Source organism: Cervus elaphus, chromosome 30 (genome assembly GCF_910594005.1).
Source record: "Cervus elaphus chromosome 30, mCerEla1.1, whole genome shotgun sequence".
NCBI lineage: Eukaryota > Metazoa > Chordata > Mammalia > Artiodactyla > Cervidae > Cervus > Cervus elaphus.
This window is the reverse complement of record NC_057844.1, coordinates 16112820-16345298: the sequence shown is the minus strand read 5'-3', so window position 1 is coordinate 16345298 and position 232479 is coordinate 16112820. Positions and strand designations below refer to the sequence as shown.

At 41.3% G+C, this 232479-nt stretch overlaps 2 protein-coding genes and 1 pseudogene across 2 annotated transcripts; 2 read left to right on the top strand and 1 right to left on the bottom strand.

Moving 5' to 3' along the window:
- Positions 1–40619: 40619 nt before the first annotated feature.
- Positions 40620–170697, bottom strand: GTF2F2 (general transcription factor IIF subunit 2). Its single transcript, XM_043891753.1, has 8 exons — positions 170456–170697; positions 157791–157864; positions 150407–150425; positions 149065–149209; positions 101699–101780; positions 63404–63503; positions 54911–55054; positions 40620–41886 (listed from the first exon to the last, which is right to left on the bottom strand). Exons 1-8 carry the CDS (start codon positions 170519–170521, stop codon positions 41767–41769), a joined length of 750 nt encoding a protein of 249 aa, XP_043747688.1. The 5' UTR covers positions 170522–170697; the 3' UTR covers positions 40620–41766.
- On the top strand, positions 66624–66902 carry LOC122686596 (annotated as a pseudogene).
- KCTD4 (potassium channel tetramerization domain containing 4) lies at positions 107430–118177 on the top strand. The gene is made up of 2 exons (XM_043891752.1): positions 107430–107559; positions 116541–118177. The coding sequence occupies exon 2, from the start codon at positions 116726–116728 to the stop codon at positions 117503–117505; it is 780 nt and encodes a 259-aa protein (XP_043747687.1). The 5' UTR covers positions 107430–107559; positions 116541–116725; the 3' UTR covers positions 117506–118177.
- Positions 170698–232479: the final 61782 nt, after the last annotated feature.

The window sequence follows — 232479 nt, the reverse complement described above, 5'->3', positions numbered from 1 at the left end:
TCTACAGATTTAATGTGATCTCTATCAAATTACCCATGACATTTTTCACAGAACTAGACCACATAATCCTAAAATTTATATAGAATCATAAAAGATGCAGAACTGCCAAAGTAATCATGAGCAGAAGGAACACAGCTGGAGGCATAACCCTCCTAGACAATGCTATAAAGCTACAGTAATCAAAACAGCATGGAACTGGCACAAAAACAGACATATGGATCAATGGAACAGAATTAAAAAAAAACAAACAAACAGAAATAAGCCCACACACCTATGGTCAGTTGATCTCCAACAAAGGAGGCAAGAATATACAATGGAGAAGACAGACTCATCAGCAAGTAGTGTTCAGAAAAGCCTCATGTAAATCATGTAAATCATTAGAACACTCTCTCACATGATACACAAAAATAAACTCAAAATGGCTTAAAGACTTAAATGTAAGACATGACACCATGAAACTCCTAGAATAAAACAAAGGTTCACCATTTTCTGACATAAATTATACCGATGTTTCCTTAGATCAGTCTCCCAAGGCAATAAAAATAAAAGCAAAAATAGACAAATTGAGACCTAATTAAACTCAAAAGTTTTTGCACAGCAAAGGAAACCATAAACAAAATGAAAATATAACAACCTATGGACTGGGAGAAAATATTTGCAAACAATGTGACAGACAAGGGATTAGTTTCTAAAATACACAAACAGCTCATATAACTCAATAATTAAAAAAAAAAATCAAAAAATAGTCCGAAGACCTAAATAGACATTTTTCCAAAGAAGACATACAGATCTTCAACAGGCACATGAAAAGGTGCTCAACATCACTAATTATAGAAATGCAAGTAAAAACTATAATGAGGTATCACCTCAAACTGGTCGGAATGGCCATCATTAAAAAGTCTACAAATGATAAATGCTGGAGAGAGTGTTGAGAAAAAGGAATCCTCCTACACTTCTGGTGGGGAATGCAAACTGGTGCAGCTAATACAGAGAACAGTGTGGCAGTTCCTGGGCCTTCCCTGGTGGCTCAGATTGTAAAGAATCTGCCTGCAATGTGGGAGGCCTGGGTTCGATCCCTGGGTTGAGAAGAGCCCCTGAAGGAGGGCATGGCAACCCACTCCAGTATTCTTGCCTGGAGAATCCCCAAGAACAGAGGAGCCTGGCGGGTTAGAGTCCATGGGGGTCGCCAAGTTTTGGACACAACTAAGCGACTTCACTTTTGCACAGAGTCGGACACGACTGAGCGACTTCACTTTCACGCATTGGAGAAGGAAACGGCAACCCACTCCAGTGTTCTTGCCTGGAGAACACTGGAGAATCCCGTGGACACTGGACACTCCAGAACACTGGAGAATCCCAGGGACGGGGGAGCCTGGTGGGCTGCCGTCTATGGGTCTGCACAGAGTCGGACACAACTGAAGCAACTTAGCAGCAGCAGCAGCAGCAGAGCGACTAAGCACAACACAGCACATATGGCAGTTCCTTAGAAATCTAACAATAGAGTTACTATATGATCTAGGAATCCCATTCCTGGGCATATAGCAAAGAAAACTCGAATTCAAAAAGATACATGTACTCCAATGTTCATAGCAGCACTATTTACAATAGCCAAGACATGGAAGCAAAGTAAAACTCCATCGACAGATAAATGGATCAAAAAGATGTGGTCTATCTATCTATCAATTTATCCATGTATGTATACACACAGAGGCACACACACACACACAATGGAATACTCAGTTCAGTCCAGTTGCTCAGTCGTGTCCAACTCTTCGCAACCCCATGGACCACAGCACACCAGGCCTCCCTGTCCATCACCAACTCCCGGAGTTTACTCAAACTCATGTCCATTGAGTCAGTGATGCCATCCAACCATCTCATCCTCTGTCGTCCCCTTCTCCTCATGCCTTCAATCTTTCCCAGCATCAGGGTCTTTTCAGATGAGTCAGCTCTTTGCATCAGGTGGCCAAATTATTAGAGTTTCAGCTTTCAACATCAGTCCTTCCAATGAACACCCAGGACTGATCTCCTTTAGGATGGACTGGTTGGATCTCCTTTCAGTCCAAGGGACTCTCAAGAGTCTTCTCCAACACCACAGTTCAAAAGCATCAATTCTTCGGCACTCAGCTTTCTTGATAGTCCAACTCTCACATCCACACATGACTAGTGGAAAAACCATAGCCTTGACTAGATGGACCCTTGTTGGCAAAGTAATGTCTCTGCTTTTAAATATGCTATCTAGGTTGGTCATAACTTTCCTTCCAAGGAGTAAGCGTCTTTTAATTTCATGGCTGCAGTCACAATCTGCAGTGATTTTGGAGCCCCAAAAAATAAAGTCAGCCACTGTTTCCCCATCTATTTGCCATGAAGTGATGGGACCAGATGCCATGATCTTAGTTTTCTGAATGTTGAGCTTTAAGCCAACTTTTTCACTCTCCTCTTTCACTTTCATCGAGGCTCTTTAGTTCTTCTTCATTTTCTGCCATAAGGGTAGTGTCATCTGCATATCTGAGGTTATTGATATTTCTCCCAGCAATCTTGATTCCAACTTGTGCTTCATCCAGCCCAGCGTTTCTCATGATGTACTCTGCATATAAGTTAAATAAGCAGGGTGACAATATACAGCCTTGATGTACTCCTTTTCCTATTTGGAACCAGTCTGTTGTTCCATGTCCAGTTCTAACTGTTGCTTCCTGACCTGCATACAGATTTCTCAGGAGGCAGGTCACGTGGTCTGGTATTCCCATCTCTTTCAGAGTTTTCCACAGTTTATTGTGATCCACATAGTCAAAGGCTTTGGCATAGTCAATAAAGCAGAAATAGATGTTTTTCTGGAATTCTCTTGCTTTTTTGATGATCCAGCGGATATTGGCAATTTGATCTCTGGTTCCTCTGCCTTTTCTAAAACCAGCTTGAACACCTGGAAGTTCACGGTTCATGTATTGCTGAAGCCTGGCTTGGAGAATTTTGAGCATTACTTTACTAGTGTGTGAGATGAGTACAATTGTGCAGTAGTTTGAGCATTCTTTGGCGTTGTGTTTCTTTGGAATTGGAATGAAAACTGACCTTTTCCAGTCCTGTGGCCGCTGCTGAACTACTCAGTCATAAAAAGAATGAAACAATGCCATTTGCAGCAACATGGATAGACCTAGAGATTATAATACTGAGTGAAGTAAGTCAGACAAAGACAGACATTGTATGATTTCAATTATATGAGGAATCTAAAAAATAGTACAAATGAACTTATATACAAAACAGAAACAAGCTCACAAACATAGTAAACAAACTTATGGTTACCAAAGGGGAAAGGGGAGGAGGAGGGATAAATCAGGAGTTTGGGATTAGCAGATGCAATGTACCATACACAAAAGAGATAAACTACAAACTCCTACTATATAGCACAGCAACTGTATTTAGTATTTTGTAATAAACCCTAAGGAAAAATATGAAAAAGAACAAAATATATTTGAATCATTTTTGTTGTATACCTGAAACTAACACAACACTGTAAATCAACTAAATTTCAATTAAAAAAAACCCAAAACACCCAAATATGCCTTTTTCTCAGAAGACCCAGACCATACTGGAATGTGAGAAATTCTTGAAGAATTGTTTTCCAAAACTGATAAGAAAAAGAACAGCAACTCTATAAGGAAAGTTGGCAAGGAGTATAATCAGAGGGTTCACAGAAAAGAGGCTCCTCCTCACTCAGAGTACAAGCAATACAAGTAAGAACTGCACTCTGACATTATTTCTGATGGGCTTCTTTGGTGGCTCAGTAGTAAAGAACCCAATTGCCAATGCAGGAGATGCAGGTTTGATCCCTGGGTGAGGAAGATCCCCTGGAGAAGGACATGGCAATCCACTCCAGTATTCTTGGCTATAAAATCCCATGGACAGAGGAGCCTGGTGGGCTATAGTCCATAGGGGCACGAAAGAGTTGGACACAACCTAGAGACTAAACAACAGCAACAAAAATTCTTTCTGACCCATCAGGTTGCAGAGATAGAACACTTTGCTATCCCTCTGTTGTGGAGGCTGCACAGAACAGAAACAAGCACCCCTGAAACTAATACATCACATCACAAATGCACATAACCACTGACCATGACCTTCCTTCCTAGGAATTTATTCTACTTATATAATCACTGCAAATGGACTAGTGCATATAGAAAGTTGTTCTTTGAGGTATCACTTGTGATAGTGATGGAGGGCTATTTGAATAAATTATGGCATTGTCTCAGTCCACCTGGGCTCCTACAACAAAGTACCATAAACTAGGTGGCTTGAACAGCACAGATGTTTCTCATAGTTCTGGAGCCTGGAGCATAATCGGGTTCTGGTGAGGGCCCACTTCCTGGTTTGGAGATGGCCATCTTCTCACTGTGTCCTCACGTGGTAGAAGATGGTGAGGGAGCTTTCTGGGGTCTCTTGTAAGGACACTAATCCCATTCATGAGGGGTCCACCCTTATGACTTAATCACTTCTCAATGGCCCCATTCCTAATAGCATCATACTGGAGGTTAGAATTTCTACAGATGAATTTTGGGAATGCAGACCACAGCAGGTGTTGTGCAGATTGAAATATTTGTTTATTGAAATAATATGCAATCATAAGAATGAAGAAGTCTTCATGTACTGCTATGAAATAATCCTCAAAAATATTTTTGTGTGAAAAAGCAAAGTACAGAACAGTGTGTTCAGGAAAAAAAAAAAAGCTTATTTGCTAGTATGGGCATAGAATGTCTCTAAAGGATACAAAGGACTTCCCAGGTGGTACTAGTGGTAAAGTACCTGCTTGCCAATGCAGGAGACTATTAAGAGACACGGGTTCGACCCCTGGGTCAGGAAGATCCCCTGGAGAAGGAAATGGCAACCCACTCCAGTATTCTTGCCTGGAGAATCCCATGGATAGAGGAACTAGGTGGGCTACAGGCCACAGGGTCGCAAAGAGTCAGACACAACTGAAGCGACTTAGCACACAAAGGATACACAAAGATAGGAAATCTCTGGAAGGAAATGGGAAACACTCCAGGAAGGAGACTCCTCGCTGTGGACTTTTTGTAACCTTTGATTCATGTGAATGTGTTATTCATTAAACGAATTCAATGTTTTGCAAGCTGAGCCCCACACCACACCCACTGAATCAGAATGTCTACATTTAAAAAGTCCCTCTGGAGATTCTGTCACCAGCTTGGGGCTGAAGACCCAGTCTTATAGCAGGAACTATGGGCAGGGAATGACTTCACTAGATAACCAAACAGCAAACAACCAGCATAGCTAGTTCACAGTTCCCACCCTCTTGCAGGAACAAAAGCACCAGAGTAGAAAGAAGTCTCAAAAGTCAACAAATGGGGACTTGCCTGGTGGCCCAGTGGCTAAGACTCCTCCCTCCCAATGAGGGGGCCTGGGTTAGATCCCTGGAACTAGATCCCACATGCCACAACCAAGAGTTCACATGTCACAACTAAAGATCCTGCATGTCACAACCAACACCTGGCAGAGCCAAGTAAAAAAATAAATATTTAAAAAAAAAAAAAAGAGGACTTCCCTGGTGGTACAGTGGATAAGAATCCGCCTGCCAATTCAGGGGACATGGGTTCGATCCCTGGTCCGGGAGGATTCCACATGCCACAGAGTGACTAAGTCTGCAGCTACACTACTGAAGTCTGCTAGCCTCGAGCCCTGTGCCCTGCAGCAAGAGAAGCTACCGCAAGGAGAAGCCAAGCGCTGCAATGAAGAGTAGCTCCTGCTTGCTGCAACTAGAGAAAGCCCTCCCACAGCAAGGAAGACCCAGCGCAACCAAAAATGATACATAATACATAAATAAGAGAGAAGTCAACAAATGCTCCCCCTTCAGTGCTAAGGGCCCTCAACCTACAGTCCTCTTGGCCAACAGCCCGAGAGCCTTGCATTTCTGCAGGTGGCTTGGCTTCATTTTCCACAGGCTATGTTAACATTTTAATGCACTTAAACTTACATTTTTGGGGGGTGGGGGCAGTTTACAATAGTACACACGTAACTCATGTTGGGCTGGACTTTCTACTAGCTGAAACTCCTGTCTTTCAGATGTGCCCCCCCACAGATGCGGGTGCTGCTGCACGGGCAGGAAACTTATTAACACATTGTGACACTGTTTTCTCGCTTTGCACACCAGATGTTTCAGCATCTGATTCCTGCCATATGTGGTTTCCTTCCATATTCTTTTTTCTGAAATTCCATTTTAGGCCTGCTAAAGTACATGGAAGATGATACCATTTTGCATTCATTTGGCAAACATAAGGAAAAAGTCATTATTTCAAATTCTGAAAGAAAGCATGTAGGATGAGCACAGCGCGGAGGTGAAGTCTTGAAATCTGGGTTCTAACTGAAACCCCAACGTGTACTAACTGTGAGAACTGCAGCATCTTAACTTCTCCAGGCCTTAGTATCTTCCTCTAGAAAATGCAGGCTAATAATCTGGTTCAATAAATGGTTCAATAAATGAAGGATGTCATAGGAGTCTCTTTACCATGAGAAATTATTATTATTATTTTTTTTTTTGTCATGCCAAATGTCCCAACCAGGGATTGGACCTGTGCCCTTGGCAGTTAAAGCAAGGAGTCCTAACCATTTGACCACCTGGGAGGTCCCAGGAAATTCTTATACACTGGTCTCTACTGTGAATCAGGTGCAAAATATGGGATGCCTGTTCACAGTCTCCGTAAATTTTTTTTTAAATTTTTAGTCTTTATTGAGTTTGTTAGAATATTGCTTCTGTTTTACGTTTGTTTTTTTGTTTTGTTTTGTTTTGTTTTTTTTTTTTGGTCACAAGGCACCTGGGATCCTAGCTCCCAGGCCAGGGATTGAACCTGCAACCCCTGTACTGGAAGGTGAAGTCTTAACCACTGGACAGCCAGGGAAGTCCCCACATTCTCTTTCATTTTTTTTTCCCCCACATTCTCTTTTAGATAGCCCTGACAAAATGTTTCAAACATATGTTTTAGTTCATGGGCATTACCTACTACCTGGCCACTGTCCTCAAAACTTATTTTCACTCAAAATCTCCTTGCCATCATGCATTCAGCAGTTTGAGAGACAGCTGACAACACAGGTCTGTGGACTAGAGCCTGGACGGGGAGCCATGAGTCCTGACTCCAGTGGACTGCAGTGGACTGGCCCAGACCCCCAAAGCCACAGAGCAGTGGTCCAAGATGAGGCGATTAGGTCTTCCCATCTTCTATACATCTACACTTCCTGAGCCCTTAGGCCATTGATTCTTTATTCAAACTTGCCTGAGTCACTCTAAGATTCTCGTTCAGCGTTAACAAGCCATTAGATGTCACTTTAAAATGGGTGAGCTGGGACTTCCCTGGCAGTCTGGTGCTTAGGTCCAGTGGTTACGACTCTGAGCTTTCACTGCAAGGGGCGAGCGTTCGATCCCTGGTCAGGGAAGTTCCACCTGCTGCGTGGTGAGGCAAAAAAAATAAATAAAATGGGTAAAGTGGGGATTCCAGTGGTTAGGACTCAGTACTTTCACTGCCTTGGGTGCGGTTTGATCCCTGGTGGGGGATCTAAGATCTCACAAGCCACATGGTGCCGCCAAAGGGAAAAGGGGGGAGCGGTGAGCCTAGCATCTTCTTGTACTGTATGAATCTTTCCTCTGTGTGTTCGTGTTCTTCTTATTTCCAAAACAGAACATTAAACATGCAAAGCTGGTTTTAGTCTTGTAGGGTGTTGCCTTCGCTTTTGGTCGGTTTCTGAAACAGTTTCTGTTCCTGAAAGCCGTGCTGTTGTACCTGGGGCCGGAAACGCCAGGTCACAGTCCTTCCCGCAGATGCCTGGCCACGGAGTGGAGGGTGGAAAATATGTGTCCAAGGACTGAAGGAATAAGATTCGTATTTCATGGCAAGATGAGAAGAATTTAAACATAAAACCGCCCTCTGCCTCTTCGGGCCTCCTCCCTCTCCTTTCGTGTGTGCGTGCTTTTACATTAACCAGACCTCCTCGGCAGATAACCTTCCTTCCTAATCTCAACAAAGTTCACAACTCCTTAGGAGATAACCTTCTTTCTTAGTCTTGTAAGGGGCCACAAGGACCCCTGACCCAATACTCACTCTGTAGTTAATCTGGATTGTGTAAATGGTCTATAACGCGTACAGCCCTCTGTCTCAAATGCTTGTATAACTTGACCTCTAACAGGCAGAACAGTCCTCAGAACTTTCTGAGAGGTTGTTTCCTTGTCCTAATCCTTGGTTTGGCTTTAGTAAAATGAATTTCCATTTCTTTTTTGACTGACTGATTAATTTTTTCGTTGACAGGATTAGGATGTGAAATAAAATTGATATTCTATGGCAAGACAAGGAAAATTTAAACATAAAAGATCTCTGCCCTTTGGCCCCCTCTCTTCCCCCTACTGCGCACTGTGCATCTGCCTTGTGCATGGACCAAACCTCTACCATCCACAGAAATACCTGTGACCGTAAAGAACAATGTTCTCCTAGCATCAACACAAGACAACGCCTTAAAAGATAACATTCCTTCCTGATCTTCCAAGGGGTCACGTGACCCACCTCGATGGCGATTAGATCTGGATCGTGTAAACTGTCAATAATACGTCGATTTGATGCACGGTCCTCTGTCTTGAAAAGCTTATGTGAACTGCATCTTGACTTCTAATGAGCAGAACGGTTCTTGGAGCTTTCTGAGAATCTCTTCCTGGATTATAATCCTCAAATTTGGCTTGAATAAAACTTTCCAATTCTTTCTTAGACTGATTCTGTTTTTGTCTACATGGAGAAGGAACACCTAGTTGGCTGATGCTAAAGATATCCAAGCAACCAATACTATCATCCTCTCCCTTCTGAGAATCTGTGATCAAAGAAGATTTAGGCTTAGATTGCTGCAGAAAGAAGGGTTTATGACAGGAAAAACGAGGAATTTTCACCAGGCTATCAGGCACTGACATGACCTGCTAATAAGGTTTTATGGGATGATTAAAGTGGCAAAACTGGATATCATTCTGGAATGTTTTACACACATCCCTTCCTAGAGGCAAGGGGCTGTGTGAAAGTATGGACAATATGTGGGGTCTTTCAGCCTGTGCTTTTTAAAGTAATTATTTATTGGGCTGCATCGGGTTTTAGCTGCAGCATGTGGGATCTTTTGTTGCAGCGCAGAGACTCTCTAATTGTGGCTCATGGGCTGAGTCTTTCCTCAGCATGTGGGGTCTTAGTTGCCAGATCAGGGATCAAACCCACATCCCTTGCATTGCCAGGTGGATTCTGAACCACTGGACCACCAGGGAAGTCCCAGCCTGTGGCTGATGGCTTCTGCAGGCCTCCTGATGTGGTTGCAAAGTATCGTTTCCCTCCTCTTCATGCTTGGGTCCTTAAAATAGATGTTCCCACTTCACTGTGTCCTGATATTCTTGGACCCTGTCTCCCTCCCACTGAGATTCTAGCTGGAGCCAAAAACTGGACCAACTTCACTTATTTCCTGTCTGTCATAGGCAGATCTTTTTAAAGTCCTTCTTAGAGAGAAAAGACAACTCCAAACTTCAATATGGCTGGGTTGGAGATTTCCCTGGTGGTACAGTGGTTAGGACTCCACGCTTCCACTTCAGGGGGCACAGGTTTGATTCTTGGTCAGGGTACCAGGATTCTGCATGCTGCACAGTGAGACCAATGTATATATACATATATACCTGGTTGAGTTGAAAACAGCTTCCCAGGTGGCACCAGTGGTAAAGAATCTGCCTGCCAACGCAGGTGATGCAAGAGACGTGGATGTGATCCCTGAGTGGGGGAAGATCTCCTGGAGTAGGAAATGGCAACCCACCCCAGTATTAAAACATTTTAGAGTTGAGACGTGGTAAATTGAATGAATGATGGCCCCGCTGGTCCTTCTGGACCCATGCCTTTGTGACTTGGTAACTCCTTCCATCAAGAGATGAAGTCTATTGCCTGCCTCTCCACCTCCAGCCTTGGGATTTGCTTTGACAAGGAGACTGGCAGAAGCGTCAGTGTGGCAAGACTAAGTTTAGGCTTCCTGAGGCCTTGAGCACTTCTATTCTCTGGGAGCTCTGCCTCCACCAGAACCATCCTGGCCTGGCTGCAGGAGGATGAGGGACCAAGCAGAGGAGCGGTGAGTCCTTGCAGCCGAGATCATCCCAGAACTGCCAGCTGACCAGCCAGCTGACGCAGATGCACGAGAAAGCCTGGCCAAAATGAAACAAGACCAGAACCGCCCAGCTAAGCTCGGCTGAAACTGCTGATCTACAGAAGCTTAAGCTAAGCAGATGGTGGTTGCTTTAGGCCGCTAAGTTTGGGGTTAGTTTATTCTGCAGCCTTATTTTGGTAATTGTTTACTGTTTCAGGAGAAGACAAGGCTTCCCTGGTGGCTCAGATGGTAAAGAACCTGCCTGCAATGTGGGAGACCCAGATCCCTGGGTCAGGAAGATCCTCTGGAGAGGGGCATGGCAACCCACTCCAGTAATCTTGCCTGGAGAATCCCATGGACAGAGGAGCCTGGTTGGTTACAGTCCATGGGGGTCACAAAAGAGTTGGACACAGCTGAGTGACTAACACTTTCACTTTCAGGAGAAGACAAAGGAATGGTTCTGATCATTAGAACTACGATTCCCACATTTATACCACCAGTCATGTCTTCTGCCTGGAATTTCAGGCTCCCATATCCAACCACCTACCCAGCAATAGCACCCCCACAGCCTCCTGTAACCACAGCCTTCCCTATCTCAACAAATGAACAACTTCATCTTTCCAGTGGTTCAGCCTGAAACCTTGGCTTCATCTTTGACTTTTCTTTCTTTCACATTCTACATCCAGTTTATTAGCAAATCCCAGGGACTCTACCTTCAAAATATATCCGAAACCTGTCTGCTTTTCACTACCTCCATGGTTACCGGCTTGATCCAAGCCCTTGACTGGATAACCGTAGGAGCCTGCTGACTGACTTCCCTGCTTCCAAACTGACCAATCTACAGTTTAATCTTAACACTTGATCTTTCTAGAACAACTCGGGTCATCCCCTTCTTTGCTTAAAATCCTCTGGTGGCTTCACAAATCTCCCAGAGTGAAAAGCCTACGTGTTTACAGTGTCCTAGGAAGTCCTTCATGAGCTGTTCCCTCGGTATCTTTTATTTTTTTTTGGCATGCAGCATCCTAGTTCCCTGGCGGGGATCGAACCTGCGCCCCCTACAGGGGAAGTGTGGAGTCCTAACCCTGAACTGCCGGCTGCTCAACTCCTGTTTCTTGATTTTTCAGAGTTTAGAGACTGTCTTTTGACTTCCTCCTTGGAAGATGAGGATTGAGCTTTCTTGCTGTCCCCGACTCTCATCTGACCTCTGTCTTCACTCCCTCTCCATATTCCCATACAATTATCTCACAATTTAGTTAAATTAACAATCTTGAGGGGCTTCCCTGGGGGTCCAATGGTTGACTCCATGCTCCCAATGCAGGGGACCCAGGTTTGATCCCTAGTTGGGGAAGTGGATCTCGCATGCCACAACTAAGATCTGGGGCAGCCAAAAAGAAAAAGCAAAAAACAAATCATGATATGGCTATGTATTTTTTCCAAATGGAGCCATATAATAACATTTCTTTAATTTTTGCTGGAGTTAACAATTCTCACATTCCCTGCTGCTTTGCTTTCTAGGAGGTCATCACTAATACATCCTTTAAGCTCTCTGCAAGAAATGTAAACTTCCTCTCAAAACTCTAAGTGCTCCAGGACCTACTAGGCCACTTTTTTTTTTTTTTTTTTTTTTTCTGGGAGGGCTCCCTGGTGGAGACTTGTTTCCGTCCTGCTCCAGTCCAGACTAGTGTCCACGCCTGTTGCCTGTGGGCACGTGGAGACCTCTCCCCTCAGCCTGGATTCCCTCCACTACACACCCAAATTCTGTCTTGGTGAGGTAGCTCTTTTATGGCTTATTGGGAGGTTACATTTTTTTGAGACTTTACTTGCATAAAATACCCTTATTTCAAAGGGTACTCTCCTCTCCCATTTGATGATTGATAATTTGGCTAAGTATGGACTTCTAGACTGGGAAGAATCATCTGTCAGATTTTTGACATTGTCCAGAAATCCACTGTCTTCTAGCTTCCAGTGTTACAACTGAGAAGTCGCCATTCTAATCGTCACTTCTTTGCATGTCAACTCCTTATTCTCTTCTCTTGCAGTTTTTAGGATCTTCTCTTTGTTCTTGGTGTTCTGAATTTCCTTGGTAAGTGTCTTTGTACGTGGCTGACACTTAGTCATTTTAACTTGGATATGTTTTTAATTTCTTTTTTTTTAATGTTTTTAATTTCTTAGGGATTTTCTTGAAAAAAAAAAAAGTATTTTTCCTTCCACTTTCTCAGTTCTCACTTTCTGAATTTTTTATTATTCAAATGTTGGATCTCCTGGGCATGCTTATTGGGGGGTGAAATTTAGCATAATCTGATGTCCAACAGCTAACAGTGCCACCAAGGAAGCCAGTTCACGTATAAGGTGTCAGCTGGCTATGCCATGCTAGCTAGCAGCACATGCCCATAGCTCAGCGCATCTAATTCCGGACTCGAGTGTGAAGAGACCACCTTGGTGGTGGTGGTGTTGTGGCTGGATGTTGGGAGTCTGCAGGTAACACTGGGGCGAGCGGTGAAAAAAGCACACAGAAGCTTTTTACATCATCAGTTAGGGAGCATCAAATACCTTCCTCATATTTGTACCATCTTTTATAGATTGAAATGTTTTTTAACACACGTGTTGTAATTTCACATAACATGGGCCAGAATCTCAAAATCTTAGCTACAGAGCAGTGAGCCTGGACCCGGGCAGATGAGGAGACCCGAGGTACGGTTTTCCTGTCTTCAAGAAGATCATCTGCTCCCTGTGTTACAAGGATTGTCTTTTTTTTTTTTAACTGATCGTCGTTTCGCCTTGGGAATGTGTCTGGACGCCTGTTTCTCAGTGAGTTCTGAGTAGTCACAGTAGCTGTGGATTTCGGTGAAGGCAGGGAGGCCTGGAGGAGGGTGTCTGTTATTATATAACGACATGGCGGTTGTCAGGCACACAGCCCAAAACCTGTCACCCATCCCACATGGGAGTTATTACACAGTGACGCTCCCCTGCAGTGTCTTGTTACATCAGCCTCTCCTTCTCTTTCTTAGATTTCTTTGAAACATTTCCCTTGTGTATAAACAATTTCTTTTAAAAATCTGAAAGTAGCTATAACCTTCCAGGTTATAGCAGAAAGTTAGCGTTAGAAAAACAAAGCTTCGATTTCCCCCCCATTATTTTGTTCTTCATTTATTTAATAGCAGCTGAGACTTTAATCTGAATATAGTACAAGGTCCTGGGTGGACGGCAAGAGTCTGAAGCCTATAGCACTATCATTAAATTGACACTTTAAGTCCCTCTCACCCTTGCTGCTCACACTCCTTCCACATTTCCACACCTTGGGCAAATCACAACTTCCATAGCAGCCAACTTTGAATCAGTGTGTGTGCACGCTCTCCCCCTCTCTCCTTTCCCCAGTAATCTGTCATAAACTATCAAACAAAAACCTTGCTTTGCGTTGTTCTGACTCTAGTCCAGTGCTGACCAAACCATCTCAGGTAAAGGGCTGATTTCTTTACATTTCCAATCTGTCTAAACCAGTAACTTTATAAAATATAATCAACATGAATTCATAGAAAAGTGAATTAAAAAACTGGAAGGAAAAACACTCCTGTGTGTCTCTTTTACCCTCAGTACTATACTTCACCTCTGATACTCTTGCTGCTAGATGTGTGTAGGTTTTTCCTCTCTCTAAGCAATTTCGCAACACCCGTTGGGTGTCCTACCATTCAACCCATTTCTGACACAATCTACCTGGAGAAAGCATCGGATTCCAAAGGTTAAGGGCTCCGTCCTACAAGGTTGCTCCCCCCACCACTTTGGATGCCAAGCACTGGTGCAGGTCACTGACTGGCTATAAATCAGAGGTTCCATCACCACCACCCCACTTTGGGTTTGATTAATTTGCTAGAGCTAGAGCAGGAGAATATTTTACTCTCTCAGATTACCAGCTTGCTATAAAAGGATATAAAAGGTTATAGTCAGTGCTCCATAATCATAGCTTCTGCATCCAAGAAAGCAAAAAGAATCCAGAAAGTTCCAAACAGTAAAACTTGAATTTATAGCATGTTGGCTACTATTTACATGGCATTTATATTGTTTTAAGTACTATAAGTGATCCAGAGATGGTTTAAAGTATATGCGAGGGGACTGTCCCTGGTGGTCCCGTGGCTAAGACTCCCCACTTTCAGTGCAAGAGGCCTGGGTTGTGGAACTGGGTCCCACATGCCACAAAAAAGAGTGTGCATGCCAGAACTAAAGATTCCACGTGCCACCGTGACGATCTGAAGATCCCAGGGGCCAAATAAATAAGTAAATAAATATTTAAATATATATCTTTCAAAGAATAAAACATATGGGAGGATGTGTGTAGGTTATATACAAATACAGGCCATTTTACATAAGGGGCTTGAGCATCCATGGCTTTTGGTATTCACGGAGATTCTAGTACCAATATCAAGGAAGTACCGATATCAAGGAAGAATGTCATTTGGGAACAGCCAGATGGAAGAGACACCTAAGGCAGGGTATGTGGGAAAGATGCACAGAGCGTCCATGCCTTCTTCTGGGGCCACCACCTCCCTGCATGTGGATGTGTTCCCAACCTGGAAGCTTCTGGAGTCTCTGTCCTCTGGGGCTTTTATGGAGGCTTTACTACATAGGCATAATTGATGGCGTCCCTGGCCACTGGTGACTGAACTCAACCTCCAGCCCCTCTTCTATCCCTGGTGGTTCCTGGTGGTCTGGGGGTGGGCGTGCAGGCTGAAAGTTCCAACTGCATCTCTTCCCAACACCCCCCAACACCCCCCAACCCCCCCTCCCTGCGCTGCAACTAGCCCCCATCCTGTGGAAGCTTACAGAAGTCATTCCCATTACTGTAAAGTCAGGTGCGGTTGGAATCGACTTATAATGAATACCGGAAACACAGTTCAGGAATTCCCTGTTGGTCCAGTGGTTAGGAGGCCCGCACTTTGACTGCTGAGGACACGGGTTCAGTATCTGGTGGGGGAACGAAGATTCCCGCAAGTCCTGCAGGGCGGCCAAGACCAAAACAACAGCAACAAAACCCAAAACGCAGTTCACCTTTATCCCCTGGAGCTATTTTGAGAGCTGTCGAACAAAAGCTGCCCCTAAAGCTCTCATCTCTTAGGAAATCACAAAGGTTTAAGAGGCTATTCGTGGAACCTGCGGTTTGAAGCCCTCTCCCCTCTGCCCGCCGATCATCCTGGAGAAAGTTCCAAGACCGGGGCTTAGAACCACACCCACGGCGCTGGAAGAGCACCGCTTCTGTCCGAGGGCCGGGCGGCCGTGGGAAATGCCTCAGCCACAGACCCCACGATCCGCGCGCCCCGGCCTTGCCTCCTCCCCGCCCCGCGATGCCACGCCAGCGCCCCTTCGGCTGGAAGGAGAGGGGCTGGGGCCCGAAGACTCCCGAGCCGTTCCCTCGTCCAGAACGCGCGTTTCTCGCTGAGGGTGCGAGGACGTCGGGGAGGGAGGGGGAGACGGAGACGCAGGGCGCGGCGGTCCCCGGGGGACCGCAGCTGGCTCTGCGCCACTGCTTTTAAGAGGAAGACAAAAGCTGCTCAGGAAACGCCCCCACCTTTTAGCTTCTCCTGTACTGCCTTTTCCTAGCAGAATGTATTCAAACTTGTCCAGATTTTTAAAAAGGCAGCCGTCAGCATTACTCGCCTTCTCTTCCTCTCCAGCCCGTTTTCCGGGCACTCTGACCAGCAGTGACCATCTCTGATTACAGAGTGTGGGCCGCCGCAGCTGCAGTCATTGTATAATTCAAACGGCTGTTCTCTTTGGCTCGGGAGAGTGAAAATGAACTCCTAACCGACAATTGGGCTTGCAGTTGAACCGCCCTGCCTCTCTCCCCTCTCCCGAGTCCGCGGATGCCGGGAGATGTGGCCTGGAGGGGGCGCCTGCTGCGCGGCGGCGGCTCTGAGCTGTGTTGAAGCTTCGCGGAGTCCCTGCTGGGAAAGGTTCAGCGTAATTAAAAAAAAAAAAAAAGAAGAGAAGGTCAGGAGGAAAACCACCGTGAAGAGCACCTTTTTGATATAGTCAAGTTGCCTTCGGAACCAAAACTAAGCAGACATTTTTATGGCCTGATGGAGAAGAGCCCGGACTTGGCCTGTTGCTTAGCAACAGTAGAGTTATAAAGTGTTAATAAAAAACCATTTAGGTGAACATTTACAAAAGGCAGGTGGTACACAGTAAATGGATGCTGCTCATCTCATAATTGAAAGGCCTGAAGGCTAAGTGAAGAGAGAGAAGTCGCTTTTGCTTCCAAATACATCTTTGCAGAAAGCTACCTAACATTCCTTTGGAAATAAGAGCAAACGGAGCTGCTGGTACATTAAGTTCAGTCTAATTCTGTTGTCAGTTTATGCTGTAGGCATTCTAAGATGGTCAGAGTGATTAGCATGTTTATTATGAATTTGTTCTTTCCCAACATATTAAGTATCACTGTGCAAAGCACATGTTCCTCACCACGGAATTGTCTTTACTTATGTAAAGCTCTTCATACCAATATCTGTTATCACCCTTTTGTATCTTCTGATTGTATTTTGCCCATATTTTTCCTACCCTTTCATCAAAAAAGGCAAAAGCAGGAAAAATAATGACTTGGTAAGGGTGTAGGGTGGGGAGGGTAAACAAATTGATAGTTAATATCTGAAATCTTGTGCCAGGCACTTCTGAAACCAGAAAGCATGAAAATAGAAGTTGAGTCAACCATTGCTATTCTAGCACTCAGGAAAAATTTAATCAATTTTGCAACCACTTCTCCAAGACTTCCCAGGAGATAGACTGGGCAATGATTTTATTACAATTTATACAACCAATAACCATAACCCATTAGTTTCACCACTAAGGTGCAGACAAATGTGGAAAGGAATGAGAAATGTCTGCAACTGGTTTAAAAAAACAAAAGGATGGAGGTAAGATTTTTAGCTATGTGGTAAAATCACACTTCCAGCTGCTGTATACATAATATATGTATAGAAAATGGGTTAAATTCACTCCTGTGTGGCCAAGGTGCTTAAAAATAAAGGGCCCAGGGGCTTCCCTGGTGGTCCTGTGGTTAAGAGCCTGCCTTGCAATGGAGGGGACAAGGGTTCAATCCCTGGTTGGGGAAGATCCCACATGCCACGAGGAACTAAGCCCCTGCACCACAATTATTGAACCTGTGCTCTAGAGTCTGGGAACTACTGAGCCCATGTGCTGCAACTACCGAAGCCCGGGTGCCCTAGAGCCCGTGCTCCGCAATGAGAAGCCACTGCAATAAGAAGCCCACACACCTCCCCACAGTGGGGTGAGAGTAGCCCCCACTCTCTGCAACTAAAGAAAGCCCACCCACAGCAAGGAAAACCCAGTGCAGCCAAAAATAAATCAGTAAATATTAAAACATAGAAATAAAGGGCCCAGAAAAGTCTGGGTGGTACAGTTTGTCAGAAGGCCACCAGAGGGCACCCAAGCTTGCTTCCTACCAAACTGCAAGCTGCAGTTTAAAACACAGCTTCAGCCCATGAGGGTTGAACACTGAGGGTCTCCTTCCTGCAAAGTGGCATGGAGAAGCAGGGCTGATAACCCTAGAAGCATCAGTAGGAACTGGAAGATGACTGGGCTGATGCCCACTGGTGGACGAGAAGGTCTGGAGCTTGTTCTCAGCTGTAGTTTGCTGCCAATCAGTAGGAATTTCCCTCTCCCTCCCTCTCCACTTGTCCACCTCCAAGGACTCTTTCAGCAATGGTGGACAATGACTATCCCAGGAAAGGTGTAATTACAGCCTAGTGAATAGATAAGCATGAATGAGGGGACGTGTACATCCACAGAGAAGAATGAGTGAAACCAGCTCTACCTAATCAGGAGAACTTAGCCATATGTTCTAAAAGTTAAGAGTTTTGAATAAATACAAGGGTTCCTTTTATTTTCAAATACATATCAGAATTTTCTTCATCTTGTTTACTGTGACTCACTGTATTATCTAGTGCTGTGTTACAAATAACCCCCAAATTTAGTGTTTTAAAACAACAATAAACGTTTATTATCTTCCAGTTTCTATAGGTTAAGAACTCAGATTCGACTCAGTGAGACAGTTTTAGCTTGGGGGCTCTCTCATGAGACTGTTGTTGTCAAGATATGAGCTGAGTCAGCAATCATCTGAATGTCTGACGGGGCTGGAAGATCCACTTCCAAGCAGCTCGCTCTCTTGGCTGTGGGTGGGAAGCCTTAATTCCTTGCCCTGTGGACCTCGTCACAGGGCTATCTGAGTGCCCCCAATAGGTTTTTGGGCTTCCCTGGTGGCTCAGATGATAAAGAATCCGCCTGCAATGCGGGAGACCTGGGTTCAATCCCTGGGTTGGGAAGATCCCCTGGAGAAGGGAAAGGCTACCCACTCAAGTATTCTGGCCTGGAGAATTCCATGGACTGTACAGTTCATAGGATCACAAAGAGTCAGACACGACTGAGTGACTTTCACTTTCAATAGGCATCTAGTTTTCCCCACAGTGAGATCCAGCAGAAAGTAAGGGAGAAGTCACGATATCTTTTGTGGTCGAGCTTTGGAAGTCATACACTATTATTTCCTCAACACTCTAGAGATTATACAAGTCAGTCCTATTCAGTGTGGGAGGGGACTGACTACCCACCAAGGGTGTGAATACCAGGAGGTCACAGAAGAGCCTCTTAGAGGCTGACTACCACTCACTTTGTTTCCAGAATGCATATTTAAACTGCTTTTCAAATGCACATTTACATGTTTAATGTTAATATTCTTGTTTTTAAGATGTATGCTTAAATCGATTTTTAAAGGTAAACCAGAAGTTTATTTTCCTATGAGTACAAAGACCTCTCCTTTGTAGATCAAAAAACAGATTCTAAAGAGGTGTGTGTTGGGTGTGTGTACATATACACACACATATATGTATATACATAGGATATATGTATCTATAGGATATATATATATCTATATACACACAGAAACACAGGATATATATATCTCACAACTGTAAAAACCGACATACTAGGGAGAAGTTTTCTACCTTCTAGTTGAGAATGCTCTCACTGATTTCTGCATGCAGATTGTCTAGAAAATGACAAGTTATATTAAACAATAAGATTCAATAAGCTCATTCAAGGAGTTACTGGTTCACTTTGCTTCATAATAAACAATCCCAAGACTTTTCTTGTATGACCTGACACTGGTCATCCCTAAATGGTTCCTGGAATGAGTCTTAGTTTCTCTTTTCACAGACAAGGGCTCTAAAGCAGATAGTCTAAGCAACCTCAAAATTAGAGGATGGTTGAAAACTCAGTTCTAATTCACAGTAACCTTGGATAACATTGGACTTTCCCTGCAGCTCAGCTGGTAAAGTATCCTCCCGCAGTGCGGGAGACCCGGGTTCAATCCCTGGGTTGGGAAGATCCCCTGGAGAAGGGAATGGCTACCCACTTCAGTATTCTGGCCTGGAGAATTCCACGGACTGTCATGGTCCATGGGGTCGCAAAGAGTCGGACACGACTCAGCGACTTTCACTTTCACTTTGGATGACGTTAAAAAGTCAAGAGAGAAAGGCCCTGCCAGTCCCGCAGCAGAGCACCTCCACTTCCGTCTGGAGCAGAGGCAGTGCCCCAGGCGTCAGAGAGCTCTGTCATGGACCCCAACACACGGTGGTGCTGCCACAATCCCGACGGAGTCCTCAGCTTCAGAGGAGGTGCCAAAGTGCAATGCCCTTTGCATTTTCAGTGGGAGAGGGCCTGAAAGGGTAATGCCAAGTCAAGAGCCTTTCTTTTTGTCAAGAAAGTCAAGTTTAACAAATATCCAGGGAATCTAGCTGATTCTCTTGAGGATAAAGATTAAGGCTGAATCAAGGCTAAAAAGCAAAGTGACTCTCTCAATACTAAGATCCTCCAGTTTCTGTATAAGACCAGAACAAAGATCGATCTGTGGGGGAGGGGTGTAAGCCAAGCACCACCAAAACCACCCGTCTCTCGTGGTTAGGAGCATATGACTTTTGGGGTTAGAGAGACTTGAGTTTAATTCTCCCTTCACTTCACATTGGCTGCGAGACCCTGGATGTTTTATTTAACCTAAGGCTGAATGTATCCCTCTGAAACACTGAGATAATATTTATATGTTCCTCTGAAACATGGAGATAATATTTACTTTCCTGGGTAGTTGTGAAGTGATCTGTTTGAAACATAACGTGACATTACATAGGATTTTTCTCTTAAAAAAAAAACTGAATAAACTCTGGGGAACATCAGGGCAGTGAGAACACGTGATGCCCCATATTTAGGTTCTCCACGTGCTGGCATTTCAGGATCCCCAGAACCATGGCCAGGCTTCCACCTGCTTGCCACAAAGCGAAGTCTGTTAGTTGAAAGATCCTGCCCACACACACAGAGCTCCTATCAAACATGCAATTCCCTTGTTCAAAAAATGTGAACAAATAAGCAATCATCATTAGGAAAACCTTCAGCACAAAAGAGAAAGACATACTTTACAACAAACAGAAAACAGAATTCAGGGGACAGAAAAGAACGACAATAATACCCTCTAATTAGCATCCTAAGAGAAAGCCACAAAGGGGGAGCATCTGTGAAAGGAGAACAAGATGCTAAGAAATATGAAAAATCACCAGTTTTAATTTTTTTTAATTTTTAAAATTAATTTATTTTAATTGGAGGCTAATTACAATATTCAGAGTTTCTAGAGATGGAAAAACTCTGATTAAAAAATCTTATCCTAAAGGATTGGAAAATAAAGATGAGGAAATCTTTCAGGTGGTCCAGTGGCTAAGACTCCCCACTCCCAATAAAAGGGGCCTGGGTTCAACCCCTGGTCGGGGAGCTAGATCCCACAGTCTGCAACTAAAAGATGCTGCATGTTACAACTAAGACCTAGAGCAGCCAAATGAATAATTAAAAAAAAAAAGGCAATGTAGGAAATTGAGAGAGATGGTTAAACCCTTAAAGAATCAATCTAGGAATCAACCTCTAATAGTATATCCAAAATGAGAGAACAGAGAAAATGGAGGAAATGAAATTAGCAAAGAAATATAACAGATATACTAAAGGGACATCGTCAAACTGAATGCAATATCAAGTGTTGAGTTCAGTAAACATCAAAAAATAAAAAAAACCCATCTTAGGTCACATCAAGTATTTCAGTATATCAGATATGAAATGTCTGATGTGTCCTAGTACAGGTCATATTTAGTGAAATGTCAGAAAACTGAAAATAAAGGAAAATAAAAAGCTTGAATAAGGAAAAAATATGACTATTAGTCCCAGGAACTCTAATATGTGCCAGGAATTCTTCTAAGCTCTCTTTCTCTTCAATCCTTACAACAGTCCTCTGAGTAGGTATTATGATCGGTCCTGTTCCACAGACAAGGATGCTGAGATCACCTAAGGAGCAAACAGTAACACAGCTGGGCTGGAAGCAGGCAGTCTCGACCGGGAGCCCTGTGCCCTCCTAACCTACACACACACTGCGTACTGTTTGCTACCAAGTGCTCACCTCCGAGGAAATGTATGCAGCCTTTCCCAGAAATACTGGATGCTAAAATGAAATGGCTCAATGTGTTACTGTTTCTGAAAATGACTTCAACCTGGACTTCTATCCCCAGCCAAACTGCCAACGAAGCAGGAGGTGAAGACATGTTCAGATATTTCAGACTGAGAACAGTTACTTCCTTTATATCCTTTCTTAGCAAGCTACTTGAGGATGAAAACAACAAAAAGTGTTAAGAGAACTCCCAGGGGGGCAGCAGGATACTTTAGTTTGGAGAAAGATGACTGATGGTCCCGGATGGGAAAGAGGAACTCTACGGAATTATTAGCATGACTGAAAACTTGAAAACACTTGAGGGTAAATACAGACAGGAGAACAAAAGGCAATTTTAAATTCTAGGAAAACAAAGAGCTGTAAAAGTCATGGTCTAGATAAAAAGAGATTGAGAAAGGAGGAGGTAGGGATGGTCTAGGGACTTCTTGCTTTTCCTTATAAGTTCTCTATGCTAGTTGATCTTTTAGCAACACAAACACATAGCGGCTTGATGTCAACTGTTGTTCACTTGCTAAGTCATGTTTGACTCTTTGCAACCCCATGAACTGTAGCCTTCCAGGCTCTTCTGTCTGTGGAATTTTCCATGCAAGAATACTGGAGTAGGTTGCCATTTCCTTCTTCCCAACTCAGGGATCGAACCTGAGTCCCCTTCACTGGTAGGTGTATTCCTTACCACTAGCACCAACTGAGAAGCCCTCCTCCTAAAGACACTGGTCCCTTATTCAAGGATGGTGCCTCCTAAAAGAGGTTCGGTCACAAAACACAAGGATCCGTGCGCTAGGATGTTCAGTGAAGGACTGTTTATACAGCAAAGCAGAAACCCAAATGCAGTGAAGATACCATGTGCTACCAAGTAAGACATGACACAGTCAAATAAAATATTAAAAAAAAAAAAAAGAAACACAAGCCTGGGAACACCTAAAAAGGCAACATATTTAAATAACTTATAAATCCTATGAGGCTTATCATAAATACATCCTTATAAATCCTATGAGGCTATGAAAAGGAGGCTGAGCTTTAGAAGCTAATATGGAAAGATGCCCACTGTATATTAAGTTAAAAAAGGCAACTTGTGGAAGAGTATGTATTCTGAGTCTATTTGTGTATATAATATATGTATACATACACACTGCAAAATATACTTTTATAAGTACATTTGGAAAAAAGTTAGTAAAATAAACTTCCTGAGGCCTCTCACTTTTGTCATCAACTTCTCTGCATGAAAGAGGGAGTCAGGGAAGCAAGCAGGCCAGGTTAAAGGTCAGAGAGGAAAGGCAAGAAGGCCAGGAAGGGCGGGGGGTGAACCAGGATCTGGCAGATGGGACTTCCCTGGTCGCCCAGTGGTAAAGAATCCACCTTGCAATGCAGGGCATGTGGATTCAGTCCCTGGGTGGAGAAGATCCCTGCAGGAGGAAATGACAACCCACTCCAGTATTCTTGCCTGGGAAATCCGTTGGACAGAGGAGTTTGGTGGGCTGTAGTCCATGGGGTCCCAAAGAGTGGAACACGACTTATAGACTAAGCAACAACAATAATTTATTATTATTTTCTTCTGTCTCTTTTACATGTTTCTATACTTTCTCAACTTCCTATGAGGGACATGCTTTCTTTAATTATAGTTGATTCACAATACTTAAAATAGTTTCAAGTGCGTGGCACACTGATTCAGTATTTTTTTTGTTGTTGTTGTTGTTTTTTTTTTGTTGTTTTTTTTTTGCATTCATACACTATTTCATTTAATCCTCAAAAGAATCAGCATTTTCATTTCACACAGAAATAACATGGGCAACACCCGCTGAGCACTATGGTAGCTACTTTATATAAGCTGCAGCTGCTACTGCTGCTAAGTCGCTTCAGTCGTGTTCGACTCTGTGCGACCCCATAGACGGAGCCCACCAGGCTCCCCCAACCCTGGGATTCTCCAGGCAAGAATATTGGAGTGGGTTGCCATTTCCTTCTCCATGATTCAGTATTTTTATAGATTATACTGCACCTAAAATATTGGCTATATTCCCTGTGCTCTACGATATATCCTTGTAGCTTACTTTATACATAGTCGTTTGTTCCTCTTAATCCCCTAGCCCTGTCTTGCCTCTCCTGGGTCACGCATTCCTAACTGGCAGGGGTGAGAAATCAATTTAAAAGTGGAACAGATTATTCCCAGTAACTTCCAATCAGAGGGGTTCTGAGCGTAGGGACTCACGTGATGTGGTGGGGAGGAGCTGGGTTTTGCAGGGAGGGACGCTGGGCCAAGTGAGAAGCAGAAGCTGGGGCCAGACACTGAAGGAGAAAGCGCTGATGAGCTAGACACAGGGACCAGGAAGGGCGCGGAAGGGAGGGAGGGGCGGCTCTTGTCAGCTCACGGCTTGTGGCTGCTCACGGATGCCTGGATCCCTTCGGGTCAGGGACTGATGGGCAGGCGGCTGAGACCCTTTGGAGGGTCTCAGTTTCTTCCAGGAGAGGGAAGAATTAACCTTCCACAAAACCGCTGGGCACCGGGACAATACTGAAACTGGACTTTTACGTTTTTACCCACCCAAAGCTCCCAATACCCTCTCACCCAGCACATGCAGCAGCCTCAGTCCCTCAAGTCAAATTAAGGAAGACAAGGGTTTGTCCTTCCCAGAAACCCATCAGGAATGCTCTGGAGTGGAAGTGGGTTACATGAATCTGAATGTGCCCATCAGCCCTGGGCACAGCTTGGTATGTTTCTTAAGGGCATGAGGGAATTCTTCCCTTCCCTTTCCACTTGGCCCAGGCTTCCCACATCTCTCCATGAAGACATCATCACCATCGCCATCATCGAACACCACCATCTATCTGATGACACCGGTTTCCTGTTCAACTCTTCCCATCTCTCTCTGCTCACCTCTCCCACTTCCGGCAGCTGTCACCTCCATGTCAGTGACTGCTGCCTGCAGACCCCCAGCCTTCAGTACCACATCTTCAACTTGGGTGCCCTGACTGCAGTGTGGAGTCTCCACGTCCAAATGGGCACTGCCAATGCTTTTCTCTGCTGTGCATGCATGCATGCTCAGTCGCTTCAGTTTGTGTCCCACTCTTTGTGACACCATGGACTGTAGCCCACCAGGCTCCTCTGTCCATGGGATTCTCCAGGCAAGAATACTAGAGTGGGTTGCCATGCCCACCTTCAGGGGATCTTCCCAACCCAGGGATTGAACCTGTGTCTCTTATGTCTCCAGCATTGGTAGGTGGGTTCTTTACCACGAGTGCCACCTGGGAAGCCCTTTCCCTACCGATCCTCAGTAAACAAACATACCCAAATCATCATTTCAGTTTGGATCTTTCTTCTTCCTCATCCTCCATCAGTTCAGTTCAGTCGCTCAGTCATGTCCGACTCTTTGCAACCCCATGAACTGCAGCATGTCAGGCCTCCCTATCCATCACCAACTCCCGACTCATGTCCATTGAGTCGGTGATGCCATCCAACCATCTCACCCTCTGTCATCCCCCTCTCCTCATGCCCTCAATCTTTCCCAGCATCAGGGTCTTTTCAAATGAGTCAGCCCTTCACATGAGGTGGCCAAAGTATTGGTTTCAGCTTCAACATCAGTCCTTCCAATGAACACCCAGGATCTCCTTTAGGATGGACTGGTTGAATCTCCTTGCCTTCCAAGGGACTCTGAAGAGTCTTCTCCAACACCACAGTTCAAAAGCATCAATTCTTCAGCACTCAGCTTTCTTCATAGTCCAACTCTCACATCCATACATGACCACTGGTAAAACCAGAGCCTTGACTAGACAGACTTTTGTTGGCAAAGTCATGTCTCTGCTTTTTAATTTGCTCATCCTCCATATAGGTTTCTAATTCTGGTCCTTTCTTTCTTCAGAACCTCTCTGTTCTACTCTTCTCATCCATTTCCATCTTAATTCTCAACTTCATCAGTTTACTAATTTAACATGTACTTATGAAATGTCTCACGTGTGCCAAGCAGTGTGCCAGACAAGGGCCCAGCACGGACTCCAAGCGCCACCCGGGAAGGAGGCGGATCTGCCTGTGGCTTCGTGCCTGCCAGCCTGGGGGTCACCCTCCTGGGGGTCTCCCTGCTCCCCCTTCCCCGCCACTGACCCACCAGGCCAGGCAGTCTGAGCTTCTCTTGAAGTCATGTTCACACAAATTCTTCCCCAGGGCCCAGGAGTTTTAACTCTGCCACTGCTTCACAATTCTCCCGTCTCCCTGGAACTTGTTACTCCATTTCTTAAAGAAGGCAATTCAATGCAGCAACAAGAATTCCCCTGAGTCCTCCTGAGCATGTTTGCCCGGAGAGCGATGCCGGGGAGGAGGTCAGGGCTGTAAAAGCAAGATTTGAGAAAGGAGACACAGGGGACATGCTGACCACCAGCCTGGACAGAACCGCCCGGTTCTGTACGCTCAGTACCTGTACTATCAGAATGCAGCCATCTGCAAAACGCCAGCTGAGCTCCTTACTGATAAGCCTCCAATAAATTACAACGTCATGGGATGAGTATTCAGGAAACAGGCCTATAGGGACCTCCTGGTGGTCTTGTGGTTAGCACTCTGTGCTTCCACTGCAGGGAGCACGGGTTCAACCCCAGGTCGGGGGACTAAGATCCTGCATGCCACGAGGTGCAGCCAAAAAGGAAAGAGAAAAAGAAACAGGCCTATAAACTGCATCATCACACCGCTGCTTTTCCATCCTTTATATTTGGGCCCATGGGGCAGATGCCTACTATTTTTTCGCTTAAGCCAGTTTGACTTTCTGTCATTTGTAACCCAAACGGCCCACACTAATAAAATAATTAACATATGGATGTTCTTTGACAGACTACAGTGTTTTACCCTCACAGGAAGCAATGTAAGGTAGGCACTGGTTGCAGTAAAGAGGATCCTCTGCGTGTGTGTGTGTGTGTGTGCCCCCTTTAGTAGCTCAGTCGTGTCCGACTCTTTGCGACCCCATGGATGGTAACCCACTAGGCTCCTCTGTTCATGGAATTCTCTAGGCAAGAACAGTAGAGTGGGTTGCCATTCCCTTCTCCAGGGAACCCAGGTTCCCAAGCTGGGGATCAAATCTGGGTTTACTGCATTGCAGGCAGATTCTTTACCATCTGAGCCACCAGGGACATCCCACCCTTTATAAGGGAGAAATGCAAGATAGAGACCGGTTCCAAACAGCTGCCACTTGAGCCAGAGTTTCTGCCCTAGAGCCTCTTCTCTTTTTTCTTCAGCCCCCTTCTCATCTGTCCAGGAAGTGACCTCACACATTTTCTGAGGATGGGTGTGGTTCACATTGCCTATACATGATCAACCGAAGCAGTGCAATTAGAAGCTATGTTCTCATTAATCATTAATTTGAATATTTCCACAGTCTGATTTATATCCTTCTAATTTCTTCCAAATTCTGGACAATGGGTCTTGAACCAAATGGCAAAATGCGAGACCCCAGGATGCAGAAGACACAGGAGACGTGGGTTCTATTCTTGGGTTGGGATGATCCTCTGGAAGAGGAAAAGGGCAACCCACTCCGGTATTCTTGCCTGAAAAACCCCATGGACAGAGGAGCCAAAGGGTCGCTAAGAGTCAGACATGATTGAGCAACTGTGCACACACACACAGACTTCCCTTTACACAGGTTTAGTCCAAGCTTTCAGGAAATCTCTAACTTCTCAGCCAGCACACGCCCTCCCCCTTCCTATCTCCTTCCCCACTTGAGAGGAAGGAGCTATTTCTGCCCCCATTATCACATCTCTCTGCAGCCAAGTGAGGGGATGGTGCCAGGTGCCAGGAAAACTAGTGGAAGCTCCTGCAGGCCTAGTGATGGGGCTTGCAGACTGCCTTCGGCAGGTTCCCTGGATGGATGCTTTACCCTGGGCTGACCCCGCTGCTGGCTTTCAACTGGATCCCACTCTTTCCCAGCATTTGACCTCTGAGGTCAGTCCGAGTGTTTTCAGCCTGCCTGCTGGCTTTGCTATTCAATCTGATTTAGATTGATTTGGCAAGTCGGCCCTCATGAGCATAACCACCCTCTCCAAACCCAAAGTGGATCGTGTAGGTGTGCAGTCTCTGCTTGGATAAATAACACAGCTGTGCACTCAGTTCATGGTGAAGATGGAAGGCGGCGGATAACTGGTTTCCAGCCAAGGTTTATGTTATAAACCTCATCCGGGGTAATGTTCTTATACGGAACTCGTTCAGGGTGTGAGAAGCCAACTGTTGCACCAAAACAAACACGTGTCCAGGCTCCTTGCTACCCACTGAGGGGAGGGACTGCCCAGCTCAGGGGTGTCCGCGTCTCCTTGTGACATGAATGCCAACTACGGCACCAACCCAGTGAGAACTCCGAGCACCACACCCCTTCCATTCCTCGCCACTGTGGACCCCAAGGTGTCGAGGACTTAAGGGTAGGACTGAAAGTGCCTGCCTTCCACGGAGTGGCCAAGAAGAGGTGTTTTCTCCATCTGTCCCTAGTGCTCACATCTCCTAGATGCATGAGTCAAGAGAAAGGAAGTCCGAGCAGACACTGAAGGAACTGAAGGACCTAAAATCCCAAATGACGGGTGTGTGGAGGGTAAGGTCACGCCCACTGGGCAGTGGGGAGACGAGCATTTCCTCCTCGCACTGTGACAGGACAACTGACATGCCCTGGGGGGCCGGCTCACCCCCTCCAGCAGCCCTGCTGGAGAGAGTGGGGGTTGGGGAGACATGGCCTTGGGGTACCTGCACCCACTGGGTTCCACACGTCTGCAAGGCTTGAGGGCCAGTCAATATTTACCTTTGTTTTACCTCACACTGGAGTTACTCTTTGGCCTGTTTGATAAAAGCAAGTGCCATGATCCAATACTGGATGCCCTGGGTCTTCTGCTTTTCATCCCTGTCCATGGTTTCGGCCATTTCCTGTGAAATGGCCAGAAATGAAAGCTGCTGAGTGCAGGTTACCTTTGTCATTTAGCGACACTACCCCTGGAAACAGGAAGTGTGAAAGTGTTAGTTGCTCAGCCATGCCCGACTCTTTGCGACCCCACGGACCTTAGCCCACAAGACTCCTCTGTCCATGCAGTTTCCCAGGCAAGGATACTGGAGCGGGTTGCCATTTGTTTTTCCAGGAGAGCTTTCCAACCCAGGGTACGAACCCGGGTCTCCTGCACTGCAGGCAGGCTCTTTACCATCTGGGTCACCAGAGATTCAACAATAAACAGTTGTGAACATATATCACAGGGCAGACACTGGGCCACAAGCAGTATAAGCTCTCACTTAACCTTTGCGCCCCAGTGGGGAGGTGGCATTCTCATCTTGGGGCCTCAGGTGAGTACAGGAGGATTCTGAAGGTGTCCCCATCACCCCGTCAGTGTGGCCTCATCCTCTGGTCCTCAGGGTAGGTTGTGGGGGTCGTGAGGTCTACAGAACAGACATCACTGTGGTCTCTCAGGAAAGCTGGAAACTTCTCTTCAAGCCCTTCATGGCCAGGAGTGCACAACCACCCTTATTTGTTTCTGGGTTGAAAACTTTGACAACTGCAACTGTTTTCAGATCTGGCTGACCATTAGAAGGAACCGTGGAACTTCATTAAAATATGAAGCAACAGCCCCATTGCAAGGGGTCTGTCTCAGTTCTCAGGTTAGCCCCCAGCAGTCTGCACCTGGCATGTCATCCCCACCCGCAATGATTCTGAGACTATGGAGTCCCATCCCAAGGTCACAGGTGTGAGGACTTGAACCAAGGCCACAGACACGGAGCCCAGAACCAAGGTCACCTCTGAAACCAACTGAGCCCCTTTGTAACCATTGCCAAAAGCCCCTTGATCATCACCAGCAAGGTTCCTGACCCCAAATTAGGCAAAAATGCCTCTCCTGGTACTCACCCTATAGTGCCCTAACCAATGCCACCCTCCAACAGGAATTTGTCTTGAAGCTCTAAGAACTGGCTGCTGGCCCACAAAAGGCGTCAGCTCTCCCTTGAGCTGGCCCGCTGTTCTGACACGTCCCGTGACTCTCCCTGGTCAGGAGGTTGATCCACTGCATTTGCAGCGCCTTCATTGTTCCTGCTCTCTGTCCTGAATAAACTTACCCCCTTCTGAAATGCTCTGTGTCTGGACCTCTCCATCCTGCACTCAGACTGCTACAATGACTAGGTGGGCTTGAGAATCCAGGGCTGGAGAGGCCGTGGGGCTGGGGATGGCTCAGCTCTCTGTGCTTTTGTTTCTGTGTCTGTAGAATGGGGACAGAAACAGCGGTTACACCGTCTGAGATGTTCAAAGCACGTTTCGGCGCACACTTGTTGTTGTTCAGTCCCTAAGCCGTGTCTGACTCTTCCAGACTTCCTGGATGACAGCACGCCAGGCTACTCTGTCCTCCACTATTTCCCAGAACTTGCTCAAACTCGGTGATGCCATCCAACCATCTCATCCTCAGCTTCCTCCTTCTCCTTTCACCTTCAATCTTTCTCAGCATCAAGGTCTTTTCCAATGAGCTGGCTCTTCCCATCAGGTGGCCAAAGTACTGGAGCTTCAGTGTCAGCAGCAGTCCTTCCAATGAATATTCAGGGTTGATTTCCTTTAGGATTGACTGTTTTGATCTCCCTGCAGTCCAAGGGAGTCTCAAGTCTTCTCCAGCACCACAATTCAAAAGTATCAGTTCTTTGGTGCTCCGCCTTCTTTAGGTCCAGCTCTTACATCTGCACATGACTACTTGAGAAACCACAGCTTTGACTATACAGACTTTTGTCGGCTAAATGATGTCTCTGCTTTTTAATACGCTGTCTAGGTTTATCATAGCTTTTCTTCCAAGGAGCAAGCATCTTTTAATTTCATGGCTGCAGTCACCTTTCACAGTGATTTTGGAGCCCAAGAAAATAAAGCCTATCACTGTTTCCATTGTTCCCCCATCTATTTGCCATGAAGTGATGGAACCAGATGCCATGATCTTGGTTTTTTGAATTTTGAGTTTTAAGTCAGCTTTTTCACTCTCGTCTTTCACCCTCATCAAGAGGCTCTTTAGTTCGTCTTTACTTCCCGCCATTAGAGTGGTATCATCTGCATATCTGAGATTGGTATTTTTCCTGGAAACTTTGATTCCAGCTCGTGATTCACCCAGCCCAGCATTTCACATGATATACTCTGCATATAAGTTAAATAAGCAGGGTGACAACATACAGCCTTGTCATACTCCTTTCCCAATTTTGAACCAGTCTGTCGTTCCATGTCCAGTTGTAACTGTTGCTTCTTGACCTGCATACAGGTTTTTCAGAAGGCAGCTAAGGTAGTCTGGTATTCCTATCTCTTGAAGAATTTTCCATGGTTTGTTGTGATCCGCACTATCAAAACCTTTAGCATAGTCAATGAAGCAGATTTGTTTTTTAGAATTCCCTTGCTTTCTCCATGATCCAACAGATGTTGGCAATTTGATCTCTGGTTCCTCTGCCTTTTCTAAACCCAGTTTGTACACCTGGAAGTTCTCGGTCCATGCACTGCTGAAGCCTAGCTTGAAGGATTTTGAGCATAACCTTCCTAGCATGTGAAATGAGTGCAACTATACAGTAGTTTAAACATTCTTTGGTATTGCCCTTCTTTGGGATTGGCATGAAAACTGACCTTGTGTGAACACACATATCACCTTAACCTTCTCAGGACTAAGATTCAAACACTTTAAAATTTAAAATTGCTGCTGATAGTGTGAGTGAAATGGTCCTTTATTAGCTGAATCTTCACATAAGCATGCCACCCTTCTCTTCCATCAGTTGAGCAGTCTCTGTTCTTTTGTCTTTATGTGGGAGCACAGGAATTTTAAAACTGGAGTTTCCGCTGTTACCCGAGACTCACTGGTGGATGGTCCCCAGTGCTCTCTCTTCAGCTGGGACTCCAGGCACAGACTCTCCTCCGCAGGGAGGCACGCCCTGGAGCGGGGACCCAGGGTTCTCCTGTTCCCTGCCGTGCGTCCCTGAAGAGTTCTGCAGACGGCACCCTTCGAGGATGTTCAGCTGGCGGAACTGCTTCCTTTGGAAGCAGCCCGCCCCTGCGACAGAGGGGGCTCTGTCAACACACGCTTCTGTCTACTGGTTGGGAGTGGAAAAGTGAGGCCAGAGTGGAGGATAAAGCAAAGTGCAGGCAGCACTTCTGGGGGGACACGGACCTCTGGAGCCAGGAGCTCGCAGAGCTCAGGAGGCAGGCAGACCAAAGGCAGAGACCTCATGTCCCAAGATGGAGGGAAGAAGGGCCCAACCCCCCGAGGGCTGTTCTTGCTTCCTCTGAACCAACTTGAGTGGGTTTCTCCTTCTTACAACCCAAGAGCACAGGGTAGGGTGGGGTCTGCTGAGGGCTGGGGGACCGAGGAGTCTTTCCAGGTGCAGGCAGGATGTGCAGAGGCAGGCGGGCCCACAGCACCGGGGCGGTAATGCCAAGAAGCCAGGTAGCGAGTGGTCTTTTCCCAGAACACACACGCCTGGCTAGAGACGTGCCATCTGTTCACACTAGGACGATGATGTGCACAACTGTGTGTGTGTGTTGCAGCTGGTCTGTGCCATGGGCACAACTTGGGAGGGGTCCCTTGATCTCCTCTCAGACCCTGGGCTCAATGCAGGGATCAATGTGGGTTTGATCCCTGGGTCAGGACAATCCCCTGGAGTAGAAAATGGCAAACCACCCTAATATTCTCGCCTGGGAAACCCCATGGACAGAGAGGCCTGGTGGGCTACAGTCCATGGGGGTCATAGAGTCAGACACGACTGCACAAGTACACGCATGCGTAAGTGCCTTTGTGGATCCTCTCCCAGTGGACTTAATTCAAGGCCTTCATCGGTGCACATAATGGGCACTTTCTTCCCTTTTGGGGATGGAACTGACCTCTGTTAATCCTAGGAGAATTGGCAAAGGCAATAGGGCAGGCCTCTCCCCCACACTCTAAATGGCACCGACCTAAGCCTCAGGTCCTTCCCTGACAGAAGTGACCCGCAGACACCTGAGGCCTGCGGTGCAGGACAGGGCTGAGGCCTCACTCGGCTCCCCACTGCAGCCGCTCGGGCGGCACCCAGGACGCAACAAGTGACGTTCAATCAAAGTCTGGGGAAGTCCAGGCTCTCTCCCACATTTAGTCCTCGAGGGAGAGGTTCTTCCTTGATGGGGAGACTTGAGATACTTTCTAACTCCTACACCCAATGGGGTACAAATGGAGTATCTTTTAAGTTATTTCATAAAACATATGCTCTCCTTTTAAAATATATGCAGTGTAGCAAGGAATTTCCAAGGTGGCACAGTCCCAAGTGGAAACTAACACCACGGGATATGTAGGAGACATGGGTTTGATCCCTGAGTCGGGAAGAGCCCCTGGAGTAGGAAATGGCAACCCACTCCAGTATTCTTACCTTGAAAATTCCTTGGACAGAGGAGCCTAGCGGGCTTCTGTCCATGGGGTCACATAGAGTCAGACATGACGGAGCATGAGCAAACATACATACACACACACACAAATTCAAATATTCGTCATTATATACTCTCATTATAAAAATATCATCCCTTTCATGATAGAAAGCCATCCTCGGTATCTCTGAGGACTGGTTCCAGGAGCCTCCTTGGATACCAAAATCTGCAGGTGCTCAAGTTCCTTATAAACAAGGGTGAGGTACAATGAACACTGACAAGACAGGTCTGACTGTATGCACACGAAGAGACTCCCCCTTGCCCTCCTCTCTACAGGTTGCCCTGTTAAGAGTTCAGTGCGTTTTGACTTGTTTATATACATGTGTGCTCATGCAGAAATACATATTTTGCTCCGTTTTTAATAGAAATGGGACCTTACTATGAAGACTGTTATGAAACTCGCTTTTTACTCTAGAGAATACTGAGCTATCTCCAGGGCAGTGCATTCATGTGTCTCATTGTTTAACTGTTGCAGACACTCCATAATACAGAGGAGTCAAAGTTTAACCTTTCCTTGTTGACGGATATTTCTCCTAGTTTTCATCCTGCTTAATTTTCAAAAACCAGGTGTATTGAGGGATATTTTATATGCAGTAAATTCCATCCTTTTAAATGTGCAGATTATGTTTTAACAAACTGTCACATAACCACCACCATGATCATAATTTCCACGACTGCAAAAGTTCCCTTATGTCTCTTTGTAGTAAACCTCATGTACCCTCAACCCCAGGCAAATACTGGCCCATTTTTATCCCCGTAGTTTTCCTGTTTCCAGAACGTCATACAGTTGGAAGTATATAGTAAGTACATCACTCCCCACCCCAAGTCCTGCTTCTTTCACTTGGCACAAGGGATCAGAGATTCACCCACATGGCTGCATCACTCAGTCCTTGCTGAGTGAGCTGTATTCATTCACTGTCTACGCTAGTTTATCTAGTCACCAGCTGGTGGACATTCGGGTGGTTTCCAGTTTTTGGCAATTAGGATTAAATCTGTTTAAACATTTGTGTACAGGTGTTTTGTATGCACATATTATTTTCATTTTTCCTGGGCAAATACTTAGGAGTGAGATTGCCGGTTTATAAGGTGGTATGATTAACTTGACCAAAAAATGCCATACTGTTTTTCAGCACCCCTATATAATTCTGTATTCCCATGAGGGATTCCCAAGTGGGAGTCCCAGGTGCTGTGCAGGTCAGTACTTGGTGCTGTCAGGGCTCCAGAAGTTTAGCCATCTTGGTAGGTGTGTAACATTATTTTGTGGTGGTTTTAATTTGCATTTCCCTAATGACCAACAATGTTGAGCAGCTTTTCAAGGGCTTCTTTGTAGCTTCTTGGTGAGGTGTATGTGTAAAGTTACTGCTCACTTTTAAAAACTGGGTTGTTATTATTTGAGAGACCCTTATACAGTCTAGATATAAGTATTTTATTTGTATTTTGTAAATGTATACTCCTCTACAGGATGTTTTTAATTCTGGCTGCTCCTGGCCCTTGCTGCTGTGAGGGCTCTCTGGCTGCAGCAAGCAGGGGGACGGGGACTCTCACTGTGATGTGTGGGCCTCAGTGGTTGCGGCACTTGGGCTCAGTAGTTGTTCTGCATGGGCTTAGTTGCCCCAAGGCATGTGGGATCTTCCCAGACCAGGGATCGGACCCGTGTCCCCTGCACTGGCAAGTGGATTCTTAACCGCCGGACCGTCAAGGAAGTCTGTCTATAGAATGTTTAGTCTCCCTTTCAACATCACTGATGAGAAACCGTTACTTATTTCTGAAGTGCTATTAGCAGTTTCATGCTACACTGGTCTCTCTTTGGAGATCCACATGTGCCAATGTTAAGAGAATGCACGGCTGAATGAATGCTCCTTACTGTCTTGGCAGTGTCCTGAGGCTGAGGAGAAGGTCATCAGTGGTCTAGAGGGGGAACTGCGCAGTAGGCTGACTTAAGGAAGGGATTCATTTGAGAACTCTTTTGGAAGCCTAGCATCCCATCGCATGTGACTTTTGCAAAGCTCACCTTTTCTATTTCCACTGAATTAACAAAGATTCCTTAATAGTGTTGACAGACAGCTCAGACACAGCTGTATTCATCCTGTTTCCATCCTCCATTCTCGAGTCCCAATGTTCACTGTTCATGGGCGAGCATGATAGGCTGTGCTTGCCTCTAGAAAGCTCAGGTGTTTTGACTTCACTATTTTTAATTGAAATACATCTGATATAGAAACACTGTCAAGGAATACAACATGATTTGATAATTTATATATTGTGATATAATTGCCAACGAAGTATAGTTAGCTCTTCTATAATGCAATTATTTTTTCTGTTGTGGTATAAGTAAGATCTAGTCTCTGAGCAAGTTTGATGATTATTGTTAATAATACAGCAGTGTTATCTTTACTCATTGTGCTCTTCGGGACTTATTTACTACTAGTTCCAAGTTTGTGTCCTTCAGCAACAACTCTCCTCTCCTATCCCATCCTGAACCTTTGGAAAACACCACTTTTCTGTTTTTATGAGTTTAGCCTTTTTACCTTCCACACGTATGTGACAGCATACACCATTCGCCTTTCTCTGACTTATTTAGCACAATGCTCTCAAGGTCCACCCACGTTGAAAATGGCAGGATTTCCTTCTTCTTTTTTTTTTTTTATTTCCTTCTTCTCATGGCTGAATAATATCCCATTGCACAACATACGTATACTACATATTCTCTATCCATTCATCCACTGATGGGCACTTAACCTGTTTCCATTTCTTGGCTGTTGGGAATAATGTTGCAACAAACATGGGAGTGTGCATATTTCTTTGAAGTCCTGTTTTCATTTCCTTTGGGTATATACACACCCAGAAGTGGGATTTCTAGATCATACGGTAGTTCTATTTTTAACTTTTTGAGGAACCTCAGTATTGTTTCCCATAAGGGCTGAACCAATGTATATTTCTACCAACAGTGCACTCAGGTCCCTTTTCTCCACATTCTCACCAACACTTCTTATCTCTTGCCTTTCTTCAGGACAGCCATTTTAATAGGTGCGAGGTGATAGCTCACTGTGGTTTTGAGTTCCATTTCCCTGATGCTGAGTATTTTTTCATGTACTTGTTGGCCATTTGCATGTCTTCTTCCAGCCACTCCAGATTTTTCACCTGCAAATAGTAAGCCAGGCCAAACACCCACTAGTGGTGGCTAGTCATCACTAAGTGAGGAAAAGGATAAATGGAGAAAGCTCTACTTCAGCCTCAGCTCTTAGGGAGGCCCTCCAGGCCAATTAGGAGTAATGGGCCTCCAAAAAGGAGTCATTTGACCGTATTTATTTCTTATTCCCTGTCTGTCTTTATTGATTAGCATTTGCAGTGGCGACAGACAAATGATTGGGACCTCAAACCTCTAACACACAATTCACTGAACGTTGGTTTGAACTGAAGCAACTTAGCACACACACACACACACATGTTGTAGGGCTGTTGTCAGGATTACATGAGTTGAAAGAAAGTCAAAGTGTTAGTTGCTCAGTTGTGTCCCACTCTTTGCAACCCCATGGGCTGTAGCCCACCAGGCTCCCTGTCCATGGGATTCTCCAGGCAAGAATACTGGAGTGGGTTGCCATGCCCTCCTCCAGGGAATCTTCCCAATCCAGGGATGGAACTGGGTCTCCTGAATTGCATGTTGTAGGGCTGTTGTGAGGATTACACAAGTTATAGGAGTCAAACGCCTAGCAGAGAGTCTGGCACACAGTAAGAGTTCAATAAACAGTTTAAAGTGGAAGCTACAGCATTGAAAAAGTCCTTTTTAATTTAGATGATTTCCAACAAAATCCGATAGAAGCTGTTAATTTTCTTATGATAAACCATCAAAGACTTATACTGTCGGTCTGTCGGGTGTTACATCATGCTACTGTATAATCAATGGTGGTACCTACTCAAAGGAAAGGAAGTAGGAAGAGGAAAGCATGGGAGTACGTGAAGAAAAGTAATGTTACAAAGTGATCTCTGATCCCTCCTCTTACATACTATGAAAAAGATATTAGGCTTAGGAGCATGCTTTGGACTGTCAAAGCAATGAAAACTGAACCAAACAGATTCTCAGCTTGTCACCTCTTGGACCATCACACAAATGCCAGGGGAAAATGGCCATTACACTGAGACGAAAGGCAAGCTTCCAGCAAGTGAAGTCTGGACGAAGGCAGCTGCGTTTCAGCTGGTGCCACAGCTAGTGTCCCCCCGTCACATTCCACTGTGATCCTAGACACCCACGGAGCTCAAGGAGTCCACTCTAACGCTGTGCACCCTACAGGGGTACTTGAATGTAACAGGGATTAAAAGTTAGCAAGAGGAGCTTGACTTTAAAGGAGATAATTGTAACCGTGTCCTGTGGGTCAGGAAGGGCTGGATGTCTGGATTCAGGCAGGGGATGCCAAAGACCACTGGTCGCCACTTTGATCGCCTTTTTCCTGGTCTGGAGGTAAGACAAGGGAGAGTGGGGGGAGACTCATAGGCTTCTGGGAAGGTATACTCTAGCATTCACTTTATCCCCAAAGGGCAGAATTCTCCTAAAGAGGGATTGGTATTCATGATAATATGTTGGGCAGGAAATGGTTCTATAACATGGACATTATCTACTTCTCAGCACTAATTCTTTAAACGAGATAGTATTTCAGAGCATTTAATACATCATCAGGCACTGTTTCCTCTTATTTTCATTAATATGTACCAATGGTGATGAAAACGGCTTCAAAGAAAATGTGATCATCAGGAACAACTGCACCTCTGCTGAAATCCAGGAGAGCTGCTTCTGATACCATAGAGCTAAACTGGTTTACTTTTTTTACTTTACTTTTTTTTTTTTATTAGTTGGAGGCTAATTACTTCACAACATTTCAGTGGGTTTTGTCATACATTGATATGAATCAGCCATAGATTTACACGTATTCCCCATCCCGATCCCCCCTCCCACCTCCCTCTCCACCCGATTCCTCTGGGTCTTCCCAGTGCACCAGGCCCGAGCACTTGTCTCATGCATCCCACCTGGGCTGGGGATCTGTTTCACCATAGATAGTATACATGCTGTTCTTTTGAAACATCCCACCCTCACCTTCTCCCACAGAGTTCAAAAGTCTGTTCTGTATTTGTGTGTCTCTTTTTCTGTTTTGCATATAGGGTTATCGTTACCATCTTTCTAAATTCCATATATATGTGTTAGTATGCTGTAATGTTCTTTATCTTTCTGGCTTATTTCACTCTGTATAATGGGCTCCAGTTTCATCCATCTCATTAGGACTGATTGAAATGAATTCTTTTTAATGGCTGAGTAATATTCCATGGTGTATATGCACCACAGCTTCCTTATCCATTCATCTGCTGATGGGCATCTAGGTTGCTTCCATGTCCTGGCTATTATAAACAGTGCTGCGATGAACATTGGGGTGCACGTGTCTCTTTCAGATCTGGTTTCCTCAGTGTGTATGCCCAGAAGTGGGATTGCTGGGTCATATGGCAGTTCTATTTCCAGTTTTTTAAGAAATCTCCACACTGTTTTCCATAGCGGCTGTACTAGTTTGCATTCCCACCAACAGTGTAAGAGGGTTCCCTTTTCTCCACACCCTCTCCAGCATTCATTGCTTGTAGACTTTTGGATAGCAGCCATCCTGACTGGCGTGTAATGGTACCTCATTGTGGTTTTGATTTGCATTCCTCTAATAATGAGTGATGTTGAGCATCTTTTCATGTGTTTGTTAGCCATCTGTATGTCTTCTTTGGAGAAATGTCTGCTTAGTTCTTTGGCCCAGTTTTTGATTGGGTCATTTATTTTTCTGGAATTGAGCTGCAGGAGTTGCTTGTATATTTTTGAGATTAATCCTTTGTCTGTTTCTTCATTTGCTATTATTTTCTCCCAATCTGACGGCTGTCTTTTCACCTTACTTATAGTTTCCTTTGTAGTGCAAAAGCTTTTAAGTTTCATTAGGTCCCATTTGTTTAGTTTTGCTTTTATTTCCAATATTCTGGGAGGTGGGTCATAGAGGATCCTGCTGTGATTTATGTTGGAGAGTGTTTTGCCTATGTTCTCCTCTAGGAGTTTTATAGTTTCTGGTCTGACATTTACATCTTTAATCCATTTTGAGTTTATTTTTGTGTATGGTGTTAGAAAGTGTTCTAGTTTCATTCTTTTACAAGTGGTTGACCAGTTTTCCCAGCACCACTTGTTAAAGAGGTTGTCTTTTTTCCATTGTATATCCTTGCCTCCTTTGTCAAAGATAACGTGTCCATAGGTTTGTGGATTTATCTCTGGGCTTTCTATTCTGTTCCATTGATCTATATTTCTGTCTTTGTGTAAACTGGTTTACTTTTTAAAGATATCTCACTTTGGATGCTACTGGTAACATGTGATTTCAAATCTTTTCAATGCCAAGCAACCACAATCTTACTACATTTTGTCAGTTAAAATATCCCCAAAGTGTGTGCACTGGTTGAGTTTAACAATCTCATTGATTACATATGGCCTTCCTGTTGTCTTATGATGGGACATCTTACCAGGTGTATATCTCCCTCATCAGCCTTCCTCTCTCACCATCTCACAGTGGTTATAAGGGTTTAGGACTTTTGGCTGCCAAAACCATGTTTATCAGAGAAAGAGAGTCCTGAAATAAAAGAAAAAGGGAACCCAGGTGGAAGAGAGAGTCTCCTTCTTGACCAACAGCTGTATTTTTGTACTAAATAAGAAAGCAATTGCAAAAAAATTAATCAGGAATGGCACCAGTCCACCACCTAGTCTACTGAAGAGATAATAAGTATTTAAGAGATAAGATATTGTCAGTGTGATAAGGTGCAAGGTAACTAAAACAAGCTTAACAAGCAAGTTGGCAGAAAATAACCAAAGCACAGCTTTAGATGAGACAAAGTTGCCCTGGCAACTCTACCAGCACAAGTTCTGGCAGGTGCTGTCACTACAAAAACAAAAGGCAGGGGTAGAGGAGACACAGGTCTGCTTCAGGGCAGTGTCATACATCCAAAAAGACAAACTCTGAACAAAGCAAATCACAGGTGCCTAGAATTCTCAGCTATATACAGATAGAGCACACCATTATTTATCTGCTTGCCTACACTGAGGAATTGAGAGGTAATGGAGGGATGTCCCTGGTGGTCCAGTGGTTACAACTTCAATGAAGGGAGTGTGGGTTCAAGGGTTCAATCCCTGCCCGGGGACCTAAGATCCCACATGCCTTGCAGTCAAAAAACCAAAACATAAAACAGAAGCTATAACAAATTCAATAAAGACTTAAAAAAATGGCCCACATAAAAAACAAACAAACAAACAAACAACGCCTTAAAAAAAAAAAAAGGAAGGTAATGGAGATACAATGTTTGGTTACTGCAGCACAATAAGGCAGGATAAGACAGCTGGAGGTGGGAGAGGGGATGGGACCACCTTCCTTTGTTTTATTTCACTGGGAATCCTAGGACAAAAAATTTGACGCACTGGTACTCAGCTTCAGCATTCTGCTGCTAAAAAATCAAATAGTAAAAAAAAAAAAAAAAAAAAAATCAAATAGTACAGGAAAATATTTATCTCAGTGGACAGATTATTTCCATGATTTGTTTTAATTACATAACATTAAAAAATTTTGGCATTTGCTGCTTCTTGGTTGTAAGCATACAGAAACAGCTGACAAAATTAACAAGTATAAATAAATTCTTAATTGTGTTTAGTTTGCTAAAGCTTCTTTTGTTTTGGTGATCTTATTCATGGGTATGCTTTTGGATTGTCTAATATATAACATTTTGTGCTATGTAATACCATGGACAGCTATTGTTTTTATTTAAAATTAATTAAAAAGAAAGACAAGAGAAACACTTTCATTCGCCAGGAGCTGACATTAACCTGTTTATCTGTACACATCAACCTTACCCCTACAACCCTCCTTTAGGCGTTAAGCAGCCTTTGCCACACACTAGTCAATATAGGCTCACTGAGTGTGCAGTAAACATCTCTGAGAAGCTTATGATGGGGGATGTATATCCCGAATTGGAAAAGCATTTAATTTCTAATTATTTTAAAAGAAGAAAAGAGGAAAGAAAGAACAACTGACCATGTCTTTTTCCACTTCTCATGTCACTGTCACTGGGGTAAAGTAAGCTAATGATGAAATCTGCTATCTTGAAAAAGAAAAAAAACAAAACAAAACTGCTACCTTAGTGCACACCCAAATGCTATCCTTTCATTAATACGTGCAAATATGAAACACAACCACCTGTTAAAAAAAAAAAAAAAGACAGCCTTGCTCTTTGACAATTTCAGAATAAGGAACTTTTCTTTAGTTCCTTTTGAGAATTTCTGTAGTTGCCTACTTTTTTTTCCTGCTGTGCCAATCACTTTGGATCTACATCACTTCAACTCTTCCCGCAAAGATGGGGAGTCCTCATTTAGAAAACATTTCCTAATTTTACATTTTAAAGTTAATATTTAAAAAGAAAAACCTTTCAACTCCCCACCCCATCATGAATAATCTGGTTTAATATAAGTATATAAATAAAGATGTTCTTTTTCCTCAAAAATCATTTAAGCAACTTTACAAGAATTATTGTTTAAAAAATTTACCTAGAGAAATGAAAATACCAGTCATTTCCCCCCTATAATAGATGGTGCTCGAGGATTCACGTATCAAGGCTGCCTGCTTAGCTCATCATCCTTTAGTTCTGTTAGGCGGGCTTCGAATCTTCTTAATCACTTTTTTCTTCTACTTGATAATGTCTGTATTCTGGCTTCAGTTCCCATGTGTTTTTGTGGATCCCTTTTACATTTTGAACACCAATTTCCTTTAAGATGTCCTTCAGGTATGACTGAAAAACAGAACCAAAATAACCGTGACAGAGGAGATAAAGAAGGCAGGAAACAAAAATATAAAATAAATGATACACCAAACTACATTTACAAGTAACAAAAATTATGATTCTGAAAGCCCCATTAGATTTCTCTATAATGAATTTCAATAAACTGCCTTTTTGATTATCTGCATACAATACATGATAACTGCACTAAATATGATTATTTGCATTAAAGGGCTTGGAAGTCCTGAATGCCAGCAGCCTTGAGAGCTAAAAAAAAAAAAAAAAAAAAAAAAAGGAGAGTCTAGAAGGAAATACACTAGAAAATTTGCTGGTACTTTTAATTTACACAGTATACCAAGTAAAGAGCCCCCGAGTTCCATGGTATCACTGAGTTCACAGTCAGACAGGGTTATTCTTGGATAGCAAAGAGTCATTTTAGAAGCAGGAGCATATGTTATTTCTCTATGAAGCAAGCACACGACAGGCACCCAGAATTCTCGGTTCTAAGGTGAGTTCTCAAATTTGCTATTGGGTCACTTGCTTTTCTTGTGTAATAGGGTAAATCATTATGTATGTTTAATATTGTTTGTATCACATGGCCAAGGTTGCCTAGACAGAGAAAGGGAGAATAAGATATGTTAAAAACCCTGAGGGCTGCAGTTTTCTTGGGCTTGGGTCCACCAAAGAATAGAAGTGAGAAATGATGGACATCAGAACTCTGTATCATGGTATTTCAGGCACCTGAAAATTCACGTATTACCCAAATGATCACTAGAGGCATGAAAATGATGGCTATGAAAAATGTAGTATCAAACCCCACCTTTGCTTGCCAATGCCCAAGGTGAAAAAGCATTTCACTATAAACCAATATAAATTACAGTACTTCCTTCTTGGGGAAGACAGAAAAGTTAAATATTTAAAACGAATTCCTCCCCCCCTACACAACCAACGAGCCAAACAAGAATTTTTGTGTGTATGCTTCACAGAACCAGTTACAGGTACATTACATTGATGGAAGATGTAATAGGATGTAAATTTTTTAATTTATGGAAATGAGGCACTAATTTAAAAAATGGCTGATAACGGCTTGATAATGTTGAAGGCGGTGCCTTTCTCAAGTGTGATGCTAGACTACCTGCATCAGAACTTCATGGGGGCCTGTGAACTAAACCCTACTGTAGGTCGAGTGAATTAAATCTCCGGCGCAAGGCATGGGAAACTGCATTTCACAAGCCCCCTGGAGCCTGACTGAACTAAAGTCCACAGCAACTGCTCAAAAGACTCTTCTGGCTCTAATGCTCTGGGACCTTTTGGTCCTTGCAGCGTTGTTTGGTTTTCTTAGCCTCACTGTTGCTGGAGAGTGTGTGCTAACCGACATCATGGAACACCACCTCACACTGACTGGTGTGGTGTTCTACAGTTTCAACTTCTATTTCGGGGTCCCTGGTGAGCACTGGAACTACACACAGGTCTCTCAAACAGCCTGGATGGCTCAGCTCTCACTTGAGCGGCTTCCCCACCCCAGCAGGTGGCAGCAATGAATCGATGGAGGCCTGGGCTTCCCCAGGAGGAGGCCTGCCTGCCTGCCTCCCACGCCTTCTGTAGCTGGCTCCAACAAGGGACCCGTGTATATGAGTCAGCGAGTTACTCAAGTAGGCTTCAGACAACCAGGTAATATGCACGCCTGCCATCTGCTGCTTCAGATTGCATAGAAAACATGGGACACTGTTCATAAACGACTTTCTAGTTAAACAGGAATCATAAATGGAAAATGACAGGATGGGCTTCAGTTTTCAGCGTGGGTGCCATGAATGATTTCTTTGTAAAATTCCAAAGAACGGTTTATTGTGAGAATGGCTAGACCCTGGCTGCAAACAATCATACAACTGGGGACACAGTGCAAGGGCTCAAAAATGGAGAGAGCAGGGGCCAGGAGCACTGAAGTTGCCAGACGACACTGTCTTCCCAAGCCTACCATGCCCACGTTATAACCTGGGTACAGAAGATGAAAAGCCTAGAGAGGGTGAAACACAAAATACTGTGTCTTAAGTGTACAAATTCAGTTGCCTTCACTCTCATTTTATTACATTAGTATAATAAAGTTAAGGAGTATTTCTTTTTATATATAAAGATGTCACTCTTTTTTTTTTTTTTTTTTCCTGTTTTAACAATAAGAATGCCAAGACCTAGTCAGGGGTCCACTGATTTGTCAGTTGACAAGATGGGATCAGGGTCATGGTACAGAACTCTCTTCTGGGGTGGGAGAAGGGGCAGACTTCGGAAGTTTGACAATGTTCCAAACCCCAAACCTAACAGCACTCTACTAGAACCAGCTGATTTACCTTGGCACACAGCGTTAGCAGAGAAAGAAGTAGTAACAACAGAGAAAAGCAAGGTCAGAGAATCCTAGAAGGAAGGACGCAGGGAAAGAACAGTGAGATTACGTAACTTCTCTGTTTAAAATCTTCTCTGACTTGCCCCCTGGCCTCCAGGTTAAATTCCAAACCCTCGCGCAGGCACCCACCCAGGTCTGTCTTTTCGCTGTGGCCGGGCACTGGCCACTTCTCGTCCACACGCGCTTGTGCCCGCCCTTCGCCTTCCCTGTAAGGCTTATCCCCTTCCTTCAGGTCAGAACTCCTCATCCTTTTAGACGTGGTGCAAATGTCACTTTCTCAGGGGAACCTTCCAGCGGTCCCAGCCCTCGGATCTACACGTCACGCAGTGTGGACTTCCCGGGAGGGCCCTCACTGCATCAGCGCTGTGTGTGCAGGTCTGGCTCTCCCACCAAAGCCCACGCGGCCGCCGCAGGGCCTGGCTGCTGTCAGAGGCACCGGGCGCACCAGCGCTGAATGAACCGCGGATGCTTCAGAGTTAGAGAGGGGCCAGGAGGGTTTTGCGCTTGTGTGGGGGGTGGTGGTGGTTAGGGGGACGATCACTTAGAAGGCCCAAGGGAATAAACTCTGCTAACTCTAGCTGTTTTCCTTTCTCATCTCACTACCATATAGAGCAATGACCCTGTTTGAGAATAAAAATTGATAAAACTGTATTACCTGAATCTGAATTTACTACTAACATCTGTATTGTGGTGCTAAAATATTATTGAGACAAAGCCAATTGGGGTGGAAATTTTTAAAGGTTTTAGCAGGACTGAAGATTAATTTGTAATCGGACTTCCCTTTAAAAAAATGTGTATCTTCACACTTAGATTTATCTGAGCACCAGGCTGAGTGGTACACAGTCTGTTTTCATCCTCACAGAGTTCACAGTTTAAGATCAGGGTGTATATGGGGGAAGCAAGGGCATGGAAGCAGGCAATCGTAAAGTTAAAGAGAAGCACAGGAACAAGGACATATATGTAGGACATCGTGGGAGCACTGGAGAGGGGCCAGAGCCAAGCTGCTAGGTCCTCTGAGGATGGACATTTGATCATTTGAACTAAACGGCTATTCTGTGTGGAGACCAAGGGGGACTAGTTCTCTTCTTACAATTAAATAATTCTAAACACTGATTCTGCAATTTAATCTTTTGTCTAACCACTTGTATTTTAAACAAAGGATTCCAGAACTGAGAAGATCACCTTTATGTCACATAGGATTGGAAAGATTTCTCATTGCCTACTATGGAGTTTGGCGGAACAAGAACTGCTGAAGTAATAAACTGGCTCAAGTCCAGCAAGTCTTCATCAAAGAGAATGTGTGGGGGCGTATTGACAGCAAGTCTGCATGCAGAGAAAAAAGGGAGAGAACAGTACAGCCTCCTTGCAAGGGAAGGAAAGGCACACACTGGAGCCGCGAAGTCTACGGAGTAGGATGTGCTATGCATTTGTGGATCAAGACAAAACTGTGGTGGCCAAAAGGCTGGAAATTCACACATCAAATTCCTGATTTCTCCCCCAAGATCAAGACCAACCTAGTCACAAGGCACAAACCTAGTCACAGCAGCCTGTTTTAGCTTCTCTTCTTCACTCTCCTTATCACCTTCCAGCCCTGCCATTTTTCATATCATCTTTTCCTCTACTGCAAATGGAGGATTTATCTGTGTTTCATTTCATCACAAATTAGTGTTAAGCATTACCACAGATAATAATGAATTAACTATACCTTATTCCTAAAAGTTGATTTAAAAAAACACCAACATATATCTTTGACAGAGAGCTGATCACCAAATAATAATGCTTTTAGGTAAGCTAAAGAGACAACCTTACTAGACTTTTCATCATAAAACAGTCCCCAAAGGCTGGAGTGAATGTGTATTACATAAATCTACACCAAAAGATGGCACTGGTTAACACAGTCACCAAAGGGAAACTGCTTATATGCTTTTTATAAAGTGACCCAGTGGCAAGGGCATCCACAATCAGTTCTGTTATTATTTCAAAGTATCACTTCATATTTATGTGATTTTTGGATGACTGACTGTGACTCCTGCAAGCAAGGTTGACAGAACAGAGGACTTACTGATGAAGATGTTAGTGGCTCCAAGGCACAACGTTCTAGCATTAAAAAAAAAAAAATTAAACAAACTACACATTACGTGTAAGCTGTGAACAAAGGCAACCTATGTTTTCTCTCTTTCAGAGAGAATCCTGAACGGGGGAGGGAAGACGGTGTTGAGGGTTTCTCTGGAACCTGGGCCATCTCAGCAATTTTCTCCCCTGTTCCTGCTGGTTTCGTCTCTGTTTTCACACTAGTCTCTGCCCTGTTTTCCTCTCAGGGTCCCACAGACTGCATTCCTCCCTCTGTAAAACTCTAAGGAACACAGAGATGATGGGTAATGAAATGGCCAAGCCACAAACTCTACCCACCCCATGGCCCTCCCTCCCTAATCCAAACTCTAAAAAAAGAAATTTATTACTGCATTAGCATCTATATGCTGGTAAATCATCTTACTTTCAGTCACACTTCATCTGTCCAGCCATGGCAAGTGACTCACATGCTCACATATTTCAGATAAAGTTTACTTCCTTTGGGCCCAAACTGTGAATTTTAACTATGTCTTTAATGCTTTCTAAATTGCATTAGTTTAGTTGTATGCTAAGCATAATATAACATAACTTAACCTTGGAATACTGGCTCGGATAGTATGGCTACCAACAGAGGGAGAAACATACACACAGTTAATGTTAAAAACGCTAATGAGGAAAGTACAGTCAAAAGATACTCAAAACTAGATACAGATGAAAAAAATTCCTACTGAAATATAAATATGAATTCTTGCATTTAGAACTACAGAAACTAACTACTAGTGCAATTAGTGTGATGAGTAGTTTAGCTATTTTTATTTTTTAGTTGGAGGAAAATTGCTTGACAATGTTGTGTTGGTTACTGCCTGACGTGTAGTTTAGATTGTACAAAGAATAAGAACATATCAATTGACATAGTCATTATTACTCCATCTGAAAACACTGCTAGAAACTAAATGGCAAGCAAAAAAGTCTTTAGGTATTTATTTTACCACAGACAATTTTTAGAAAATTAGCTAGCACTCTCGATGATGAAGCATTATTCACCCTTAAAATATATGGAACAGACAGTAAAGTTTTACTCTAACGCAACAATATATAGAAGCTCTTGCTGGCTAAGGATTAAAAAAGGATTGATGACAATCGGGTAGTTCCTCAGTTAAACGGAGTTACCAAGTGATCCAGCAGTTCAACTTTCAAGGGAAATAAAAATATATGTTCACACAATAACTTGTACATAATGTTCATATATCAGCCTTGTTACAGTAGCCAACAAGAGGAAACAACTATCTATGGGTGAATGGATAAACAAATCATTGTATACCCATATAACGGTATTTATCTGGCAATAAAAAAAGAAGAAAATACTGATACATGATACAACATGGATGAAACCTGAGAAAACATTATGCCTAAATAAAAGAAGTCAGTCATAAGAGACCACATATTACATGACTCCATTCGTATGAAAATGTCCAGAACAGGCAAATCTTTAGAGACACAGAGGAAATCAGTGGTTTGCTAGGGCTGGGGAGGAGGGTGGGTGCATAGGAGTAATTGTTAACAGGTACAGAGTTTCTTTGAGGGGTCAATAAAATGTTCTAAAATTGGTTGTGGCAATGGTTGTACAACTATGTGAATATATGAAAATGCACTGAACTATAACTTAAGAAAATATATAATTGTACTGAAAACAAGGTTTTAAATGGATGAGAAAAAAGACCTCTCTAGCTGATAACAAATTAAGATAACACCATTTTTTATTATCAAATTACCACGGGTAAAGTAATATTTCCAATTAACAGTGGCAAGCTCTTTGGATCAGTCCATATGGACTGGAAAATACAATGGAATTAGAATATCTGTCTTGGCACATTCTAGAAGGAATGGCTCTCTGCTGCAATACAGAACTGAAGGTGGCCAGCCAGGCAGGCACTATAGGGTTTTCTGCCAACAGGTGTATCCTCTGGGATCAATTCCCCTGCTGAGTTACAGAGACCAGGAAGTTTCAGACACTTATCTAAGCCCACAGGGTAATGCCTTCTCTTAGGTAGAGACCAACACGAAGAAAACGACTTCTTCCCCAAGACAATTCCCACAATGGTAAGCCTGAAACAAGTCTGGCCTTCCAGTTTGCTTTAGGGACTTGCTTTAGGGTAACGAAATCAGGAGGAGGCAGCTAATGAGCTTAAACATGTATTTTTTTACCTCTTACCTTTATTCATTTTATTTTAAAATCAAATGGGACCGGAAAGGTAGAGAAGGAGATTTTATGGGTAATGACATTGTCAGAATAAATACAAACTGTATAGCCTACTGCTTAATTAAAAACTCTAAATTTTCTATGTAGTAATGCCCAATTTTGCTTACTGGGAGCCTATGTCAGATACTGCTTTTACTGACGTAGTATTTCATATAAAATAATGACTTGATTGGTTACATCAACAAATTGACCCCCCAATTTTACCTCATTCAGAATTAGGTAAAAAAATAAAATAAAAAGGCTGAGACAAATCATAGAATAAATTAAAAGAGAAAATGTTACCATTTCATAATAAACTTGGTAGTAAATCTATTAGTTATTAGAACCTTCTCTTCATAAGGAAAGCATTAAAATTTTATAAATGCATTTAAATTTTATCCATTTATATTCAACATAGTTAATAATTTATTTTAATATGACATTTCATACTCTAAAACTTTTAAGTAAGGCTCAAATTAACAAGATAGCAAATAATTATTTTTTAGCACTACACTCTAACCAACTGAATTAACCAGCTGCTGCAAATAATTATTTTTTAAAATGGAAGTCTCACAGAGGGCTGTCACTAGTTAATATGCTTTGTTGGGCAACTGGTGGTCTTTTTAGTTTTGGTAATACCATTTGAAATTAAAAACTTCCAGTTATAGAAAAAATGAAGAGAGAACTGAACAGAAATATGTGAATAGAAAGGAAATGATAAAGATTTGGGGGAAAAAAGAGAAAAGGAATCATGTAAAAAAGGAAAAGCCTATGTCAGAACAAGACATTATAATAAAAACACTTATTTAGCAGTTCATTTGGGAATGAACTTTAAACACTGAACTTCAAAAAAAACAGGTTTTTTTTTTTTTAATTGGAGGACAATTGCTTTACAATGTTGTGTTGGCTTCTGGAAAAAAAAAAAAAAAAGGTCCTGTTTTTACTTGGGTCAGGAACTGAATAAGCCAACATAAAGCTTAGATTCCATTTCCCATGTATATGGCTAATCAGACGATACTTAATAATACAGAAATTTTCAAAGCAGTCTGAGAGAGAAATTAACTCCCTCCTCCTGTCATTAAAAAGGGATTTCCATTGTCGTTAAAGTATTTTTTTTGTCTTTGGATATACACACGTGTCTGAACAGAAGAGGCGATGCAGTAAGACCCGGGCTCAGGCCACTAGGCAACTCCTTCTCTGGGACTATGACTGAACTGTCTCTAAGATTACCTTTACCTTTTAAGACTCTGAGCCAGAGATGTGTGATATATATGCATCATACTGTGTAACACAGTCATCATGGAGAAAACAGGAGTATACATGTCTGGCTTGAGCTACCCGGGGCATGGTATTGTTACTGCAGTGGGGCAGTGCAGGGGGTCGGGGTTGGAGGGATGTAGAAATCAAGAGTTCTGTTTTCAACAAACTAAATTTGAGATGACAGCAAATGACTGACTTAGCAGGTGCTATTTCTGTACCAAGCAATGTGGCACAAGGGTGCAAGAGGCAGTGGGCCTGGCCGATGGACCATCCTACCCCATCCTCTTGGCTCAGGAATGAACGTCCAACCCCTGGCAGGGCAATTGAGATCTTCCCTGAGCTTCTGCTGGAATAATCAGGGCAGACATTCTCTGTATGCTGTGAGGCTGCTAGCTGTGAAGTGCTTCAGCTACCACTGAAGTGCATGTCTACCACATGGCTAGATCCTGCCCGAGCAGAAAGACAACACCCAGGAAAGACATAACGATGAGGACAGACAGGGATGGGGAGGAACCAGGCTAACTAAATAATATTAGTAGCTGGATTCAGCCATGTCTAAAGCAAGATGTATTCCTGAACTTCTCAGCTACAGGAGCCAACACACTGTATTTTTGCTTAAGCTAGTTTGAGCTCAGTTTTCCTTTCTTGCAGCTGAACAAGTCCCAGCCAACTAACTGACAGGTCTATAAGAACATATGCTTGTAAATAAACTTTTATCTTCTGACAGGAGAAATGCTCAGTACATCAAATTCTTTAGCCATTTTTTCCCTTTAAAAAACATTATCTTCTTATATCTTACCGATGCCAAATTCCACTTATTTTTATTCAGGCCTGTCTGGAAACAAGCTCTGAGGATCAGGTTAATATTACCTTACTGCTGCACTGGCTTTATCAAAAGCCTGTCTTGGGCAAACGAGCAACGGCCTGTTGAGCATTATTTAGCGCTGGGCAACTTAAGCTTATGGGTACCAAGCTGCTTCAAAATCAAAGTCATGCAAATCTTTGCCTCATTTTTCATGTTGATGTGAACTTACTTTATAAAAGCATGCAAATTGTTCAATTACACACTCTGAATTAAAAGGCAAATGGCCCACTGGGTCGACGTGACTGGGGACTGCTGATTTACAAGGGATCATCAGTAATTAAAGATAAATCTCCCTGAATCTTGACCTGAAATCAAACGGATGCAGGGCACAAGGAAATGCGGAGGTTCGGTTACAATTAGAGCTGATTTCTGATGACACTTTAAACAGAAATGGATGTCTGAAGAAACCCTGGGAAAGGGGTGCTGTGTTGGAGAACAGGGTGCTTGGGCTCATAGTGGCCTTGGCAGTCTGGGGTTTCAAAGGGAGCAATTACACAGAGCTTTAAATGGCTTGAATTCCTGAAGGAAATGCTGCTATGCTATATTTTACAGATACAATAAAATATAAAGAAAGACTAGACATAACACATTTAAGGTAAAAGAGCAAAGACTGTCAACAGAGAAATAATAGGCTTCCTCTGATATTTTACTTTAGAGGGGGGAAAAAAAGTCAAAATTTAAAATGCATGAAAACACTCCTTTAAATGGATGCTGTGTTTCTGACTTTTTTATCAGTTACCAGAGCCTGGCCTTTTAAAATTGGCTTATTTGTCCTTAATGAGTAACTTTAACTCTCTGATTGCTTATGCAAGTCACACACTGATGAATGAAGGATACAGGCTGACCCTTAAGGGCAGTTTCTCTAATCAATAATTTCGCTTGCAGGAGTGAAGGTTTTTAGGAAGAAGACTATAGAAGGGAAGGAACTCGAAAAACAAGAAAACACTTCAGGTTCACTCAACATGTCAAAAATGGTACCCTAAAGGCCAGAAAGCAGACGGTAACTTAAGAATACAGTAGTAGTGTTGATAACAAAGAGGACATGTTAAAGTGAGCACATCATGGTTAGAAACCTGGTGTTCAAGAGTGGCACTGGGGGCCATCAGAAAACCAGAGCATCTCATTAAATGCACTGACTAAAGAACGGATCAACACCAAGATGGCTTTCTTCCCTTTTACACAGGGCTCAAGAATTTGTTTAATAATACTAAGAATAAATATTAGCAAAATACTGTGCTGTTGACAAATGCAACTTTCATAAACATTAAAATTATTACAAGGAACCTATAAACTAGGTATTTTTAAGACAAATTTACAAAGTATAACATTATATACATTTAATTTGATTATATTAGTAAGTTTATATTAAGAATGTCATATATAAAGTAAATTAAATATTAAATTATATATCATATTAAAATATTAAATGCATTCAAGTACCTGGGACTATCTGGCTAGATGGCAGGACTGGGACTTGAACTGAGGTTCTATTACTCCCAGTCCTGTCTCCTTCCTAGATCACTGACTTTCATGCTACACTGGGTTCCTTCATTCTCCTGGTACTGCTCAGACTAAAATCAAATTAATAAGGGTGTACTGAAGCCCATTAGTACAGACCGACTAATGTCCTGTGACCCTTTTATTTTATTTTTTTTAGTTCTCCCACTTTATTGCTACCAACCCATCTCCCTCCACCCTTGTGCATACATGCTCAGTCATGTAACCCCATAGACTGCAGCCTGTCAGGCTCCTCTGTCCATGGACTTTTCCAGGCAAGAATACTGGAGTGGGTTGCCATTTCCTTCTCCACTGTGACCCTTTTAAAAGGGAGAATTACCTACACGGAGGAGAGCTGGGCTCTAGCCACTTTCTAGGTCAACAGGCTTTGCCAGCTCGGCTCGAATGTGAGTGGGAGATGGAGAGGAGGAGATGGAACAGGAGAGGGAGAGAATCATAGATGGAGCACTGGAAGGGATCACGATGATTATCCAGTCCAGCTCCCTCAGTTTTAGCGATGGACATGACTTCTCCAGACCCCACCGAGGTAAATGGCAGGACTAGAACCCATGCTGACCACGTCCTGTCCTCTCCTCTACACAAGAGTAACTACAGCTCCGGCATTCTATGCTTTACTGAGATGGCTCTTTGTACCTGGCTCCTGCCACAGACAACAGGAGGTCAGTCAAAATCCACCCAAGGAAAATATGGTGGTCCTAAAAGGTAAAGGATGCCACCATCTCCTTTTCCTTAAATCAATTCATCTAATATTTACTGGATTGCTACTATGTTTGTGTTGTGGAATGTATGAATATTTAGGGATGTGAACAATATACAAACCTGCCTTCAAAAAGTTAATGCTTTAGAGGCAATTTAGTCCCTAAATAATAACAATACTATAAAATAATTCAGTTTCTAGATCAGTGGTTCTCAAGCTCTTTGAGGTTCCCAGGCTCTCTGAGAATCTGACATAAACTACAAATCTGCTCCCCAGAAAAATCCACACATTTCTGTACATATTCAGGGGGTTGCTGGATCTCCTAAAGCCCACCTACTGACCATGAATTAAGAGGTTCTGTTAAGAGAGTCACTGAGTTCCACCACATAAAAATTATCTGAACAGCCAAGACAGAAAGCTAGTTATCCTTTTTCTCTGCTGCAAAATGAATAAACTTTAAAAACATTATATCATTCCATGTTAAGGCAAAGAAAGAGCTTTCCTTAGTACTTATCTGAATGTCCCTCTACAAACACTTATTTTCCTACATCTAACTGTGTGTGTGTGTTTTATTCTATGAGACTATGTCATTTGCATCCAGAATATCTGGAATAGCCTTTTCATGTATATATAAAAATACAAAGATAAACTTCATTAAAAGCAGAAGAAATGGAGTTTAGCTTATGAATTATTCTATTTCAAATTTTTTAATCTAGCTTGGAATGCTGTTTCTAAGGCTTTGATGCTGAAGGGAGTGAAGTCATTAAGATGAGTTGATAATACTGCCAGCATGAGCACTTTCCTACTCTTTGGTTAAAGAAAAAGTATTTAGGTCTTTTGGAATTCAAATTTCTTTCTTAATGAAAAAGTGAAAGGATAAAGCGTAACAGTGAAGAAATCTCTACAGAAGTGGGAACCTGCACCATCAATACTGAAGTTTCAGAAATAATTTCCTGAAGCTTTGAATACATAAAAAAAAAAGAAAAACATCCCCAAGGAGCCGTTTATGTTAAAATATTTTACAAAACTGGTTATCTTGTTACATATTCTGAAGCAAATAAATGGAGCAGCTAGAATTAACACATTCCTGGGTATCCTGGCAAGGAGGATAAAATGATAAAAGGAAGCTGGGTAAGAGGACAAAAGTAAAGCGGTTTCCATCTAAGTTTTAAAAACCTGTAAGTAAAATACTGCTATAATTCAATATGACACTTTGCTAAGCTTAGGTATGAGGGAGGTAAACGGAAGGAAATGTGACCCAAAGACTACAGAAAGGGTTTCGATCCCTTCCTTGTGTCCATTTTTAAATGGATTAGAAACACAGATTATTAGCAGATAGGTATTAATACAAAAGTCTGGAGAAGTGATAAAAAATGATTATTCATAGAACAAAAATTTTCTAAAACATCAAGTTATTACAATTTTCCTTGAAAATGGAGAATAGGCCAACCCAAGCAAATCTCAACAAGCACCGTGAGGCTCTACAGCTCGTCTGAAAGGACTTAATGTTAGTGCTAGATGATTAAAAACAATCCACAGAGAACAGCTCACAAGACAGGGATAAACACTCACTGTGAAAAAACAGTCACTCTTAGAGTTGAGCTTTTCCAGAGGGAGGCAGAAGAACAAATGAAAGACTAGAAATGCTATAAACAAAGAGACTTCAGGCTTAACATCAAGGATCATTCAAAAGGAGGACAAATCCGCCTTTTCTTCATATGAGCTACTGATACTAAATGTACTGAAAATTAAAACAATGAAGCTGAGATTAAAAAAAGAAACAGAAAGAAAGAGAGGGGAAGAAAGAAAAGGGGAAGACAGGAAGGAAGAAAAAAGACTACACTGAGACATCTTTTCCATGTTGGAGCAAAGCCTGACACCAGCATAGGTGCAAGTGAACTGACTAATTCACCATACGCTTCTCTTCAGTAAAGCCATGTTAATGAAGCCAATTTACATCTGTTTAAAGGATCAATGTGAGCATATACATACCACAGGTTGTTTTGTGATGTCCACCAAGTCCTTCAGATTATAATACTGATGCTTCTCAAAAGCTGAAAACAGCATGTCCAAAACGTGTTGTTTATCAGCTCGGGCTCGTTTTCCATCTTCTTTCTTTTTCCTTTCATATTCAATCTATGTGAAAAAAGCAAAAATCCCGAAGGCATCAGTTCAATGTGCTGACTCTGAAACACAGGCACTCTTTTCCGTCCTCCACTATTAGATTTTAAATTGCAAGGCAGCAGGTCAAAGAGCGGTGGTTCAGTGCCTGTGGCCTTCACCGCTCCGAGGGCTCCTCAGACCTGCAAGGCTCCAGGAAGGTTAATGCCCACCTGTAAACCATTTTCACTGTTCCCTAAAGCTTCATGTAATGTGTCCATTTCCTCCCCCAAAGCCCATCTTTACCGAAATCACATCATGTGGATCACAAAGTCTATTTGCAACTCTTCGTTTTTGATTACCCAAAATATAGTAAAAGAGTTTATCTGCTCCATGCCATTTGGTAGATAATATCTTTCAAAATGAGAGTTTTTCAGGGCAGGAAGAAGGCTGAGGGGCAGGCAGATTAGATAACAGGTTTTCTAGGGAGGAAAAGCTTGGGAAACCCTGGTAAAAAGGAAAGAACAAGGGTGGTGACAGGTGGCCTTTTCTCCTCGCAACCCCGTGACCTCCTTGAACTTGCTTCTTCTGTAAAATGAAGTAAGCAATGGCACGAAGAGAATGTATAAACTCTTTGCTGATGTTACCAGCCAGAGATGTGTGCATTTGTAAAAAAGTTAACTTTTTATTGAAAACATGCAATTTGCTTGCATCATGTCAGCTGATTAAGCTTTTAATTTTTTTTTTTTTACAGACAAACTTTATCTTGATAAAGCCTCAGAAACTTGTTAGAGGACAGATATATATAAACTGTAGGGCTTCCTTGGTGGCTCAGTGGTAGAGAAGTAGCCTGCCAATGAAGGAGATACAAGTTTGATCTCTAGGCCAGGAGGATTCCCTGGAGAAGGAAATGGCGACCCACTCCAGTATTCTCCCCTGGAGAATCCCATGGACAGAGGAGCCTGCTGGGCTACAGTCTGTGGGGTCGCAGAAGAGTCAGACATGACTTAGTGACTAAACAACAATAGAGACTGCAGCAGCCCACCTGGTCAATAAAGCATCAGCAGGCTGGGTGAAAGCTGTCAGAGAGCAACCTTTTGTGCATCAACAGAATCACTGTAAGACAGGGACCAGCTTCAAAGACGGAGAAATGCATACCAAAACGTGCAACTAAATTATGTACAAATTCCAGCTTCATATAGTTAGGCTTATTCTCTGTATTTTAACAAAAGAGACGTAAAAAAACAATCTAATTTCTATTGATGTTAAAACTAAAAATATACCTTAAATATAATCAGAGACTCAAATTAGAGGCAAGAAGTAACTCTGACAACAGTATTGGTCTTTCAATAAATAAAATTAGGAACTAGACAAGGAGAAAGCACTAAACTGAATGTCTTAATTTTTGTGATATGTATACCTAGAGAGTAAAACTCGAAATCCGTTCAGCTCCTCAACAGGTTAAGCATGGATTAGATGCTTGGTATTGCACTAAAACTGAAGAAAATAGCAACCCACTCCAGTATTCCTGCCTGGGAAATCCCATGGACGGAGGAGCCTGATGGGCTACCATGGGGTCATAAAGAGCCGGACATGACTTAGCCACTACACAACAAAACCAACTGCACTGAAATATGGGAGTAAATAAGATACTCTCTTTCAAAAGGTATCCCTTTCTCAAGGCTCATGCACTAAAATGTATACAGCGGGCCTTGAGTATTCTTAATGTAGTAATGTAGTAAAAGAGACCAGAGTTACCCAGGACAACTTTGTGACGTTGGGAAAAAAGCGTAAATGCAGGGCACAGACTGTATTGCTGGGGAGGAATGAAACCCAGCCCAGCATCAGGTGAAAAAAAAATGCACGTGTGGTCATAGGCAGAAGTACAGATTCTGCCCCAATTCTGTGAGAAAGGAGGCTGCAGAGCTATAGCCAAGACCAAAAGAGATGGACTTGAGGGCCACTCAAGATAGAATTTTCTTTCTCTCGGGTTAAAAGGAGGACAGAACTAAGACAGTGACTGTATGACGGAGAAAGAAAGCACGACAGAGCGAGACAAAGCCCACAGGACTACAGAAAGGAGGGTCTTTGGATTAAAAAGAGGAACCACATCACGGAATACCTTAAGTGATTAAAGTGTAAGCCTTGCTTTGCTGACCAATGTCTAAAATATGTCATATTTTCCCCCGTTTATAACTGTACTCAGTTTGCATCTGGAAATTCCTTTCCACAGCTGCACTGTGCTTGAAAGGGTTTGCTCTGTCCACTGTGATGGACAGTCTAGAAAGCAGGGCTGGAGGAAAGAGTATAAAAGTCCAGACCATTGGATAAGGACATGATAACCCTTGACTCCGACCAAGTGGCGGATAAGAGAAACTTAACTTGACGTTTACAAAACAGAGGAAGGCAGAATCAGACTAAGGAGAGTGGAGAAAGACTGTTTCCTTCTCACAGTCTTGAGTGGGTGTGGGATTTCATTCAGTGAGCGGTCACTGGTCCTCAGGAAAAACCAGACAGAGAGGTGGGAACCTAGCAAAAGGGTAGCGCTATGCTTTTGTACTCTCAGTATGGAGCTACAGTTGTACGATATTCTGTCTTCTCTTCCATCCCAGCTTTAATTTATGCTGAAAGAAGATGGAAAAAGTTAAATTCAGGAAATATGAAACAGAAGTTATGGTATATTCAGCTTCCACTGTTAGCCCTCTCTTCCTCATGTAAAATGACTTGAGAAGCCAGGAGGATGAACAGGAAAAATGTTTTCAAGCAACAAAACATGCTGGTAAAGCAAGATAGTCCACTTTAGAGAGGGCATACAGTCCAGTAGGCAGTGGAGAGAAAAACTGGTTATCAAGTTGTCCCAACCCTAAGAGCCATAGGTCACACCCAAAAGAACTGAAGATAAGAACTGAGAATAAATTAGAAAGAAACTTCAAAATCAATACTGAAGGTATTGATTAAGAGTCAGATTAGGTTGTGATCTGTAATGTTAATGAGCAGTGAGAAAAGTACCAATTCTACACAGAAAATTTTCTTTTAAAATCTGGGTTTACATGTTTCAATCTCAAAAACACTGCATTTAACATTGGTGCTCTCCTCCTTTAAAATGGGGAGAAAACAGACAAGACTTCTATGCTTATCTTTCTGTGTTAACCATACCTATTAATGGCTCAATAAAATTTTTGTAGTATGGCATTATTTAAATCTTTTTTTTTTATAATGTTCAAGCATTATTTAAATCTTTTTTTTTTTTTTTGATAATGTTCAAGAGAGATCCATCACCCTGATACCTGTGGTATCAGGTGGTTCCAAATTACATGTAATTACAAAAAGGGACTAAAATGATCCCGTGATCATTAAACTATTAGCAACTAATTATACTCATGCCAAAACTAAGATCCCTGAGGTAACTTCTCTTTTTTAAGCTCCTCAGGGTACAAATGGCAATCTTAATATTGTACTTATAACTCTGTACTAAAAATTAATTCCACAAATAAACTACACATGATATGCACTAGTCTATTTAGGAAAAGACTACTGTTTTGAGATAATGCTATTTCTTTTCCTTTTAGCTCTTTTCCCTGTGGGCATTTTGTTTTGCACTGGCACTATAAGGAAACGACACTCAAAGCAATCAGACTTCCAACTTGTTTGCAGCCACCACAAAATACTACTGGGCTAGTTATTAGACTAGAAATAGCTTTTGTATTATATGAATTTTAGTTACTGATATCTGCCCCCAGTGACCATAAACTAAGGCGTCACCAGCTGCATAGAAATGTCAATTCAGAAAGAACTTTCATCTCCAGGTACAAATTTTTATAATCCCCAAATTCCATCATATACAATTTTACTTTGAAAATATAAAACAAATTATTCAAGACTGAACTGCAACCAAATGTTGAACACCCATTGTCGATGTGGTATAGGGCTGTTCAACTGTCATTACTGAGACAATAATCCCTGACTAAAATTATAAATGCCACCCACTTCCAATTAAAATATTATAATACAGATGTCTGTAAATTTCTAGATTGTTGTTTGCAGAAATACTTTGATTGCTTTGTCAAGGCAGTCTTTGTGGAGGTTTTTAACTTTTAAAGTGAGCCTGACAGCCTTGAATATCATGGTTTGCATTTTAAATCCTTATGAAAGATTCCCCTACCCCCAGTGCTTCTATTTCTGCCTAATGTGTTGTTATCTCTTGGGAAGAAATTAATTCTTTAGGGTTGATCAGACTTTGGTGTGCAAATTCAAATGGACAAAGCATGTAGCATTTTTTTTTTAAACCATGTAGTATTCTTATACTATACTATATAATACAGTAGGCAAATATTGCTGAAAGGCCTTTATATTCAGTCCTGCAGGCATCCACTTTAATCAACAAAATTCCAAATTTATATATATATTTATAAATATACATATATATCTTATATATATATATATATATAAATACTTAAAAACCAAACAAAAAGCCAAGCCGAAAAAACCCTCTCAACAACCTTAGTTCTGAAGATTAACACAGCTGGTTGCTCCACAGAATGAAACAGAGTATGCATATAATAAATTTTCTTTTTAGTTCCTGGGGGTTTACTTCAAGATTTTCTGTAGTAGTTCTGCTCCCTCCAACACTAATTTTCTAGTTCAGTTTTTTCTAATGTTCTATCACTTTCAGACCAAGAGCTCTTGCCCCGGTGGGGAGAAAAGGAAAAGGGAAGTCTTTTTTTCAAGCTGGGGCAGGGGTGGGAGTGGGGGAGGAAGTTGATGATAATAGAGACAAGAAGACACTAATTCTTTCTAAAAGCCTTAGGTTTAAAGGAAAGAGACTTCCTGGTCTCCCTTCCAGGTATCATTTTTGCTCCCCATGCCACAGGAGATGGCAGACAGAACTATAAAAATTTCCTGTCTCTTTGGATCAGTGGCTGAATGCCAGAACTACCTAGGTAAAAAATTTAAAGATAGTTGGCCTCCACATTAGATCAATACAACCAATCTCTGAAGGTATTCTTCTTTTTTAAAAGCTTCCCAGGTGATTTTAGTCTACAGCCAGCATTCAGACCACTGTCTAGACAACAGAGGGCACGATTTCTTATGAGAAAAGGGATTCCTTATGAGAAAGGTCCTATGACAGGAGACTACATAAAAGAATACTGTGACATCTACACAGGCAGGATAATGATGTCCACAAAGTCAACCAGAACACGGAACATACACAGGCACCCTTACCTGCAGTCAGGGATGGAGGCAGTTGAAAGGAGTCTTACACATCAGTGACTCTATATTTGGATTATATGACTCTATCAGTAAAAAAAAAACCTTTTTCCCCTATCACGCGCCTTGTGGGCTCTTAGTTCCCTGACCACAAAAACAAAAGCTTTATACTCTTACTATAGTTGGGATTTTATTATAATGCTGACTATGCTTTTTTTTTTTTTAATTTTTTTATTAGTTGGAGGCTAATTATGACTATGCTTTTAAGAGCTATGCCGGTGCCTCCACCAATTTCTGACATACTCCCATGTTGGGGGGGGAGCGGGAATCACTAAACATTCAAGCAATGTAACATGGTAGCTTACAGTCAATTTTTGTTAATTAAAGATTCCTATATGACTCATCACTATAATTACATTAATATTAATGACTCATTCGTGCTATGACAACCTTAATAAAGGTTGATACCATGAACTGAAATGTCACTTGATGTTAAAGAGTCTCTTTAAAATGGATGTGACAGCTTTATATCCTAACAAGTGGTTCAGAATACAATGTATTTGTACTTATTTTAGTAGTAAAAAGAGAGCAGTGAAAAGCACTCCAAAAATATGACACTTGGAATTTATCCTTCTATACCTGCCAGGTAGATATAGTGCCAACGTCACTCTGAACATGAATTAGAGGTCAGAGCTTTGATACAAGCAAAAGTGCCAGCTCTGACCTAAAAGAGATTTTCCTTTTGCCTCAGAAATGGTGGTATGTAGCAGTATAACAAGAGTGACCCTTGTAATGGAACTAAAAAAAAAAGATTGTAATTTAAAAATGTGGTCAAAGGAAATATAGATTATACCAGAACAGGGTCTGAAAGGGCATGACCAGAGAAACTGAAAAAAAATGGTAGCTCCTTGAAGACAGAAACTTGGTTCTTGGTTCGCCAAGAGTAGGTATCTCAGGCACAAAGCTGGTATGAAAAAAAAAAATTTTTTTTCTGTTCAGAGGAGACAGATATTAGGTAACTGTGGTAGGACACTGTCATGGCTAAGTACTAACACTTTTTCCTAGCTTTCCTGCCTTTCCCATAGCAACAGAAAAACTTTACACTGTAAAACTTTCACTGTAACAATTCAGACAATAGGTACTCACCAGTGACAATTCCAACAATTAAAAAAGATTGACAATTCCAAGAATTCAAAAAGATTTCATGAAAAAGACGATTAGGATAAAATCACCCTAGCATCTACCACTAAAAAAATAACAATTGTTAAAGTACTGAATTAATCCTTATTTTTGGACATTTCTTTCTAGTCTTTTCCTATTATAAACAATAGAGAGAAACAGAGTGTAGCAATTTTTAAAATTTGGATGTCTTTAGAAGGGGCACATGCACTTCAGTTCATCATAGTCTCTACCATTTACCTTCTTAAATTTTAGCATCCTACCCAAGAAGATGCCTGCTTGGCTCTGGAGGCATCTACATTTGCTACCTGTCTTCATAAAATAACCATAAGATATTCAAATATCATAAAAGTAGTGGTTGGGCAGATACTAACCTGCATCATTTGATAAGCTTGGAACTTAAAGGCCAAACTTAAAAAAAGGGTATTTATTTCTTCCTAAATTCAGTATCAAGGGGAAATCTTAAGCAACAAAGTAGGACACAAAGGTATCAACTCTCAACTGCTACTTGACTTAACTTGGACTTCCTTTTATTTTCAGAAAATCATCACTTTCTCCTTACACTGCAGGTACTTCCAAGATCCAAATCACTTAGCTCTTTAAGCACTGCTAAGGATCTACAGCAACACAGGTTTCTTAAGAGTAAGGTTCCTACTCACAGACAAAGAAAACAAACTTATGGTCATCGAAGGGGAAATGGGCAGAGGAATAAAGCAGGAGTAAGGGATGGACAGATATATACTACTATATATGAAATAACCTAAATGAAAAAGAAACACACACACACACACACACAGGCTCCCCGGGTGGCTCAGAAAGTAAAGAATCTGCCTGTAAGGCAGGAGACCCAGAGCCAGTCCTTGGGTCAGAAGGATCCCCTGGAGAAGGGAATGGCTACCGACTTCAGTATTCCTGCCTGGAGAATTCCATAGACAGAGGTGCCTGGCGGGCTACAGTCCACGGGGTCACAAAGAGTCGGACATAACTGAGCGACTGACACCATCACCACACATATATACACACACGTGTATATACATGCATACACATATATAGAATCACATCACTCTGCTGGATACCGACAACTAACACAATATTGTAAGTTGCCTATACTTCAATTAAAAAAAATAGCAAGGCTCTTAAACCAGGTTCCATGGGTCAACATCTGGACAGTTTGATTACTGGCTGTGTGACCTCAAGGAAGCTAACCTCTCTGTGCCCCAGATCCTTCATCTGTAAAGCAAGGATCACAGCAATAATGACACAGTTAGAACCGCGGTACTGCCCGGCGCGAAGTACACGTAACATGTACACATGTGTGTACTATATATATACACACACTGGGTACGTGTACAGATACATACACTGTATATTTATAAAGTGAGCCAGTCGCTCAGTCATGTTGACTCTAACCCAAGGACTGCAGCCTGCCAAGTTCCTCTGTCCGTGGAATTCTCCAGCCAAGAACCCTGGAGTGGGTTGATATTTCCTTTTCCAATAATATATACTAAATATAGTACACACAATATACTTTAATGAAAAAGTTTTTTTACATACAGGCAGACCACACTTCACATAGTAGTGTGAGGCTGTAAAAATTCCTATAAAAGCTGAAACTACGCAAAGCAATCTTAATAATGGGAAGAATGACCACTGGTTCATGATCTTACTCTCAGTTATAAAGGTATAGAAAAAACTCTAAAGCTAATATATTTTTTTAAGGATACTATGCTTCAAAACATTAGAAACACTGAAGAAATGTTTTATTTCTCTGAAAAACTTTTCAGCAGTCATTTCAACAGTGGTTGTCTTCATCTCATTGCATGACTCTGGCTATAGGGTGAATACCTTTCCTAAGCTCGGCAAACTGTCATGTTGCCCACTAAGCCTGGATACCTCAAGCAGCTGACAGCAAGGTGTGTGACTGCTGAGGTCCTTGCAAAACCTGAGAATCTATGACATTAAAGACAGACCAGAATGAAGAAAGACATGAAGACTTACATTGTACTGATGATTAGCAACAGGCTTGTAATTGGTTGTCACGACTTTCTCCAGCTGCTGTGATAGCCTTACAGGTTTGGAAGATTCTTCTATTTGCAATCTGAAAAACAGAAGGCATTATCAACAAACTTACTTGTTTATCAGAGTGAAACCTGAACAGGTATTCTGATAATTCTTCTTATCAAGACCTAATACTTCACATATAAAGAAGATATATCAGCCTTAATACTTCAAAAACACACTGTACATGACTATAACGTGGAAAGCAGACCACCAGCTAAACATACAAACCATCTCATTTATTTCTACAACTTCCTTCTAAATCTTATACTGTACAGTCAAACCTTAACTTTTAAAACAGAAGCTAATCAGCTTTAAATTTGTGGGGAAAAAAATCTGCATGTAAAACTGAATTATCTTAAGTTACATGGTCTAAAACTAATCAAGGCCTTTATACAAAACTTCCATTCATTTGACAGAAGTAAAAACAGGACACGTCAGCACTCAGGCTAGCAGCTGCTTCACTGGACAGTGCAGATAAACGACCCACCTAAATTAAAGTACAACGAAAAACAGCGCTTTTGGAAACAGAACTATAAAATAAACAGATGACACTACGTAGAGCGTGTTATAAAATATAACACTCGTACATATTCAAACGGCAATCTTAAGAGATTTTGTTTTGGACTAAATATTACCATGGGCTTTCCTGGTGGCTCAATGATAAAGAATCCAACTGACAATGCAAGAGATGTGGATTTCATTCCTGGGTGGGCAGATCCCCTGGAGCAGGAAATGGCAACCCACTCAAGTGCCTTGCCTGGGAAATCCCATGGACAAGAAGAGCCTGGCAGGCTATAGCTCTTTAGGGTTTAAAGAGACTGACACGTCTTACCAATTACAGAACAACAACAACATGTATTACCATGTCCAGTGACTCACATTCAACCATTTACTACTTATTTTAAAAATTAAACTATTCTGGTATATGAGCACAGTAAATCTAAAAAAAAGTTTTAAGGTGGGAAAAGGTATAGCTTTCCAAAATTACTACTTTTTTCCAAAATAACTATTTTTAAAGGACAAAAGGCACCATTGTACTTCTAGACTTTTTAACTTAAAAGCACTACAGGAAAAATAATTGCCAGTCATGTCTAGCTAAATTATAATCAAAGAGTAAGAATGAAAGAAAAATACTCATACAAAAACATAGATCCTCACCAAGAGAACTACTCAAGGATTCATTTCAGCAAGAAGTTAAATGAACCCCAAAGGAACGAGTGAAATGCAATGATCACAGCAAAGAAATTGAGAACCATATTAGAAAATTATCTACTTGATACAGACAAAGAAAAGAAGATATAGTTTTAAAGAAAGTGGAACTTAACATGAAAGATGGGAAGAGATCAGAATGAAGGCATTTAAGATTCCCATATATTTTCTAAATTTTCTGTAATAAGCATCTATCATTTTTATAATCAGAAAAGTAAGTATACTTTTTTAATAGGAAAAAGAAATACTGTTTCTTGGAAGGTTAGTTTGAAAGCTATAAAAATGGTGCTCATTTAAAAATAATGTATGTTGAACATAATGTATTACTTTCTTTTAATGGGACTTTAAAAATAATTTTCATTTAAAATTCCTTCAAAGGAACAACTTGCCGTATAAAAAGTAACTTTTTCTTTTTTTATAACATTATTATTAATTTGTTGGATGGAGTTTCTTTTCTGTTTCCTTCTGCTTATTTTTAGGTGGTTGTTGTTCAGTCACTAAGTGATGTCTGACTCTTTGCAACTCCATGGACTGCAGCATGCCTGGCTTCCCTGTCCTTCACCATCTCCTTGAGTTTGCGCAAACTCGTGTCCACGGAGTCAGTGACGCCATTTAACCATTTCATCCTGTCACTCCCTTCTCCTCTTGTCCTCAATCTTTCTCAGCATCAGTGTCTTTTCTAGTCAGTCAGCTCTTCACATCAGGTGGCCAAAGTACTGTAGTGTCAGCTTCAGCATCAGTCCTTCCAATGAATGTTCAGGGTTGATTTTCTTTAGGATGGACTGGTTTAATCTCCTTGCTGTCCGAAGGACTCTCCAGAATTTTCTCCAGCACCCCAATTTAAAAGCATCAATTCTTTGGTACTCAGCCCTCTTCATGATCTAACTCTCACATCCGTACATGACTAGTGAAAAAAACCATAGCTTTGGCTATACGAACCTCTCTCAGCAAAGTGTTATCTCTGCTTTTTAATATGCTGTCTAAGTTTGTTATAGCTTTTCTTTCAAGGAGCAAGCATCTTTTAATTTTGTGGCTGAAATCACCATCCACAGTGATTTTGGAGTCCAAGAAAATAAAATCTGTCAGTGTTTCTACTTTTCCCCCATATATTTGCCATAAAGAGATGGAACCAGATGCCATGATCTTCGTTTTCTCAATGTTGAGCTTTAAGCCAACTTTTTCACTCTCCTCTTTCACTTTCATCAAGAGGCTCTTAGTTCCTCTTCGCTTTCTGCCATAAGGGTGGTGTCATCTGCGTATCTGAGGTTGTTGATATTTCTCCTAGCAATCTCGATTCCAGCTTGAGCTTCATCCAGTCTGGCATTTTGCATGATGTACTCTGTATAGAAGTTAAATAGGCAGGGTGACAACATACAGCCTTGACGTCCTCCTCTCCCAATGTGGAACCAGTCCTTTGTTCCATGTCTGGTTCTAACTGTTGCTTCTTGTGCTGCATACACGTTTCTAAGGAGGCAGGTAAGGTGGTCCAGTGTTCCCATCTCTTTAAAAATTTTCCAGTTTGTTGTGACCCACACAGCCAAAGGCTTCAGCACAGTCAATGAAGCAGAAGCAGATATTTTTTTGGAATTCCCTTGCTTTTTCTATGATCCAGTGGATTTTAGAAATTTGATCTCTGGTTCCTCTGCCTTTTCTGTCCAGCTTGTACATCTGGAAGTTCTCAGTTCACGTACTGCTGAAGTCTAGTTTGAGGGATTTTGAGCATAATCTTGCTAGCATGTGAAATGACTGCAACTGTACGGTAATCTGAACATTCTTTGGCACTGCCTTTCTTTAAGATTTGATATATAATACCAAATTCCTCAGGAGATATTACAGATCTACCAATTGGTTGTTGTTGTTTTTTTTTTAATTTGAAAGCTGTTGGTTGTTACGGAAGTTGCTTTCCGAGAGAGAGTGTGGAGCAGTGTGGTGCTTGTGAGCTTCCAGCATGGCATACCGGGGTCAGGGCCAGAAGGTGCAGAAGGTGATGGTGCAGCCCATCAATCTCATCTTCAGATACTTGCAAAATAGATCGTGGGTTCAGGTGCGGCTTTATGGGCAAGTGAAATGCAGATAGAAGGCTGTATCATTGGTTTTGATGAGTATATGAACCTCGTATTAGATGATGCAGAAAAGATTCATTCTAAAACAAAGTCAAGAAAACAACTGGGTCGGATCATGCTAAAAGGAGATAACATTACTCTGCTCCAAAGTGTCTCCAACTAGAAGTGATAAATGAAGTGAGAAATTGTTTGGCAATACCGTTGGTTTTTTTAGGTGTCCTTTGTTAGAGATGTAGTTCTAAAACATGTATTCATAGTGTTCTGCTCACGCTTATGTTATTACCAGATGACAATAAATGCTGTAGGACTGTTTTTATTAAAAAAAAAAAAAAAAAGGAAAGAAAGCTGTAAATACTACTGGTTTTGTTTTTAACTGTGATTGCCAAGTTGAGTATAGTTATTTCAGTATTAAAATATAAATATTTTAATTCTTCCAATTATTTACAAATCTATATACATCCTTTAACTATATAAGATGGTAATTTTATGAAGTGTAAAAAAAAGTACTCTAGAAATGTCTACAGAAATTTACTGTACATGTAACCATAAATTGTATGTATTGTGTTACTTTGTTTTCATGGGCCAAGTAGAGTTTCTATAAACTAGGAAGAAAGCACTAGCCAGAGACCTAGAAGGGAGATATCCACCCAAAGATGGACTTGGGTTTACAATCTTTGAATGGCCTCTTAACTGCTCTTGGGTGATGCACAAGCTTCTTCCCATGACCGCATGTCATTCTGGGATCCAGCCCCTGCTCCCTCTCCAGCTCAATCCACTGTTCTCCCTCACGTGCATCCCCACGGCTGCAGCTGTGCCATGCCCAGACTTCAGAAGAAGCTTCTTGCAGGCAGTCATCCAGCAAATCTTTACTGGGTGCCTATTCTTGTTGTTGTTAAGTGGCTCAGTTGTGTCTGACTCTGCGAACCCATGGGTTGCGGCACGCCAGGCTTCCCTGTCTTTACCATCTCCCGAAACTTGCTCAAACTCATGTCCATCAAGTAGGTGATGCCATCCAACCATCTCGTCCTCTGTCTTCCCCTTCTCCTTCTGCCTTCAATCTTTCCCAGCATCAGGATATTTTCTGGGTGCCTATGCCTACCAAGAAAAGACTTGCTTAATGGAAGACAAACGTTAAACAAATGCTTACCTACAAGTGGCTATCTGCAGGACTGAAGAGGGCAGGTGGTTGGTATTATGACAACTGACTGTGTGCTACTACGAAGTAAAGAATAACTCCAAGATGTGCACTTGGTAAGCTGAAGCAGGACAGCCCATGTTCATAAGAGGTGAAGCCTTAAAGACTAGGTGGAAATGATTCCTCCAAGCCGAGAAGATGTCTCAAAGTGACTGAGAGAGAAATGTTTAGAAAGAAACAAACAGTTGCAGACAGGTATAGGAATGTTTACAAAGGATTAGAACTATGCTGCTGCTGCTAAGTCACTTCAGTCGTGTCCAACTCTGTGCAACCCCACAGATAGCAGCCCACCCGGCTCCTCTGTCCACAGGATTCTCTAGGCAAGAACACTGGACTGGGTTGCCAGCAAGGAGATCAAACCAGTCCATCCTAAAGGAAATCAGTCCTGAACATTCATTGGAAGGTCTGATGCTGAAGCTGAAGCTCCAATACTTTGGCCACCTGATGTGAGGAACTGACTCATTGGAAAAGACCCTGATGCTGGGAAAGATTGAAGACAGGAGGAGAAAGGGATGACAGAGGATGAGATGGTTGGATGGCATCACCGACTCAATGGACATGAGTTTGAGCATGGCATCACCGACTCAATGGACATGAGTTTGAGCAAACTCCGGGAACGGGTGATGGATGGAAGCCTGGCGTGCTTCAGTCCATGGGGTTGCAAAGAGTCGGACATGACTGAGTGACAGAATTGAACCGAGAACTATGCATGTGTAAATCCTTTGGAGGAAAAAAAAAAAACAACAAGTGGCAGCCTGTTTCTGAACGCCTCTCTCTGTATTCTAACCTTAGGCCTATCCCCTTAATGCAAATCAGTTCTCAGGGGCCTGGCCTCTCTAAATGGTATTCTAGCTTTTATGTTGCCACTAAATTACCTTTTCTGTTACAATCACCTGGCTCCACAATTTGATCTTATGAGACATTCAAGGAGGGAGGCATGTACTGGCTTCTTCTTTCCACATTAAATGATTGTTCCCATTACTTCACAGCTTGAAAATTCCTTGGGATTTCAGTGTGTTTAGGTTAAGTGCGTTTTTATAAATGGTAGCTTATTCTTGTCATACTCTTACAACTAGAATTTATTTTCAACCACTGCATCCTGATTCAGATTTAGGTGGCATGGTCTCCTTTCCATTCTATGCAGAAGTTCTAACAGCCAATTTCATCATCCATAGAGTGTCATGCCATTTTTATCCTCAAAGTATCTTTTAAATATATAAAGGAAAAAACTGAATTAACTTTTTTTTTAAAAATAAGAGCTTAAAAATTTTAAATTTAAAAATTTAACCTTCTTATTATACATTTAAAAAGTCAAGTCCAAGGGTTTTGTTTTAATTAAAAGAGGATATCTCATGATTCAAAACTCAAAAGGTTAACCTATGGATGGAAAATATATTTTTAAAGAACTAAATCTTAAAATACTTTAATTAACTTGAATAGTTTAAAATAATTTAGCAGGGTTCTTTACTTAACACTAAATAATTCATTTAACATTATCCCATGAAGTGTCAGAACAATTTGCAACTCCATTTCACCACTGAACAATGTACCAAATTAAACATCACTGACCTCAACACGCCTTCAAGGTCAAAATAAGGTTTAAAACTAGGCTTGTACAAAATAATATAATGAGGAAATATTTGGTTTGCACAGCTGAACAGCAAACTACACACAGAGGTTTGGGGCTGGACTCGGGGGAAGCTGACAGCTTTATTGTCCCAATCGTTTAAAAAACTGGCCTGGGATTCGCCTGGTGGTCCAGCGGTCATGAATCCGCCTGCCAGTGAAGAGGACATGGGTTTGACCCCTGGTCCAGGAGGACCCCACATGCTGCAAGGCCACTAAGCCCGTGCACCACAGCTGCTGAACCTGTTGCCCTAGAGGCCACGCTCCACAACCAAAGCAGCCACCTCAGCGGGAAGCCGGCGCGCGGCAACGAAGGGCAGTCCCCACGCGCCACAGCCGGAGAAAGCCTGAGTGCACAGCAGAGGGCCCAGGCAGCCAGAAGTAAATAAATCTTTTTTTTTTTTTTAAACAGACTCTTAACTTTTTCAGAAAATTTAAAAACATGGTGTTATTTTCAAGAAATAATAATAGAAAAATATTACTATGTGATCATTTGGACACAGCTAGACCCTACTTTTACAAACCACTAAAAAAAAAAAAATTGTGGTGCTAATTACTACCACCATTTCAGGACAGTTTAGAGTATATGTCCACAGTCTTAGAAGACTAGGATTCACTGAATTACCAGTCTTTCTAGAATATTATTTAAAGGGTCAGTTTCTCACTTTCCAATCAAAGGAAAAGCTCAAGGGCTACATAACCTAAGAGCAAAAACACTAATAAAATAACCATAACAACAGACATCTATAAAGTATTTTACTATGTTGTAGAAACTGTGTTAAAGCTCTGCCTACATCTCAATCTTACCTTTTCCTTATAGAAGGCAAAACAATGGGAACTCAGATCTTTTCTTTTTTTTAACCCAAAGCTGCAAGTAGTTAATCTATATACTCCCTAAAAGGCCATATAACTAAATAACCTCTCTAATTAAAAGCTCATTGGGTTTAGTTCAAAACAAGTAATTCTCTTATAATAACTATAAATGGAATATAACCTTTAAACATTATGAATCACTTTGTTGTACATCTGAAACTTACATAATATTGTATAACAACTACATCTCAAAAAAAGCAATTTTCCTTTATTGGAAAGGAAATTGAAGGTACCCACCTGCTTTCAGTTAGCCCAATTCTACACACACACACATAAAAGAGCACATTCTCTTTTTAAAAAAAAAAAACATCTGGTCACGCCAAGCAGCATGCAGTATCACAGCCGCCTGCCCAGGGATCGAATCGACACACCCTGCATGGGAAGAACGGCATCTTAACTGCTGGACTGCCAGGGACGTCCCACACATTCTTCTTTTTTTTTCAATACATTCTTCTTTATAACACTGAAAAAAAATTCCTATTTCATCAATGCCACTAGCTACTGGCTATAATTATGGTTCATAATCCACCTTATTAAAGTCACTTAAAGATCTTCATTATAGTGTATTACAATCTACACACTGTAATGGGAATTCAGTTCTCAAATAAAAAAGTAGTATAAACACCCTCCAAATATTTTAAATGTCAAAATCTAAAACAATGAAAAAAAGCCAAATTTCTATTGCTCTAAGCTGTTGGCAGATTGGGGAAGACAAGTCTACATATTTTATTCAATTAATCCTTCACTGATCTCACTTAGTACATCTTATGTAAAAGTAACTCAATGAATATCGGTTAAAGAAACGAACAAATGACACCTTTATTGGACAATTATATCACAAGAGAAAAGGCTGAATCCCGCATTAACAAATTCCATAGTAACAACTCATTATATACTATTCTTCTGCCTAAGCAAAAATCCCTAAGTAATACTGCCTCGCCAATCTGGTTGTCAACCATAGAAAATAAGCAACTCCAAAATCACTGAACAACAAATGTTTCCATCAGCAACTGCCAATGTGTAGGAGTCATTTTATGATGTAAATATCATTACTTTAGCATTCATCTATCCTTTGTGCTCCAGCTGCATTTGACTGCAATTTATGCTATTCTTAAAATGACAGGTTTCACAAAAGAAGGTAAATTATCTTACGATGTTGATTTCATTTTTGAAAAGAAGGGAGTAAAGCAGTGAAGGAGGTAAACAGTGCTTCCCAAAGGGGAGCAGGAGGCTGACATTTGCAGGGTGAGCGAGAGAAAAGTGTCCCTGCAAGGAGAAGCAGGAACAGCCAGCGCTGGGACTGCCTGTGAGCGAGAGGACATCTTCTGGGCCCCAAGTCAGAAAACAAAATGCAACGTGCAGAAGGAGGCTCAGCTCAGAAGGCTGGGGGAAAGGCAAGGTAGGGAACAACCAGGTGATCTACTAATACCAAAAGGTTCTGATGATGCCTAGTTGTTTTTTTTTTTTTTTTTTTTGATGCGTAGTTTTAAGACAGTACATTTATAGGAAGCTTCAACAGGACAGAGAGTTTCTCGGAGGAACAGTAACAGTGTTAACAGTATTGGGTTGGCCAAAAAGTTCACTTGGGTTTTTCCATATCATCTTACGGAAAAGCCTGAATGGACTTTTTGGCCAACCCAATACACATTTGTCTGTTAGAATGTTGATTTGAAAACATTTCAGCACTTGCAACTGACAAGTAATCAAACATATCTTTACCTGGAAGGACTACTAGAAGGATTACAGAGAGTAAATATTAAAATTAAGTAATTTAAGTGTCTTACAAATACCTGTTAATTATTTTAAGCTTCATGAAAACAGGGACCTGGTTCCTATTCCCAGGGCCTAGAAATTAGGCATGCAATATAAATGTGTTAAATAGCAAGTGAGGGAAAAAAAGATGAGAAGAAGCAAAGTTTTAGGCTGCAATTAATCAATAATGGTAATCTTGATGCCATATCATAAGATTTACAGTAATATAGAGAAGGAAATGGCAACCCACCCACTCCAGTATTCTTGCCTGGAGAATCCCCATGGACAGAGGAGCCTGGTGGGCTATAGTCCATGGGGTTCCAAACAGCTGGACACAACTGAGTGACTTAAGCTCAGCAGAGCACATGCTAACACCCAGATTTGCCATTTAAGAGAAGAGACTAAAACACATAAAGCTTAATTTTCACTCTGTAGGAAAAACCCAACAAAGTGAAAAAAAAACTCCATTATCCACTCGCACTATCCAATAGAGCAGCCACTAGTGATGCGTAACTATTTAAACTGAAACTTCATCTCCTCAGACACGTCGGCCATGTGAAGTGTTCAACAGCCACACGTGGATACCCTACAGGACAACACAGACATAGAGTACTTCTTTCATTGGTGAGGGAATGAAAATTCACAACGGACTGTGCTTGCTCCTAGATTCGTTAGAAACAACAGTCACCCACAAGTTTTTGGTATGTGTTGGGTAAGGTAAAACAAATGAGAGCATAATGAAGACACTTTGTAAGTGTTTTGGTTTTGTTTTTTTAATTCCTGTCTAAGTTTTGTTTTACAGCCAAACACCGTAAGACTCAATCCCTTGTCAAATTGTCACTTCTCCAGGAAGAGCATACATCACCAACATTCCAGAGAGGATCCTCCATTAGCTAAAAGACACAGAATCTCCACTCAACAGTTCAAAATATAAGTATCTGACCCAAAGGCCAGAATAATTTTGCTACCTTATATAATTTCCTTTTCGCTCACATTCTTGCCTTAAGTAATCCACTTATTACCTTAAACCTGAAGGCATGTTCAGTAACTACCTTCAGCCTGTTTGTGTTAGTCACTCAGTCGTGTCCGGCTCTTCATGACTCTGTGGACTGTGGCCTGCCAGACTCTGTCTATGGGATTCTCCAGGCAAGAACACTGGAGTGGGTAGCCACTCCCTTCTGCAGGGGATTGTTCCTAACCCAGGGATGGAACCCATGTCTCTTACGTCTCCTGCGTTGCAGGCAGACTCTTTACCATCTGAGCCACTAGGGAAGCCCGCCTTCAGCCCATGCAGTGGCATTACTTCCCAGTCACCAGCACTCTGGTCGCATCCAAGTACCATACAGATACCCAAACTGGAGGAAGGGGGTCAGAAGACAGCACACACAACTGATTCTTGTGAGTCTGGGAATCAAAAGGGTACCTAAGATTTACACTGCCTAGAGTTTTTGTTCAAATAATTATGAACTTTGGTTTGTGGCTCAGATCATGAACTCCTTATTGCCAAATTCAGACTTTAATTGAAGAAAGTGGGGAAAACCACTAGACCATTCAGGTATGACCTAAATCAAATCCCTTACGATTATACAGTGGAACTGAGAAATAGATTCAAGGGATTAGATCTGATGGACTACCTGAAGAACTATGAACTTTGGTCACCTACAACTTATTCACTGCAGTGTTTTTTCTTTAGACCATGTCAAGCATGATTTCTTATACCATCTCCTGAAAGCAAACTGTTTTTCACCTTGGAAAGACTGTATTTCAACGTAAGTGTGTGTCTGATGGTGGAAGAACAAGGGCAGGCAAAGCAGAAGAGGGTGGGGGCAGAAGGAGGCAACAGCGTTTGAGGTAAAAAACCCTTTACTGCTTCTGCTTTTCCTGTTAATCAAATAGTTAACATTTCAGTACAGGCACAAAGTAGAAACTCAGAGGAAAAAAGTTCAGCAAATCAGGGGTCATTTGTTAGTTCTCAAGACATGTCCAAGTAGCTACTCTTGAAAATTACCCTAAACTTCAACGGATGATGAATGACAAAAATACTTGTTTCATTTTAAAGAACTTGTATTTCTTTTCTCCATACTCCAAGAAAAGAAAAAGTCTAAATACTTTGCTATGATTCCCAGAGTGGTGGGTAAAAGCTTATCTGTCAAAAGGACTAGGAACTGTATTTATAACTCAATATAGGCGGCCTTCTGTAGCTGAGGATGCAAAACGTGTGGATAATAAGGTCCAACTGTATTAATACCATTTTATTTAAGGGACATGCACATCTGTGGATTTCATTTTGTATAAGAGACATGCACATCTGGAATTTTGGTGTCTGTAGGGGGTCCTGGAACCAATGTCCCATGGATGCCCAGGGACGACTGTACTCAAAAAAGCAACAAAGAAATACCTTTTTAATTCAGATTCATGCTGATAATTTCCCATTAAAAATAAAAATCAAAGACTAAAGCAAATGTATGGCACCCAGAGTGGCTCTGAACAATGCTTAGTTTAGACAAAATGTACCATACACCATGGCACGGCAGGATCTAAAACCAGACTCTGGTTTTACGGTCTAGTTCTACTACTAGGTGTTACCTGGGTCAAGACAGCCAATCTCTTCAGCACCGTGGCACTCTCATGAGAAAAAATGATAATTACAGCAACAGAAATATGCGAGATAATCTTTAAACACTTAAAAGTGGCTTGTCCCAAAGTACAGTTCAGTACATTTTATTATTATTTTACTCACTGTAATCAATAGTCACACTAAACAGAAATGTATGGAAGTTATTTGAATAAGCACAACTTTTAATAATAATCTGCTTCACTGATTAGATTTTAAATCCAAGATTTATGGAAACTATGTTCATCCTTTATCCTGTTAGGGGTATCTGGCTACATCAGATAAAAAGCACTTTCTTTCATTGTCTTTGATGTCTTCAAGAGTAAGAAAATTTCTTTCTAAATGTCATTCAGCTGCGGGTAGAACATGTAATGTTCATGAAAGTGCTAATTAGAACAAATTATAATTAAACCACAGCACCAAAAGACATATTAAAAATATGGGAGCTTACAGTTTTTGGTAACTGTTTATATATCAGAATTTTTTAAAATTTACTGAATTTTAGATGCAGTCAAAGTATTTTTGGAGTTAATCCTCAGGGCACTCAAATCAGTCTCTCATAGATGACTTTCAACCAGCAGTGACTAGAACATGAGTCTGAGTTTAACAAAAGTAGAAAAATGCGCTTGAGCAGAATATCTTAAGTTTCATAGATATAACACATAACCATTTAAAACTAAATAGTTTTAAAAAATCTTTTCCCGTCTTCCTCATATAAAACGTGATTACAGAAGGTTATGTATTTTTCTTCCCAGGAGACAGGGTCACTTCCAGACCAATTGTAGAGTGGATACAACTGAACGAAGTATCTGTTCCCCTCCTTCCCTTTATTTGTTTCACTTGGCCCTCTTTTTCACTGCCTGGACATTTTTAGTTGGTTTTCTCTAGATTTTTTTCCATACAGCTTTAGATTATTTCACATGCATTGTTTCACTTCATCGGCCAAAGAGGTTAATGCTTTCAGGGAACATTACACAGTAACTCTTGGGCCCCTTTCTGCCCATAATGTCTAATGATTAGCTTAGATTTTTATGTCCTTTAACTGCTTGGCCCAACACTTACCCACATTGACCCTCATAGGCTTTTGTGTGAGGTGGATCCACGTAGACAACGTGTAGAGATCTTGACTTCATCACTTCACTCACGCTACTCAGATTTCGCCATCCACCTCTTCCCCCAGATCACTCTCCTCTACAGAGGGCAGGCGTTGCCTCGGTACTGATTCGAGCTCCTGCCTGAGCTTCCCCCCCAGCTCAGGAACTGACTGCTGCCTTCTGCTTCCTTGTGGAGTCCCCATGAACAACAAGAGCCCATAGAACCCCACAGGGATGTGCGACTGAGACGACGGGAGGAGGGAACTGCCGGCCAAGCAGTCACTGAGGCAGCTCAGGGTGCGGTCCTGGGCGCCGTCAAGCCCTTGAATATTCTCAAATCACATCATACACATCTTAATTAAAAACACCTTAATAATCAAGTATTTAAGAAACAGAATACAAAAGCCTTTTCTTTTCATGAAGAACTGAAATATATTCATTAAGTTAAACACCTTAATAATCAAGTATTTAAGAAACAGAACGCAAAAGCCTTTTCTTTTCATTAAGAATTGAAATGTATTCATTAATTTAAAGTTGAGCTTGCTTTTGAGAGCTTGAAGTCTCACACAGGTTCTACTTTTGTGGATAAAATGCTTTAAAAAGTAGAAGAGAAACTACTAGAGATGACCATTCATATAATAAAACTCAGTTTCATAACAGAAACACTAATGCTCATGTTACCACACTGATCAAGCGCTGAGAGTAATCATTACCCTAAGATTCTCTATGTTCACAGTTTTGGCAGTTCATGTTACCAGCCCTCTCAAGAGACATTCAGTCCCCACTTCTGTAAGCTTCTAAGACTTCTTATCTGCTGACTGATAAATAGGCTTCCGGCTAGGTTATCATTTGGTGAGGAACTGTGAACACTAACATGAAGTTACCTAGCAAATTTTCTTTTATAGAGCTTATGGATAGATGTATTGAGAACTGAATATATCATTTTATAAGTTTAAGAAAATAATTTTTCTTGCTATTAGTAGAGAGAAGAAGGCATTATAGAAATGTTTCAATCCCGGTTTTTCTAAATACATAAAACACTATCTTGTTCAAATCAAGTCTAGGTTTGTTATAGCTGGTCTTAGTACAGAGAGTTTTTTAACTGAGCATATAGGAAAATGGTTTCTAAACAAGGTGTGGGCAGAAACAGTCCTGATGCTTTATGGATTCAGACTCTATGTGTCATTTTACCTGCACTGCTAGCGCTATTTAAGAGTAGCTTCACCTTTTAGTCACTTATGGTCTTTAACTGCTATAAGACATTAGGGATATCAGGCTATTCTCCATGTAGCTCCTGTTAGTCAGAGAATGACTAGTATCATGGGCCCCAAAGAAATGCTTAAAAATACTTTCTGCATCATCAACATGCATGGATGATACAAGTTATTACAGAGGCTATTTATGTGGACAAAATCCATTTTATTTTGCTAAACTGTTTATATAATGATCTGAGTCATTATTTTTTGTAAGTGTTGCTTTGATAGACATCCTGACTGAGGCTGAATAGCAGTAAGGAAACAGACTCTTGCTTTATTTCTCCCTTTGTGGTGACAGGTTTATGCCAAGCTCTTTCCCCCGCATCCCTCCAGTGTTGCTAGCTGAAGGTGAGGGCAAAGTCCGTGTCCATGGAAGGTCCACAGGTAACACGCTCAGACGGCAACCTTGGTGCGCATCTGCGCTCAGCCGCATCTGACTCTTTGCGACCCCACGGACTGTGGCCTGCCAGGCTACTCTGTCCATGGAATTTTCCAGGCAAGAGACTGGAGTGGGCTGCCACTTTCTTCTCCAGGGGCTCTTCCTGACTCAGGGAACGAGTCCACGTCTCCCGTTGGCACTGGCAGGTGAATTCTTTACCACGGAGCCACGAGGGAAGCCCTTAGATCCCTCCAGTGCTGCGGGCTGAAGGTGAGGGTGAAGTCAGTGTCCACGGAAAAATCCAAGGTAACATTGTCAGACTGCAAATTTGGTCTCCTAGTGTAATTCATTCAGTAATTGAGTTGGGCAGGAAAAAGTGAAAAAAAAAAAATGTATGTATATGTACACATATATATTTGAATGAACACATTCTAAAATATGCTGGTGCTTCTTCAGGTTCAATATTCAGAGCCAAGAAAGAAATTAGTCAGAATTTGTTGAGCTTGCTGCATTTTTATACAGATCAAGATGATAACTAAAGGGAAGTGGGCATCTGTGGGTTTCATTCATTCATATATGAGGTAGGGGTTAAAGTATGGAGTGTGTTTGATAAAAAGCAATTGAGGTGTGAAAAGAACTTGGTGGTTTTAAGTGAGCTTTTACATATTCTACAACAGATGGTACAGCAATAATTTTTTATCATTTAAGATGAGATCAGATTCTTGAAACTGTGAATTCTATCACAACAGGCTACACTGTCTTGTCCAAATAATGTGTATTAGAGAATGTGTATTTTCTGCAAGGTGCATGTTTTCACTATGTGAAATCTGAAGAAAACACATTTTAAAACTGGAAACAGATTTCTGTAGCTGTTAGTTTCAGTACTGACTGAAGGAACTTAGAGTGGGTGTGTAGGAGGGGAAATAAACGAGGTAATGCGGTTCAAAGAGGCCAACCTGACAATAAAAGACTGGAAAAATTACTGTGACCAGTACTTTCCCATTTTCATATTTATTATACTGCAACTTGAATACTTATAACCAGAATCATTTAAGATGGTTTAAAGCTAAGCATCCAAGATCATCAAGCAGCCCTAACTGCTAACCTCGGCTCTCTTTCTTTTACTCCTAAAATTATTTAGGTTAGGGATTAAGTAAGCTGCTTATGATGACAGACACAGCATTTCTCTAGCCAGTCCCTGTGATATATACTGCAAGTATGAATCATTTTTCCAAATTAAAATGTCTATGATCCTATGACTATGTGATGGGTGCCAAGAGAATACAACAGTGGAATCAAACAACTTCTATTCAGCAAATTTTAAAATATCGCCCTGCAAAGTTCCAGTTGCTTCTGAGGAAAAATCAGAAGTATTAGCTGCACATCATGTCAGGCTGTAAGAAGCCACCCAGGCACACAGGAGCCAAGATACTGTTGCTATGGAGACTGAGCAACTCTGGCAAACGGCCACTTCATCAGCGACTCCACGAAACCATACATGCTGGAGTAATAGATGCGGGGTATCTGGCAGGATGTGGCCATCAGTGCGGCCTGGGATTCAGAGAGAATTTCTGAAAATATAAGGTAACTTTTAACACGCTCTTTTGGCAACCTTTGAAAAACTAAAAAGTGAGATTAACTAGAACCAAATGAAAGCTGGGGGGGAAATGAGAAGAGTGGTTGGGTTCAAGAGTATATGTTTAGGACCAGCTGCGGTGACCCTGACATTGATCTGAAAAAGTGAGAGTCATTTAGACTATCATAAGGGATGCCAAAGGGAGAAAGGACTCCCTACTGAATCACTGCTTCAGACTGTCCACTGTGAATGGCGCCATATGGTCTCACTTTCTCTCCATCAAGAAAATGAATGGAAAGGAGGGAAAGAATATTTCTGCCTATATTTCAACTTTGAAGAATTTAAACTTTGCATCCAAGAATGAAAATAAAAGCTGGATATGAACTTCTGTAACATAATGACAAAAGATTAATGCTATAATTAGATTTATCTCAAAGAATTTAAATCATCTAGCATTCTACATATTCTTACTCTAATCTTCTAAAAACAAAGGCTACATACTAAAAATCCCCAATGTTGCTGTCTTTTCTTCATGAATTTACATTGCCTCTAAACACTTTTAACTGACACTATATAGGAGCTAAATATAAAGATGTGCTTCTATTTTTTATGTTAGTGATATAAATATATTATATAAATTTATCATATAAAGTTTATTACAAAAATGATGTTAGTTATGTCCTGACTTTTTTTAAATTAAAATTTTTCTATTGACGTATAGGTGATGTACAATATGATATAAGTTACAGGTATACAATATGCTGATTCACAATTTTTAAAGGTTACACTCCATTTATAATTACAAAATATTGGGTATACAACACACCCCTGTAGCTTATTTTATACTTAATAATTTGTATCTCTTACTCCCCTGTCTCTACATTGCCCCTTCTCCTTCCCCATGAGTAATCCCTAGTCCGTTCTCTATATCTGCTTCTTTTTTTGTTATATTCACTAGTTTGTTATACTTCTTAGATTCCATATAAGTGATATCAAAAAGTATTTGTCTTTCTCTGCCTTATTTCACTTAGTATAATACCCTCCAAGTGCTTCCAGGCAAATGACAGATTTCCCTTCTTTTTTATGGCTGACTTCTAGTAAATTCTAGGTAATGCTATGCTTGGGTTTGTCCTTGTTTTGATTGGTATAAACATCCAAGTGTAAAAGGCACACTTATAGGACACCTCGATTTATCTTCCCAGATTTCGACTGGGACTTTCTAATCCCGTCCTCTTTAGCCCAGTGACTTCGGCACATTACTCCACAGCAGACAGCTGCCCTTCCTTCCCACTTGAATGGCTTTTTCATCAGCATTGCTCAAGACACACAAATGAGACTGGAATCACATTGCTATGCCAAACCAAAGCTATCAGGAGTCAGCTGTTAAACATGGGGGCTACAGCAAATGAACCACCGTAAAATCAAGGTTGATTCTGGCTGCAACACGGAGAATGAAGCAGGGTAAGGAGAGACTGGTGTCGGGGAGACAAAGACGAGATGAAGAGAAGCTGTGCAGTACCCGTGAGCGGAGGGGCAGAGCAGCGTGTGAGTACAGTAAGTGAACATGTGACACTGAATTCTAGAGGGTTCTGCAGACCTAACGTAAGCTAGGCCCGGTGTCAGGTACTGGAGGAGAAATCAACCTGAGAAGCCTACCAGCTGTTGGAAGAGCAGGCAAGACAGTGCGTGTGTGCTAAGCTGCTCAATCGGGTCTGACTTTGCGGCCCCGTGGACTGTGGCCCGCCAGGCTCCTCTGTCCATGGGTTTCTCCAGGCAGGAATACTGGGGTGAGTTGCCACGCCTTCTCCAGGGATGGAACTCTCACGGCTCTTTCGTCTCCTGGCAGGTTCTTTATCGCCAGTGCCGCCTGGCAAGACAGACTGCTACTCAAACAAAAGAGCCTCTAGAACATCTGAGGATCCCGTGGCATGTGCCACCTTGTTTTCTACACTCACTCCTCCTTTTCTGCTTGGCCGACTCCTTCCTGGGCCACTGCCTCGCCAGCAAAGCCAGCCCTTCCTCAGAGGGGGCTGTCTGCCTCCCCGTCCTTTACTGACGGCTCTCAGTTCTCACGGGGGCCTGGGGCACTCCCTGCAAGGCGAGTGCTGTGAGCACTGTACCAAAGGAAAAGCAATCTGATGTTACTCAATTACATCCCGCCTAATACATTCAGGGTGTCTATTACCTGTCAGGGACCATGGTAACTACTGAACTGCACTCCTCGTAAGTTCATTAGCAAAAACTGTAATAGAAATTGTCAATGAAAGCAAATGAAGGCAACGTTATCAGTGAAGAAACCTGACTCAAGCAAAGGTTTTGTGATACTGTTTTTAAAACAATTTTTACTGAGGTGTAACTGACAATCAGTAGACTGCAGGTACTTGAAGTGTGCAATTTGGTGAGTTTTCACATATGCACATACTTGTGAAACCACGTGATACCTGTTTCAGAAAAATCACCCAGCCTTACAACCTAGGTTCCTCCATGCTGATTTCTTTTTTCCCCTTGAAGGAATCAATAAACTCAAACTGAATCTTTTTTTTTAAAAGTTCTTGCCTATTTCTGATCAATAATATTAGGAATTTAAGAACATAGAAATTTTATTATTTTATATAAAGCTAATGAAATGTTTTTTAAATGTCAGTATACATTTGCAGGCAATATAACTATATACTTTAAAAAAACAAAACAACTGAACAATGACAGACTAGAAAGAGTACAAACATACAAAAGGAGCTTTCTTATATCCCTGCCATGTATTTTTTAAGGGAAAAGAAGTTACAATAGCAACAAAAATATAAACACACAGGGCAACCCTTACCAAAAATGTTCAACTCTCTATAAAGAAAATCACACATTGTTACTGAAAGTATAAAGAAGGTTTGAATAAATGGAGAGAACTATTGTGTTTCTGAGTGGGAAGATTAAATATGCTAAGAAGCTAATTTTTCCCAAATAATTTTATAGGTTTAAAACAAAATTTATTGGAATTTTTTGAATTTGGAAAAACGATTGTTCTAAAATTGACATGGAAGACACAGCAGGTAAGAATTAAGAAAAACATTTTCAGGGACATAGTAATAATTAAAAGCTTTTGCACAGAAAGGGAAACTATAAGCAAAACAAAAAGACAACCTACAGACTGGGAGCATATATTTGCAAATGATACAATGAACAAGAGATTATTTCCAACGTATGCAAACAGCTCATACAACTTAATTTTAAAAAAATCAAACAACTCAATCAAAAAACGGGCAGAACACCTAAACAGATATTTCTCCAAACAAGAAATACAGATGGCCAATGGGCACATGGAAATATGCTCAACATTGCTAATTATTAGAGAAGTGCAAATCAAAACTATCAAGTATCACTTCACACCAGTCAGAGTGGCCATCATTAAACAGTCTACAAATAACAAATGCTGGAGAGGGTGTGGAAAAAAGGGAATCCTCTTACACTGTTGGTGGGAATATAAATTGGTGCAGCCACTATAGAGAAGAATATGGAGGATCTTTAAAAAACTAAAAATAGAGTTACCGTATCATCCTGCAATCCCAGTCCTGGGCATATATTCTGAGAAAACTCTTAATTCAAAAGATACATGCCCTCCAATGTTCACTGAAGCACTATTTATAATAACTGAGACACAGGTTAAGAAGCAACCTACATGGATGGATCTAGAGTTTATCACACTAAGTAAGCCAGACAGAGAAAGACATACATCATATGGTACTACCTATCTGTGGAATCTAAAAACATGATACAAATGAACTTATTTACAAAAAAGAAAGAGACAGACAGACAGAAGACCAACTTATGGCTACCACAGGGGAAGGGGGGGTGGAAGGAGGGGTGAATCGTGAGGGCGAGACTGACGTATGTAAACTGCTGAGTATAAAGCAGACAACAGCAAGACACCATGGGATAGAGCAGGGGGCTGTACGCAACGCTGTGTGATAGCCTGTAAGGGAAAAGAACCTGAAGAGGAATATATGTATATAACATGTGTGTAAGTGTATATACACACACACACACACACACACACACACACACACACATATATATACACATAAAATCTGAAACATCATGCCATGCACCTAAAACATGATACTGTAAATTATACTATATATATATACAAACATGTGTATGTGTCTATATATATTTGATATATAATATATATCATATATATAATCTGAATCACCATGCCGTACACCTGAAACATGATACTGTAAATCAACTATACATCAACTAAAAAAAGCCTCTCCTAGACATCCAGATCCTCTCTCTGAAGGCAACTGCTGATCCAGTTTCTCACACACACTTCAAGACGCACTCCACTTGACCAGGACACTTGGTTTCTAAAGAAGCTGCTGGGCAGAGATGCTCTGTCTGTACTCTAGCACTCTCTCAGCTATCTTTGGGAGACAGCCTGTCATAGGCCAATGTCATTCTCATGGGAAAAGATTAATTGTTGGTGACGTTTAATAGACAAGAAATCACCCTACTGAGACTTAATCGTTGTTTCCAGTAATTTTATCTCAACATAAAGGTACAAAGTAGAAACATAGGCCAGTGATTTAAAAAGTAAGACTTGAAATAGATTAGCTTACAGGTGAAATATTGATCAGATTAAACACAGAAACATATTGTTTCGCCTATATATCATCTGAAGACTGTACACACACTTCCTTGTGAAGAACTCCTTATCAGCCAGACTAGATTTGTCAAAATGTGTTCTCAGGACCACTTACATCAGAATCATCGGGCTGCCTATTAATGATGCATATTTGTACTCCCAACTCAAGACCTACTGAGACAAGAACTCTGGAGACTGGGCCCTGGAATCAACGTTTTTAACAAAGTTCCCAGGTGATCTGTATATACCGGTAAAAAGTCTGGGAGTGACTGGGTACCACATAAGCCTCTTAAACACAGAAACCCTATTTTCCTTATTCATTTTAGGCCTCCTACCCGGGACAATGCCTGACAAAGTACATATCCCATTATGCACGTTGCAGATTTATTGAAGGTACACTGGCCTTAACTGCAGAGTATCTTGTTATGTTGTCAATGCTTGACTGATTTTGAAACTGCAAGCTTCATCCATGATAGAAATCTGATTAAAGAACAGAGAAACAAGCCTTGGAAATCAACAGCTTTTTGAGTTCATTAAACTGTATGACTCAGTCTCATGGCAAAGCACTTGGAAAGATGTCAGGAAATTTAATTAGCAATACTTTATTATATATCTGAGCTTCAGATAGATAGTACAGTGTACAAAGGACCAAGTGATCAAAGGAAGGGTTCCAAAATGAGATATTCTACATATTTTTCTGTTTTGTGATTAACTAAACAGAATGACATCTGTCCTAACTAGTACCAGCAAAGAAGCAAAAAGAGCATCTTAGCAACCAAAACAGATGTCACGAGGCCAAATATGACAGCTCTGGGCACTTGACTCATAGGTGAGCCCATTAGACCTTCACTCATAGTCGATTTGGTCTTCTTTTACACACATCATTCATCCTAATAGAATTTTAAAACTGGTTTCCAAGCTCACAGGAAATTAAAAACACTAAATCAGATCGAAGAGAGGGGCTGCAGCTGACAGTAACACAATCAACACGACAAAATGATAGCTGCTAAGAGGGAAGTGAAGAACTATATAAAATAATCAGAAGAATTCACAAAATACAATACTCTGTGGCCATCCTGCGAAAGGGTAAAGGACCCACTCTTCTTGATGGTATCTGGAGGCAGCTACCACATAACTCAAAAACAGGCATTCGTGAAGGAAAACAAGTTAAAGAGTAGGCTAAATTATGTTCCCAATAAACTTTGTGCATGAGGTATGGATACAGGTATCATGTGTAATATAATTAGAAAGATTCATTCATGAAAACAAAGTAAAAAAAATTTTTTTAAGTTATAAACTTTTAAAAAGAATTCAGCGATAGCTATTTGGAAAAGTATTAGAAACAACCCATTCACCTGTGGAGTTCCATGAAGAAAAAAGATGTGAATGCTAATACTAAGAGGTTATTTTCAAAACCAAATGTCCTTGAAAAAGATAATTTTGTATCTCTTTACTGACATGGTCAGTGGTAGTTAGCCCTATTTTCTATTTCTGCAGAACTCTATAGTGTATACCCTGCCACTTAGTCACCACTTAGAAGCCACATGGGGATTATTTCTAGAAAAGTCCAGGGTTCTGTATTCTACAAATTATTTTCATCTTGAAGAATATTTTACAAAAAAGAAAGACTTTTAAATTTATATTAAAAAAAATAGTGCTACTGAAACGCACTAAAGATAACTCAACTAGAAGTATAAGCCCCTAGTAATTTAATGAGCTGCGATAAAATGCCATATGGCATTCAATGTAATTATGTAATAAGCGCTGAAAATTCTGTGAACCATAGCATTTGGTCACCACCACACCCACCCCCTCGAAAACTGGTGTGTATCAGACAGCACTGGGAAACAACAGATTTGTAAATTAAATATTTCACAATCATGTCAGCCTCATAAAGTGGATGTATTTCCTCTATACAGTAGCATTGTTTTAGACCACGCAATTGGGCTTTTTAAGAGCTAGAAAACACAGTGTGGTTCACACAGTAGATTTAGTGCTTTTCTTTGGAAACTACACAAGAATGTTGCCTATCAGAGGACAAGTTTTCTAAAGTGAGCAATTCAAGGGCAGGGAAAGTGTCTTACCTTTTTGTTCCTGGGTGTCTGGTGCATAATAGGTGTTCAGTGTTTACACAATAAATGGTTTTCCATAAACCTGTGAAGCCTGAGCTGTGAAACCTTTGGTTTACAACGTAAAAGACTGATTCTGAGGGGGAACTTTATTCATGCTACACTATTAACTTCACTTTCCACAGCTAATAGCACCTTTAATTTCCTGTCCAAGCTATGGAGCTTATGTGTCACACCAAAGACATGCTATTTTAAAGAAAAAAAAAATGACTTCAGATTTTAAAATTAACTTTGGAATATCTATAAATTAAACATAAATTAATTCAATTTTATGAGAATTCAACAAAAAGTATTAGAGCTGAAAAAGGAAAAACCCTGTTAACCTAAAATTTTCAAAATGTAAGAGGCTAAAAAGACTATGAAATATTCATTCACGCAGCAAATAATTATTGAACATTATCCTGTGGCAAGCATTATGCTAGGTGACAAGGATATCGTCAATAAGTCATAACTACGAGTTAATAAAGATAGTGCACAGTAGTAAGTGCTAAGAATACAATGAAACTGGGTGATGGTGCAGTGCATAACAGGAAGCGGCTTTACTACTTCACCTAGGAGTGGTCAGGAAAGACTTATCTGAGGAGGTGACATACGACCTGGCATATGGGAAAGGACGATGATCCTTTAAGATCTGGTGAAAGACTTATGCTTAGGCTGAAAGAGCCCTCAAATAGGACTGTTCTTGCTCTGAGGGACAAGATAGTGGCCACTCTGGTTGCTGCTTAGGGGATGAGAGAGGGGTATGGTGGAACAAGAGGCTGAAGAAGCTTCGGGATCAGACTGCATCGAGTTTGGAAGGCCAGAGCGTGGGGGATTCCTGTAAACTCTAAGCAGGGAAGTGGTGTGACCTGACCTACTCTGAAGACTCTCAGTGTCATGCAAAGAAGGGCCTACAGGGGGCAGCAGGGAGCCACTAGTCAGGAAGCACTTGCTATCACAGCGAGGCCAGCTTCACTAGCAAGTGCGGTGTGCAGTCACACTTGTCCTGCACTGGAGGGCCTTGCACTTGACAATGCAATGCTGTCACCATTCTGCAGTTCTTAGTAATTTATGAACACGGGGCGCTGTACTTCCATTTGCAACAGGCCTTGCAAATTAGGTGAAAGTGAAAGTGTTGGTCACTCAGTTGGGTCCGACTCTTTGTGACCCCATGGACTGAAGCCTGCCAGGCTCCTCTGTCCATGGAATTCTCCTTGTAAGAAGACTGGAGTGGGTTGCCATGCCCTCCTCCAGGGGATCTTCCCAACTGAGGGAATGAACCCACCAGGTCTCCTGCATTGCAGGTCTGAGCCACCAGGGAAGCAATTAGGTAGTCAGTCCTAAATACAAGTGAAGAAGGCAGAACAGTGAATGGTGTTGGTACAGCTGGTAGACCCTGATAATGGACTGCATGTTCTTGTCAAAAGAGAACTCAAGGACAAGTCACAGGTGTTTTACCCGAGTAACTGAGTGGAAATGGTGAAGACTGGGGGAAGACTGCGTTAGGGCTGGGAGGGTGGGTAAAAACCAGGAATCCAATTTCTGGCCTGTGAAGGTGAGATGCTGTTAGATATCCAAGTGGTACTACCAAGGAGAATGCTGTACATGTATGGGTGTGAAGGTCAGGAGACAGGTCTGCGATGGAGATACAAATTCTGGAGTTCCCGTGTAATAAATGTTTAAAGGGGATAGGATCACTCAGTAAGATAATGTAGGAAGGGAAGAGTTAAAGAGAGAAGCAGGAGCTACAAAGACTCCTAGTTTTTCTAGTAGTCAAGTACAGATGTGAGAGTTGGACTATAAAGAAAGCTGAGCGCCGAAGAATTGATGCTTTTGAACTGTGGTGTTGGAGAAGACTCTTGAGAGTCCCTTGGACTGCAAGGAGATCAAACTAGTCCATCCTAAAGGAAATCAGTCTTAAATATTCATTGGAAGGACTGATGCTGAAGCTGAAGCTCCAATACTTCGGCCATCTGATGCGAAAAGCTGACTCATCGGAAAAGACCCTGATGCTGGAAAAGATAGAAGGCAGGAGCAGAAGGGGACGACAGAGGATGAGGTGGTTGGATGGCATCACTGACTCAATGGACAAGAGTTTGAGCAAGCTGTGGGAGCTGGTGATGGACAGAGAAGCCTGGCGTGCTGCAGTCCTTGCAGTCTCAAAAGAGTCAGACATGACTGAGCGACTGAACTCAACTGAAGGCCAAGGGAGGAGAGTGTGCCAAGGACAGAGCTATGAAGGAGACCTAGGAATCTCCCTCCGAGTGAAATATGCTCCATCAGTGATTCACTGATCACCTGCTTGTTCAGTGTAACACTGAAACACCCTACAGTCAGCCCTCTGTCTAATCTGCCAGGCTGATCTATGTTTCCTAAAACACTCCTATTGATTGATCTCAAATTACACTGTGCCATTCCACTTAGAATCTTTCCCTCCCTGTCTTCATCTAGGCAAACTCTCTGACTCCTTTCTCTTAACTTCACGAAATCAGTATTTTCTGAAACCTGATATTTACTGCCTGTGTCAACCTCTCATATTATATACAATCATATAATCTAAATTATTTTTTAGTACCCATCTATGATCCACTTCCCTGGAGAAGGAAATGGCAACCCACTCCAGTATTCTTGTCTGGAGAATCCCATGGACAGAGGAGTCTGGTAGGTTACAGTCCATGGGGTCGCAAAGAGTCGGACACGACTGAGCGACTGAGCCATCAGCGATGATCCACTTCCCAAAATGAATAAGCTCTGGTTGCTGTATGTTACACTGCTTAGTATGTACATTAGATGCTCAGTAAGTATCTGTTGAGCAAATGAGTAATAAATAATGCTTCGAAGCTATGAAATATGGGGAAGTGACAAGAGTAGATAAATTAACCTGGCATGCGGCAGCATGTCTCACTGTGATCAAAGTCCTAGGCAGTCTGTGAGACAATACCTAAGTCTCATTCCTTCCTTTCTTCATCCAACAAATATTCACTGTGCATCTACTAGGTGCCAGGTACTCTTACAATCATTAGAGATACACCAGTGAATAAAGCAGACAAAAAGCTTTGCCCTCATGGAACTACATTTTAGTGGGAATACCATTCACTGGCATATTTTGTTTTGTATAAGCTTACATCTTTCTCCCCTGTTTTTCCCATCTGTCTACTATTGTTTGGTTTGAAAAGTTTCTGTGTGAATATTATTATTATTACCAATTCCATCTTTTCAGTTTTCCTCAAATACAGAACATATTACAAGAGAGGAGTTTCAGACATTCAGTGGTCTTCAAAGTCTCACACACACACACACACACACACACACACACACATCAGTATACAGTACATGACAACTATAATACTAGGGTATATTAAAGAAAACTAGATTTTTAAAATAGCTCAACTACTAGTTCATCAAAACTACTCAAAGTATTATAAATTTCACATAAATATCACAAAAGTAAAATAATAAACTCCATAGACACAAAATCACTTAATATTCTACCTCTCTCCTACAGATACACGGGGCTTTAAAGTCCAATCAAGTTATGCTAGCAATGTTCAGTGTTAAGTTGTAGGATCTTAAATTAGATAAAAAAATCTAAACTGAAACAATGAAGCCACTTTATATCTTATATATAAATACAGAAATGTTACCCTACTGTATAATGAAATAGAACAATGGTACTAACGATACTATTAATAGTTTACACCGAGGGACATCAATGCAATGATCACCCAGAACAAGAGAAGAAAAAAGAGATCAAGCTCCGTTTCTTCTCCCTACTGATAAGCCAGGCAATGTTTTGAAACAATAAAAACCAGAAGAGTCAGCCTGCCATCTAACACACTGGAATCAATTAGACCTTGGTTCAAACTCTAGCTTTGTCATTTACAAATTGTGAGCTTGGGCAAACCACAACTTCTTTATGACTCAATAGTCTCATTTCTGAAAATGGAAATAAGACTTAAAAAAAAAAGTAACTAAACATCTAATTAATACAAAGCCATTTAAGAGTGTGTGACCCCGAAAATCGTTTCCCCTAAGCAGTTTTAAAAAAATCTGTAAATAATCTTTTCTTCGTCTATATATAAATTGAGGATTCTTTAAAAAAAAAAAAAAAATCCAAGTTTTTTTTTTTTAAATAAAAACAATATATCTCATGGCAATTGCATTAGACTCTTCAAGCAAGAGAGAGAATATGTAAGATGTTCATGAGTCCAGTTTTCTTGTACTTTGATTAACAAACTACTAAGAATATTTAAAGCCTGACCATCCCAAAGTTAGACTAGTTCTTCCTAGTAGTAAGTTAAAGGCTTGATGATCATTATTCCTACCAATTTAATGAACTAAATGGGAGCCTTGTTCTTAACAAAGGCACACATAGTATCTTTCCTTTGTTTTCAAAAGGTTCAGGGAATCACAAACCAACAGATGAAAACCCAGTGCCTTCAAGGATCAGGCCAGCAACGTAAACCCTAGACCAGTTGGCAGGAATACAGGACAGGAAGGCCTGCAGCAAACCAGAACGCAGAGCCCCTTCCCAGCTTCATCTGTTTAGTGTGGACAGCGGTTCTGCACATTCACACCAGGGACAGCAAAGACTTGTCTAATTACTGTGGCAATTTTCTGGCAGATGGTAGTAGCCTTATTTAACAAAATACAAATATTACCACGATTTCTGACAGATACAAATAAAAACACTTGAGGAACGATCACCTTTAAAAATTTGTACACGGCACCATATGGACTAGAGGTGGTCCCAATTCTGCCTAAGACCATTTGGCTACTTTTGCAGTCAAAATTCAGCAGCAAGTGATAAATTCTCAGAACAGATCTCCAACAAATATAGCCAGGTCAGATCTACCCACTGGAGCCAGGAAGCAGAGATGGTTATTCTGGAGGTAAATGCCCCTGACAAATGAAAAGGACTACTCAATGTGTGTACTGGGCCAACCTATAAATGGTATAATTTCAATGATTTTACTTCCTCATGAAAAAAGAAAAGACTGCCTACTCAAATACCTTCAACAGGTAACCTGATGGCTATTATTTCACATTTAGTAACAAAAGGTTTAAAATCAAATGCCCAGTTTGACTTATGCCCCTTCACTCTTCAAATGTATTCAGAATTGATAGAATAAAAAAGATCAGAACAGGATAAAAAGCAAGATGCCTCAAGATAGTATTACTAAGAAGAACAGAAGTGAAGAAAGGAGAAGCTGGGATAATAAAGATAAACTTTCCATACTTCACAGTTTTGCCTAAGGTTTAGCCCTGTTGATTTTCAACTGTGAGTGAACAAAGAGAAATTGTGTACTGAGGTATTTTTATCCTGCAAAGCTGTGAAGCTTTGTAGAAACAGCACCACATGCCAATACTGTTTCTCAGGACCTATAATTTGAATCTTAAATACAGCTAAATGCACTTTTAAAAGAGTAGTCATCCTGGAGAGATTCCTTAATCAAGGTATACTGCAAATTCTTAACTTGAAAACGCTGACTTTTGGTCAATTACTCTACTAGCTTCTTACTGAACATCAAGTTGCCTGAACAAAGATGAATGAGCTCATAGTCCCTGCCCTCAGGGAGCTCACTATCTGGTAGAGATGTAAACAGAAACAGTAAAAGTAAAATGAAAAGCAAAATGTGATTAGTGGTTTACTAGCAGATGTATGGCATTACAGGAACTTGGTGGAGATGAGGCTTTTATCCTGAGTGGGAAGAAATGCTGGAGAGGTTTACATCTGAGCTGAATCTGAAAGGAAGAACAGGAGCATGGCAAGCACGAAAGAGCACTGCAGACAGTGGGGCAGGAGGGAACTCGGGGAAGACGGGAAACGACTGGTTTTGCACTAGTGTGCACCTGAGCTGGGATGGCAGCAGAATAAGAAGGGGTTAGAAGCCTGAGGAGCCAAGAGAGCAGGCAGGAGAGGCGGGGGGTTCCAAAGACAAGCGCTGTTCAGGGAGGCAGGACAGTACCCAGACGATGAAAAAATATCCCTCTCCTCCTCCAGCCTTAAGGCAAAAACATCTGAGAACTGAAAGAAGGAAATTAAATAAAATCTTTGTTGCTTAATTACATCAATGATTTAATTATGTATATGTACGTGTGTATCCATACATACACATATATACTCCCAGTAACTTTTTACAATCATTTGGAAATCCTATTTCATCAAAATACTAAGCCTTCAGGAGCAGTCTACAGCTTAAGGGCTGTGGGGACACCTGCTATGGCTTTTCAGAGGGAAAGGGACCATGTTTACCGTTAATTTCCCTACAAAGCTTGCTTGCACCAAACAGCATTCCTCATGAGGACCTGTGGCGGCCTTTTAAAAAACTCTGGATAAAACACCATGACTAGATTTTCATGGTACTTCTATACCACTGGTATTTTTGCAAGTTTACTACAGCTATCTATTAATACATTTTAAAATTATTGTATTAACACTTCAATGAAGACATCCAGCTTCTTTCACATAATCCTTCACTCTTAAAGTCATAATTAAAAAGGAGCAGTTTAAGGGGAAAGGAAGTGAGAACAGGGCGTGCTTAACGGCAGAGCAAGCTACCTGCCTTCTTGGGTGAGCTCTTTAGGACTTCCAGTACCCTGGTCCTTCAAAAAATCTTTGATGAAGAAGACTTACAGCCCCATGTTTTACAAAATCACACATTTGGAGAGCCATCAGCCAAAGCATCACTTTAGGAAGGGATGATAAGATTTCCAAAGGCAACTTGGGAAATTTTCAAGATTAGTATCCTTTATACTTTTCATAAAGATTCTGAACATCTAGTAGAAGATTTATACACTACAACTCCAGGGGTTTCAGATCTATACATGATGGTGGGCACACTAAGGAGTCCTTGAGGGCAAGAAAAGGATAGATGAATACTGTGCAGGGAAAAAGTGAACTCAGATCCCTGTGTCTGAATCTGGATAATATCTAGGAACAGCTCAACCACTACTTTAGGTATTTTGTTTTGAAAAGAGGATTATTACCACGAACTCTCTAAAAAAAAAAACAAAAACTCATGTTCTTTTTCTCAGCTCTAGTTCTCTTTCTGCTCTATTTCCAATTTAAATTTGATTAAACTAATTTATCTACCTCAGGGCAGGAATTCAAAAAGAATCTTTGTGTGCAAGTGTCTTTTCATCATGAGAACTAAAGACAAACCAGGATGGGTTGGGAGTATCTCTGGGACAGGAGTACTTACTCAGGTAAGTCATAAACGTAATAGTTAATATTTATTGAGTACTTTGTGTCAGACACATCATATATTATATAGTGCTATTTAATCATTATCACAACCCTGACATAAACGCCACTATCACATTTTACAAAATACGAGGCAATGAAGGCACAGAATGGCCATGTACTTTGCCGAAGATCAGCCAGCCAGTCACTGGGGAAGCCAGTCTCTGAAACCATGCAGTGAGACCCCAGAGCCCGATCTCTCACCCATCTCACCCTATTAAGGCATCTTCATAGGTCCAGAGCTGCTTTCTAATAAAAATCTGGACCTTCTCACGAGAGAGAAGATGGTCATTCCTCAAAAGGAAACAACAAAGGATGCAAACATCCTTGATGAGTGTTTCTGACCAAAGATGCTTTTTCTGGTAAAACACAGTTTTGCTGTTGATCTGATGATTACCTCCCCAGGCCCGGCCCCCACTCCAGCCCCTCCGTTACGGAGCAGTAGCCACATGTTCTGGATGTGACTGACCCTCCCTCCTATATGTGTCCACAGGTGGGCGTGAAGCCTTAGTCCATGCTTCCCATCTTCACTGACACATTTACTGGTTCCAGGATAAACTCAGAATCCATGTTGGCCCGTGGAAGGAAGTGAAGGGTTGGTTGAAGACAAAGTCACTTAGCTCCTGGGGCTTCATAATGAAGAAAGAGGCGGATAATCCTGGGAGCTGCAAGAGGCGGTCTTGCTACCAAGAGAAAGGTCAGTCTGAAAACAGGTCAGCTGGAGAAAAACGGGCCCAAAAAATCAGAACCGAGCTAAAATACTGGTGACACGGAGAACTCCTGAGTAAAGCTGCAGCTAAAGTGCACAGTGCCACTGGATTCAATTCATGTGAGTCAAGAGATGTCTTTTATTTTTAAGCGAGTTGGCATTGGATTTTCTGACACACATGCAAGCATCTAACTAGTATACTAACCATTAACCTCAATATTTGTCAAAAACTCTATTCAATAAAATGTGCTTCAAATAAGATCACCAGAAAGCTAAAACACAATACTATTATTTCTCTGGTCATAAAATTATCTTTATTGAACTCTGAATTACTTCTATGACCTCAATTTTTATTAACAATTAACTGTTTTTCTATAAAACTGATTTTAGTTTATTATTCATTTTACTGTTTAAGAAACTTTATATACAAATTTACATTAATATTATGTAAACATACATTTAAACATGAAAAGAACACTGTCATATGCCCAACTCTGTGTGGCTACTGGGACTCACATCAAGCTTATGTTCAGCCATAGCTGAACATTCTAGATTTTGTGGTATATGTTTCCTAATTGCCAGAACTTTCATTATTTGACTCTTCAAGTTCTTGTTTTAAAGTTGGCATTTTAATTTATCCAGGCTATTCACAGTAAGGGTCATTTTACATCCCAGTTTACCTGGGACAGTTTATACTGCTGTCTCAGTGTGGCTTTCTCTCTAGTTAGGCCTACTTTCCTTCTTAAAAGTATCCTGTTTTACATGAAAAGATGCTCAACATCACTCATTATCAGAGAAATGCAAATCAAAACCACAATGGGGTACCGTCTCATGCAGGTCAGAATGGCTGCCATCAAAAAGTCTACAAGCAATAAATGCTAGAGAGGGTGTGGAGAAAAGGGAACCCTCTTACACTGCTGGTGGGAATGCAAACTAGTACAGTCACTATGGAGAACAGTGTGGAGATTTCTTAAAAAACTGGAAACAGAACTGCCATACGACCCAGCAATTCCACCGCTGGGCATACACACTGAGCAAACCAGAATTGGAACAGACGCATGTACCCCAATGTTCATCACAGCACTGTTTACAATAGCCAGGACATGGAAGCAACCTAGATGTCCATCGGCAGATGAATGGATAAGAAAGCTGTGGTACATATACACCGTGGAATATTACTCAGCCATTAAAAAGAATGCATTTGAATCAGTTCTACTGTGGTGGATGAAACTGGAGCCTATTATACAGAGCGAAGTAAGTCAGAAAGAAAAACACCAATACAGTATACTAATGCATATATATGGAATTCAGAAAGATGGTAACAATGACCCTATAATGCAAAAGAGACACAGATGTAAAGAACAGACTGTTGGACTGTGTGGGAGAAGGCGAGGGTGGGATGATTCGAGAGAACAGCATCGAAACATGTATATTATCATATGTGAAGTAGATCGCCAGTCCAGGTTCAATGCATGAGACAGGGTGCTCAGGGCTGGTGCACTGGGATGACCCTGAGGGATGGGATGGGGAGGGAGGTGGGGGGGGGGGTGCTCAGGATGGGGAATACATGTACACCCATGGCTGATTCATGTCAATGTATGGCAAAAAACCACTGCAATATTGTAAAGTAATTAGCCTCCAATTAAAATAAATTAATTAAAAAATAAATTAAAAAGAAAAAAGCATCCTGTTTTAAATGATTAATTATATAATCATCCTATTTACAGGGCTTCCCAGGTGGTGTTAGTGGTGAAGAACCGGCCTGCCAATGCAGGAGACTTAAGAGACGCTGGTTCGATCCCTAGGTGGGGAAGATCCCCTGGAGAAGGAAATGGCAACCCACTCCAGTATTCTTGCCTGGAGAATTCCATGGACAGAGGAGCCTGGCAGGCTACAGTCCACAGGGCCGCAAAGAGTCAGACACGACTAAAGCGACTGAGCACTCAGCATATCCTATTCACAACTCATCTTGTACTTCTTTTTTAAATATAAAGGGACCTGGCTATAAGATCATCATCCTAAAATATAAGAAAAATCATTTACAAAATAATTAATCTTTATGAAATATATATATATATATATATATATATGGAGAAAAGTAAAAACTCCAAGGACTAGTTTAAATGTGGTGGAAAGAAAATGCTTCGGTGCTGTTGCTGCATTAGGCAAAAATTTCATTTGCAGATCCTTCTCTGGGCATGAATTATACTCCCCACAAATTATATACAGATCTACTGAGTGAGAGGGTCCTTTCTGCTTTCCTCGTAATAAGACAAGGCAGATACAGCAGGATAAGTTCTCCCCAGGAGAGAATGTGAATCACAACATGCTCCCTGCTGTTTGGAGTCTTAGCAGAGAAGTGAAACCCCTCTGCAACCAGTGTTCTGTTCCCAAAGGGAGAGGCTTTTCTTACCAGGTTTTTGAAGAAAACCCACAAACAATGAAAGAATTAAAAATAAAAACTTTTGAGACAAGGATTTTTGGCTCAATTACTGACATCAACATGCAGAAGTTAAACAAAGAAGCTGAATGCGGCTGACTTCTATGTTTCTGCACCTAGTTTTGCCTTCCCTTTTTATTTCAATCCATTTCAACCCAACAAATACTTCCAGTTATCTATTATTTGTAAAGTACTATGCTAAGTGCTGAACATACAAAAAGGAAAGGAAGAAGGGAAAACGGACAGGAAAGGAAGAAAAATAAAGCTCTCGTTCTCTGTTCTCATGCAGCTTGTAATGTTGTAGAAAATGCAACCACGTACACCTCAGCAGCAGACATTTATACACTATCAGTGAAGAGGAAGAGAATGGGGGAGCACAGGAAAGGGCGGGGGGCAGATCCTGCTTGGACTGGGGAGTGGAAGACACGCGGTTTCTCTGAGTGACACGTGGGTTGCTTTTAAAGGCTCTTGGCAGAAGGTAGCTAAGGCATTCTAGGTAAAGGATGCAACATGTCACACAGGCATAAAATGCACAGGTGCCTCGTGCATCTGGGAAAACAACCTTAGTGTGCTGCAATGGTCAGACATCTAGGCAGAGGAGACAAGCTGAAAACGAAGCCAGGAAGTGAGACAGGAGCCAGATGATCAGAAAGGCCCGAATGTCATTCAAGGGCAGTCAGAAAAAGGCCGTGACTTGCCGAGTGGCTCAGTGAGAAAGAGTCTGCCTGCCGACGCAGAAGACACGGTTTGATCCCTGATCTGGGAAGGTCCCACATGCCTCTGAGCAACTAAGCCTGGGAGCCACAGCTCCTGAAGCCCGAGGGCCCTAGAGCCCGCACGGTGCAACGAGAGAAGCCACCGCAATGAGAAGCCTGGGCACCGCAAATCAAGTGTAGCCCCCGCTCGCTGCATCTAGAGAAAAGCCCACAGGACAACAAAGACACGGTACAGCCAAAAAAAGAAAAAAGGAGGCCGTAAAAAACTGAGTCAGTGTGTGAAATATCCAGTCCAGGATACCTGAAATACTGAGGGGCTGACTGTCTCAGACACTTCCGCTTTGATAGCACCCACATCTGGCGATCTGGCTTTCCACTTGACATCAGCAGTGCCGCCACATTTCTCTTCCTCCCTCACTGCACTGTCAGTAAATGTTTTTAGATAATCCTCTCTGTGTGTTTTCATGAGGTTCAAAGATGGAAAGCTCTCTAGAGCAAGAAGAATTATCTAGTGATTTTTCTAAAACCGAGTCTTAACTTAGTGATCACAGTTAAGTAAGTAAGTAAGTGAAGTCACTCAGTTGTGTTCGACTCTTTGCGACCCCATGGACGGTAGCCTATCAGGCTCCTCCATCCATGGGATTTTCCAGGCAAGAGTACTGGAGTGGGTTGCCATTTCCTTCTCCAGTGATCACAGAAGGAATCTGAATATGTTGACTAATGATAAACAAAATACATGAGCTACGACTTTGGGCTCAGCTTACTTCCCTGTTTTGGTAATTCACCCACTGGTACTCTTCCTAAGTTTAAGTACTTCTTGCTTCTCTAACTTTTCACATAAACTGTCAATCGGACTGAAGTTTTAAGGGCGTCTCTACCCCCCTGCCTTCATGAGCACATTACACGGGGTGGCAGAGGGCCAGCCTGAGCCTCACGGCAGGACATGCCTTCGGCCACAAGAGAAGGGCCACCACCATCAGTCTGGGCCGGTCCCACAGCTCGGGAAGTTTGAGATGAGTTTATCAAGTCCTGCCGCCTCTACCTCCAAACATCCTCAAACTTAGTCTCTCACCTCCCGTGGGCCTAGAACCGCCTTGCTGAGTCACTCCGATGCTTGTACCTGGACCATGACCCCAGCCTTTAACCTGCCTCCCTGGCTTCAGTCTCTGCACCGCGGCCAGAAAGCCCTGTGTGCTCACTCACTCAGCCGTGTCCGACTCCTTGCAAGCCCATGGACTGTAGCCCTCCAGGTTCCTCTGTCCATGGGATTTTTCCAGGCAAGAAAACTGGAGTGGGTTGCCATTTCCTCCTCCAGGGAATCTTCCCGATCCAGGAACTGAACCTGAGTCTCCTGCATTGGCAGGCATTCTTTACCACTGTGCCACTGGGGAAGCCATGGCTAGAATGACCCTTCTAAAAACACAATCCCTTCACTTTGCATCCTGGTTAAAATTCTTCAGCGCCTCCTTAATAGCAATAGCACATCAAGTCCAAATTTCCTACCACAGCACAGATGACTCTTTAACAAGTCGTCTAACAAGCATAGGAGACTCTTTAATTGTCTCTCCTGCCCTTTATTCACTCAACACCTATTTCCTGTCTACCTACTACATGTCATGAACTATTCCAGACACTCAGGGTGTGTGTGTGTGTGCGCGCACACATGAGTAAACAAAAAGCAAGTATACATAAAACAAAAAACAAACCACGGGAGCTTAACCTGCACTGGGGCAAAGCTGGCACTACACACAGTAAGTAAATTACATTAGGTCACTACGTGCTGCACACAAGCACAGAAGTAAGCGGAGTGGCCGGGCAGGCCTCATTGAAACAGCAGAATTTGGGAAGAGACGTGACCAAGGTGAGAAAGCATGCTCCAGGCAGGAAAGACCATCCGCTGCAAAGGAGTGTGCCTGCGCTGGTGGGCTGTTAGAGGTCAGTGTGGACGGAGCAGAGTGAGCAAGGGGAGGGGGAGAGCGGGTTCAGATGGGGAGAAGGGGGAGAGAAGGGCGGCAGACCGTGGAGCGCCCTGCAGACAGCTGCAAGGACTGGATTTTATTCTGAGTAACATGGGAAGCACTGCAAGTGACAGAGGAGCAAAGGAACGGCACGGCTTGACAGGTTTTACAAGAACCGCTCTGGCTCCTGCACTGCCAGCAGACAGCAGCGGGGCAAGGGTGGAAGCAGGAACTCTGCTAGGAGGCTCTGGCCGCGATCCAGGTGAGACACAAAGGCAGATCACGTGGGTGCTGGGAAACGGTCAGACGGCAGGTGTGTAATATTCGGAAGGTACACTCAGGAAGATTTTTCTGACACATTGGATGTGAGGTGGAGAGAGGAGTCAAGAATGTGTAACCAGGGCTTCTGGACTAAGAAAATGGGAGGACAGACTTGGCATGAGCTCAGAGCAGGTTTGGGGGGGCAAGACTGGGAGTTCAGTTTTTGACATCTTTGAAACATGTCAACTGGACTTCCCCCCAGGCTTTTGGATATTTAAGTTCAGAGTTCAAAAAAGGGCTGGAGCTTCTGTTTTTTTTTAAACACTTAGAGCTTTTTGGCTGTACAGGGTCCACTGTGGCGCACAGGCTGGTGGCCGCTGCGCACGCGTTTTCTCCCGCTGCCGTGCGGGGGGCTCCTCGCCAGGAGCGGCACGAGGGCTTCGCGCTGCAGTCTTCTCTCGTTGTAGAGCACCGGCTCCAGGGCACGCAGGCTCGGTCACTGCGCTGCATGGGCTCAGCTGCCTCGTGGCAAGTGGGACCTCAGTTCCCTGGCCAGGGATCAAACCCACGCCCCCCACTCTGGCAGGCAGATTCCCAACCACTGAGCCCCCAGGGAAGGCCCTAAGGCTGCAGCTTGTTTGCTCTGATCGAAAAAAACCCACATTCCAGGCTTGGAACCACACACAGGTCCCTACATGGCTCCCTGCTGTTTTCCCCAGGTCTCTGTGCCTGCCTGCCTGCCTGCCTAAAGAGTTGTTACTCCCATCTTTTCCCACTTGGTCAAAAAAAGTCTCAGCCTTCAAGACTTATGTCATATAGCATCTATTCATGAAACTCACATAATTATCATCTCCTGAATTACCCTGTTTCCTTAAGTTACTGACCAAACTGAACTATATGATAGCTGGTCTTTCGGCATACTCCAAAAGGCTAAACAATTTTAATGTCTTCTTTGGTAAGGAAAAAGCAGCCATTTCATAATATAGCAGATGACTTGCCTGATCTGATCACCAGAAATCTTTAGAAACTTTTAAAGAAAATTAAGACCACAGAAAAATATTTTGGCAAAGAGCTGAGTAATCAGATTTTGCATTTTCCAAGTTCAGTAGTTATTTGAAGAAGATAAATTCTCAAAAAGACTTGTATTACACAATAAATTTTATAGGCTAAAAACAAAGAGGAGCATCTGCCTGTGTGCCAAAGTTATTTACTCTTCTAAAAAATTTTCATTTTGATTGTCATCCTTTCCCTTGCCCTGGGGAGGCATTGAAATTAGAAGAGTTATTGGACAAGAAAACTAGTCTCTGTTTCATTCCCGAGAGACAGACACCCCATCTAATTGAGAGGGGCGGGGCGGGGGAGTTTAAAAGATGTGAAATTGAGAGCTGATCCAGATCAGTCAATGTGGATATTCAGAGGGGCTGTGGCTGCCACTTGGAAGTGTGAGCCCAACTACCAGTTCAGTGCAGCTACAACCTTCTAAAATGTGTGCACCATGAGGGCAGAGATTTTCTTTTGTTTTGTTTACTACTATTTCACATAGTTAAGTACGGGGGAAATTTAAAAATGTGTAATTCAAGACTATATGGGGGATTGAAATACATTCAATATAAATTATAAAATAAGTACAATACATTTCATCCAAGTTTAAAAAATTGTTGACTCTTTGAAAGTCACAAAATTTGAGGTACCAAGAATTTGCAATCATAACCTTTAAGCATGAATTACAAAAGGGTAATAACCACGTCCAAAAGTGTGGAGGAGGGACACCAAAGCAAAATCTCTAACAAGGTAATATTTATAAAAGTTCTTTGTAGATTAAGAAAAAAGGATGGTATTCTAGCAACCAGTTATACTTGCTTTTTAGTGTATGGTATTTGAGATACACATTCATCATGGGAAAATTATAGCCCTTGAAAATAAAATGGTGCAAAGATCTTGTAAAGACGTCTTTAGAGAATCAAGATTTACAAGGACAACTATAAAAAGACATTTAAAATTTTTGATTCCAGGTTATAGTAACAAAGTAGTTTAATACAACCCAAATTAACAGCCTAGGTTCTGAAAGTTCCCTTACTGAAGAAACTCTTTTTGAGTTTAATTTTAATATAACTGACATTGTATTAGTTTCAGGTATACACGGTAATGATTCAGTCAAGTGTATACCCTGGAAAAGGCTCACCACAGTAAGTCTAACTTCTGACAGCAAACATAGTTGAAAAAAAATTTTTTTTCTTGCAATGAGATCTTTTGGGATCTCTTCTCTCAGCAACTTTCAAACGTGCAATAAACTACTATTAACTATAGTCAGCACTGCCCATGACATCCTCAGGACTTACTTATTTTGTAACTAAAAATTTGTTCTTATTTGATTTTAAAAACAAACAAGCTTTGAAGAAAACACTTGTAACAATAACCATTGGTTTTATGCAGTCAATAGGCAATCTAATATATGTATTTCAATTCTAAAAAACAAAAAAACACACCAGGTATCGTTTTAAAGTTAAAAAACACCAACCTCTTTAACCTCATGTAGTTTTCATTGGCAGCAGGTCGGCATTCAGCTCTTTGTACCACTATTCCTTCCAGTGAAAGCTTATCTTGAATGGAAAGAAAAAAATTAACAAATGTATTTAGATAACATTTATCATTTTCAAGACTGTATTTTGACATACTAACCACAGTAACTGATCACAATCAAATATAGTCAAAAATATAAATCAAGGAAAGAAAAGGAATATTTTTAAGTTTATAGTGGTATCACTGATAAGAATAGCAAAAAAAACGTATTCGTAGCTAGTAAAAAACTAGGCTCCTGTCAGGTTTATTTACAGACTGCTGCAGCCCCTTGCCAATAACAGCTTTTATACACTTAGCTCTTTCTAAAGAGAGTGGCTTAAAAGGGCACAAAATCAAATAAATATTTGAAGGGTGTTCAGGCTACATCATCTTTGAAGGGTGTACAGAGAAGCAACTTCTGAAAACACAGTCTAAAGCACTAAATCAAAGGTATATACATAACGCGTTATTTGAATGCGTGGGTACGCACATATATATGTGCAAAAACAAAATTCTAGAATACACTGTGACTAGAACAGCTAGCCTAAAAAATACTGTGAAACTAGTCAGGTTCTTGCCTAGGTTATACAGAATACCAGTTCTGCCTGCCAGTTGCTCTTTTATTTTTAGCAAAATGATTAATATGGGTGTGGCAAAACTAGAGCTTTTAAATGCTATGAATATTTGTCCAAACAGAAGGAAAAATTTTCCTACTGTTAGTAAGAACTCTTACGGTGACACTGATACAATATTCAAGAGAAACAAAAGTTAGCACCTACTACTGTGCGCCTACTAGGCACCAAGTCACTTTAGATCTCATCTTATTTGATAATGCATATATGACTGACCCACGGTGGCACCAGCTTTACTGCAGTCTGGAAATGGATGACTATGGTTAGGAACAGTTACGGTTCAATCATATTTCTAAGAGAATTCACCCAAGTACTCAGGAGAGATTCAGGAACTCCTTTGGCTCCTCAGCAATGCATTTATGACCCATCTTTGGAGGGCCAATGACCTCATACATTCCACAAACATTAACCAAGTGCCTACCATGCAAAGGGAACCATCTAGGCACTGCAGAATCCAAGATGACTGAGATGCAGTACTATCTTCAAGAAGCGCACAGTTCACTGGGCAAACAGATAAACTGACCAAAACGTAAAACACAGATGCAACCACGCCCACATGATTTATATGAGGAAAATTTTCTGGACTTTCCTGGTGGTCCTGTGGTTCAGAATCCACCTGCCAATGCAGGGGACACCGGTTCAATTGCCGGTCTGGGAAGATTCCACGTGCCTCGAGGCAACTAAGTCCGTGCGCCACAGCTACTGAGCCCACGTGCTCTAGAGCCCTAGTGCCGCAACTGCGGAGCCTGCAGCCGCAGCTAAGGAAGCCCACGCTCCGTAACAAGGGGAGCCGCAAAGGGAGGCCCGAGCGCTAATAACTAGAGTAGCCCGCACGCAGCAACAGAGGCCCAGCATATCCATATCCATACATGAGGTCTTCCACACGCCAAAAATTTTATGGTGATCTTTTGTGGTTTTTGTCTCCAAAATCCTATAACTCCTTATTACGGCCCCTAAGTACTAACTGCAAACACACAGTTATGCAACAGTTTGATGCAACATAAGCACAAACCTCAAGGTACAGGCTGACAGATGATGGCAAAGAGTAATGATGAGAAGCATGTCTACCTTATACCAAAATATGGCAGGAAGGAAAGAATAAGCAGGCTGAAATTATTTCATATTAAACTTAAATTCTAAAAGTAATTTCCTTACTAATGAATTTAGTAAGATTAAAATTTGAATTTTTTAAAGCAAAAACAAATCTTATATTCAAGCATGCCCCTCCACTGAAGCTGAAAGTTCAAGCTAGAATGATTCTTGTCATAACAATCACAAGATTTGGGAATGACTCCAATCTACAGGGCCTTAAATGCATGAGAAAAGCTCACTACTGAAACATAAATTAATCCTTTTTTAAATCTAGAATACTGTCTCCAAAGATAATTTAGTTGCATACCCATGTGTTTACTAATATTGAATACTAAAAAGCTACCTTTCAATACCACCTGTGACTGTTCCCCACTTATTTAGCAGTACCTACTCCTGGGTGGGGGCTTTCCTGGTAGCTCAGCGGGTAAAGAATCCGCCTGCAAAGCAGGAGACCCTGGTTCGATTCCTGGGTCGGGAAGATCCCCTGGAGAAGGGATAGACTACCCACTCCAGTATTCTTGGGCTTCCCTGGTGGCTCAGCTGATAAAGAACCTACCTGCAATGCGGGAGACCTGGGTTCGGAAGATCCCCTGGAAAAGGGAAAGGCTACCCACTCCAGTACTCTTGCCTGGAGAATCCCCGTGGACAGAGGGGACTGGCGGGCTACGGTCCATGGGACAGCAGAGTCGGAAGGGACTGAGCGACTAAGCACAGCACAGCACAGCACTCTCGGGGGGACAGGGTGAATTTAATTTGTATTTAAAAGCTTCTGCTGAAGACGTTTCACACTTATGATACCTGAAAGAGTAACAGGCATCTAAAGCACCTACCTGCTTTAACCTGGCCACCACTCATCATCACTCTTCTCCAAAAAGGTCACTCAAAGTAGGAAAATTCACTTCCCCAAACCATGATTTCCTGTCCATCATATTCTCTTTTCAAATCTAAAATAGCTTCTCAAGTGAAAGGAAAAGTCTTCATCAGCAGCAATGAAAATTTCCATCAACTGGCTGCTCTTAAATAAGGCCACATCTCTGTTCACTCTTTGCCCTTTCCCCTCTCTTCCAAAATAAAATTTAAAAAAACAATTTACTTATAACACAGCCCCCTAAGCAAGATATAAAACCGTCACACACTTTTAAAACCTCACAGGAACATGCTTTCATTTTTTTTTCCACTAAACTGTGCTGCTTCTCTAAAACACCGCTTAAGATTTCAGGGGAAAGCTATTATACATTACATTTTAAGACAGCTGAAAGCACTCACTTGCACACCACTGCTGTTAATTACAGATCATATTAATTAATACAGGAACCCTGACTTAAAACTACTTTGTTGGCTCAATTTGAAAGACTATAAATACTTGAAAAATGAGCTTTTTTTCATATATTTTAAAAATATTTACTGAGTGCCTCTTATGTAAAAAATAATGCCAACACATCAGGAATAACACAGAAATATGAAAGTTGGCTCCTGCCCTCAAGGAGCAGAGTCTAGTGCAGCCATTCACAAACGTGAGGATCCAAAAGAACTTTTTATGTGGATTTTATCTACTGATATTGACCATACTAGAAATGAAAACTGAAAAACGCTTAGAAAATCAGAGTGAAAAAGGCAAAAACGCTTGATATCATTAGGAAAATAGTTTTGATTTCCCAGGCCCCTGGAAAGTGACTCGGGACCCATCCTCTACCTAGTGGCTTCCAGATTACTTTCTGGGAGCTTGCTGGTATGAGACAGGTATATAAACTACTCTAACACATGAGGAGCACTTCTGCTAGGCCTCTACTTAACCCACTTCTAGATTACCAAGGCTCTCAGTTTCCCTCTTAAATATGGTGACAGATGCCCAGAGCTTGCTATACACTAGTGGGTAGTAGGTTAATCTCTATTACTCCCACACGCTTCTGCTCAAGCTATGCTAGAACTTGTTTATGCTAATTTTACTGTTAGTAATTATGCACTTTAATTATATATTATATAATCCTATTAATTATGAGTATGGGGGAGGGAGACTTTCTATGAAAACTAAGTTTAATGCTTTGTAAGATGTGCTATGGGCTTCCCTGGTGGCTCAGTGATAAAGAATCTGCCAGCAAAGCAGGAGATGCAGATTTGATCCTGGGTCAGGAAGATCTCCTGCAGAAGAAAATGGCAATCCACTCCAGTATTTTTGCCTGGAGAAACCCATGGACAGAGAAGCCTGGCTGGACTGTAGCCAATGAGGTCACAGAGAGTAGGACACGACTGAGCAGCTAAAGAACAGCAAGATGTGATCTAAAGACAAGTTGCTAAAAACCTGTCAGATTAGGTACTGGGGTGATGACTAGAGACTGGAAGAGAAGCAAAAGTCTACAAGGATTCTACATTTGTATTGTCTCACTGTGTCTAAAGTCTTGCTCCTTTTTCAAGAAATCAGAATTAAAAATCTAAACTAAATTATGGGTTTACTCTCCACAAGAGAGAAATCAGATAATCAGCCTCCTACACTGACAGCAAAGGCCTTGTCCGACATGTACACTGGTGACCAAATGTACATTTGTGGGTCTTAAAGTGTTTAAGGCAGTAGGAATACGTTCTGTTATCATTTTATGATTCCCAACCTTTTAATTTAACTACTGGAAGGACTATTGGTCCTTCCATATAGAGGCTGTGGGATTCTACTGTACTAAGTAGAATTTATCATCGTTTATGAGGGTTATCTTTCCTTAGGCCTGGCCATTTGTTCAACTTTTCTTTAGATTCTGGGAACTATTCCAGGACCTCTTCTAAATTTTCTCACCTCCCCCGCTTCTTGAGCTAGACTGGTTTGCTTACTGGTTTCTGCTCTTTGGAGCCCAAAGAATCTTCATGAGTATGAACACACACCTTTGTGATGGTATTTTATTGATCTATATACTGCCACCTAGTTTCAGAAAAAAACTGAAAGTTACACAAAGTGCATTCTTATAACAAGAATGGAAGCATCCCAGTTCTAAATCTGTCACTAAACAGCGGAGTTACTTTGGAGAAGTTACTTCACATCTCTGGGTCTCGGCATCCATATGCATAAGGAAGTCACTGGGATCTCTTCCAATTCTCCTTCACTAAAATTAACAAAACTGGCCCTTCCCTCCAACTGGGGATGTTTTATTGTTTCATCAATATCTATTTTGTTTGCCCTAATACTTTCTAAAAGACCTAGATATAATTAAATTTTCTTTGAGTAGGAATTAGAGAAAAATGCTTTCTGGGAACGACAAAGAGAAAACGTTGAGAAGCTGTCCAGGACTTGAAAACACACAAACTTCTTTTTCTAAGCTAGACCTTCCTACTCTATCTCAGCTTGACATGTACTACTGCATGATGACAGGCTTCCCTGGGGGCTCAGATGGTAAAGCGTCTGCCTGCAGTGTGGGAGACCCAGGTTGGATCCCTGGGTCGGGAAGATCCTCTGGAGAAGGAAATGGCAACCCACTCCAGTACTCTTGCCTGGGAAATCCCACGGACGGAGGAGCCCGCTAGGCTACAGTCCATGGGATCGCACAGAGTCAGACACGACTGAGTGACTTCACTTCACTGTATGATGATGGAGAAGGAAACGGCAACGTACTCCAGTATTCCTGCCTGGAGAATCCCACGGACAGAGAAGCCCGGTGGTCTATCGTCCATGGGGTCACAGAGGGTTGAACATGACTGAGACTAACACACACACACACAGTATGACGTAGAACCCGAGAGAAACGACTGACTGGCACTTTTTACAAGTTAAGGGCCTGGCTAGTCTAAACAAGTTAAAGTGACAGGTAAGCAGGAAGGGTGCCTATTAACATTGGCATGTAAGTAATGAGAGCAGTGTGTTAAGAAGACGTTGGGCATCAGGAAGTTACAGGCATTCATTTCCACGAGACCACTCTGGATCCAGTTCAACATGGAGGCCTTTAAGAGCACTGCCAACTCAAGTTAAAACACAGACAAGGCTAGAGTCAAGGTTCTGGGCTAATCCTTGAGGTCTTGAAGCTACTTCCCGGATTCTTCTTTACCTCACACCTGTGTCTGTCCTCTCTGGAAAAGGACTAAAGAAACAGTATTTCAAGAGATCAAGAGCATTTAAAAGGTAAACCACTGTTTCATATTCCTGCTAGTCTCCACTGTTCTCATTTAAGATATTTTCCTAGCGGTTTCTGCCTGTGGTTAGGGTAAGGCCTGTTAATACAAGCTACTTGGCATTTTAACAAACCAGTTGGGCAAAGTTTCGATCCCTGTATTATTAAGAAGGTGTTTCTAATTGTATTCAAATTTGTGAATTGATGCTCTGGTGTATTTAATATTCAGGAATTTTAGGAATAAAAGATCATACTCAGATTTCAGTAAGCCTACAGAGTCAGTATTTTATTAATTACTTCAAAAGCAACACAATGAGCAGCCATTTAAGTATTCCGCTGAATTATGTTATATAGTGTTTTCTTGTAATGATATTCAAATTACAAACATGCCTGAATAGCTGGGAATTCCCAGTTTTAAATCGAATACTAAAACCATAATTTTGAGGGTTAGACTTAGGATTAGAAAACATCTCGGTTTCCTCATTCATAGTACCTGCTCTTCAACTTCTCCCCTGTGGACTGGGAGAAAGAAGGTTTCTGTACATTCCTATACAAGGGATGTTGTAATGCTCACCAAAGAGTATCTGTGAATGACAAGACTGGCTGCCCAGGAGAAGAAAGAAAAGTGTGACCTAAGGTACAAAATCAAAGACAGATGATTTAAATGTACAAAGGAGTCTGGATTGCTCTATGGGTCTACAGAAGCCATAACAAACTTTTGATCAAAGAAATAACTTAGTGAACAACATTTTAAAAATAAACATTTGTGTTTTAATGTTTATGAAGCAAGTTCAGAAGTTATTTTTCCTCCTACACTTTACATTAAGTCTCCTTTTTGCTTGTTATACATAATTAATATACATAATATGTATAATTATATATATAATTAATCAGTATAAATTCGCAAATACAGATATGGGTATGATGTACATAAACAGACATGACGTCTAACCTAAAAGCTGCTTTTAAGAATAAGAGGTTGGGGACTTCCCTGGTGGTCCAGTGGCTAAGACTCTGAGCTCCCAGTGCAGGGGGCCCAGGTTCGATGCCCGCTCAGGGAGCTAGATCCCACATGCTACAACTAAGACCCAGAGCAGCCAAATAAACAAATAAAAAATTTAAAAAAAAAAAAAAAGAATAAGAGGTTGAAAAAAAAAAAAAAGAATAAGAGGTTGAATAAAACCCAGAAATAAAACTATCATTTGAAAAAATGAAGCAATACTGTCTTATAATAATAAATGAAAAAGAAAATCATAGTACTGAAATAGTCTGTTTTAGTAAAACCTTCATCAAAAGGTGCTATCCACTTGCACTAGAAATTAGAAAGAATTCAAGAACAACAGCAACCATGATTATATGAATAGAAAAACAAATCCTTCCAGGAAAGATTAAGTCTCCAGGAGAAGGCTTTGACCACAGGGCTGCATTACAGGTAAATAGTATCAAACATGGTGCAAGGTGTGATGAGAGGTACAAGAGAAGAAAAATACAGACCCCTGTACTTAAGAAAGCCTGTAGTATAGTTGAGATAACATTAACAAAATACTTAAGAGACAATCTGATGACACATTTTTTCATCACTGAATATGATTCAAGTTTCATTAACTTCATCCTCAATAACCCCAGTTCTCTTCACCATGTTTAGCAACTACTAATACCACACACTAGTTTAGTTCTTTACAAATTCCAAGATGCTTTAATAAGAAGTGATCCTCATAACCACAGAGTAGAAATTATGCCCTCATCATTAAGAACTCCTTTGAGGTAAGTTTGCTTTACTGAGCTCATCAATTTCCTGAATATAGTAGTTCGTCAATTCTGCTTGGTCCTAAGAATCACCTGGGGAGCTTTTTAAAAACTACTGGGTCCACTCTCAGAGATTCTACCTTAACTGCCTTGTGTGGGCAAGAGGTGTTTTTACACACTCACTAGACAACTCTAATACGCAGCAGGCAAGGCTGAGAACTGCTGCCCTGATACTTCTCTCCTCCTCTCCCCCAACACCTTCACCTTTCCCTGTCTCTCTGTTAATTGAATTTCCTGATGGTGTGGGGATAACAGCTTATAGAACTGCTCAAATATGCCATCAAATCTAAGATGCCATCAATTGTAATATTTACCATTATCTTATGTGACACCAAGGAAGACAAAATACTACCATGAAAATTTTACAAGTCCATGATTTTAAGACATACTCCAATAACAGAAATGTTAGATGTAAAGAATATGATAAGAGTTCTCCATCCCTGATTTACAATCACTCTATTCTCTGTAAGAAACTCCATGTCCTCCTGTGAACCATCATATCCTGTCCTGCTGGTTCAGGCCCCCACCCCCCTACCTCCCTACCCCCCCCACACCCCCATCTCATCACACAGGAGAATCTAAAGAGAAGTTGGTAACACGAGGGACAGTGGTTAAGGGATAGCATTTGGGGGCAGAGACTGTTTTGGTCCCTGATTTCACAGCAATATTCAGTTTACAATTTTTCAAAGTCATACCCCTCATTTTGAGATTGTAGACAATGATTATTAACTTAAAACATCTCCTTCTGAAAGAGAAGGCAAAATTCTGTTTTGCCAAATTGCACTATAAAAATGAGTTCTCTACAATAATATAATTTCAGTGTTCATTTGATGGCTCATAGAAATGCTTTGCTCATCTAGTTACAATAAAATTTTCCAGTGAATAATAATGCATAGTCTGCACTTCAAAAAAAAAAAAAGAGCACACTCATTTTAAAAACTCAAATGACTTTTGCTTACAGAATTATAAAACACAGGTTTCCCTGCACCACTCATCTCCCAAAGTACATTTAAAATATGAATTAGCATGATTTGTAAAGTGTTTTCAAGATTACCTTTGTAATGGAAAGTAAAGAAACAGTGGAATGGAATTTTGTCAGAACTTCTCCTTTAGTCTGTCATTTTTATCTGTGCTCCTTTTGACACAAAGCGCTTTAATCTTTTCTACACTTCTCAAGTGGGGTTTAAAAATTTGCTGAAGCAGCAGTTTCCTGGGCTTCATTGAAGACTCAGTTCAACACTGTAAAACACTTACAAGTTTATTCCTCTCACTGGAATTACACATCCACATCACCATTCTGCCAGAAGCTATAGTGAATGCGCCCCAGGAGGACACGACACTGCACAGTTGGTGAGATACTGCGGTCAGTCAGCTCCACAAGCTGGGTGAGACGGTACTTGTGCTGATGAAGCCCAGTACCAGACAACATCTAATGCAGAAAACTTTCATACTTCAAAACAAAACGAAAGTTTTGGCATTTGAACAGAATTAGGTTAACACAGAAAAATCTGTGATTCTTAAACTATGTTAATACATAGCACTGTCTCCTTTATTTTTCAAAACCAAAAAGAAACTAACATAATTATAGTTGAATATCAAAATGAGTATTTCTCACATTCAATGCTATTAACAGGAGGCTATGAAAAACAAGAAACGCATACATTAAAAAAAAAAAAAAACAACTCAGTTTGTGAAAGGTATAGGAAGGTCAAGCCAAAAAGGAATCAGAGGACATGAAAGTCAGACGGCCAAAGGTTAGCCAGATTTTGGAAAATGAACAGATAAAGATATCACTGCAGATCAAGTAGATGGGTATCAAATTCAAGTGAAGAGAGACCCAGATTAATAAGTTTCAAAAAATACAGAGAAGTTCACAGCAGAGACACAGTGACAGGTTTAAGTAAAAATTAATAGCTGCTGCTCTTTCTGTAGCTGGCTTCACTTTCTTAGTGCAGCAACAAGAAATCTTTTTCTTTTTTTTTTTTAAGAAAAAAAAGAATTAATGCATGCAGGTGAAAATAACCAAAAAGATTTGGTAGAGGCAGAGAATGAAGAACCAAAAACCCCGTGTTTTTAATAAAGGCAGCTTCATCCCTTTTCCTTGAAAAGGAGTGTCTGAATTTCATAAAGGAGTGATCTGTTGAGCCTAAGGGAATTACCAAATCTTTTATCTTCCAACCAAGAGAGAGATCTTCTTGGTAAGGTTCTACTTCCTTATGGCAGGAAAATATCTCTGGCATATTCTGTGTCAATCACGTTGATGACCATGACCTCATTTCCCATCAAGAGTTGGCAGATAAGAATTCCCATTGGCCTGGAATAAGTTCTGCCTAATGCAGACAGTGGAAGATTAGCATCACCATACAGCAGAAAGATTTTGCTAAAATTTGGTTAGGCACTGGGCCTAACCAGTGAATATACTCAGAACAAGAACCTGTCAGTGACACTGTTTAAGTTCTCAAAGTCGGCTATCACCAACAGGAACACAAATTAGAAATGTTGGTGAGCGAGGATATGGAGAAAGGGAAACCTCATACACTGTTGGGGGTAGGTAAACTGGTGCGGCCCCTGTGGAAAACAGTACGGAGGTTTCTCAAAAACTAGAAATGGAGCCACTGTACGAATCAGCAATTCCACTTCTGAGTATATACTCAGAGAAAATTCTAGTCTGAAAAGATGTATACAAGGACCCCAATATTCACAGCAGCATTATTTACAGTTGTGAAGGTATGGAACAACCTAAGGGTCCATCCCCAGGTGAGTGGCTAGAGAAGATGTGGTGTGTGTGTGTGCGCACACACACACACACATGCACAATGGAGTACTACTTGGCCACGAAAAAGGGCGAAATGTTGCCATGTGCAACAACGTGGACAGACTCACAACAACTTAGCACGGACTTATGCTAGGTGAAACAGGTCAGGCAGAAAGACAAACACTGTGTGGTGCTGCTTGTATGTGAAATCTAAAAAACAAAACAAAAGCCAGATAACACCAAGTGCTGGAGAAAATGTGGGCAAACAGGAAGCCACAGGCACTGCTGGTGTGAGAGCGCAGTGGTGGAGCGCATCCTGGGAGTCATCTGGGAGTGCTAAGTGAGACTGAACGTGTTCAGCAAGCTCTCCCCTGGGGATCTGCCACACGAGTTTCCACAGACACCTAGCAGAGGACAGGCTTTACACTGCTCACCACAGCAAGGGACTGAGGCAGCCTGGGGGTCCACCACCAAGGAATCAAAAACAACATTCACTGAGTGCCTAGGTGTGAAATCCTGTGTGTTAGGCAGCGGTAGTGAAATATGTATATACTACAGCAGCCTGAACTAATGCAAAAAACAGAGCTGAATGAAGGAAAAACAGATACATAGATGTACGTTAGAAAATACATCTTCAAAGTTGACTGAAGGGCTCTTTTATATGTGTGATTACAGATGTCTATGATATACACTTAAAAAAAATATCTTTCTGCCTGCAAAGCATATGAAATCTTCAAGTCTAGTGGTCAAGTGGATTCAAATGAGCTCATCTTTGCTGTGTAGGTTAAGCCCTTCTGCTTAACCAATTCACGGATTGCTTCAGTCTGGATCTGCAGTGAGGCAGAGAAACGTGGTCACACAAACCCATGGATGTCCACCTCGGAATAGTTATCGAAGCACCATTTTTACAGTTTTCGGGCTGTGTGGACTTGACTGACATGACTCTCCCCACCCTCAGCCCCCAAAGCAAGGAAATATAAGCTTAGAATAGGCTAAGAAGAAGACAACCTGGCTTTCTCCTCAGAAGCACATGCACCATAACAGCGGCAATGAGCAACAAGAGCCTGTGATTAATGTAAACTGCAACATCTTGCTTTGATGGGGATGGCGTGGAGCAACGCAGAGAAGGCGGGGTCTCCTGGGTACCATTTTTCCTTCTTAAGACTGCAAGTTGGGAGCTACAGGACATTAAAAAAAAAAAAAGTCCTACAGATTCTTCTCAGCTTCCAGCGAGGCCCTAGGACAAGCCTGCTGTGACACCACTGTTGCCCCGCCGTGGGTAGCAAACACATCTTACAGGTCAGGTTTGCAGAAGCCAAGAACGTCAGAGTGAAGTCTAGAGTAAGAAAGGGCAGTCAAGGGTTAGAGGCACACGATAGGGTGGTTCACGGCCACGGAAAGCCAGAAGGAAAACAGACACACACCAGTAGGTTTAAAAATCAGAAAGCAGAAGCGAGCGAGTCAGCAGGTGTAAGGGGGCCTGGGGGGCGATGGCTGAAGAGGTCAGTGTCCTGCCTCAGGTGCCCAGCCTCTAGCAGCACTACCCCCAAGGGCTCCCTCAGGAAGGCATCGGTAAACTGGCCAAACAGTGTAAAATGCAGCAGACCAAGGCTTACACAGAATTCAACTACCTCACTTTATTTAAACATACAAAGAAAATCTGAGCACAGTCTCCACCACTATACTATAGCTACGTTCTGTTGATTCTGGTGTCTCATGTGCATTGTAAACAACTGTTTGGTTGGGACCTATAGAACAAAAGTCAAATTAACCTAAGAACTATTTTGAATGAGAGAAACTGGTTTAGGAAGCTTCAATGAAGTCTTCTCAATGGGCCTTACAGAGCTACAAAAAAAAGCAATTAAGAATATCCACAAAAAACTTGGAAAAAAACAAAAAAGGTCTAGCATTACTTCAATGAGGCAAAGTTTTTTTTCTTTCTTTTAAAAAAAGGGGGTTAGCACAAATGAATTTTCGAGGATTCTTTGGATCGGGATAGGTAGAATAGACATTTATGTGACTGAAACAGGATTGCTACACTTCCTGGGGTGGGCTTCCCTCATGACTCAGTCAGTTGAAGAATCTGCCTGCAGTGCAGGAGACCCGTCATTTGAATCCTGGGTCAGGAAGATTCCCTGGAGAAGGAAATGGCAACCCACTCCTGTATTCTCACCTGGAGAATCCAGGCAATGGACAGAGGAGCCTGGCAGGCTATAGCACATGGGGTCGCAAGAGTTGGACACGAGTTAGTGACTAAACCACCCTAAACTTCATTAAAAGAGGACTATGCCTGTAAGTGAAACTGGCATGCCTTTCCTGGTTGTGCTATTATGTGGTTGCTACTCAGATGCATTTACTACTAAGAAAAGAATTCCATTTTTAAAGTTGCGCCGCCCCCCTCCCCAAACCTATTCCATATTTCAGAAAAGGTCGTATCCATAGGTAAGACTTGATTCCCAAACCACAAAACCAATACACATGAAATTGTTAGAATATACCAGTAAACTTTTCTTAAATGATGCGGTGCTGAGAGGAAGCTTTAGTCTAAAGTGTTGGCTTACTATCAACAAACTATAAAGTTCTAGATAAAACACTAAAAACTCTCCAGAATGCAGTCTTCTCTGGCTCAGGTTCATGGTCTCTAAGCAAAAGTGAAAGTCGCTCAGTCAGGTCCGACTCTTTGCGACCTCATGGACTGTAGCCCCCTGGCTCCTCTCTCCATGGAATTCTCCAGAAAGAATACTGCAGTGGGCAGCCATTGCTTTCTCCAGGGGATCTTCCCAACCCAGGGACTGAACCCGGGTCTCCTGCAATGCAGGCAGATTCTTTACCTTCTAAGCCACCAAGGAAGCCCTCTCAGCAAAAACTCAGCCCTAAAAATGTTATGCCTTTGATTTCTAGTTTAATTTCAATGAACTTTTGGTAAGCTCAATGATACATAAACACTGAATTCAAACTGCTATAATTAAAAATCAACTTTTTTTAATATCTGAAGAAAATCTAACGTTTCGAAAAAACGCAAGGCAAACATTTTTAGAAGAATCTCCACCAATAATACTCCTGTCAAGTGAAAATGAAAGTCACTCAGTCGTGTCCAACTCCTTGCAACCCCACGGACTATACAGTCCATGGAATTCTCCAGGCCAGAATACTGGAGTGGGTAGCCTTTCCCTTCTCCAGGGGATCTTCCCAACCCAGGATCAAACCCAGGTCTCCCACATTTCAGGCAGATTCTTTACCAGCTGAGCCACAAGGGAAGCCCACTTCTATCAAAGTTGAAAATTTTTAAATACCTTTAATGTAATAAAAATGTAAATCAATTTGACAAAATCTGAAGTCTAATTCTGTAGTTCCTCAGAATAATTTAGCAGGTAGATCAGCCAAATAATAGTGTACTGGGGACCATGTTCACATTTCTTACCACTGGGTCTTTAAACTCTAGAAATGAAAACTCAGATCCCTAAACTGTTTTGGAAAGTAATTTACGAGGGAAGAAGGAAAAAAAAGAAAGGGGGGGGGGGGGGGACACCATACGCACACTGCTAGAGCTCCAAAAAAAAAAGGCAACAGGCTTTGGTCTTTTCTCTCCCTTTTTGTGAACACTGGGGGGGGCAAAAAAACAGCAGCAGCGAAAGAAACCCGACTAATCTGGCCCGTGACATTATTTTACAGCAGGTATTCTGAATCTGTCTCTGTTATCTTCTCGAGGGAGCACTCCTTCCTGTGCACACACACAAACACACGCACACGGTCACAGTGTCTTCCACAGCAGTCCAAGTCTTTGTTCAGTATGTTTAGGGTGAAACAAGCTTATGGATTTTCCATAGGATATCTTAACCAAAAAAAAAAAAAAAAATTACTGTAAAGCCTGTATATTTTTGACTTTTTTAATTGTAGGGTAAAAAGCCAACATAACAGAACCTTTTGTTGAAAGACATGAAGAAAATTTCTTCTCACTTACTGATTCCCCAAATCAGATTCTGATTCCCCAAATCAGAATCACATGCAAATCCAATTAAACTTAAGTACAATGTCACAAATAATGGGTTTAAGACAACACCACTGTGAAATGTGTGGCTTTTTACAGGAGAGAAAATTCTATACACCTAGGTCCTTTCTCTTTGGCTTTCCTACTTATAATTTACTTTAAAATATGATAGCAATTCCACACATATATATCTCTGAAAGGTGATAGTATTGTTCAGTATTAAGCCTGCCTGATTAATAACTTCATTTTGACACTGAGAAGTGAATAAAAATTCACACTTAGCTGGAGAATTAAATATATATAACTGCTTAACTGCCCGCAGGAAATTCAATTCACTGAGTAACTTTTATTTATGTCTAAGAATATCTATGAAAACCTTCTCACAGCAGGTTCCTTCCCTGATACGGTTAAATGCAAATGATCTCTTTTCCCTCTTACTCCAGAAAGCTCCGGCATACATAGCTGATACGCCACCTACTGCAAAACCGAGCTGACAGCGCAGGCGATGCTGCCAGCGTTTCCATTCCATCACCAGGCTGGGGCTGGATAAAGGCGTGTTTGTGTGGTAGTGTTTCTTTTTTAAAAATCTCAACGCCAAGAAGAACAAGCTGAAATAGCGTGTTCAAAAATGGAGCGTAAAATAAACAGAAGGGAAAAAGAAAAGGACTATGAAGGGAAACACAACAGCCTGGAAGATGCTGACCAGGGAAAGAACTGCAAATCCACTCTGATGACCCTCAACGTTGGTGGATACTTATACATCACTCAGAAACAAACACTGACCAAGTACCCAGACACTTTCCTTGAAGGTATAGTCAACGGAAAAATTCTCTGCCCGTTTGATGCTGATGGTCATTATTTCATAGACAGGGATGGGCTCCTCTTCAGGCATGTTCTAAACTTCCTACGAAATGGAGAACTTCTACTGCCAGAAGGGTTTCGAGAAAATCAACTTCTTGCACAAGAAGCAGAATTCTTTCAGCTCAAGGGACTGGCGGAGGAAGTGAAGTCCAGGTGGGAAAAAGAACAGCTGACACCCAGGGAGACCACTTTCTTGGAAATAACAGATAACCATGATCGCTCACAAGGACTGAGAATCTTCTGTAATGCTCCGGATTTCATATCAAAAATAAAATCTCGCATTGTCCTGGTGTCCAAAAGCAGGCTGGATGGCTTTCCTGAGGAGTTTTCGATATCGTCAAATATCATTCAGTTTAAATACTTCATAAAGTCTGAAAATGGCACTCGACTTGTACTGAAGGAAGACAACACCTTTGTCTGCACCTTGGAAACTCTTAAGTTTGAGGCCATAATGATGGCCTTAAAGTGTGGTTTTAGACTGCTGACAAGCCTGGACTGCTCCAAAGGGTCAATTGTTCACAGCGATGCACTTCATTTTATCAAGTAATTACCTGTGCCACGAACAAAGGCAACAAGCATGCAGCCAGCAAGCTTCGGAAAACCTCGGCATCAAAGGCATCCCAAATAACGTGCCCAACCAGCTCTGTACTCAAGAGTCCTGCTGCTAATCAATTACTGTGAGCTAACGGTATGTAAATTCTATCGCTAAAGATGTCCTTCTCTAGCGTGTTCCTGCTGATCAGACTCCTACACTTAAAGTGAAAACAGTGATCTTCTACATACTGTAAATAAAGACGGAATGCTTTTGCTATTTGTTTATTTTTCCTTAAGCTGTCTTTCAATCAGAATGTCTTGGGTACTTGTACAATGAACAAGCATGTACATTATCTGTCATTCTTTCAAGGAAAGGGTAATAAAATATTTTAAGGGACTATGAGACTTTAAATCCTTTCTACTCATGGCAAAAATCTACAAAGAAACTGAACTGATAAAATTAACCATTGAGAGCAAGAGAGATGTGCAGATCTACTAACACAGAGCTGTGGTGAAAGCAAAACGAGACTGTAAGCATTAAAGCTATGGATTTAATTTTGATGGTAGGAACCAAAAGCTTGCTCATAGTTTCTGTATTTCATACTAGAATTATAGCTGGATTGATATACTGCTGACATTTCCTAGAAAACTGCTTGATGACAATAAAAAAAAAATGAAAGCATGACTAACTTCTTTGCTTATAGTTAATAATTATAGTAAAAAGTTACATGTGTCATTTAAAAAAAAATATGCCTTTTAATGACTTCATACAGTATTATGCATTGATGCAGTCAACTGGCAGGCTATAGCAACCCTGGCTGGACTTGCAAGTGACAAAAATCAGCCAATTCATTTCTTTGCAGACTGAACTCCAATACAGCATGGGTAACTTATTCTCAATAGAGTATACGGTATTAGAATAATGAAAAGAGTTCATTTTCAGAATCATCCTAAATATCTCATCTTTCAAGCTCAAAAATAATATGTGAGTAACACTAAACATTATTCCTATGAAAGAAGTTTATTGATTCTTTTCAGTACCTCTTTTGATGGTAAATCTCAGGCTCAGTGAGTTTGTGGTCATTTCTTTAGTTCATACTAAACAAGAAGTTATTTTTAAAAATTAGGTTTTACCTATGGCTATCTCAATTAAATAATCAAGAAAGTTAGCTTTAAAGGTGAGAACATTTTTTCCTCCCAAAGAACAGCTAAATCATTTATTTCTATGCCACTTATTTTCTTTGACTTCTAAGTACAAATAACATCTTAATTCACGCCTTTAAAATTTAACCATTAAAACTGGTCATTAGGAGGCGAGGCGGGGAAAAAAAAAATAATAAAACTGGTCATTAAATCTTGACTTTAATAAACTTCAACAAAATATTTCTGAAAATCTTAACTGAGGTTACATAAGTTAGCATCTATGCAAAAAGTTTGCTTACACATAAAAACTGAGGAGAGCTAATATTCACTCAGAACTGTAACTGACTTCCCATTACAACATCTAAAGTAATACAAAAGTTGGTTGTACATACTAAAAGAAATATTTTAAAACCTACTGTACAAAAAAGTCCTTTAAAAATCCATGTTAAAAACAAAAATCTCCACATCAACTGCATAATTTTTTTTGTATAACAAGGAGAAAAGTTTATAACATCAAATTATCCCTTATGTACTTAAAAACGGCTTAATCAGGATTCAAAAGAACTATGAAAACAGAAAAAAAAATACTAAAATCTATTTTATCAGTCACTATAATTGAACTGTCTACATACCTCTCCAGCTTATGAGTTGACTTTTCCTTGGCATTTGGACTTTGTAATGTAAAAAAAAAAAACAAAAACGGTAATGATTTAATGTCAAAGTAAGATTTTCTCAAGGTTTCATTTCAGATAATAAAAATAGCCCTGACACATCTTTTTACAGGAGATATAGTTTGTACAAATCTCCTTAGAAGTATTATAAGTGAGGCTTTTGCATCAGTTCACAAAAGAAAATTTAACTGTTATAACAAAATTTTATTGATGGAAACCATTACTTAAGGAAATCTGTCACTGATTTTTTTGAACATCTCTAAAAAATCATTTCTAAATGCATTTAATTCGTCCTTAAGCTTTTGATAAATCATAATATCCTAAAACATTTAGTAACCTAGAAGGAAATATGGCTAGATTGATTACTCTTGCAGAAATTTTCATAAATATATCTTCAAAATCACTTGCACTGGTACCTATATATTCAAGTGTGTACATATTGTAAGTACACACGAAATACCTAGTTTTTTGAATTTTTATTGAAATATTGGTGATTTACTATGTGGGGGTAGTTTCAGGTATACAGCAAAGGGACGACCTAGTGTTTAAACTTCACTACTTTAAAAAATACTGAGAAATACTTCCCATTCAAAAGGCTCAAGTAATTGTACAAAGTGCCTACTATAAGTCAGAGTGAAGCTGTCACAACATTTTTGTTTGCGATCAATGATGAACTTCTTCCTCAAATCTTTTCTCACATTGTTCCAAAGAATAAATCACAAAGTGACTCTATCTTCTTTTTCAGAAGAAAGGTAATAAGAAAACAGGTTAGTGTATTTGCCACGCGCCTAACACATATATGCGTGTATTTGGAATTATACCCCACGGTGATTCTAGCATTACCCTTAAAATATAAAAAACAAACACACAGCTTAAGGTATACTGTATTTCTAAAATGTGTATGGCAGTGTGCAGAACAAAGGGAAATGCTTACGCAACTCTTCAAATGATGACTACTGTCTCAGACTGAAGATCATGATACTAATTAAGCTTGTTTGGTTATTTATTTATTTTTTTTTAAAAGAAAAGGACTTGTATTTCAAGTGTTATTTTTAAGATGTTAAAAGGTAACGTTAGTATTTTTTCACATGCCAGGTACCATGCTATGAACATATATTATCTCAATTAATCCTTACGCTAACCCTAAGAAAGATGAAGAAAGAGACTCAGAGGGCTAAGGGACCTGCTAAGATCCTACAGTTACTGAGAGGTCAAGGTGGAACCAGTATTTGAAACCCAGTTACACCAGTTCCAGAGACAGCAGGAACTAGGCTCTTGCAGGCCACTTATCTCTGTAACACCTAGAACCTGGCATAGAGCAGGCACTCATGAAGTACATGCTAAACAAATACCAAAATAGAGGCTTGCCTCACTTGATAAAATCTCACGAAGCAGGTATTCTTAAAATGTTGAGAGAAAAATTGGATTTCGGGAAAGCAAATAATATTTTAAATGTCATGTCGTGTCATTTAAAGAACATGAGATGAATCATCTCACAAGAATAAAGAATATCCCAAATTTGTATATTGGCAAATCTAGATTTTCACATGTCAGGTTTGCTGAAAAGGGGGGTTACCTTTTATGGCTTATAAAGTCCACAGAACTTACTATGAGGAAAAAGTACAGGACAGTGAAACATATGGGCTCTGGAGTCCGACTTGGGTTCAAATTCAATTAACTTCCCCTAATTTGCTTACATGACCATAAGCAAGATTCTTTACTTCTTTGAACTTCAACATCCTTACAGTAAAACAGATAGTAATGAACAGTTGATAGGGCATTTATATGGCTTAAATTAAATTCTAAATTACATGTGAAATCCCTGAGGAAAGAAATGGTAACCCACTCCAGCATTCTTGCCCAGAAAATCCCCATGGACAAAGGAGCCTGGCGGGCCACAGTCCACAGGGTCATAGAGTCGGACACGACTGAGCAACTGAACAGCAGCATATAAAATGCCTCACTCATCACAGACTTTCCACAGCCTGGTTATTACCTTATCCAGTGCAAAGGTACCTTCATGACATAACCATGAACAACAGGCACAAAAACGCACGTTTACATTAATTAGGCTTTCAACTTAGACATGAACAGAACAGAGAACTTTCAACAAATGCAAGCTTGGTACTGTGTTGAATTCTGTAAGATACAAGCCTCTATTTTAAATTGCTCTAGGCAAATGCAGTTTTCAACTTTATTAGTTTAAAAATACATATGGTAAATTTTTCTTAGGACATTTATCTCCTAGCTTCATATGCAAAATCTACAAAAGCAAAATAATCACTACAACTGTTTATCAGCAATTTAAAATCAGTCAGGAAAAATGTGATACCACACTCTTAAAAGATACCCCTATCTAATAAATTATGATCAAATGCCTTAAGCTGCAATGGTGTCAGTCAAGGTTAAAATCAGAGCACTGGAATCATCATAATCTTGCAAATAAAGCAGAGATGTAATATGAACTATCCAAAACAGCATGCAACTTAGAAATTATTCATACTTCGTTTTTTAAATCTTTTTGATTGAAGTAGTCGACTTACAATGTACTAATATACGCTGTACAGCAAAATGACTCAGTGAAACACACACATTCTTCTTTATATTCTTTCCCATGATGGTTTATCCCAGGAGAACTGAGTATGGTTCCCTGTGCTACAAGGCAGGACCTTGTTGTTTATCCACTCTACACATAACAGTTTGCATCTACTAGACCCAAACAACCACTCCATCCATCCCCCTTTGCCCCTCCCCCGTGTTTGGCTCTGAAATATATAATGGTTACTTCTGTAGCAGACTCACCTTCCTAATCATATTTTGCCTAAGTTAATAATAAAATTAATTTGCTTCTGTGAACAAACACCAAGGGGATGGTGATAAAGAAAGATGTGCTGGGAAGAGGGAAATATCTAACATGAAAATTTGAATTTGCCTAATTTATAAAGAGGTGACTGTATTCTTGCTTCTCTTTGCAAAGATACACAATAGTTCAAGAGTTTCAATCAAACAAAAGTCACTGATATTAATGTTAAGTCTCACAAGCTATTATAAATAACTTACACTTAGTTAAATCCTTCCAAGAATGCAAAAACTATGCAATATCAAGCATTTTCTACATAAAATACAGTAACTCTAAATTTATTTAAATTACTACACATTTTGGAAAACATACTGGATACTAAAAAGTCAAACAATTATACTATGTTTCCTTGTTACCTGTCTTAAAAAATTGTTCCCCAGCATAAAGTAAAAATAAATAAAATAAGATGCAGTTAACCTAACAGTACAGCAGGTTTTTCCAAACTGAGGACTCCAGAATATTCAGTTACATTTAACAGCAAATTTCACTAAATTTTTTTTTTTTAAGATTTAGTTATTTTACAAATTCTTTTTTGAAGACAGGCCCAATCTTTCAAAAGTTATTTTGATTACAGCCTTTTAGAATCTTCAGTACATATTTTTCTACATTATTAAAGTATAAAATTGGGCAAGTCTGATTTTTAAAAAATTCCACGCTACTGATTTTACCTTGTTAAAGGAGGTTTGTTAATTAATATTAAAAGTTCTTAAAACTGTTGAATGATACAAACTTTAATCTTAATGATTACTTGAGTTCGATAAACTTCTATGACTTAAGGTGGTTTTACAAGAACTACAACATTTAGCATTTACTTCAGGTATCTTATCATTTGATGAATTTTCATTTATACTTATTTTGAAAAAACATTTAAATATAAGTGTAGACATCCTAAGAAAACTACTTTGAATTTTGCATTTTTCCCTATCCATGTAAAGGAAAGACTATATCACTGTGTATAGAAATAATTATTAATAAAGGTTGATGATTATTAGACAGAAATACAAAGCAAAAGAATGTAGAAGTCACAGGTGACTGATTTATGAAAAAAGAGAACCACAAACTGCAACCCACAAGCATGTATGACACACATGCTTACCTTTCACCACACAGCCAGAAGAAACACACTGGGATTCAATATTCAGATATTCAGCTACCTTGAAAACTGAAGGCAGGCTTTACCAAAATGTCATTTTGGTTTCCAGTTATATATCACTCCTCTCTTCTTCCTATCTTATCAAAATTTAATTATTTGGATATAAGGTAGACTGTACTTAATAAGAGGCAAGAAGGCTCAACTATCTCTCTTACAATTATATAACAAAAATTTGTATATTTTAAAATTCACTACACAACAAATATATAGAAAAATAGTAAAGCTTGACATAAAAATTTGGTAGGTAACACTGAGGTTGTTTAAAGAAGCAAGGTTAAGCATTAAGTAAAATCATTCCCAACTGTCCTTTTGTATCACCCTAAGACAAGGATGTAACATTTTTAAGTAAATTAATTCTCTTTATTTAAAAAAACAAACAAACAAAAAGGGATATGTACCAACAGTGGCCTTTTTGGTTCAAAGTAGTGGGAAGGAAAGCAGTTGAAGATTTAAAAATCAAAGTAAAAAGAGACATATCGGACTTCCCTAGTGGAGGAGTGGATAAGAACCTGCCTGCGAACGCAGGGGACACAGGTTCAATCCCCGGCCCAGGAAGACTCCACATGCCTTGGGGCAACTAAGCCCACGAGCTACAACTACCGAGCCTGCCTGCTGCAACTACTGAGGGCCGTGCGCCTAGAGTCTGTGCCCCGCGACAAGAGAAACCACCGCAACGAGCAGCCTGCACACCGCATCAGACGGCGGCCCCCGCTTGCTGCAACTAGAGAAAGCCTGAGCACAGCAACAAGGACCCAGTGCAATGAAAAATAATTTTTTTTTTCTTTTTAAAAAGGTGGTATCAACTCCACCACTGTTAAGACCGGCTAATGAAGCAAAAAAGATGAAACCTATTCTACAGAGACAAATGGTTTTCCAACAGGGGCACAACTACTACCTACCTACCTCTACCCTTCAAAGAAATCATCTGTGGTTGTTTTGGTTTGGGGTATTATGATACTATAAAAGACCACACTACCCTGAAAAGTATATAAACGGGTAGAAAGGAATAAGAAAACGTGGGACCTGCTAGTAACCTGACCTTTTAGCAAAAATCATAAAAATGCCTGCATTCACAGAGGTGTACTCTGCATCAGTTAGTACTTAGTACTATACATGCATTGTCTCTTTTATCTCTGAGGTGTACAGATCGCTACTTTCCCAGCACCCATTCTTCCCTTCTTTGTTAGTAACTGAACCCTAATTCCACTGAGGTGGCAACTGCACCCAGATAAAAACTGGTATTTTCTGATGTTCTCTAAGTGCAAGGTCAAGTCATCAAGTTCTGACCAAAGGAATAGAAGCAAAACTCATAGGGTATGAATCTGGATATGGTCCTCTCACAGAGCTGGGTGAGCCTTTCTGACTTGCCCTATTGCCTCCATTTGGCTTCCCAGAATGTAGATGTGATGGTTAGACCCACAGCAGTCATTCTGGATCACCCTGAGAATGGAAGCCACAAACTAATGATGGCAGGCAGTTGCTTTTAACCATGGGACCGTCATGCCAGATCTAGACTTCTTACCTCGGAACTTCTGTACATGGAAGAAAAACACATTTGCGTCATTGATATTTTAGGATGTCTAATGGATAGAGGCGGGCAGTATTAAAGATCTTGTTTTACCAACGAGAAAACAGACCGATAGATTTAGGCAACTTGCCAGAGGCACACAGCTAGCAGTTCAGTTCAGTTCAGTTCAGTTCAGTCGCTCAGTCGTGTCCGACTCCTTGCGACCCCATGAATCACAGCACGCCAGGCCTCCCTGTCCATCACAAACTCCCGGAGTTTACTCAAACTCATGCCCATCGAGTCGGTGATGCCATCTAGCCATCTCATCCCCTGTCGTCCCCTTCTCCTCCTGCCCCCAATCCCTCCCAGCATCAGGGTCTTTTCCAATGAGTCTACACTTCGCATGAGGTGGCCAAAGTATTGGAGTTTCAGCTTCAGCATCAGTCCTTCCAATGAACACCCAGGATTGATCTCCTTCAGGATGGACTGGTTGGATCTCCTCTGCAGTCCAAAGGACTCTCAAGAGTCTTCTCCAACACCATAGTTCAAAAGCATCAATTTTTCAGTGCTCAGCTTTCTTTACAGCCCAACTCTCACATCCATACATGACCACTGGAAAAACCATAGCCTTGACTAGATGGACCTTTGCTGGCAAAGTAATGTCTCTGCTTTTTAATATGCTATCTAGGTTGGTCATAACTTTCCTTCCAAGGAGTAAGCGTCTTTTAATTTCATGGCTGCAGTCACCATCTGCAGTGATTCTGGAGCCCAAAAAAATAGTCTGACACTGTTTCCACTGTCTCCCCATCTATTTCCCGTGAGGTGATGGGATCAGATGCCATGATCTTAGTTTTCTGAATGTTAAGCTTTAAGCCAACTTTTTCACTCTCCTCTTTCACTTTCATCAAAAGGCTTTTTAGTTCCTCTTCACTTTCTGCCATAAGAGTGGTGTCATCTGCATAGTAAGCAACCCCCAAAGTGCCAAGCTCTGAGTTACTGCGTAACACCACTTTCAGACCACATACCAGGAAATGAGTGAGAGATTCTGCAAAGGACATGAGCCCTGACAACAGGCAAGACAATGCTGAAGCAAGGTTAGCTTGTCCACTCGTTAGACTACATCAAATCCTGGCTTTAAATACTGGAAGACAACAAAGTCAATGAAAAAGGGAATCCAGTCAGTTTTCTACAGAAGAGAAACAAAAACACTAGAACAGAGAATCCATGGATGAGAAGTGTGCAGCCACAACCACAGAAAGGAAAAGGGGTAACTGGTAGGTCTGGGAATATGTTTAACCTAGAGAGAAACCTCTGTGAGCCAGGCAGATTTTCCTCATTCAGGTCCAGAATCATCGTCAGACTAAATCCAGAAAAATGGCTACCTAATTTCTAAAAATGAACTAAAAATTCTTAGTTTTTGCCAATTTTTGCCAAAATTCTTGCCAACAAAGGTCCGTGTAGTCAGAGCTATGGTTTCTCCAGTAGTCATGTATGGATATGAGAGCTGGACCATAAAGAAGGCTGAGCTGGACCATAAAGAAGGCTGAGCACCAAAGAACTGATGCCTTCGAACTGTGGTGCTGGAGAACTCTTGAGAGTCCCTTGGACTGCAAGGAGACCCAAACCAGTCAATCCTAAAGGAAATCAATCCTGAATACTCATTGGAAGGCCTGACGCTGAAGCTGAAGCTCCAGTAATATGGCCACCTGATGTGAAGAGCCGACTCACTGGAAAAGATCCTGATGCTGGGAAAGATTGAAGGCAGGAGGAGAAGGGGACGACAGAGGATGAGATGGTTGGATGGCATCACCAACTCGATGGACATGAGTTTGAGCAAACTCTGGGAGACAATGAAGGACAGGGAAGCCTGGCGTGCTGTAGTCCACGGGGTCGCAAAGATTCAGACATGACTGAGCAGCTGAATAACTAAATTTCTTTATGCAGATGGATGGAGGGGAAGGGTGCTTATATATTAGGTAAGCAAAGGAACAACTCTACAGATTTCTCTGACATAGTCAGCTTTTGTACTACTACCCCCGCCCCTGCTTTAGGCGTGGGGGTGTGTGTGAGGGTGAATGGAGAAGTGAATAATCCTCCTGTTTCCCTGCAGTATCAAGCAATTAAAATACTCTGGATGAAAAAGCATCATGTATGCTATGCTTCAGAGTCTTCTGGGAGGGAATTAAGTAAGAAAACTGAGAAAGAGAAACGTAGTCTGAAAACCTGAACTTGTGGAAGCTGGGAGACAGACATGGGCAATTTTTTTAGAAACAGTACGATGCGAAAGAAGAAAGTCACAGAATGAGCTACCTTCAGACACAGACAGGGGCCTGAGGCTTTAACCAGCGGGATAGCCATTTGTTCCCTAAGTAGCTAGTAATATCTTCAATTTTCCAAATTAATAAGCTTGTGGCAAACTACTCAAATAATTAAGACATTTCCCCCCAAGAACATGGTAACAGAAGAATCAAGAAAAGCTACTGATAGCTTTTTAAACACAAGTTAAAATACTGGAGCACAGATGCTATAGTTCACATACCTTTTAAAATAACCAGGTAAAAAATGACCTAAAGGATAATGATAAGTGAGTCTTTCTGGTTATATAACCCAAAGTTGATGATTCCTTAACAGGCAATACACACTCATCCACATATTTACAGATTTATTTTAAATTTACTTCTAAATGCATACTAATTGTTTTTGTATTGCATAGCTTTAAAAGATAAAATAGAGTTACTAGGGCTTAAAACTTTATTTTACACAGCCACATGGATGGCAAATTATTTATATATCATTAGAAGACTTGAACACAAGAACACAGCATAAAAGAGTTCATCGGGGGACCTCCCTGGTGGTCCAGTGGTTAAAACTTCACCTTCCAATACATGGGGTATGGGTTTGATCCCTGGTCAGAGAGCTAAGATCCCATATGCCTCAAGGCCAAAAAACCAAAACATAAAGCAGAAGCAATATTGTAACAAATTCAATAAAGATTTGGAAAAAAACAGTACACATCAAAAACAATATGTTTTTTTAAAAAAAGTTCATCAGAAAAAGTATTTTGAATATCTGTAAACAAATAAATGAAAGATGTCAACTAAGATCAACATAGTTTAAAAAAAAAAAAAATCCCAAACGTTGCCTTGGAACTCAGGCAGCTTCTAGTCACTCAGAGTGCATCAAATAACTAAACAGATGAAGACAGAGAGAGAAATGCTCTTATTCTAAAACACTCAAGGAAGATGCCTGCTACCCTAGTTCCTACCAGAATTTTATAAAATCAAATAGAAGGACAGGACCAATGTCAGTCCTTGGTCCATCTTTCTGGATTGAGCACACATCTTACTCAAGTTGCTAATAACATCTGCTTTGCTTCACATTGATGACAGATTTCTTTTAAATTTTATTGTAAGCTGATAAAGGCCAAAGTAATTCATTTTCTTAGACTCATTTTTTTTTTTTTTAGACTCATATTTTTATAACATGTTTACCCTGGACATTTATTTAAAACTGTCCTTGTAGCTGAAGACCCTTAGACCTTTAAGTCTATGCTTTATCACTGCTTAAAATTCTAGCCTGCACAATTATAGGCTCATATTATACATGTAAAATAAAAATAATAAAAATTCAATTAAAGATGAATAAAAGGTTCAGATGAGCATTAAATCATGCCAAGCACTGTGCTAAAAATAGTTATTGCTACACCTAATTTACAAATGAAGACACTATGAAGTGTGACAAAGAAGTGTGTCAAAGACCTCAGAGCTCTAATGAGAAAATGAGGAGGGTTTTCACTCGGCAATCAGGTTCTAGAACCCCTTCTCAGTTACCACCACATAAACTGTGTCAACATGCATTCTGTTCTAAGCTTTGAAAAGCAGAAAACTGATTTATTCCTCCATCTCTGAAAAACAATGTTCATCAAACAACTTAAACATCATTCAGAGAAGAGGTGCTTAGCTCGTCAAAAAAGTGTTTTTAAGAACATTAGAAAGAAATGTTTATATGCATAAGTAACTGAAACATTTTAAATAGTCTTATAGCTATTCATTCAAAGATTCTCCCCAAATTTCTCTGGGCCAGCTTTTTGACTTTGATTTATTATTTTGAAACACTGACAATGACTTTCCTTAAAACTACTACGAATAAATAAATTCCAAGCTGCCATTAGTTGAAATGTGTGACCCTCTCCCTTTTCAGGCAGCCGGCAAGAAAGAAGGAAGTGAGGTGTGTGAAGAAAATTGATGCCAGGCTATCCAAATATCACTTTTGGTTTTCTTATGACTATATATAGCAAAAAACGCTTAAGAGATTGGCAATTTACCCAAATAACAAACACACTTCTTTTCGAGAAAAAGTCCTGCCTTGGCAGGTCACACTACCTTCTTAAAACAACACTGAGACATACATGAAAAATTAATTGAATAATTTTTATTGAATAAAAATTTATTAAAGCAATACTTTAAGATAATTAACAGGCCTCAATTATATAAGTCCAAGAAATAACAATTCAATCCATTTCACTACAAACACATAAAACTAGAGAAAGGGACAAATCATTTTTACATGATATAAGCAATATTGACTAAATTAAATCAGAGTTTATAATTAAGACAAAGCAAACTTATTAAAAATTAGATTTGGACATCAAAGGAAATAAAGACAGGAAGTGTGGAGGGGAGCAAAAAGGGAAGTATAGTTCAATAAGTAAATCAATTCTTCCACAAATGCACTACAGTGCACTGCCAGGGTAAAAATAAACATTTATTAGCTGCCTAGAAGTCTTTGAGAAATAAAAGATACATATATCTTGTATATATGGTATATCATTTTCTCTATATATAAAATTATAACTACATATTGAAAACAGGCACAAAACAGCAGGTCTAAGATGGACATTAAAATTCTACAATGGAGCTGAAAAGAAAATAATGGATATTTTGCTAAAGTCATCCATAAACCCTTTCTGGGAAAAAAAGGGGGATTTATTGTTAAAGTCTAGACAATGAAGAGATAAATGAAAATAAATAATTTAGGAATAAGAAGGTATGATCAAAAGATTAGAAGCAAAGTGAAATCTATTTATTCAATTAAATACTAAGGTTAAATAACCAGAGAATTAGCTGCAGAAAGAATGCTAATCTTAAAAACCTTAATAAAGTGACAATCAGTTCAGTTCAGTCGCTCAGTCGTGTCTGAGTCTTTGTGACCCCATGGACTGCAGCACACCAGGTGCCTGATGAACTATGGACGGAGGTTCGTTACATTGTACAGGAGGCAGGGATCAAGACCATCCCCAAAGGAAATAAATGCAAAAAAGCAAAATGGCTGCCTGAGGAGGCCTTACAAACAGCTGTGAAAAGAAGAGAAGCGAAAAGCAAAGGAGAAAAGGAAAGATAGCTCCATCTGAATGCAGAGTTTCAAAGAATAGCAAGCAGAGATAAGAAAGCCTTCCTCAGTGATCAATGCAAAGAAATAGTGGAAAACAATAGAATGGGAAAGACAGAGATCTCCTCAAGAAAATCAGATACCAAGGGAACATTTCATGCAAAGATAGGCTCAATAAAGGACAAAAATGGTATGGACCTAACAGAAGCAGAAGATATTAAGAAGAGGTGGCAAGAATACACAGAAGAACTATACAAAGAAGACTTTGACAAGCCAGATAATCACAATGGTGATTATCTCACCTAGAGCCGGACATCCTGGAATGTGAAGTCAAGTGGGCCTTAGGAAGCATCACTATGAACACAGCTAGTGAAGGTGATGGAATTCCAGTTGAGTTATTTCAAATCCTAAACGATAATGCTGTGAAAGTGCTGCACTCAATATGCCAGCAAATTTGGAAAACTCAGTAGTGACCACAGGACTGGAAAAGATTGGTTTTCATTCCAATCTCTAAGAAAGGCAATGCCAAAGAATGCTCACACTACCACACAATTGCACTCATCTCACATGCTAGTAAAGTAATGCTCAAAATTCTCCAAGCCAGGCTTCAACAGTACGTGAACCATGAACTTCCAGATGTTTAAGCTGGTTTTAGAAAAGGCAGAGGAACCAGAGATCAAATTGCCAACATCCGCTGGATCATTGAAAAAGCAAGAGAGTTCCAGAAAAATATCTATTTCTGCTTTACTGACTAGGCCAAAGCCTTTGACTGCATGGATCACAGCAAACTGTAAAATTCTTAAGGAGATGGGAATACCAGACCACCTGACCTACCTCTTGAGAAATCTGTATGCAGGTCAGGAAGCAACAGTTAGAACTGGACATGGAACAACAGACTGGTTCCAAATAGGAAAAGGAGTACGTCAAGGCTGTATATTGTCACCATGCTTATTTCACTTATATGCAGAGTATACCATGAGAAATGCTTGGCTGGATGAAGCACAAGCTGGAATCAAGATGGCCGAGAGAAACATCAATAACCTCAGATATGCAGATAACACCACCCTTACGGCAGAAAGTGACAATACAACCAATGAAATTGTGAGGAAAATAATTTCCTAATTTTTTGTAACAGAATCAACAAGACTGTCAAAAACTGAAATCTGGAGTTAAAAAAAATAAAAAATGTAATGACTCTAATTCCTTAATTTTTCTCTGCTCAGAGTATCCACACTCCCAATCCCCAACTTCAGAAGGAGCTCTTGTGAACTCTTATGTTTTTTGTAGAAAAGAAGCATTTATTTGACACTCAGCAACTCTCTCTTCAGTTGTCTTTCTTCTGTTAATTCCAATAAATTAACTATGCTTCTTCCTATTTCCTATAATGATGGGCTAAGTTACTTAGATCAAACCTCCTGTAAAACAACTGTAAAAGCTGAATAAAATCTTGAAACTATTAAAAAGACTACCAGAGGAGACTTCCTTGATGTGGTCAGGACCTTGCCTTTCAATGCAGGGGGTGCAGACTCAGTCCCTAGTTGCGACCTAAGATTCCACAGACATTGCAGCCAAAAAGACAAAACATAAAAACAGAAGCAGTACTGCAACAGATTTGAGAAAGATTTTAAAAAAAAAAAAAAAGACTACAAGATGATAAGTGAACACCAGGCTCCAAAGATAGGGAAAACAAGAATCTTTGTGGTCATGGGCCAATTGGAAAACTTAACCCTTTGTTATGGATACCCAAGGCAAGTGTCAGGGGACAGAAATCAAAATCCAGAGCCTGTATAAGGTGGAAAACCTAACAGAAACTTCTTACCATAAAAAATTAAAATCCCAGAAAGCTATACTCAGTGTGTGTAAACCAAAGGAAAAGCCAATTCAATAAAAGTTGGACAAGAGATCTGAACAAGGATGAATTTCACAAAACAGAAAATCCAAATGGACAATAAATATGACAGGGATTCAACTTCATTAGAAATCAGTGAAATGTTGAAAAAAACCACAAAGACAAGTTACTACACATCCATAATACTAGTTAACATTAAAAAAAAAAAAAGTCAATACCATTGGAGAGACTGGAGAGGAACTGAAACAAAAAGAACTCACATACATTGCTGATGGGACTGTTAATTGGTGTAACTTCTTTGAGAACAGTTTGGCATTATCAATTGGAAGTGAACATATCTACTCTGTGATCAAAGTCCATATACCTTTAAAAATTTATGTACCAAAGCACAAGTGTAAAAAGTTGATAGCAATACTGTTAACAAGTCACAAATAACCAGTAACAGTAAAAACTGATAAACTGAGCTAAATACACATTGTGGAATACAGCAAGGAAAATGAATAAACTACCACTATATACAACATGGATTATCTTAGAAAACAGTGTTCAGTGAAAACGCCATGCCAAAAAAATAGCACATACTCTATGACCCTATTTAACATTCAGAAACAGGCAATGTAAAATATACTGCAGAGGAATGAAGGCTTAAATGCTAAAATTACAGGGGGAAAGTGATTATCATAAATGTCAATGATAAAGGCTACCTCTTTGGAGGAAGGAACCAGCCATGATAGAGGAAAGATATCCAGTAGTTTCTGAAGCTGGACATGTCCTATTTCAACTGCTTATGTTAATGAAGCCTTTTTCTATATTTGTTAGTTTCATTTTAATTTTTTTAAAATTATCTATATTTTTATTTTTAAAAATTGCCACTCTGAAAGTTTGGTAGTTTCTCACAGAATTTAACATACGTTACCATATGACCCAGCAAAGGACATTCTTGGGTATTTATCCCAGAGAAATAAAAACTTATGTTCACACAAAAATCTATACACAATGTTCATGGCAGCTTTATTTCTAACAGCAAAAGACTGGAAACAACCAGAAGGAGTGACTAATTAAATAAAACCATGATATATCCATCCTATGGAATAGTCAGTGACAGAAAAGGAATGAACTACTGACAAACACACAGCTTTTGATGAATCTCCAGGAAAGTTATTTCTCTAGGAAATTCATGTGAAAAAAGCATTTACATAACATTTATGATACTTTTTAAGTGATAAAATTATGGAAATGAAGAATAGATCAGAAGTTGCCAGGGGATAAAAATGGCATTGGGGTGAGCAGGGCTTGGGAGTGGGAGGAACGTGGTGTGGTTACAGAGGGTTAACACAAGGAGTCTGCGGGGATGGTGTTTTCTGTATAATGATTATGGCGGTGGCTACAGAAAACTACATGTGATAAAGTAACACACACATAAACAACTCTCACAATTCAGTAACAAAAAACAACCAAGTTTAATTAAATATGGGCAAAGGATCTGAACAGACATTTCTCAAAAAAAAAAAAAAAAAAAACCAGGTCAACAAACACGTGAGAATATATTCAACTCATTAGCTATCAGGGGAATGCAAAGCAGACCCACAATGAGAGCACTGTACACTCACTACGAAGAGTGTAATCAAAAAGACACACAGTAAGAGGTGCTGATGAAGACGTGGAGAAATCAGAATGCTCCAAATACTGCTGGGTGGGATAAAAACTAGTGCAACTGCTGTGGAAAACAGTTTTTCTAAAGGTTTAACATATAGTTACCATGTGAGCTACCATTTTACTTCTAGGTAAATACTCAAGAGAAATGAAAAATTCACAAAAAGACCTGTGAGCATTCACAAATGCTCACAGCAACACCATCCATAACAGCCAAAAAGGGGATAGAATCCAAACGTCCACCAACTGATGAATGGATAAGTAAAATACAGAAAAGCCTTACAATAGAATATTATTCAGCAATAAAAAGGAGTGAAGTACTGACTAATGCTAAAAGATAAATGAACCTTGGAAACACTATGTCAAGTGAAAAATGCCTGTTACAAAAGACCAAATATTACATGATTCCATTTATATGAACTACCCAGAATAGGTAAATCTGTAGAGATAGAAAGCAGATTAGTGGTTGCCTACGGGATGGGGGTTTGAGGTGAAAATAACAAGTGACTGCTAATAGGTGTGGGGTTTCTTCTTTATAAAAAGAATTTTTATTGGCGTGTAGCTGATTCACAATGTTGTTAGTTTCTCCAGTACAGACAGCGTATCAGTTATGCATATATTCCCTCTTTTTTAGATTCTTTTCCCATATAGGTCATTGGGGTTTCTTCTTGAAGTGATAAAAATGTTCTAAAACTGGTTGTGGTGATGGGTGCACATCTCTGCAAATACACTAAAAAACACCAAATTGTACCTTCCAAATGGATAAATTGTATGCTAAGTGAATTACAGATCAATAAAGCTCATCTTTTAAAAAAGGCAATATTATACAAATACTTTTTCATTTATAAGACCACTAAATGACATCACATTTACTTATAGACAAAATAGAAAATTTTAACAATCCAGAAATTCAATACAGTGTTTAAGCAGAAAAGATAATTTTTTCAGTTTGGAGCTATTTCTTATTTTATATTATTTTAAATAGGAAGGAATGTAGCAATCCTTAAAGAAGGAGCAGGATCCGAGGACCAAACTAATGTATGCACAGATAAAGTGATAAACCTGGGATCTGCTTTGCAGTATTCCAGCAGAGGAGAAGAGAGGTAAGGAAGGAAGATAAAAATCTAACAGGACTGGCTGTTTGTGGCCAGTTTTCCTATATGCATCTTGTTTTTAAATTTGCTTATGTATTTTCGGCTGCACTGGGTCCTTGCTGCAGTGAGCAGGCTCTCTCTAGTTGCAGGGAGTGGGGGCCCCGCTCTAGTAGTGGTGCTACTCACAGAGGTGGCTCCTCGTGTTGCAGAGCCCAGTCTCTAGGACTTGCAGGCTCAGGAGCTATGACATAAGGACTTAACTGCCCCACAGCATGTTGGATCTTCCCAGACCAGGAACTGGACCCATGTCCCCTGCATTGGCAGGTGGATTCTTAACCACTGGACCACCAGGGAAGTCCCTGTTGTTAATTTTTGAGGCTGAGTAATAAGTATATTGAGATTCATTTATTATTCTCTTTACTATGTTTGACCCCGGGATTCCCTTGTGGCTCAGAGGGTAAAATATCTGACCCGCAATGTGGGAGACCTGAGTTTGGTCCCTGGGTCGGAAAGACCCCCTGGAGAAGAAAATGGCAACCTACTCCCATATTCTTGCCTGGAAAATCCCACGGAGAGAGGAGCCTGGCGGGCTACAATCCACAGGATCACAAAGAGTCGGACACAACTGACCTCACTTTCACCATGTTTGCAATTTTCCATTAAAAACAACAACAACAAAAAAACATGGACTTTCTGGTGGCACAGCAGACAGCATGTTTCTAAAAACAAATCAATAATTATATTCTAATATATGATGTCATAATTTACTTCACCAGTTAACTTGTTTTTGGACATCAGGTTTGTCCAATTCCATTTTTACTAAGAATGCTGGATAAACAGGCCGTACATTACTTAATGTAGACTTAGTTGGACCATACACCTTGGGGAAGAAGGAAAAATCAAAGGAAGGAGTCGAGAATACAATTAAGGTGCACATTTTTCGCTTCTGTACCACCCTCTCTACCTGGTACTGACAGATATCCAATGGCCCCATGGTTACTTCTGGAGGTTTTTAGACAAACTCTTATGATGATAGTATATTAATCATCTCAGAAAAAAAGAAATAAATAAAAATATAACCTTAAGCACCAAACTTCCAAAGAACTGTTTTAAAATATTACAAAATCAGTTTTACAAAGATATCTATGGCTCTGCAGAAATGGTTCCACTGACTCTCAAATATATCTAAATTCCTACACAGTTTAGACAGCACTATAGTATCCTCCACAATGAGGCAGTGTTTTAAAATGGAAATTCTTACAAACTTGTATCAAATATATATCATCTAGTTAGATCTAAAGCAGATTAAACGTGTTTCTTACTATTCATAAAACATTACTATACTCAGGGAACAATCTGCATAGTCAATTAGACAGTATGTTAACCAAGACAATTAAAAACTGGTTTCAAATAGAGTTAGTGATTAACATAACTAAGAAAGACCTTAAATAGCAAAGCACTAGTAAAACAAATTCTTTTCACTGGAGGGTAACTGTGTAGAACAAATGATCATAAAATGTGAAATCCTTCACAAAAGTACTCAAAGCAAATTAAACTTTAGAATGACAAATATTCAAGTGCTACAGTATAAGAAGTACTGTGTACTGTACTGAATAAAAGTAATGAGAGATAATATGGAAAACAGCCACTTTTCGTAAATGAATGAAGCACTTGAAGAAAGTTAACAGCTGTCTTTTGAACAATACTTCAGCATTAGCAATAAGAAGATGAAATAGAAATGTACATAAAATATTTGTGGCTGCATGGCAACTAACTTCAAAATGATACAGCGTCTTTCTTGAGAAAACGGTAGCCCTTAAAAGGATTAACCCATTTGGAATTACATTACAGTTCAGTTCAGTCACTCAGTCGTGTTCAACTCTTTGTGACCCCATGGACTGCAGCACGTCAGGCCTCCCTGTCCATCACCAACTCCCGGAGTTTACTCAAACTCATGTCCATCAAGTCGGTGATGTCATCCAACCATCTTATCCTCTGTCATCCCCTTCTCCTCCTGCCTTCTATCTTTCCTAGCATCAGGGTCTTTTCAAATGAGTCAGTTCTTCGCATCAGGTGGCCAAACTACTGGAGTTTCAGCTCACAGTGCGTTTCACCCTAAGTCACAGTTACACTAACAGTGTTAGTCTTCACTGTCTCACTTCTCGATTCCCTAGCCAAATAAACTATGCGATTCCACCTCTAAGATGGGTCTGGTAGCCTTCAGGAATATTAACATTCCCTCTCCGGGAATTTTTTCTTTTAATCTCCCCTAACTTCAGATACAAAGGAAAATTTATAGCGTTTCTTACTCCAGAGGTGCAACATGAATAGTCAGACAGGATCTCCCAAATCACTTAAATATGTTTCACTTTTATCCAGACTCCTAGAGCAAAAACTACAGAGCTTATTATCATTCTGCCCTATGCCCAAAGACATACAACTTGGCTTTTTCTTATCTCTTCACTTCTTTCCATGGCAGGAAGGACATGGACACAGAATAACAAAAACTGGTCTCCAGTTCTACTTCTCAAAGGCATTCAGAACAATTTCCCTGCCTCGAAAAAAAGAGACTGAACTAAAATTAGGCAGTCTCTAATCCAAATGTTTTCTGAGATGGGGCAGGTAAAATAATTATGCAAAACAGCTAAGTATAATAAGGAATAATGGTTACTATCCTGGCCCTCTGAAGAAGAAATGCCTTGTCTAGAATCTCAGTATTCATTAAAAAAAAAAAAAAAAAACTAGCCAAATAAAATAGGCCTGCAGAGTGGGTTCATTTCTCATACCGGCAATATTTCAGTAGCCGTGTCTGTGTCACTCAGCTGTGTCCAACTCTGGGATCCTGTAGACTGTAGTCCGCCAGGCTCTTCTATCCTAGTAGCCATAACACACATCAGTTTGTGAGTTATATTTGTGAGTTCATTGCTAAACCCGATAATCTTTAAGCACTTCCTCTTCTACCTTTGAAATTTAACTAAAAAACAAACAGAAAAAGCGTGACAAGAGCCATGTTTGCCAAGTTAAAAGATACTACAGCTGGGAGGTGGCAGTTTCAACAGTCCAAAGCTTGCTGGTTTCTATTTTACTTTAATAATGAACCAATATATCCTTGAATGTCTTGTCCTAAAACACCTTTGGCCTAGTACTAAAACTCCCCTTCAGTATATGACTTTTTATTCTCCCAATATACTCTCCTTTTAACTGTGCAGCAGAGCCACCATCTTTGAATGTCAGAATTACCTTTATTAGTAAAATAAGGTCTCTTCCAACCAATATTCCATTACCACCACAACCCTGCACATGTGCAGGCACACACGCACACGCGCACACACACACACACACACACACATTCCCATTCAGAAATGGTCTGGGTCAATAGGCATTTCCCTCTCCACTAATAATGTGAGAAAATCACCATTTAAATGGCACTCCTCCTAATTCTATAAATTCAGCCAACATGACTCCATCGACTCAAGTATACACTACTTTCCAGTGACACGTAAACTACACGGAAGACATCACCCTGGGCTGCAGTCATTCTCGGGTTCCCAACCAAATGTCATATCATAACCCACAGGGTGAACTTCTGGAGAAACCAAACCAAGACAAAGACAGTACACTGCAACTCCACAGTTACTGTATTCAAGAGTTAGGGTGGGCCACGTGACTGGTGTCCTTACAAGAAGAAACTTGGTCACAAAGAGACACACTAGGGGTACATGTGTGCAGAGGGAAGGCCATGTAAAGAGGCAGTAAGGGGGCGGCCATCAGCAGGCCAAGGAGAGAGGCCTCAGAAGAAATCAAACCTGCCAGCACCTTCATCTTGGACTTCCAGCCTCCAGAACGGTGAGAAAATAATTTTGTTTTTTAAGCTACTCAGTCTGTGGCATTTTGTTATGGCAGCCCTAGCAAACTAATACAAGGTGATTTAATACCTGTGATTTAACTTTGTTGAACCAACTTAGAGAGCTGGCTGCTGGATTTTTTAGAAAAATGTATTTTCTTCTTGTGTTTTCTGCCTCCTCTGATAATAAAATTTTTAATGAAGAAAAGTACACAAATCATAAATTTCCAGCTTTGATGAGTTTTCACAAAGTAAACGTATTCATGTAACCACGACTCAGATCAAAACAGAAAACACTGGTAGGTAAGCTTTTTGAATTCATGGATTCAATACTGAATTGTCTAGACTAATCGCTTACAGATCTTGAGTAACTTTTTCCTTCCTAATACAGATTTTTTTTTTATCTTTCAAGCCTAAGTCTTACTTGACATAACCAATACCATTTAGAAATACTGCAATATCAGAAACATTAAACTTCTAAAGGACTAATAACATGTTAAGAAACCAACCAGAGTCATGGGTCATGGTTCTAGCATTTTATTTATTTATGTATTTTTCTTTTTTTCTTCTTTTTTTTAAAAGAGACACTGTGGTTATCTTTGTGAGACACATAGTCTGGTGAAGTTATCACATAGGCTCCAATTAATTTCTCTTTCTCCCACTTAACATCTTTTAATATTCTTTTCTGACAAGACTTTGAAGAAAGTACAGGCTTTGGTGGAAGTGAATGCCAGCTGAATCAGTGATGCAGTTAATTTACTTGAATTACTTTTCATGAATTTTACAGTATTGAAATAAAATTGTCCCCAACAAATGATAGTTTTTTCCACTAATGAGATACAGTGTATTGTTTTCCCCTTGCAGCTGTCTTCCTGAGTAAATTATATTCTAATGGGAAAGGTCTGTGGCTTTTAAGTAGTTATTTCAAAAAGCTGGAGAATACAGAGAACCACATAAATGAAAAACTAGGTACTGAAATCCAAAACAGAGGAGAGGCAGCAGCACCTGAGAAAACTCTACCAGCATCACAACCACAGCTCAGAGGGGAACTGGAAGAGCCCCGGTGAGGAGACGGGCAGGGCTGCGCAGCACAGCATTGCCCCGGGGCCTGCAGGGAGCTGGGGCAGAAGCCGGGTGAAGGGAACAGCAGCGTGACCCGTCATCCTGGTGGGAGCAGAGCCAGGTGAGGATGGTGGTCAGACCGGTGACCAGCACGGACGGGGACAGCAGCAGAAACAGGTGGTGACTGGAGGCAGTGACACAGCCATGAGAAAACTGACCCAAAGTCGCACCTCGACTCCCTGGATAAAGCCTTCCCGAACCTCAGGCTCGGGATATCTGGGTCAGTTAGTCTGCTTCATGTGCAGTGTCCCCAGAAAACACATTAGGGTCTAAAATCTCTTGGATGCACAGACCCCCCAAGAGAGAAGGCAGAGGATCAGAGAACATATCAGAACTCTCACCAAAATACTAGTGTGAGTATACATGGTCAGTTGTGAAGTATGATGTTAATTTAAAAAGGATTATAATACCACATTTGGTCCACAATTTTTTTAAAAGGGGTGTGTGCCAGGGAATTCCCTGGTGGTCCAGTGGTTAGGAGTCCAAGCTTTCCCTGTTGAGGGCATGGGTTCAATCCTTGATCAGAGAACTAAGATCCCATAAACCAAGCAGCACGGCCAAAGCAGGGGGGTGGGTGCCAAGGTACCCCTATAAAGACACCATTTTCAGTTCTTGAATAAAGAGAGAGCTACGGTTTACTATCTCTATCTTGGTTAGTATTCCTCCAGAAGCTCCAAAGGTTTCCAGGTAGTTTGTTGGTGAGGTGATCCCAGGAACCACTGGAAGAGGACTGGAGAAGAGAGACAGGAAGGGGAACGAAGTCATTAAAGAGCTGCATCTAGAAAACAGGCGCGGTTGCACAGCGCTGCAGACAGGAGCGGCGTTGTGCGGAGAACTCTGCCAGACGGCGCAGGACGTGCCGGGGCGACTCGACCCGAGCACTAGGCGAGCTGGGTACTCACCCACCGAGTCCTTTCCACACTGGCTCCCAGAGTGAGGGCTAACACCCTGTCATTTCTGACCCACCCTCCAGGCCAGCAGACGCAGAGAGTTGCTGAGGTTTAGACGCTGGCCGTTGTGCCCAGGAACGGCTAGGGCTGACGGATCGTGGGGGCGGGGGGAACACCCAGAGCATCTATGACACGTACGCCACAATTCCTAAACCACGGCCATCTGTCCCTAACTTGGGAATGTAAGGAACATCACCCTTCATCTAGAAGACGCAGAAAAGATACTGAGAACCGCTCCAAATCACCGGATATTTTCCCTTTGCTGAACAATATAGGTGCTCTTCTCAAAAAAACTGTTTAGCTATGATATATAACAAGTTACAAAGTAAGAAAAAAATCTACCAAATCCTCACAGTCATGAAGTTGTGTGTAGTTATATAAAAGAAACCAAAGCTGTAAATAACCCTGGGTGGTGTGCTTTTTTTCTCTGAGCAGGAGAAGGCTACAACTTCCAACCATAAAACATTCTCCAGAAAAGCTCTTTTAAAGGAAGAGGGGAAAAAATGTGAAAACAGTTATGTGTCTCTAGGGTTCCCCCCACCTTCTTCTTTTGGAATAGTTAATGATACAGTACAAGCAAGATACTGAAGGCTGACACATACACATGGTCCTTAAAATAAATTTTAAAAAAGATTGCAGCTGAATTTCTTTTCCAACGGTCTTTCAGAAAGCACACTTTCAGGGTTTCACCTCTGGCCGGGCCACAGCTGCCTATTTCTAACAAGTTGGTATAAACATGGAGGAATAAGGTTTTATTCCAGAATTTTAAAATGTTTACTAAGTCATTCTGCACTAAAGACATAAACTGACCTAACTTTCAAGAGGTTTATTTTAAACTTAAACTCAACCTAGATGAAATTGGTTTCTCTATTCTTCATGATCAATTTAATTTTTCAAGAAATTAATATTCTAAGGCTTCCCTGGTGGCTCAGTGATAAAGAATCCACCGGCCAGTGCAGAAGACATGAGTTCGATCCCTGATCCGGGAAGATCCCACGTGCCTCGGAGCGACTAAGCCCACGCGCTGCAACTAGTGAGCCTCTGCTCGAGAGCCTGGGAGCCGCAACCACTGAGGCCTGCGTGCCCTGACGCCCGCGCCCTGCGCCAAGAGAAGCCACAGGGAGAAGCCCGCACACCACAACTAGAGAGCGGGCCCCTGCCTGCCCGCAACTGGAGGAAAGTCCGCGCAGCAGCAAAGACCCAGCACAGACAATAAGTAAATAAATAAAATTATGTTTAAAAAAAAACAAGAAATTAATATTTTAAATTGAGGTTTATATACAAATTGTATGTCCCTACTGCTTTACCGAGATACACTAGCACATTCCCTACTCAAAGAAACTATATTGAATTAAATAACACCTTTAGTCCGGTCATCATATAAATTCTTATACTGCTTCTATTTTATTGTTAGTTTTTCTTTTAAAAGCCCTCTATTTCTTTAGAGTTTGGTCATATTGCATTGACAAGATCTTCTTTCTAAATGTATGTATTTTTTAACTTTAATTTTATGCAATCTGAAAATAATGCTTGACATTCAGTAAACATCACTTAAGTATTTTCCCCTCCAACAGTGTTACAAATTTCACATTGGTGCCTTGGTACATACAGCTCTAAAAATGATTTTCTATTCTGTCACTTCTTTGTCAGCCAAATTTCTCAAACAGTTCTGCAGAAAGATTGCTCCATGCCTTCACAGTAATACAAATGACTTGATGAATTGTATTTTCTCCAGTGGTACCTGTTCAAGTGGATAACATAGGCTATAAAATTGCAAATCACTGTGACTTCACATACAGCTGAACCATAAATCAGAAAACAGAACGTAAAGGGGGGGGGGAATCAAGAAACACTGGAGTATGAGCATTAAACAGTTTCCATTGGTGACATCTATGATGGTGTTTTGCAATTAATGCCCATTTTTTTTTTAGGTACCGTAACGCTACTATGCTTATGTATCTTTTTTTTTTTTTTTTATTAGTTGGAGGCTAATTACTTCACAACATTTCAGTGGGTTTTGTCATACATTGATATGAATCAGCCATAGATTTACACGTATTCCCCATCCCGATCCCCCCTCCCACTTATGTATCTTTAAAAAAGGAATCCTTACGGAGACATGTACTAAGAATTTAAGGGTAGAATGATATGTTGTGTGAAGCTGTCTTTAAAATAACCCTGTGAGGTACAAAGAACAGTAGCAGGGGAAGAGCTGAAACAAGACTGACCAAATGCTGATGTCTGAAGTTAGATGACAGGCACATGGAGTTTTACTATACTATTTCTCCACTTTCGCATACGGTTAAATTTTTTTCCACAATGAAAAGTTAAGCTGCAGGCCAGAAGGGAGGGGCAGGATATATTTAAAGTGTTGAAAGCGAAAAACCTACAAAGAGCAATCAACCCACAAGGCTCTCAATTCAGATTCCACAGCGAAATCAAAAGCTTTACAGACAAGTAGAAGCTGAGAGAATACAGCACTACCAATCCAGTTTTACAACAAGGCTAAAGGAACTTCTCTGGGTGGGAAACAAAAGATGAGACAGAAAGAGGAAGGGGGAGAAAAGACCTACAAAAACAAACCCCAAAAATTAAGAAAATGGAAACAGGAATACACACATTGATAGTTATCTTAAATGTAAACAGAATAAATGCTCCAACTAAAAGTTAAGCTAAAACCTCAAGAGCAGTCCCCTAAAAGCACAGAAATTTCTTCTGATACAACAAAAGGAAGAAAAACAGCAGCAGCAGGAGGGGCAGGGGAAGAACAGGAGAAGAAGATATTCTGCGCCAGGAGCACGCACCCAGGGTGACAGTCAAAAATGTCTCTGTGTGCGTCTCAGTCACTCAGTTCAACTCTCTGTGACCCCATGGACTGTAGCCCGCCAGGCTCCTCCGTCCACGGGATTCTCCAGGCAAGAAGACTGGAGTGGGTTGCCATTTCCATCGCCAGGAGGACTTCCTGACCCAGGGACTGAACCCAAGTCTCCTGCGGCTCCTGTGCTGGCAGGTGGGTTCTCTACCACTGCGCCACCAGGGAAGTCCTCAAAAATGTCTCCAGATGCTGAAAGCAGCCTCCCAGGTGGAAATCAGTGTATATACATAGTATGTAAACACAGCTTTATATCTGGAAAGTGGCAGGTTAAAACCATACTCAATTTGCAGACAACGATCAGACAAATTATTTTTGTTCCTGCAGGGCAAACCCAATAGGCAATTTACAAAGGAACTGAGGTTTGTAAGTGAAGCGACATATCATTTAGATAAAATCACAGTGATTTATAGACTTTATAAAGGCTTAGAAATAAAATGCAGCAGGAAAATGAGGGGTGCAAACATATTTGAAAAAAGGGAAATATCTTTTTACAAAAGTAATTTGTTTTTAATCACTGCTGCTGCTATTTAGTCACTAGGTCATGTCTGACTCTTTGCAACCCCATGGACTGTAGCCTGCCAGGCTCCTTTGTCCACGGGATTTCCCAGGCAAGAATGCTGGAGTGGGTTGCCATTCCCTTCTCCAGGGGATCACCCCCGACCCAGGGACTGAACCCACATCTCCTGCTTGGCTGGTGGATTTCTTACCACCGAGTCACCTGGGAAGCCCCTCTTAATTACCAATAGCACCTTAAAAAAGCTGGGTGAGTTTATACTATTCTACTTCAGCACGTGTTCCCAAATATAAAAGTTCATATTTTTCCCCATTCAATTTCTTTCTCTTTTTCAAAGCTGTCAGTTACTCACAAAATTAATTTTGCACCTACATTCTGAAAACCACTAGTATGATGATTAAGGGCACAGGTCTACCAGCTGCATGTTGGTCAAATTATATCCTAAGTAAACTCCGTTTCTCTCATCAATTAAATGACAATGGTTTCCACCTCATAGGCTTGTTGTGTGAAATAATTGCTAAGAAGTACTCAACACAGTGGACAAAATAATTGTACAACAGGTGGTTCATTTCTGTTAACTATCACTGCTTAATGACAAAAAAGATGTAAACATTAACAAAAAGCTCCTTCAATTTTCCTAAACCAAATAGTTATGAGAATGTAACATGATATAAGGTACTCTGTATCACAGCAAATACAACAAGACTATAGTTCAACTATAATTCAAAGAGATACGTGCACCCCCATGTTCGTAGCAGCACTACTCACAATAGCTAAGACATGGAGACAACCTAAATGTTCACCAACAGATGAATGGAGAGATGAAGCCCTGTTTACACATATACACTGGAATACCACTCAGCCACAAAAGAGAATGGCATAATGCCAGCTGCAGCAACGTAGATGGACTTACAGATTATCATACTAAGTAGGTCAAAGACAAATGTCACATGATATCATTCATATGTGAAATCTAAAAACATGATACTTATTTACAAAACAGAAAGAGACACAGAAAACCATTATACATAGAACTGGTAAGCAAGGTCCGACTGTGTAGCACATGGAGCTATGATAAACCATAAACCAAAAGAATTTTTAAAAGAATGTATGTGTATAAAACTGAATCATTTGCTGTACGGCAGAAATTAACACACAACATTGTAAATTAACACAACATTGTAAATCAACTATACTTCAAAAAAAAAAAATCTCAGAGTTCCATTTCAATGGCAACTAGCACTATGCAGATGGTGATAATTTACACAACAGCAAAATTCATGTAAAAGCAGTGATAAGAAAAAAAATTCAACAGAAGAAAACAGCTGTAGTTTGAATGCTATAAAGCACACAGAGATACACATAAAGGTTAATTCAAACCTCTGAAAATTATATAACTGATTCTCAGCACACAGGAAATGCACCAAGCAATATGATAACGTGTCTAGTGGTCAACCAAGCATCACATCACAGAGCACTGAACTAACCAGATTGGCAAAGAAAAAGTAAAAGAATCATTCATGCCAAAATAAAAATAAAATGAGCAAGAAATAAAGTAGGGAACAAAGGAATTTAATATTCAATTTTGAATCTCAAGCGTCTTAAGAAAAGGACTTAATTTTGAAATAAGAAAATCTATCCTTTGTCACTAACAAGCCATCTCACTTAAAATCACTCTAAAGAATACCTTTAGAATACCAGTAATTCTTAGGAGAAAATCAACTATTTCAACGCATATTTGCTTTAGCAAGCCCATGTGCTGTGTTCAGTGCTATATGAGACACCCTGGCGATAAGCATGAGACATGGTCCTCTGCCCGTAAGGCTTAATTCAGGGACAAAATGAGTGACACAAACCTTACTGCCGTCAAAGTCTGGATGAACGGAGTCAGCAAAGACCGGAGTCATAAGGGAAAGACGGCTACGACTGCAGAAAGCAAACCAACCCCTGGCAGAGGAAAACAAGGGAAGGAGGAGAGGCAGCAGGGTCGGGAGGCCCTGGGGAGGGAGAAGGGATTCTAGCAGCTGGGAGGGCAGAGAGGACGGCTGAGGTGTTCAGAGGACGGTGGGTTAAGTGGTATCAGGAAATGTGTATGAGGTTCATCCCTGGGGATTCGGTGGCTAAGACTCCGCACTCTCAATGGAGGGGCATCAAGCTTAGTCCCTCGTCAGGGAACCAGATTCCACAGGCCACAACTAAAACACACTGCACGAGCCGCAGTTAAGATCTGGCAGAGGCAAATAAATAAAAACGAATATTAAAAAAAAAACAAGAAGGAAATGTGTATTTCTACGACAGAAATGACCTGACAAGCAACTGACTGAATGTGAGTCAGAGCAGGCTCAGAACAGAACGATGTATTACTGACAGAAATGCAGACATATGGAGAATAAAGGAGTGAAGAAGTCAACTTGATTTTGTATCTTCTACATTTCAGGTGATGAGAAATCCAAGTGGACTGTCTGTTAAGACAACGAAGGATGGGACTGGACATCAGATGAGAGACTAGACCTTTGTTGATGTTACCAGGCTGATACAAATCTCTGTCAGCTCTTCCCGGGATTACTGCAACAGCCTCCAGCTTCCACCTTTGTTCTCGAGGAAATTAAATCACAAAAAGATGCAAAAAGGGACTTCCTGGTGGTCCAGCAGCTAAGACACTGTGCTCCCAATGGAGGGGACCCAGGTTAGATTCCTGGTCAGGGAACTAGACCCCACATGCTGTAACTAAGACCCAAAGCAGTCAAATGAAATAAAATATATATATATATATATATAAAAGAAAGGTGCAAAGAGAGTTAGGGAACAATGACATGAGACAGAAGGGCTGACATCAGGCACCAAAGACTTCCCGTGGAGTGTGCACCATCTAACGGCAACTTCGGCCTCACTTGCATTATCACAGCTCTACAGAGAACATACTGTACAAACTCCAGAAGCAGGACAGTCTTGATCCTTTTCCATATTCCTGGCAAGATAATCCTCATAATCCATATTCACTCTGGAGTACACTGTGACCCCAAAGGTGAATACAAGATGTTCAGAAAGAGCACAACACTAACGAAAGGATTCACAAGATTAAATGCGGAAGATTAATTTTGAGGATAACAAACCTCAGCTTTCCAAGTCACCGTCTTTTGTGTAAGTACCAGCAACGAGTCAACCTGATAAGAGGTAAAAAGTCTGAAACAGGGTGCAGTTTTCTACCAAGGAAGTACAAGTTTCCCCACCTCAAGCTTTTTTTTTTCAGACTCTGCTTTCTTTTTATTATCTTGGTGCCACGCCTCTTCCACTCCAAGAACAACCATAAAAGTAGAGAAAACCTCACAGGTTCAATAGGTCTTATTAAATCCAACCAGTTGCTAGACTGATTGTGCCTATGCTGTGCCCTGCACAATGAGGCACACAATAAATACTTATTGAATGGTTGAATCTTCTACAGGAGAAAATGCATCTGTTTAACATTCTCTACTTCCCGTAGTATTACACTACAAATTATGGCAACAGAATAATGAAGTAAAACGAACCCTGGTGGCTGATGGTACAGAATCTGCCTGCAGTGCAGGAGACCCAGGTTCGATCCCTGGGAGAAGGGAATGGCAACCCACTCCAGTATTCTTGCCTGGAGAATTCCATGGACAGAGGAGCCTGGTGGGCTACAGTCCATGAGCTCGAAAAGATCTGGACACAACTGAGTAACTAACAATTTCACTTTCCTTGACTTTAAACCACATGACAGAAAATTTACAATTTACCACTTCTTTAAATTCTACATCCAAGGGAAAAAAAAAACCCACTGATTTTCTGACATCAGTTTATGCAGATATTGGGAATCTAAGACACCACAGAAATTTGCTGGAGTACAGCTGACCCCTGAAGAACACGGGTTTGAACTTCAAGGGTCTACCTAAATGCAGATTTTTCTCAACGGTAAAAACCACAGTACTATTCAATCTACAGTTGCTGACTTCAAGCACACACCACTGCAAACATGAAGGAACCCTGGACACGAAGAGCCCACTGTAAACTATACCTGTGTTTTCAACTGTGAGTGTTGGTGCCCTTAACCTTCCCATTTTTCAAGGATCAACTGTATATTCTGTTAAAACAATAATGTTCTTAACATATAATTTTTTACAGCTTTCTTTGTAATGTTTAATGAAAATACAACAAAAACCATGATGTTTTTCTTTTATACAACCAAATAAACCTTCTGAATTAGGTATGAGAAATTAGTTCTATTAAAATGAGGTGGCCTGTTGCTTTACTAGTAGTATTGCAAATTCAGTGAAGCTTAAAAACCAAGAAACAATGAAAATGAACATAGACTCTTACATATGCCACCAAAAAAGTCCCCTCTATATTTAATTCACAAACTGAAACACCTGCTCCCCTTTTACTGAGCTATTAAAACATTTAAGAGCAAACACACAAAATTTAAAAGTATGCACAGAGCTTCTTAGAAGTCGATACCAATTAAAAGAAGTCAATCCCTATGCATTAAGAAATAAAGAAAGCGCACAAGAGCCAAAGTATTTCCTATATTTTGACTAAATATTCCCTAGTATTAAGCAGTATTTTTTAAAACACAATTTACAGTTGCTGAATATCAATTTACCAAAACAGGCAAGGATGACCTTATCTTGGCAAAACTCATGATACTGTTTCCTCAACATCCTAGAAGACAGCTTGATGCACCACACTCTCCCATCTGCTTTGTTCTATTTCTTCATGCCCCAAATGGAAACGAAACCCGTCCAGCAACAGCCAAAAACTCCTCAATCACAGGAGAGGACTTCAGCACCGAGCAGAGAAGCAGCGTGATGTGAATCAGAGGCAGAAAGAACCACAGGTGGGAGGGCCCTGGGAATGACCTTCGAGAGTGTGCTGAGAGAGAATCCACACAACAGGGACAGGAGCTGCATTTAAGTGACTCTGTGCCCACTCACCTGAGGAGCTCTCAGTGAACACGGTTAATGTCTGTCCTCCAACACTTTGTAAGACAAATGGGTGTTCTCTAGGAGCACTGACTGAAGCCGGTTTTCCGCCAATATCATGAATATTTGCAAGATCCTCATTCAAAGTAAATGAAACCTAGTAGACACATTAATGAGAGCTCATTACAATATACTTTTGTATTCAAAGTATCTGTACAGAAACTGTGACTATAAATCAAATATTTTGATGTGACTCTTTTCCAATCATTTTATGAAGCATTTTTAAAAATTTTATCAAATAAGCTTTAATAATTAGCCATAAAAAGAGAATCTATTCCTATTTGTCTGAACAATGGGGTTAACTTACCATTATAAAGATAGCTTTCAAATGTTTCCTCTGGTCTATGGCTGAAAAAATTCTATTTGTAAAATAGAAGTAACTTGTTTCCCTAAGGTATCTGCAGTCAAGGAACCATGTCTTGTTATATTTATACCCGTAAATAAATAAATACTAGGTGGATGGATGGATAGACAAACAGAACTATCCATCCATCCATTCATCCATCCACCCATCTCCAAGCAAAATGCCTGGCACACAGAAGAAAAACAGTATTTGCTGAATGAGTGAACATTAAATACTAAGAAAGCCACCACCTGAAGCAGGGGGAGGTGACCTATTTACTCAGAAAGCTTAAATACTCCCACAAGCAGAGGATGGCTTTCTTTTTTAGATCCAATGACTACCATATGAGTACATGGTGCTGTTTTACTTTCAAATATTTCAACAAATACAACTAAATATTTATAAGGAAAACTCAATATTGAGGTTTAGAATGAAAAGACCCAGTAGGTCTTTTTTGAAAGACCCAATCTTTCAAAATGCTTTTTAACATATCTCCCCAAATTTTTCATCAAAGGGATTTATAAACTTGAAGTGCTGATCTTTCAATCACACAGAAAGATTATGAAGTATTATTTAAGTATCTCTCTACTATGTGACAGGTACCACAAATTATGTCCTAGATTCAATGGGTCAAAATCTAAGGCCTTCAAAAATCTGTCAAATACATTTGCCACTCTGAAATAATGTTAAAGTGTTACTAAAGCAATACTAGTTTTCATAGTACTAAGAGAGGGGATATTTAAGTCAAAGTAGAAAAATGCTAAGTATGAGCAACTAGAAAGGAGTCTATTCACTCACACAAGGGTGGCATTTACACCACTATGTTTTCCTGACCAGCCACCAGTTTCATGTGGAGTTTTCCAGAGCAAACACTACTCTCTTTTTACTAATTCTAATGCATAGTAAAATAAACTTGTGTTTTAAATAAAATTTCCATAGAAATAATCTTACCTCGGTCCTTCCTTGATTTCTGAAAGAGAGGAAAGAAAACATTTCAATTATTTAATTTCATGTTTTTTCCAAATGCAAGCTAAGAACTATTAATAAAAGAAACACAACTTCATATGTACATTAAAATATTACATTTACAGAGATTAATATTTACCTTTGGTTCTCCTAACTATTCTATTTATAATCCTATAGGAGAACAAAATTCACATTAATTCCACGTGAATATTTCATTTTATTTTATTTTTTGACCGCACTGCACTGCACGCGAGTTCTTAGTTCCCTGACCAGGGATCAAACCTGAGTCCCCTGCAGTGGAAGCATGGAGTCGTAACCACTGAACTACCAGGGAAGTCCCACCAATGAATATCTGAGATGTTATGAGTCTCTTAACACTATAACAACCTGCCCTAATAATATTTTAGCCAAATAATGATCTTTTTACAATTCTTACTTTAATTTTTGAGTATTTTTAGCATTCAGCAGCATGTGAATGGCATGTTTAATACCAGATATAGAGAACTTCAACAAATTTTACTATTTTGTCCAGCTGAAGAAGTTTCATTTACTTAACAAAATTTTAAAGATCAAAAATTTTTATTTTAAAATTATAAGCAATCTTCTCTGCTATTAAATAATATGCTCATACAGAAATAATTTTATTACAGACAAGCCAAAAAAATATTTAAATTAGCCAAGATTCTACTGCTAACATCTTCTACTATCAGCTACAGTAAATACCCCTCTATACTATTTCTACAATCTGTTTTTCATCTTTGGGTGCACCGAGCCTCCCGTGTTGCGTACAGGCTTTCTCTAGCTGCAGACAGCAGGGGCTGCTCTCTAGCTGTGGTGTGCAGAGCGTCGCAGTGAGTGGCTTCTCTTGTTGCACGGCACAGGCTCCAGGTAAATGGGCGTCAGCAGTTGCAGCATGTGGCCTCGGTAGGGGCGGCTCATGGGCTCAGCTGCTCCTCAGCATGTGGAATCTGCCTGGGCCAGGGATTGAACCTGTGTCCCCTGCACTGGCAGGCAGACTCCTATCCACTATATCACCAGAGAAGTCCCATACTATTTTTTATTTATTTGAATTACATGTTTTAAAATTGTTTTTTTTTTTTTTTTTACCAATACAGGATCAATGTACACCCTAATAACAGCCTAATTAAAAAAAAAATGTATTAAATACCTGTCATATGCAAAGTACTGAGTGCAGGGCCCCTTTCCCAGCCAGCAGAAGATATAAAAGCTAAACCCATAACCATAAAATGAGATAAACTTTAATTAAGAGAGCCACAATATGCCAGGATCAGACAGGAGAACACTCTCTCTTCTATTTTAAGAGGGAAGTATTGGCTCAGCAAGAGGCAACTTTTGAACTAGTATCAAAAGTAAACAGCTAAGCAAAGTCATGGAAGAGCCTGATCAGAAAAAGGTGATCAGATTGGGCTGGGAGGGAAAGCACAAAATAAGGAATAGTAGGAGTGAACTATAAAGGGAAAATGGGACCAGACCATAAAAGATCTTGAATATCACAGCACAGAGCACAGACTTTATTCTTTAGGCAATGGAATGCTACAAAAGTATAACAAGTACAAAGTTCATAACAAGTACCATATTCAAAGTTCCTCCAAATCTAACATTTATATTCAAACTTAAAGGGTTCAACTCCCTAAGCTCACACGAGGTATTTATTAGCTGATGATCAATCACTGAGTTTGCTGAGCGATTAAGAACAAAAGTATAACAAGGACAAAGACATGATCCAAGAAACTTATACCAAAAAACACACATAGAATAGACACGAAGACCAGTTAGAAAAGTACTTTCTCGGCAACACTGGTTGAGTTCCAACCGGTGCCTTCCTTCAGTGGTTCATTCATTCACCGGCATTCAGGGTCTGCTGCACACCCACGGCCTTGTGACAAGTGCACAGCGTGAGTGCAGGTCTTTATCCTCAAGGTCTCAGTTTAATGGGAAAGCAAAAACAAAAACAGTCCCAATCCATGGACAGTTACAAACAGGATTTTATAACTGTAACAGGATTCCCAGATGTAAGGAAAACTAGAGAGACCTGACAAGAGGAGGTAATGCCAGATTGTGGACCGGATCCTTTCGCTGTAAAACATCACTGAGACAACCGGCAAACCTTAAGTGAAGTCTGATGATCAGGTAGTAGTACTGTTTGGTTGGTAATTCATACATCTGAAGGGTGAACTGTGACTGCAAAAGAGAATGCCCTTGCCAGAAAGTAGTTCTTTATTTCCCCCAGTGAGGTATATACTTTAACACATTCTGAATTTAACAGATATATCCCTAAGGGAAACTTTAGAGATTTAAATATTTATTTAAATAATAACAAAAATGAAACAGTTAATGTGGCTTTTGATATTTCTAACTTTATAAAGATATCTTATTAATATCAATGTATGATACATTAGAAAACAGGAAATTATTCAAATTACATTCCTGAAAAGTCACAGGATGCTGTGTTACACAGATCCATATGGTGGAAAAGTTCTTTATATTGTTCTTCCAACTTTTCTGTGGCTTGAAACTGTTTCAAATTAAAAATATTAAACAATTTAAAAATGTCCCCAGTTTACTTAATTAATCCCTTACTAAGAAATTTGAGAATGCTACTCATTTTTCTCCATAACAAACAATGCTGAAACGATTATCTTTGTGTATCAATCTTTGCATCACTAACTTGTTATTCTGACAGGGTAGGTTTTAGAAATTGATGGAATTGCTGGGTCAAAGGCACGAGGATTTTATTATTAATATCCTAGCTTTCTCATTGTCTGAGTTCCCCTCTGGGAAATGAGTCTCTCAATGTCTTTCTGTAAGAGCAGCACCAAGAACTGAGCATAATGCTTGCACTGTGAGCTGACTGGCAGAGAAAACAGTGGACTGTTATTCCACTTTGTTTTGAGCAGCTTGTGTGTATGATATGTACATATACGTCTGTGTGTGTGTGTATACATATGTGCATTAATATACATGTGTGTTGCCAGACTGCCCTTCAGAAAGTTTGTACTGATTTAAACTCCTATCAACAGTGTAACACTGTTGTAAACTTAGTCAATTTTTATAACAGAAAATTATCTCACTGATTTTTATTTGCATATTTTCCATTATTAGTGGGCCCCCACATGACCCTGAACGCTAAATGTGTTTAGAAATAAAACTAGAAATTACACATCTCTGAGAGAAGCTGTATTATCACAGACTGTATGACTGTCAGTAAAACATGACATTTATCAAAGATTTTGAAAATTGGAAGTTTTCTGAGGCAGGATGGTTATGTAGAAAGGCTCGTTTTAAAATTAAACAACTAAAGCAAAACTGTAAACCAATTAAAATGCAATACCCATCCGATGTTCAAAGGTATTAAAAGAAATGCAAGTACAATGATTCAGGGACGCAGTGGGGAACTCTTGATGAAAACGGCCCAAATGTTACCGCTGTTAAAGTGGGCGGCTACTCTCAGCTTATTCACAACTGGACTCTCCTTCTCTCAGGCGCTAACAGACCACACTGAGGAAGAGCTGCACCCGCAGCTGCCCGGCTCCTCCCCCGTCTCTGCCGCCCCGACTCCTCCGCCCCAGAGCCCTCTCTTCGCTAGAATCAACGTCCACACCACAGGAAGCTGGTGCTGCTGTTTATGTCTGGGGGATCGGGGCGGGAGAGAAGACATCAGACACGATGCAGAGTCCGTGCAGTACTGGGTAGTATGTGGGATATGACAGCATGTGAACACTTACTAAGTATCTTACACACACTGAATCCATGAGGTATTAATACCATCTCCTTTTAACAGATGAGGAAACAAGAAAGGGTAATAAGCAACTTCCCCAGAGTCACATGGCTGGTAAATGACAACGTCTGGATAAAGCCCAGAGCTGACTGACTCCTGAGTCTATACTCATCAGTATGGCACATTGCGTTTTTAAAACCTTAGCTGTTTTTCTTTTTTTTTTACCCAAATATATGTTTTTTGAACCACACAGATAACCCATAAAGGGTTACTCTGCCTCTAAACATCAGTACTTAATTATACATCTTCTAGTTTTTAAAAACAAGATACTTTCACCTGGTTTGCCCTAGATCTTCTCTTGAACAGCCACAGTCCCTTCAAATGTTCCTCACAGGAAATTGATTTTAGTTTTCTCACTGTCCTAGTCTCACTCCACTGAATGAACCTATTTGTCCACGTCTCTAAGTGGAGCACTGAAAATGGAACACAATGTTTGCCCTGTAAGCTAACTGACAAAGAAGAGGGGTTATCATCCCACTTCACTCGAAACAATAATCGTCCAATAAATGAAGCCTTTTGTTTACAGCCACAAAACTTTGATGACTCATATTTAGCTGAAATTAAGTCTTGATAACCTAGTCACATGCACTGCTAAGCCATTCCTTGCTTATCCTACACGTATTTGATAGTGGCTCTAGTAATCAGTAAGAAGAATGAAAAATAAGTACATTAGAAACATAAATGAGATAGTTAGGAGACATACTCCAGAACAAGCTCTTTTCAAGCATTTCTACAGCAATCTTGGGGAACCAATCACTATATATCTGTTCTCATCATTAACTGCATCTAGCTCTTCTACAAGGCAAGATTATATTTCACATTAGGTAGAGAATCTGCTAGGTTTTTAGTCTACATATAAAATACACATACATCTGTTACTATTAAGGGCAAGTGTGTGTTAATTTCTGTTGTGTCCAACTCTTTGTGACCCCATGGACTATAGCCTGCCAGGCTCCTCTGTCTATGGGATTCTCCAGGCAAGAATACTGGAGTGGGTTGCTATTTTTTGCTCCAAGGGATCTTCTCAACCCAGGGACCAGGTCTCCTGCATTGCAGGCAGATTCTCTACCAACTAAGCCAGCAGAGCAGTTACATACAGTTTATTGCCAGAACCAGGATACTCTGGGAGTGAGAGAGGGGACACTATTAATAACCGCACAGAAAACTATGTAAACTGTAAAACATGTAAACTGGCCATAACATGGGGACATGGCTACCCTAGGCACACTGGATGTGACTATATAAAAGACCTGCTTTAAACTAAGGACACGTTTGAAATTTTTTCCAAAGAGTGATCAAGAAAAATCACAGCATACCCATTATTGACTATTTAGCATGCTACCTTTAACAGATGCTTTAGGCATCAAAGAAGTACTTAGGGCTTGCATAGGCTTCCCGTGTGGCTCAGCTGGTAAAGAAACCACTTGCAATGCGAGAGACCTGGGTTTGATCCTGGGTTGGGAAGATCCCCTGGAGAAGGGAAAGGCTACCCACTCCAGTGTTCTGGCCTGGAGAAGTCCATGGGGTCACAAAGAGTCGGACACGACTGAGTGACTTACACTTTCACTTTCAGGGCTTACATAGGTCTCCCTACACCTCAGCTCCTTTAACTCTATTTCCCATACTAGCTCCCTGTTACTCACACCAAAAGAAAGACTGTACAATCCTAAACTAGGTATTTTCCATACACAGAGATTTTCAGGAATGCAATTTTCATGGCAGGGAAAGGAGGAATCTAAGCTCAGAAGATTAAGTGTCTGTCCACAGTCTCACGGAGAGTAACTGACAGGGCCGGAACTGGAAGCTGCTTGAGTTTTCCTACCACTCAAAGGACTGAATTCAAGGCTGGTTCTGCTATTAAATGTGTAGTAGCGTCTTAAGATACTACCGGTCTCTACCTAATTTCAGAACTCTGGATATAAAAGCAGGCCTGTTTCCAATATGGCTTATGAAAACAAAAGGAAGAACTAAAAGATCTGTCTGAAACAAAGGTAAGTAAGATAAAGAACAAAAAGTACTTAGGGGCATAAACACAAGAAAAGCGTCAAAGTTTCTTAAAGACATGACGTCATCCAAGAACAGAGCGTTGCTCCTCCAAAGAACACCTCCAGAGGGTGTTCAAATAACATTCAGAGACTGAGAAGATGAGAAGTGATGTCTCAGAAGTGAGATGAAAAAAGTACGGTGTGAGGGTAGAAGTGATCAACTCTGTCAAGTTACGTTGAAGGTCAACCGAGAAGGGCTGCTAGTTGACTTAGATTTTTGAATATGGATACGGTGCTTGTGCTCCAGTCTTGTCCAACTCTGGCACCCCAAGGACTGTAGCCCACCATGCTCCTCTGTCAGTGGGATTCTCCAGGCAAGAATACTGGAGTGGGTTGCCATTTCCTTCTCCAGGGGATCTTCCCAACCCAGGGATCAAACTCGTGTCTCTTACATCTCCTCCACTGCAGGCAGATTCTTTACCACTGAGCCACCAGGGAAGCCCATGAATGTGGTAGATTCTTGTTGTTGTTTTTTTTTAAAAAGGCTACAAATTCTTTACCGCAAATCCCACCTGGAGGTGGAGTCTACTGCAAGCTACATTTGGCACACATGATGCAAGCACAGGTTTGCAAAGTGTTTGTGCAGTGGGGCTTCCCTCTCTTTTGCTACTAGGAACTCTGTCACCATCACGTGAATGAACACAATGGAGATGAAACACACATGGCCACTGCCCTGGCTGATAGTAAGCCAACCCCAGACACACAAGTAAGACCATTCTAGCCAGGAAGACCAGCCAGGTCAGCCACAACAAGAACTGTCTAGAACTGCCCCCACAGAATTAAAAACAAGTAAAATGGTTTTGTTCTAAGCCACTAAACTTTGGGGTGGTCTGTTAACAAGCAAAAACTCAGTGATAAAGAAGAAGATACTGGTGGCAGATAAGAGCTATTTCAGTGGAGCAGTGGGCGCGGATATCTGATCAGAGTTGGACTATGAATGAATGAGCAGAAAGAAAGGAATGCGAGGCCTGTGGCTGACACCAGCTGAGCTACAAGGGCTTCCCTTTCAAACAAGGCCAGTTCCTCAACCAGGAAACACCAAGCACTCTTGCGCCGTTTGAGAGGTATGCCCTGCCCTCTTCCAAAGCCTCTGTAAAAAGGTATGGTGGCAGAGCGGCAAAATCCCTCTACTGAGGCACTTGGTGCATCCAGCTATGGCCAACTCAAGCATACCTCCTTAAAGATGCAGAGGACGGACTGATGAGAGAACTACATACTCTGCTAATTTACTGCCGATAGGTTTTAGCAGCAAATTGTACCTGATATTTACACCTGTCATCAGAGGACTGTGTGTGTGTGTACGCGCATGCACACACACACTCCTCTGACGACAGGTGTAAATATCAAGTACAATTTGCTTACAGGGCACCTAACCAGCTCTTAACAAGCCCTGGCAAGCTCATCATTTCTTATTTTCCAGATAAATTCTCTGTTTGAAAAAGAACTCTATAATTACATTTAAAAGCACTTGGAAAATAAATTCAAACAAGTTTCATAAAATGTCAAAAATTCATAAATAACTTACTTGGCAATCCTCAGCTTCCCAACTTCACCTCTTCCAGGGGCTTTAGCCCATTGCTGCGACAAATATTTAGGAACCTAAAACAAAACAAAACACTATTAAACTAGATTTTGGATGCAAACAAGCTAACAAATCCTTTTAAGCATAAAGTGATATACAGCTTCTATTTTAGTTTCTGTCTGTCATAACTGACCACTAAATAGCAAGCTCTGATTATGTGTTTTGCACTAAAGAGATAATAAGACATGTAAGAAACGATTTTAGCTCTCAAAGTGTTTAACACCAGTTGAGTTGGTGACACAAAACTAAAACTGGTCATATAGCTGAACAATAATGAAGTGCTAATTTATGTCCCCAAGCAAGTCTAATAAAAGTTCAGAGATGAGAAAAGCTACCAGAAAAGGCTTCTGGGAGAATAACACTGACACGTTATGTAGAGACACTAATGAGTTTAAGATGATTTGAAAAGTCACGTTTTATGATGTATAAGATAACTAATATGATGAAAGATCTGCTGAAATAAAAGAAATTATTCAATGTAACAACTAGCACTTATATAACACTACTTTTCTGACACTGTGATATGCACTTTTCAAACATTTATACCTCACATCTATATGAGGTAGGCACTGTTCATTATCCCCACCGCACAAACTATGCATTTGGAGCACCCAGGGATTATAAAATTTAGCCAAGGGTATAAAATTGGCAAATGAGGACCCAGGATTCAAATCCAGGCACTCTAGTTCCAATGCCTATGCTTTTAACCAATACACTATATTGTGTGCGCAACCAGATATATGCAATCAAAATCTCAAAAGGTTAAGAGCATAAAACTACCATGGGCCATCTGTTATTTCTTCTAAGACATAGTTCGAACTCGGGAATCAGTACATACGTTTAAGGTGACCCTATCCTGGAGGAGTAAGATGCTACACATGAAGTATGAAGCGCAGTGCCTCACACAAACCAAGGGCTGAGTGTCAGGTGTCATTTTTATTTTCCACAGTAAGTCTGGAATCATAACGTGAATGTATAACAGAGTCAAAGAGAGCTTCCAAAGCTGGAAAGGAAAAAATTCTAACAAAGTTTCATTTACAAGAAGAACCACATGACTATTAGTTGAACTGCAGTGCTTTGAATCAAGTAAAAATTTAAGAAAAGAAGACCCTAGTGGTATTTGTTCATTCCTTACACTAAAATAAATTGAACAACTACTGTGTCAAAAATATGCCAGAAGCCTGGAAAAGACGCAGGGGAAGGGAGCCCACAGTGCCAGGTACCATGCTGTACATTTTGCACCCACAATCCCATTTAATCCTCCCAATCACCCCACAAAACTGCTAACGCTCTCCTCTTTCTGTAGATAAGAAAACCGAGGCTCAGAGGACTGAAACAACATGGTTAGCTAGTATCAGTCAAAGACTCCAGACTGGTCAAATGCTCTCTTTGTACACCATCCTTTACATACTATAGATCCTCTAAAGGAAAAGGAGTTTTGACGATTCCATATCTTAAAGTTTCAACTATACTGTGCTCCACTATTCATGCAAGTTTACAGGATTTGGCAAATTTCTTATGATAACTGTACCTACCTATTAGGTCTGCTTTGATTACAGATGAGAAGAAAACCCACTCAGGCATACAGAAGATTTACTGGCAAAAGTAACTAAATATTCCACAAGTAGTGTTAAGGTTAAGTAGTGTTAAGGGCTCAAATACCATCACCAGGACTCGCACCATCTCTCAGCTCTCCTCACCACACTGACTCACTTCTGTGACAGCCTTCCCCCGTATGTAGCACAACGGCTGAAGCCACTCCTGAAGAAGAAGAGTTCTTCCCCAAATCCCCAGCAAAGTCGTTTTTCTCTTGTGGCTCTGACCAGGTCACAGGTCCTTCGTCTGGCCTGTTACTAACCAGAGATGAGAGCCCTGCACTGCCAGCCTGAGCCAGTGACACCCTTGGGGAGGGAGCGTCAACACCCTTCGGATCACCAGAATGAAGAGGGGGAGCGGCGGTGCCCACAAAGGAAACTCAAGGTGCTGTCACGGTGAGTCAAAGAAGCAAAGGTCAACAGTACCTGTCAGAACTAAATGCAAGATGTGAAACTGATCTGGGCAAATACCGTTACATCAAATAAAACCCTGAATCCTCAGACTATGTAAATTATTACCTCATGGCCGCAATCTTGAAATCCTGCCTAACATGTTAGCCTTTGCTTCTGGCTTTGTCTGATTTTTAGCCCAAGGGAATCTTCTTGTCAATTACTCTAACACAAAGAGGAAATGGAGTTCTACAGATAGCAGCCTGCTCTAACAATCAATCTCGAGCTACGCTTCCCAATAAAGTCCTGAGGGGAAAGATGGTGTCTTTTCTACATCGTATTCCAAGCATCTGATTCAAATACTGTTAAGACGTTCTCATTGACAAGAACATTACCCTTTCCATAAAGTGTATTTCAAGGAACCGTTCTGACCACCGTCTCCTAACTCTCTGGCCCTCTCCTCGGTACTTCGGCTCCAACAGTTCTTCCATCCTTCACATCTCTGACTCTGTCCCCATCTGCTCATGTCCTCCCTTCTCTCCTTGATGGAACTACATTTCACAGCCCGTCATTATAATCATTCTCTTGTCCCTAACTCCCACCATCATACTGGCCTGGCAGAACCTAACCCTGACTAAAGCCAAGTAATACTAGTAATATTGCTTATCTTATTAATATATGTATTGTTTTATTTGATTGTGTTATTCCTCCTCCACACTTGCACCTGAGCATCTGAAGAAAAACAACCATGCTAAATGGTCTCCCCTGAAATCCTTGGCGACTGACATCAAGTAAGCCCTTCAAGATGCTGGGCAATCTAACTCCCTCTCCCTGGCCAGCTGTCACCTGCAGCGGGAAAACCACTGCAGACGGGCCACACGTCCGCGTCACTCCTCAACCCTGTGACACCTCTTGCTCCCTCTGCCCTCCAAGATGATAACCCAACTTCCTCTTCCACTGAACCATCAGAAGAAAGCTTCTAGCTTAGCCACAGGGGAGCCTTCTACTCTGCTCTCTCTCTTCACAGATGAACTGTGGCCACTCCCTCCACACGCGCACTGAATTTTTGCCTAGTCTAACCTAGGACATCGTTCCTTCCATGCTACCCTTTCTCCCTTCCACTCCCTTCTTTATTCTCCCAACAGAATAACAATGATGATGTGTGTGTTAGTGGCTCAGTCATGTCCAACTCTTTGCGACCCCAAGTCCACCAGACTACTCTGTCCATGGAATTCTCCAGGCAAGAATATTGGGGTGGGCTGCCATTCCCTTCTCCAGGGGATCTTCCTGACCCAGGGGCTCGAACCCAGGTCTCCCACATTGCAGGCAAACTCCTTACCATCTGAGCCACCAGGGAAGCCCAAAGTGAAAGTGTTAGTTGCTCAGTAGTGTCCAACTCTTTGCAATCCCATGGACTATATGTAGCTTTCCAAGCTTCCCTGATCATGGAATTCTCCAAGAAAGAACACTTGGGTGGGTAGCCATTCCCGTCTCCTGGAAAATCTTCCTGACCCAGGGATCAAACCTAAGCCTCCTGCATTGCAGGCAGATTCTTTACTGTCTGAGCCACCAGGGGACAGAGAGCTTACCAAAAGTGGCAGAAGACCCTAAGATGGCCCTCAATGATCCCCACCCACTGATACTTGCACCCTTGTGTGACACCCTGACTGCATCTGCCCAACCAAGCCACGCCAGGAAACTCCCGAACCACAGAAACTATGATATTAAAAGTGTGTGCTATTTTATGCTACTAAGCCTGTGATGATATGTTATATAGCAATAGGTAACAAACACATTAAGTGACAAGCTCTCTTTTAAATGTTTAAAATATATTAACCATTTAATTCTCCACAATCCGTTTATTTTTTCCTTTTTACAAGTGAGGAAACTGAGGCACAGGGAAGTGAGCAAATGGACTCGTGGTCACACCCCTGGGAAGGGCAGGCTCCTTAATCCTTCCCACCCCCTGTCCCATGTCTCTGCCTCTCTCCATCGCAAGACTCTGAGTGAGCAGTCTCTGCTGGCTGACCACAGTTCCTCCTCTGCCGCTGTCTTCTGCTCTAGACAGGCTCTCACCTCCACCACTCCCACTGACACCGCTGCCCATGGTTACAAAAGCTCTCCGCAATGTCAAGCCAACGTTCAGTCCTCATCTTGCAGACCTATCAGAAATATCTGAGAATCTATTGTCTCCCCCTTCTTCAAACGCTTTCTTCACTTGGCGTCCGGTCACCACAGTCTCTCTTGATTTTCCTCCCACTTCTCCAGACTCTCCTTTTTCGGCCTCCACACATCTAGATTCTCATCTTCCTGACCTTTTAACCTGAGAGGGTGCTGATTTCCATCCTCAAGCCTCTCCTCTTCAAAGTCATCCCAAGACTTTAAATATCATCTGTGTAACTACAACTCCCAAATTTACAGCTCTCCCCTCAAGTCCCAAATTATACAACCAGCTGTTTACTCAAACTCTCCATCTGAATATTCAGGAGACATTTCAAACTCAAAATCTCCATTCAAGAACTGATTCTTATTCATGAACCTATTCCCCATGCAACCTTCCATAACATCGTAAAGGTCAACTCCATCCTTTCAGGTACTCAGTCTGAAACCTGGACTTACCCTGAATAGCTCCTTTCCTCACATTCTGACACAGCCTGTCAGCAATACCTTCAAATTATATCTGACTCCACGTCCTTCTCACCAACTCCAGGGCGACCATCCTAATCCAAGCCCCCATCAGCTCTTGTACGATTACTGTCCATGTCCACTTTAGTCTCAACACAGCAGCCAAATTGACCATATTAAAACAGAAGTCAGATGACACTGTTCTGCTCAAAGCCTTTCAGTTTATTTAACAGACATCTACATAGTGCTTACTATGTGCCAGATACTTTTCTAAGCACTTTAAAACTTTACCTCACTTGATCCTCATAACAACTTTATTATTATCCCATTTCACAGAGAAGCAACTAAGGCACCAAAAAGTTATCATTCATCCAAAGTCTCACAATTACTAGTGGTGAAGCCAGGATTCTAACCGAGGCAGTCCGGCTCCACCATCACCATCCGTGCCGCCTCTCTATGGCTACTAGCCTCCCATGGCATTCACTGTAAAAATTCTGTAACGTCGCAGATGATTCAGTCCACTGAGATCCATGGCCTCACCTCCTACTGCTTTCACTCACTTGACTCTAACCACACAGATCCACCAACATTCCCAGCACCATCCCCTCTGAGGGCCTCTGATTTGCTGTTACTTCTGTCTGAAATGTGCTTCCCCCAAATATGTGAAGGGCATTCCTGCTCTGCTCAAGGCCCAGCTTATCAGTGAGGCCCCTTCCCACCTTATTAAAACAGCATCCTCAGCTACTTTCTGCACTCTTCACCCTGATTTATTTTTCTTCAGAGCACTCAGCACTTGCTATACACTTCTGTTTATCCTTCACTCTCCCTCCATTAGAACGTAACCTGCACGAGGCGGCTGTTCGTCTGCTCTGCTTGCTGCCCCGTCCCTAACATGAAGAACAGACTAGCACACGGTAGCAACAGAGTTATTATTTTAATGAAACTGGATCCTGTTAACGAAACATTAGCTACTGTTAATGTAATGACAATGATGGTGTTATCAGAATAAACCCCGGCTATGGAATTTAATAAATCTCAGTGCATTCTCAAAGGGAAACCTTATTCCAGAGATCTACCTTAAAATCAGGGGGAGGGAGAAGGGGAAAACACCAAGAGTAGAGTGAAACATTTTCCAGCCTGCCACTGACCCCTTATTGCTGGTTCCCTGCCATGCTGCTAAGGTAAAGAGAAGACAAGAATGTTTCAGAGCTCCTGCTGAGACCACAGTCCTTCAATACATAACCAGGTCAGAGACTCTGTGGTCAAACTGCCTGAGACCACAATTTTGGCCGTCAAACAAGACAACAGTTCTAAATGAAGTAACTACGTGTTATAAAATGAAATTAAGAATCATACTCAGTACAATAATTGAATCTGATACAAGCAACTGGCCAACTTAAACAAAAGATTATGTGCCTGAAGTTAGCTGATAAAAACAAGTCTGGAGCTCATACTGCACTGTCATCGCTATTAAAGTAAGACTGAAAGTTCCTAAGGTAAGCCTACTAGCTTATTTAATTCAAAAGGTTGCCAAAATACTATACCCTTGTAATGAAAACTAGAAGAATACAATGATGATAGTATGTCAATCATATATAACTTTTTATACCAAGAGATTATGGAGGTGGGCTTCCCCAAAGCTCCAACTCATTAAGTTGGGAAGAGGACTTGGCTGGTGGTCCAGGGCTTAGGAGCCCGCCTTGCAAAGCAGGGAACTCTATTCGATCCCTGGTCCAGGAAGACCCCACATGCCCCAGGGCAACTAAGCCAGCAACTGCAGCTCCCAAAGGCCGTCCACCCTGGCGCCCCGGCTCTGCAACAGAAGAAGCCACTGCAATGAGAAGTTGCCCATGCACCACAACTAGAGAAATCCTGCACACAGCAACAAAGACCAAGCACAGCCAAAAATAAACCAACAAATATTTAAAGAAAAAAAAAGGAAGGAGAAGGAAAAGGAAAAATAATGGTATATATGGTTCTGAGGCTCCAAAATTTTTTTGGACAACTGATATTTTTAATTAAAACCTTACATTTTAGCTTTAAATAAAGCTGTATATTTAAGGTGTACAATATGGTTTTATAAGCACATGAAACAATTAAGCCAGTCAACCTAATTAACATATTATCTCTTCACATAATTACCTGAATTCTATTCTGAATAAATTTCCCCCAAACACTCTCGTCAACTTGTCACTTGTGAGATAGCTGTGTTGTTTCCACTGTCTCCACATTCATTAAAGGCAGGCAGGTGGAGGCAAGAGAACAGGTACAACAGGGGATGTTTTCTCAGATTTCCCAAGACCAGGGAGTGACAGCAAATGCCTCACTTCAGCATCGTTTTCTCAGAGAAATTCCCTTGACCTCTAGACTACGTTCCTTTGTTATTCACACTCACAAAACAGTATTTCTTTCTTCAGTGACCTTATCTATCTGTGTGTAACTGTTTTCATTAGAACCAGTACTGCCCGATGTCTGTCTCAGGGAGCGCCCTACAGACTCTAGTTTACAGAGTACAGACCCTGTCCATTCTTGCTCACAGTAACGTACTCAGAGCCTAGAACACATGACTGGTGATCATTGAAAGCTTGTGGAAGAAATCCATCTGCCCGCCCACTCGCTCAAGCTACAGAGTAGTAAGGTCACTGCGCCTCTGAAGCCAAGGGGCCAAGGAGGTATATACAGAGGTTACTCCCCTAAGCTTGTTTGCCAGCTTTGCTTCATCAAGTATCTAGCTCCCCAACAACTAGTCTCTAAAGCCATGCTTCTCCCAGAGTAAACAAGCAAATTAAGAGCTCTGTGTGGACACTGACGTGGCACCCATTTCTTCATTTAGGAATGAAGGCCTTATCCCTCGAGCTGCTGGGAGTGTGGCCACAGACAGCCCGCAGTTCTTAGCTCTCTTTGCAAGTGCTTCCACTGAAGAGTTGACCACGATCACGTACCCCTCCTGGGCCAAACCACCCTGTGCCCAATCCTGCCTGAGTCCTTTTCCTTCCACAGGGGATGAGCCCAACAGCACTCTATAACAAACCCCTGCATGCTCATCACCTCAGAACCAGCCTCCCTGGGAATCCAATATATATCAGGCAGCTTTTACTTACACATTGTCTTGAAGGTCAATGTACTGAGCTGACAAGACCCAACACCATAAAAGAAATCCCCCCCCCCCCCCCCCCGCCAACTTCTGCTCTCCAGGGAGAAGACTCATTAAAGAGACCCAAGGGATGGGGCAGGGGTCAGGGGAAAGGATACTTCCTATTCCTGGCATAAGCTTTGTAGCCAAACAGACCTAAATTTGAATCACTGTTCCATGCTTGGGCAGGATAATTAACCTCCCTAAGCCTCAATTTTACCATCTGAAAAATATAGATAATTAGTACCTACTTCACAGGTTTGCTTTGTAAAATACTTGGTACGTTATAAGTTTCTTTTTCTCCTACAAGGCTTTGGGGTATCAACCATTCCAGTTTCATCTCTCCCTGGTAGATAGCTTTCTCTCTGGCTGCCAATGTCCGACTGCTTATTTGTCTGTGAAAAAAGAAAAGCTAAGCGTGATGGCTTTTGAAGTGTTGAATGAAAGTGAAAGTCACTCAGTCGTGTCCGACTCTTTGTGACCCCATGGACTATACAGTCCATGGAACTCTCCAGGCCAGAATACGGGAGTGGGTAGGCTTTCCCTTCTCCAGTAGATCTTCCCAACCCAGGGATCGAACCCAGGTCTCCCGCATTGCAGGAGGATTCTTTACCAGCTGAGCCACAAAGGAAGCCCAAGAATACTGGAGTGGGTAGCCTATCCCCTCTGCAGCGGATCTTCTTGATCCAGGAATCAAACCAGGGTCTCCTACATTGCAGGCAGATTCTTTACCAACTGAGCTATTGAATAGAGGACCCAACATTGACAGAGGATGATGTCCATCCCTTCGGTCCTGATTCTCTCCTCCAACAAACATCAATCAAAATGCTCACAGGAGGAAGGCTGATGGGACCTGAAACACATCTTTACGCTGGCCCGAAAGCTGTTGGGTGAACCTACCGCAATGCTTGTCAATACCTCCACTTGTCCATTTCCTCCAAGAAAGATAGTTTTCTTATCATTCAAGCTCTGATAGGATATTCATTACTTACAAAAACCCCACCACTCCTAAAAACGCTGCACGTTTCATCTTCTCCTCTTCCCCATCAGGTACCCTACCCTCCAGCCAATCAGAACTAGAGAAGATGACTTTCCAGAAGTCTAAATGTTGGAAGCCAAACAACAGAACTATGCTAAAATGTTCTTGAATATCACTTTTAGATCATCATGTGGTACAGTGTGCAACAGTAGTACTGTGACCGGCTGGCAGCCTGACAGTGGCAAAGACTGAGCACCAGGAACCGGGTAATGCCCACTACGAGGGGTGAGCTCTCCGACCAGGGAAAAATTGTAGGTTATGTTTTTTTTAGCAGGCAACATCTATTGTAAAGTTAAATCCAGTCATGTCTATTATCTATCAAAACTTATTTAGATCATCGTTCTCTTGTAGATTTAAGGTATTCAGAACTCCAGAAATGATCTTTGTCTTGCTGCATCTCACTGTTCGCTGACCCCAGGGTGGGCAAGGCACGAGCGGGGAAGCTGGACGAAGATGCAAGGCACTGCAGGGACCGCAGACAGTCTTTATTTGCAGCAGCAACACGGACATGCTTTATTTTCTAATGGCTGACACAGCAGCAGCAACGACTACCCGACTCAACTAGACTCACGTAGACTACAGGAGCGTTTCAGGTGGTGCTTATATAGACCACACCACGACACATGTGCGCAGCGCCACAGATGATCCCTGCCGTAGGGTGTGAGTGGAGCCTGACCACCGCCACCTGGCCAGTTGCTCCCTCCCTACAGCATTTCACTGGTCAGAACAGATACAGGTAGTGGACATTCTGGTACACAATCGTCCACTCTATTTGCCTTTTCCTGAACACACTCACCAGCCCTGCTCAGAACTTTTTATTTTTTCCCTAACTAATCAACTCCATAGGCTCTTCTTAAATGTCAGCTTCCCCATGAAGTCTTCCCTGATCCTACCAGATAACTTTTTACTGCTTAAAACTGAGAGATCTTATATGTATAACTCTTACTGTATTTATCCTTTTCCTTACTTGTCTAGTGATGAAATTAATAATGAACAAATTAATTATGAACAAACATGGCCCATAAACTTGCGATACTCTAGGAACTCACATATTTTGCAACAAATGATCCTCAAAGCTCAAGGCATGATTTATAATAAGAAATACGAACATAGAGCAAAAAGATTTAAAATTGTATGTGGTTCTATTCAAATTCTAATTTGAATTAAAAAATTCTAATTTGAACTATCATTAGTAAGACTTCTCTTTAAAGTGATAAAATGTATTCAAATGGCCATATAAGAGAGAACACTAAGATTTCTTAACTTTGTAGATTTGTAACTTTCTTAGATTTGTAACTTTCTCTTACATCCTCATTTAGTCAGTCACTGCATCCTGAGAACTTTTGCTGAAAAAGTTTCCCTAACTCCTGAAACTTCACTATCAAATGTCTAGGATCCTGTGATAATTTTCTAATTTTGACTCTGGTTATCTTCAAGCTTCCCCCCCGCCCAAAAAGAATCATTTGTACCCCTGCCTTACTCAAAATCCTCCAAGAGTCTCCTCATTTCCTGTAGACTAGAGTTAAAACACTCCCATTTCACAATGTGACAATATCAATATATGGTCCCAATCTGCTACTCTAGGCATGATGTTCTCTTTGTTTTCCGGCCCACACCACATTACTGTGCATGTTCACTCTTGCATTTCAGAACCACTCTCCATGGTATGCTACGGAGATACTTTGGGGCCCCCATCCAAACCTCTGTAAGGCAAACAACATCTATTGAGCATCTACTGTGCTCTAAGCACAAACACATCGCCTCAAGCTCTAGCCATCTTTTCAAGCTCTTTCCATCTGCAAAGGAGATTTCCTCCCTAATAATATCTCTCCACTTGGCATGCAGGAGGAGAGAGATACTTGGTTACTCCACCATTTTAAATCACACTGATGTCACTGTGATAAGTCAAATCAGCACCAGAGATTAAGGCTAAGGATGAAGAATAAGAGTTCATTCATTCATTCATTCATGCATACCTCACATTATCAGAGCTATTTACCTTATGCCAAACACAGTTCTGGGTGTGACAGGCAAGAAGCCTACTCTTGTGAAATATGACTGTGCGTGTGCTTTGAAGAATGTTAATACAGGTTCAACATGCTAGTGAATAATCATACAGGCAGGAGAAGGGGACAGAGGCTGAGATGTCTGGAAGGCATCACCAACTAGATGGGCATGAATTTGAGTAAGCTCTGGGAGTCGGTGATGGACAGGGAAGGCTGGCGTGCTGCAGTCCATGGGGTCGCAGAGTCAGACACAACTGAGCGACTGAACTGAACTTAATCATAAGGGAGCTATATCAGAGAGGAAGACTGGAAGGGCCTCTCAGATTTAACTGATAAGAACTCAGACATGTGATAAAAGCTTTCTAAAAATCTAACAAAGTCTCTACGTTTTACTTGAGTTTTCAAGACTGTCATAATCACATTTTGAATATACACGTCTTATGAAAACTTCCTAAGAAACAACAGTCCCCAATATGAAAAAGTAAGGCATAAATAGTGTACTCACTAAATGAAGAAGTGAAAGTTGCTCAGTCGTGTCCAACTCTTTGCGACCCCTTGGACTATACGGTCCATGGAATTCTCTAGGCCAGAATACTGGAGTAGGTAGCCTTTCCCTTCTCCAGGGGATCTTCCCAACCCAGGGACCGAACCTAGGTCTCCCACATTGCAAGTGGATTCCTTACCAGCTGAGCCACAAGGGAAGCCCAGTAAGTACTTACTAAGGGTTAATCAAAACGCTGCCTTTACAAAAAAAAAAAAAAATGACTGACAGTCAGTTTCACCCGAGACCCAGTCAGCTCTAAAAGAACACTCCCGTCCATGGTCCCTCCTTCCCTGAGTTGAGAGCTCTCTCAGCTCTCCTGGGAACTCCATAAGCGTCATCAACCTAAAAGAACACTTTAGGAGTGAAACTGAAGTCGCTTAGTCCTGTCCAACTCTTTGCAACCCCATGGACTGTAACCTATCAGGCTCCTCCGAATGGGATTTTCCAGGCAAGGATACTGGAGTGGGTTGCCATTCCCTTCTCCAGGAGATCTTCCCGACCCAGGGATCGAACCCAGGTCTCCTGCATTGCAGGCTGATGCTTTACCATCTGAGCCACCAGCGTATGCAGAGACCAGTCTACTTTCTGGCTCAGAAAACTACCCAGAAAGCAAACGCTCAACTTTCTTATAGAGATTGATGACTGAAATCAGTTTCACCAAAAGGAGATGAAGAAATTCTTCAGTCTGGTGTAAAATGCTCAAACTGGGGGGCCATCAAGACAGGAACCCAGAAGATCCAGGTCATGGGACAAGGAGATCCATTCCAGGCACGTTCAGACTCTTAGTTGGCTGAAACACACTGGGTGTCCCTGAACCAGTGTCCTCGTCTGCAAACAAGCCTAACAACCAACCCTGCCTCTCAAGGTAAGTGAAGCTCTAACGAGAGAGCCGTAATGAGCTTTAAAAGGCGCACGAACTGGGACTGTCTCAAGTCGTGTGTGTGTGTGTGTGTGCGTGTGTTAGTTGCTCAGTTGTGTCCGACTCTTTGCAACCCTATAGACTACAGCCCACCAGGCCCCTCTGTCCATGGGATTCTCCAGGCAAGAACACCGGAATGGGTTGCCATTTCCTTCTCCAAAAGGAACTACAGAAAGAAAGTGAAGTCGCTCAGTCGTGTCCGATCCTTTGCGACCCCATGGACTGTAGCCCACCAGGGTCCTCCATCCATGGAATTTCCCAGGCAAGAATACTGGAGTGGGTTGCCAGTTCCTTCTCCCCTCAAGTCACTTAAAACTACTTTAAAAGGAGCGCAAGCGGGAGCCACGCGAACCTTACCTTGACCAACCACACTCCGGTGTTCTGCTTGGCGCCAGTCAGGTCGAGTTCTCCGCGCTCGGCCATGGGTCTCTCGCCGGCGGAGACCTGCGGACCTAGAGCAGCGGCCCCGGGAGCTGGGACTGCGAGACGAGGGACCGAAGCACACGGCGAACACTGGCAAGAGGTTGACTGTGAAGAGCCCGCGGGTCCAACTTCCGGGATGCCGGGAGCCCTGGGAAAGACAAACACACGCCGCCGGGAGGGGGGAACTGCGCCTGCGCGCTGGGGCCGTCAGTACGGCGCGCTACTGAGGACAAACTTCATCGGCGCGCAACTTCTTGAGTGGGCGTGGCTACTTCCAGGGGCTGTGTCTGAGTAATTAAAACAGAGGTTGGGATGGGCGCCAACATCAGCAGTACACATAAAGACCAGGTCTGGGTAACAGAAGAAAGTGTCAAAACAGAAAAACGAGGTTTAAAGAGACAAAGGCTGTCAGTGTATGTCCAAACCTGGCCAAGGAGAGAAAGACAGCATTTGGAGGACGAGGTAGGAGAAATAAATAAAATGAATTAGCAGAGTGGTCTTTATTGAAAGGTTACCCCGAGCACCTTCAATTAAACGAGTAGGTCGCACCCCTTTAAGACTCCAAAACCCAGAGCCCTTTGTTTTTGTTTGTTTGCTATTGTTTTCAGTTTATTTTTGATTGGAGTATAAGCGCTTTACAACGTTGTGTTAGTTTCTGCTCTAAGACAACGTGAATCAGCTGTAAGTATACATATGTCCCCTCCCTCTTGAGCCCCCCTCCGACCCCGCCTCTATCCCACCCCTCTAGGTTGTCAGAGAACCCCGACTTGAGCTCCCGTGCTCTAGAGCAACTCCCCACGAGCTGTTAATAGCTGTCTCACACATGGTGATGTATATGTGTCAACACTACCCTCTCAGTCTGTCCCACCCTCTCCTTTCCCCGCTGTGTCCACAAGTTTGGAGCCGTTTCACGAGGTCAATGACGATAGACATGTAACAGAAAAATCTGATTGTTCCGCTCCCCTGCTTAAAGAGTCTCCCCTCTCTCTTCTTGCCTCCAGAGTAAAATTCAATCCTCTCCACACAGGCCCTCACAGTTTGACCTCATCAAACTCTGGTGCGCTCAATGCAGCACACATCTAACCCCACCTAACCCGTCAGACCTCCGGGAACATATCAGAATGTTCCTCAATTATTTCAGAGCCGCTGCACACTGGATTCCCTTTACTCAGATGCCCTATTCTTCCCCTACTGCCTTCTGATTGGCAGACTCCTACTTAGGTTTCAAGGTTAATGGAAATGTCTCTTCCTATGAGACCTATCAACTCCCCCAGAGGAAGATCGCGTTTTCTTCCCATCACAGTGTGCGATACTTAGCACGATGAGCTACAATATACTTGTTTACATGTTATAGCCATGCTTTCCGGGAAACAAACTCACTCAGAAGGACAATGCAAATAGTGGAGTACAGTTTATTACACCGGCGGGTCCGAGGCAGAGTCTCCTCTTAGCCAAGGACCCCGACCAGCATTTGTGAAAATCTTTTATACCCCATGTGTACGTGTCCAAACCCACCACCCCAATTCCCTTGAGACTTACATAAACAAAGGTAGGGTAAATACAACTACAATAACCCCATCATTTATGTGTTATGTGTTCAAACAGTCAATAATCAATAAGCCCGCAGTTACATTCCAAACAGTTAATAATCAATAAGCTTGTGGTCACATTCCAACCAGTTAATAATCGATAAGCCTGTGATTACATCCTGATAGATACAGAAAATGTTTATGACCTGTCCGGAGACAGGGGTGATTACGGTATGTTTCTTCTTAGGCAATGAATAACCTGGATGTGATCTTCAAGATTCCCCTGTCCGGAGGGGGTCTTATCCTTCCATTGTTGTTCCCACAGGCACTAAACAGAGAGTTCAGAGTCCACTGGAGAGGCAGCCGAGCATGATCAGCACAGATAGGCCTGAGATGGAGTCCTGGCCCTATGAATTCCTTCTTCATACATATTGCCTTTGCTTTCTAGACTATGAGCTCTCCCTAGGCAGAAATGGTGGGTTTTCTTGTGGTTTAATCAAAGCATCTGGCACAAAGCTGACACCACGTCAGATTTCAATAGGCTTTGGCTGAATGAACATTTGCATGAAAAGAAACAAACAATAAGATATTGTAAGAATGGCAAGTGACATATTGAATCCTGCGTCAGAACCATACACAGAATTGAAGAAATTCCATGTCTATTCAGCCTAGGGCTTGGAAAAGCTGTCAGGGCTCTGAGATCAGCTGGGAAAACCCAACAGGAAAAATAGGAGATCAGGCACGTGTTAAAGAGGAAGATCACAGTCTTATGTCACAGCTCAGGAAATGGCCTTAAAATATAAAAAGGACAGGTGGATAAAGAGAGCTGCTTTAGGCTTTGATCAAACAGAAGGAATAAATTGGACTTCGCTGGTGGTGCAGCGGATATGAAATGAATCTGCCTGCCCTTGCAAGGGGACATGGGTTTGTTCCCTGTTCTGGGAAGATGCCGCATGCCGCGGGACAGCTAAGCTTGTATGCCGTAAGTGTGGAGCCTGTGCTGTAGAGCCCCGGGAGCCACAGCTGCTGAGCCTGCAAGCTGCAGTTACTGCAGCCCCTGTGCCTGGAGCCTGTGCTCTGTAGCAAGAGAAGCCGCTGCGGTGAGAAGCCCGGGAACCTCAACTAACTGCGGTGAGAAACCCAGGAACCTCAACTAAGAGCAGCCCTGGCTCACTGCACCTAGAGAAAGCCCACACGCAGCGATGATGACCCAGCCCAACCAAAAATAAATAAATACATAAATAATTAATTTTTAAAAAGAGTTTGACTCCTTTAAAAAAAAAGAAATAAATTGAAATACAAGACCATAAGAGAAGAGAATTAACATAGCCTAGATCACCCTAGTAATGAACTTCAGAGTAAAGGATTAGGACATTGGCCTTGATCTATGGCTTATGGGAAGTCTTAAAATGTGTGTGCTTACAGGGATTGGGAAGAACAATCATCCTCAGACATTGTTGAACAGACTTCTCCTATTTGTCCTTTTCAAATTTCCTTCCAGCTTTAAGAGAATGCTTATGGGCCACGAGAGGAAAAGAGGATGTGGGCTCCGTGAAACGGACTCACAGATTGACTTTGGAGACCAACATGGGAACGGATCCTGCAGCCAGATCTGATCCAGCTTTATGTTCCTCTGCCATGATCCTATACCTTTAATACTGGAGTCTCACACAGGTTCCTGGGATTGCCAGGCTCATGCTCAGCCGCTCAGTCATATCTGACTCTTAGCAGCCCTTTGGGCTGTAGCTGCAAAGCTCCTCTGTCCATGGGATTTTTCAGGCAAGAATACTGGGTTGCCATTTCCTACTCCAGGGGATCTTCCGGACCCAGGGATTGAACCTGTGTGTCTTGCCTCTTCTGCACTGCAGACGATTCTTTACTGCTGAGCCACCAGGGAAGTCCCTCGCTGGATTTCTGCTTGCAGTCAGTTAGGTATATCCAGTGCAGATATGTTAGGTATCTCTATTGCCATTCATTAGAGACATGGGTTCTATCCCTGGATCAGAAAGATCTTCTAGAGGAGGGCATGGCAACCCACTCCAGTATTCATGCCTGGAGAACCCCATGGATAGAGGAACCTGGCAGGCTACAGTCCGTAGCGTCACAAACAGTTAGCTATGACTGAAGTGACTTAGCACAGAGCACACATTGCCAATCATGCCAGGGATCATTAGTATTCTCTTTACTACTGGAAATAGTCATTAGCGTTTTTAAATCTAATGAGATTCAACAGTCAATTCCAGAAACCCAGAACCAATTCAGAAAACCCATCCTTAATATTCTGGTTCTCTAGGATCACTCTCAGCACCAATATCTGTATTAGTCAGGGTTCTCCAGCTAGCTAACTAGCTAGCTAACTAGCTAGATGATAGGCATGTACTGTATAGGAATTAACTCACATGATTATGGAGGCTGAAAGTGAAAGTGGCTCAGTCGTGTCTGACTCTTTGTGACCCCATGGACTATACAGCCCATGGGATTCTCCAGGCCAGAAAACTGGAGTGAGTAGCCTTTCCCTTCTCCAGGGGATCTTCCCAACCCAGGGATCGAACCAGGGCCTCCTGCACTGCAGGCGGATTCTTTACCAACTGAGCCATCAGGGAAGCCCTATGGGGGCTGAGAAGTCCCCAAATGTGCGGTTGACAAGCTGAAGTCAAAGGCCTGAGAGGCAGGAGAGATGGTGATGTCATTTCCAGGCCAAATCTGAAGGCAGGAGATGATAAATGTCCCAGCTTGAAGATAGGCCAAGAGAGTGCCTTCTCTCTTCATGAACCTTTTCATCTAGTCTGGCCTTCAACTGATTGGGTGAGGCTCACGTAGATAGAGGAGGACAATCTACTTTACTTAGTCTGTTGATTCAAATGTTAATTCATTCAGAATTCAAAGGGCACACCCAGAATAATGCTGGATCAACTATTTGGGCAACCTGAGACCCAGTCACATTGGCACATAAAATTAATCATCACAGACACATACAGAGTTCAGCACTGAAAAAGAAACCGCAAAATTCTGCGTACAGAATTGTCCTGGTGACTCAGCAGTTAAGACACTGCTTCTGCAGCAGCGAGGGTGCGCTCCCTGGCTGGGAAACTAAGATCCCACATGCTATGCAGAGTGGCCAGGAAAAAAAAAAAACAAAACCACTTTACTTTCCCAGATGACTAACTAGTCAAGTTTTATTTAATCGCTGAAGGCACAAATGCAAGTCAAGGAGGGAAGGCTCGAGAACTCACTGTTGGCTGAAAATTTTTCAAGAAGACAATAGGGAATCCTCCATGTTTTGTAAATTTAGAACACCACAATTCTATTAGGTAGCCTTTAGAAGATAAGCAGTAGTCAGAGGGGATGTTACAAGTGAGTTGAGGGAATGGCAACCCACTCCAGTATTCTTGCCTGGACAATCCCATGGACGGAGGAGTCTGGCAGGCTACAGTCTATGGGGTCACAAAGAGTCGGACATGACTGAGGGACTTCACTTAACGGAAGCTGAGTCAATTCTCAGATTCTTGTCCTTGGCTGTCCCATATGGGCCCAATGTCCCTCTAGGGCAGAAATTCTCTTTGCTGGTAGTTACTCAGAAACATTCTACCAAGAGGAAATATTACCTCCAGAGGCATTCACATGGACAAAAACAGCACTGTCATTGGGACTTCCTTGATGGTCTAGTGGTTAAGACTCTGTGCTTCCAATGCAGGGGGGCGCAGGTTCAATTCCTGTTTGGAAAACTAAGATCCCACATGCCGTGGGGCACGGCCAAAACAAAAAACACTATCACAAAATCCTTCTTTTTTAATTTTTTCTTTCAGTTTTATTGAGATATAATTGACATACAGCACTGTGTAAGTTTCAGGTACCCGACAAAATGATTTGACTTACATGCATCCTGAAATGATTATCACAGTAAGTTTAGTGAATATCCATCATCTCAAATACACACAAAATACAAAATCAAAGGAACAGAGAAAAACATTTTTCCTTCTGATGAGCACTCTTAGGATTTACTCTCCTGACTGTATTCACATATAACATATAGCAGTGATAATTATATTTATCATGTTGTATATTACATCCCGAGTGCTTATTTATCTTATAACTGGAATTTGGTAACTTTTTTACAAAATTCTTCTCAATGAGCCAGACTTATTATTTGTTGGTTATTAGCGTGAAGATTTTCATCCAAAAATTATAACTGGATGTGGCAATGTGGTAATTAATTAGATTTTCCCTGCATTAGTAATGGTAAGTAAGTAAGTAACATTAGTAATGGTGTAGGTTGATAATTTTGCTTTAGTATCATGCCAAGGCTATAAGACCCCATCTCTGAATTCTCCCCGCCTCTCCTTTACCCGCTGAGTTCTCTCTTTTACAGAATACCCACCTTCCCTGAGAGAGTCCTTGCTTCCCGAGTCACACACAATCAAACAAACAAAAATACCCCCTGCAATAGTTTTTGTGTTGTTAGCAGGAGCACACTGTTGAGCATCAACTGTGGAGTCATAGCTTCAAGTATAGCTTTGCTACCTCCTGGCCTAATTATTTCATTATCTCTCCACCTGTTTCCTAGCTTATAAAATGATTATTATACCTACTTCATAGAGTTGGAACATGATTAAATGACAAAACCAAAAAGACTTTACAATGTGAAACCTATTTGGTAACTTCATTAATTCTATTGGCTCAAATAATTGAAAGGAAACACAAAAGCTTTATTACAGGTAGTGCCGTGCTAGTAAATATCTAACAACTGGCTTTTTCTGACACCCAGAAAAAGCCTTGCTTTATAATGTTTGCTTGATTTGCAGTGTAACTTTGGTAACTAAGCATCTAATGGGTACATTAATATAAGTAGAGAGCATAGATAATTGTAAAACAGTAAATGAGAAGTGATGAGTTTGGGGGTTTTATTATCTCTATGTTCAATATAATTTATTTTATCATCAGTGTTCTGCAAAAGGGGGAGGCGCATCTGCAGACTCTGCAAGGACCTGAGTGTTGGCGTCTGTGGAGCAGAGGGGGTGCCCACAGGTGGGGCACAGTGAGTGGGTGGGGAAGTGCTGACCGTGCCACCAGTTGGCGAGAGAATAGGAGATCAGCCCAAATGCACACCTGAAGAAGAGTGGGTTTGGGTTTTTTTTTTTTGGTCACATCATATGGCTTGCAGGATCTTAGTTCTCTGACCAGGGATCAAACCCAGGCCCCTGGTATTGGAAACTTGGAGTCCTAACCACTGGACTACCAGGGAAGTCCCTGACGCAGAGTTTTAAGTTTGAGTATAAAATAACAGATTTGCATTTTTAAGAAGATCTCTCTAGCTATTGTAGGGGGAAAAAAGTGGATAGGAAGAGGCCAGAATGGAAACCAAGAGACTAGTTTAGACATTGCTACACTGATCCGTGTAGGAGCGGACAGTGGTTTGCATTAGGAAGCTGGCAGCGGAGATGAGAAGCAGATGAACTGGAAAATATAGATACATTTAGGAGATCAAATTGACAAGGTTTTGTGATTCCTTGCTATGTAGCAAAATATCATCATTTACTGGGCAGAAGCCCTGAATATCCTTTTTTCTAAAGAACACATACTTAAAGCCAATTGGCACATGAAAAGATGCTCAACTTTGCTAATCATCAGAGAAACGCAAATCAAAACCACCAGGAGATAGCACTTCATACCTGTCAGATGGCTGTCATCAAAAAGTCTACAAATACAAAGATTGGTGAGGATGTGGAGGAAGGGGACTATAAATTGTTGGTGAGAATGTAAACTGGGGCACTCACTCTGGAAAACAGTATAGAAGTTCTTAAAAAAACTAAAAATAGAACTATCATATGATCCAGCAATTCCCCTCTTGGGCATATAGCTGAAGAAAACAAAAGTACTAATTTAAAAGGATACATGCTGGGGAGGGAGGTGGGAGGGAGTTTCAAGGGGGAGGGGATATATGTGTACCAATGGCTGATTCATGCTGAGGTTTGACTGAAAACAGCAAAATTCTGTAGAGCAATTATCCTTCAATAAAAAATAAATTAAAGGATACATACACCCCAATGTTCTTAGCACATTATTTACAACAGCCAAAATATGGAAGCAACCTGTGTCCATCAACAGATGAATGGATAAAGAAGATGTGGTGTGTGTGTGTTGTCACTAAATCATGTGTGACTCTTTAGCGACCCCATGAACTGTAGCCCGCCAGACTCCTCTGTCCATGGGATTTCCCAGGCAAGAATACTGGAGTGGGTTGCCATTTCCTCCTCCAGGGGATCTTCCTGACCCGGGGATCAAACCCAAGTATCCTGCATTAGCAGGCAGACTCTTTGCCACTGAGCCACCAGGGAAGTCTGTGTGTGTGTGTGTGTGTGTGTGTGTGTGTGTGTACATATATAGTGGAATACTACTGAGTCACATAAAAGAATGAAATTCTGCCATTTGCAACAATGTAGATAGATCTAGAAGGTTATTATGTTAGTGAAATAAGTCAGACAGAGAAAGACAAATACCACATGTTGTCACTTATACCTGGAATCTAAAAAATAAAACAAATGAAGGTAACAAAACAGAAACAGACTCACAGATACAGAGAATAAATTAGCTATTAGCGGGGAGAGGGAAGAGGGGTGGGGGAGATGGGGGAGGGGATTAAGAGATACAAAGTACTATGTGTAAAATAAACAACAAGGGTATAGCACAGGGAAATACAGTCATTATTTTGTAGTAACTTTAAATGCAGATAATCTATACAAATATATAACCATGTTATATATCTGAAACTAATGAAATGTTGTTAATCAACTACACTTCAATTAAAAAAAAAATAGGATCATTTACCAAGTGATAACTCAATACCAGAAAACAGAACAAAACAGAAACACATAAACACACATTGCTTTGCCCCTTCTGGGAGATGAGACACGACTCTGCATGTATTTTGCCTGACGGATGACATAATTCAGTGGAATTGCTTTTGTTAAGCGTCTTATGTCTGATGTAACATATGGTTACTGTGGCCTACTAGAAGCCCTCAGTCCCAGTAAGTCAGTTTAATTGCCCATTAGGGATTACTCTGGGAACAAAGTGTTAAATAAAGCATGAGAAAATTTAATTTGTCATTGCAATAATGAAATTCAATTTGTTTTCATATATGATTTACCAAAACAGTCATATCATACTTTATATATTAAATAAAATTATAGTTAGGAAACAGCACTGAAATACTTGATCAGAGTGCCCGGATAAAAATCACAAATGACAGTTAAGTCCTAAAATATCATATTAAACAGATGGATCCTCACTAGTATGTTGATTTCAAAGCCAGGGAAGCCATGTGGGCTGAATATCAATGAGGAATTATGGCCATATCCCTGCTACGAGCGAAAACTAGAGGCTTCCTTATTGATGGGTCCGACTTCCCACCCAAATCTACAAACATCAGGGGAAGGAACATGTCCACATGCAAGGTAAGGTGAAAATATTAGCTAAAGCAAAGCTGTGCCTCCCCTATCAATAGGTAGAGTCAAGAAAAGTTCAGTGTAGGGACTTCCTTGGTGGTCCAGTGGGTAAAACTTCAAGCTCCTCATGCAAGGGACCTGGGTTCTATCCCTGGCCAGGGAGCTAGATCCCACAGTCTGCAATTAAAATATCCCACAAGCACACCAAAGACCTGGTTCGGTCAAATAAATAAACAAATATGTATATATCTTTTAAAACCAAAAAAAGTTCAGTTTAAGGTTCCTTTCTACAGGTAGAGCTCTTGCAATAGCTTTGTCAGTGTAATCTTTACTCATCTCTTCTGTAATGACTGATTTGATGATGGCTCTGAAAAACGTCCATTTAGTCAAAGCTATGGAGAAGGCAATGGCACCCCACTCCAGTACTCTTGCCTGGAAAATCCCATGGACGGAGGAGCTTGGTGGGCTGCAGTCCATGGGGTCGCTAGGAGTTGGACACAACTGAAGCAACTTAGCAGCAGCAGCAGTCAAAGCTATGGTTTTTCCAGTAGTCCTGTACGGTTGTGAGAGTTGGACCATAAAGAAGGGTGAGTGCTGAAGAATTGATGCTTTCGAACTGTAGTGCTGGAGAAGATTCTTGAGAGTCTCCTGGAGAGCAAGGAGATTAAACCAAACAGTCCTAAAGGAAATCAGCCCTGAATATTCATTGGCAGGACTGACACTGAAGCTGAAGCTCCAATAGTCTGGCCAACTGGTGCGAAGAGCCAACTCATTGGAGAAGACCCTGATGCTAGGAAAGATTGGGGGCAGAAGAAGAGGGCAACAGAGGATGAGATGGTTGGATGGCATCACCAACTCGACAGACATGAGTTTGAGCAAACTCCGGTAGATAGTGAAGGATAGGGAAGCCTGGCGTGCCACAGTCCATGGGTCTCAAAGAGTCAGAAATGACTTAGTAAAAAAAAGAAAAAAAAAAAAAAAGAAACGACTTAGTGACTGAACAACTACCACTCCATATACTTGCTGGATACCTAGGGTTCTTCCATCTTATTATTTCACCATCTCTGATGTTGTCCTTGTCTACATCATGGACTACAAAGTCTGCATCTTCCAACCAGCAGGAAACAGGGAAAGGGGCAAAGAATTATACATCACTTTGGTCAGAGATTCAAAATATTCTTTTTCACAGCAGCATTATTCACAAGAGCTGAGAGGTGGAAGCAACCCAAGTGTCCAAGAAGGGATAAATGAATAGACAAAACATGGTCTATATATACAATGGGGTATTATTCAGCCTTAAAAAAGGAATGAAATTCTGTCACATGCTGCAATATGGATGAACCTTGATGACATTATGCCAAGTGAAATAAGCCAGTCAGAAAAAGAGAAGTATGTGTGATTCCACTGACATGAGGTATCCAGAGTAGTCAAATTCACAAAAACATAGTAGAAAAAAGGGTAGAATAGTGGGTTAGGAGGCGGGGGGGATGAGAGTTGTTTAATGAGTATGGAGTTTCAGTTTGCAAGATGAGAGAATACTGGACCAGGATGATGGTGATGGTTGCACAAAAATGTGAATGGACTTACTGCCCCTGAGTGGTACACTTTAAAATGGTTAAGAGTAAAGATTCTAGGACTTCCCTGGTGCTCCAGTGGTTAAGAATCTGCACTTCCAATGCAGGGGGTGCATGTTTGATCCCTGGTCAAGGAACTAAGAGCCCATGTGCTGCAACCAAGACCTGATGCAGCCAAAATATTAATAAAATAAATACAATTTTTGAAAGAGTAAATATTCTGTATATTTTGCCACAGTTTTAAAAAACACTTAAAATTTATCATCTGAATTGGGATCCAAATGAGGGCCATACACTGTGTTTGGTTGAAATGTCTCTTCGTTCTCATTCTCTGTCTCATTGTTAAAGAAATTAGATTCTTTTCTTAGATATAGTTCTTTATACACTTTTCTTATTAAAAAAAATTATTTGGCTGCATTGGGACTTAGTTGCAGCACACAGGGAATTCTCACTGAGTCATGCAGGATCTTTTGTGGTCAAGAGTTTAGTTGCCTCGCGGCAAGTGGGTTCTGAGTTCTGCAACCAGGGATCGAACCCACATCTTCTGCGCTGCAAGGCGGGTTCTTAACCACTGGACCACCAGGGAAGTCTCCAAGTATACACTTTGCTACATTCTGCATTTTACTCATTGTGTCTTCAGGGTATCATTTAGGATGTTTCTCCTTCCCTTTTATTTTCTACAAAGTGCTAGTTAGATCTTGAGGTGTGGTCAGACTTGGGCTTAATTTTGATGGAGGTGAAGATAACTTCCTTCCTCTGTGCTCTTATGCACTACCAGTAAGATATAGATCACATCTAACTTTCTTTCTTTTTGTGATATTGGCAGCCATTTATGAGTACTGCTTACAGCCAGTAATTCATTATGACTGTGCTCAGTTGTCGGAGAAGGCTAAGGCACCCCACTCCAGTACTCTTACCTGGAAAATCCCATGGACAGAGGAGCCTGGTGGGCTGCAGTCCATGGGGTCGCTAAGAATCAGACACGACTGAGCGACTTCACTTTCATTTTTCACTTTCATACATTGGAGAAGGAAATGGCAACCCACTCCAGCGTTCTTGCCTGGAGAATCCCAGGGACGGGGGAGCCTGGTGGGCTGCCGTCTATGGGGTCGCACAGAGTCGGACACGACTGAAGCGACTTAGCAGTAGCAGTGCTCAGTTGTGTCCAACTCTTTGTGACCTTATGCACTGTAGCCCACCAGGCTCCTCTGTCCATGGGATTCTCCAAGCAAGAATACTGGAGTGGGTTGCCATGCCTTCCTCCAGGGGATCTTTCCAACCCAGGAATTGAACCAGGGTCTCCTGCATTGCAGATGGATACTTTATCAGCTGAGCTACCAGGGAAGCCCAGTAATTCATTAGGGATTGCACAACTGTTATAATCAAATTCTGTCATTCCTTTGTAAAAACTTTCCCAACATCATTTCCCATGAGACAGAAGATAAAAACTGGACTCTGGAACAGACCTGAGTGAAGAAGGTGTAGGTTTTTATCACATGAAGGCGGGGCAGTTGACCAATAAGTACTTGGATTCCAAAATACTTCCCGAGTGCTGGAGGAGTACTCCAGGGAGTTGGATTCTCAATCCAACTGCAGTACTCTGACACCCAGGCTTGCGTCCTCTTTATCTTTTAACCCCGAAGTCATAGCCTTTTCTGTTTTATTTTTCCCACAACATCCTTTGATCACCCACCAAGAAGAGTCTGTTAAAACTGGAACTCCCAAACTTGCTACCGGCTGATTGCAAAACTGTTTTTGTTTCCCCACATAATGGATTTTTACAGCATTTGCCTCTCAAACATCCAGAAAGAAAGGCACTGTCTTTGCTAAACGAAGAGAATCAAGTGCCAAGTAACGCTATTCAATTTACACTAAGGTTCGGCTCTGGGTAGGGGTAAACTAGGCTGGGTAGCAAGTCAGTTCTGGAAGTAGCTGCCCTATGTGGGCACATCACTGCAATGCCTCGGGACCAATAAACAAGTTATTTGTTTACTGTCCTCTGGGAAGACAACACTGATAGAGATAGAATGACTCCTGAGGGAGTCAGCAGTTAGTGATATTTCTGCTCCACTGCTATTTTATTTTTCTGGCTTCAAGGTGCAGATTCAACTCTAGCAGGACAGAAAGCCCTTAGCAATTATCTATTATTCTATATCCTTTTGTTCCTATGTAGCCCTCATTAATAAAAATAATCATAATTTGCCTATTTCCTGAATCCAGAGAACATTACATAAATCACACTTTTAAACTGACTTTATTATATTGATTCTTTTACTTCCAGCTTACAGAGACCTTAAGCCAGGAATGCTTTGCTGTGAAAAGGATGTTAATTGCTTTCCGTGGGGTCAAACACGCTCTTTGTAAATCAAGAATTCGACTCTCGCTAAGAACCCAGATGAAGAATTGACCATCAGTCTTACAAGAGTTATAATTGAGGATTTTTCACTTAACTCTAAAGCAGATTGTTTTCAATGGACTTTTTCTCTTCTATCATCTTCTAAATGAAATAATCACTGTGACTCTTTAGACTCAGATTACTAATTTACTCTGAGGATTCTTTCCAAGAATTTCTTCCCTCAGTGACTAAAAGATCTCTCTGTGTGTGTCCCTTGCTCCTTCTCCCTCTCTATTTTCTCGGGTCACTGATGATTTACAAAGTGCACTCAACGGTTCTGATTTTCTGTATTGCCTCTAGAGATGATGTTGACAGGTGGTAGAGAGACAAATGCTAGGGTAGAAATTCCTCTCCATATTCAGGCGGATTTAACTAATATCTTCTTGTTGAAGAGGCAGACTGGAGCAAATATGTTACAGCTGCTATGTTACTATGTTGAATTTAGATGAACTTTCTATGTGCTATTTAAATTCCACTAGGGAAGAAAAAGGAAAACTATACTACTTCTATTGAGAGGATGCCAGGACAAACTTTTGGATATGAGTTACTGCCTACCTTCCTATTGCTGCCATTGGCTATGACTCTACAGTGGTTTTAGAATATATCCCAACCTAATCAAGCTTACAGTCTTTTGCACTGCAAAGGAAACCATAAACAAAACGAAAAGACAACCTACAAAATGGGAGAAAACATTTGCAAATGATGCAACTGACAAGTGCTTGATTTCCAAAATATACAAACAGCTCATAGAACTCAACAACAAAAAGCAAACAACCTGATCGAAAAATGGGCAGAAGACCTAAATAGACATTTCTACAAAGAAGAAATGCAGTTGGCCAAAAAGCGCATAAAAAGATGTTCAACATCATTCATTATTATGCAAATCAAAACGACAATGAGGTACCACCTTTCACCTGTCAGAAAGGCCGTCGTTATAAAGTCGACAAATAACAAATGCTGGAGAGGGTGTGGGGAAAGGAAACCTTCCTACACTGTTGGTTGGGATGTAAATTGGTGCAGCCACTGTGGAAAACAGTATGGAGATTCCTCAGAAACTAAAAATAGAATTACCATATGATCCAGTAATCCCAGTCTGAGGCATATACCTGGACAAAACTCTAATTCAAAAAGAAACATGCACCCTTATGTTCATATCAGCATTATTCACCATACTCAAAACACAGAAACAACCTAAATGTCCATTGACAGATGAATGGATAAAGATGTGGTACATATGTAGATATGTACAATGTACTACTCAGCCATAAAAAAGGACAAAATAATGCCATTTGCTGCAACATGGATGCAACTAGAGATTATCATACTAGGTGAAGTAAGTCAGAAAGAGAAAGACAAATACCAAATGATATCACATATGTGGAATCTAAAATATGGCACAATGAACGTATCTACGAAACAGAAATAGACTCACAGACATAGAGAAACGACTGGTGGCCGCCAAGGAGAAGGGTGTTGGGGAAAGGATGGAGTGGGAGGTTGGGGTGAGCAGATATAAACTTTTATATAGAGAATAGATAAACAACAAGGTCCCACCATATAGCACAGAGAACTATATTCAATATCCTATGATACACCATAATGGAAAAGAATGTTAAAATGCTATGAGTATTTTATTTAATATTATAATCTTAATTTATAATTATTAAAGATATTATAAGTATTTTAAAGTATTAAAATATTTAAAGGAATGTATATATGTATAGTGAATCACTTTTCTGTACAGCAGAAATTAACATTGTAAATCAACTAAATTTCAATAAAATAGTATTAACACTGAAAAATAAAGTAAAATATATCCCAATTCTTTGATACTCCTTCCTTCAAAATGTGAATGTGAAGCCTAGGACCGGTTCCCCTCGTATAATGACTCACTTCAAAGAGAAGGTGATGAAAGTGAAATTATATGATTTCCATTCCTAGGATACCAAGGCTAGTTTTCCACCTGTTCCTTTCTGTCTCTCAGCTGCTAGCTGAATCAGTTTATTTAGCGTACATACAGTCTGCAAGGGGTTTCCAGGTGGCGCTAGTGGTGAAGAACTCACCTGCCAATGCAGGAGACAGAAGTGACGCAAGTTCAATCCCTGGGTCGGGAAGATCCCCTGGAGGAGGGCATGGCAACCCACTCCAGTATTCTTGCCTAGAGAATCCTATGGACAGAGGAGCCTGGTGGGCTACAGTCCATGGGGTCGCAGAGTCAGACACGACTGAGCGACTGAACATGCAGGCAGTCCCCAAATTCTCATTTGTAAATACAACAATTATAACACAATCCAATTAAAAAATCTCTAACAAATAAAACAAAATAGCCGCCCCCATAGGAAAGATCGGTTGTGTATATTTTAAGATGAAAATAATAATAGGAAGTTTGAGATTTATGGTTTGTGTGTGTTAGTCCCTCAGTCATGTCCAACTCTTTGCAACTTCACAGACTAGCCCACCAGGCTCCTCTGTCCTTGGAATTCTCCAGGCAAGATTACTGGAGTGGGAAGCCATTCTCTTCTTCGGGGGATCTTCTCAACCCAGGGACCAGACCTGAGTCTCCCACATTGCAGATTGTTTATCCTCTGAGCCACCAGGGAAGCCCGAGACTTATGGTTTAGAACCTTGATATTCAAAGTGTGGTCCCCAGACTGACAATATCACATCATTTTAGAGCTCTATAGGAAATGCAGAATTAAAAGCCCTACCCTAGACCTGCTGAATCAGAGTCTGCATTTTAAACATCCCCGGGTGATTCATATGCACTTGAAACTTTGAGAATGGAGGTGGGGTGGGGGTGGTTAATTCATGCGTTCATTTATTCAACAAATATTTCTTGAATATTCATTGCATCAGAGATAGAGCAGTGAACAAGGCAAGTCAGAAACTTTCAATTCTCTTCTAGCTCTCAAATTTTGCATTTTTGAAATCTAATCTTTGACAGGTAGAATTATTTTTCTCTGGCTTTTCTTCCATCATCACATGATGACAGTACCATGAAACTCCGCAGAAAAAAGCAGGTGCCAGAGAAAGTGGGGTAGGGTGTGTGTAGAAATTCCTTTAAGATCAGAACACTACTTCCCTAAAATTACAGTAGAAGTATGCACATATACATTAAAACACCCACCACTGCCACTGACAGCTTGCAAGAAATTGCCTCCTTAAGGATTCCAAGGTGCTCTGACTCCACTTTCAAAACTGCTTCACAAATCATTGGGAAAGTTCACAGTATTTCAGAAACAGTGAGATTCTGACAGCATGCCAGGCATCCATTGTCTTGTCTTGCAGAGTTGTGTCTCTAACAGTAAGCCACAGGGCTAGAAAAAGTGACAAAGCCAAAACTTGCTACTTAAAAACTAACCACAGGTCTAGAAACATTTTTATCTTTTAAATTCCATGAATAGGCCTTTAGGCAGTAAAAAAGAAAATAGGAGAATAAAAGAACAGAAAAAAGTAAAAGAAAGTATGACAAAAAAAGAAGTACAACACAAGGACTAACCTCCCTGTCTATTTACTGGTCCCATGTGCCCCAGGTTGCCTGCCTTTGGTCTAATTCCTTCATTTAGCAGCCAGTAAAGCAAAAGCTAAAGCTATTATTTTAAAATGTCATTTCCTTTCTCTCAGAGGTCAGATTTCCAAAACGACTCTTTTCAAAGGTTGAAAGAGAAAATTGATTTTTAAGACGAAATCCTTTGTCAATTTTCTAAAGTTGCTCCTTTTTTAACCCTTGCAAATAAGATTCCTCTTTTTATGCATATGAGAAGCAGGCTGCTTTTCTCCTGTAACAGCTCCAGTCCTGTAAATCTACACACATGTGATTAAACAATATGGGTCAGATTATTTGTTGGGGGAAATTTTTTGTTAGACTAATTAAACCACTGGGTATCAATCCTTTTAAATCTTAATGAGCGCTTGACATATACTTTACCAAGAACATACTAGTAAATGAAAATATGAAATAGAGTTCAGAAAGACAACAGAAAATGTAATTTAAATCCCCATCCATCAAGGACTCGGCAGTTGGTTTCAAGCTCAGTCACCACCTGCTACCTCAGCAAGCCTATTTTAATGAAAAGGAATAGCATTGATTTATAAGACATCCCTTGGCTCCAAGATTGCTCAATATTATGGCTTTTGAGGAAGCAGGACTGTTAAAAGCAATGCTGGGTGAAGCAAACATATAATGGTCAAACGACTATGTAACTGAAAAATCTTCCCAAAGCAATCCAATTCACTTGGATTGTGGGTTTAGAATTATAATGAAGAGGAGGCAGTGTTTGAAGCCCTAAGACAGTGTGTGTTTGTGTGTGTAAGCAGTGGCTTCTGAAGCGCACTTCACAAAAGCACACGCTTCAAAGAAGCTAGCGCAATGTTTTATGCTCACTGCATGCTTGTTAGTAGCCGCCCTCATTTCTCCGGTTTATTTCTTTTCTTACTGATCTGAAGGATGCAATTAAAATCTCAGTGACTTGTGGTTTCTGCTCGAGAGATAAACAGTACCTGACCCCATGTGATCTGTTGCAAGAATAGAGACCAGGATTTTATCTTCTAGCAACTCAATTTTGGGTGGTTGCTAAGGAGACTCTTGGCATCTCTGTGTCTTAGGTGCCATATTGCTTGGGAAAGAATTACAGCAGCTTTGCTTGTTACTTTCCCAGAGAAAAAACCCTGAAAACTCATTAGGGTTTTCACTTTAAAATTCTGCGGGTCTCTTGGATGTTTTGAGTGCCTCTGGCCTTGGAATCTAACTTGTGAACATGTTGGCATATCAATGAGAACACTCTCAGAAATGACAGTGCAGCCTTGCTATAGAAAATGGAAGCGTGAGTGGTCTGGCTGTGGCTGCCAAATTCCCCGATCCTGCCTGTGGTATGTGTCCTCGGTTGCTCAGTTGTATCCGATTCTTTGAGACCCCGTGGTACCCCGCCAGGCCCCTCTGTCCAAGGGATTTTCCAGGCAGGAATACTGGAGTGGGTTGCCATTTCTTTCCTGGTTTGTTTTTTCATTTTCATTTCCTTTTCACTTCTTCGTGTTTTTGCTTCTTTGTTTGTTTTCAGAACCACTCACCCTCCTTATATGTCACTTCCAACCTAGTTTGTTTTTTTTTAGTTTGGCTACACCAGGTCTTAGTTTTGGCATGCGAGGTTTTCGGTTGCAGTATGCAGACTCTTAGTTGTGGCCTGTGAGATCTAGTTTCCTGACTAGGGATGGAACCCTGGGCCACCTGCCTTGAGAGCATGGAGTCTTAGCCACTGGACCACCAGGGAAATCCCCACCACTGCCATGTTTTTAATAAGCCATATGGCCCTGGGCAAGTACCCTCTCTGACCTTCAGTTACCTTATCCTCAAAGCAGAAAAATAGTGATCCTTCACAATGTTGTTTATGGGGATTAGAGAGGGTAATGAGAACATGTGGTCAAAAGCTACTTGTAAAGAAAGAAAAAAAAAAACCTACTTGTACATTGCAAAGCAGGTGAAAGTTACTGTTTCAGGGGACAGTAGCTTTTGCATAAACCCCTATTAGCGTTGAAACTAGAATGACCCTTCAGGATCATCCCAAATAGGGCTAATATGACCAGGGCTTCTTTCCCCTCTGTTGTGAACTGAATGTTTGTGTCCTTCCCAAATTCATTGTCAAATACCTAACCCCTATGTGATGGAATTTGGAGGTGAAGCCTTTGGAAGGTGATTAGATTGAGATGCGGTTATGAGGGTGCCCTGTGATGGGATTAGTGGGTCCTTGTAAGAGAAAGAAAGACCGGAGCTCCTTCTCTCCCTGCTGTGTGAGGACGCACTGAGAAGGCAGCCATCTGCAGATCTGGAAGAGAGCTTTCGCCAAGAACCGGACTGTGCTAGCAGCCTGATTTTGGACTTCCAGCTTCCCAAACAGCAGGAAGATGATAGTCTGTTGTGGAAGCTACCCTGTCTATGGCACTTGTTACAATGGCCCAGGCTGACTCAGACACCCTCAGTCAATCAGTTATTGGATGTGGGCTGCCCCAGGAAGCTTTGACTAGTCAAAACTATAGTTTTTCCAGTAGTCATGTATGGATGTGAGAGTTGAACTATAAAAAAGCTGAGCACCGAAGAACTGATGCTTTTGAACTATGGAGTTGAAGAAGACTTTTGAGAGTCCCTTGGACTGCAAGGGGATCCAACCAGTCAATCCTAAAGGAAATCAGTCCTGAATATTCATTGGAAGGACTGATGCTGAGCTGAAACTCCAATACTTTGGCCATCTGATGAGAAGAACTGACTCATTGGAAAAGATCCTGATGCTGGGAAAGATTGTAGGCGGGAGGAGAAGAGGACGACAGAGGATGAGATGGTTGGATGATATCACCGACTTGATGGACATGAGTTTGAGCAAGCTCCAGGAGTTGGTAGTGGACAGGGAAGCCTGGCTTGCTTCACTCCATGGGGTTGCAAAGGGTCAGACATGACTGACAACTAAACTGAACAGAACTGCCGCAGGAAGCAACAGGGTTTTTGTCTACAAAGCTCAGGTAATCCCTTGAAAGGGCTGGTTAGTTGAAGGCCACCTGTGGGTGCCCATCACAATGGACACACAATCACTTTTGTTATCTCTCACTCCTCCCTAATGAGAAACCCCATTCTGTCCAGCTAGTTCATGTCAGGCAGAAATAACAAGCTCATTACTGACTTTACATTTTACTTATCGCATCTCTATTTGGCTCCACTCCTGTCTCTTTGGCACAATATCTTTTAAAATGTGGTTCTTAATTGCCTTTTCATCTGCACTGCATCCATGGATACAACAGGCATCAATTATTAATAGCAACCATGGCCTGTGATTTTCCCTGGGTGGGAATTGTGGACTATGGGCTTGTACTTCCTCCCATGGCAATATAGTAGGATCTTGGAAAAAAAAATAACTAATCGCATCCATTCTGCTTGGAGTTTAGCTTTTATTTTCAAGTCTTGGGGCAACTCATTGTTACTGTTATGTGACAAAAGGAAATGGATTTCAGCAGATGAACACTGTGGTAAGACTTGCAATTTAGAATGATTTCTCAAACTAGAACGTGGACCAGGTGGGGATGACTAAGAGCAGGGAAATACAGAACTTCTAGTCAGACACTGGAAGTGTTAACTACAGATTTACTTCCTATTTCATCTTCCCTCAAATTCCCATGAGAAGGATGCTACCTGTATGGATGCAGTAAGTTCCCCACATAAGAACATTCAAGTTGCAAACTTGCAGAGATGCTAACATGCATATGGTTCCAGTAGGGAACCAGAGTCTGTGCCATCAACGTCAGGTGTGAGTTAAATTGCAGCTTGCCCTCCGTCTCCTGCTGCTGATGATCCTCCAGCTCTGCCATCTCCCACCTCCTCTCCCTCCTCCAGTCAGGAACTCTTCTTGCCTGGTCACTTGATACCAGCCCCTCTATGCCAGCTGTTGCATTGGACTACTATACTTTTAAAGGCTCTGTGCTGCTGCTGCTAAGTCACTTCAGTCGTGTCCGACTCTGTGCGACCCCATAGACGGCAGCCCACCAGGCTCCGTCATCCCTGGGATCCTCCAGGCAAGAACCCAGGAGTGGGTTGCCATTTCCTTCTCCAACGCATGAAAGTGAAAAGTGAAAGTGAAGTTGTTCAGTCGTGTCCGACTCTTTGAGACCCCATGGACTGTAGCTCACCAGCCTCCTCCGTCCATGGGATTTTCCAGGCAAGAGTACTGGAGTGGGTCGCCATTGCCTTCTCCTGCAACGCTCTATACTGTAAGATTAAAAATATTTTATTTTTTGTGTTTGCTTTTTATGTATTATTTGTGTGAAAAGTATTATAAACCTATTACAGTACAGTACTATATAGCCGGTTGTGTTAGTTGGGTACCTAGGCTAACTTTTCTTAATATCTTCTGGTTCTGTTAGGTCCATACTGTTTCTGTCCTTTATTGTGCCTGGTAAAGAATCCACATGCAAAAAAAAAAAAAAAAAGAATCCACATGCAATGCAGGAGACCCTGGTTCAATTCCTGGGTTGGGAAGATCCGCTGGAGAAGGAATAGGTTATCCACTCCACTGTTAATGGGCTTCCCTTGTGGCTCAGCTGGTAAAGAATCTGCCTGCAATGCAGGAGACCTGAGTTTGATCCCTGGGTTGGGAAGATTCCCTGGAGAAGGGAAAGGCTACCCACTCCAGTATTCTGGCCTGGAGAATTCCATGGACCATATAGTCCTTGGGGTTGCAAAGAGTCAGACATGACTGAGGGACTTTCCCTTCACATGAAATGTCCCCATGGTATCTCTGATTTTCTTGAAGAGATCTCTAGTCTTTCCCATTCTACTGTTTTCCTCTATGTGTTGTTGTTGCACTGATCTCTTCGGAGGGTTTTCTTATCTCTCCTTGCTGTCCTTTGGAACTCTGCCTTCAGATGGACATATGTTTGCTTTTCTCCTTTGCCTTGCGCCTCTCTTCTTTTCTCAGCTGTTTGTAGGGCCTCCTCAGACAGCCATTTTGTCTTTTTGCATTTGTTTTTCTTGGGCATGATTTTGATCACCTTCTGTGTACAATGTCACAAATCTTTGTCCATAATTCTTCAGGCACTCTATCAGATCTAATCCCTTGAATCTATTTGTCGTTCTCGCTGTATAATTGTAAGGGATTTGATTTAGGTCATACCTATTAAGAAGAGGTGGCAAGAATACACAGAAGAACTGTACAAAAAAGATCTTCATGACCCAGATAACCACAATGGTGTGATTACTCACCTAGAGTCAGACGTTCTGGAATGCAAATTCAAGTGGGCCTTAGGAAGCGTCACTACGAACAAAGCTAGCAGAGATGATGGAATTCCAGCTGAGTTATTTCAAATCCTAAAAGATGATGCTGTGAAAGTGCTGCACTCAATATGCCAGCAAATTTGGAAAACTCAGCAATGGCCACAGGACTGGAAAAGGTCAGTTTTCATTCCAATCCCAAAGAAAGGCAATCCCAAAGAATGTTCAAACTACGACACAATTGCACTCATCTCACACACTAGCAAAGTAATGCTCAAAATTCTTCAAGCTAGGCTTCAACAGCACATGAAATAAGAACTTCCAAATGTTCAAGCTGGATTTAGAAAAGGCCAAGGAACCAGAGATCAAATTGCCAACATCTGTTGGATCATAGAAAAACCAAGAGAATTCCAGAAAAACGTCTACTTCTGCTTCATTGGCTACACCAAAGCCTTTGACTGTGGATCACAACAAACTGTGGAAAATTCTTAAGGAGATGGGAACACCAGACTACCTTACCTGCCTCCTAAGAAATCTGTATGCAGGTCAAGAAGCAACAGCTAGAACTGAACATGGAACACCAGACTGGTTCCAAATTGGGAAAGGAGTATGTCAAAGCTGTGTATTGTCACCCTGCTTATTTCACTTATATGCAGAGTACTTCATGCAAAATGCCAAGCTGGATGAAGCACAAGATGGAATCAAGATTGCCAGGAAATGTCAGTAACCTCAGATATGCAGATGACATCACCTTTATGGCAGAAAGTGAAGAGGAACTAAAGAATCTCTTGATGAAAATGAAAGAGAATGAAAAAACTGGGTTAAAACTCAACATTCAGAAAATGAAGATCCCGGCATCCGGTCCCATCACTTCATGGCAAATAGGTGGGGAAACACTAGAAACAGTGACAAACTTTCTTTTCTTGGGCTCCAAAAGCACTGCAGACGGTGACTGAAGCCTTGCAATTGAAAGATGCTTGCTCCTTAGAATAAAAGCTATGACCAACCTAGATGGCATATTAAAAAGCAGAGACATTACTTTGGCAACAGAAGTCCATCCAGTCAAAGCTATGATTTTTGCAGTAGTCATGTATGGATGTGAGATTTGGACCATAAAGAAAGCTGAGTGCTGAAGAATTGATGCTTTTGAACTGTGGTATTGGAGAAGACTCTTGAGAGTCCCTTGGACTGCAAGGAAATCCAACCAGTCCACCCTAAAGGAAATCAGTCCTGAATATTCATTGGAAGGACTGATGCTGAAGCTGAAGCTACAATACTCTGGCCACCTGATGTGAAGAACTGACTCATTGGAGAAGACCCTGATGCTGGGAAAGATTGAAGGCAGGAGAAGAAGGGGACAACAGAGGATGAGATTGGTTGGATGACATCACCAACCTGATGGACATGAGTTTGAGCCAGCCTCAGGATTTGGTAATGGACAGGGAAGCCTGGTGTGCTGCAGTCCATGGTGTTGCAAAGAGCTGGACAGGACTGAGCAACGGAACTGAACTGAGACTAACTTTGTTGGACTTGTGAACAAATTGGACTTAGGAACTCACTCTTGGAATGAAACTTGTTCGTATGTAGGGGACTTACTGTATATATTTTAAGAATAGAAAAACAGCAAATGAGGAAAGAGTTCAGCCCCATTTTGGAAGCTAGGAAGAATGGAGAGACTCAGCTGCATGGAGAAAAAGGTCCCATCTAAGTGCCTGGGGAAAGAGACATCAGTTAGGGCTGTGTTCAGCTGTACATAATGGCATATATATGAAGCAGAGGCTTCAATCTCCAGGGTTTATTTTTCTTGTCTCAGAAGAAGTCCAGAGGAAAGTGGTTTCCAGCATTGGTTCAGCTAATTTTCTATACTGGGTTCTGTCTTTCTGCTTGGCAGTCCTTAGCTGGCTGACTTTTGTTTGCTGAATGGTCATAAGCTGATCCTTGTAGTTCCAGGGATCATGTTTGCATCAAAGAAAGAATGGATAAAGGAGAAGCCTCTTGACAGTCACATCCATCCCTTCTTATTGGGAAAACACACATTTTTAAAGTCTCTCCAGCAGACTGCTGCCTACAAGAAAAGAAATAATAATTGGTCTCTGTGGCTACAAGGAAGGCTGAAAAAGTGAATACCTCACCCGACACTGGGCACCTGGTTGTCTTAAAGGTAACTGATGTCCTACAAGTGAAGAACAAAGGATGTACTAGATATCGAGTGTGTATCTGACAGTGTTGGCCATATTTACCCAAGAAAGGTGAAGGATTTGCCTAAAAGGCATCAGGTCATGGATGGGATGATGAGAAGGCTGAAATCCTTGACATTTGTTAAAAACATGTTGCTAATCCAGGGGGTCACCTCTGCAGATTGCCTCCTGCACCCATCCTGCCAGCACCTAGCCTTGCGCCCTCTCTCCCTTATGGAGATAAGACCTATTCCCTAGAGAAACTGAAAGAAGAGAGGCTGTGGACCAAAGGGCACTAGGCTCTGCAGAAGGCAAGAATGAAGATCTGTATCAACAGGAGGGGGATTCATGGGAAGTCTGCATGTGAGGTGGTGAAACCCGATGGAGATTGCCCTGCTACTGGAATGCTAGCAACTGTGTACCAGTCAGGCAGGAGTTGGAAGACTTCCTTCCTGAAAAAAAGGGAAAATCCACAGAGAAAATACCTTCTGATACTTGCTGTTGCTGTCATTTTTATGTCTTAAGTGTTAATGAAAAAGAAAAGCTTTAGGTTTTATAGATAACTTTATATATTTTTAAAAACTGTGATGAGGGACTCCCCAAGTGGTCCAGTGGTTAGGATTTGCTGCTCTCACTGCCAAGGGCCTGGGTTCAATCCCTGGTAGGGAACCTAAAATCCCATGAGCCATGTGGCATGGCCAAAATAATAATAATATAAATATTCGTTTTGATAGACTAATCACTGAAGGCAGAAGGAGAAGGGGACAACAGAGGATGAGATGGTTGGATGGCATCACCAAATCGATGGACATGAATTTGAGCAAGCTCCGGGAGTTGGTGATGGACAGGGACACCTGGCATGCTGCGGTCCATGGGGTTGCAAAGAGTTGGACACGACTGAGTGATTGAACTGAACTTGATGGGCAATGTATGTTACCGGAACAGAAGGAGCAACTGATAGGGTCAGGGTCCCCTCTCTTGAGCTAACAGTTACTCCTTGAAAGGAGACCACTAGACCTGGTGACTTGAAGGCTCCTTGCTGGAGGCCTGACGTCATGATGTTGAGACCCATCCCGGACAGACACTGCTGAGATCCTGCTGGAACAGAAGGCGACTTCCCACTCATGCTTTTGGGGAAACCTATTTCCTGACCGGAGACCACAGCTTATGCTGAGACGCCCCTGGAGTGTTCATTCCCCGCTTTCCCTACTCTGACTAGCCTGCTCTGCTGTGGCCAATAACCCAGTGATCGTGCATGGAATGTTGGCCACTGTATCGTGTATCTCTAGTCCCTTACTGCTAGGCCCTGTGACAAACAGTACTTATTCCTTCATCATGTTTTTGAGTATGCTGATCATTTTGTAGTCTTTGAACTATTATATAAATATTTTCCTTGCCTTTAAAGTAACTGCTGCATTTAAAGGGATCTAGGGCATTAGACTTGCAAAGAATTTAATTGACTAAATTTGCAATTGATGTTTGTATTCTTGAAGAAAGTTCATTTGCAAAATAATGACTTTTATTAGTTATGTAAGTAGTTCGCACACACTTAAAGGAACACTAATTGCTAAAATATTAATAAATTTGGGATTATTAATAGATTGAATGCGAGTTATAGTGAATATTCCTCTCCAGGAGGGAAAATCCCAGAGACAGTTTAACACTGTGAGCTTTTTAGTTTTTAAAGTATTTTTACTGATTTATTTGGCTGTGCCACGGTCTTAGTTTTGGCACTTGGGGTCTTCAAACGTCTTTGCTACATTCCAACTTTTAGTTGCCCCATGTGGGATCTAGTTCCCCGGACCAGGGACTGAACCCAGGCTCCTGCATTGGGAGCTTGGAGTCTTAACCAGGGGACCACCAGGGAAGTTCCATCACATGAGCTTTTGAATTAATCTGCACACACTAAGAAACCAATCAAGAGTTTTTTTTTAAGTTTAAAATATTATATTTTATTATACATATAATTCAATAAATTGACTGATATTCAATCTATCCATGGGACATTAATTTCTTCAGTGAATGTTTAATAAGTACCTAATATATAACATCATGAGAAACTCTAGGCTGGAAGAAGCACAAGCTGGAATCAAGATTGCCAGAAGAAATATCAATAACCTCAGGTATGCAGATGACACCACCCTTATGGCAGAAAGTGAAGAGGAACTAAAAGCCTCTTGATGAAAGTGAAAGAGGAGAGTGAAAAAGTTGGCTTAAAGCTCAGCATTCGGAAAACTAAGATCATGGCATCTGGTCCCATCACTTCATGGCAAATAGATGGGGAAACAGTGGAAACAGTGTCAGACTTTATTTTTTGGGGCTCCAAAATCACTGCAGATGGTGCCAATCAAGTTTTACTTTATTTTTTTTGGCTGAGCAATGTGACTTGTGGGGTGTTAGTTCCCTCCCACCAAGGACTGAACCCAGGCCGTTGGCAGTTAAGTGCAGAGTCCTAACCACTGAATTGCCAGGGAATTCCCTCCCAAGTTTTACTAAGGTATATTAACATATGATGTGTGTGTGCTTAGTCATTCAGCCATGCCCGACTCTTTGCGACCCCATGGACTGTAGCCCGCCAGGTTCCTCTGTCCATGGGGATTCTCCAGGCAAGAATACTGGAGTGGGTTGCCATGCCCTCCTCCAGGGGATCTTCCCAACCCAGAGATCGAACACAACTCTCCTGCATTGCAGGTGGATTCTTTACCATCTGAGCCACCAGGGAAGCCCAAGAATCCTGGAGTGGTGGAGTGGGTAGCCTATTCCTTCTCCAGGTGAATTTCCTGACCCAGGAGTCGAGCCGAGGTCTTCTACATTGCAGGCAGATTCTTTAACAGCTGAGCTACCCAGGAAGCCCTTATTAACATATGATACATTGCATTTATTTAAATGCACAATAGTATTTTTTCCCAATGTCTACACTTGTAAAACCAAGATAAATAAACCTTTCAATCATCCTAAAATGTTTCCTCTTGTTTTTCGGTGATCTGATCCTCTCTGACCCACCTTTTCTCTGCCCGGGCAAAGTTAGTCTGCTTCTGACCTACAGATTAATTTGTGCTTTCTATACTTACATATATGTGGAATCACATAGCATGTATCTTTTGCTTCTCTTTTATCCACCGTAACAATTTGGAGATTTGGCCATGTTGCTGCATGTATTAATAATTCACTATTATATAGCTGAGTAGTGTTCTGTTTTATGGATATACTACAGTTTGTTCAGCCATTCACTGATTGATGGACATTTTGAATATTAAACATAAATTGCTGTGAACACTCGTGTTCAAGCCTTTGTGTGAATATATACATTGATTTCTCTTGAATAAGTATCAGGACTGAAACAGCTGGGTCATAACATAGATGTATGTGTAACTTTTTAAGAGACTGTCAAACTGTTTTTCAAAATGATTATTTCACTTTATATTCCTTCCAACGTTGTTTGAAAATTCCAGTTGATCTACATCCTTGCAACATTTGGTATGATGGTGTTTATACTTTAAGCCATTCTAGTGGGTATGTAATGGTATTTCATTGTGGTGTTAATTTTCATTTTCATAATGACGAATAGTGTTGAGCATCTTTTTATGTACTTATTTGCCATCTGTATATCTTATTTTGTTGAGTCTGCTCAAATATGTTGCCTATTTTTTAACTGGGTTGTTTGTCTTGTGTTATTGAATTGTGAGAATTCTTGATAGATTCTAGATACAAATCCTTTGTCAGATAGGTGTTTTCTGAATATTATCTTTTACTCTATAGCTTGTTTTTCATTTTCTTAACAGCATCTTTTAAAGAGCGAAAGTCATTAATTTAGATTATATCCAATTTAACAGATTTTTCTCTTACAATTCATACTTTTTGTCCCTTATGAAATCTTTGCCTATGCAAGGTTATTAAGTTTCTCTTATGCTTTCTTTTAGAAACTTTATAATTTTAACTCTACATTAGGTTAATTTTTAGTAGATTTTTATTAATGATATTAGGTAAGGGTAAAAGTTCTTTTTTTTTTTTTTTGACATGTGACCATCCAGTTTATCCAGGATAATTAACTGGGCTAAACTATTCTTCAGCAAATTGCTTTGACACTCTTGTCAAAAATCAGTTGACCATATATGTCATATATGACCATATCTCTACTGTTCCACTGACCTATATGACTATCTTTGCCTTAATAGCTCACTGTCTTGATAACTGTAGTTTATTATAAGGCTTGAGTCAGGTCCTTAAGTCCTCCAACTTTGTTCTTCTTTTACAGAATTGCTTTGGCTATCCTAGTCTCTGCATTTCCATCTGAACTTTAGAAATAACTTGCCAATTTCTGCAAAAACACCTGCTGGGATTTTGATTGAAATTTCATTGACTCTACAATTCAGTTTGAAAGGAATTGCCTTCTTGATAGTACTGAGTCTTCTGATTAGCACACATAGTATGTTTCTCCATTTATTTAAGTCTTTAATTTCTCTCACCAGTATTTTGAGTTTTCAATATGCAGGTCTTTCACATCCATTGACAATTTTTTCCCCTAAATATTTCATATTTGTGAAATGACTGTAAATTGCATTGTTTTCAAATTTCATCGTCTGTGTATAGCTAGTATGTACAAATACAATTCTTTTTTTTTTTTTTTTTGTATTGAACTTAAATTCTGTAACCTTGCTAAACCCAGTAAGCTGGGACATTTGTAGGGCTTATGTTATGTATTTTTCCTATTCTCAGAAACCATTGTCCTGTGCTACCTGGTACTGAATGTCAAAAAAAACAAAAACATTGTTTTATATATCTTTCTGTTTTTTTGCTTAATTTTCTTTCAAGTAGGAGAATAAATCTGGTCACTGTTACTCCACTCTGGCCAGAAGCAAAGGAAGCCAATCAGATGTTTTAATGCCTCATTTTTTATTATGAATGGGCAGCTTGGAATCACTAAGTATTTTACTAAGATCTCCAACATGAACGACCAAGACCTAAATAAAGAATTTTATTTTATTTTTTATTTTTATTTTTTTAAATAAAGAATTTTAAAAGAGGAATTTAAAAGAAAACTTTAAGTATTTTTATTGATACTCTCAGATTACCCAGAAAAATAAATATAGAAAGATATATATATATATATATATATATATACACCAAGAATAAACTCCTTTACAAAAAAATCTGAAGGATTCGGAGACAGGGCAAGAGGTAGGGAACAGGAAACAATAAAACATAAAAAATAAATTATGGGGGAGGGAGGTGGGAGGGGGGTTCAGGATGGGGAACACATGTAAATCCATGGCTGATTCATATCAATGTATGGCAAAAACCACTACAATATTGTAAAGTAATTAGCCTCCAACTAATAAAAATAAATGGAAAAAAAAATAAATTATGTTCTCTGGTTTATCAAAAACTATATTGGAAAGGAGTGTTGCCTTAAACATTCTCTAAGAATGTAACTTTCAATGCATAGTTCTAGTCCCAGCCAAATTATCAGTGAGATTTGATACTAAAATTAAAAAATGTTTCAGCCATGTAAAGTTTCAAAAAGTAACCTCCATGTACCTTTTTGTTCAGGAAGCTAGTGGAGGATACTCTCCAAAATAGTCTAGTAATATACCAGTAAGAGGAAGCACATAAGATCTGGTAAGAGGAGACCCAACACAGGAGAGAAGGTGTTGAAAGGCACAATGACAACTCTACGTCTGGCTAGAGAGATTGGTCCATATTGGATCAGGAAGACCAAGAATACAAGAGGGGGAAGAGAAGCTATTGGGGAAATTGGCTCAGTATCCTTTCTTGTTCCCTGAATCTCTATCCTTACTCCATTTCTTTTCTCAGTAATCCACTTGCAGCGTCCGTCGCAGGGTCATTGCCCCATTGCAACAAGACCCATAGACCACTGTCTCTCAACCTGCGTCTTTGCTGTACACATACTAATGGAAACTCAGAAGCACCGATCTAGAGTCAGGTAAGCAAGGTACTCAGCGCTCACAATTTGCGGATGCATTATTCTCAAGCGCAAGCTCAGCACCTCATGCTTCCTGAAACCCAGTTCCCCAGGGATGAATGTCTGGTCATCTACCACTCCCCTGTCTGCCTCATGGTCTTCTGTTCTGCCTTCTGGCTGTCTTTACTTTTTCTCATCTTCCCCTTCTACAGTGGGCTGAAGCGTGATGGTAGGCAAATGTGTTTCCTTTAAGAATCTATATTATAATCAAGCAAGACCCTGTGGAGACTTCCCTGGACAGACCTGCCCCACCCTAACCTCTTTGCCGCCATATTCTCTGCATGCCTCTTATTTGTAGAAAAGCTTTAGTCTGTCAGGACTTTTATGAGTCACAGAAGGCTTGCTCAAGAGTTAAGGACTAGACTTCCCTGGTGGTCCAGTGGTTAAGAATCTGCCTGTCAATGCAGGGGACACGGGTTCAATCCCTGGTCCAGGAAGATCCCACACGCTGCCAGGCAACAAAGCCTGTGGGCCACAACTGCTGAAGCCCTTGCACCACAGCTAGAGAGCAGCCCCTGCTTGTCACAGCCAGAGAAAGCCCACTCGGAGCAACAAAGACCCAGCACAGCCAAAAATCAATCAATTAATTAATTTTTTAAAAAGAGTTTAGGATTGGAAGAATGTGAACATGCAGTGACAAGAGATGACAGTTGGGGCAGGAGAACCGGCAACAATTTAAACAAGAGGTCAGCTCTGTAGCTGACACAGAATCTTTGGATCCCCCTGAAGGACATAGAAAAGAGTGTCTGAGGCACATTCCTGAGCTGTCTTCCAGACACTAGAACCGCCACCAGAGGAAAAAAGCTGACTGCATGATGGCCAGACTGGAGCTGTGACAAAAGCATCCCCATCTTAAGCAGTTCTGAACTTATGGTTTGCACAATTCCAGGCACTGGCTTCAGTGAAATGGGAGTGAGCTGACTTTGGAGCAGAAGATTAATTGCACATAAAACCATCCAGATGACACTAACCAGACCACTGCACAACTAGTTTTAAGAGGGTTATCAGAACTAATTGTGCTGTCTGCAGGTAGCCACCCTGCCTGTATACCACCGAAACTTCCTTTTAAAACCCTTGTCCTCTAACAAAGGGGATGGTCTTGGGGACATTAGTCCACCATCTCTCCAGGTTGCTAGCTTCCTGAATAAAACAGTGTTTCCTTTTTAATCAACATGTGTCTCTCCAGTATTGGCTTTTAGAGCTGTGAGCAGCTGAATCTGAATTCCATTCTGGCTCTGGGATTTTTCAGATGGTTCAGTGGTTAAGACTATGGTTCTGACTGGTAACACTATAATTTTTTTTTTCATATTTAATTAAGTTTAGGCTACAGGGTTCTTCTTTTAAGGTCATATTAGAGATTTCATCACATTTTGTGAGGCAGAACTTTAATTTTAAAGTAGAGTATCAACTCTACCATCTCAAAATTTTATAGGCAAAAACCCTCCAAAATTGCATGGATCATGACGAGCATTTGTGATCCATGTGTAGAGAAGAATAGAGAAGGTATCCAGAACAGAAGAAAGTGCGTAGAGAAAATGATGTCTCTAAAACATGTTCTGTTCTCATTATTCAAAAGAGTTATACTCTTCCCTGAAAAATTCCTGCTTTCAAGATTTGAGGACAGGGACTTCTCTGGTGATCCAGTGGCTAAGACTCTAGGCTTCCAAAACAGGAGGACCCAGGTTTGATCCCTGGTCAGGGAACTGGATCCCACATGCCACAACTAAGACCTAGTAAAGCTGAATAAATAAATAATTTTTTTAAAGATTAAAATAAAAAGATTTGAGGATAAGATTTTCCTAAGTGATTGTTTGAAGCTGAAAAATCATGCCAAAATGGAAATGGAAGAGCACAAATCACTTCTCTAATCTTATGTCTACCTCTAAAAATATGCAGAAAGCTCTTTCAAGCAGTGAATAGGGCTTCAGTGGGTGAGGTGCTTCTGTGAAAGTACATTATCATGAGTTACTGATCTTCAAGAAATCAAGAAAATGAATCTTTATGAGTCAATTATGATTAAAGAAGAAGGAAAGCGTTATACTGTAGTGGTACCATCCCCATCAGCCAAGGACTGTTGGCAGAGCTAGAAAGAAGTCTGCTACCCTTCCAACTTACTTGAAAGTGAGCGAAGATTTAGTATTCCTAATGCGCAGTATGGTGACACAAGAGTAACCCAGCAGCTGAGGACATTGTTCTGCACTATAAAAACTTTTAAGTAAGCCTCTAAAATTTATACTGATTTAAACATTTTGATGTTTAAAATATATATATATATATATAAAGATTATATTCTTTGCAGTCAAAGATGGAGATGCTCTATACAGTCAGCAAAAATAAGACCAGGAACTAACTGTGGCTCAGATTATGAACTCCTTATTGCCAAATTCAGACTTAAATTGAAGAAAGTAGGGAAAAGCACTAGACCATTCAGGTACGACCTAAATCAAATCCCTTATGATTATACAGTGGAAATGGGAAATAGATTTAAGGGACTAGATCTGATAGACGGAGTGCCTGGTGAACTATGGATGGAGGTTCATGACATTGTACAGGAGATAGGGATCAAGACCATCCCCATGGAAAAGAAATGCAAAAAACAAAATGGCTCTCTGAGGAGGCCTTACAAATAGCTGTGAAAAGAAGGGAAGCGAAAAACAAAGGAGAAAAGGAAAGACATATCCATTTGAATGCAGAGTTCCAAAGAATAGCAAGGAGAGATAAGAAAGCCTTCCTCAATTATAAGTGCAAAGAAACAGAGGAAAACAATAGAATGGGAAAGACTAGAGATCTCTTCAAGAAAATTAGAGATACCAAGGGAACATTTCATGTAAAGATGGGCTCAATAAAGGACAGAAATGGTATGGACCTAACAGAAGCAGAAGATATTAAGAAGAGGTGGCAAGAATACACAGAAGAACTGTACAAAGAAAAAAATCTTCATGACCCAGATGATCACAATGGTGTGATCACTCATCTAGAGCCAGACATCCTGGAATGTGAAGTCAAGTGGGCCTTAGGAAGCATCACTATGAACAAAGCTAGTGGATATGATGGAATTCTAGTTGAGTTATTTCAAATCCTAAAAGATGATGCTGTGAAAGTGCTGCACTCAATATGCCAGCAAATTTGGAAAATTCAGCAGTGGCCACAGGACTGGAAAAGGTCAGTTTTCATTCCAATCCCAAAGAAAGGCAATGCCAAAGAATGCTCAAACTACTGCACAATTGCACTCATCTCACACGCTAGTAAAGTAATGCTCAAAATTCTCCAAGCCAGGCTTTAACAGTACATGAACTGAGAACTTCCAGATGTTCAAGCTGGTTTTAGAAAAGGCAGAGGAACCAGAGATCAAATTGCCAACATTCGCTGGATCATCAAAAAAGCAAGAGAGTTCCAGAAAAACATCTATTTCTGCTTTATTGACTATGTCAAAGCCTTTGATTGTGTGGATCACCACAAACTGTGGAAAATTCTGAAGGAGATGGGAATACCAGACCACCTGACCTGCCTCCTGAGAAATCTGTATGCAGGTCAGGAAGCAACAGTTAGAACTGGACATGGAACAACAGACTGGTTCCAAATAGGAAAAGGATTACGTCAAGGCTGTGTATTGTCAACCTGCTTATTTAACTTCTATGCAGAGTACATCATGCAAAATGCTGGGCTGGATGAAACACAAGATGGAGTCAAGATTGCCGGGAGAAATATCAATAACCTCAGATATGCAGATGATACTACGCTTAAGGCAGAAAGTGAAGAGGAACTAAAGAGCCTCTTGATGAAAGTGAAAAAGGAGAGTGAAAAAGTTGGCTTAAAGTTCAACATTCAGAAAACTAAGATCATGGCATCCGGACCCATCACTTCATGGCAAATAGATGGGGATGCAGTGGAAACAGTGGCAGACTTAATTTTTTCGGGCTCCAGAATCACTGCAGATGGTGACTACAACCATGAAATTAAAAGATGCTTACTCCTTGGAAGGAAAGTTATGATCATCCCAGACAGCATATTAAAAAGCAGAGACATTACTTTGCCAACAATGGTCCCTCTAGTCAAGGTTATGGTTTTTCCAGTAGTTATGTATGGATGTGAGAGCTGGACTGTAAAGAAAACTGAGTGCTCAAGAATTGATGCTTTTGAACTGTGGTGTTGGAGAAGACTTTTGAGACTCCCTGGGACTGCAAGGAGATCCAACCAGTCCATTCTAAAGGAGGTCAGTCCTGAGTATTCATTGGAAGGACTGATGTTGAAACTCCAATACTTTGACCACCTGACGCGAAGAACTGACGCACTGGAAAAGCCCCTGATGCTGGGAAAGATTGCAGGAGGGAGAAGGGGATGACAGAGGCTGAGATGGCTGGAAGGCGTCACCAACTCGATGGGCATGAGTTTGAGTAAACTCCAGGAGTTGGTGATGGACAGGGAAGCCTGACGTGCTGCAGTCCAAGGGGTCGCAAAGAGTCAGACACAATTGAGCAACTGAATTGAACTGAAACCTCTGTGTATATTTTCTAAGAACAAACATTCACTTATATAACTACACAAAAATCAAAATCAGGAGCTTAACACAGATATCATACTACCCTCTAATCTACAGATGTCCTGCTTTGCCTGTTATTCCAATAATGTCCTTAACAGGAAAAAAAGAAAAATCTTTTCTTCTGGTCCAAGACTCAATTCAGACTCACAAACTGCATTCAGTTCTGAAACCAATTTAGTCTCCCTTAACTGGAACAGTTTTTTAGCCTGGCTTTGTCTTAACCTTAACATTTTTGAGTATGCAAGACAATTATTTTAAAAATGTTACCCAATTTTGGATTTATCTGGGTGTTTTTTTGACAGAAGAGTTTTAAATACATATATACGTATGAAATGGCAACCCACTCCAGTATTCTTGCCTGGAAAATCCCATAGACGGAGGAGCCTAGTAGGCTACAGTCCATGGGGTCGCAAAGAGTCAGACACGACTGAGAGACTTTACTTTCACGTGTATACATACATATATATATGTATGCATGCATACATACATATATATATATAAAACCTGTATGTTGCAAAGAGTTCAAACAGAGAAGGCCTTCAAGCAGAAATAAAAAGGGTCTTCTCCAATCCCTTCACCATAAATGTTAGCATCTTGATTTTTAGAACCTTTTAGAACTTCACAATGTTGCTTAAAAATAATTTCCTTTTTTGTTTGAGTATGCATTGCTAAAAGTTTAAAAGCATTTCCTGCTTTCCTAGGTTGCTGAAATAACATCAGCACCTGAGAATGAAGAATAATTCCTTAAAATTATCTAACACCCAGTTCACGTGCAGTTTCCTACGATGCATAATGCCCCATAATTTTCTGGACATTTCCAGAAATGTCCTTTAGAGTTTATTTGTCCATACCAAGCTTCAGTCCAAAGTCAGATATTTGTAATTGGTTGCTACGTCCTCTAACTCTCTTTTCTTCCTTAGAGATCATAATGTTGAATGGTAAGAAATAGCGTGGCAAGAAAGTACCAATCTTTTTGTAATGTATTGGGGTATAGTTGCTTTCCCATGTTGTTAGTTTCTGCTGTACAATGAAGTATGTCAGCTTACATGTATGCGCGTGTACCCTCCCTCTAGGGTCCCCCGCCCCACCCCTCCCAGCCCACCCTTCCAGGTCACTACAGAGCACCCAGCTGAACACCGTGTGATTACCGCAAGCTTCCACTAGCTATCCATCTTACAGCTGGTAGTGTCTATACGCCAACCCCAGTCTCCCAATTCCGCCCAACCCCCTTCCCTCCCCACCCGGGTCCACATGTCCATTCTCTACAAGAAAACATCGGTCTTTAATGTTCACCTCGGGAGTGTGTCAGGAGTCAATATTTGGCTGCGGTTCCAAAGGCTCAGAGGTCATTCTTACGGCAGCAGTGAGGGCCTGCACCTCTGCGGACCCGATAGGTGACTCAGAACGTGGCTGTTCAGGTGGATCACCTCTCAACGCTTTTATCTTCTCCTTCACAATGCGAATAAATTACCTAGCCTAGGGTTTTGTTAAAAAAATAAAAGCTCATCATTGATTAAATATAAAGTATAAAATAAAAATATATTTGCTGTATACGTCTAAAGCAGACAAGGGGAAAACTTAAGCCATAAGGAATTAAAAAACCACTACAGTATTGTAAAGTAATTAGCCTCCAAGTAGAATAAATTAAAAAAAAAAATAAATTAACTATTATCCTAAAAAAAAAAAAAAAAGGAATTAGCTAATGAGAACTCAGCTCACGCAGAGGAAGAAAAAGCTGTAGTCTGAAGATGTTTTCTTTTTTTATTTATTTTTCAATCTTTTTCTTTCAGTGTTTTCTCTTTCATATCATAGGGGCAGTAGGTGAGCTTGTTAGGTAGACCAGAAAATTAATGAAAGTAGAGTAACACTATATTTACAGACCTGAGTGTAGTGGGAGTGGATTGACAGCTACAACAAAGGAGAGCAAACACTGAACAATGTTTCACAAACTTTCTTTCATGTCAACAAAATGCTATAGTTATTACTTTTCAGGACTTCTCTGATGGTCCAATGGCTAAGACTCTGGGCTCCCAATGTGGAGGGCCTGGGTTTGATCCCTGGTCAGGGAACTAGATCCCACATGCTGCAACTAAGACCTGGCAGAACCACATAAATAAATAAGCAGGTTTTTTTTTTTTTAAAAGCTAAAGCAAAAGGATATTATTTTTAAAAATGTTATGGCTGTTGCTTTTAAAGAAGACTTCAGTTTGTTTTGAGATTTATACTCTGACTCTATTACCTAGAGAAAGGAATGCTTTGTTCATTACTCCTTTGGCTGTAAGCATGTTAGAAAGCCTAAAAATTAGACATAATTAATAATGACTTATGGACACTTGTACTAGGTTGAATATTGTCCCCCCAAATACATATTCACCCACAACCTCAGAAGGTGACCTTATTTGGAAGTAAGGTCTTTGCAGAGATGATTAATCAAATTAAAGTGAGGTCTTTCTGGATGAGGGTGGGCCTTAATCCAATGACTGGTGTCCTTATAAGGAGAAGGAAATTTGGACAAGAGCACGCTGGGCCAAAACCATGTAATGATGGAGGCAGAGATCGCAGTGCTGTGTCTTATATTACCAAGGATTGCTGGCAGATCCACCAGAAGTTAGAAAGAAATAAGGAAGGACCTTCCCTTAGAGTCTGCAGAGAAAGCATATCCTGGAGACACCTTGATTTGGGCTTCTGGTCTCTGCAGCAGTGAGAGAGTACATTTCTGTTGCTCTAGGTCATCCAAGTTTCTCATTATGTGCCTCAGTGGCCCCAGGAGCCTAACACAGCCTTGCGGTGTCCTCTTCAGCTGGGCTTTGGGGAGCTGACTCACTCTAAGCAAAATTCGCCAACTGCTTTATAAACTCAGACTTCAACTTATTAGTGTGCAGGGGGAAATAGCAGAATAACAGGCATTCCCTTGAGGTGCACCAGCCTAAATTATACATCAGGAAGGAGAAACTAATATTAATTCAGCATCTGATACGGTTCAGGCACCTTAGTGTCACAAATAAATATAAAGTTAGTACTGTGATAAAGTTACAACTGTGATAGGTGTCATAAATAAATATAAACTTACAACTGTGCTTCAAAGAGACTGTGGACATGAAGGTGTTAGTCGCTCAGCCGTGTCCGACTCTTTGTAACCCCATGGACTGTAGCCCGCCAGGCTCCTCTGTCCATGGGAGTCTCCAGGCAAGAATACTGGAGTGGGTCGCCATGCCCTTCTCCAGGGGATCTTCCCCACCCAGGGGTCAAACCTGGGTCTCCTGCATTGCAGGCAGATTCTTTACTCTCTGAACCACCAGGGGAGCATGAAGACCAAAGAAAGTGAAGCTGAGAAAAGGAACTGGAGGAAAAGGAGGAATTAATGAGGGGAAACAGGATACGGAAGGATGGCAGGCACGAAAGCCGATGTGTTCAAGGAACTGAAAGAGGGACTGGGGTGGGAGTTGACTTGCACAGATGAGGCAGGAAGGAAAGGAAGGCGTGACGCGTGCAAGGGCACCCAGATGATGTTCAGGTTTTGTGTCTTTCTCCTCAGGTCAATGAGGAGGTGTTAAGGTTTGCTATAGAAAGCAGCAACCTGAAAAGATAACTCTGGGGACTTCCCTGGTGGTCCAGTGGCTGGGACTTCAAGCTCCCAGTGCAGGGGATGTGGGCTTGATTCCTGGTCAGGGAACTAGTTCCCACATGCTGTAACTAAGAGTTCACAGGCCACAACTAAAGATCCTGCGTGCTGCATTGAAGATCCTGTTTGCTGCAGCTAAGACTCAGCACAGTCAAGTAAATAAATAAAAATAAATCTCTTTTTAAAAGATGACTCTGACAGCAGTTGGGATGCAGGTTGGAGGGAAGGGAAGAGTTTAATGCCAGCAAAGTTTCCAGGGAATAGGGATGGACGACAAACCACACTTAGCAGACACTCTGTGAGACCCTCAGAGTAAGCAGAAGGCCAGGTCCCTTTTCCCCCAGACCTAGGAGTTTCCCCAAACCATACTCCTCCCATAGAGCCAGACCATAGAGTTATCCAAGCAGAGAGAAAGTAACTCAAGTGGTTATTGAGATCATGGGATTGGATGAAGACTGAGGCTTTGGATTAAATTTTTATCTTTGTTACCCCAAATGACGAGAATTCATAAGATTGGATTTGTTATGGTATACAGTGGTGTAACATTCTATTTATACATCTGAGTGCAGTGTGAGTGAATTCACAACCCTGACACAGGTGAAGAGTAGACACTCAACAATGTACCAGAAACGTCCTTTCAGGTCAGAATATATGCATCTAGGACATTCTTATGAGAATGTACTGACATTAATTTAACTATTTTTAAAAACATTTATTTATGTATTTGGCTGCTCTGGGTCTTAGTTATGGCACGCAGCATCTTCGATCTGTGGTGTGGCATGCAGGGTTTTTAGCTGTGGTATGTCCCCTATTTTTCTATTTATCAATAAACACCCGCTCTCTGATATTTGTTATTATACCAGCAGCTTCAATGTACATCCAGATGTCCTTCTGAGAGATTCTCCTGGGAGAATCTTAGGGGGAGGATGTCCAGGTCTAAGAGGAAGCATCTTCAACCACTGATAGATTCTTGCAACCTTCCTAAAAGACTGTTCTCATGCCATAATTCTATCAACTGTCAGGGCACTATTTCACACTTACTTAAACGTGGGTATGATACATGCTTTCACACATGTTATCTAACTTTTTGGGAAACACATATGTGTTTCAGAAGATGGAGGGGATTTCTTTCACTGGACCTCTCAAGGAAAACGCTGTGCCTGCTGGAAGGAGACGTACGAGGAGCTGCTTGGGGTGAGAGGCTCTTCCCTGGGATGTTCCGGTGAGAAACTCCCTCGGGAGGATGTGTGCTCAGTCACTCAGCGGTGTCCGCCAGGCTCCTCCATCCATGGGATTTTCCAGGCAAGAATACTGGAGTGGGTTGCCACTTCATTTCCTCCTGTAAGGGATCTTCCCAACTCAGGGATCAAACAATTGATCTGGATGCAGGACATGCGTCTCTTGCATCTCCTGCACTGACAGGTGGATTCTTTACCCCTAGCGCCACCTGGGAAGCCCCTCTGGAAGACAGACTTCTGGCTTTTCTGAGCTTGCATTTCAGAGAAAGCCCTGAGCCAGAATGGAATCTTCAGCATTCCAGAGGAGAGGATTTGAAGGCAGCAAGTGGAATGGGAACTCTGAGAGGAAGCTCCCAGAAGCCAGAGAGAAGAAGCCTGGGCTGGAGGTAAACCCAGACACAGGACAAGTAGAAAGGATTTTGGAAGTGAATATACCATTTCCTAGAGTTCATGAATTCTGTTCTTTACCGTATCAATGGAACTTCCAAATACATATTGATATTTCACCTCTGATTAGAGATTTTGCGAGCTGGTGAGTTCTGGCCTTTGTCCCAGGAAGGCAGCTGTACAGTTTTCATGAGCTGTTTCATCACAGAGAAGAGAAATTGGCCATGAGGACCAATTTCTAATGGCAAGAGTAGAAAAAGGTGAGGGAAGTTTGCCACCGAAGGATAAGATATCTTATCTGGGACTTCCCTGCAGGTCCGGTGGCTAAGACTCCAGCTCCCAGTGCAGGGGGACTGGGTTTGATCCCTGGTCAGGGAACTAGATCTTACATATTGCAACTAAGAATTCACATGCTGCAACTAAAGATCCCTAATGCAGCAACAAAAATGGAAGATGCTGTGTGCCACAGCTAAGAGCTGGCACAGCCAAATCAATTAAATAAAATACATATTTTTTAAAAAGGGAAAAAAGAAAGCATAACTGCAGGCTTGCCCTGGGTACAGTTTTAAGGACACTTCTAAATCTGCTTTACCCTGCCTTCAAAACCCACGTAAGCAAGTGAAGGTGAGGGGATCACTTAAACAGAAGGCTTCAGTCACACCTCTGGAATGGGGCCTGGGAATCCAGCTAGAGCCTCCCAGAAGGGTTTAGGCAACCGTGTGGAAGTGATGACCAAGGACAGCTGAGTGTCACCAGAAAATGAAACAAGAGCAATGGGAGAAACAGCAGGGGAAGTGTGAGAGCCACTGGGAAACCTGGGAAACTGGGAGCAGAGAGGGCCACCTCTACCTGGGCTGGTCAGGGGAGTCTTTACAGGGAGTGCAACCCCTGAGCTGAGCTTGAAGGATGAATAGCACACCTCCACGAAGAGCAGGGTGTGGAGAAGGGTGAATATGCAGCCTAGGGCAGCACTCACAACCAACCAGGAACTGGATGGCTGATAACAAGAGAAATATATTCTCCCACAGTCTGGAGGCCAGGTGACCGAAATCAAGATGTTGGCAAGGTCACACCTCCCACCCCCTGGGGTTCAGGGGGAGACTCCTGTCCTTGCCTCTTCTGCCTTCTCATGGTTGCTGGTCTCCTTGGCTTGTGGTCACATCACTCCAGTCTCTGCTTCCATCTCCATGTGGCCTTCTCCTCTCTTGTTCCTTCAAAGCACACCTGACATTGAATTTAGGGCCCTCCTGGATGACTGAGCATGATCTCATCTTAAGACACTTAAATTACAGCAGCAGATAAGGTAACATTCACAGATGCCGGGGTTGGGATGTGGACACGTCTTTGGAGGGTAGGGGCCACCATTCAACCATCACAGAGGGCACTCATTCAAAGCATCTCTGGGAAGAACACAAACTCCTTCATGAATGACCATGATTCCAGTATCTTTCAAGTCCCATCACCCACTACTTCCTCTGACTTCAACGGGTGATTCAGTCAGTTCAGTTCAGTTGCTCAGTCGTGTCCGACTCTTTGCGACCCCATGAATCACAGCACGCCAGGCCTCCCTGTCCATCACCAACTCCCGGAGTTTACTCAAACCCATGTCCATTGAGTTGGTGATGCCATCCAGCCATCTCATCCTCTGTCGTCCTCTTCTCCTCCTGCCCCCAATCCCTCCCAGCATCAGGGTCTTTTCCAATGAGTCATATCTTCGCATGAGGTGGCCAAAGTATTGGAGTTTCAGCTTCAGCATCAGTCCTTCCAATGAACACCCAGGACTGATCTCCTTTAGGATGGACTGGTTGGATCTCCTTGCAGTCCAGGGGACTCTCAAGAGTCTTCTCCAACACCACAGTTCAAAAGCATCAATTTTTTGGCGCTCAGCTTTCTTCACAGTCCAACTCTCACATCCATACATGACCACTGGAAAAACCATAGCCTTGACCAGATGGACCTTTGTTGGCAAAGTAATGTCTCTGCTTTTAAATATGCTGTCTAGGTTGGTCATAACTTTCCTTCCAAGGAGTAAGCGTCTTTTAATTGTTGCTTTTATTGCCACAAATGAAGGATTTCCCACACCTCCATGCTTTTGTAAATGTTGTTCCTCTTTCCATTTTAGTGAATCAGGTTGGATGCTGGAAGGAAAATCAACAGGGTGGAATGGTTGTAGGGAGCAGGTTTAGAGGGTAATGTGAACAGGCTCTGTGGTTCCAAATGTTCATATTTCATTTTTTGGCTGCATAGCACAGCATGTAGGATTTTAGTTCCCCGACCAGGGATCGAACCCTCACTCCCTGTAGCAGAAGGGTGGGATCTCAACCACTGGACTGTCAGGAAGTCCCCAGATATTCATATTTCGACAGTAAAATTTCCTCTGGACAACCGAGCTACGTCCTGGAGGTCTCTTTACCACTTTGTCTGGCTTTACGTAAATTGCAATTAAAAGGTTTATTTGTGTGACATATGAAAAGTTCCTCTCTGAAATTTGATTTCATGTTTGCTCATGAATAGCAGCTGCTCTCAAAAGTGGTTCACTTTTGAGTAAATTAGAAGTTTGTCTCTGAGCACATAAATATCCTAAAGGTTTATTTTGTTTTGTGTCTCGGGAGAAGTAAGTGGGGAAGAATGAGCTGGATATTCATAAGGCTGCAGGTAACTTGTTTTGAATACTTTCAGTAGACTGAGAGAATAGCAGTCAAGGGGAGAAATGTTTGAATTTCAATGGGAATTGTCAACATGAAGTGAATGATAAAGACACTAGCCACAAGATCAATGTCCTTATATCTTTCTTTTATTGCTTCATTGTAATTAAAAGCTAAAGTGAATTATAAAAATATGCAATCCAACAGCTTCTGCCTTGGATTTATGCCTGGCTTGCTGTGAAACTGTGGTGGGATGATCGCTTTTGTATTATGCATGTTATACTATAAAGGAGGGACTTTAATATGTAATACGGAGTTTCCACATGATTAAAATGTATCTATCAACACAAAGGCAGTTGAAAAGTGTATTGTGTATAGAAGATCATAAATAGATGAGGGGAAATTAAGAGGCAGGGAAGAAAAGAAACCATTGTGGGGCAGACACAGAAAAGGTGAAGAATATTTGGTGCACAAATAAACGCACATATTTTGGGTAGGCAGAATTCTAAGATGACGACCCTATGACCTTGTATAATCCCTCCCTTTGAAGGTGGGCAGGATCTGTGACTATGATAGGTGTCATTCCCGTGACAAGATTGTGTACTTACGGCAAAGGTTAAGGGTTTTTTTTCCTATCAATTGGTTTTAAATTAATCAAAAGGGAAATTACCTGAGTGGATTTGAATCAGAGGAAACTCTTGAATTGAACTCTTGGAAGTGTTAGGTTCTCCTACTGGCCTTGAAGCAGCCATCATGGGTTCTATAACTGCAAGGAAATGAATCCTGCCAACAACCAGGTAAGGCTGGAAGAGCACTTGGAGCCTCAGGTGAGACCATCTCATAGCACTGATGCCTGATTAGAGCTTTGTGAGACCTGGAGCAGGGGACCCAGCTGTGCCACGGCTCCTGACTCAGGGAAACTGGGAGCTAATGTGTATGTATAAATAATATATATGTTAGGGTGCTGCATCCCAGGTGATTTGTTACAAAGCATCATGATAAGTGCTGGGGATACAATAGTTCCCAAGACAAACCCAACTCTGCCCTGCAAGGGACCCAGACAAGGAAAGAGATGACTATTGACTGGGCCGTTCCCTTCTCCAGGGGATCTTCCCGACCCAGGAATCGAACCGAGGCCTCTTGCATTGCAGGCGGATTCTTTACCAACTGAGCTACCAGGGAAGTCCAACCTAAGGGTAGTAGTTTTCAATTAGCTCCTCCTGTTGCCCCTACATCAGCGACTGTGATTCTTTCCCTACAGCTCCTTGGCCATCATGCCCAAGGGGAAGGGGAATATAAAATCCAGGAAGGAAGAGAATGGATAGGAGGGAAATCCCTTCCAGGCACATAGGGAAGGAAAAACACATCCTGTTGGGTTCTGAGGGGTGAGGCAGAGAGCAGGGGCCATGGGAGAGGGGATCATGTGGGCTGCACCCCCCTTTCATCCTCCCCAAAGTGGGGGGTGGGGAGAGGTTTTAAATAACCAGGAAAACTTGGGGGAGATTTCAGAGCAGAGGGTCTGTTTTTTGGGTAAATGCTGGGATGTTTTCAAGTGCTCTTAGAAGAGTCCTGACTCCATCACGCCCCTGCTTAGGTGGCAATCTGGATATGGATCCAGGCAGAGGGATGCCCAGAAATGGGGCCCCTGCCTTCCCTCCCTACACTGCCCCTTCCTCCAGGCTGCCACCCGATCAGCAGCCAGCTCGTTTGGTCCCGCTTGCTTCTCTTGAGACACAAGATAAAATAAATCTTTGGGATGTTTATGTGCCCAGAGGCAAACATAATTTATTCAAAAAGTGAACAGCTTTCATGGGCAACTGCTATTCATGAGTAAACATGAAATCAAATTTCAGGACTTCCCACATTTCACACAAGAGATGGTTTTCAACCAGCAGAGAACAGAGTAACTAGCAAGATGAAAAGTTTTCTCTCACCCATGAGACAGTGGTTTGAATGTAAGAGCAGACCACTATTAGCAAATCTCTTTCTTCTTTTTTATTCCCTTTAGCGTCTGAACGTAATTGGGATATAGTTGGCGCCAGGGTAAGCAGTACGTTGCTGTTCAGTGGCTCAGTCGTGTCCGACTCTTTGAGACCCCATGGACCGTAGCCCGCCAGGCTCCCCTGTCCGTGGGATTCTCCAGGCAAGGATACTGGTCCATTTAAAGTGTGGCTCGTTCATATCCCTGACTTTCAGAGCATCTTCTACTCATAGTACTGCCTGGGATTTGCAAAGTGTTGACTTTCCCTGTCATGAGGAAAACCATGATAAGATGGTTGGATTGCATCACCGAATCGATGGACATGAGCTTGAGTAAGCTCCAGGATTTGGTGATGGACAGGGAAGCCTGGCATGTTGCAGTCCATGCAGTCGCAAAGAGTTGGACATGACTGAGCGACTGAACTGAACTGACTTTCCCTGGGAGACACAATGCGATGAGCCTTCTCCACGGGTTCTATTTATAATGTCCTCCAACCACTCAGTGGGTGAAGGTGCAGTGTTTTGCCTTCTGTTCTGCAGGTGGTGAAGAGGAGGATTCTGTGAATAAACTGCCTTATCTACTGCCCAGGGCAACAATTGCTTAACAACTTCCCAGTTGTATCCAAGAGATATTTGCCAATAAATATAAATTAAGTGAAGAACAGAATAAATTCAAGAAATAATTTCCATGAGGAATCATGATTGTTTTTCATTGTTTAACATTACGGATGGTGCTAGTGCTAAGTCGCTTCAGTCGTGTCTGACTCTTTGTGACCCCACGGACTGTAGTCCACCAGGCTCCTCTGTCCATGGGATTCTCCAGGCAAGAATACTGGAGTGGTTGCCCTGCCCTCCTCCAGGGGATCTTCCAGACCCAGGAATCGAACCAGCATCTCCTGTGTCTGCTGCATGGCAAGTGGCTTCTTTACCACTGAGCCACCGGGGAAACCCAGGGATGATGCTAAGTCCTCTGAATTGATTTTCCTTAATGGTAGAAGACAAATGACACCCCTGCGGTCTGGAACCTTCAGGGACTCTCTACATAGTCAGAGGTAAATTCAGATGTCAGGCATAAGAAGTAATTTACAGTCTGACCCCAGCTACTCTGCCTTTCTTAGCCCCTGCATTTGGGAACCCCAGTACGGAATCAGTATGGAACCGAACTGAACTGATGGAATAGGTACAGGGGCCACATCAGGGGCCCTGCCACTCCTCATCTGGGATGTTCATTTAATGCCTCCTTGTTTCTGACAATATTAGAAACTGCCCTACTGATCTCCCTGGAATATGTCTCTGGATCAGTTCAAATGATGAATTAGTTGAGGGTGTAGGCAAAATGTTTGTGCTTGCAAACCCAGATTTTGGGCATCAGAGTCAAGCTCCTTGTCCTCTCACCTATATGCGAATGTCAGTTTGATTCTGAGCCTGGTTATTTGTAAGTAGATACCGGCCCAGCTCACAAGGATCTCTGCTTTTGGGAAATGCCATCTTGATCCACAGGTCTCAGGAGTGGACCTCTGGCAGGTGTATTTGCATCATAGGATACACAGTTTTTACAGCTAGTGCTTGACACCCTGTGAAGGAATCTCTCTTTCTGAAAATCTGTAACTGGGATCCAGGAAGAGTTAGGTCATACACATTAGATGGCTGGAGCTGAAACTTATAAATTTAACAACCGTGAAGCAGCCACCTTCACTGATAATCTGCAGGTGACGCAGAGGAAATAAGTCTTTAAAGAGTGTAACAAATTCACATGGAGATGCAGAGATAAAAGAATGAGAAAGAGATCTGGAAGCTTCGTACACCTTAATTTCAGTTGCTTGCTGAAGCCCAACCCAGTCACATCCCTGGTCCATGAAATAACACCGTATCCTTACAACAATTCCTTGCCTTTTCACTTCTTTCCTAGTCAGTTGCGAATTACAGCACACCAAGCTCCTTTAATGGTGCAAATCTTCTCTCCTGTTTTAAATTACTTTTCCTCTTTCATCTTGAGCCTCCATTTTCTTACTTCAATCCTACCACTAAATAGCAATCCATTATGATTATAACACAAGTTGTTTATCCAAAAAAAAGTTTAATTTCCTTTTTTGCTATTTCAAAGAAATCTGCTAACAATATTCTTCCATATGTCTACAATTGCATATAATTAAGAATCTTTAGGATATAGTCCTTGGAGTGGAAGTTACTTGTATGTTTAACTTTACAAGATAATGTCAAATTATTTTCTGAACTCATTGTACTAGCTTGTGCTCCCACCATCTAATATTAGTAATCATTAAACAACCAATAATATTTACTAGCATTCATCATATTCCAGGCAGTCTCTTACTGGTAGAAGTTTAATTTTGTCTTCTCTTGCATCCTCAGGATAAACACTGATTTCGGTCATGGTGTACCTTATTTGGAATATATTGTTGGATTCAGATGGTTAATAGCTTATTAAGATTTTTTACATCCATGCTCAGAAGTACAAAGGACTCGGGTTTCCTTTTCTTGTCCTGATACTGCCTGGGTTTGAAATTAATTACACCAGTCTTAGGAAAAGAGGTTATCCCTCTTTTTCTATTTTCTGGATGATTTGTATAATGGTTATTTTCTGTTCCTCGAAAATCATCAGAATTTAATAGTAGGGACTTCTCTGGCGATCCAGTGGCTAAGACTCTGAGCTTCCAATCAGGCAGCCAGGGTTCAATGCCTGGCCAAGAAACTAGATCCCACATGCTGCAACTGAGACCCAGCCCAGTCAAATAAATAAATATCAAAAATAATAACAACAAATTTTTAAAGTGGTCTTTAAAAAATTTAATAGTAGAACCATTTGGAGCAGGCCTCTTTGTTGAGGGTAAGATTGGGGATGTCCTTGATAGCAATGTCAATTTCTTTAACTATTATTAGTCTCTTCAAATTTCTTTTCCTTCTTGTATCAGTTTTGACATTTTTGTTTTCAGAAAGAATCTCTTTTATCCAGATTATCAAATAGCTACTCATTTTATTATTACTTAAAACTGCTGTGTTTGCAGTTATTTTTCTTTTTGATTTTGTGATTTAGTTGCTTCTTGTTTACTGTTTTCTTGATCAGTTTTAAAAAAAAAAACAGCTTTTAGTTTTCTAAATGTTGATGTTCTCTGCTTTTATTTTTATTGATTTCTTTCTTCTGATTTCTTTGTGTGTGACCTGTTGCTTATTTTCTGACTTCTTAAGCTTGTTTGTTTTTAGTACTTAGGTTTTTTATTGTTTGTTTGTTTTCTCCTTTTTCTACTTGGAACATCTTCCCCCAGATGGCTCTATGAAGTGCTCTCCCTCCTTCCAATTGTCCTTTAAATGCCTCCTTCTCATTTGTCTTCCCTGCCCACTCTATTCAAACTTGCAATTCCTCCTCCCTTCCCATTCCCATTCCCCTCTTTATCTTTCTCTCCAGCATTTATTACCATCAACACAATATATATTTTCCTTCTTTTTTATTTATTGTCTATTTCCCCACATTAAAATGTGAGTTATTTTTAATGCCCTTTGCAAAAACATGGATGGACCTAGAGATTATCATACTAAGTGAAGTAAATCAGAGAAAGACAAATATCATATGATACCACTTATACATGGAATCTAAAAATATGATACAAATAAACTTATTTACAAAGCAGAAATAGACTCACAGACATAGAAAACAAACTTACCGAAAGGAAAAAGGAAGAGGAATAAATTAGGAGTTTGGGATTAAAACAGAAATGCTACTATATATAAAGTAGATAACCAACAAGGACCTACTGTACAGCATGGGGAACTATATTCAATAGCTTATAATAACCTATAATGAAAAAGAATTTGAAAAAAAAGAACATAGGGATTTCCTTGGTGATCCAGTGGCTAAGACTCTGCACTCCCAGTGTAGGGGGCTCAATCCCTGGTCAGGGAACTAGATCCCAAATGCTGCAACTAAGACCTGGAGCAGCCAAATAAATAAATATTTAAAATAATAATAATAGAGTATATATGTGTGTATGTGTGTAACTGAATCACTTTCCTGTATACCTGAGACTAACCCAACATTGTAAATCAACTATATTTCAATAAATTTGTTTTTTAAGAATGAGAGTTCTTTTAACTTGGTAAATTTATGGATCAATCATCATCATATCTAGAATATTTTCTTCACCCCAGAAAGTTTCCTTGTCCTGTCTATAGTAATTTCCCCTCCATTCCTGTCCCAGACAACCACTGATTTGCTTCTGTCTTTACAAACTTGTAAGTTAGGATTTTGACTGTTTTGCTCACTGCTATAGCCCCAGTGAAAGTGTTAGTCACTTAGTCATTTCTGACTCTTTGGGACCCCATGCACTGTAGCCTGCCAGGCCCCTCTGTCCATGGAATTCTCCAGGCAAGAATACTGGAATCCCCTCTCCTCAGGGGATCTTAAGAGGAGCCTAGTGGACTGCAGTCTGTGGGGTCACAAAGAATCAGATACAACTGAGCAACTGTCGCTACTACTACATAGCCCCGGTATCTAGAGCAATGGTACATAACAGGTGTTCAATAACTACTGGTTAAATAAAATTTTCAAATAATCTTACCTCCCCCTACAAAATGATCTACCAGTTTCTAGAGATGTTGTGTTTAAAATCTCTAAAAATACCTGTTGATATGTTTGTTTCTCTCTGGGATTCTATTCACTGATGCGTTATATATGTTGGAGTTATTGTTGATCTGTGATCATTATTTTATGGGTCTATTGTTCCTTTCTTCAATATGTAACATTTTTCTTTATTGCTTATGACATTTAAACTTTGAATCCATTTTTTTATATTCAGATTGCTATCTTTGTTATCTTTTATTTCTCATGCCTTAATCTTTCCCCATCACTTTATGTTTTATCTACCTAGATCCTTTCAAAGTGTGTCTCTTATTGTAGCTAAAACATTACTTGATCTTACTAATTTTTTTAAGACTCTGAGAGTCTCTGCCTTCTAAATGGTGAGTTCAAAGCTTTCATTTGCTTCTCTCTGGCTTTTTTTTTTTTGGCCATTTTATCTTATATTTTCTATACTTCCGTTTTCCAGATTCATCTCTCCTTTCCAGACTTCTACTAGGTAAATTGCATTAAGATCTTTAATTATATTTACTTTCCCCTAGCACTTTCTTACACAAATAAAATCTCTATCTTTCCTCCATGTAAGACCAGTATGATACCATATTCTTGATTTCCGGTTGGTTTCCAGCAAACCCTACTTCCTTCTCCAGCACACTGGGGATCACCTGGCTTTAGTTCAGGATTGCAGTCAGCAGAAGAAAGAGAAGATCCCTCCCTCTTTCGGAGTGTGTCTTCAAGAACCAAATCACAACCACTTTCTCTCTTACAGAGGAAGATTAGAGCTCTCGATAGTCTTTATAGGTCTCTAGGTCCATACACTTTTTCTCTATAGCATTTATTAGCATCAAAATTCTATATATTTTACTTTTTTATTATCTCTCATCCTATTAGAATGTTGAGCTCTTTTAATTTTAATAAATTTACAAAATTGTTTCAGCATAATTGTAATCCTTCTATCAGGGCAGGGCTGGACTGGGAGAGGAAGCTAGCAGTCTTTGCAAGTTTGCCTACTTCTGATCTTATTGCTGAGGCCAGCTTGAATTGATTATTGTTGGCTGCAGCCACAGAGTCCTAAGCGTGGCAACTGTCAATTTGCATATCATAGCATTCAGTTGTAGGCACCAGGTTTTGTGGATATTTATAGAAACTTTGTTGATGATTGCCTAAACTTGGAAACAATCAAGATGTCCTTTAATAGGTACATGGGTAAATAAACTGTAGTGCTTCCAGACCATGGAATATTATTTAGCACTAAAAAGAAATAATCTATCAAGTCAGGCAAAGGCATGGAAGAAACTTAAACACATGTACATCATTATACATTGACCCAAACCCATAAAATGTACAGCACCAGGAGTGAATAAAAAGGTAAGCTAAGGACTGTGGGTGATCATGACATGTCAACGTAGGTTCATCTTTGGTTAAAAAAATATACTATTCTGGTGAGTGATGTTGATCAGGGGAGGCTATGCATGTGTAGGGTATATGAGATATCCTCTCAGTTTTATTATAAACTTAAACCTGTTCGAAAACAATAAAGCCTCAAAAAAGAAAAAAAAAGTAAATGAAAAGAATGCTTACAGAAGGCTTAGAAAGTGACCACAGAATGGTAATATTATACATACACATATTTTTTAAAAGAAGTATTTTTTAAGCTAAATTGTAAATCGTTACTGTTTGCTTATCTTGAAAGGCACTCTGTGATACAAGAGCTCTACAGTCTCATTTCCCCTCTCATGTACTGAATTCACATGTTCTTGGACAGATTATAGGCTGGGAGAAATCCTGCAGCACAGAAATCTGCTAAACTGTTTAACTCGGTTATTCATCAAACTTATTTGATTGCAGAACCCTTCTGTCATAAAAAATATATCATCATGAAAACAACTTCTATGGAGCTTACGGTTATAGACAGCTCACTCATCATCAAAAAACTCTGATCACCCACTATGCAGCAGGCACTCTGCTGGGAGATTGTAGGAAGAGTCAGGTCTCCCGTTTTTTTTTTTTTTTCACACTTAACACACCAGCAGGGGAGCCAGACACTACTCAAATAATCATCAAACACATTATTTAAAACTGCAATAAGTGCGATGAAAAAGAAGTACAGGAAACTTGAGAGAATAGCACTTAAACTAGGAGAAAGTCAGGGAAGATCTTTCTTTGACAAAGTGATATTTAAGCTGAAGTCTGAAAGATGGATAGGAGCCAACGAAGTATTGAGTGAGCAGAAGCATATTGGGCAGGAAGGAAGGATAGGGTATGTACGTGGGGGTATCAAAAATATTTATTAATTTCTGGGGAAAGATCAAGGTCTCAGGTTTAGACACGATTACATTGAGATGCTGTGACAAAATAAGAACTGCATGTTTGGTCTCTGCTCCCGGTTCTTGGCACAGAGCTTCTAAAATCTTCCTAACTTCCTTTCAATTCACAGTCAGTCCTTCTGCCTCACTTGCATTTATGCTAATGCCGTGGTTCTTGGAGGATTGGGGTGGCTGCCAGAGGAACTAACCTTGTGAACAGAATTGGAACTTTCAGCTCCCCACCTGTCTCTGGGGAGGGGTGTGGGGCTGGAGACTGACTTAACCATCAATGGCCAATTAGTTAATCAATCATGCCTATGTAATGAAGCCTTAATAAAAATCCCTAAACAACAGGGTTTAGAGAGCTTCTAAGTTGGTGAATACATGGAGGTGTTGGTGAGGCAGGAGGGAAGGGGGCAAGTTCAGTTCAGTTCAGTCACTCAGTTGTGTCCAACTCTATGTGACACCATGAACCGCAGCACGGCAGGCTTCCCAGTCCATCACCAACTCCCAGAGCTTGCTCAAACTCATGTCCATCGAGTCGGTGATGCCATCCAACCATCTCATCCTCTGTCATACCCTTCTCCTCTTGCCTTCAACCTTTCCCAGCATCAGGGTCTTTTCCAAGGAGTCAGTTCTTCATATCAGGTAGTCAAAATATTGGAGTTTCAGCTTCAGCATCAGTCCTTCCAATGAACACCCAGGACTGATCTCCTTTAGGATGGACTGGTTGGATCTGCTTGCAGTCCAAAGTCTCAAGAGTCTTCTCCAACACCATAGTTCAAAAACATCAATTCTTTAGTGCTCAGCTTTCTTTATAGTCCAACTCTCACATCCATACATGACTACTGGAAAAACCATAGCTTTGAGTATACATACCTTTGTTGGCAAAGTACTGTTGAAGAAGGAATTCATAGGGCCTGGACTCCATCTCAGGCCTGTCCGTGCTGGCCGTGCTCGGCTGCCTCTCCAGCGGACTCTGAACTCTCTGCTTAGTGCCTGTGGGGACGACAATGGAAGGATAAGACCCCCTCCAGACAGGGGAATCTTGAAGATCACATCCAGGCTACTCATTGCCTAAGAGGAAGCATACTGTAATCACCCCTGTCTCCAGACAGGTCATAAACTTTTTTTCGTATCCATCAGGATGTAATCACAGGCTTATTGATTATTAACTGGTTGGAATGTAACTGCGGGCTTATTGACTATTGACTGTTTGGACACGTACACATGGGGTAGGTGGTGGGTTTAGACACGTACACATGGGGTATAAAAGATTTTCACAAATGCTAGACGGGGTCCTTGGCTAAGAGGAGACTCTGCCTTGGGCCCGCCGGCGTAATAAACTGCACTCCACTATCTGCATTGTCCTTCTGAGTGAGTCTGTTTCCCGGAAAGCGTGGCTATAACACTGTCTCTACTTTTTAATATGCTGTTGGGCTTCCCTTGTAGCTCAGTTGGTAAAGAATCTGCCTGCAGTGAAGAAAACCCAGGTTTGATCCCTGGGTTGGGAAGATCCCCTGGAGAAGGAAATGGCAACCCACTCCAGTATCCTTGCCCGGAAAATCTCATGGACAGAGGAGCCTGGTGGGGTTGCAAAGAGTCGGGCACGACTGAGTGACTAACACTTACTTACTTACTAGGTTTGTCATAGTTTTTCTTCTAAGGAGCAAGCGTCTTTTAATTTCATGGCTGTAGTCACCATCTGCAGTGATTTTGGAGCCCAAGAAAAGAAGGTCTTTCACTGTTTCCATTGTTCCCCCATCTATTTGCTGTGAAGTGATGGGGCCGGATGCCATGATCTTAGTTTTCTGAATGTTGAGTTTTAAGCCAGCTTTTTCATTCTCCTCTTTCACTTTCATTAAGAGGCTCTTTGGTTCTTCTCCGCTTTCTGCCATAAGAGTGGTGTCATCTGCATATCTGAGGTTATTGATATTTCTCCTGGCAATCTTGATTCCATCTTGTGCTTCATCCAGCGTGGCATTTTGCATGATGTACTCTGCATATAAGTGAAATAAGCAGGGTGACAATATACAGCCTTGATATACTCCTTTCCCAATTTGGAACCAGTCTGTTGTTCCATGCCTAGTTCTAACTGTTGCTTCTTGATCTGCATACAGATTTCTCAGGAGGCAGGCCAGGTGGTCTGGTATTCCCATCTCTTTAAGAATTTTCCACTGAAGGAGGAAACAGACAGAACAAGCTCCATCTTGAAAGCAGAACTCCATCTTGGGCTGGACTGTGGACTTTGAGCTATGGGCCCAGTATCTATGGAAACGACATACCAACTGGAAAACCAGGCCCCCCAGATGGACGAGCCCCAGGGCTCTCCATTCCTAAAAGAATACCCTAATTATCTGTGTAACCGAATAGAATCATACATTCTATTATGCTTACTGGGGTATGACCACAGGCCTATTGATAATTGTCCATTGTTAACTACCTAGGCTTAAGGCATATGAATCACGGGTTAACTTTGATTGTATCTTTCTTGTCCTTCGTTCAGACTAGTTCCAGGGAATTTGGGGAGGTGGGTTTGGGCACGTACACTTAAGGTATATAAGGTTTTCAGAAAAACTGGTCAGGGTCCTTGGCTAAGAGGAGACTCTGCCTTGGCCCTGCCAGTATAATAAACTGCACTCCACTATCTGCATTGTCCTTCTGAGTGAGTTTGTTTCCCAGAACGTGTGGCTACAAAACCACAGTTTGTTGTGATCCACAGAGTCAAAGGCTTTGGTGTAGTCAATAAAGCAGAAGTGGATGTTTTTTAGGCACAACCATTAAAAGAACGACAGCCTTTGAGGATATGATAGAAACTGGTTAGAACTAACTAGGTCCAAGATGGCAGAAGATTCGACTTCCAGTAGAATTTGAACCTCATTATACACTCATTGTAATATATTCAGTTCAGTTCAGTTGCTCAGTTGTGTCCGACTCTTTGTGACCCCATGAATCACAGCACTCCAGGACTCCCTGTCCATCACCAACTCCAGGAGTTTACTTAAACTCATGTCCATTGAGTCGGTGATGCCATCCAGCTATCTCATCCTCTGTCATCCCCTTCTCCTTCTGCCCCCAATCCCTCCCAGTATCAGGGTCTTTTCCAATGAGTCAGATCTTCGCATCAGGTGGCCAAAGTATTGGAGTTTCAGCTTCAGCATCAGTCCTTCAAATGAACACCCAGGACTGATCTCCTTCAGGATGGACTGGTTGGATCTCCTCGCAGTCCAGGGGACTCTCAAGAGTCTTCTCCAACACCACAGTTCAGAAGCATCAATTTTTCAGTGCTCAGCTTTCTTCACAGTCCAACTCTCACATCTATACATGACCACTGGAAAAACCATAGCCTTGACTAGATGGACCTTTGTTGGCAAAGCAATGTCTCTGCTTTTAAATATGCTGTCTAGGTTGGTCATAACTTTCCTTCCAAGGAGTAAACGTCTTTTAATTTCATGGCTGCAATCACCATCTGCAGTGATTTTGGAGCCCCAAAAAAATAAAGTCTGACACTGTTTCCACTGTTTCCCCATATATTTCCCATGAAGTGATGGGACCAGATGCCATGATCTTAGTTTTCTGAATGTTGAGCTTTAAGCCAACTTTTTCACTCTCTTCTTTCACTTTCATCAAGAGGCTCTTTAGTTCTTCTTCACTTTCTGCCATAAGCGTGGTGTCATCTGCATATCTGAGGTTATTGATATTTCTCCTGGCAATCTTGATTCAAGCTTGTGCTTCCTCCAGCCCAGCGTTTCTCATGATGCACTCTGCATATAAGTTAAATAAACAGGGTGACAATATACAGCCTTGACGTACTCCTTTTCCTATTTGGAACCAGTCTGTTGTTCCATGTCCAGTTCTACCTGTTGCTTCCTGACCTGCATAGAGGTTTCTCAACAGGCAGGTCATGTAATTAGCTTATGCTAAATGTAATATATTAGCTTATGCTAAATACTACCCACCAGCACCATGACAGTTCTTGACATTGACCATGAAGGCCAAAATGTGGGTGGCGGCCAATTCCAGGAAATCTCTGCCCCTGCCCCCAAAATAGTTTGAATAATCCTTGCACTTGTTAGCCTATGAAATTGCCCAACCTATGAAAACTAACCATCTCCACACTGTGGGGCCTTTTTTGCCTTCAGAGACGGCCCATACTCTGTGGATGTGTTTTTCTCAAGGCTGCTCTCACTTTCTGATCTGGACCGCCTACAGGTCCTCCTGTAGGATGTGTATCTCTCTAAATAAATCCACTTCTTACCTATCACTCTGTCTCTCACTTCATACTTTCTGCACAGAGACATAAAGAACCCGAGCTTCAATAACTCATGTCGTTTCTGTGGGGAGATGGTGGGTTTGCATCCCATCTGAGGTGCAACTGAGTTCAAGTCTCATCTGAGATACAGTTTTGTTAGGGAACCATTGACAGAAACTGTCCGCCTTGGCCAGGCACCATATAATAGCTTGCATGACTTGTCTCACAAAGGGAGGGAGAATTCGGGAGGGCCAAAAGGAGAGAGGAGACATGAGCCCATAATGTGTCCTGCCAGCCTTCCAGAAACCCTCACACTGGAATTCACCTTGGCTGACATATGTTTGCGCCACCAGGAAGGACCCGAGTCCGACCACATACGGGCAACTAGCAAGGTGGTTGGCCAAAGACAACCAGGAAATCTAGTGCCATTGCCATAAAACCTGAGGCTGTGAGCCCCATGGCAGAGCAGTTCTCCTGGGTTCCCTTAGGCTGCTCTTCTCCACCCGGGTGCCCCTTTCCAATAAAGTCTTGGGCTTTGTCATGTCAGTACGTGCGTCTCCTTGGACAATTCACTTCTGAGTGTTAGACAAGAGCCCACTCTCGGGTCCTAAAGGGGTCCCCTCTCTGGTAAGTTTCACAGGGAGAGTGGCACACCCAGAAAGGGCATGGAAGCTGCCCACACCCCTCACTCCTCCCCTTGCCTTCTGCATCTCTTCCATTCAATTGTTCCTGAGTTGCATCCTTCACAATAAACCAGTAACAGTAGGCAAAATGTTTCCCCGAGTTCTGTGAGCCATTCTACCAAGTTATAAACCTCAAAGAGGGTCCTGAGAACCCTGACTTCTAGCTGATTGGTCAGAAGAACAATAGAGGGTAACCTGGGCCTTGTGACTGGTGTCTGAGTCAGGGACTGAACCCTTAACTTGTGGCATCTGATGCTAACTTCAGGTAGAGTGTCAGAGTTGAAATGAAAATTGCAGGAGACCTAGTTCATGTCTACAGAGAACTGGAAAATTGGTGTGGGAAAAGAATTTAGACTTTTGTGTCAGAAGTATTGTGAGTCCAGAAATTTCTTTTTCTCCTTTTAGATGCTCAGGAGATATCCAAGGGGAGATGCTCTAGGTAATTGGAAATGAGCCTGAAGCTCAGAAAATAGATTTAGGCTAAATAGTTAAAGTATAATTTGCTGATATTTTTTTAAAAAATCATTAAAATTATATTAATAGTAATTGAAAAAAATCACTGGTGGGTACTGAGAAATTAATTACCCACATTTTGTGTCTACTCTAACCAGGGGGGAAAATATCTGAGTGTGCCTTTAATTTAGTCTTATTTTCTTTAAAAAAACAAAGATTATTCTAGTGATTAACATTCTTAAAGCCTCCAGGAGTCCCAGCTGGCAGCCATAGTAGCTGTTTCAAAGCCAAACAGGAAAAGTGTTTGTGTCTGCTTCAAAATGGAGCAATTAATGATGTGGGAAAAATATTTTTCCTTTATTTGCTTTTCAACATGATGGCTTTGCATGATAAAGGATAGAGGAGTGTTCAGACTGGATATGAATGCCACAGGGTGAAAAATATGTGAGCTGATAGGTCTGTATTATATAAAGAATGCCCAGATGTTTAGCAGATATGCTGCAAAGACCAAGCTGGCATCTTAAAGCATCTAGAGAATTCTTGAATTAAAACTCCTGGAAAATGATAACATCCACAAGGAGCTTTGGGCATTTCAACAATACTATTAATAATAAGAATTGGGAAACTAGGGTTATTGCAAGGTGATGTGCTGGACAAGTTTTCCTGGTAACAAAGCAATGGTGGGATTTTTTTTTCCTAGGCAGAGAACATGGGACTATTGGGTCTAGCAGGATTGAAGATAAGAAGTGCTTGACCCATGTCCATTTTATTTAATTTATTAAAAAAATTTTTTTTCACATCCTCTTTAAATACTTACTATTCATTCTTGAGCTCTCAGCTAAACTTCAAGGAAACCTAACTTGATCACCAGCCATGCCCTTTCCCTCATTCAGATGAGGCCCCTGTCATAGGTGCTCAAAGAACCCAGTCCTTCTTTCACAGCATGTGATACCATTGTATTTAAGTCTTCCATTGTGGGGACTTCCTCCGTGGTCCAGGGGTTAAAAACCCACCTTGCAATGCAGGAGACTCGGGTTTGATCCCTGATCTGGGAACTAAGGGCCTGCAAGGCGCAACTAGAGAAGCCTCTGTGCGCTGTGACTAGAGAAAATTCCTGCATGGCGAAACAAAGAACCAGTGCAGCCAAAATTGTAAAAATAAGTCAATTTAAAAAAATAAATCATTCATTGTGTGTAGGTGTAGAGATAGTCCACGGCTCAACTGAGCCAGAAATATGACTTAATTTATATTTCAAAATCCCATTCAACCATGGTGGTAGAAATACAGTTTCAGTCAACTTGGGGGTCCCCAAAGTTTCAGTAGTTCTGAAGGGCTAAAGGCCTATAGGGCTTCCTTGCTGGCTCAGCAGTAAAGAATCTGCCTGCAATGCAGGAGCTGTGAATATGATCACCAGGTTGGGAAGATCCCCTGGAGAAGGAAATGGCAACCCACTCCAGTATTCTTGCCTGGAGAATCCCATGAACAGAGGAGCCTGGTGGGCTTCAGTCCATGGGGTCACAAAGAGTCCGATACGACTGAGCACATGCAAAGGCCTGTAGTTGGAGAGAGGAAGGGGGGAAAGGAGGTGCTGAGGGTGATCATTTTGCCTTTAGGGTCATCTGTCCCTGAAGCTCTCTGCTAATATACCCAGAGTCCTGCCTGGTTCTGTTGCCTTAGGCCCCTCGGCTGTTGAACAACAGCAGTCAGAGAGAGCTTTGGGAAGTTTGGTGTCCAGGGGCAATGAACACAGCCTGACCTTTTCAAAGGGAGAAAGCAAGGAGAAGCAAGGAAATCACTAGAGAGAGAAAACATTGGTAAATATTTAAAAAAACAGTACTTCAAACACATATTTACTCTTTGGGAATGTGTAGTGAAAGTTACGTGGGAGATATGACTTGCCAGTCCTTACTGGCTCTGTAAGTCTAGTGTGGGAGCTTAAATTTCTTTTTTAAAAAAGTCGAAAAGTCAAGGGAAACAAATTTAAAAATATTATCCCAAAGGTGGAAGCAGCCCAAGTGTCCACTGGGGAATAAATAAAATATTTACACATGCAATAAGGTATTGTTCGGCCTTCCGAAGGAAGAAAATTCTATCACAAAATACAACATGGATGGACCCTGAGGACATTATGATCAGTCAAATGTCACTCCTAAAAACACAAACTGCACCATTTCACTTATAGAGTTTGAATTTGAGTGTCGTCAAATTCATGGAAACAGACAGCAGAGTGCTGGTTTGCAGGGGTTGGGGGGGAAGGGAGAGGGAAGACGTTTAATGGGTATGGATTTGCAGTTCTGCAAGATAAAAGAGTTATGAAGATGGATGTTGTTGATGGTTAAACCACAACGTGGATGTACATAATACCACTAAATCGTATACTTAGAAATGGTTAACTCTACACTCTTGGATACAGGCTGCTTCATTAAGACACACAAGGCAGTGGCTTCAACAAGTTTTACATTATATGTATTTTAATCACAATAAAAAAAATTACCCAGACACACGTGTAATTAGTTGTTAACATCTTTCCCTAGAGCTAGAGTGGCTTCTCCTCCATCTTTTTTACTATTGTGTGTTCACCATCTAGAATAGTGCCTAGCATAGTGGAGTCACTCCATCAATATTTGTCAAGTGAATAAATGGTCTTGGGAGTGGGGTTTGGGGGGCAGAGTATGCCTCAGGAAAGCAGTATTCCAAATAATGAGCCACCAAGAAAAAACTGACAGGGGGCTGAGAAATTTGCTACTGACAATATTCAGTTGCCACCACGCCTGGTGTTTGTGAACATGAGTCTTGATTAAAAATATTACCTATTAAAAAGCAAAGACATTACTTTGCCAACAAAGGTCCATCTAGTCAAGGTTATGGTTTTTCCAGTAGTCATGTATGGATGTGGGAGTTGGACTGTGAAGAAAGCTGAGCGCCAAAAAATTGATGCTTTTGAACTGTGGTGTTGGAGAAGACTCTTGAGAGTCCCTTGGACTGCAAGGAGATCCAACCAGTCCATCCTGAAGGAGATCAGTCCTGGGTGTTCATTGGAAGGACTGATGCTGAAGCTGAAGCTCCAATACTTTGGTGACTTGATGCGAAGAACTGACTCATCAGGGAAAAGACCCTGATGCTGGGAAAGATTGAAGGCAGGACGAGAAGGGGACAACAGAGGATGAGATGGTTGGATGGCATCACTGACTCGATGGAGGTGAGTTTGAGCAAGCTGGTGTTGGTGATGGACAGGGAAGCCTGGTGTGCTGCGGTCCATGGAGTCTCAAAGAGTTGGGCATGACTGAGCGACTGAACTGACTGACTGATTGATCTTGATTAAATATAGAAATAGGAAAAACAAGTATGTTACATACCTATAGTCACACTCTTAATCATTTGGTCCCTTGCAGAATAGGGTTTCTTTCTCATGAAGCTTCTCTCTGTGGGAGAAGGCGAGGGTGGGATGTTTTGAGAGAACAGCATCGAAACATGTATATTATCTATAGTGAAACAGATCACCAGCCCAGGTTGGATGCATGAGACAAGTGCTCGGGACTGGTGCACTGGGAAGACCTAGAGGGATTGGGTGGAGAGGGAGGTGGGAGGGGGGATCGGGATGGGGAATACAAATAAATCCATGGCTGATTCATGTCAATGTATGACAAGACCCACTGCGGTATTGTAAAGTGATTAGCCTCCAACTAATAAAGATAAATGAAAAAAAAAAAAAGACTATGATTTTCTCCCCCAGTTTTGTACTATTTAATTTTCACAGCTAAGTACAAATAACTGACATTTTAGCATGTTAGACCTAAAATGAACATCCGTATATGTGTGCTCAATTGTATCCGACTCTTTGTGACCCCATGGACTGTAGCCCACCAGTCTCCTCTGTCCACAGGATTTCCTAGGCAAGAATATTGGAGTGGGTTGCCATTTCCTCCTCTAAGGGATCTTCCTGACCCAGGGATCAAACCCATGTTTCCTGTCTCTCCTGTATTGGCAGGCAGATTCTTGACAACTGAGCCACCTGGGAAGCCATAAAATGAACATTTTAGCCTTTTAATTTTAGAAAATAAGAGAGAAATGACGTAATAGGAAGTGGGGAAAGAGGAGAGTTATAGGGAGCAAAGGGGAAAAAAGATGGGCCCTGGGAATTCCCTGGTGGTCCACTGGTGAGGATTCTATGCTCTCACTGCCAAGGGCCCAAGGGGGTAGATCCCTGGTCAGAGAATTAAGATTCTGCAAGTCACCTGGTGAGGCAAAAAAAAAAAAAAAAACCAAGAATGTTGGCTCTAAGGAAGGTATCAATTGCCACGAAGACAGTATTTATTAAAGTTAAAAATTCATATGCATTTTGACCCATCAAGCCCACAGCTGGGAATCTATCCTATAGAGAAAAAATCACTAGTTCATAAAAATACGTGTACATGGATAGCTATGTAGCATCAGCCTTTGCAACAGAAAGCTGGGAACAGAGCTCAGGGCTGAATAACTTATGGTATACCAACACCATGAATCATTATTCAGTCATTAGTTAGTGTTAGTCATCACTGACTCTTAGTTAGTGTCATCCAACTCTTTGCAACCCCATGGACTATAACCAGCCAGACTCCTCTCTCCATGGAACTCTCCAGGCAAGAATACTGGAATGAGTTGCCATTCCCTTCTCCAGGGGATCTTCCCGACCCAGGGATTGAACCCAGGTCTCCTGCATTGCAGATGGATTTTTTTTTTTTTTTTTTTTACCATCTGAACCACCAGGGAAACCCCATTCAGTCATTAGAAAGACTAAATTAAATCTAAAGCAATAGACTTAGAGAGATTTTTATGAGGTATTGTTAAATGAGAAGAGACAGATGCAGGAAAGTTATATATAATATGATCTCATTTTTTTTTTCTTTTTCTTTTCTTTTTATCTACTTCTTTGGCTGCACCAGGTCTTAGTTGTGGCACACAGCATCTTTGATTTTTGTTGTGGCATGCGGGATCTTTAGTGTCGGCATGTGGGATCTAGTTCCCTGACTAGGGCTTGAACCCGGGCCCCTCTGCACTGGGAGTGAGGAATCTTAACCACTGGACCACCAGGGAAGTCCCTGATCTCATTTTTATAAAAGCTCCCCCTACCCCATGACAAAACCCCTCCAAATCTCTGTACGTGATTCTGCGAGCATGGAGGAAAATATGGGAGGATGAGTTCTTGGTTGGTGATCTGCTTTGTGTGTGTCCTAATGAAGGAATGGCTGTTGTTACAAGGGAGGAAGAAAAAGGGGAGAGGAAGGGGGAAACCAGGTAGAAAAGAAAAAAGACCATTGCACCAAAATATTAATAGTAGCACATGATGCATATTGATGTAAAATTATATGCAATATAGACGGAATTAAGTTTAAAAAATTGTGCGGGGACTTCCCTGGGGGTCCAGTGGTTAAGATT

Bases quoted from the DNA above. Each gene is read 5' to 3' on its own strand.
- KCTD4 (XM_043891752.1), top strand. From the start codon at position 116,726: ATGGAGCGTAAAATAAACAGAAGGGAAAAAGAAAAGGACTATGAAGGG.
- GTF2F2 (XM_043891753.1), bottom strand. From the start codon at position 170,521: ATGGCCGAGCGCGGAGAACTCGACCTGACTGGCGCCAAGCAGAACACC. The intron at 63,504-101,698 runs GTTGGTGTTTTT...TCTGTTTTTCAG, and splicing joins AACTACATGAGGTTAAAGAG to ATTGCAAATAGAAGAATCTT. The intron at 41,887-54,910 runs GTATGTATATGC...TCTGTTTTTCAG, and splicing joins ACATCACAAAACAACCTGTG to TCATACCTGAAGGACATCTT.